Source organism: Myotis myotis, unplaced genomic scaffold (genome assembly GCF_014108235.1).
Source record: "Myotis myotis isolate mMyoMyo1 unplaced genomic scaffold, mMyoMyo1.p scaffold_m19_p_2, whole genome shotgun sequence".
Taxonomy (NCBI): Eukaryota; Metazoa; Chordata; class Mammalia; order Chiroptera; family Vespertilionidae; genus Myotis; species Myotis myotis.
Window position 1 is genome coordinate 196,167,938 of NW_023416324.1, and position 288,358 is coordinate 196,456,295.

Below are 288,358 nucleotides of genomic sequence, written 5' to 3' on the forward strand. Positions count from 1 at the left end.
TGGGAAATTCTCTCTTTTAAGCAGAAATCAAACTCATAACTAATAAACCACATCTTGGAAGTTTCTTGAACTCCTCCCTCTCTTTTAACTAATACTACAGTGTGATAACCCTGGAACTTTCTGTAAAGTTTATTTTCTGGAAATGTAAAGTATTACACAGTTGCCAATACAAAATCTGAGTACAGAGTGTTTCTGAGAAAGTAATGTCCACTCCTGGAGCATGTGGAAACTTTTTTCTTTTCCTTCCAGAGTAGCACAGAAGAGGGAAGATGCTGTTTCCAAAGAAGTGACTCGAAAACTTTCTGAAGCTGATAATAGAAAGATGTCTCGGAAGGAAAAAGATGAAAGGTTTGACTCCTTGTTTAATGATTTTGTGGTAATCAAAGGAGGGGATACTTTGTAGAAGTTTTTGATTTCTGCTTAGAGAATGTGGGTGTCGGAATTGTCTGAGGCAAACATTGGTATTGTAGAAAAGATAGTAATGGGAATAACTGACTTTGAGTTTTTATTCCTGCCTTTGAGCTGTACACAGGTCATCTATTTCTCTAAAGAGCCCTAAGGAGGTAGGTACTATTGTTATCTTCATTGTACACCTCAGGAAACAGGTGGAGAAAGCTTCAGTAACTTGATCAAGGCCTCACATTAGTGGAAGGTAAAGCCATGGTAAGACTACAGGCATCTGGCTTGTACTCATAACTGCTCTGCTGCAGAGCTTTGTCTGGTGCCACTGGATAGCTGTGTGACCTTGGACTTATCACCTAACCCCGCCCCCCCCCCCACACACCCAGCTCTGAAAAGTTTACATTGTGTTATGTGTTAGCATTTTTAGGTGGTGGTATTTCTGTTACTGAGCTTCCGGTCTGAGTTATCTGCTTTGGGAAAAAGAAAAAAACTGTCTCCTGTTGCACAGTCCTGTGCCACATTTGTTAGTCCTGGCCCCCATCCCCATTTTTCCTGTCATCTGCTCTGAAAGGGGTTAATAGACAGTCTAACATCTGAGCAGCAGAGGTCTCTGAACGATTGAGTAGACTTGTGCTTCAGAGCTGCCAGATGGTTGAATAGAGTCATGGATTGAGATTGTTTTCATGGACCTTAAATTTTAGTATCTCAAAGTGGTTTGTGAAATGGCATTTTTATCCCACTTTGCTCCAGGAAGACTTTGTGGGGACTTGCAATATGCAAGTGTGTGTAAAACAAAGCAGTGCAATTTTAAAAGATCAGAAACCATTTAAAAGTAAGAAAAAGTGGATGAACAGGGACCTCATAGTTAGTTACAGCAGTTGAGCACTAAACTTAGCTCTGAGCGTCCAAGTGTCGGGAAGCATCTGAGGTCATGCTGCTTTCATTGTCCGATGAGAAGCAGTGTGCCAGTCCTCCTGAAAAGAAACTTTCCTGGCACTGAATCTGGAAGGACTTTATCAAGTGGATCCTTATTTAAGGGACACTGAGTAACTTAATGAACAGTGTTTTCTACAGTGGTTTTGGAAAGGCACCAAATAGTGAAGTGGTTATCTCCTATGGATCCTTTATAAAACTGAAGGCACAGTACTAAAGTCATGACAATGAGGGCCTTTTTTTAAATTTTTTTTCAGAGAATAGCTTTAATGAGTTCTAGCTGCATAGCCTTTTTTTTTTTTTAATGTTTTTATTGATTTTTAAAGAGAGCAAGGGAGAGGGATAGAGTTAGAAACATCAATGAGAGAAAAACATCATCAGTAGGCTGTCTCCTGCACACCCCCTGCTGGGGATCGAGCCTGAAACCCAGTGCTCTGACTGGGAATTGAACCGGTGATCTCTTGGTTCATGGGTTAAACTCAACCACTAGCCATACTGGCCAGGCTAGCTGCATAGCTTTCTGAATGCAAATTTTTGCAAAGGGATGGAGGTTAGAGAATTTAGAACACTTTTTAAAAACCCTTTTATTGAATTATGATATTTATTATACTAATAGCTATTAAACTGAGTGCTTATCATAGTTAACCAGTTTCAAAATGCTTGTTATAGCTCTTGTAGGTTTCAGGTGATTAGTTATACCAGATAGTAAGTGAGTCTCATATGCCCACAGCAGACTTGCCTGATTTGGTCTGCACTTGTTCTTGATCTTGGGATGTGTCTTGGAATTTTTCTCAGCAAGTGGTATTCAATTAATCACTACTAATGAGTCAGAGTTGGAATTGGAAATGAAACCTCAGTGCCATTGGCTGGACCAGATATTTCAAAGGAGAATGAAGTTTCTTTGAGACATAAAATGCAGAGTGTCAGAAGAGTGTAAAATTTCTGTTGTTATCAGTAAAAATTTGTGCTGTTATTTGTTTTGTATTCCTCTCACAAAAGCCACACTGGATAGTTGTACCCAGGTCTATATTCATGATTCACTCTGATAACTGGGACCATTTATAATCTAATATTTTTCTTCAAAGGAGGGATTTGATTTAAGAGAAGGCTTATCAGCATCTCTTTGCAGTGATGCATATCTGTCAAAGCTCCATCTATAGTCATTTAGAGTATATGGCACTTTGAAACTGCACTGCCATCCATTCAAGGATGAAATTAGCAGAGGTGATCAGATTTATTAATATTTGCCCCAGGGTGTGAGTGTTATTTCTCCCTGACTTACCAATGATCTGTCATTTACCATGATCTGATTGTAATCGTTGTTGAGTTTGGTGTCAACTTTTCTCTTGTTGTAGGAAGTGCTCCTTGGAAAAAAGACTCCTTGGAAAGTGCGCTCTCAAACTAGATTTCCTAACAGGGAAGCTTTGGCGGAACCATTGCTAGTGAGGCCACTTGGGAGTCCTAAATTTTTTCAAAATGAACCAGGATATGTGTAGACTAGAAAATGTTCTAAAAGCTGTCACGCAGTCCTGACTATATACATGGATGTCATGCACACTGATTTTGGGAGCTGGGGTAACCGGAAGGATTGAGCTATTTCTTTCATCAAGGCTGTTTTGACGATGTTTCTGATTCAGGGCATGGCAGGGAGTTAGGGAGAAGTGCTGTGATGGAGGGGGGATAATTAATCCATACTAAAGGCATGCTAGTAGCCTTTTTAAGGACACTGTCTTTATTGGGTCTTGTGCCAGAGTCTTAACACCAGAGGCAGTTGTTCTGTGCATTAAACCATGTTGGGTCTATGCATCTTTCTGAGCTGGTGTTTTCTTTGATCAATTAGTGCTAGAATGGTATAATGTATCTCCTCCCATTCCAAGTCATATATTTTTTACATTTACATTTAAACTTCTTTGAAATCAGGAGCTGTTTCATAGTAGATAGCTGCATTGAATATAATATCCTTCACTTCTTCCAAACTTATAGTAAATTGGAGATCTATTACGTTAATGATATCCATAGAATTAAGAAAACATGGCATATATGTTAGGGGTTGCAAATTTCTTATGATGGAGATAAGGTGCTAATACTCTTCATTTAGCTCCCTTATGCTTGTTGAATTTACATTAGAAGATTTAGTGAACAAAACATGGCAGCTTCCAGTGACATTAGCCATAGTATTGTCCATAGGATCCATGGAGGGTATCTGACTGGGAATTACATCGTGACCTCCTGGTTCATACATAGATAAAAGCTCAACCACTGAGCCATACCAACTGGGTGGAAAAACTTACTTTACAATGAACTAGAGCCATGTGGTATTTAAAATTTTTAAAACATATTTATAAACTCAGTTCACTTGTTTCTTTGTCTACAGAATCTTGTGGAAGAAGAATGAAGTTGCTGATTATGAAGCTACAACATTTTCCATCTTCTATAACAACACCCTATTCCTGGTCTTGGTCATCGTTGCATCCTTCTTTATATTGAAGAACTTCAACCCCACAGTGTATCCTTTTAAAGATTGATTACGTTTTTTAGAAATCTAGAAATAGTAGTTTCTTTTGGTTTCATATAGGGAGTCAGTTTATTAAATAGCACTGTGACCTTAGGCACGTTTCTGAACATTTAAAATAAGGGCTTTTGGTTTGATGTAAAATTCTTTCAAGTTTATGACTTCATGGCAAGTAACTATAAATAGACTCACATATATGATTATGTATACCCGCCTACTTAAAAAAAGAGTTCCAAGGAGGAAAGGCAAACTTGCTTTCTTTGATAGCTCTTGATGTAAGCCATGTGTCTAATGATATTTTGGACTTTGGGATTGGGTGGATAGCCAGTTTAAATAGGCACATTTCATAATATTTTAACAGTGTTTCAAGCTGCTCTTAAATTGAGCTTTCTTAATTTATTAAAGGTGCTAAGATAATTTATTAAAGCTTTTATCCAGGAATGTGCAGCCAAATTTTTAACAGTTGGAGATTTTGATGTAATAAAATGTGACACTCTTCAACTTGTATCTTCTGGAGGAGTGGTTTGTCCCAAACAGACCAGTCCTGAGGCCAAGAGTAGCTGCAAACTTTCAGAACCTCCTTACTTTTATAGGCCCACTGTGGCCAGTACACTGATGGAGAGGGGAGAAAGGACAAGACATCTCTTCTTCCTCCCCATGGTCTTTGATCAGCTCTTCTGAAGGTTAAATGGAATTTGAGTGTTTTCTTTGTGGTCATGTATTCTAGGTTTCTGTCTCAAGTGTTTTTAAATTTCCTGTGAATATTCTTTATAGTCTTGTGTCTTGTAAATTGCGTTTACAGACAATGGGACCACATAGCATTGTCATTAGGCAGAGTGTCAGGAGGGAAGCAGTATATTCCAGAGAGATGGACTTGTTTTGTTTTGTTGAAAATTAATTTTGGGTTCTTAATTTTTCCTTAACATTAAATTTTTACAGGAACTATATTCTGTCCATAAGTGCTTCATCAGGTCTCATCGCCCTCCTGTCTACTGGCTCCAAATAGACCGTGTCAGCTTTACCCTTGGCTTTGTATTTATGGGTGGTCTGTGGTGTATGGAAAAGAAGCCGGGTGGTCGGGGTGGGAGACACACAAGATGTTTTTATAGTCTGGAGCTTGAGGGTTTGAAAGACCCAACAAAATGTAATTCAATATTTGTTTATTGGCTCTTTTTTGACAAACTGTTGAAAGTACATGAATTGGAAAGGAAACTCAGAGTACCAGGGCATTTATTAAAAAGGCAAATGTGTCTGGCAATGTGCTACAATCACAAGAGGAGAAAATAACTTGTTTCCTTGATCTGTCAGAGGTCACAGTAACCTGGACTGAACTGTTAGTATTTGTTAGAGTAGCAAGAAGTTAATAGCTGGTTCTGTGTGTTCCAAGCACAATATTACAGCTTTTTTTGAACCATTAATATCAGAATGAATCCTCTTTCCTCCCTTTTCCCCTGCCTGGGGGGTGGGATTGAATGCATGTTTACAAATCTCTGAATATGTGATTTGAAATAACTCAATAAAAGTTGAAAACATGGTTTCTCCAATTTGGGGAAAAGAAACTTGTGGAAAATTTCTTCCTTTTTTTTAAAAAAAAAAAAAAATGGAAGAAAGGCAGCCAAGGTAATAACCTAAAAATAGTACCCAGGAGGGAGGGAGGGTGGAGACGGTTGAGGGTATGGGAAGGGTACATGGTGATGGGAAAACATAAAGAAAAAAATAAGAATAGTGCTCTGGCAATTGAGAGTTGTCCTGTGGGATTAAAGCACACTGCTCAGCTGTACAGCTTTGGCCTTGGGTAGCCGGAGATGCCAATTTCACCCTCCATGTTAGTTTGACTTGTTGAAAGACTGGCATCATGGTTTTCTTAGAGTGGGGTCTCTGTCCCTGGAGGAGTGTTGGGTGAGAGAGAGAACCTCTCTCCTGAATATAGATGTAAAAGACCAAAGTAATTTTTGTGATCTTAGCTCCAGAATTCTAAGAGCATTCCAAGGATTAAAGTGATGTTAGTGTTTGTCATTATTTTCCCATTCATACGTTCATAAATTTGACCTTTAGACCACAGGTTCCCATTGATTGGGAATAAAATATTGCTTTTTTCAGTCCTTGGGGGTCCAGCTGAGAGCAATCTCTTGCATTTTTTAACCAGTGTGTGTACAGATATTACTAGTATAATTTTATGTGTGTGCCATGATTTTAAAAAGTTTGGGAAGCTCTTGAACCTATATCACTGAAAGGTTGTGGAATCCCAGGAGATAGTAGTGGTTTCATATTCCTATTAGCTTTGACCACATCCAGTAATCATCATCATAATAAAAGGCTAATATGCAAATAGTCATCACGCCATGACACCATAACGACAGAACAGTAGGAGGCTGCGTGTGAGGCAGGCGTGGGTGGGCAGGGACTTTCAGCGTCGCTGGGCAGGGACTTGCGCCAGCCCAGGACGTGGGGCTGCCTCTCAGCCCGGCGCCTGGCCGGGGACAAGAAGCTGCCTCCTTGCCAAGCGCCAGACCAGGGGACGTGAATATCAATATTAAAATATTTCCTCTAATTCCCTTTTAATGTGCATGAATTTCGTGCACTGGGCCACTAGTTTCTTATAACAGTACCTCAAAGGAAATATATTCCTAATCCTAACTTTAATCTTTAGTTTCCACTTGTAAATTAAGATGAATGTTGTAAATAGTACTTGCTGTTTTATTTATAACTGTACAGAAAGGTATTTATTGGGAGTTCATTTTTTACTTCCACGCTGTTAGATGTTTCTGTAGGCCACATCCAAGGACTTGGAAGGAACACAGGGAGGAGTACACTTGCACAGTGACCCAGACCATCATTACCGTCTGAGGATTACAGTTCGTCATTGCTTCTGGAAGTTTGCAGTTCTTTTCTTTGGTGCGTTATTCATGTGTCATCACTGGATAATACATAGTAAATGGGGATGCCAGAAGAGATTCACTGCAAAGTGGTTAGCTTTATTTTTATGTTTTAACCTGGTTTTGTTTGTTTTTTTTGTTTTTTTTTCCTGTTGATAAGTAACCAGTAAGTAATTTGACAAGTGGCATGGAGTTTATGTACCAAATACATTTACTTAACTTGACAAAATGCCTCTTTGACAAACCATCAGCATCTACTATTTGTTACCAGAGCTGGGCCAAGTATCTTTTTAAATTGCAGGTAAAAAATCACCACTAGATGGCAGTGCCTGTATAGATGGGGGAAGAATTGCCACTATTGGACTAAGGCAATGTAGTTGAAATGGGGTGGTGAAATAGGGGCATCAGCTTAGTATTCTTTAAAGAGTTGCTCTTGAATTAATAAACTGAATAATTTGTAGAAATGTAAGTAAGCAAAATTTGATTTTGGTTCGAACTTTTTCCTACAGCACCTTGTTTTTCATCCTTATGATTTTGAGCTTCCTATACTAGATAAATTTCTGTGCATGAGTTTATAGATGTACTCACAGTTCCACAGTTTCATGCAGGTTATCAATACTCTGCTCTTGCAAATTCCCCAGTCCTGTCTCCATCATCTGAAATGGCGGCCACGTGACACATAGAATTACAATGAGCTAATAAATCTGGGTTAGTTAGTAAAAACTTGCTGTAGAATTTTTATCTCAAAAGACCCTCAGATCCAGTAAAATAAAGGGTTCTGTTGTAATTGGGATATAAAGTGATTAAACCCCTTTTTTTCACACCCCTTGTGATAACTAGAGGCTTAAACTGTTGGGACATTTTACATTTCCCTGTTTTTAGTTTCTTCATTTACAACTTAATAAAAATCTTGACTTGAAATTATTCTTAGCCAGTAAAAATGTACTGGTTGTTCTATTGGATAAATTATTCTAATTTGGAAAGAATAATTTGAAACAAGTTTTAAAGTTAACTGAAATGTGGAGGTTGGATTCTTACCAAATTCTTGTAAAAGGTCTCGCTAACAAAGTATCATTAAACTTTGCTTTTTAAAATTTATACTTTCCCTAGACTCTTGATAAGAACCATGTGGCTGAGTACATTATCTTTAGTATGTTATCTTACATTACCCACCATTTAAATTTCCTACACATGTAAATGCATTTTTGTGGTCACTGTTCCGATCTCTGTGTGGCAGTGACTGGCACAGTGCAGTTACATTACAGAGCAGAATGTCAGGCCTCTTTGCCAGCATGTGCCTGCTGTGCTATCCTGCCCGCCTTGTTTCTGTGCTTTCAGTATCTGTGCCAGTTATGCTGCTTCTGGAGACACAATGGAAGGATATACATAGGCATGTACATATATTGAGAGAACCAATTTGTTGATACATGTTTTGGGCTGGAAGGGGTTAGCTTTTGCCTGCTTGGACTCCCAAGTAGGGAAATTAATTGAAGATTAGGAGTGGTTTTTAAGTGGTTGGTTTAAATTTTCATGGAGGTGGTTAGAGACTACTTACTTGCCTTCATGAGTTTTAATTGTATCACTTCTTTGACCTTTCCATCTTAACTGATTCTGAATTTCCATCTTAACTGATTCTGAATTTGGCTTCATACCCGTTTTTTTTTTGTTTTTTTTTTTACCTTAAAAATTCACACACAGTTCCTTCTTTACAAAGCTTTAAAGCTAAAAAAGAAAATTGTACCTAAAACAGCACTGAACAAAATAACTTGCCTGGTTCTGCCATCAACCAGCAGTGTGAGTTTGGGCAAATCCCTCCATCTTTCCAGTTTTGGTTTCCTCATTTGCCAAAGAGGGATGGTCTTGAAGATGGCCTGCTAGCTATCTGAACACCCTTGGCACACTGTTAAGATGAAGTGACAGTTCTTAAAGTGAGAAGTCAGGCACAGGGTTTCTAGTTTTCATTTCCCTTGGCTGAGATTTTAGTATGTGGATGGCTGCTACCCAGGTTACTCTTAGGAATGGTATGTTCTCTCCCAAGGAATTCTTTCCAAAATAGAAAATAAAATGAGAGTGCATGGAAATTTTTCTTTTTTTTTTTGGAAATTTTTCTTAAGGATATAATTATGAAATATATTTATTTTAAAAAAATATATACATTTTATTGATTTTTTACAGAGAGGAAGGGAGAAGGATAGAGAGTCAGAAGCATCGATGAGAGAGAAACATCAATCAGCTGCCTCCTGCACACCGCCCACTGGGGATGTGCCTGCAACCAAGGTACATGCCCTTGACTGGAATTGAACCTGGGACCTTTCAGTCCACAGGCCAACATTCTATCCACTGAGCCAAACTGGTTAGGGCTGAAATATATTTCTTATCTAGTATATTTACCATGGCAGATGACCTGTATATAAAAAAAGTTAGCTGTTCCTACAAGCAGTAATGTTTATATTTGTTGTTGGTTTTTAAAATTAATCTTTATTGTTGCAAGTATTACAGATGTCCCCCTTTTCCCGTTGACCCCATCTACCCCGTATCTGCAACCCCCTCCTGGCCTTCACCACACTATTGTCTGTTCATGGGTTATGCATGTGTGCATAGAAGTTTCCTGGTTAATCTCTTCCCACCCTTCCCCCAGCCCCACCTTCTCTTTTGAGATTTGACAGTCTGTTCCATGCTTCTGTGTCTCTGGATCTGTTTTGCTCATCAGTTTATTTTGTTCATTAGATTCCACATATGAGTGAGATCATGTGATACTTGTCTTTCTCTGACAGGCTTATTTCGTTTAATTTGCAGGCTCTTTTAAATGAGTTTGAGAAGCTTTAACCTTTAGTGTGGAGTATTTCTAAAACCAAATGAGAAATGATATCTTTAGTAGCTAATCATTTGCTCCATTAATAAGGAAAGTATGAATTTCAGTTCAAATCTTGATCACTGCTATTTCTGTTAGGTATCATTCAGGGTAGCTTACCTGCCAACATCATTTTTTTAAATGAGTCTTACTGCCTGTTTTTTGGATCTGGATATATATACACTAGAGACCCGGTGTACAAAATTCATGCACGGGGAGGGGGGGTTCCCCTCAGCCCAGCCTACAACCTCGCCAATCCAGGACATCCCTCTCACAATCCGGGACTGTTGGCTCCTAATCGCTCACCTGCCTGCCTGCCTGATCGCCCCTAACTGCCCCCCCCCTGCCGGCCTGGTTACCCTCAACTGCCCCCCCTGCCGGCCTGGTTGCCCCTCACGGCCTCCCTGCCAGCGTGGTTGCCCCACGCAGCCTGCTTATTCAGTTGTTTGGTCGTCCCTCACTAACCCCCCTGCTGGCCTGGTCATAGGCAGCCATCTTGTGAGGGTGTGAGGGTTAATTTGCATATTACCTCTTTATTATGTAGGATATATATATAATATATAAATGTGTGTGTGTGTGTGTGTGTGTGTATATATATATATATATATATATATATATATAGCCTTATAGTGAAAGAAAGGTCAGATAAAAACTAATTGTGCGATTAAATGCACAAAATGCTTTTATTACTCTACTCAAATTAAGTTGAATTGCAGTTTGAATTAGACAACTTCAGCTCATTTATACATACAGTAAGTATTCACTGGATTAATTGAATGCACAATGAACAATAAAAAATGATCCTTTTCCATATTTCTCATATTCTGGGGCAAAAACCCAAACTATTTCCTTAATTGAATACAGGTAGTAGTAATCAAAAAGGAAATTTCTTGGTATTTCACATTAACATTTTGGGATTTAGAACTTAACCATGAACTTACTTGGAAATGATGGCATAAAATAGCATTTGAAGCTGATAGTATATTTGTCCTGTAAGTCTCAATGATTTCTATATATTGGGACCAGCTGGCCAGAAAATTAAATTAGAATTTTGTACAGGCTCAGGTGTTCAAACAGAGTTATAGGACCCTGGCCCCCAACACATACCCCAAAAAAGGGGGGGGGGGAATGGCTTCTTTCTTACAGGTACACACAATACATTCTCAAAACTGTTCTCAAGTGGAGTGCTCATAAGGGTAGGTAGCCAACAGTGGCAGGGCTAGATAGGCTTCAGCTTCCAGGTATATTAGAGCGAGGCCCCTTTAATTCATGCAGTGAGCTTTCATGCATATAGTTGAGTGCACATTATGTGATTATAGAATCAGGAAATTCTTTAACATTTGTTTTTCATTGGGCAAGTTAATTCACCCAGCATATGCTGAGTAGTAACATTTTTCACAAAGCCCATGGCTTACTTTCATGTTACTAACTCCTCAAAAACACCAAGCATTGTATTGTAAAATCCCAGTGCTAATTATACAGCAAACATTTGCTTTTGTGGGTATTTTACAGGTTTACTTACAAAAACCAAGCATGTGTATATTTATTTTTAAAGCTCAAATATTTAAACTTGCAGAAGTTGTGCCTACGAGCAGTCAAAAATATAAAGCAGATTTTCATAAAACGTAGTAAAAAATGAACACTTTGTTGCAGGTGCATTACATTTTATCCGACGCTAAGCTTCCATAGTAGTGTAACCCTCACTTGCATACATTTACCATAGTGTCTCTAATTAGAGACTGGTGTTCATCCTTTTACTATCTCTATGTGTAAATGAATAGAACATTATTAGAATTATAAGACACTTTGGATAAATTGCTACACAGGGTCATTTTTGGGGCCAAACAACACTGAATATTTAAAAGGTAATGAAAGCAAATACCTAGGAATTACATTTTGTTGAAATGATAAGGGAAACAGCTTGCTAACACTTGGAATGTGAAAATAGAAAAACAAATGTAAAATTGTTTTTGCTTATTTTCCAAAGCAGGACTTCTGAATTTACATAGCCTCTTCTTTCTGACACAATCCACATGGCATCTGTGGATTTTGTTCATTTGAAAAAAACAGATCTGTCTGTATAGCCTTCTTTAAGTTCTATGCCTGAAGGTAATACACCTTTCCCCGCCATATGCTTTCCATTGCATTAGCATGAGGTGTACAGAGCAATGCAAGGATAGGTGACTCCAGTCCAAGATAAGAAAATAGAATGGATTTTCTTAGTTGTGAGTTTTCAGATGTGCTCATAATTCAGGTGCACAGTGGTAGCGACAGCAGACACCTCAGAATCCGGGGACACTAGAGGTTGATGCAGCGGCTGCTAAGTGATTTAAAAGACTGGCTAGGAACACCTTTCTGTACCGGCATAGACCGATATTTGAACCATGCAGCTCCTGTGGCTCATGCATTCATTGCCTTATGATCTGTAGTCCTTTTTGCTGTAGGGCTTGTTGCGTAATATGTTATCAATCTCATTTACCACGTGTGATGTCATCTTTGGGAGAACCTGAGAGCATGAGAAGTACAAAGGATGTAGTTAGTACTGGATATTTGTTCTCTCTGCTCACTACTGGGCAAAGTTGTCTAGGCGAGTACGTTTAAAAACCACCACTGGAAAATACTCCTCCCCAGACCCTAAGCTCCTTGAGGTCAGGGACCTTGTTTTGTTCACTGCATCTCCAGTGCCTCTAAGAGTGCTTGGCCCATAGTGCTCATAATTATTAGTCGGCTGGATAAATGAAGACATAAGATGTAAATGAAGGCTGGTAGAAATGTATAATTCCCACAGCAGTTCTGCCCAGTAGAAATATAATGCGAGCCACATAATGTGATTGTAGGTTTTCTCGTGGCCACATTAATAAAAGTGAAAAGATGTGAAATTAATACCTGACTTTACTCCATTATAGCCAAAACATTTCAGTATGTAGTCAGTATAGAAAATTCTTAAGATGATTTGCATATTTTTAAAGTACTATGTTTTTCTGATCTCTAGTACATGTTATACTTACTCTGCATTTGGACTAGTCACCTTGCATACGCCAAAGAACCACATGTGGCTAGAGGCTATGGTACTGGGCAGCACAGGTCTAGAGACTAGGAGAGATTCTTTACCACTGGTGGTCAGCACCCTGGTGAAGGATGGCCAGGGGTTAGCAGGCATCCTGGGTGGATGGCATAGCATGAAAAAGTGAAAAGTCTGAGAAATGGAGTGATACAAGCGTAAAGTGAGTGGTGGAGGTATGGGGATGGAGGAACAGGAGAAAGAGACATTGGGGTAAAGAGGGCAGAAGGCCTTGCATATCTTTTTTTTGGGGGGGGGCGTTTATTCAGTAGACATTGGGGAACCTCTCAGGACTTTTTAGCTGGAAGTGAACCTAAGAGACACCTAGTGGTAGTTTGAAGGATGAGTTGGAGGAGATTGAAAGGGGACATAGATGTTAGAAACTCACTGTCCTGGGCAGTGACACTTAAGAGCCTTAACTGGGACAGGGGCAGTGGAGGAGAAAAGGGGTGTGGATCTGGGGCATTTTGGAGGATGGTGGTGGTTTCCGGACTGCATGACTAGAAACATATGATGTGGATTACTGAGACAGGCGTTCACCGGAGGAGAAGTTTGGAGTAGGATGTATTGAGTTCAGGGTGCCAGTGGGAGACGCATGTGGAAATGATTTGTAGGCAGCGGAAGGGCAGCTGTGGAGCTTGCTTGCTGGTAGCAGGACTGGAGTTGAGGGTTTGTGAGTCATCTCCATGGATATGCTAATTAAAGCCCCGGGAAGGATGACATCATCCAGGGCCAGCATTCATTGTGAGAAGTGGGCCAAGGGCACACACTACACCACAAGACCAGGGACAAAGGCAGACTTTTTCACAGGAATAGCCTGACCCTGTGTGGAGACTGATGAAATATAATTGTGACAACCAGTTCTGAGGTTTCAGCCTCGCCCTTCCTCGGCTGCAAGCCTGTTGGCCAGGGTGACCTTGTCTTCACTCAAGAGCCTCCTCGGAACCCGTAGGGTCTGGCCGAAGAGCAGAGCTACTCAGCTTGGGAAACTGGTTCTCGTTAATGTTTTTCTCTCAGAGCTAAAGGAAGAGTTTGATTTCCCACCAGTTCTGGCATCTCAGAGGATCTAAACCAGTGGTTCTCAATCTTCCTAATGCCTCGACCCTTTAATACAGTTCCTCATGTTGTGGTGACCCCCAACCATAAAATTATTTTCGTTGCTACTTCATAACTGTAATTTTGCTACTGTTATGAATCGTAATGTAAATATCTGATATGCAGGATGTATTTTCATTGTTACAAATTGAACATAATTAAAGCATAGTGATTAATCACAAAAACAATATGTAATTATATATGTGTTTTTCCGATGGTCTTAGGCGACCCCTGTGAAAGGGTCGTTCGACCCCCAAAAGGGTCGCGACCCATAGGTTGAGAACCGCTGATAAGCTAATGTGTTCTTTAAAGTGAGATTGCAACAATGAGACCCAAATCTAGAAGCTGCGTTTGTTGGAAGTTTTGTGCTAAAAATATAGTGGGTTAGCCATGTGAGAAAAAAAATTCTTCGTTCATTACACCAAAATAAATTTCAGATATTTAAAACCCCGAAACCATAAAAGTACTTGAATAAAACATGAAAAAATATATATGTTGTGTTGCAAGCTCTAAATGTTCAAGAGGAACCATACATCCAGAGTTTTATGTGACACTGCCCAGTTTTTAAAAATGTTGACAGCTATTTTAAAGCATTTCCAGCTACAATTAAATGAACATCCCACAGCCTACCAATTTTGCAACCTTGGTGTTATACTGACTGGGACAATTGGTGGGTGAGGGGCGGTCTGGTTACTGTTGCTGGGCCGGGTGGGGGTATCAGGGAATTCCTCCCAGGGTTGGCTCACTGAGTGGGACCTGGGGGATCTGGGCAGGTGGGTGGTGGACACTGGCAGGCAGAGGACCAGTGTTGCTTCTGGGGGTCCCAGTGGCTCATGGCGGCTGGAGATTGAGGCTTCGGGGAAGACGAGCCCTGGGTGTGAGGGGGCGCTGCTGCGGGGCCTGGACTGCTCAGATTAGGCGACGGGCTCAAGGGCTCTAAGGCTGGTGCGGTGGAGCGGGGAGAGGCAACTCCCCCCTTTCTAAGTATAGTTGGGGGGATGGGGGCCTGTGCACATGATGGCGGCCACCTGCGATTTCTCCAGTCTGGTTTCTCCTGTCTCCCATCTGTTGAGGCTCTGATTTATATGTGCCTCTAGTTTATGCACAATTTACACTCATCTTATCCCTTGGAGCAGCTGCCTTGCTGGGCCTACTAGAAATTTCTTTGCCCGACAGCTGCTTGCACTGCAGCTTTCTGTCCGGCACCCAATCATTCCACTGCTGGGAACCCCCAGCCACCCAGCTTACTTCCCACCCCGTGGAGGGGCCCACTCACTGCTCACCTGGGGCAAATTCTCAGCTGCTGGGCTGGCGGGAGTAGTCAGGGGGGACGGTGGACCCGAGGGGGCAGCCCCCTGCTTGGATAGCCTCCCTGCCTCGTACCCTTTGAGCATGGGCGATCCATCTTGCTACCGGCCAGAGCTTTGCTGGGGAGGAGGTGCTTTGGGAAGATGGCTGCCTGTTTTCCTCTGAAATGCACCCTCAGCTACCTGGAGTTCTCCCACAGCCCAGGCGTGACGTCTCTACCATCCCAGGCATGCTGCTCCCCTAGGTGGCAGTGTTCACAGTGTAGTAGCATTACAGGAATCCTCGGGGCCTCTCTCTTCTTGCCAGGCTGTCAGCAAGTCCTGTCTCTGTTTCCAAATCCTACAGCATCCATGCACTTTACCTCCATGGCCACCATCCTAGCTACCCCATCACCTGTCACCTGGACAACTGCCCTTTCTTCCTGTTACTTCCTACACAGCAGCAGTGCAGTCTTTAAACATTCAAATAACAGCATGTCCCTCCTCCTCTTAAAACCCTCCAAAGGATCCATTCCATGTAGAACAAAACTCCAGTGTCCTGTGATCTGACCTCTGCCTGACTCGCCACTTCAGTGCACCCGCTGTCCTTTTTGCTCACTGCATGTTGGCCACATGGCAGTTCCTGGGAAAAGCCACGTTCCTTCCCCTCGGGGCCTTTACACTGCTCCTCCCTGTGTCTGGAGGCTCCTCCCGGTGTCTGGAATGTTCCTCCCTGTCTGGAATGCTCCTTCCGGGGTTTTCACATGCTGCGTCTTCATCTTCCAGGCTTCAGAACGCAGGAACCCAGAGGCCTTGGCAAGGACAGTAATTAAAGTAGGTCCACCCACTTCTCAAGTAGTCTCTCTTCCAACACCATCCTCACTCACTGGCCCTCCTCACAGTGAGCAATTATACTTTGTTATGTGCCTCTCCCACAGAAGGTAAGCTCCCTAAGAGCTGGACAGTATCAGTGCCTGCCTGGCCATGCAGGCTCCCAGAGGTGTGCTGAATGAATAAGGGATAGATTGCCTCGTTCACGCTCAGCCAGCCCCTGGGCCCCGGAGGACAGGGTCCTGTTCTTCGCTCAGGACTCTGCCCGGCGTGGTGCTCGATACATATTAGTGGAATTGAAATCACTGGACAGAATTCCAGTTCTCTGTGTACAGACTGTTCTCTATTTCCTCATTGCTGTGGAGCCTTTATCTTTGCCCCGAGCACAGGAGTAAAGAAGAGACGGTGGGACGGCTTTCACAAGGGGGGAACCTTCCCCATGCAACAATGGAGAACCCCCAGAATCCGGGAGGAGTTGTGGGGCTCAGAGGGTTCTGGGAAGCAGAGGCGGGATGATGACAAGGCTGCACAGCCCCAGGAAAGGTGCCGGTGGGGAAGGAAGCCCACACCTTTATCCCCAGCATATTCTGGGCTTTTCAAAGGGATTTTTTTTAAAAAAACATTTTAAGTTTAATCAGGTTGGTCCCACCTCCACCTGTTTCTTTTGGGAGAGCTAACAGGGAGATACGTGCTTGCTTCAGGGACTGGGGGATGGGGAAGAAACTGATAGTTCTGTTCCCCAGTGAGCAAGAGGAAAAGACACCTGTTTGGCAGGTGGTGGCCATGGCAAGTCATGGGCAGGCTCCTTCCTGAGGCCTCAGCAAGGCTGAGAGGGGAGGACACCCGGGATGAGATGTGGCCTTTGGGGGAGGAGGATGGTCCCACCAGCCACTAAGCCCCACCCTTCTCCTCAGAGAGAACACCCAGGAACACCTCTCCCACCCCCTCCTACTGCCCCAGCAGGCTCCCCAGAGTACACCCTCAGGCTCCATCCAATGCCTCGGGTCTCAGGCAATCCACCTGGGAGGGAGGGGGGATGGGAACCCCTGAATTTGCTGCCAGGGAGGTGTGATCCTGGAAGTCCAGACTAGAATTCTGATCGTGTTTCTTTTGAAAGGTGGTGAACATTCGCTCAACAGGTGTTTCTTAAGTGTTGCTAGGAACCGGAAATCCATGAGAAGCAAGAAAGACGCAGACAGATCCCTGACCTCAGGAGTTACAGTCCAGTAGGGAGGACTAGCAATTACACTACATCATCACAAGGGCTGAGATGGGAGCGGGAACACAGGACGCTGTGAGGGCTTGGCACACTAGGTTGGCAGTAAATGTGCAGGAAGAACAAATGAGGACATGTCCTGGGGCTATTACATTTCAAGCAGGTTATTAGGCTGCTTTTATGGCCAGGCCTGGGAACCCAGGTGTGACATGGCTTGGATCTTGGAATGCCTTGTCTCACAGAAACCAACCGTCCTGAGAAATGAGGTCTGAGAACATTGTTAACAGAAGAGGATACTCCTGGATTCATGTCTATAACAGTTCTCTTACCTCTTGTACCTTTGTCCCCCCACACCCCCAATCTAAGAATAAGTAGCCTGTTAGGGACTTCCATGTAACTGGGAAGCTGTGACGTGAAGGACAGAGGTGGGGAGAGATGGGACACTGCCTGGGGACATCTTCACCGACACCATGAGATCCCCGGAGTTTGTCGGAAAGGGCTGTGGCACTTGCCTGAATGGCACCGAGGTTCTCAATGAGCTGTTCGGGAGTGGATGATCCCAGGAGCACGGAACTCACACCCTCGTTCCTCAGGCACCAGGCTGGGAAGAGAGAACAGGGTCAGGACATCGAAGCCCTTCTGATGACCTTGCACACACCCCCTGCAGCCACCATGGCTGCACCAAAACTGACTCACTTGTGGGGAGGATGGACAGCAGCACCCCGGCCATGGAGAGGATTTGGTACATGAGCTTTGCCCTAACAACTGGGGTGCCCAATCCAGCAACTCACCCAGGTACACACTCTTGTTCCTGAAAACACCTGGCCCTGCTCACTGGCCAACGTCTGGATTCCTGTTTCCACGTTGGCCCACAACCTCCTGCCTGTCCACCCGTTCAGGCTCTCTATTCCCTCTGTGACTGGAGTCCTTGTAGACTTTGAGTGTCTGGTTCCACCTACTGTCAACCCTCCCTGCAACCTTTCTTCCTAACACGGTGTTCATCCTATGTTCATTTTCTCACCAACCCCCAAATCCCTCGCTCCTCTCCTTCCTCTGCGCCTCTGGCTACCTTGACCCTTAAACCTTCTCAACCCCTGTCTGTTGCTCTCAGCAGATGACCTGGCCTCTGGCTTAATGGAAAAAATTAACCCCATCAGGTGGGATATTCCTTAATTCCCCACTCTGCCCTGGACACAGTACACGTCCGATTCCTCCAGTTCAGAGGATGCCATGTTCTGTTCTTACTAACTTTGAAGCCAAACTCTGCCCTGGATCCGGCTCTTTTTGCCCTTTCTTGAACTTGATTCATTCTCATTCTTCCATTCTTTTCTTTTCCTTTTTTCTCTCTCTGTCTCTTTCTCTCTCTCTTCTCCTGAATTGCTTATTTCATACTATCATCTTTTTTCTCAGCAAAATGTGCTCAAATTTCTCCCATTCTAAAATAAACTTCCTCCAACCCCTCATACCTGCCTAGCTACTGCCCCATTCTTCTCTCCTTAAATTTCTGAAAGACAATATTTAAAATATATATTTTATTTATCAATTTCAGAGAGGAAGGGAGAGGGAGAGAGAGCGAAACATCAATGATGAGAGAGAATCATTGATCGGCTGCCTGCTGCACGCCCCACACTGGGGATTGAGCCCACAACCCAGGCATGTGCCCTGACCAGGAATTGAACTATGACCTCCTGGTTCATAGATCAACACTCAAACACTGAGCCATGCCAGCTGTGCTGAAAGGGCATTTTAAAATCCCTGATCCCCCTTCCTTGTCTCTGGTCTCCTTCTTGCCATGTCAGAAGCCAAGGTCCCCAGGAGTCTCCGTGTGGTTAAAGTAGACTTCTGAGTTTGTAGCTTCCTGGAACTAGATGATTGTATAGGCCAGTGGCCGGCAAACTGTGGCTCGTGAGCCACATGCGGCTCTTTGGCCCCTTGAGTGTGGCTCTTCCACAAAATACCACGTGCGGCGTGCACGTACAGTGCGATTGAAACTTCGTGGCCCACGCGCAGAAGTTGGTATTTTGTGGAAGAGCCACACTCAAGGGGCCAAAGAGCCACACGTGGCTCGCGAGCCGCAGTTTGCCGACCACTGGTATAGGCCCACAGATGCAGTGTCTGCTGGATGTCCCTGCTAGGTGTCTCATAGGCACTGCAAACTGCTTGCTACTTGCCAAGCCCGTCTCTCCTGTGTTCCTAATTTCATTGGGTGGCATCATCAGCAACTTAGCTCCCAATCTAGGAACCTGGGACTTATACTTAGGGACTATCCTTTTCTGATCTCACATTCCCCTTTAATTGCCAAGTCTAGTTGCTATTTAAATATTTCTCTAATCCAATGGTTCTCAAAGTTCAGCATGTAGCAGAACCACTTAGGGCTTTTGAAACATCAATTATTGGGTATTTCTAACTCAGAAGGTCTGGGTGGCGTGAGAATCTGCATTTTTCTTTTTCTTTCTTTTTTCGAGAATCTGCATTTCTGACAAGCTCCCACGCAATGCTGATGCTATTGATCCAGAGACCATGTTATCTTCAGTCTGCAGGCCGACGCTCTATCCACTGAGCCAAACCGGTTAGGGCTATCTTTATTTTAAACTTTATTGGGGTGATTTCTACACTCCAAAAATTTTACCTATTTTGTGCAAAATTAAACAATTTTTAGTAAATGTATCAAGTGTGCAACCATCACCATTTTAGGTCCAATTTTAGAACATTTCCATGACCCCAATAAGCTCCTGCATGCCCATTTACGAAATTAATCCCATTCCTACGGCCAACCCTAGGAAACCACTAATCCACTTTGCACCCTACAGAGTTATTGTTTCTGGACATTTCATCTAAACAGAATTACACAACATGGGCTTGTGTCTGATTCTCTCGCTGAGCAGGTTTGGGAGGGTCATCCGTGTCACAGCATGCACTCAGTGTATCCTTTCTTTTTCTCACCGAACAGCTTCGCATTGTGTGGCTGCAGGGACCACAGCGGAGAATCGCTGCTCTGGTCCAGCTGTCTGCTGTCCTCAGGCCCTCACCGTCTTCTGCAAGGGCCTTCTGCTCCTCTTGCTTGGATTGCCCCCCGTCTCCCACCTCCCCCAACCCCCATTCCCATCCCTTCCCCCACTCATCTGGCAGAGTTTCTCCAGATACAGATCTGACCATGTCACGTGCCTGGCTAAGCATTCTTCTACATGTGCCTGACGTGATCCTTGTCCTACACGATGAGTTCTCATTTCTCACCTGGCAAACCTTGCTCTCTAGTCCAGCTCTCCAGCTCATGTCCCCTCATTCCCTGCCTTGAACTTTGTGCTTCAGGAGCACAGAGCTGTTTGTAAATCCTCTCCATCCCCTGTTTCCAACTGCTCCTTGGCCTGGAATGTCCCTTTGACTCCTCCCTTCCTTTGCCTCACGAATGTCTACTCATCACTTGAGATTCCCCACGGGAACTACCTTCTCTCAGAGTCCTTCCCTGAGTCCAAGGTTGCGTTGGGAGCCTCTACGTTACTTAAACCCCTGGGCCCTTCCCAGTTATTTTACAACACTGTATTACAGAGAGCTGTTTGTTTTCTGACTTGCCCATCAGGCTGTGAAATGTGTTTTATTTACAGTTGGATGCTCAGCATTCAGCCCAGGACCTTCACATAGTAGGTGCTTCGTAAATTTGTTGAATAAACAGACATGAATGATTGAGGGATGGAAGAAGGTCCAAGCACCTCTTCTGCCCCTTTTGCTCAAGGCCTGCTGCCAACTAATACTCTTAAGCTGTTGCCATGCTCAGGCCTTTTAAGGCAATCGCTAAATCTTACCACATGGACAAAATAATGATCTATAAAGACAACAAGCCAAGTGATTCAGGGCTTTTTTTTTTTTTTTTTTTGGCAGTATTATTTCCTGCTTTGCACTTATAACTCTTTTTGGAAGGTCTGAGGGCAAAGCAGGGCCCAGGGAAAAATCATTGCACATAAACTACTTGGTGTCAGCAAAAGCCAACTCTCCACTCTGAGAACTGCCTAGCCGCAGAGGTAACACATGCAGATGATGCTAATGATTAGCATCTAAGCAAATGTCCCCAACCAGGCAGCCCTCCTGCCTCTTTACGGGCAAGGTGTGAGTGCAGCTCTTGTGCAGGCAAATGACATGGCAGTGCCCACGGTTGGGTTCAAGTAGTTTGTTTCCTGCTCGAGGATTTCCCCTCCCTACACCCTTCTAGCAGATGAAAGGTAATATGCGTGGAAATAATTCCTCTCTTGGTTTGAGAGTTCTGTGGTTAAAAACAAAACTACTGCTTATAAAGAATGGAAAAAAAAAAAAAGGACAGGCAAGATAGATAACGGGGGGCACAGAGACGCTCTAGAGGATTTTTGGTGTGCATCTAACATCCAGTGGAAGTCTAAGTCTTATAAAGATCTCTTTAAAAAGACAATGTTCCATCTCTTTCAGAGCTAAATTTAATACTCATTTCCACGTTATTACTACCTAAAAACCATATTTATGACTGTTTCAAGAATGGGTGTTTCTCTTTGTGCCTGTTCCTCTGCCCATATGCCACGGCTGAGGGTAGACAGAGTTTCAGGTCCAGGGTGTCTAATTCTTTGCAAAAAAAATTATCATCATCATTACTACTTCTACAAAGAGCACTTGCTTTTTGCTTTGCATATGTAATTATCCTTTACTCAAGTAGTTTGCAAGATATGTAAATTATACCCATTTTACAGATGAGAAAATTGATAGGTCAAATAACTTGCTGATGATCAATTAGCTAATACTTTTTACTATGTCCACTAAAGCTGCCGGGGTGCTAACTAATCCCATGAAATATATTCTTTGTTTTGTTGTTGTCATTTGAAAAGATTAAAGCAACAGTCTTACATACACTTAGGTAAATGGTATTCCTTTCCCCGTCCCCCCTGCCAGACCACCTTCCATTTTCATCTTTCTATGACTGTTAACTGCAACTGCCATTTTCCTGCCTTCCAACCTCAAAGGGTCAACCTTCTAACAAACATTCTATCACATTATTTTATTTGCCTAGAATTTATCTCGAGCTTTTTATCTCATTAGGTCATTGTATCTGATTTGTCCCAATTCCTGCTATTTCTTATTCCTTTGGAGTTTTTTCTAGATTATACACCTATTTTATTCTTTTCCCACAGTGTTAGATAGGACATGGGTCTCAAAGGTCTGGGCCATTCTTACTAAACATTATTCTTGCAGACCAGTTGTAAACGGGATGAGTTTGACAGGACCCCAACCCAGTAAGTGTAGCCAACTGCAATTAACATGATTGACCAAATGGTGTGTACCTCGTATAAGCAATGGCTAAGCCTCCCTTCCGGGAGACAGAGCTTTGGATATGAATCCCGTCTCCTTTACTGGCTGCAAGTAAATACAACTATCTTGTGACAACCATGTCTCATTCTCGAAGAGGGCACCACAAGTGGTGAACTCTTTGAATTTGGTAATAACAGCTACCACATGAATTCTTTTATCTTCAGTTTCTTCATTTGTAAAGTGGCGATAATAGCAAATACTCCATTAACGCCTGCGAGATAGGGCTTGTAATAGCATGTACTTCATAGGATTGTTTCGACCATTCAGGGGACAAGATAGTGGCAGCAAGTGCTTATCACAGAGCCTGGCAAATATCCCCAGCGAGAGAACTGGAAGTCTAAATGCTTTTCTGTCCAACACCCAGCCACATGGGCCTGTGGAACACATGAGATGTGGTTAGCCTGAGTTGAGATGTCCTGTCGGTGTAAAATACATTTTGTATTTTTGAAGACTTAGTATGAAAAATGTGTAAAAGATCTCAATAACTTTTATATTTATTACATGTCGACATGGTCATATGTTGTCTATATTGGGTTAAAGAAAATATTTTAGTATAATTAATTTGCTTGTTTCCATTTTCCTTTTTGAACACGGCCACTAGAACACTGGAAATTTAAGTGTGTGGTTCACATTGAAATTCTATTGGACGTGGCTGGTGGGTGTGGTTTTCAGTTGTTACCAGTGACCATGACCTTTCACCCTCCTCACAGTTTAGAAGAGCGGTTTTCCTGGACCCTCGGAAGGTTCAGGGCGAAGCTGCTGCCCTAGGCTGGGCCTTCCCTGTGGCAGTGGCCGTGGGCTCTGTGGCAGCCCTTTCCCAGCCTCTCACCCGTCTCGCCTAAGCTTTGACAGGGATTGCAAAGGGAGCCAGAAGAAATGGGTGTCCCTGCACAGCTCAGAGGGCTCTCACCCCCGACACTGAGGATGTATACGTTTTCACTCACCTGTTCTCATTTGAATTGGATTATAAGGGAGAGGAAAAGGAAGGAAGAACAGTTTTTTAGCACGTCGAAAATTCTGGGGTACTCTGAAAGCCTCATTTTAGATAGTGCTAACCAGGAATTTATGCTCCTGGCATCAGTCTGCCCTACAATAGATATTTTATCACGATAGGGATGTGGATCAAGCAGAGAAAACGGTATTTTCTGGGCTCTGGCAGGGCCCCCTCCCAGTAATTGTCTTACCGACAGCGAGCTGAGGGAGAGTGCAGCCCAGCCGCTCAGCAATCGGAGAGAGGTCTTTTAACTTGTTCTGCTGTTTTCTCCCTTCTTCACTCACAATTCTTTCCTTCAACCACTGGTAGCACTAGGAATAAAAAGAACATTTAAAAGGTAATGTCCGGCCAGGGTTTGATGTCAAAGATGGCCAATTCAATGAAATATAAGAACCTCATCGTGAATTCCTGCATTTCCTTCACTCTGAACTTTATGTTTTGTGGTGACAGGATGCTTATGAGTTCTTGCAAAGAAATGTTCTTCATGGTCTCACTCCTTACTTATTGGTTTAAAACAGATTACTTTAAAAAATATGTTTTCATGGATTTTAGAGAGAGAGGAAGGGAGTGGATAGAGAGATAGAAGCATCAATGAGAGAGAAACATCCATTGGCTGCCTCCTGTGCACCCTTTACTGGGAATTGAGCAGAAACCTGGGCATGTGTCCAAGAGGGAATCAACTGGGGACCTCTTGGTTCATGGGTCAACGATCAACCACTGAGCCATACCGGCTGGCCAAAACAGATTACTTTTGACTAAGTCACCACTGAAATCCATCAACATGCACAAAAGTTGTTAAAATCCTGACCTAATCAATGACATTCAATTTGCTAAGTGGGAGAAATGATGTTTCTTATTGAGGTAGCCCCGTTTTAGAATGCAGCAAAAGAAAAAAAAAAAGCATTTACATTTCACCAATGTCTATTATGCTTCCTTTTTGTCAAGAAAGCTGGGCGCCAAGCCTTCTGCTCAAAGAAAGCCATTAGCTTACATTCTTGTTATAACTATCTTTCTTCCTCTTGCTTTCTATTTATTCCCAGTTTTGTGTTCATATAATGGGGCTCTATTGTTCGTTTGCTCGCTCCTTCCCAGAAGTAGACATGGTATAACTGACAGGAACCAAGCACATTTAGAAAATTGTCAAGTGGATAAATACTTCCCAGATGTGTAGTACCTTTTCTGTAATGAAACTTAAATAGGTAAGGAAACTCATAATGGGAAACTGTCCTGTAAAACCTATGAGATGTGACTGACTCTGAGCCTAATTTCCTATATAAGGAGAAAAATCCTTCAGAACGTCTCAATGGCCTACTTCCCAGGGGGTTCTGCTTACTGTGACATAGGGAACAATAGACTCTCCCGTACAAAGCTGCTGCATTGCAACACCCAAAGGGAAAGAATATTTGTAAGAGTCTGTTAGTCTGTTTTAGTGAAAATAATAAAAACCATCGCACTGTGTGGCCATGTGGACTTCCTCCATCGCGTGTTATCTGTGACACAGTTGCCACCGCAGACCTTTGCCTTCCCAAAGGCAGCAGCAGAAGCTCTGCAATTGTCACCGACACTCCACCCACGTGATTTCCATGGGCAGCTGGCGTTTGTTTTTAAGTACTTTGTTTCATCGTTCTGAGACAGTATTCCCAAAGAAAAGAGTAACCACATTATGTGTCTAGAATGAAACTTATGATGAGTTTGGGGAGTGATTTGGCAGATGTGAAAGGGAGAAAGGGCAAGCCATCTCCTGTTCTGTTCGCCTCCTACATCTCTAAGGCGTATGGTCTGGCTCCTTGCTGGAGACTTTGCTCAGGGAGATGGCCAAGAGTGTTCGCAGCCTCAGCTCTGGGAAACCTCAGCTTCTTCCAGGAGGAACGGTGGCCTGGCGACCACAGATGGTGCTAGCGGTGGTGACCGGGACAGTTACGACAACGAACAGGCGCCTGGCGCCCAGTAGCCTTCCCTGAGCAGCGGGCTGGGTGCATCAGAGAGCACAGCTCACTTTTGCTGTCCTCACTGGAAAAACATCACCATTCCTCACTTTCACAACATCTCTCAGGGGACCAGTCGATATCTCCAAATAGTATTCAAATTTAGAAAGGTTGAAGACCAATGGCCAAATGTTGTTTTTGAACAATTGAGGTTTCAATATATCCCACACACATAAAGAATGGTTGGTTTATTCATCAATCTATGGAAATCCATTTTTCAGATCACATGTGCAATGCATCCTGACTCCTAGGTTTGGGTTACAAGTTATATACTGCATGAGTATATGGGCATACCCACCATGGTGAGAAGCAGACTTCTAAAAGGAACAAATATCAAATATTCATTTATCGAGTCACTCTCTCTCCACCCTCAACTATACCCTCATTGTTGTCTTAATCATTGGAAAACAAGCAGGTTAAGTTGTTTTTTTTTTGTTGTTGTTGTTTTTAAAGTAGATGCATAGGCACTTAAACTCGGTGTGGGCAGGGCTAGGACGCCACAGGGCCAGGCCCAGGGTCAGTGGGCGCCCCCTGCTGCCCCCGCGCCGCCGTTGCAGTTCGGGGGCCGGGCAAGCGGGAGCAGCCGGCTGGAGAAGAGCCTGGGGCTGCTCACCGCCAAGTTCCTGTGGCGGCTGCAGGAGGCGGCTGCAGATACTGTGGCTGTGAGGCAGAAAAGAAGGATTTATGACATCACCAACGTCTTGGAAGAGATCGGCCTGATTGAGAAAAAGTCCAAAAACAGAGAGGTGTGGGCGCTGGCTGCAACACTAAGGAAGTCCTGGAGAGACGGCGAGACCTCAGCGCCGAGGTCGAGGACCTGGGCCTGAGGAAAGGGACCTGGATCAGCAGAAGTCGTGGCTGCCGCAGAGCATCAGAAATGTGATGGAGGACGCCCTCCGCGGCAGGTTTTCCTACGACCCACGAGGACATCTGCAGTTGCTTCCCCGGTGACACACCGTTGGCCATCCAGGCACCTGCCGGCACGCGGCTGGAGGGCCTCTTCCAGGGATGGGTCAGGATGGACAGAAGAAGGACCAGATCGACCTGGAGAGTCACTCGGGCCCCGTCCACGTGCTGCTTATAAATCAGGAGTCCAGTTCGTCTCAGCCTGTGGTCTTTCCTGTTCCCCCATCAGAGGACCTCACGCACCCACCCCGTCTCAGCCGGTGACTCCTCCCCGGACTCCGCACAAGCCCAGCCCCGCCCCGCCGAGCCCCCCAGGGCAGCCTGCCTCGGAGAGGAAGCCCGCCTGACCTCCAGCACCTCCAGGCCACAAACTCTGGCTTCAGGATCTATTACTGGAGACACCATTGATGAGCTGATGTCTTCTGATGTGTTTCCTCCCCTGCGGCTCTCCCCCACCCCCGCGGAGACTACAACTTTAATTGAGATGACACAGGAGTGTGTGACCTGTTTGATGCCCAGATACTTAAATTATTAGACTCCTTGGAAACCTGGGACAGTTATCTACCTCTGAAACCGTGTAGCCTTGCTAATAACATGAGCATTTACAACGAACTGTTTAGGTCTTCTTCCCTAATACTTGCTCTCTGACTTCACAGAACGTCCACCGTGAAAACAAAGGGCTCCCAAGCCCCTGGAGTGACTGCATTCTGGGACTTCAACTTCCCTTCCAATTCTAACTCCTGTTTTTACTCGTAGGAGAGGAAAGTTAAAAGTAGGTTAAAGGTCATCAAAACCCAAAATGGCCAAGGGCTCATCACTTATTGGTGTTCTGCTTTTACTGCCACGAAGCTGTCGTATTTCTGTGCTCCGATCCTGACAGACAGTCACTGCCACGTATGAAGTGAAGGTATCCGAGGCAATGGTCACTTCCCGTGAAGAGTTTGTGAAGTGCCTTCGTTCTAGCACTTTAAGTTCACCACGGCTGCTGACTCCTGACATTCCACTCTCCTGGATTATAGGAAAGGGCTGTTTATGTAGTTTGTTTTTAAAATGTGCCAATGCCTGTACATGAACAAGATTCTTAAAAATAAAGTTGTATAAAGAAAAAAAAGCAGATGCATAGGATTTATATTGCTTTTCTCATACCAAAGGAAACGAAAGTGTTTTGGAAATAAAGAGCTTTACCTGCTTTATAAGTGGGAAAATCTTAGCATAGGGAGGAGATGACACTTAATTAAATTATTAGTTAATTATGGAAATAAACCAGTGTTTTGGGTAAGAAGATTGGTGGTGGGTGTGGTTGTGCACAATAATAAACTAGCTTGTTGACTGTGGGTAATAATCTACGAATCCAAAGATGAAGTTTCCTCTTCCAATTCTATCGTGTCGTTTTCCCCATTGCTGCAGTGATTTGATTACCTGTTGATATTTTGTTCTAATTAAGAGAAAGGCGGGGATGGCTTCCTGTTCATCCCAATGTCTCCAGTCCTGACACTGGTTGGCACAGAGGAGGGGCTCAGCCAATATGGCAGAGAGAGAGGAATCTGAGACCCAGGGCCCTACAGGTGCAACTAGATCTCTCTAGCTCTTCAGATTGAGCATCCAACCTTCACACAGTAGGACTTCGCTGGCCATTCTGCCTGAGTCCACAGTGCTTGTAGATTCCGCTTCTTTCATACTTTGCCCCTTCACATGTCTGTCTCTTGAACAAGTCCCCAAGTTACTCGGAGGGTTGCAGCTGTCCCATTCATCCCTGCATCCTCAGCACTCGGCACAGAGGTGGGCCAGGAACAGACACTCAGGAGATAGTTGTCAAAGGAGCCACTGAAAGAGCTTTTCTCCACAGATAAGTCACAGTATTCTCTAAAGTTTTCCTAAAGCCCATTACTTGGCTGCCTCCCAATGCTATCACTGTTATCTGTGTGTCTCCACTTTATAGGTAACTAGAGGCCCGATGCATGAAATTCGTGCAAGGGAGTTGGCCCTCGCAGCCCTGGCTTTGTCCGGAAGGTCGTTCGGCTGTCCGGTCTAATTAGCATATTATGCTTTTATTATTATAGGTGGTACTGGAGTGGGAACAATCTCTGAGACTGGCCCCATGGAGCCCCCAATTCCCTGTTAATAATCCCGGGTTGGAATGCAGGCAGCAACCATAGAGCCATGGACAGAACCAGTCACATTTCATCTCTGGACCTTGTCTACAGTAATTTACCATCCAAGATCATCGACTATTTCTATTTAAGCATTAAAGTCTTTGTCTTTAGAACAGCCAAGTCTTTACTAGGGAGGTTGAAATCTCTAGGTAAAATGCTGGAGCTAAAAAATTTCTTTCTGAAATTAGACTATAATGTGCAATACCCTTTGTTTCTTAATGTGAACACTTATAGTACTTGGACTGTCTCCTCCCTCCCCCGCCCCCAGTACCCCACCCCCTCCACCGCCCCAGTCACCTAGCTTTGCATGTTTTCTATTTCCCTTTGACAGAGGGGGACATGTTTTCATGATTTTTCTATAAGGCATTTTGGTAACAACAGGGAAGAGCTGCCTGTAAGTTTTGTTGCACTTTTCACTTCTATTTAAACTTTCTATTTAAGAGCTACACACCTGGTCTCTTGCTCTGACTTTGTTGACCTTCTATTGCATTCACTCAACCAGCATTTATTGAGTACCTACTGTGTGCCAGGCTCTGTGATGAGTTACACAAGTAAATTTCAGTGTCTTTCCCAGAAGTATTTACAAATTATTGGTAAGTTGAGATGGGCTTTGTTGTTGGGGTGTCCCCCTCAATGATTTCCTCAGGGCTATGTTTGTACTGCCTTGAAAATACCCAACAAGGGAGGAGGATGTGAGCTCATCACAGCACCTTCTCTTTTTTGCCACTGTCATTGGTCTAACAGGTTGGCACATGGCCCAAGCTTCACAAGCCCTTTCTTGACTGAAGCTGATAAAAGAAAAGATATCTTTTCTCTCGGGTTACATGGCTTTAAGGATGTAAACCTGCAATCACTAGCTTTCCTGCCCCTGGCCACACGGAGAAGACCCATTTGCAGTAGAAGAAAATGACACTCCTATGCAGAGAGAAACAGAGAAGACAGAGTCCTGACACTGTGCAAGTCTAGGGATGGAGTCACCCCTGAGGCCGTCTCCCCTCATCCTTCCCACGGAGTGTCTATGTGTTGCCCTTCTTTGATTAAATTAGCTTGAATGTTGTCCTCTTGCTTGCAACCAGAGAATTCTAAGACTCTGTAAGAAGTGTTTAGGGGATAATAAACAAGGAGGAAGATGCATATAACTCAGTTTTATAAAGTGAGGACAGGCTTCGCAGAGGTGAAGACAGACAACCAAGCTTTGTCCTTCGAGATGAGGAGAGCTTCCACAGCAGGATAAAAGGAAGGGCATTTCTGGGAGGCAAGAGTCCAGGACATTTGGGTGGAAAATGAACTAATGGGGCTTGGGGAGGGGCAAGAACAGAAAAATGAGCCCAACTTAGATCCCGAGAGGGTTTCCTTCAATGCTTTTCTGTCGGGTTTGGGTTTTGTCCCATAAGCAATGACTGGAAAATCTTTAAAGGATTTTAAGCAGGGTTACCATATGGTCAGATTAATTTTTTAGAAAGATAACTGGTCACAGTGGTGGGTAGTTGAGAAGAGGTGGAAAATCAGAGAATCCAGACAGGTTACTACAGCAAACCAGGTATGAAACAGTCTGAACAAGGGCAGTGCAGGGATGGACCAAAGAAGGTCAAGGTGTGGACTGGAGGAGTGGCTGCCCCTTTGGACAAGAGTGAGGGAGGAGAGGAGGCAGCTTGAGAAAAAGCCTTGGTTTCTGACTAAGGTGACCAGATGGCTGGGTGGAGGCCCTGTTAGTCAAGAAGGAAGGGCAGGTTCTGGGAGTGAGGATAGATTCCACTAGGATTACTGCAGCCTCCAGAAACCCCTTGGGTAGCATTCCTTTCTAAAAGATGGGTATTTTTCATACCGGGTTAATTTATCCCTCAAACACAGTTCAATGTTTACAACAGATACAGAATATTAGCATTTTTATTTTATTGGCATAGCTTACAACAGCCAGTGTGAAACACTGTTATTCTATTTGGGGGTGGTGGTGGTGGTGGGGTGTATGTGAAAGTTGCCAACTCATTTATCAATTTGCCTAGCTCTCTAACTATAATTTTTTTTTTTTACTATTAGTGTTCTTATTCACTCCTAAGATTGTCCTGAAGCTTTCTTTTTCCTTTTCCTTTTCTTTCTTTAGTCACTCTTCTCAAGTGGCTTTCCTAAGTGCGCATGTATCAGTCCGGAAAACACCCAGACTGATGTTTAAGGAGGCGTCAACAGTCCTCAGAACTAAAAACGTCTGCTTTATGATTGGCTGCCTTTCACCTGTTGAGAACCCTTAATGTTTCTTGTTAAGGATGTTTCAAAGTAGATGTTGAGTTGTTTTTATAAAAGGTCAAAAATAGTAATCTTTTCTGAGTTGCTTTTGGGTTTAGCCACCTTCAAATACATTGTATCTCCCCCGCCCCTCCTTTTTTCTTTTCTTTTTTTGTTAGTGTATTTGTGAAAGTTTTTTCAGCTCTCTGTAAGCTTTCCCCAAACAATGATGGAGACTAACCAATCATACAATTCAAATACAGGGTAGCTCCTTCTTCCTTCTTTAAAAACTGGCTTTGGGGGAGATAAAGCGAGGGGTCAGGAGACCTGGATTCTCATAAAAACTTGCTCTATTAGGAGTTTTTGCTCTTGGATTGGTAGCTAACCTCTTTGTGCTCAGTTTCTACATCTGGAAAAGGTCTCATAAGGATAGTCTGAGAACAAATACCTGACATTCATGTGGGAGTATTTTGAGCTTTGCAGAAAGCCTCTGAAAGAATGCAAGGCAACATGCTTAGCTATAACTGACTAAAAGTCATCTGTATCCATTTATCTTTGTGAGGATAAAAGAAGACGAATAAAAAACTCCTAGCCCAGTGTTTGGCACATAGTAGATGCTCAATAAAACTGCAATTTTCAATGCTTCCCTTCCTTTTTCACTCGCTTCTTGCCTTTTCACTAAAATGCTTTTAGTTCTTCTTTGCTGACTTATTCACACTTGGCTCAGAACAATCTTTAATTTACAGAAGCATGACCATATTTTATATTCTAGGATATTTATATTTGTGATAATGCAAAACTAGAAATAGGACAATGTCCCCATGCTTATATAGTATTATTTTAGAAAACAAACAAGCTAATAGGTCAACTGTTACTGGCAGAAAGGAAAGAGACAGACCTTGAGAAGGCGCTGATTAGGGCAGCACAGGGTGGTCCCAGCCACACTGATTAAAGGGGTGGTGGTTTGGGTCTAACTGAAGCTGACCTCCCACTAACTTTGTGCTAACGAAGCAAGAGGCTTTGGCTTGTCTAAATTTTGAAATGCCTATATTCTCTTTCCCCTGATACTATAGAGTAATTTGTGATTCTAATGTTATTACACATTCTGGTTTTTTTTTTTTCTTTCTTTTTTTTTTTTTTAAAAAAATAAACAGGCATGTTGTTATTATTAATAAGGAGAGATGTTTGGAGTCTCCAATAAATCATTGAGATGTTCTGAATGGAGATAATTTTATGTCAATGATCTTGAATATCTTTACGCTTCAGAAAATAATTTAAGCTAAAAGAGTTAGCAACCAGAGTTGACCTCTGAACATCAGCCTTGAGCCCCACTGACAAAGGCTTGGCAATGCTTCTGCTTTCGGAATCCTCCCTCCTGACCCTCCACCCCACATGGTAAAAAAATGCCAACCAACCTCCATCCATACCCAGTTACAACCGGTAACTGGCTGAAATTTTGTTCTGTCAAGAAAATTAAAATTAGATCTTATACAGAAAAGGGATTTTCTTTCATCAGTTTCAAAAGAGGAATGAAATGCCTTTTTAACAAGAATAGATAACGGGAGGGATTTGAGCTCCAGGAGGAGTCCAACCAGGTCATTGGGCATTTCCCCTAACCCCCAGAAGAGGAGAATTTTCTGTGCTGGCCGATTTTGAAGGGCTGACTGATGCTTGGCCAAGGGCAGAGACCTCTGGCAGGCTCTGGGCTCCGGGCTCCGGGGAGCCTGCCGGAGGACACCTCCCCGCCAAGGCCACACTCTGCAGGACCCGGAAGACACAGGCCGCTGCAGATGGGTGCGCATCCACATTTTCCCTCCCTCTCTACACCCCTCTTCCCCATCCCCAGCTCTTCCAGCGGTGGCGGGAAATACCTTCAGAGAAGCCCTGGAGCTTTCAGGTACCCCGTTCCCGTATTTCCCCGAGATGATCCCACAGGCCAGTGGAGACCAGGTCATTGCTCCAACTCCTGCAGAAGAAAAACAACTTGAAAAGCTGCTTGTAGGGAACTGGGATCCAAAGTGTGGGGGTGTTTACGCGGGATTGGTTAGTAGTGGGGAAAAGCCGGACACGTTTAAAGCGTTCACACCAACATACATCTTTCTATTAAAATGTAGGCATTGACAAATGGCACTTCATTTTTTATAGGCCAATTAAACATGCCCGGTCATAGGGAGCGGACCATATAAACAAGCCTGAAACTGTGGTTTATTCATGTCTAAACGTCACACTTCTGTTTACTCAGACACAAACGCTTTACATGCGCGGAAATTCAGTGCTTTGCTTGTCCACTCAGTGTCTAGATAGTGCCTGGTACGTACCAGACGCACAATTCCTAGTGCATGGTAAACACACAATGAGTGACAGCAATAATAACAATTGTTATTGTTGACTTTTTTTTTTTTTTAATCCTTCTTCCCCTACCCAGCATTTTCCTGCTCATGTGAACCTCTGTTTCTTAGGAATAAAGTCATCTCTGGAAACTGTTTATTTAAGTAAATAACCCTGAAAATGTGGCTTATTCATGTTTTTCTGATGTCTACAATTTTTGTGTATATGGTGTGTATATATTTCCCCCCTCTCGCTGACATCATTATATCCACCTACACAAACATGTAGTGTGCCTGGCTTGTGAGCTGTCCTGGAATTCCATGTGTGACTCAGTTCCAGGCACAGAGTGGGAGATAGAGATGTATATGTCCATAATCTTTTGGAAAGGCAGTCATAATCTGCCCAAGGATGCATGCTCTGGCCACAGCAAGCACCCCAAGAAAAATGAGTTTATTCATGGGTTTCTTCCCTGCGTTCTCTATGCATTTTTTGAACACCTACTGAGTATAGTTTATATGCCAGTCACAGTTTGCACCTCTGCTGTGGCTACGCTGCAAACTACACAAAGACACACTTGATTCTTCTACAGTCTCTGGAATGCATAGCCCTTATGATGCTAATGAAGGACATTTAAGAAGCATTTTAATAACTCAACCCCCCAGATCATGGGGCCTACTATTGTTAAAAGTCATCAGTAACTTTGATTGTGGAGATTACCTATTTTATGGTAGAGCTCCGGTAGCTGAACCTCCACTTTCTCTCTCTGGAAAAGATGGTACTCAGCTTGTTCACAGACGGGGGGGATCATATTGAACTGTCTTGCTACAGAGTAGGCTTCCTAGGGAGAAATAAGATTGCAACTGGATTTATGCTGATGAGAAATAAGACTGCCCTGTGATTCTATGCATGAGAAATTTTCATTTTAGTAAAATCAATACAAACCAAGAAGCATGGAGGATGCCATACAATAGGCAAAGTTATGACCATCAGTTTCACTAAGAGCAATACCAAACGCAAGAAATCCTTATTATTCTTCGGGAGGGTTTGGGCTGAGAAAAGCCCAGGGCAAATTAGTCCCAGTGTGAATTATGGACGATAAGAAAATGTAGTTTGACTATTTAGAGTCTAAAGAAATGGAACAGACAGTATCTACAGGTGATCTTTAATTAGCATGTGACAAACAGTACGGTCATTTAATAGAGTTTTTAAAAGAAAACTAGAATATTGTGTTCACATACCTCATTAGCTAAGAAATTCAATTTACTCTCTTGCTGCCAAAGACATGCTAAAACGCGTTTCCTGTTAGAGACTTGCACCCTCCCTGTTGTGTTCTGAGCTGATGAGATCCAGCCCCCACATCCCTCTCTGTAATGAGGGAATTGACCAGAGAATACTAGTGCCAAAGCAATTGTGAGGGAAGATTGCAAGAGGTCTTGCAGTTTACACATGGTATCTGAGAAACAGTACATGCATACCTAAGAGATATTGCAGGCTTAGTTCCAGACCACTGCAATAAAGTGAATATGGCAATAAGGTGGGCCACACGAATTTTTTGGCTTCCCAGTGCATAAAAAAGTTATGGTCATACTATAATGTAGTCCTGCAAGTTTTAACCTTTTTCATCTCATGGCACATATAAACTAATTACTAAAATTTTGCTGCACATCAAAAAATATATTTTTTGTCACTCTGACCAAAAAATAGGTATAATTTTGATTCATTCACACAAGATAGCTATTATTATGTGGGCTATTGTCATTTTTTTTCTTTTTTTACAATCTAAGGGAAAAGAGGTCAGTGCCCCTGACTAAATAGTCAGGTATTATATATTTTAAACATTCTTGTGGCATACTGGTTGACAATCACTTCTGTAGTCTACTAAGTGTGCAATAGCCTTATGTCTAAAATATAAAAAATCAATGTACATATCTTAATTAAAAAATACTTTATTGCAAAAAATGCTGACCATCATCTGAGCCTTCAGCTTGCAAGAGGTAACTTTTTTGCCAGTGGAGGGTAACATCAAAGATCGCTGATCATAGATCACCATAACAAATCCTATATAATAAAAGCCGAATATGCAAATTGACCAACCGGTGGAACGACCAGTGGAATGACCGGTTGCAATGATGCACACTGACCACCAGGGAGCAGATGCTCAACGCAGGAGTTGTCCCTAGCCTGCAGGCCCCAGGCCAGCCAAGGCAGGTGCCAGTGGAGGACCCCCCCCCCCCACCCCATCACCCTGCTGGTTGCTCCACAGATCGGCCCTGATCTAGGGACCCTACCCATGCATGAATTTTGTGCACCGGGCCTCTAGTATAAAAATAATGAAAAAGTTTGAAATTTTGTGAGAATTACCAAAATGTGACACAGAGACAGAAAGTGAGCAAATGCTATTGGAAAACTGGCACCAAGAGACTTGCTCCATGCAGCCTTGCCACAAACCTTCAATTTGTAAAAAATGCAGTATGTGTGAAGAACAATAAAACAAAGTGCAATAATACCTGTAATAAGATGCTCAATGGCCATTTAAAAATAGAAATGAAATTACCATGATCTCCATAGCACTCCACCTGGAGGTTCCCCAGTACATCGCCATGCCTTGGTTTATCACGTGTGTCATGGCTCGAACAATTTCTGTGGAAGGCCAAACGGAGAGCATTTCATGAGTTCTTCTATTTTTCAAAGTTATATGGTCCTTGGTTTTTTTTTTCTCCCCCTGCCCAAAGCTTAGAAGTTTAATCCAAGTATTTGTTTGATTAATATAATTGCTTTGACATTAGTGACACCATGAAATATTGATGATGTGGAGGCTGATGGTACTTTTGGGTAAATTGACTTTCCATTTCCATTTGCAGCCACAACACTAAATGATATTAAAAACATAATGAGCACTTTAAGTTCTTCCTTGACTTTTATTGCTTCATGGTTCCTGGCCTGATGAAAGAACACATGATTCACCTCCTTCAGAACCTGGGTACTTTGCTCACTAAAGTGAGAAGTAAGAGAAAGCCTTTGTTTTGACTTTGTAGAACGTAAGGTCGCTGAGGATAGAAGGCCGGCCGCTGTGTGCTGGGTTTGCAGAGCTGGGCCTCACACAGGGTGGTGGTATAATAGAGATGACTCAACAGCAACGTATTTAGCAGAAAGATAAACATATTAAATGCTGAGCAAACAGCTGAAGCCCGCAGTGGCTCCCAGCCCACAATGGCACTCCTTGTTCTTGACCACTTTGAACCAAACTTTATTCTAAGACACCCGAGTAATGAATTTCCCTGGGGGTGGTGGCGGGGGGGGGGGGGCTGTGTGTAGCCCCACCCAGTTTGCTCATCAGCCTCTCTCAGCCTGACATTACATTTCCTAAACTGGACAATGAATCACTTTGCCGGAGAGGTGGAGCCAAGTTAATCCTCTTGGCACCAGCCCGATGGGATGCAGAACCAGGGAGCATGCAGAGCCTCAAGTTCAACTGAGTGAAAAGTCACACTCGAGGTTGGATTTCTTCTGCAAAGCAGGTCAGCCGAACACCCAGGAAGCGACATCAACTGGCATTTTCAAGGGGTGCAGACTTCAGCTTCTCTGTGTCCCACTAATACCTATGGGTTAAATGTCCTTCAAAAGAATCAAAGTCGAGTTGAGGTGGATGTATTCTTATTTTATTTCTCATAAACAGCACTGTCTAAATTGGTAGGGGACAGGATTTTGAATGAGGCAGAAGGATTAGGGTCTTAGCTTCCTTGCTTGGTTTATGTAAACCATTTTAAATTGCCCTTGGTTGGTGTCTTTCTTTGGAAGACAGGAAAGTTTTTATTCACCATTTCTAACCAACAGAGGTAGAATTTGGCTTATAAGCTAAACTAACTCAGCAACGGAAACTAGGAAGTTTATTCTCCCTTTATAAAGCAAAAGTTATACAACATGTTTTTCTTTTATTATGCAAATGGAATGATAAACATTTCTGGAAGTTGAAGCCATTTTTAAAATTTCTGCCCCAGAAGTATTCAGAGTTTTGACATCACCATTAGCGTACCACTCCATTTCCTTCCCCATCTGGTTTCATTGAGCTTAGGAGTTCATTCAATCAACAGTATTAAGTGTCTGCTGAGCTGGGTGCTGGGGATACTGTGGTGAAACACACCTATAGGTAAACACTGATGAGGCTCACAGAGAATAAAATGAACCCCAAGATGCTCCCCTGTCTCTAGTCTGTAGTCAGTGAGATGAGCACAGAACACTGCGCGGCTTGGCCACATGGCCAGCATTGAGACCTTGACCTGAGCAGGTAAGGTGGGGTGGAGGCTGGGAGTACCTTTATTCACTTATTTAACACACAGGATTAAAAGCCTAATAGCTGCCAGGTACTGTGCCAATGGCTGGATTCATCCATGTGTAGAACATACAAACCTCCTGTACTCAGGGGAAGATGGAGATGTAAACAAGTAAGTAATTACAAAATTTGAAGTGTTATGAAGTAAACAAATAGCAGGCGGATATAGAGAATGAGAGGAAAGACCTATTTGGTTAGGCAAGGACGGTCTTCTTGAGGAGTAATGTGTAGGCTTGAAAAATAAAAAGGAGCCAGCTTTGGTAAGAACAGGGGCAGCACAACCTCCAGGCAAATGGAACAGCATGTGCAAAGGCCCCGAGGCACAACTTAGTGAGTTCCAGCCACCAGAAGGAAGCCATTGTGGCAGGATCTAGTAAGGAAAGAGGACAGAGATAAAAGATGAAGTTGGCAGAGGGAAAACTATGTTATTTGTATGTTATTCAAAGTTTAATGGGAAATCATTAACATTTTTAGGTAAGGGAATAACAGGATGTGTTTCTGTTTCATAATGCTCTCTCTGACTGCATGAAGAATCCCAGGGGGAGGATTGCAGGAAGCAGGAAGATCTTGAGGAAGGTATTGCAATATTCCAGATAGGAGGCAAGGATGGCTCGGGATAGGGTGGTGGAATAGAGAAATGGATGGATGCAAATATACTTTAGAGGAAGAATCCATAAGACCTGCAGATGGACTGAATGCGGCAGGTTAGGGAAAGGTAGGAATCAAGGCAATGTCATAGGTATCTGGCACTTAGAGTGAAGGAGACTGAGGGGGAACAGGTTTTTGGTTTTTTTGTTTTTTTGGGGGGGAAGGGGGGAATCAATGGTTCCTCATTGGACATGCAAAAAAAATGGAAATGCCTGTAACATATTACCAGGAGAGATGTCGTATGCAGATAACTGAATGAATGACACAGTAAGCAATGTGGGCTGGAGGTGATATGTTTATTAGTTACCTGTCTATTACTCATACTTAGATTCATGGAAGTAGGTGAGATTATGTAAGGGGAATCTGCAGAGGGAAGAGAGAAGACGTTTTAAGAGCCAGCCCAGAGGTTGGAGATTGGACATTGTGGTGTCAGGGTCATCAGCAACCAGAGGGGCAGGAAGGAAGCCAGAGGGGGAACTGTTTCAGAATCAAGAGCAGGGAATGCTCCGAGAAGGGGCTGTGCCAATACACTGGAACACCGTGAGCATTTAAGTCCAAAGGGCCCCTAACAGTGTCCATTGGATTTGGCCACATGACAGGGAGGTCATTGTGGAGCATGAGAAGAGCAGCTTCATTGTCGGTGGTGTGATAAGACCAAGGCCAAGCTGCAGCTGATGGAAGAACGGGCGTGGGAAAGGGAAGACTTGAGAGGCAACCTGGGTAGGCTGAGTTTGGAAGTGAATGGAACAAAGAGGGCAGTAGCTGAAGGGGCCCTTAGGGTCAAAGGAGAGTTTTATTTTTACTTAAAAAATATTTTTATTGATTTCAGAGAGGAAGGGAGGAGAGAGATAGAAACATCAATGATGAGACAGAATCATTGATTGGTTGCCTCCTGCTTGCCCCCTACCAGGGGATCAAGTCTGCAACCAGGGCATGTGCCCTGACCAGGAATTGAACCGTGACCTCCTGGCCACAGGTTTATGCTCAACCACTGAGCAACGCCGGCCGGATGAAAGTTTTATTTTAAAGATGGAAGATATAAGAATAAACTTGTATGATGTTGGAAGTGATCTAGAAGCGGAGTTATTGATGATATGGGATGGGGATTGGGGGAAAAAAGAAGAGAGAGGGAGACTTGTTAAAGTGAGATGGAGCAGGGCAACATGGGGGGGGCGGGGGAGAAGGACATGTCTACCAACACAGTGGGACCCAGGAGGTTTGTAGAACTCATCATGGGAGACATGGGATCTCCTGTTTGATGAATTCTATTCGCAATGAACTATCAGTCAAGTGAAAATGAGGTGGGTGAGAAGTGAGGGAAAGGAGAGGACACATAGTTCTGAGTGTGGAAGAGCCTATGAAGACGCTCCAGTGTCCCAGCACTAAAGCTGCTGGTGATTTCTCTCTCCCCGATTTGTTTGGCCTCTGACCCCACAGAGACAAGGTTGGTGGAAGACTGAAAGGAGAACTCCAGGAGTGCTTTTTTCTTTGTCAGAAGCAAAATCATTATCTTTGAGAACAGTCTATAATGGAAATAGTATCCAGTTTGACTTATTGCAGTATTACAATTTGAAAAAGAGCCAAAGGACAACGAAAATTGTAAAAATGGACCATGTGAACTGAGCTAGCTTCCTCTTTTCTTCTCATTTTGCCTTTATTGGATGAAGGCACGTCTCACCAAGTTCGGGGGAAAGGATGTCTTTAGAACCACATGGACTGATAATAATATCACAAATTGCTCCTGTAATTGTCCCTATAAATTATTTAACAATAAAATGTATAGAAAGAGAGAAGGACCAGGGCTCTACTTTTCAGTTTAATTGTATTTGTAGTAAAAGCTTAACCAGGGGTTCTTATCCTGGAGGAGGCTGCAGGGAGAAATTATGGGAGAACCGAGAGGCCGCAGGTGGAGATTCATGTTGCCAGAAAATAAAATTTAATTTAACGTACATTAAATTTCTTTTTAATGTCAGAGAAAAATCCCCCAAGTATTGTGATAATAGGATATTGCATACTGATGGCTGAGGTGGGTTTTTACGTTATTTGACTACTTAAGGACACTAGAGGGCAGCATTGTTAAGAAAAAAATTTGGGTCTGCTGTTTTAATTGTGTATCATGGAAATGCTTTTTAAAAGCATCTGGTCAGAGCATGGATTCTGAGCAGGGAGAAAGACATTAGGAAGATCATTTAGTAGATTGCATTCACCTGCTTCTTGCAAAGAACACAGAGACCGACTGACTCAATCTGGCAACCCAGGACTGAATGTGACCTGCTTTGCTCTTCCAGGAAGCCTTAGCTCCGTGGTTCTCAACCCTGACTGCCCTATCTGGGCTTAAAATGACACTATCTGGGCTCCACCGAAGTCCTATTATATCAGATCTCTGGGTAAGGCCTGGCATCAACACTTTAAAAAGCCCTCCCTGAGGATTCTGGTGGGCAGGCTGGGCTTGGGACCCGCTGAGGGGCTGCACCAATGCTCCCAAAGTGTGGCAGCATCAGCAGCCCCTGGGAACTTGTTAGAGAGGCGATTCCTAGGGTCTTACCCCAGACCTACTGAATTACAAAATCTGGGGGTGGGTAGGGCCTAGCAGTCGGTGTTTTAACCGGCCCTCCAAGCAGTTCTGGTGCAGAACAAAGTTTGAGAACCACTGCTTCATACCATTCCCAAGTAGCATTTCAGTGGCTGTAGACTTCCTCCCACATTTCCTTTCAGCTTTCATGCAATCTGAATGGGCCATGCTATAATTTAAGCTTTAGTTTAGTTATTTGCTTTAGTAGATATGTAAACAGATAGTCACCGTGACATGCATTCATTCTTTCTCTCTGTAGCTCTTCCTCGCGCGCGCACGCGCGCGCACACACACACACACACACACACACACACGCTTTGATATGAATCAGGATCACCTGAGTAATCTGATGAACATGCAGAGGTGCGTGTCCTATCCCACTTCAATGAGCCTGGGCCTTTGTAATATTTTCATCAGCTCTCAAATCTCAAAGTTTGAGAAATACTGTCTAAACTATTGAAAAACTGTTAAATCTTCCCTGTGTACCTCTTTCCAAGTTGAAAGCATTGTTAACTGTTCTTTAACCCACAGGCCACAGGCAGCTCTTACTCCCTGAACCCAGCACACACTGGCCTGCTGTAAATGCCACCAGTCCATTTTGCTTCCCCGAGGATTCCATTTCCCATCTGTAAGGTGAGGATGCTATTGATCCTGTGGAATCCTTTCCAAGCTTCATAGGAGATAATGTGTGTAGACCAATTTGCGAATCTAAAAGAGTAACACAAACTGGGTAACAAGAAGCAGGATGTGGCCCTGATTGTTTCTTCTCCAATAGGCTCAGATTCTAACATTTTAGTTACAAAAAAATAATGTTGACATTCTTCTGTCAGTAATGTAGGTCATTCATATTTTAAAATGTGTATTTGATGCTAAAGGCTCTAATATAACTATTTATTTTGAGTGAAAAAATTTGTTGATAAACATTTTTTTAAATGGCTTTCATACAAAAATAGGTTGCTTTCATTAACCCTTTGTTCATGGGAAATGTTCCCTAGAACTTTGAAAGTTGTCAGCAAGTAGATTTACTGCATGAACAATAAACCATAAGGACTGAAAATACAAATGTGCAGAAATTAATGTTTTGATCAAATAAAATGTACTCAAGTTCATCTGGCCAAAGGGACACAACATAATAAAAACAAAAGAAACCTCAGATATTCCAGTGCAGTTTCCTCTCACTTGAGAAGAGGAAGTAGAGGCTAGGAGTTCATTGTTTTAAGGCACAATCAAAGCTTGACTCTTATACATATTTCAAATACGCCTACAAAGTGCCGAGAGTGAATACACAAAATAATAATTGTACTATATAGTGGAATTATGTGATTTTGCTCTGTATTTTCCATGTTTCTGTAAATGTGTGTTATCATACTTTTACAATCTAAAAAAGAAAAAAGGTTCCCTAACAAGCAAAGGCACCACTTTCAAGCACTAACGTGCCATAGGTTAATTCATACATATTAGGTTTAACTAAATGAAATTGCCATCTTTAGTGATCTAAGGTGGTTGCCTATTGGCAATGTCCTGCCTGTGGTTCAATCTTCCTGCTCTTAGATCCTTTCTTTTCTGAGAGGAGAGGAGGTGGTGGCAGCTGGGGCCCTGGGAGAATGCAGAGACTTGGTTTCATCAGAGGAGTTGTTGTGAACACTAAGAAAAACCAGGTCTAGACCCGGGCACAATTTTTACTCCAAACCAGCTGTTTGTTTCTTATTTATCTACCTCGACTTGTTTCTGTACTTACTTAACTTCAGAAGCTTGTGGCGGTACTGGTTTATGACCGTGCCTCTCGGTGGCTTAGAGGTTCCTTCTCGGTTCTTTATCAGTCTGAATCCTCCCTCGGTGCTCAGCTGAGGGTCTGGAGAGAGAGGACTACCCTTCCTCACAGGAATGGAAACTCAGACCCATCAGTGAAGTGGCACCATGCTTAGCCTTAAGGCTTGCCGACTGGCTGAGGAAAGCCTGGCTCCGTGTGTCCTGCAGGGCACACACCAGGACTGAGGAGACCACTCTGTCCTGTCATTGTCACTAACTTGGGCACATTGCTCAACCTTCCTGGGTCTCAGTTTTTTCAAAACAAATGAGCAGATTGCTATTAATTGAGCACATAACCAATCTTTATAATATAATAACTGTTTAGATGGGTTATAGTTTAATCCCCATTTTATTGATGAAGAAGCTGAGGCTCAGGAAGGTAGTCATGTGGGCAAGTTCTCAGGAGATAGTCTGTATGGCCACTTGTAGCTCTACAGTTTGGTGATTGTCACCTTGAGGGCTTTGTGCAAAGTACACTGTGGGAGAAGGTGGGATGGGGACAGAAAAGGAACATTGATCCCACTGTGTATTTGTGAATGTGTGATGCCTTGTGTGTGGTTATACCCATCCCTTTGCATTTAATATGCTGCTGACTATAGTTCATGATGCATTTGAATGACAAGCAATGTGAGCTATCTTTTTGCTTCCTGGAAGAAAGACTTCAAATCTGACAGCCCTTTGAAAAAGAGTGCTTTAAGAGGGCTTGTGTCTGCGTCTGACCTGTTGAAGCTTAGAGAAGGAGTGATCTTCACAAGAGATTCCTTTACAAGATCAGGATGTCAGCCAAGATGATTCTGGATCACAACAGCCCAGATTCAAGAGACTAGAAAGGGTTACATGTGGAGCTTTATGATGTCTCCAAGGACAACACAGTGTCCTCACCCTGCTGCTCCCCCGAGAGAACCCTCCCCAAAGGGCACAGGGCCCTCTACCTCTGCTCTGCCACACACGGGTTTTCCCCGACCCTTGACAGTTTGAGCTGAGCCTTTGATATTGCTCAGATGGGACACTTTTAGTCTCACTTTTACCCAAAGTTCAAAGGCCCTGAACAAAATCAGTAGTTGGTAAGTACCCATAAGTTTCAAAGTGAGGTTAGATCATCGATGTAGGACTGGTAAAAAAGGTTTGGCCATCTTTAGTCCAACCCTTGTCTTGAAAGAATAAATGGGTGAAAGTTAAGGTTGAGAGACAATTTAATTGGACTTGTTTGAGTTTGTGGCATATCCCTACCTCCCCATGTCATGCCTCCCATCCCCTCCATCTTTTACCTTATCTCAAACTGAATAAAACTCCAGAAAATTCCATTTGCAGAACATGCAAATAAGAACAGTTCCCCATAGTAAGAGCCTGAACTTGCTGTGACTTCTGCACAGACAGGCACAGGCTGTCCTGAAGACTCTGCTCAATCCTTGTTCAACTCTTCCTAGTGGGAGAGGAGGGGCAGTGGTAGTGGGGGGGGGGGGGGGGGACGGGGCTATGCTATTTCTTCCTCCACCAGATAGGTACCTTCAATCCTAGCAAGAGAGCAACTGTCCATTACACATTTAGATAAGAATGGCCAAGCGACTTGCCTGAGGCAATGACACAGTTTTCTTATCTTTCAATACCATTCTGTCTTTATTATTTCTTTGTAATCATCTTATCTCTACCCAGTCTTTCCAGCAGCTCACCTAGACCAACTATTGCCTGCTAACACTCCAAGAAATAATTATTTCGAATATGTATCATAAAATCGTACCTTATCCTCCAACATAATCTAAACATGCTCCCCACTATTTCTTATTAAAACCTGGTGATTCCAAAATATCAGTTTGCAATTGCTATGTTTGGTTAATACTAAATGGTAGCAATTAAATTATGTAATCAGATCATTTCTGTCCCGATTAAAAGGAGGTAGCATTCAAGGTGAATATAGAGTACAGTGCTATTCTTCCATATACCAAATTCTTTAAGATTTATGAACAGTGGAATTAATTCTAATTCATTTAGAGACATTCAAAATGAGAGTAAGTAAACCCCATTGCCTTAAATTTTGTCTGAAGCAAGGCAACAAATGGACAAATATAAACAAATCTAAGTGAACTAAAATTCCAGGGTTGTGTACATTTCCTAGACACCTGACTTACGTCGTCATCTGTGAAGCTTAAAGTTGTATCATTGGTGGATTGTAGGAATCTATGTTAGTGTCCTGGGGTTTCCTTTGACAATGTCACTGGTCAATTGTTTAAAGTTTGAACATGGGTCTTCTCCTGATATGGGCTATCTCTCTGACATAAATGAAAAAATTAATATTTGGAAAAGGATTCTCTTTCCTTCTCAAGTTTTTGAAGTTTTGCTCTTGTCAATTAAGCCACAAATTTCATTGTAGAATATGGCTGTTTTCATTTGTTTTGGGCTGCTATCACAGAAATACCGTAAGTGACTTAAACAGCAAACATTAATGTCTCCCGGTTTGGAGGCTGGGAAATTTAAGATCAAGGTGCTGGCAGATTCAGGGTCTGGTGAGAGCCCTCTTCCTAGTTCGTAGACAGCTTCTCATTGTGTCCTCAAATGGTGGAAGGGGCGAGGGAGCTCTCTGGGGTCTCTTTTATATGCACATTAATGTCATTCATGAGGGCCCGACCCTCATGCCCTCAGCACTTACCAAAGGCCTCACCACCTAATAGCATCACACTGGGGATTAGGTTTCAACATGGGAATTTTTGGGGTGGGGGTGGGGGCACAAACATTCAGTCTATAGCAGTGACCTAGAAAATTCTCAAAGCAGGTGATAACAATTGTTGATCTTTGCCATAGATAACATTCCCAGGAACACCTGATTTTCAATAACCTAACGTTTCTTAGTGAATGTTTCAGGATGCATAATCTACAGAACGTATGCAGAAATAAATGAGAAAATTCACCTGCTGTGTAGTTTTATTTGATAGAACAAATTTATTGATGAAACAATTATGGTGAAAGGTATTCTGGTATATGGCAATAAAACCTATCAGTAACACATAGAAAGATGTGATATTAGTTATAAAGATCTCTCATTTAGTCATAATATATAAAAAATCGAAAGATGACATCTTTGAGATTAGCTTTTTATTTTGTGATCCTCTTGCAATTTGGGCTGCTGTTTTTCTTAGAAATGAGGATGTCTCAAACTTCTTGATATATCAGTGGTGCTTTGGATTTGTTTAATGGAATAAGTTATTGAAAACTCAATTGAAAGTCCTTAAATTATAAAAGAGATTTATTGGCAAAGATCGTAATATGTGCTTCAGAGTTGGTTATTCCAAGTCACTGAGGACCACCTTTTTCCTGGCTCTGTGCTCTGCTATCCAGGGCTGGATTCCCTGTGGCATCAGGGTGGCTGGCAGTAGCATCTGTGGCCACCTGATTCCTTGTCCATCTCTGTCCAGGGCTGTGTGCCTCAGCAATCCAAGACTCCTGACATTCACTCTGATTGGGCTGTTTCGTTCACATGAACCAGTGACTCTGAGCTGATTGGCTTAACACAACCCAGAACTCACCTTGGAACTGAGGTCCAGCAAGGGGAGAGGGGAGTGGCCTCCCTCTGGGCCAGTTGGCAGTTTGGGGGAAGCATAGTCACTTACATGAAAATCTGGGTACCTGAGAGGGAGGGGTGACTTCTGGGCTGACAACCAACAATTTCCTCTGTGCTTAGACTGGGTTTGGTTGGGCACACCCACAACAGAGGGATAGGGAAAGAGCTAACTCTACGAGTGTCTACTATGTGCAGGGAGTTTTATCAACATGATTGCATTTAAGCTTTACTACAGAACAATGAGGTGCTATTATAACATTTTCATTTTATATTCAAAGAGATTGAGGCTCCGAGAAATTAAAAACTTGATGAAACCAGGTTTTCACTCCTCCTCTAAAACCAGCCTCACCCACCAATGCCCATGCTCAAACAAAATGAAACATATCTTTTCCCATTTCTCTTCATCTGTACTTATGCATTTCATGCCCACATGTAGAGGTTTAAAATATCTCTATCAAGTGAGGAAGTAAACCTTTGGGCATGTCAAAAGGAAACGTATTACGTAAAACACTCATTAAGGAATGGTTTTCCAAATGTTCATTGAGATACTAAAATATTAATTTAACCAAACCTCACAAGTTCTATGTGGCACCTAATATTTCTATATCCATTATTATTATTATTTTTTTTAAATATATTTTATTGATTTTTTACAGAGAGAAAGGGAGAGAAATAGAGAGTTAGAAACATCGATGAGAGAGAAACATCGATCAGCTGCCTCCTGCACATCTCCTACTGGGGATATGCCCGCAACCCAGGTACATGCCCTTGACCGGAATCGAACCTGGGACCTTTCAGTCTGCAGGCTGACGCTCTATCCACTGAGCCAAACCGGTTTCGGCTCTATATCCATTATTAATGGAACAATTATTTTTATACTTGGGAACATCTGTCATTGCGTTGCAGATATCTGACTCAAGCCTCACATTTCTGATCTTTTCAATTGTGTGAAGGTCACCATCATTGGTTAGACAGGCGGATGCAGAATCTTGATTTGAAACTTCTTATTCTATTATCCTGTCTGCAGCTTTTAACATTTATACAACTGTCTGTGTATCAGCTGCTTGGGATAGGCTTTTAACTTTATTTTAAAAGAAACTCTATCTTGTGGATGAAAGATTAAAGAGGCAACTTGGCAGAGGATTGATACGAGGGGAAAATATTTATCCTAATGAGATTTTTCTACTGGCAAATCTAACTTCATGCTGTAATAGGAAGCAATTGATATTGCTTCTTGCAAAGTGTAGAGCTGGCCTTGTTGTGGCAGACATCTGGAAGGAGACGCTATCCTCATCTTAATGATATCAAAAACTCTACCCTTCCGCAGATGTGGCTTCCTGGCAGCCCCAGATCCATTCGGCTCTGCAGAGCTTATCTACGTTTGGGAGGAACCTGGTAACTAACCAAAAGGCACTTTCAAAACCTGAGATGGTGGAATGGATGCTGTTCAGGAGCAAACTGCCTGGTAAAGAGGAACTACAACGAGGCACCTGTTGCTCTGTATGTTAATATGTAAGGCAGGCCCAGGAGTGGCCGAGCAACAGTCATGGAAAGAGCCATTGTGGAGGAGGCTGGCCCGTCCAGGTCTACCCTGGGATGCTCAGCATTCTTTTCCTCGTATCTAGTTTCCGCTTCACGCTTTGCGTGTTTGTATCTGGAACCCTTGATCACTTTCTTTGGGGCTTTCTTTTCCATTTCTGAGATTCTCCTCCATCCCTCACCCAAGCATGTCTGTTTTCCCTTATTTTTTCCATTAGAATCTTCTGCTAAGGGAGGACTTAGCAAGTTTTTTTTCTTTTTAATATGATAGTGTTTCTTTTTAAAAAAATATTTTTTATTGATTTCAGCAAGGAAGGGAAAGGGAGAGATAGAAACATATCAATAATGAAAGAGAATCACTGATTGGCTGCCTCCTGCAAGCCCCCTACTGGGGACCCAGGCACGTGCCCTGACCAGAATCCAACCATGACCTCCTGGTTCATAGGTCGATGCTCAACCACTGAGCCACACCAGCTGAGCAAAGATACTGTTTCCTGATTATGTTTACCACATGATCCACTACAGCGCCACAAAAGAAAATGTTATTAGGCGACTTTGACTTTGCATAAAAATTTATGCAAATTTTGGCTCTATACCATAATAAAGCCTTGACTTTAAAACAATAATAGTATTTTCCTTGACAAATCTTTGAGTAAAACTGACCTGGAAGGAAAATGCCTCATGTTTACTCTGTGGCTTGTCCAACTCTCTTCACCCTCCCACAGCCGCCTTTTCCACATAACACACTTCCCTGTGTTTCCAGAGAAACATGTGCCCAGTTGTGAGACGAAGAGCAACCAGAAGGGCCGAGTGACTGAAGACATGTAATGAATAGTCCCTCTCTTAGACTGGTCTTAAATTACACACAGAACCCTAGGTTGACCTCATCCTTTATGCCCTGAACTTTTGTATATTTTCATGCCCATTTTATGGTGCTCCCTCACATACATGAGGGTATTCTGGAATATTTATAATAACACTAATTAAGCACTTATAATATACTTGCCACTTGGTAGAGCTGCTGTGGAATTGGGAGAGGCTCCCGCCGTGGCAGCTGCGCTCACTGGCCATGAGTCCGGCTTCTGGCGGAGCGGCACTGCCTCTGTGGGAGCACACTGACCACCAGGGGGCAGCGCCTGCATTGAGCATCTGTCCCCTAGTGGTCAATACACATCATAGCAACCGGTCGTTCTGGTCATTCCGCCATAATGGTTGCTTAGGCTTTTATTATATAGACTAGAGGCCTGTTGCATGAAGAGATTCGTGCAATAGGCCTTCCCTTCTCCTGGCTGTGGGCACCAGTTTTCCTCTGGCACCCGGGACCCAGGCCTTTGCTCTGGCCGGAGCCGCCTTCTGTCTTCCGTCTTCACTGCTCCGGCTTGCCTTCAGTCTTCACTCCACGGCTTGGAGTCTACGTATGCAAATTAGCCGCCATCTTTGTTGGTGGTTAATTTGCATATCATGCTGATTAGCTAATGGGAGGCATAGTGAAGGTATGGTCAATTACCCTGTTTGTCTATTATGAAATAGGATTGTTTTGCACATGAGAAAATTGAAGCACAGCTAAGGTGAACTAGTGAGTGTTGGAGCTAGGGTTTGAAAGCAACCAGGCTAGCTCTAGCTGCTCTTAGCCATAGAGAACACTCAGCAAGTTAGAAAGAGGCAGACTCGTGCCCAGCCCCGTGGCCCGGGAGCCCCTGATGGAGCATGGCAGGTTGTGAAAGGAGCCAGACGCTCACCGTGGAGCTCCTCTGGGCACCAGCAGGAACCACTTTCTGTTCCTGAGATCACACACTTCACACAGGTGGCTGCGCAGTGAGTGTGTGTGACCACATGCTGCTCCCCTGTTATTACTCTTTAAAAACAGTAAAATATAAGATAAATGGACATTATGTTTTCTCTCACCCTGCCATGGATTCTCTGTCACAGCCTGCTTTGGCGGCCACTGAGGGAAGGGGTCTGGCTCAGCACAGCCTGTTTGGGAAATGACAGTTGATATCTGGTGCAGGCGTGCTCCTGGGGGGATGTGTGAGAAGTGGCTGGGCTTCTGAAGGTGGAGTCTTGGGGAGGAAAACTAGCATCGATTGTGTATTTCTAAACCCCAAGGACTGTGCCTGGACTTCAACAGCCATGAGGTCCTCATTACCACTGACAGCTCAGTACTACTGGCATTTTTATCTCATTTGTGTGTATATATGTGTGTATATATATATGTGTGTATATATATATGTGTGTGGTTATTGTTTTGATCTTTAGTTTTGTCAAAGTAACACGTATAGTTTAAAGTCAAAACGAAAAGGCTTGTAACAAAGAGCAGTGATAGTCCTTCCATGCTTCGCCTGCATGCCAGAGGATACCGTTTGCAACATACACAATGTATTCTGGTATCAGTCTCTACATTTTTCACCATTTATGCATTACTATCGTGGTCTACATTTTTCCAGACACTATCTATTGACTTGTGGAAGGGAGGGTTTTAGCTTCCATGCATACATTCTTCTACCTTCACTATTTTTCCCATATATTCACATCTCAGTTTAGGATTAAATTAATATTCTGTATTTTCATTATAATGATTGTGTAATTAGTGCCCACTACTGAGCAGAGCCATTTAGGATGATTTACAATTTCCTTTCTTCTATTACTTTTCATTTTTCTTTGAGTTGACAATCCCTTCATTAACTTAGTTTCATTTAGAGCAATAGCTAAATTTTTCGTGTTTTAAGCAAATATCTCTCAATATAGTTTTCCACATGGTCACGCTGTGGGGAACTCAGTTTCTTTTTATTTTCTTCCCCTGGTAACATCCCATGGAGAGTCCACCATCCTCCTGCCACAACCTACATTCCCGTCACCCTGAGATTCTCTTCTTCCCTTTAATGAGTTGGATCCCCTGGCTTCCCCTTTGTGGCGTTATCCTCTCATTTTGGTGGAGCACATTTTCCAGTAGCTTCCGAGCAATTGTGTTTGGGGGATTGAAAAGTCAAAACATTATTTCCTCATTCTTGGTTGGTAGCTTGTCCACCATCCAAGAGTGAGGAATTCTTTTTGCTTAGGATTCTGAAGGTTTGCTCCATAGTCTTCTGGCTTTCAGTTTTGTTATTGAAAACCCCTGGGCAATCTTTATTCTCCAACCTTCATGTGCATACTCTATTAAATCTCTGGAATATTTTATGATGCTTTTTTAAAAATTTTTTTCAGCTATGAAATTTCATTTTAAAGTTCCTCAGTGTGGGTCTTCAGTCATTGTCCTGGATATATCCAGTGAGCACTTTAAGTCGGGAAACTCATACTCTTCAAATCAGATTTTCTTGTATTGTCTTTTCACTAACTACCTCTCTTCCATTTCACCTGTGCTCTCTAGAAATCTTTTAGTTGAATTGATATTGGACTTCTTGGAAAGAACCTTCATTTTCTCATCTCTTCATTCCTATTGTCCATTTCCTACTTTTGAAAATATCCCTCAACTTTAATGTTCAACATCTTTATTGGTTTTTAAAATTTTTTTTTTTAATTTTTTTTTTTAAATATATTTTATTGATTTTCTACAGAGAGGAAGGGAGAGAGACAGTTAGAAACATCGATGAGAGAGAAACATCGATCAGCTGCCTCCTGCACATCTCCCACTGGGGATATGCCCGCAACCCAGGTACATGCCCTTGACCGGAATCGAACCTGGGACCCTTCAGTCCGCAGGCCAACGCTCTATCCACTGAGCCAAACCGGTTTTGGCGGTTTTTAAAATTTTTTAACTATATAGTTTATAATCTCTATTATTTTTTCCAGTTTTATGCTCCTCTTGTTCTCTCTTCTATCTTGTTCTTATTCCACTGATGCAATGTCTTTTCTTATCTCACCAAGTATATTAATTACAGCTTCTTTAAAACTTTCCTATCTCTCTGCATTGTTCTGTTTTTTTTTTCTACTGAGCTATTTTAACAATTTTTTTTTTTTATCATATTGGAGGTTTTCTTTGAATGTCAGGTGATCCTTGGGTTTCCTTTCCTGTTTAAGAGTAAAGCGCTAAAATTGTGCTTAGATGGCACTTCTCAGCTAGAACAATTAGGGGACTGGCCACGTTGTCCCACTGGGGTTTTCTTTCACAACAATGTCAGTATCTGTTAGGTTATTTTTTTTCTGAGATGGTTAATTTTCGCCAGAGAAATGTTCTCTTAACTTTGCCTGGGGAAAGTGCATGGTTAGTGACCCGAAGGTAAGTGAGAGGGGAGGTCTGGGGTCTCATAACCTTTTTTTTAAAGCCTGGCCCCACCTTTCTCTGTGTCTGCTATCCTTTAGACTAGAGCTTCTCATTGAATTTCTCCTGTTGATGTATCTCTTGCCTCCTTCATTGGAGGAGAAAGGCAGGACCCTGCCTACAGATATGGGGACATGAGCTTGAATAGCTCCAAACAGTCTTTTAAGTAACTGCCTTGTTTCTAATTCCCACCTCAGCCCCATGTTCTGGAACATTGGTGCCTCTAATGCCTTAACCATTTCAGGTTGTGTGGTGCAAATTAACCTGCTTCTCACTTGTGGGCACTTTTTTTTCCCTTGCAAAACACCTCAAGTTTTACTTACGATACAAAAGTATTTACTAAGCGCCACATCGGTACAGAAAACACACAGCCTATATATAGCTCATCCCTTAAAACCAGAACAGCCACATGAAGTCAGTATAGATTCTTATTTTTACTTAAAAAAAAAAATCTAAGGTCCACACTGGGAACTGAGCTAACCAGCAGAATACCGCCTTGGCAGGAAGATTTTGACAGTGAGAAGGCACTGCAGACACTTCATTCCAACAGAAAACCTAACCACATGATTTATACAGAAAAAGTTGGAGCGAGCCTGCACAAACACTCCACGTGCTGAGAAAAGGAGATTTGATCTGCTTCCAGCGGAAGCACACACATGCGAGGCGCCCACAGAGAGCATCCACGTTCGTGGCACTAACAACTAAAAAGCATACATAATGCTTTGTTCTTGAAATGGGTAACCGTGGAACTTCCAAGATTATATCCACTAGGTTAGATTGAGTATTCATCTAAAAAATAGTTTTTTTCAAAAATGCTTTAAAGAGAGTTCTGGAAACGGGGGGGCTACATCAGGACCAGAAGACAGTGACACAGGGACTGCAGGTATAAGAGAGGAGTTGACTTGGACACGTAGCTTTTAGGTAAAGGACATCTCTCTCGGGTGACTCTGACAGCCAAGACTCGCTGTGACCATAGTAGCTCCAGAAATTTCAAGACCAGCAGCTGCTTGAGGAACACCCTAGATAGATGCTCCCAACCAGTAAAAACCCCGTGGGTGCGACACACCAACACGTGGACGTGCTGGGGAAGCCACCAGGTGGAATGCTGGACGTGGACCTGTCCAGAAGGGACGACTCAAGGCCCCGAGAGAGATGCACTCGTGGTCACATTTAATAAATCTTTTCAGTTCTTCTAAGTCATTTACAGTTGCTCCATTCCTTTTCTATTTTCATATATTTTGGTCCCAAGTTTTGAGTTGTCAGCTACTTTCATTAGAAAGGAAGTTTTTATATTAGTTCTTTGCTCTGTATGCTATTTATTGGGTGATTTTTATTTTTGAAGAAAGGGGCAGAAATATTTGACGTTGTCTTCCTAAATCAACAGGTTTCCTTGCTGTTTTCCACATGAGAAAACAGAGACTCAGAGATTAGTGGCTTTTACTCCCTCACTCCCTATTTCATCAAAATTGCTCTTGTCAAGGTTACTGACGATCCTTTCACTAACACCAATGGATTCGTAGTTCTCAACTTGCTTGAACTGTCACAGCCTTTGATATGGTTGATCACTTCTTTCTCCTGGATGTGTTTTCCTCACCTGTTCCTTGGGTGCCATACTCTTCTCTCCCTCCTTCCAACCTTCTAATGTTGGGGAGCCCCAGGGCTCAGTCCTTGGTCCTTTTGTCTCCCTTCCTCCCTCCCTCCCTCCCTCCCTCCCTCCCTCCCTCCCTCCCTCCCTCCCTCCCTCCCTCCCTTCCTTCCTTCCTTCCTTCCTTCCTTCCTTCCTTCCTTCCTCTTCCTTTCTTTCTTGAGTGTTCCCAAGTTCATTACCCTGCTCTACTTTTTTTTTTCTGTAACACTTAATTACCTTTTAATATTCTATAAAATTTAATTTATTATTATTTTACTGTCTATTTCCTATCTCTCCTGCTAGAATAAATGTGTCCTTCAAGAGTGGGGATCTTTGCTTATGTTGTTCTCTAGGGTTGAGAGCAATGCTTAGTGTACAGTAGGCACTCACTAAATATCAGTTGAATATGAATAAATGAACGAGCCAGGTTTTAGATTTGAGTATTTTTACTATGCCATGTTCTTCTCCGGGCTATGCTAAGTGCTATAAGGTGACATGTAAAATAGATTCTGTAGGTTTTTTGAAAGGGGCTTTTGACCAGTGCTTAGGAAGGGAGTAGGGGAAATGGATGGAATTTCATTCTTTTCTATCTCCCAAAATTTTCTTTCTGGTCTCTATATCTCCCTTTTTTTGCTTGCTGTTAAGTTTTTTTTTGTGTGTGTGTGTGTTTTGTGTGTGTGTGTGTTTTTTTTTTACGTGTGTGTGTGTGTGTATATATATATATAGTGTGTGTGTGTGTGTGTGTGTGTGTGTGTGTGTGTGTGTGTGTATGTGAGTGTTTTGGATTGTGATATATATTTCTGACTGTGACTTGAGAACAGAAAGGTTTGAAAGTCTTTATTGGAGAAATCCAGCTCAATATGACTGAAGCACAGCGGGAAAGAGGAAGAAAGCAGGAGACTAGGTCAGTCAGGGGGCAGCAGCAGGTCATAGATAGCTCTATCAGCCAGGATAACCAGTTGGCTTGTTTAACTTGCTTGTTAAGTTTTGTGTGACTTCTTAGGATTAAATTAATGTTAATTTAATATAAATTTATTATATAGACTAGAGGCCTGTTGCACGAAGAGATTTTGCCTGTTGCCTATTTTTTCATGACAATTTTTTCCCTCTCTCATCTTCTTAGATAAACACATTTACTTCTAGGTGGTAATTAGGTTCATTCCATTACCAAATACACTTCCAATCTCTATGCTAATGATACACTTTCCTTCCTTCTCCAAGTAATGGATAACACAAAACTTTCTTTCCTTTTCTATTGTTTCCCTTTACCCATCCCTTCCATCCACTTGTCCTTAAAGAAAAAATAATTTTCTTATGTAAGTAAATTTGGGATTGACTATAGTAGGGTTTCAAAAAGTCATCTAAAAGTATGTTCTCTAATTCTCATTAATTTTGTATGATTGTCTTCACTGAAGCTAGTCACAACACAAGCTCACCTTTCAGAATTAAAAACAGATTAGCAAAAGCTAAAAATGGGACATATTTAGAAAGGATGGAAGATTCCAGACTGCAGAGGGTAAGCTTTTGTGGTTTCTAATCTTTTCCAGTATTTGGACATTGACAAACAATTACTCCGCAAGGAGAAGCGACACTTTCTAAAGGCTCCAGATTCCTAGGGCAGGTTTGTGGGAGGAAGCAGTGGTGGGATATGAGGGATGTCTATGTGTAATGTATATATTTTATAAAGGTGGCCAAGTGCCTTATTTTATAATTTGCGGAGACTTAAATCAAGCACACAAGATTTTCCTAAACTTCTAATTATTTTGGACATAATGATATTTTCTTATGAAGTAAACCAATTTTTTTTCTGAAACTAATGGAAGAATTCATTTTCTTCACATGTAATTTAAGTCAGATCTATTTAAATTAGGTAATTAAACATATGTAACTAGGATATGGAGCAAGCATGACTCATGATAATGTAATCATAACACAACTTAATTTTTCCAGTCTTCCATTGGCTCATTAGAGTCACTGGGGAAAAGTGTCCCTTGACCCTGATGAAAACTCAGACTGGCCCCATGGCTTTTCTGCCCAGTCTGGGCCATAGACAGTCCTGACATCATTTTAAATTATAAACACAGCCTCCATAGATGTCAATCAAAATTTCAAACTCAGATTCCTTTCCCTTTCCTAGCTGGAACCTGCTCAGACGAGAAGCCTGCAGTAAAGGGTAGTGACATGGGGCATGGCTGGTGTCTTCATTCCTCTACTTTCTGCTTCTCCTCCAGGCCCTTCTCCTACTGGCTCTGGGTGTTCATCCTTTTCTCAGACACAACCTAGAGGACAGGACCCAAGATGACACCACAGGGGAAAACAAACACAGAGGCCCTCCCTGTCACCCCAGCACTCCTCTGGCTATTCCGCTAGAGTAGAGGCTCAGCCCACTTTTCCACCTCTGGATTTGCCAGACACAAGTCAGCTCCCAAGCCACTATATCCCCCAACCATGGGGATCATGTTTTAAACTGTATGAGTAGCCTTGAAACTCCCTACCCCCAACCGGGGTTGAAGTGAAAGGGCAGCCTTCTCACCCTGCTGGGGTGGATGGTGCTCATAGCACAGTTTTATTCGGAAATGCCCTAGATCCTCTCTCCTCTGTCTCAACCTTTATATTCTTCAAGCAAGTGAGGAGGCTTCAGAGTCCCAGAACTGAGAGTGGGGGAGGAAGAGAAAGGAAAGCTCATCTTTACAGAAGAACGCTGACTTATGAAAGGAAAAGGGTTGTGGCCCCCTCCCCCCCACTGTAATAATGGATGTGGACAGGGATCATCAGTGGATGCTAAAATCAGTTGGTGGGGGACACAGGATATCCATCTAGTTTCAAAGAAACACATCCCATGTTACTAATTACCAAGTCAAAGAGGTACCATCATGGTGGAGAAAGCTGGCAGATGTCATCTTAACTGAGTGGTCAACTTAACATGACCAGTAATGGGACACACTGAGAAGGACCCAAAAAGTCTTCTTGCCCAAAAGGCTTAATATTAATTTAATCCTAGGGAAAACAACTAGACAGATCTAGACTGAGAGACATTCTCTAAAGCAACTGGCTTGGATTAAAAAGAAAAGATAATGTTATTAAAGAGAAAAGAAGGTGGAGGAACTGTTTTAGACTAAGAGAAGAAAAAGCCATGACAACTAAATGCACTGTGGAATTCTTAATTAAATCCTGGGCTTGCCTCCCCATCTACGTGCCCTCCCCCAAAACATAAACAAATCCTATGAAGCACATTTTAGAAGATTTAAATATGGCTTGCTTATTGTATAATAGCGGTGCATCAATGTTAAAGCTCTGGGGTGTGAGGATTGTGTTGTGGTTACATAGAAGAGTGCCTTGTTCTCAGGAGACAGGAGAAAGTGTGGGTGAAATGTCACGAGAGAGAGAGAACAAGGAAGGAAGAAATAGAAGCAAATACAGCACAATCTGGTTAATCTATGTGAAGAGTATTGTATGTTTACCTTTTCAACTTTTCTGTAGGTTTTTTCAAAATAAAAGGTTGGGGGCAGAAAGAGACATGGAACCAGACTTCACCCATTTCCTTTGCAAGTACACAAAATGGAGATTGGGCACCTCTCTTTGAAATTTTATTTAATTATGTCTTGGTGCCTGGATGAAACTTCGATTATTACATCTTATTATGCATATCAATCCCTAAACGTATAAACATATATAATGACAATTTCAATTTCAGAATGTATGTGCAGGGCATTGCAATGTATAAAAACATTTCTGCTTATATTGTCTCATATTATTTTTACAACACTCTTGGACAGGGATCCTCAGTGGATGCTAGGGAAGGTAGTATTTTTATTTTTCCCATTTTCCAAATGAAGAACTGAGCAACAGAAAGTCTGAGCAACTCAACCAAGTATACACACTTAAAACTAGTGCCCTCACCCTCTGATTGAAGACTCCATTTTTTTTTTCACTACACACATTAAATACCCATACCCGGGAGGGGTTTAACAAAACCATTTACTCTCTTTCTTACTTCATTTTGTACAGAAAGTAAGAGAGAGACTGAAGGGTCTTTATTCACCTGGGAATTCCAGATTAGCAATGGTACAGGTGGCTCTGCTCACCCCATTGAATCAGCATTCTCGTTGACCCTGAGTTTATGCGAGATGCTGCTAAGGGACAGCTGCTCAAGTCTGTAACCCACCTGCCCAGACTAAAGAGCTGAGTAATGTTAGGCTTCGAGTCCTACCCATGTCATTGCAGATCAGCTGCAGCACAATCAGCACAATGAGGAACTTAAAGAGATGAGTATAAAAATGAATTCTCCCGAGACCGAGTCAACATCCCCTTCGAATATGGAGGTAAATTTTGTCACAACTCTAGCGATCTTCCAGGGAGATGACCAGTCCCACAGAAGGGTATTCACATGCGTCACAAACCCACAGCCCCTGAAATACTGACAGCTCTGTTTCCACTTGACAGCTGGGGTGAGCAGGGCCATCTTCGTTCTCCCTCTGCCTCCCCTTTTCTTAACTAAAAGTAACTTAGGGGGAAAACACGCCCTTTCTGAGCTTGGTGAGAGCCACAGATTTGTGAAGAGGCCCCACAGACCCCAGGCACGTGGTCCACATTTTTTCTTCTTTTGTGTTGCATTAATGATAGGGGTTGAATCTCTTCTGCCTTCACTATTGACTGAAGATGCCAAGAAAGGACAAAGCCGGTGTGTGTGTGTGTGTGTGTGTGTGTGTGTGTGTGTGTGTGTGTGTTAGGGAGAATAGAGCAAGTAGCTAAATTGTAGAGAGTATAAACATATTCTTTTCCAGGATCCTCCCTTCAGATCAGGACTTTATGGAGTGAGGTTGGAATCATTGACTTTCAAAAAAAGCACAAAACACAGCACACCTAAACAAATTACTAAAATTCTGTGGCACACCAAAGAATATACTTTTTTGCAGGTTTGACAAAAAATAGGTATACTTTTGATTCAGTCACACTGGATAGCTATTGTTGTCATTTTTTTTCAATTTGACAATCTAAGGGGAAAAGAGGTCAGTGTATGTTTTAAAAATTCTTGTGGCACACTGGTTGGAAATCGCTGTTCTATTCTGTACATGGTGTAATTGCATAGGATACTTTTCCAAAGTAAAATAGTCACTGGACTTAAATAGGAAGCAATTTCAGACTTTCATAGCTTAAACAGCATTTTGACACGTTCACTCATTCAATCACTTTAGTGCTCTGTTTTGATGTTTCATTGAGAACAGTGTGATTCCATATTATCCCTGCAAAAAGCCCTTCTTAGGCCAAAAACATTTATAATTTGCCTTATCAAACATTCATTCTTTGCTTTGATAAAAAATATGCGTTTTTATGTCATTTCCATGGATTATTATCATGAATTTCCAACATTGATATTGCTTATAGTAAGCTCCTAATTTACTCAGAATCAGGAAAGCAGAAAATGCTAGGAGAACATTATATTTGTCAGAAAAACCTACAGAAAAACTCATATGCACTTTATTTATAACTTTTATAACCCAGATAGCAAGAATACATCTTTATAGAACCTGGTGTATTACAAGATTGTGAACTACCTTTTGAACCATCAAAGACAAATTACCTTCAGTATAATTTTATGTTGATTACTTTATCTGAATTCTTTGAAATTTATAAATCTATGTCACACTGTAAGCCTCAAATAACAAGAATATTCTTTTTCCTCTCTTTTTTCCAAATATTTTCATTCTCATTAACCTTGGGTGATAATCCATGATTGTAAACCTCAGTTAACTAGAACATTCTTTTTAATTTGTCCTCCCAAACTATCTTCTTTCTTAATAATACTAGGTAGGTTCCATAAATAAGTGCAAATTGAAGAAAATCTGTTTTTAGGAATACCCTGAAAGTTTTCACAGGAGATGCTCAAAATATTGTCTTCAAATAGTTGTAACAGAAAGAACATAAAATGTTGAAACTCCTTGAGAACCAAAAACCAAATTGCAATGAAGGGTCTCATTTTAAATAGTGGCTCCACGGATTGGAAACTAATCAGACCTAGAGTCATTATAAAATAGGAAGCCATTCAGATGACCTACTTCAAAATAAGATGGCTTGGTTATAAATTCCCCTTCTAATTAATTTTATTGTTTTAGTTGATGGAACCACAGAAGTGAAAATAACCTGGAAAAAGTGAGTGAGCACTGTACCCAGAAGAAGCCACAATTCCAATGCCTGCAACTACTTTAAAAAGGAATGAAGATGCAGGATGTTGAGCATTGGCTTTGAAGGTAAATATTGAGGCTGAAAGACATCGACTGGAAAGGTTATTTTTCATATTCAGTCAAATCAGTCTGAATACATTTCATTTCCTACTGTGAGTGGAATAGTCATCAAGCTAGAATCAGGAACTCCAGAGTCTTTTATTAAATTTCTTTACTCACCTTCCATGGGGGTGTTACTGTCTGGTCGATTTGCGAAGACAACATCCACATACTCCAGCTGCAGCCTCTGGAGGGAGCCCTTCAATCCTGGGAACAGAAGCAGGACAAAGGGAAAAAGTCCAAAATGAGCACTATTAGAAAGAGTTGAATTTTGGTTATCTTTAAGCATTTACTTTTTTAAAATTAAAAAGCATTAAATTAGTTTCAAGGAGGCACTAAATACAATGATGTGTTACTTGACCCCTAAATCCTTGTAAAACTATGTCAAAGTCTGATTTTTGTCCCCACAAAGAAAAGTCTTAGCCTGGCTTCAGTGGCTCAGTGGTTGAGCATTGACCTATGAACCAGGAGGTCACAGTTTGATTCCTGGTCAGGGCACATGCCTGGATTGCAGGCTCAATCCCCAGTAGGGAACCTGCAGGAGGCAGCCGACCAGTGATTCTCTCTCATCATTGATGCTTTCTCTCTCTCTCTCTCTCTCTCTCTCTCTCTCTCTCTCTCTCTCTCTCTCTCTCTCCCCCCCCTTCCTCTCTGAAATCAATAAAAATATATTTTTTAAAAAATAAAATTCTTTTCTCTATGGCATTAGTATTCCCACGACACTGGAAAATACAGACTTAGTGATCACCTTGCAGTGACTCATGTGTGGTACTGTCCGGAAGCAAAGTTTAGAATAAAAAGCAGCCTAAGAATTTCTTCTTGAAAAATTCAACTAATGTCATGTATTGAATTACTTAATGGACTTATAATGGAATGGAGGTATATTTATTGCATGGCAAAACATAAAAATAATACGTATCATAAATAAGTGACAACCAATGCCACAATGGGTTATAATAGGAATAAAAGGGCTGGCCAGTGAGGGCGTTACTCAACATCTCATTGATTGGAACAAAGTTCGAAGAATCTTAAATACAGCTGAGCTCTATTATTTCTATTACTCCCCATTCTTTTTGGGAAAAACAAAAATACTAGAAGATATAAAGATTGAAGAGGTAATATAAAGGACAGAGAGCTTACAATAAAATCTAGAACCCATAGTCTGTTTTAACTCTAACCATTTTATCACATTCCTATGACTATTCAGAAAAAAATATTTAATTTCAGTAAAATTAATGCTTCCCTGAAATAGAATGTATTGTACATAATATTATGTAACCAAAAGGACAGTGTTCAAGAGTCATTTTATCTCATTTCCATGAGGCACAGCATTTCCTTATCAGCCTATTTAATTCTTCAGGAAGACCGGAGGGTTTTCTCTTTTTATTACAGGCATAAAATTAATTGCATGCTAAATGAGGCTCTTAAAAATTTAAAGTTGGCTCATTTAAATTTGATTTTTCAAACTAGTTTATCGGCCAGCCCCAATTACTTTTCTGACAGGAAAATGGAATGCTGGAATATAGTTCCGGGAGTATTTTTCACTCATTAAGAAAGGATTGTCTATGGTGGCAGATGGTTAAAAGAAGCATTGAAGAGCAGATTAGGGCAGACAGGTGTTATAAGGTCCAATGCCTGCTCTTGAAAAACTGCAGTGACTTTCAGGCTCAGGGTATTACCAGCTACCTCAAGGGGCAGCTTGCCATTCAATTTAACTTAGAAAGCTCTATGATCTGAGCCACTTTTTGGAAGCAATTGTATGAAGGAGCCGTGGGCAAACTACGGCCCGCGGGCCGGAATAAAACTAAAAAAAATAAAAGACTGCACCCTTTTATGTAATGATGTTTACTTTGAATTTATATTAGCTCACACAAACACTCCATCCATGCTTTTGTTCCGGCCCTCCGGTCCAGTTTAAGAACCCATTGTGGCCCTCGAGTCAAAAAGTTTGCCCACCCCTGAGTTAAGGGGAGGACCGGATCATGAAGCAAACAAATAAACAGGGTGTTACAAGGTCTGAAAGTTGGAAATCTACCCTAGCATGCTGTGTGATCTCACTTGGCTTATTTCACCTTTTTTTGTGATTCAGCTCTCTGATCTGCAGTGGGGATAACAGTACTTGCTACCTTCAGAACTGCTGCTCCAGAGAGCAAATACAATCAGTTGTAAGTACTCTGTAAATGCAATAGTCTAGTAATGTGGTAAATAACATGGTGGTATTCACATCTCAGAATGGGAGGTGCCAAGGACTGAATGCCAGAGATTTTCACTAGACCTTCTGGTTTTGGAGGCGTTTAGTGACATTCTGGCTCGTGCCTGGCCCTGGGAACAAGGTCCTCCCTCCTGATGATGGCCCTCTCCTCCTGTGTCTCTTCTCAGCAGCTCAGGGTGGGCTGAGAAAAAGCAGGAGAAGAAGCTACGACGGACTTGGCCCTGTTGTGATTGCTACATGATCAGTCACGACTTAAGCCATTCCCTCTTCCATGCCATAAGCATGTTCTGAATCCAAATTTGGTTCTAAAACTGTGCTGGGCTCTGGGAGTATAAAGATGTATGGACACTGCATTCATCCGCAAGGAGCTAGCAGTGCATATCGAGAGCATCCATTGGCACAGGTTCATTATTCAAGGTAATAATGTGTGCCCCAAAATAATGGCGTGGGCTTGGTAGAAAGGTCATTGTAGTTGGTCATTCTTCATCTGTCCAAAGATGACATGGAGCTAGGTGAACTTTCTTCCTCTGACCTTTCATGTGATTGCAAACCAAATCAGGTAGTCCTGCCTTTTCCTAATCTTGTAGAAATGGCTAACTCATAGCAACATAAAGACATGCTCACCAATGTCTCCTTAAAAGCCATGTAGGGTTATTTCCAATAAACAAATGGTCACGATCTATGTCCACTTAGCAAATGTTTGTTGAGCACTGGCTTGAGGCCAGGTATTGTTTTAAGTTTAAGTAGACATACAAAAATGCATTAATCTTGGCTCCAGAGGGCATCCAGACAGCTAATCATAACCTAAGGAGCTAAGTGCTCCAGGGCAGTGAGTGCACTTGCTGAAGGCACTTTGACCTTAACCTGTCCCTGGACACCTAGGCAGTATCTATCTGCTGGAATGAATACAAGAGAAGCAGGGGGAATGCTCCCTGCCCTTGAGAAATGTCTAGAAATTAACTGGCAATTCCTCAAAAGTCCACAGGATGATAAATTATGTTATACAAAGAAAATGGCTCTCAAGTGACTGTAGGAAAGAGAAATCTAAGTTCATTTTTCTTTTAGGTTCTGAAGTTGAACAGGAACTGTATTATTTATAAGGTGATCCTTAATTCAGTTTAAGCCTGTTGTACAGGCATCTACCTAAAGACAGGAGCTCATTCCAGACATTAAGCAGGTTGGCATGCGCGTGGGTCAGGTGCTCAGTGTTGCAGGTCTAACTGTAGAAACAAGGGGATCGGTAGTTCGGAGATTCTGCAAGGGTTCTATTCATATATGCCGCGTCGTCATTTTTTATACCTACCGCACATTTGATTTCCTGTCTACTGGTAGCTTGAAAAAAAGTTGCCGTCAGTAATGTACACAATGTCCCTATGTAATTTTCCAGGCTCTTCTCGGCAGACCTCTCAATCATGATTTAGGACACACTTGCTTTTTTTGTTTAAATAAAGACTGCACTGTATTAGAATAATGTAAGTGCCTGCCTCTCTCATTATGAAACCTGGTTATTCTGGTGGCTAATTTCTATTACTACGAACATGATACACTGAGAAGGAATCCTGGGGTGAATCCACTTGTTATGAAATTTATTTTTAAATTTTAAAAATAATAAATTATATCTATATATCTATATATATATATACACACATTATTGATTTTTTTTACAGAGAGCAAGGGAGAGGGATAGAGAGTTAGAAACATCAATGAGAGAGAAACATTGATTAGCTGCCTCCTGCACACTCCCTACTGGAGATGTGCCCGCAACCAAGGTACATGCCCTTGACCAGAATCGAACCTGGGACCCTTGAGTCCGCAGGCTGATGCTCAAGTTCAGATAGTAGGATTAACCATTTGCAATTCATTAAAAATGTTTAAGCAGAGCTTTCTCAGATTATTTTCTTTTTCTATTCCTAAAACGATGACAGTGGGTTTGTGTTTTGAATTACATAAGAAAACTGTTGTTTACCTGAAAGGCAACTATAGACTTAGACACAGGTTTTGCTTATAAAACTACACAAACAATTTACTTATTCTCATACTTTGGCTTGCCAAACCATCTCTATTCTTTCACGTTAGATACCAAGAAATTGGATCTGCCGAATTTCAACACTGGCATACTAGTACATTTGAGCTTAATAAATGTTTGTAGAATGACTACTAGTAAATGAATAAATAGACTTTCAGATCCTGAGAGGACCTTGGGATTCTAAATGGATATAATAAAGCTGTTAATGAGACTTCTACCCCTTCCTTGTAATTCTAAGGAGAATGTTATTCCTAACTGGATCTAAGGCAAGGACTTTGGACTCATTGAAAAGGTCTTTCATATGAATTTTTTTTAAAACTACATTATTCACAAGTCAAGCTCATTTTACATGATATGAACTAACTCAAGTGGCCAAAGTTACCCAGCACACAAGTGGCCTGAACTCTACATAAGTCAGACTTCTGTCTTATTCTTTAAGAGCAATTCTCAAATTTAATGAGTGTATAAATTTCCAATGTCGAATAGTTGAATAAGGTCACCTTACCACAGAACAAGTACCAATGAAACCTAAATTTTGTAAATCATTCAAACTTTATTTTGGGTCTAGAAATCTTATGTCCCTCCTTTTTTTCCCCCTGCAAAATTCACTCAATTCCATAATTTCAGTTCTTTTTGCACTCATGATTATTTTTGGTCTTTGGCTGAAACTATAAACTGTAAAATAACAGCAACAATAACAACATAATAATAATAGATCCCAATTCTTTTTCAATCTCGAAAGTTTGAAATTTTGTGTTAAAGTTTGATTCTGGGTCGATTGGAATTTCAGCTGAACAAGTTTATGCATCCTGAGAGACTAGTTCCTAAGAGAATTCCTGACTTATTTAAAAGGAGAATTTAATATATTTCTATTAGGTTATATGAAGCTTCAAGAAAACAGATTTTTAGATTTTTCTTTTTTCTTTCTTTTTCATAATTGAGATTTTATTGTCCATTTTGAGGACCAGTACACAGACATTTCAATTTGTACACAATTCTTAACATATGTACCAAAATTATAAAGTCATCTGAGCTATTTTTTTCTAAACAGTTATTTTAGTGACTTTCAAGCTTAAAATTTGGAGACTAATTTTCCTTAATAGAATATCAAGTACCAATATCTTTAAATGTTGATACGCTGTTACATCAAAGTCCCACTAATTCACAATTTAATATCATATATACTACATTATCAAATTTTCAATCTTTCACAGCAAATTAACAAAATTACTAGGAAAACGACTACCACATCAATGATGCACAAAATTCTGTAAGGGAGAACCAAGATAAAGGGGTGGTTTTCTTTAGGGAACAATTCTGCCAAAAACATGTGAATAGAAGTAATTTAAGATGTTCAAGACAGAGGAAATGCACGACTGACTCCAAACTACCATTGAGTACGCTTTGTAATATAGGATATAAAACTGCCCCCATCTATGGAATGTTAAGCTGAAGAAAACGAATTTTAAAAAAGAGAATCCACTGAAACCGGTTTGGCTCAGTGGATAGAGCGTCGGCCTGTGGACTGAAGGGTCCCAGGTTCGATTCCGGTCAAGGGCATGTACCTGGGTTGCGGGAACATCCCCAGTAGGAGATGTGCAGGAGGCAGCTGATCGATGTTTCTAACTCTCTCTCTCTCCCTTCCTCTCTGTAAAAAATTAATAAAAAATATATTAAAAAAAAGAGAATTCTGAAATTATGAACAATTACAGTAAATATTAAAGCAATGGAGATTTGGTAAAAATCCCAATAGCATGCTGTTCTTTTTTTCTTTAATATTATATTTCTTTGTTGATTGCCAGTTTGAACCACTTTCTTAATCTCTTTTTTAATTAGTTAGAGTAAAAGGGAAAGGAAAACAAGAAGTCTGTAGGCAGCACCCTCTGCTGTGTTTGTTCAACTTGTTGCTACGAGCCGACTTTACTTCTCATTGATAAACTTCATTAGAAGACACAAGGTAGGGCAAATGCTAGAGCAGGAATGATAACAGTTTTGAGAGACAGGTTAAATTAGACACCAAAGCCTGAAAGGCATTTTGTTTGGGTGAAGAGTTTGGAAGCTTTCTCTAGTGCTGGAATGTGGTCATTCATCTAGCAAATTTAGAATGTTCCTTACTTAGTAAAGGTTGTCCTTATCTATAGAATGGTGACGAGAAGTTGCACTATAAAGTATCATACTGATGATGACAAATAATTTGTTTATTATGTGACAGACACTGCGCTCAATGTGAATTACCTAATTTCAATCAATGTACAGTAACACCATAGGGTAGGAATATTTATAGCCCATTTTACAGTCAAGGAAATGCAGGCTTAATGAGGTTAAATCATTTACACAAAGTCTCCCAGCTCATAAATGACAGAGAAGCAACTCAAACCAAGTTCATCTGATTTCAAAGCCCAAAATGCCTACAAATATATTAAAAATTAGTAAGAATTACCAAACTCAAACAAAAACTTTGGAAACAACAACCAAATATAATTATTACTGTTAAAGTAATATAAATGGATTACTTCCATTGTTTTAGTACATATGTTTGTGTTTATAAGTAGGTTGTATAGACAGAGAAGTCAATGTAACTACAAGGAAGTTAGGAAGGATATGCACCAGATAGTCAAACTGTGGAATGAAATGAGGTGAGCAAAGGAAGGACTTTATTTCTTTATCTACTTTTATTTTTAAAGTGGTGGGATTAGAATATACTTTAGGTGACTTTTGTATTTAATAAATAATATTAGTTTTAAAAGCAACAAAAATCATCTGTCTAAATGATTAATTATGAATCTAAAGTTATAAAATCTTGGACTTTTCTGAAATAGTTCATGAATTAGTATAAAGATGTTGAAAATATATGGCAGCCCCTTTATACATTTTTTTCTTTATTGCAAAAGGTATAGGTGTAAAATTTTGTAATATATAGACAATGAAGAAATAAGTAAAAATTCCACCAATTCTCATAATCCTCACAGTGAATTAGAGTAGTTGTACTCTACTGTATGATGGTTCTTGCAACTATTTTAGTTCCTGTTTATTTCTGAGCTGTAGCAAGTTTTAAGTACCATCGCAAAAGCAATGGTACCATAAATCAATCACCCAGTGGCAATTTTCTACAAATTGTTTTCTATGCATATATACTTTTTTTAAAGTATAGGAATCTTAATATATGTCTACACAAAAACTTGTACACAAATGTTTATAGCAACACTATTTATATAACAATTAAAAAGTGGAAACAATCCAAATATCCATCAACTGATGAATGAATAAAAAAATGTGGAATAGTCACACAATGAAATTTTATTTGGCAATAAAAAGGAATGAAGTACTGACACATGCTACAACATGGATGAACATTATGCTAAGTGAAAGCAGCCAGTCACAAAATATCACATATTATACTATCTCATTTATAGGAAATGTCCAGAATTGGTAAATCTATAGACAAAAGTAGTTTAGCGGTTGCCTGGGGATGTGGGGGAGAAGGTAAGGAAGGGTTGGGAAGTGACTACTGGTGGGTATAAGGTTTCTTTTTGGGGAAATGAAAAATGTTTTAAAAATCAAATTATGGCGGTGATTGTGCAACTCTAATCATATGCAGAACCAATGAATTGTATACTTTAAATGGATAAACTTTTATGGTATATCTATTATACCTCAATAAAACTTTTTTGAAAAGCCTTATGCAAGTGTTTTATTAATGTTAGCATAGTTGTACATGACAACAGTTCTAGAAATTTTGGACTTTATCTGAGTTTCCCTTCTGCCCTCTCTATCACTACACTCCCAACACACAACACCAGGAAGAAACTTGGTTGATTGTGATTCTTTTTATGGAGATTATTTTTCCCCTCCCAATATGTTTTGAATGTATTTGGCTGATACCTTTCTTGAATCAGCAGCCCACAGATAAAAGTAAAATGAAGCAGCAGAACCTACCTTCGATTATATGTTTTCTTGACAGCCCTCTTTCCGTTTCAGCTCTAACAAGAAAAAGAAGCAAATGACTCTGAGTGGGGTGTGCTTTCTCTTATCGCTGTTTCAAAAGTACAGAAGAATGGTTGTTCTGGATGGAATTGCTAATTTTATACCCTGTTCTTGGCAAATTCTGCACCACTGCAGGCTGAGGAGGAAGGCAGGTGGGCAGCATACTGAACCCCTTTTCTTCGGAGACCCCAGGAGATGAATTAACATGACTGTCACCACCCCACAGTAATAACAACTCGGCCACCCACACCCTGTCCATATATAACTTGACACATGGCTCAACCTCCCCACCTTGTTCTTACCAATCCCAAGCAAATGAAATAAAAGGCTTGCTCGAAGTGTGTGAGCTTACTATAAGCTTGCCAGGCTGCTGATGGCATTAGCTTTTCTGAGAAAGGAAGCAAATTGGAAAGTGCCTTTTGACTTTCAAAAGAAATGAACAATTATTGTCTTTTTATAAAATGTGACCATGCAACTTTTCCGTAAATTAGTATCTTACAAAGACCAACATTCAGCAAGGACTTTTGCCATTTCAGACCATTCTCAAACTCTGGCCAATTGGAAAGGAATGTTATGCTTGGGTTTTAAAGCATTGCTGAAATGTTTCTTCAACATCAATACCTTTGTCAACCTTAGTAGTTTACCATTCACCTTTGGTGACTTTGCACCTTTTATAAGTATATTAGATAATATTATATATAGTTCTCTATGACATACTGGTTCTTGCAGATTGTCTTACTTTCTGATTATTTTTAAACCATATGCAAAGTTTTGAGTACCACTGCAAAAGCACCAAGCAATGGCACCATGAACCAGAGTATAGACAATTTAAATTTGTATTTCTCATAGGCACCATGTTGCCTTGTTTTTATATAGACTACAATGGTGGTAAGGATCTAAATTCCATTTTTTTTCATATTCATCACAAGCAGGTTCAAAAACAGCAATAAAATATGAGTGTGTGTGTGTGTGTGGGGGGTGGTACACATACATTTTGGTTAGATTTCTAAAAATCTGGTCTCTGCCTCCAATTTTGTTTTTAACTATTTCCAATCAATTATAGGGTGGTAAATAAGGTTATGTTTGTCTGTATTTATGTTTTGTTAAGAGATCCTTGAGATTTCCATGCAAAAGCTTATACAGAATAGCTTGCTGTATTCTTACATGTTTGTCTTAAAGGCCAGGGCTTCTAAGTCCTGCTGGATAATGTAAGTACCAGTTCAAACACCAGTAGGCCCATCAGAAGCCATTCATCCTGTGACATTTGTTCTGCACCCCATACCAGAGAGAGGTCTTCTCTTTCATGTGGCCTGGCAGCGAGTGATCCAGGAAGCTCTGCGTTATTCTCTAGTGAGATGCCCCCTTTATCAGCACTTTCAGAGCCCTCTGCGGAAATGCTCAGAGACTTACAGTGGGACCAGACAAGATATTTTTATATCTGTATTCCGGAGAAGTCTCTGAGTGTTGGCAGAGTTGAATAGCTTTTCTTTGATGATGCTATGTGCTCATTTCCTTTTCCCAAAATTTGAACTCTATTTTGGTTCTAAGTATGAGGTTGAGATTTGAAAAATCTCTGTGAATCACTTAGTAACAAGTGACCTCATGCTACTAAATTTCTTTGGAAGCATCTTGTTAAAATTGAATCCTAGGCTAACTGCTATTTCCTTCAAGTGAGAAATAATCACCTTTCACTCTAAACCAATTGATTCTGGCATATTAGATGTGAAATAGCAGCCTAAAAAGATAAAACTACTAGTTGTTTCCTACCAAGTGGGGAAAATAAAAGTTATTTAACTTACTTTCCACCCCAGTAGAGTTTGGTTGTTATGACCAGGCTGGACCTCCTGTATGTTAAACAGACAAACACACACAGAGAAATATTAAATAAATTATTTGTAATCATACTGTCATATTATTATTATAACACCCAAAGAATTTATTGTACCACACATTTTTAAAAAATTGGCAAAGAGATAAATTTGTTAATTCACATCACTAAAATGTGAGAACAAAGAAGCTAGTGAGTGGGGACTTGAAGTCAGATCCGAGAAGAAGAGGTTGAATAGAAGTGATCTTTACCTGGAGGGGCTGGAGGAGGTTGAGGGTTGTGACAGCAAATAGGTGAATGGGTGGTGGCAAAGCGAAGGGAAGGGTGGCATGGAGGGTCAGAAATAGTAAATGAGAAGGGTAAGCGATAGGACTAACTGATGGATTGCTGTAGGATCTCAAACAAACAGCCACCCACTAACACTTACTTAGCATCTGACATAACCCTGATTGAGTGTGAACTTTCCTGGGGGTAAGTCCACCCGCCAAGGACCATGGACCTAATGGCTCTGAGTTACTACTCTTTCTAATCATCACATTCACAGGCAGGATTTGACTACATGGAAATATGAATAATGAAATAAATTGTAATGTCAATAAGTAGGAATTAAATTTCTATGAGTGTCATTTTAATGGAAATGTTATTTTAGGAAAACAGTTAAAAAATCTTTAACTCAAAGTTTTACCACCTTATTCTTAAGGGAATACAATGTGGAGATCTTGTTAGCAAATGTATTACTTTTTCAAAATCACACTCAAAGGGAGGAAATGCCATTATGATCATGGAAAAGGAAATATGTCTTGAGAACTATAGTCATGTAATTTAAAATTCGGAGGTGGATCTCAGTGTAATTTAATTTCTCCAGGTATGCAATTCAATTGAACTCACCTAGAAAAAAAATCATTTGTGATTCAAAGGTTAAGATCAAACTTTGGGAATAGTTGAAATAAGACATTTATAATTTCATCAGCTGCAGCAGCAATGCCTTAGGACCGTCAGGTATAAAAGCCTAACCTGATGAATGATAACCAATGAGAGACGATGGTAACAAGTCTGACAACTTGGCTGCAACAAGAAAAATTCGTAGAAAATGTCAACAACCACATCCCACTGAAGTTAATTCCCTGAAAACCAATGCGAATCACTGTAATGGAAGGTCTACAGATATAAGCATCTGAAGATTACACACTCCAGAAGAGCTGGTGCACTTTTCAGGTTGATCCATCAGCCTCATGATACCTCATGATAGTGTAGTAGTGATCTGCTGGGGGAGCCAGGTCTCCTTTAGCAAACGTTTTCAGGGCTTCAACAAAAGGCTGGATGGGATAGTATAAAAAATGAATGCAGCCCTCTTGATTATTCAGAGCATGTGGACCTGCAAAAGCTGCACATTCTACTCAAATACTACCCCCATAGACTCACTTATTCTTCCAAAATTAGGCTTTCTGTAAAATGTTTGGCCTACGTGGGTGTGCACAGTAATGTTAATGTTCAAACAGCATGAGCAGACAGCAACCCGGCAAATTTTCAGTGACCTCATGGAGGCATTTAGAGTGGGCGGAGAATGATAACATGAATGTTTTACTTTGAGATAGCACAGGCTTCAGAAGACTTTTGCTCACCTTATGTCACTTTATCAGCATGACGCTTTAGGGGCAGATATGACATCCATTTTAGAGGTAGAGAAATTGAGACTCAAAGAAGGGAGGTAACCTGTCCTGGACAGCACAGTTAGCAAGTGGTGGCACTGGGAGCAGAAGCCAAGTATGCACTAGTTGAAATTGCTTGTGTGCCTTGGTGATACAGTTTATCTTTTCACCAGTTTTCTGGGGGTCGTGGTGAATGGATATCAATATTCTGTGGCCTGGTGACAACTTAAGCTTTTATTTGCAAGACTGAAAGGCAGTGTGTGAAAGATGCATGTTAATCTACTTCCTGTAGGTATATAATAGGTTCCGAAAACTATGGAGCTTGATGGGTAAATGTCCCCTGGGTGTCCAGGGGGAAAGAGCCATGGTACTGACTCCTCTCCTCCTTCCTCAGGTGGACTCTGTCAGCCTACCCCCGCTGCAGATCTCACTGGACTGCTAATGGACTCATCCCCAAGGTCTCTGTCACAGGTTGAATTGTGTCCCTCAAAAAATATATGTTATTTAAGTCCTAACCCCCAGTGTCTCATAATGTCAGCTGATTTGAAAACATGTAGTTAGTTAAATTAAGTTGAGGTCACACTGGAGAATGGTAAGCCCCTTAATCCAGTACGACTGGTGTCCGCATAAGAAGACACACAGACACACATGAAGGGAGAATGCCAGGTGGTGATAGAGGCAGATGTTGAAGAGCTGTATGTGCACCAAGAGATACTAACATTTGCCAGCAAGACCATCAGAAGCTGGGAAGAGGCAAAGAATGATTTTACCCAGAGCTTCAGAGGGAACATGGCTCTGCCCAAACCTTGACTTTGGATTTCTGGCCTTCAGAAATGTGAGAGAATACATTTCTGCTGGTTTAAGCCATCCAGGTTGTGGCACTTTGTTACGGCAGCTCTAGGAAATGGATACAGTCCCTGTCTGGGTAGTGGTGGATGGACCAGCACGCTGAGTGGGCAAGTAACTCAGGCAAGATGGAGGACTGGATGGGAACATGAATATGTTTCCATATTTAAGGTTGAATATGGTTCTTTTTCAACAGACTTACAATCCCTGGAGTTGGGGAGGAAAAGAAGTGAGAGGGAGAAAGTAGGTCACCAAACTTTATTTATTGACAACTCCATAAATTTCTGGTTTTCTATTTCACAAGTCCCTCTATCCCTACCAAACATTCCTCTAAGAGTGAGGAGCAAGCAGCCCTAAGAATACATGGAGCTTCCCCTCCAGAGGGGGTTTAAATGCTTTGTGGAAAGGCATAATGAAATCAATCTTGAGTTATACTCTGTGAGAATGTCCCTTTTTCCTAGACCAGTGGTCGGCAAACTCATTAGTCAACAGAGCCAAATATCAACAGCACAACAATTGAAATTTCTTTTGAGAGCCAAATTTTTTAAACTTAAACTATACAGGTAGGTACAATGTTATTAACTTAATTAGGGTACTCCTAAGGCTTAGGAAGAGCCACACTCAAGGGGCCAAAGAGCCGCATGTGGCTCGTGAGCCACAGTTTGCTGGCCACTGTCCTAGACTAAATTTTATACAATCTGTGTACACGCATGGGTGCAGCATTCTTTGTACTATCTCACGGATACTATAGAATTGTTATTCATTTGGCCATCAGCAGAGATTATACCAGAGCAGAAGAGAAATCCAAACTTGTCCAATGGTCTTTGTTGGGCTTTGCCTGATTCTGTACTCATGCTGGGGAGAAGGGGGTATCGGGACTGACACGCATAGTGAAATGTAGGGGGGTTGTTCCCCTGCTCCCAGATGTTATGGCATTCGTTGTTACCACTGGCTTTGGCTACAGAAGGTGATGGAATGGGATGTGACCCCCCCCCCCCGAGACAATAGGGCTCCCCAGACACAGGAGAGACACTGTCAGGTAAGAAAGCTTTGGGGTATTTATCCCAAGGACTTCTTATTTCATCATCTCTTTGCATTCAGAGTTGTTAATAAAATGAACAATGAACATAAATACATATGTATATACAAACAGCTTCCTGTCAGCTGGCTTCCTTCACCAAATTATCCTAAATAGAAGTCAGAAGCCATGAAAATGTCCCTTTCTTTTATTGACAAATAACTCCTAAACATCCCCTCCTTCTTGGCTTAACCCCATGGTAATTCTTTGTGATTAATGACTAGTCAATAAGTTTTGAAGCACAAGTAATGAACTTGCTGGTATTTATTTTCAAAACTCTGTAAATCAACTAAGAGTTGACTTCTTTTGGGATAACCTTTTGGTCAGTTGCCATCCAATTTTATTTTCCCTTCTCTGGTTATAAAATCATGTCAGTCTTTTTAAAGGCAAGTAAATTATGGTGGTGAATACATTACCTCCAGCCTTTCTTCTTGATGATGCTCCCCAGAATCACTTCAGCCCTGGAGGGGAACACAGACAGTGTCTTAGGGTACAGTGGCCTGGAAATGCAAGAGTCAGTGCAAAACACCAGAGCCATTCCTTGTTTGAACTTTCAGGGCCTCCACATCCCGAAAATAGAAGCTGCTCTCGGCTGGTGGCACAGTTTCCTCTGTTTCTGCTTGTGCCTGCAGAATCCCGCTCCAGAGCATAGCAGAGGCACCTGCCAAATCCTTTCACGCTGGCAGGAGACCACCTGTGGTCCTGACACTAAGAAACAGTGCAGTCATTTGGCAGTTTGGTGTTTTTAAACCACTGATCTCATCTCTAAATGTCCTACTTGGCTGTGTCCCAAAGGGGAGTCAAGGTTTTGCTTCTATTTGCTATGGCTTCCAATTATGACTCGGGAGGACAATGAGAGCTCACACTGTTTAGACAGACAATATTGACTCCCAGGAGATCTTATAGGATACAAGTGGGTTTAGAAGACCCAGAAGTAAGGGCTGCAGATGCAGGGGCCCACATAGAGAATGTCCTGGGTTCCAGTAACAAGCATTGTCATAGACACAGGACATAAGGAGGTGTAGAGAAGTGTTCTCCCTGCACCTAAGGCTGGGTCATGGAGAGGTATATTGAGGACATACCCACTGTCCTATCCCCATCTTTCTAGCCCAGCTAGGACCCAAGCTTGAGGAGAATACAACTATCTTCTAGGCTCCTCCCAGTAAGACCAGTTCTGCTCTGTGAGGCTTTGTGAGTGGGGGCATCAATGGAATTAGCACTTTGTCCACTAGGGTCCTATAGATGGGAGTCATTACTAATCACTATGTGTCTTGACTGAAAGTTCCGTCTCTGTTGGAGTGTACTTGGGAACCTGGCAATAGCCATGAAGCAGTTAGCTATGGAGCACACCCCCAATAGACATGTGCTGAATGTTGCACAGTGTTCTTTTCTTCCTCCCCTCTGTCTCTCTGATGGTTGCCTTTGCAATCTTGCTTTTCATAGTGGGAACCTATCTCAGTTACACACTGACAAATCAAACACTAATGAACCAGAACTGATTCTTCTTCACAGTAGGAATACAGACAGAACTCTTTACACACTTGTTGACCACTCTTCCCCTTTTTCAACCTTAGCCCCATTTGGTATTGAGCAGGATTCAACAAAAGAAGAAAACACGGAGAAAGGGTATGATGTTGAAAGGAGCAAGGCCTTATCAATTTCATTTGCTCTCCTTGGACTCAACAGAAAACATCAGGAATGTGGGCTCTGAACCTCCTAGATGACCCTTAAACTTTTACACCTGCCCTTGAAAAGGAGGAAACCCACGCAAGGAAAATACACTTGGACCAGGCAACGATGAACCTGATTCAGCAAGTCTAGCATTTTGATTGTAATTCTCACCCGGAGTGGGGTGGAAATTAGGCCTGCAGGTGACCATGCACCGCAATCCTGTTAGAAAATTGCAGAGCTACTCAAGCAGCTGTCCAGCTACTTAGTGCCTTTCAGCTCTTGGAGCTGCATCCATGTTCACAACAGGAGGCCAAGGTGTTCCTGTTCTGTTCTAAAATGTGCTTGTTGTGCTGGAACCCGGAGGACATGGACCTTGGGGCTCACATGAGGGCATATTACCCAGGTGCTCTGACTTAGCAGTGAGCCCTGTCCTAGAGCCCAACCCTGCTCTGGGGTTCATGGGAAGGTTGTAGCTAGATGGGACTTCTCTAGCAAAAGAAGCGAGGCCTCTTTGCAGCCCCCTCTGTCCTCAGAGTGGGGTCTGAAATACCCTCTTATAAAAGACTAGAGGCCTGGTGCACGAATTCGTGCATGGGTGGGGTCCCTTGGCCTGGCTGGCGATCCGGCCGATCCAGTGGGGAGGGACCGTGGGAGGTTGGCTGGCCTAGGGGAGGGTCCTCAGGAGGTTGGCCAGCCCAGGTCATGGGAGGTTGGTTGTGGGAGCGCACTGACCACCAGGGGGCAGCTCCTGCATTGAGTGTCTGCCCCCCGGTGGTCAGTGTGCATCATAGTGACTGGTCGACTGGCCCTAATGATCACATAGGCTAATATAGATATTAGATTTCTTGGTATCTTTAAGGATCTTCCTTTAATCTCTGATCTACCTGTAATGCTACGTGGAGGAATAAGCCTGCAAACAGGAGAATCAGTTCCTGCTTCCCTCTGAAGAGGACGGCCCAGTTTCCTTCGAGGGTCGAGAAACTATGAAATGTGGTTATGAAGTAACAACCACATTGGAATCTGCTCCTTTATTTGCTCACTCATATTTTGAACTAATATTTATTGATCTCCACTGCCACCACTCTGGGCCCAGCCACCTCTGCCCCTCATGTAGACCAAAGCAATTGCTTCCAGCCCATTTTTCATACAGCGGCCAGAGGTGGGAAGGTTTGGCTGGGCAGAGGGGGCCGGAGATGCCCTGGTGATGGTGGTGGAGGGAGGGGGAAAAGTGGTGCCATAACAGGTGTGGCAAGGACAGATCCTTCTCACCCACATGTCAACAATGGTTAGGACAGAGTCTCATGGTTCTAGAAATGCCACTTGAGGGACACAAACAGGCACCGACTTACTTTCCAGCAGCGTAGACCTCGGCAGTATCAAAGAGATTAACTCCGCTTTCGTAGGCGATCGTCATCAGCCGTTCAGCAACCTGCAAGAGGATGCAGTCAGTCAGAAAAGCCAAATGCTTTTCAAACCTGGGAAGCAATTTTGAATCCCTTAATGGTCTTTAAGAACATGTAAATTTCCCTAACCATTGCTTGTTTTTCTCAGTTGTAGTAAAGAAAGAAAACCTGAACTTCAGCTAGCCTATCGAGGGTGGATGCATCTTCCCCTGAGATATAGCCGGGCACTGAGAAACTTCCCTCAGCGCTGGGTTCCAGCAGCCCTAGGGAGCTCAGTGAGGTGGACAGATCCTTGCTCACTCTGCTTGGAAGGCCTGGTTTGACATTCTTTTTGGCACCGTAATCGCTCTGACACAGAGGGTCATTTGTTTTGCAGCTGACTCCATCTCTTCTCCTTTCTCTAAGCCAATGGACTGTGGCACCTGGGTGACTTGTGACTTAAAAGTTTGGACCTGTTTTCCTCAAGGCTTAGCAGACTGTTGTGATGAATGAAAGGTTAGACAGAACTGTGACTGTTTTAATTCAGCAAAACCCCAGACACCATCAGAGTGGCCAGCCAGCCGAATCCACAGGACAAGCAGAGGAGGGAGTGGGGCACGGGGACCCAGCTCCTCACTGTCAGCCCGAAAACACACCTCCAGGCTCTGGTCCTCTCCTTTGTGCTGCTGATGCAAGTGGCAAGTGTGACAAGAGAGTGGGGGTAGCTATAAATGACAGCTTGGGGGACAGCCATTGAGGAATAGCGATAAAGAGAGGTGGAGAGGGGCCATTTTTTCATTTAGACTTATTAGCCAATTGGGAAATTACACACCTCACAAATAATTAAAATTGATTTTTCCATTTATGCTTTTGATTGTGGGCTGAAGTGCTTCATTAGCATTTCCAAGATAAAGTACTTTCCTGTTTTTAAAATTGGCCAACCAAAAAACTTCTTAGGCTAGCACAACAGAGTCCCTGCAAGTCCGTTAGGAAAAAAGCAGCAAAAGTACTACTACTGCTTTTAATTTACCCCAATTAGAGATTAAAAGTTAAGACAAGCATAGTTTTTCCCATCATGACTGTTTTGTGTTTAAGAAATTACTGTGCTTGTATTATATTAACCTTGTGCCATGTCACATGACATGCTGATGGATTGTTATTAGAAAACATACATAATGAATCTTATATAGAGAAAAATTTTGAGACAAGATGGAGACTCCCAGATGGAGAGTTCGACTAAATGATTGCTGAGATGTTTCCCAACCATGGCGTTTGGAGACCTCAACGCGAAGCAATGAAATCACTGAACTAAGTCAGAAGACCAAATTCTAGTCCTGAGTTGAGTTTATTGGTACCTGCAATTGAAAGAATCCCAACTACTTTACTGATGAGAAAATGTAAGTAAAACTCTGAAAATTAAGTGCTATAAGATGATAATACACTCTTACCATTATTTAAAAATACTATACATATGAATAACATCTATTTTGGTTTTATAATGAAGCCAAATCATCTTTGGGAGGCACCTCACAGGGTTATTTAGTTTCATGTTTGAAAAATTTTGATGAGATCCCTGTCCAGTGGCTACTTAATAATTGAACTATCCTAGTAACAGGGACATCATCCCTTCCAGAGGCAACACTGATGATTGCATCACCCAGCACATAATGGTGTGGTCATCCCAGGATCCCATGTTTGTATTTGCTTTGTGCTGAGCTCATCCAAAGCCAGAGAGAAAGTGGGACAATCTAGGGAGGTGAATTTATTGCTATTGGCTTACATTTTTGCCACGTGGAAATATTTGAGCTCCAGCAATTCAGCCACTGGTGTGACCAGTCTACCTGTGCCTCCCTTCCTTCTCCTTGCTGGCATTCTCTCTGCAGGGACCTGGGGGAAAGCTGCAACTCTCTCTGGAAGGAGAGTAGATATTTGTCTGATCTACATCTGAGGTGAGAGCTGCTCCAGCCACTCATGACAACTTTATTGTGCAGTTTTTAGAATCATAATTTTGAAATGATTCATTTCGGAGGCTGACCTAGGCAAGCTGGGCCTCCTCCACACACCCTACCTGATACCCAGTCAGAAGGCCCTGTGATGGCCACCCAAATCCTCCTTCAGAATTGAAGGACTTATTCCCGTAGCTGCTTAGGAATCCTGGCCTTCAAGTTACCAGCCCGCTCTAGAAATTGCACTTGGCTAAAGAGAATCGCCCAGATCAAACTACTTCCCAGAGCAGCCTCTATCCCAGTGATGGCGAACCTATGACATGCGTGTCAGAGGTGACACGCGAACTCATTTTTTTGGTTGATTTTTCTTTGTTAAATGGCATTTAAATATATAAAATAAGTATCAAAAATATAAATCTTTGTTTTACTATGGTTGCAAATATCAAAAAATTTCTATATGTGACACGGCACCAGAGTTAAGTTAGGGTTTTTCAAAATGCTGACACGCCGAGCTCAAAAGGTTCACCATCACTGCTATCCAATGGTTGGTCATACAAAGGATGTAAATGCTCAGTCCTTTTGCCCCAACTTGGGACAATCCTACATGGCCATCTCAGCTTTGGAGCTCCCAGTGGGGTCAGCTGAGGTCATTGCTGAGACTGCATCATGCCTCAGTTTCACTGTCTGCCCAATTCTGCTTCCTTCTCTGCCATGTGTTGATTCTGAGATGACTTCCTAATACTGTTCTGCATGCTAATCTCCATCTCAGAGTCCACTTCTCAAGGAATCTCCTATGTGACAAGCTTTCTGTGGTGACCTATGCCCAATACTGGGAACAGGCATTCAGACAGATAAGAATATGTGGATAAGACTCATTCCCCTGGATCTATAAACTAATGCTAGTGGCCTTGGGAGCTGGGTAAAGATCCCCAGGCCCCCCCAACTTCTGTTTAGGAACGATAGTAAGAACTACCTTTACAAATGACTTGTTCTGAGACAGGTACTGGGCTCAGCACATTATAAGTAATTCTTAATCCCTTCACCTTTTTCACCCAGTTCTCTACACCCTCTCCCCTCTGGCAACCATCAATCTATTCTCTGTATCTATGAGTCTATTTCAATGTGTGTTTTTTGTTGTTGTTGTTCTTTAGATTCCACATATGAGTGAAATCATTAGGTAATGAGCTTTCTCTAACTGAGTTACCATAATTTCCTCTAGGTCCACCCATGCTGTTATAATGGTAAGGTTTCATATGAAAGTATTCCTTAAATGCAATGATAAGCATATAACCATGATAAGCACTATTTTTGAATTGTAAACAAAAATTTAAAGGAATGTAATGAGTGTCTGCCATTTATTGAGTGTCTACTACTTACCAGTCAAAGGGCTATATAAATGTCTTACATGCATAACATGGTTAATTGTTTCTATAGATCTTGAAGGTCCACATTATTATCCCATTTTACATAGGATAATCTGAGACTCAGAGCAATTGGATTAACTTGTCCAAGCCGGGATGACCAACTGTCCTGGTTTGCCCTGGTCTTGAGAAACCCGCTGCTAAAATAAGAAAGTCCATGCCAATTGGGACCACTTTGGTCACCCTAAATGGAGCTAAAACAAACAACAGCAATACAATCTTTCTATAAGGTGACTAATATTCATTCCAAACTGGCTCCTTCTCCCTATCTACTGAGCCTGCACATATAATGCACTGACAGTCTCAAGGATTAATAGTCTAAATGTGAAAAATACAAGAAGCAAGCTAAAACTGAAAATAATACTTGAGTCAATCTTAGCCATTTCCCATGATTAAAGCAGTCCTTGTAAAATGCCAGAAACTCGGGCAGAATACTCCTACCACATAGCTCTCTCTGCATTTTCTTTGATCAGTATAATAGAAGACAAAAGTAACTTACCTCATCTGAAATTTGACCTCCAAATGTCACCCATGTTCCTAGAAAAGAATAAATATTTGTATATTACTTACAACATAATCATTTTTCTAATATTGTGTATAATGAGAGGAAACAATTTTTCTTACAAGACTACTTCAACAGGTTGTTTATGAAGGTATTTGGATGAGGGGCAACTGGGGGGCTGAAGTCCAGCCCATCCTCCTCCTCTCACTAACTCATCCAGCAGGAGTCTGCATCCCCCTGGAGGAGAGAATGCCCTTTCTTCATTCATAGGTACCATATTTGCTAAGGGCAGCCCATTCCTACACAATGCTTTCTCTTCTGACAGAGGACCATGAATGCTAATGTGCAAGAAGGCGATGTTACCATGCCTGCTCTGAGTACACACCCATTCTTACTCTCACTTAGCTAAGGAGCTACCCTTAGTTGAAAGTGAAGGTAAGATCTTGGGTTGTGGTTCTTTCCTTCATTGTCTCCAACAATCGAGTCTGTTTTGTATTCCCTCTTACCTCTCAAAAGGAACCCTCTCAAATGTCTTCCCAGTGCCCACTTCCAAGCCCCAGGAGGTGACACCACCTTGTACTTACTTGCAGACTTGTTTGCCTGGCTAAAACAATGTTAACCAGCTTGCTATTTTAATAAAATTTGAATAAGGTACCAACATTTAAATAATTAGGAGATTTTTCTTTAAAATGTTTGATTTCTAGTTTCTCTTAACAACAGAAGGCTGGGTGTCCCCACAAGCAGACATCCCTGAATTGAGGGGCAATGTCCTCTGTGGGAAGGCTGGGCCCTCCACAGTCTATCAAAGGTATCCACATACCTTCCTTTGCATATCCAACACTAAAATCAAATGCAGTTGTTATTTCCTGCCACATGTTTATTGCTCTTTTTTTAAATTGTAAAATTAAGAGAAAAACAAGCTTGTGCATTTCCCAAAAAACAGAGTGGAGGATTCATGAAAAAAAAAATAGGAGTGTAATTTTTTTTGGTGCATGTGAAGAACATAAAAACACAGACTGTTTGCCCAGAAAAATTATAACTTAAGGCACCATAATAAAACCAGCCATGACTGGTATATAAAAAAGATGGGCGTTGAGAAACTTAATGAACTGGAGAAATGGCAGTGTTTGTTTTTGAATGAAAGCAAAATAAGTGATCGCTGTGAAATGCAGTTCTCTTAGGTGAAAACACAGCTATGGCATCAAAACCTTTTTACAGACAATACTGTTATAAAAGAGTCTCTTTTGAATGCAGCAGAAATCATGTGTCCAGAGAATAAACAAGCATTTGCAAATTTTAGTATAATCAGAATCATTGTACTCAGCATGTTAAAAATATGGTTGAAAACTTTCAGAATAAGTTAAATTATTGGTGGCATTTCCTATTGCAGCCAATGAGAACACAGATATAAATAATAACATGCTGTTCGCTGTGCTTATTTGTGATATTTTGAGAATTTTGGAAGGGTCAAAGAGCTTTTGAACAAGAAGCTCTGCAAAGCACAACATCAGGGAATGGTTTACTTTGTGACGAGAAAGGTCTCAGGCCAGTGGATGTAGGATGCTCTGTTTTGAGTTCTATGTTGACTACAGATGGGGCTCTCTCACAAAGGATGGGGCCAACATTGAGCCTGTCAAGCACCAGATCCCCAGGAGGCAGCATTTTGTAGGGGCACTAAATATTGGAGTCCATAACTGTTCATTTTCTCATTCATCAGGAGTTTGCTTTGGGCTGAAAAGCTCAAATGAGACAGGCCACGAATTCAATAATTAATGCCATGAATTGGCCATTCTTTTGCATCTTGGAGCAAAATCAGGCCAGTGTCTGCTTGATGAATTTGCTGGTTTACTTATACTGAGATGACAGATTTTTTTTTAACTGTTCATGTCATCAAAGGGAGCAGTCCTATCTCCAAAGACTGGCTCGAAGTTCTAAGTTTCTTGCTGAAATTACAACTCATCTACACCTTTTGAATTTTTTCTATAGGTGCATTTACAAGTATTTGCATAAATATCTCATTTGCTACTCTCAGTTCTGACAAAATAGAGTCTTTGGGAAATTTCAGTTGTTAAAGAATAATTTACTGAACTTTCTTATATTGCAGTCAGTTTCCAGAAATGAAATTGATAGCCTGAAATTTAGTCTTTGAAACTAGGCCATTCATTAAATACTGGATTTCAAACTTTATGAAAATAAACCAGAATTATTTGCTTTAGCTTTCTTAATTAAAAATGTTTAGTTGTTATAGTATTACAGATATCTCCCATTTTCTCCCTTTTTGCCCCTCTCCACCCAGACCCACTGCTCCCCAGGCCTCTCCCACACTATTGTCTGTGTCCATGTTTTATGCATTTATGCATATATGTTCTTTGGTTAATCTCTTCCTGTATTCCCAGTCCTGAGATCTGTTATTCTGTTCCATGCATCCATACCTCTGGCCCTATATTGTTCGTCAGTTTATTTTGCTAATTAGATTCCACATATAAGTGAGATCATGTGATATTTGACTTTCTCTAATTGGCTTATTTTGCTTCTTAATTAATTTTTGATAGCACTAATGAAGTGCTATGATTTGAAGTTCTCAAAATGTAGTACAAAATGGCATTGAAGACTAAATATGACAACACTGATAGCCAGACTAATGATGGCAACATTATACACAGATCTTGGAGGAGATTATTCTACTTATAAGAACCATTTACAACAATTCTATCCATGTTGGGAAAACCTTATTTTTAGAAATATGAATCTGAAAAATCAATCTGCATAAAACTACCTACCAACCTTATTTTTAAGTATTTAAGGCTGTAAACCATATATCACTGTGAAAATATACAGGATCTGACTGATAGCGTGGTATAGAATAAAGATGCCAGGTTTTTTATTCTAAATAAAAGCAGTAATGAATTATGAAAGAAATAGTAATTATTAAATGTTTTCTTTTTTAGTTATTTAAAAAAGTTTAGTATAAAATAGAACATGGGTAGCATATACATTTACCCTAAATATATACATGATTCCATTTCTGGGACTCTTATTCTTACACTCAGCTTACTTTGTTGAGGTAGGCTACTACCTGGCCCTTTAGACATTCCTTACTCATTTGTTTTATAGTTATTTGCTTACCATTTTTATATCTTTTACTAGGCAGTGAACTGTCTGAAGGTTGTTTTTTTTTTTTTTTAAAAATATATTTTATTGATTTTCCACAGAGAGGAAGGGAAAGAGATAGAGAGTTAGACACATCGATGAGAGAGAAACATCGATCAGCTGCCTCCTGCACATCCCCCACTGGGGACGTGCCCGCAACCCAGGTACATGCCCTTGACCGGAATCGAACCTGGGACCTTTCAGTCCGCAGGCCGATGCTCTATCCACTGAGCCAAACCGGTTTTGGCAGAAGGTTTTTTTTTTTTCATTTATGATCTCATCTCCACAGCCCTAAAATAGAAGTGAGTCCTTAGTAGATGGTTGATAATTGTTGGTTAAATTAAATTGCCTTTGGACTGTCATTAATCTATAAAATACTGGATAAATTTTTTAGCAAACCAGTATTCTTCTTTCAATTTCAAGAAACATGAGCAATGCTCATCAACAGTCCTAGGCCCGAAGTGATTAACGTGTTTTGGTACCTTCCCCTGGAGGTGGGTTTCTCCTTGGCAGCAAGGCCTGGGGGGGGGGGGGCGGTGTGTGTATGGCACAGTGTAGGAAGGGTCCATCAGCCACCCCGAGGGAGAGGTGTCACTTCCAAATAGGACATATTCCCTCCTGATGGAGAGGGACAGAGTGGCAGCCTTCCCGACAGGGGACTCTGTATGATTTTATTCTCTACTGCCTGCCTCCACAAGGTCTAAGGTGGTTTATTAGGTCATATGATTGTCAAAACCCTCTGTGACAGTTTTCTTAATCATAGTTCTGCCTCTAATGAGAACATGCCTTCCTGAGACTTAGATGGCAAGTGATTATTTCACTCTGAAATCTCAAATTAGTGGGATGTTATTTAGATGATAAATTTATTAAACTGACATTTGTTATTTCGAATCTTTTAAAAGCAGAGGGAGTATAAAGAGAACCTTGGATTGTTCTTGTATTTTCTGGTGAAACTCTTTTATGCACCAAGAAATAGATGCTTTGAAAACCTCTGTTCGGGTCCCCTGCACACCTACGATGGCATAGAAAAATGATTGGAGAAATGGAAAAAAAGAAAACTATCTTCTCTCTCTCTCTCTTTCTCTTTCTCTCTCTCTCTCTCTCTCTCTCTCTCTCTCTCTCTCTCTCTCTCTCTCTCTTTCACACACACACACACACACACACACACACACACACACACACACACACCTATCTTGGATACTTAGTTACCTTGCTGGTGGTTTACTTCTTGTCATTCATTCAGGAAATATGCTTATCATTTAAATGACCTCCTTGCTTGAGTATGAAGAGCTATTTAGACATTTAGATATAATACTTGTTCACATAGGCTACCTCCCTGGCCCTTTAACATTTTATCTCATCATAGTGCAGTTACCAAACCAGAAAATTAACATTGTACAATATTAGGAACTAAACTACGGACCTTTTTTGAATTTCATTGTCCTCTTTTCTATTCTAGGATCCTATGCAGGACCCAATGTGACATTCTGTGTTCATGTCTCCTTGGACTCTCCCAACCGCCCAACCCCAACCAACTTTCCCCTTTTAATGACAGGATGGTGTGGAGCCAGCACTGCTCTTTCAATAAGATACATAACTTTCACAAGTATCTTGACGTTCATATTGATGCAAGATCCAAACCAAACAATCAGAAAGCAGATACCAGGAATCTGGCCTGAAGGGAAGTCTCAGATGACAGGGCTGGGATGTCCAGACAGGTGACAGAGGTGAAGAATTGGCTTCTTGCCCTTGGCACTTTCTACCAGTTGAAGAGCATGAAATGGATCTACCCTCCTGCTGGGGAGGCAGTAGAGTGAGTTGTTGAGCAAGCAGGGGAATCAGGCAGCTCTGGGCTGGAATTCTGACTGCGTCACTCGCTACCACAGGGAGGAAGGGTAACAACAATAACTAGTTTACAGGGTTGTTAGGAGGATTCTGTGAAACTTGGTGGGCATTTCACGGCCTCTGCCACACGTGAGCATTGATGTCCAGTTTCAGATCAATGGTTCCTACACCTCGGGGCGCATTAACAACCTTCTAGGAGCCCCACTCTGAGATTCTGCTTCTGCAGATCTGAGGTAGAATGTGGGAGTCTTTATATTTAACAAACAGCCCAAGTGATTGGGAAACAAAACCCTGAGCAACCCAGTTGTGTCCAGACAGATAAACAAGATGTGGACCTCTGTCCGGGCACCTGGGACCCAGCTCAAGGCTCTATCTTTTATAAAAGGTGCAGGCAAAGATCTCTTCCTTGCTCTGGTTTGCACCTGCTGATGTTTTCTACAGAGCCTGGCCCTTGTTTCAGGGTTCAAGCTGCCAGCTGGTATTTCATTGTTGGCTGCCAGTGTATTACTAATGAGCATCTGGCCTGAGTTAACAAATGTAATAATAACTTAGCCTTTAAAAAAATTTTTTTTTTACTTTGGTTACCTGTTCTTGCAAGAACCAATGATACCACTAAAGTTACGGGGGTTCGGAGGGGGCTTTCACAACTGCACTTTACAAAAGAGCGTGAAATCACCATGGAGCCAGGCATGGAAGTGTAAAGGCCGTGTGGCATCAATGTGGGCGCTCAGGCAGGGGAAGTGCAAGCAGTGTTCCCATTTGCAGGCAACTTTGCACGGTCTGAAGAATTCTACACATTTTACAGATGAGGAAGCGAGTGGTAGAGAAGTATCTTTCCACAGCTGGTTAGAAGTGGGGTCTCCAAGGCCATGGTCCCTCCCAGCCCCATGCTGCTTTCTGGGAATGATGCCTACCTTCCTTCCCCACCCCTTGTGCCTGATGGTGCAGCTAGTGTTTGCTCCACGTGCTTGTAACAATATCCTCCTCTCCCATGTTCTTTCCTCTGCCAAACGCCTCTCTCACCAAACCTTTCTTCTGATAAGCTTCACATCTCTGTCTGTCCTCAGAGTGCCCCATCTATGGATGAAGAATGGCATACACTTGCCCCAAGTCCTCTGGGCCACTTCCCTGTTCCCAGGGTCTCCCAATTTAATCCGAGGACAGGTTTTATCTTGTCTTCCTGAGAGACCTCATGCACAGAGCCATCCTGGCTATTAAGCTCTCACACCCTTAAGAACCCCAGAGCCACGGCTAAGAGCTGGGCAGTAATGAGACGTGCCTGTCACTGAAGTAATCTGGGCAGGGTAAGCCAATGGACAAGCAGTGGCAAAGGGAGCCCGGTCTTAGATTAGGCAAGGCTGGGGTGGGAGTGGCGGGCTGGCTGGGTCTCCCAGAAAAACCTGAGGAGAGTCGGACCTTGAACTTCTAACACCCACGTGTAGGCTTGAGGTTTTGAGGGTAATGAATTTTTAATATTTTCCTTTGATTTAAGATTTTATCTCATTAAGTGCCAAGGGATACTGCCAGCTCCATTTTGTTCTAATATTTGTTTCTGGGCAAATCTTCTTGGAATGATTTTGTTCTGTTTCATTTTTAATCTGATCAGTAAAGTTTAGGGACAAGGAAGGAGAATGAATGGTGGGGAGGAGCTTAGAAGAGGCAGAATTTTGAGGTTGGATATTCCTCTATAGAGGCTGTTGTGAGCATAGGATAGGAATGAAATTTCAATGCCCTAAATCTTCCCCCAGAAAATAAATCTTTCCACTCCTCACATTTAGACATTAGAGTTAATAATATAGTACTTTAAATCCATGGTTTAAGTGCCTTATATTTCCTTATGTAGGTATGACTCCTGAGTTGATTGAGTTAGCACCTGAGCCTTTTATAGAACTTTAACATAAAATAAGGCCAAAAAATTCTTAGATGAATATTTCTTCTCAGTGTGTTTTAATTTTTTGTTCACACAGTTTAAATTAATAGTATTACTTTTGTAATAAGAAGCAAAGTTTTTTTAAAAAATATTTATTACTTCACAGGGAAACTCATTTCATAAACAAAGGTTTCAACAAAGCATAACTGTTCCTACTTCTCGAATATGAAAAAGAGATGGTGTTTGTGTTTTGTTAGTATCTTGTCCTAAGTTCCTTGGTCAAAATTCCTCACATTTTCTTTATACTGACATTTACATGTTGAAAATTCTTATGGTAAAGTTTACAGAGCACTTACAAGTATCATTTTTCATTAAGGTGCCTGGTTCACTTTGTTCTTTGGAAAAACTCATATAAGAAATGTACAGAGTGACAGAATAAAACCAGACACCTACTGTCAGACACTAGGGCCAAATGGCAATTTCTGTTATTTTTAAAAACATTCAACTATTTTCAATATCTTCTAAAATGGGATATATTACTAAGATTGAAAGTGTTGTTGTTATTGTTGTTTACTGTGAACTCCTAGCACAGGGCCAAGAACATATAATGTGCTCAAATATATGTTTTTATTTCTTTTTTGGATTTATCTTTTATCTTTCCACAGGAAGTTACTATGAATAAGAACTCTCTGGAAAAACATAGATGTCGAGAAGTTTAAAGTCAACATAAACTCCTTTACACTTTTTTTTTAATCTCTGAAAAGTTCATGTCAAATCTTTATCTTTTTGCAGGGATATATTTTTTGGATGGTTCAATGAGTTATTCTCTACAAACAGTAATAATTTTGAATAACTCTGGCATATCTGTATGTTAAAACCACAGTATGCTCTCACAGGACTCTTAGGCTATGCAAGGAAATAAGTGTATATTCCATGGTGAGGCAAAGGAACTTTTAGTAAAAACAAGATAATATACTGTAAAAAAGAATGAAAAATATTTTACAGCAGTTCCTTCCCTTTGGGCTATGAGCTTTATAATGTCTACTAGAGGCCTGGTGCACGAAATTCATGCACAGGGGGAGGGAGGGGTCTCTCAGCCTGGCCTGCACCCTGATCGGGCTAAACCGGCAGTCGGACATCCCCCTTGCAATTCGGGACCACTGGCACCTAAATGCTGACCTGCCTGCCTACCTCATCACCCCTAAACACTCTGCCTGCCTACTTCATTGGCCCTGACTGTTCTGCCTGCCTGCCTGATCGCCCCTAACTGCTCGCCTGCCTGACTGATCGCCCCTAACTGCCTCTGCCTGCCTGCCTGAACGCCCCTAACTGCTTGCCTGCCTGGCTGACTGCCCCTAACCACCTCTGTCTCAGCCCCTGCTGCCCTGGAAGGATGTCCGGAATGATATCTGGAATGTCGTTCGAGTGTCTGATCTAATTAGCATATTACACTTTTATTATTATAGATAGTATTAAATATCACTAATAACTCAAAATAAGAATACAAAATAATCCACATACTTGTTGACTAAGAAGCTTTTTGAAATGTAGAGAAATTAAAACTGAGAAACTATGTAAGGGATAATTTAAAGACTTTAAAAGTTCCCAAATTAACCCAGTTCCTATGTTCCCCTGTAGATTTATAAATTTACTTGTAAAATTAGCTTATTTTATCTGTGCCTGATGAGTACAAACTATTAATTATTTTAGCTTTTTAAATCTACAACATCCTGTTCCTAATAGAAAATTCATAGTTGTAGCAAACTGATGAAACAGATGGGTTATTTTTGCATCTCCCATAGAACTATGCATGGGAGTTTTTAAAAGAACTGATTCTGTCTCTGTTTCTAACTAACAGACAGAGACCTTCCCTTTTCAATAATTATATGTAGGAATGTATCATGTTAAAGAAGAAAATGGAGCAATACTAAACCATAAAACCATGTTGGTATATCTTTAATCTAAGGAGATCCCATTTAATTAAAACTCTACACAGAGCCATTCTCCTTTGAAATGATACTTTACACTATACTGGAAAACTAATTATAGCATGGGAGAAGCCCGGAACAGCTCCTGGCAGCCTAATCTGGACACTGCTGCTCCCAGCCAGGCTTTGGCATCGAGGGGATGGCAATATAACCACAGAGTCCTATGTTTGGAATGAAATTTCCAAACATAATGTATGGAAAGATATCTAGAAATTTAGATAACCAGGGGCATCAAAGAATATAAAAATTATATTTCTATGTCAACAATATCTTGGATTATTCTCAAACACAGAAGATAGGCCTTCCTAAGACATTTTTAAAGCTACTAAAATCTTGGGATAATCTCTGCATTCCTAGAGACTAAACAAAACTAGGCACAGAGGAGGGGCTTGTTAAGTGTTTTACGAATGAATAAATTTAAGAACCGCAGAGAGGGAATTGTTCGCATAGAAGAAATGTTCAATAAACTCTTTTATCACCTGCTGATCTTTTCATTAATTGATTGCCTGGAAAAGAATTGATCTGAATGAATCCATCTGTGGCCTTTGTCTGAGTTAATGGTCTGGGTATCCACCAGCTACCACACCAGTGTACGCAGAGGATGGCTGGGAGGCTGGCCTGGATTCGGGGAGTCATTATGGTAGAATAACACTTGCATCTGCTATCTTCAAGCAGTAAGTTAAGCAGGAATAGTGTCTTGTTACTCCTTCTGCTAACACCAGGGACCCTGGTTTCAGGAAACAAGGGAGGGTGTTCCCAGAAGGAACTTCGGGGAACAAGGATACTTGCCTGGTGACTCACCATTTTTGATCATTTTACGATTAGTCAAGAACTTCAGGGACCACTCACTACAAAGGATTAGAACTTTCTGGTAACTAAGACAGGACGTAACTCCAAAGGATCTGTATAGCACACCTCAGGGTTCCTGAAGGTTGGGTGGAGACGTCAGCCTATTCTCCACAAGGATGGGGAACATGGCTGTCTTGTTCATCACTGTCACTCCAACACCCAGAACAGAGCTCAGTTTTGCGAGTCAACCATCTCTCAGGTCCTAGGCAACACACTCTGAAATTATTTCTCTCATTTTTCAACAACCCTGAACGGTAGGTATTTTCATTTTCTTTCTTTTGAGTATGTCCCTGGATAAATAGATTCATCTTTGAGACTTTGCTAACCTCGAAAATGGATAATGACACCTGTTCTAGTGTTGTTGTGAGAACAGAATGAGGCGATGATGATGCCAGCCAACCCTTTTTTGAGAACTTACATTATGCCAGGTGCTACACACTTTACAGGCATTATCTCATTTGAAACTCACGACCGCTCTGTGATTTGAGTGTATTTGCTAGGGAATGACTGAACAGGGATCTGAGCCCACGGAGTCTCACTCCACAACCATGCTCTTAATGATTTAATAGCATATGTCAAATGTCCAGTACAGTACTAAGCATATAACAGGTACTCACTAGATATTACTTTCTTTCTTATCTTCCAAAGATATAATACTTGAGGCAGCGGAAATTCTATAAGAACACAAATAACTTTTCCAGCAACCACAGGGAAAGCCATAATCAACATGAGAATTCATGAATTCTAACAGTATACCCATCTTAAAAAAGCACAGGACAATTTATTATTTTTTAAATATATATATTTTTATTGATTTCAGAGAGGAAGGGAGAGGGAGAGAAAGATAGAAACATCAATGATGAGAGAGAATCATTGATTGACTGCCTAGTGCACGTCCCCTACTGGGGACCGAGCCCACAACCCAGGCATGTGCCCTTGACTGGAACTGAACCTGGGACCCTTCAGTCCGCAGGCCGATGCTCTATCCACTGAGCCAAACCAGCTAAGGTGAGAATTTATTATTTATTATGGATTGTTCTGAAGTGATATATGGATAGTAATGAATAGACTAAAACATTAACATTAAAAATGCTGCAAGATTCTGAATTTTAATTGGAGACCAATTAAAGATCAAGCTACATAAAAAACAAAGACCCCTCCTGGTACTTGCTTCTTTCACCAGGCACCAAAGGTGGCATTTCCCTGGACACTGTCTGTGTCTTCTGCATGCTGTGTGGGAAACAAAATCCCTCAGGTGCACAAAGCTTCCATGGTGGACTCAGCCATCCGATGAGCAAGTAACAGAGGTGGAGAACTCCTTGTCTAGGCCAGTGATCCTCAACTCTGGCCCAGTTGGTATGATCACTTAGGAGCTGATGCCCTGTCCCATATGGGATCCTGGTATAAGGAAGGGCCCAGGCACAGGTATTATTTGAAAGCTCCCCATGTGATGGTATTGGCAACCAGAGTTGGAAACTGGTTTAGGCAGTGGTTAAAACATTGTTGGAATGGATTCAATCCCCCTTACAAGCTCCCAGAATGACGGAAAGCTCAGAGTGGGAGGAAGAAACACAGTAAATACAGGGCTAAACATGGAAAAACAATTCAGCAAAGAAGATTGAACATGGCTTTGACTCCAAACGGGACATTGTGACGTCTTGTAGGGTCTTTACCCCAGCCAAATAAAGGGTTACAGACTATTCCTTCAAAATTCTCTCTTTGGTGCTTTGCCCTTCGTTTTATTATTACTATTAAACTTCCACAAAAATCCCAGTGGTAGTAAATGACTGTAGCAAAAATAGCTTAGTTGACATAATTAAAAAAAGGGTAGAACAAAGAAGAGCATCAACAGTCTCATTTTCTGGGACAAGATTATAGAGGCCACCAATCCTGATAGAATAGGGTACAAATGAGACACATCAGACTTATGGGGTTAGGACAGGATTTCTCCCACTGGTACCATATAGAATGATTAATTCAATATAGACTTAAAAGCTTAACCAAAGTCTAGTTGGAGATGGGCTACCAGGTCATTATATCATTCCTAAATAATTTATTAACTTGGGGCAACTCTTGATTTTCCACTAACAGGTTTTCATGTCTATAGGATTCAAAAATAGAAATGCAAATTTTATTCTAAAGACAAACATATGTGCATTTTTTATTTACTGTGTCACTGTTCCCTCTCTTAGCAGAGGTAATTGAGGATTTGCTATCTCCCTCATATAATTCTGGTGGGTTGATTGGAGGAGTGACACAGCAGCCACCAATTCATCTGAATAAAATGCCAACTCTTCTTAAAGTTACACTGATGAAAAAATTGCATATATTTAGCACACCCTGGATGGTGCAAACTCCAAGTATAAACCTCAATTTAAAACATGTTTGCAAGACAGGCAATGACAGATGGGACAGTGGAAAATGTTGATGGGGTGGAGCTAGAAGACCACAAGTGTGTTGAACTTCACACAAGAAAACTTGGATGGAGGTGTGCCTCATTCATATTCCAATATACACTGAGTGGCCAGATTATTATGACCACCTGACGTTTGTAGGCAAATTAGCTATAATTTCACACTGAAGTTGCTAGAGGGTCAGATCATTACAAACGTCTGAATAGCACAACATACCTAAGTATCGTTGCTGATCAAGTTCATCCTATCATGTTGATGGCGTATCCCAATGGAGATGGCTTCTTCCAACAAGACAATGCGCCATGCCACGGTGCTCGTATTGTGCAGGAGTGCTTTCAAGAACATGAGGGAGACTTGACTTTGGTTAGGTGGCCCCCACAATCACCAGATCTCAATCCAATTGAGCATTTGTGGGACGAAGTTAAAAGAGCCATCAGGCAGCTGGTTCTACAACCATCAAATCTCACAGAACTGGACAGTGTTATTCAATGGCATGGTGCCAGATGCCTCGCATCACCTTTCAACATCTGGTGGAGTCAATGCCAAGAAGAATTGCTGCAGTATTGAAGACAAAAGGTGGCCCAATGAAGTATTGATGAGGTGGTCATAATAATCTGGCCGGTCATAATAATATGGCCAGTCAGTGTATGTATTAAAGATCTGGTCATCAGCCCTGGCCAGTGTGGCTCAGTTGGTTGGGTGTCATCCTGTGTACCAAAAGGTTGCTGGTTTGATTCAAGATCAGGGCCCAGTAGGGGGCATGTGGGAGACTGCTTTCACATTGATGTCTCTCTCTCTCTCTCTCTCTCTCTCTCTCTCTCTCTCTCTCTCTCCCCTTCTTCTCTCTCTAAAAATCAATTTTAAAAAATCTTTAAAAAAATGATCTGGTCATTAGCTCTCAAGGGCTATAATCTCTCACTCTGGCTTATCTTGTGCAGTTACCTTCCTCACACACTCTGTATTCTAACTCTTTACCTTCTTTCAGTTCATCTAGTCTCTGTCTTCAATTCCTTCCTTAACCAGAAAGGTTAGGATGGCTGGATAATATGGTTCACCATTTAGAAGATTCTCTTGCCCTATTCTCAACTCCACTGCTTCACTCTTCCTTCATTGAATCTGCCTGGCAAAAATTCACACCCGGATGAATTTGCCTCCCTGTGCTCATCACCTATAACCAAGATGCTGAGCTGTACTGGAGGAAATCACAGGCTGCTGAGCCCCATGCATTGTACTTTCTTGGTTTACACTAACTGTGCATAGAGGCCACTAGGCTTCTGTTTCTCATCACTTTTGTCCACTGTTTGGATTTCAAACCTGTCCTATTTCTCTCAACCTCAGATCCCACTTCCTCTTCACCATCGGCAGATAATCATGCCTCCTGCTTCACAGAGCAATTCAGCAAAGAACGTAAGAGCAAGCAAACTGTAACCCCTTCCACCTCCTGCTACCAAATCTACCAGCCTCCCCATAGCAGATAAGATTGATGCCCTGCCCACTCCCCATGAGTGTCCAGCTGCCTGAGAACTCCCACTGGTGTGCAAACACTCCTCTTTCCTAACCTTTTGGTGGGTGTGCACTGGCTCCAGAGTTAAGGAAACACAAACTTAGACAACACCCATCTTTCTTCCTCTTTTTCTGTCACCATAGGAGAAGGTACCTTCTATCCAAGTTTCATTTCTTCACTGATTATCTGGGTCCCATTTCCTGCTCCTTCTCAGACCTCACTCCATGGATTAGCACCTCTCATTGCTGTATCTTTTCTTTGTCTGGTTCTACTTTGTTTATTTACTATTAATTTCACACCCCCACTTCAATTCCTTTTTGTACATACTTGTCTGATTTGTATTGGCCCACTTCTTTATGTTCCATTTATCTTTGTCCCTTTCCTTAAAGAGCATACCTAGCAACTAGTTCTTTCTTTTTACCCAATTCTAAAACTTTGTAATTTACTACGATGATAGCTATGTTAGATCTTTTTTTCTGAACTTTTATTTCATTCTTTTAGAACATTTTCTTTACCTGTCTTTAATTTGGTCAAGCTGCATCTAGCTCACAGCCCCCTGATGGATTCTGTACAGGCTCTTGCTATATGTTCACAGTATGATGAACTGGTCTCACAATTAGTGGGCAACTGATTGTCACATTTAATCTTTTGCAAAACTGACAGTATTTGAGTCATATGTAGCCTGTCTCTTTGCCTCTATCCCCATTCTTCTCCAACTTGCTGTATGCGCCGGTGACCACTGTGACCAAAATGAACTTCCTGGCCAAGTGACTCCTAGAATTAAATATTTCATACTCCCAAGCACAAAACTGATAAATTCTAAGCTTCATGGCCTGGCCTCAATGCTCTTCATAATCCTTCTAAACCCTCTTTAATCATTTTATTTCCCAGGCAGTTCCTTCTCCAGGCCTTGCTAGTCTAGACTTCATGCTTCCCTTCCTAAAATGTATGTATCAATTCATTTAGAAAATATTTATTGAGCCCCCATCATTCCCCCAGAGCCATGACAGATGGTGGGGTCAAAATGGCAGATGATGATAATGGAGCTCCCAGTCTAGCAGGGAGGATGGATAAATGTTCAAACAATTACAGTACATGGCCCCAAGGGCTACATACTAGTAAGAGATGACAGATGGGAACTAATAGAAAGCCTCTAGCTGGACTTGGATGGTCAGGAAAGCAACAATCAAGCCTGGATCTGAGTGAGGAGAGAGTAGGAAAATTCAACAAAAAGAACTGCTTGTGTCTTTCTTTCTCTCATCAGCCTGGCAGATTCCTATGCATCCTTCAAAATCCTGTGATCTCCAGAAGCTCCCACCCTGCTCCCCAGAAAAGGTGGCCACTTCCTGATCTGTGATATTTCTGTCTTTTACCTCTGCCTCTCTGACTCTCTACCTCTATCATGGTCTTGCTAAACTGGTTTTTTGCTTGTTTACTCTTTGAAGTAGCTCCTTCCGACCCTCTTAGTAATCAGCTCAGATGTTTTTTCATTCAGAAAGCCTTCCATGGCCTCCCCCCTTCAAACCTAGGCAGCCCTTGTATGTGTTCTCATAGCATCTCAAATTTCTCTCAGAGCACGGTCACATTGTGATTCATTCATTCAGTCAGTTATTCATTTCATAAATGGGCATGGACATAGGCATGTGTGCCGAGCTGATAACCCACCAGGAAATAAGTCAGACTTAAAGAGTTATTCCCAGCAAACATAAGTGCAGTGTGTCCCCTGGGGACACTAAGCCCAAGGATCTAATCCAGCCTGGGAAGAGGAGGCTGAGGAAGGGAAGAGCCGCAGATGATGACAGTGACTATGGGGACTTGGAAGCTGGAGGTGATGGGCGGCAGGAACTAGGTAGCTGGTGGAGGAGCCAGGGGATGGGGCTCTGCTGTCTCCACCACTGACTGCGACATTTCTCCTCTTCCTGCCTCTGTTTTTCTCATCTGTAAAGGGGGTGGTGACTGCGAGGACTAATTTTCACTCTCATAACTGTGAGACCATGTTTCTAAATTGTTATCAGTTCTGGCAAGTTGCCCACCTCTGGGTCTATGGAGGACCTTGTCGCCCCCGTATTCGGTGAAACGTTTTTGCAACCGTTTGTTTCATTTTTGAATCCCAGGTTAGCATTAGAGGGCTATTCGTCCCTTTACCACTACACCGAGGGCCAGGAAGGATGTGTGTGCGCACACACTGGGGTTGTTGTAGCTTCCTCTGCTTTTTCCTCTCAAGTTCTTCCCCGAGCCCCGACTCTGACCATGAACCTCAGGCTGCTGTGAACTCACCCCCCTGTATCTAATACACTCCACGAGGGACAGCAAAGGCTGCCAGGTTGTCAGAAATTCTTAAGAAGGATTTTATCCATGGAGGTATAAAGAACGAAGAAGCCACATTTTGAAACTATTCTGTAAAAACACACATGCTGTTTCATTTTTAATGTGTATGCACCATGGCATTTACTCAAGGTAGACGTTCCAGGAAAAGTGACAAGCCTAAAACTCTCCCGTTACATGTTTAATATTCATGCACCATTTAAATTCTGTGGGTATTTTGGTCTTCAGATAGTTCACTCTGTGCTATGCAGAAAAATCGGTAAATTCTCTGAGGGAAGAAACTGCACTTTTTAAATTGTTTCTCGAGAGTCTCAGAGGCACTTTATAAATACTATTGTTGTTACGTTGTTAGAATGATAGGTGAGGTGCCCAGTTTGCATTGGCCTTAGTAATAAGAATGACAATCATGAAGAGTGTCACAAAAAGAATACCATCCATGTTAAATATTTAAAGTCACGTTCTCCTGTTGTCAAAATATTTAGTGCAGTGACAGCATCTCTGAAACAGAAGGAGATGAGCCACGAGTACATTCTGCACATTAGGAAGAAGCCACCAGCTTATTTTCATGGTTCCCTGCTTTTGCTCTAGAAGGTTCCCTTGGTTAGGGAAGGGAATAAGGCAGGATGAGCCCAGGTGGCAGGTGCTGAATGGAAGGAGATTGAGCTGGATCTGCCTGCCCCAGGAACCTTCCCTGGACTTCAGCTCCGGAGAGCTCCCAGCCAACCCTGGGCAGATTTTCCTCATGGAGGCTGCAGCTCAGGTGGAAATGACTCGGGCCAGATCCAGGGTCTGGGACTGAGGACAACAGCTACTGAGTGGACAGAAATCATAGCTGCTGGCACCTAACTCACCAGATACCAGCTCACACCTGTCTCCATCCACTTCCATCTGGTAAGGGCAATGGGTTCCAACCCTGCTGCTGCCTCAGAATCATCAGTGCAGCCATTTAAAAATACTTGCCCCCAGGCTGGGTGGAGCCTAGTTATTTGCATGTTTAAAAGTACCACAGGTAATGCCAATATGCGGCCGGAATGGAGAAGAAACATCTCTTGAGAGGTTCAGTGTAGGTTCTCCAAGGTGTTACATATTCATGGAGTCAGTTGGCACTACCTAGGAATCACAGCCTGGAGGTTTGTGTAAAACAGGGCCCCAAAGGCGTAGAGTGTTCCTTCTCCTCTTCATTGCTTAGATACAGACCCAACCCCATCTTGTAGGACTGCATAAAGTGTCCTTCCTGACCAGTGAACAGCATATAATTCCTTTTGGGATGATGGTATTCTACCTGAGGCTCAATATATGCTCAAATGAGTACATGACCACATATACCCTTATCTGAGCTCTCCCTATATTCCTAAATACTACAGCATTCCTAGAAGTACCTGTCAGCTTGGCACATATGCCTGTGTGATGTTTTTAAAACTAGCAAAATGATTTTATTAGTTAAGGTTCTCCATAGAAACTTATAATTTTTATATAATCCCTTATTGATATATTCAGACATTTCTATAAAATTATAATATATAATCCTATCTAATAAAAGAGTAATATGTAAATTAACTGTCACTCCACGACAAAGATGGTGGTGCCCATAGCAGCTGGGGCAGGATGCTGGCAGTGTCATCCTGGCAACGTGAGCCCAGCAGGCATTGCGTGGCAACCCGGAGCAAGCAAGTGCCCAGCAGGGCCTGCTGGCGGGTCACCATGGGGACTCCCGAGCAGGCAAGCGCGGTCCACAGGCAGCGCCTAGCAGGACCTGCTTGCCCATTGCTGGGCCCGCAGGCAGCACGCAGCAGGGCCTGCTTGCCAGTCGCCATGGTGTGGAGCAGGTAGGCCCTGCAGAGAGCAGAGAACCACAGGGAGCGGGCCTAAGCTGTCAGTAGGACATTCCCTGAGGACTCCCGGATTGGAGAGGGTGCAGGTCGGGCTGAGGGACCTCCCCTCCCTCCCCCTGCACAAATTTTGTGCACCGGGCCTCTAGTATATTATAAAACATACAAATGTATTTATATAAATGTATATGATATTTAAATATGCATGTACATAGACAAAGAGATTTATTATAAGAAATTGGCTAAGATGGTTATGAAGGTTGAGAAGTCCCAAGATTGCCATCTGTAAGCTGTAGTAGATTCAGTCCATGCAGAGCTGATGGTATAAATTCTAGTCCAAAAGCAAGTAGGCTCAAGGCCTGATAAGAGAGAGCATTTCAGTTCAATTCCAAAAGCCAGACAAGTCTGACATTACAGCTCAAAGCAGTCATGCAGGTGGAGTCCCCTCTTTTTGGAGGAAGGGTCCCCCTTTTTGTACTAGGCATTCGTGCCTTCCACTGATTGAAGGAGGACCACCCACTCACTCTGGGGAGGGCTACTTTACTCAATCCACTCACCCAAATATTAATCTCATCCCAAAACACCCTCAGGACACACCTAGAATAACATTTGATCAAATATCCAGGCACACCATGGACCAGTCAAGTTGATACATAAAATTAATCATCACATGACCTTTTTCTTGTGAGCATTTTATCTGGAGGGAAGCACACACATCTGAGAGTGAGTGGTGCAGGGCAAATTCAGCCCCTTTCAAGCACCTATAGGAGTAGCTGCCCACAGTGGTGTGTCACCTCCCATGGCATGAATCAGATGGGCCTCCTTCTCTTCATGTGAGACTATGTGGAGCAACTCAGAATGTAGGCAGATGCCTCTTCGTAATGACAGGAGTGAGAGCCCTGCTGAGAAGGCTCTGAGCTGACCCAGCCTGGACTCCATGGAATGATAGTCTCTTGGTCTATGACCCGCTTTGGGGGCAATTCTCATTGCTGGGCTGACCCCTATCTCCTCTCCCCACCTCCCTTCACGAGGCCTTCTCTGTTTCTGCATTGAAGTGCTGCTGAAGAAAACCAAAGAACTGGGTTGGCTGGACCTCAGCAGTTCATGTTTTCTGACCTCTGCTGGATCTTCGCTATTACCCAGTGCACTTTTTGTCACTCTGTAGCAATTGATCCATCTATGCAGATTTCATTCAATAAATATTTTTGAGCACCTACTACTTGCCTGATACTGTGATCTGCTAAAGGTACAATAGGAGTGGAGAAAATGCAGAGGCCCTCTCTGCTCTCAGAGAGCATGCCATGTGGCAAACTCCACAGGCAGGTGTCCTAAACCTGAGCAAATATCTCAACCCTCTGAATATGCAGGTGGCCTTAAGGACATCCTTGGGTTCATCACTGTTAGAAGTTCCCAGGTCTTTATTCCCAGTTCTCTCTGGGTATCTGGGGCAGGTCACAGGCTCTCTGGTCACCACTCTCCAGCAATGCTCCCACTTCACTGAATCCTCCCTCCTCTCACTGCCTCCTCCTGGCCTTGCACCTGAGGTTTCAGCTCATCCACCACATGCCCAATCCAGGAACCCAAGCATCCTTCCCTGCTCAGGGAGACTCCTCATTCTACATCCTGAGGTCACCAGGTTCTATTTATCCTTCCTCCTGAATAATCATCTCTGGTCCACCTTTAATATCACCACCTTTAATATCACCTTTAATATCTCTGGTCCACCTTTAATATCATTGTGTGATTACTTGTAACTATGATGCTTAATTTTCAAAGCCTCAGTTCAAAATGGAAAGTGAAGCACTAAAAAGAAATGAGCTATTAAGCCATGAAAAGATATGGAGGAAACTTAAATGCATATTACTAAGTGAAAGAAGCCAATATGTAAAGGCCACCTACTGTACGATTCCAACTATCAGACATTCTGCAAAATGCAAAACTATGAAGACAGTAAATGGATCAGTGGTTGCCGGAGTTTAAGAGGAAGGGAGAGATTAATAGGCAGAGCACAGTGGGTTTTTAGGGCAGCGAATATTTTTATGATAATATAATGGTGGATATATCACTATACATTTACCAAACCCATAGTACAACACCAAGAGTTATACATATAACTAATGTAAACTACAATCTTTAGGTGCTAATGATGTGTCAATGTAAAATGGTAACCAATGTACCAACCACTCTGGTGTGGGATGTTGATAGTGGAGGAAGCTATGTGTATGTGGGAGAAGGGGAACTTTCTGTACTTTTTGTTCAGTTTTGATCTAAAAATGGTAATTTATAATTTATTACATTAAAAATTTACATTTAAAAAAGTTAGTTTATATTTTTAAAAAGGAGCCACTTTGATGGAGGCTGTGGCAATGGAAGGAGGAGGGTGGAGAGAGGTGGAGCCTTGTCTGTCTCTGTTCCTCCAAGACCTTGGGGCACTAGGACTTGGAGGAACTTTTGAAAGACAAGAGCTGAATGCGTTAGCAAGGCAAACAAGGGCTCTCTCCATCAGGCCCAGCTTCCCTTCCAGGCCTTAAGGTTCCTGAGCACCGTGCACTCATAATATTCTAGTGTTTCCCCAGGTACCTCCTGCTCTGGTACTTGCTTGCATTGCTCCCTCTATCTTGAATTATTTGCCCTCTTTTTCTGCCTCTTTCTAAGCTTGATAACTCCCTTCAAGTCTCAGCTCTGAAGCACCTTCCCTGAACAGCTGTCCTAAATTCCCTGTGCTCAATTCATCCCAGACTCTCCACTATGGCATTGTCAGATGCACTGTCTGTGTTTGCATGCCTGATCCTACTACACTGGGAACAATCTGAAGCAGGGGCCTTGCTGCTTTCATCTTGGTATCTCCCATAACCAGCACAATGCCTGGTTTCCTACATGTTTTCTCAGAATGAATGAATGAATGAATGGATGAATGAATGAATGAATACATAATTCTATTCTTCCTCTCGAAGAAGATGATCCCACCTCCCACTAGACTGGGGTGATTTTCAGTCACTCTTTGGTGGATTTACTCCTTCCCATCAGTGTATTTATGAACCAGGCCAGCCACAGCAACCCACAGGTGGGTTTGGCCATTTAATTCTTTTTACCCATTTCTCTTACTGGCAGAGTTTGTTCCTTCAGATGTATTTTCAGTTCATCCTCGAGTTACTTTACCTGCCTGCTCTCATTTGCACATGCTCCTAGTTCATCGAAAGAAAGCTTGTCAGAGCTAGAAGTTCCCTTCCTGTCCTCTGATAGAGAAGAAAGTCAGAATTGTTAGCTTAAACTATGGCCTTAGAGTATTCCAATATAATTGTGTGATTACTTGGAACTATGATGCTTAATTTCCAAAGCCTCAGCTGAACATGGACTGCGATTCTGCTGACATCCCAAGTCCACAGCAGTAAACCCGGCTTCCCCTGGATGGGACAGCTGGGGTCTGCAGAGCCTGACTAATTATCTAAGGCAGGTGCATTTTTCCTTTCTCTGAATTTTTTTGTCTCCTCTGGCTTACAGAGGTAGCTCAGAGCAGTTCTTAAAGAATGCTTATTCAAGCTGTCAAGCTTTGTTAACCTGTTCTGAATGAAGCCAGTCAGCCCCTGAATTTCCTCGTTTCCTCCTGTTTTTCACGCAGTGCCTTATCACAAGTGTTCAGACTCTCAGAGAAGCTCAAAGCTCAAGTCAGGACTTCTGCTCCTGAATCATCTGTTCCAAAGCTCACCTCCCCGCTCCCGCCCCCCCCCGCGCCCCCCGCCCCCCGCCACTCACACACATGGGGTTTTAAAACACTGCTCTCTGTCCTCCAGACATTCATTTACATGTAGCACTTCATGGACACCTGCAATTTTTTAGTCTTAAGGGCCTTTGGTGGACTTTTCTATGTACTTTTGACTAAATTATTTTCTGCCCTAGAAACGGACTCTATGAGATAATTGGTCAATGATCTTTTATTATAGTTCTTAATTTGTATTTTCTTAAATTATCATATTTCATAATTTGTATTTATAGGGAGTTTCTTTCAATAATGGATAGTGAATAATTATTTACGATTAAGCACATTCTCATAAAACTAAGGTTAGGTGATCCCTGATAGCGAGTCTCCTTTCAAATAGAAGTGAAAGGTAACAAGATCTGAGCTATAAATTAAGCAAATGTCAAGTTCCCTTAGACTTATAGTGAACAAAGTCCACCCTTAGGTTCCAAATCAGATCATCAGAAAGAATCAGAAAAACTCAGGCCCCCATCACCTTAATATCTTTGAAATACAGTGAAAGGAGGCAGAATTAGTTGCCACTTTTATTTATTCATTATCATCCCTTCCCTGGTCTCCACACTTCCATTCAATAGGAATCAAGAAATCTTCCTCTGAGCTTTCACATGTAAATCACTTTGACCTCACAGCATTTAAGATAGATTATAAAAGTATCTAAAATCTAAAATAAATAACAATACAGAAAAATCTATGAAGAAACTAGGCAAAAAGAAAATAAGGATAGAAAAAGTTCAGATAAGCTGCAGGTAAGTTGAGCACATAAACACTATGAGGTCCTTCCCATTTGCTAATTGGAAGTAACACTTGAGTCTTCTTCTAGGGTGAGCATTAGTATCAGATTTCTTTCTGTTGGACAGGGCCCCCATAAGGCATCATGGACACCATGGCTTCTTGGGTCTGAGAGACAGAGGGCTGTGTTGGGCAGGAAAGGATCAGAAGGAGGAATGGGACAAGGCTGGTCACACAGTCCCTTCTCACCTTAGATGGGGTCCTGATTTGTACTCCAATCACTTTCTAGTATCTACCCCAGTCTTCCACTCCCAGCCCACACTACATGATACCATGAGTACTTACCAAGACCCAAGCAAGAAACTCTGAGTCCTGATTTCCCAAGATTCCTGGAACAAAAACAAAGCAACATGTGGTCATTGTTTCCTCAGGGGGAACATGTAAGACTGTGTCATACATTTAACCATGAAGACTCTATCTCACTTTGATGACATGATGCTTTACTAGAGTTGTGGTAGAGACAGAGCCCCAGGCACAGGCTGTGGCCTTGGGGAGACCAGACCCTCTTGATCATCTCCATTTGGGCACTAGGGGCTCAGAAGGTGCCCAGGCTCAGCACAAGAACAAATGCCCCCAGCAAACACAGCTTTTCAGCTCCGAATGATAGTTTTTATTAATTTGCTTACAAATTGTCTTTCTCTCTCATTCCATAATCTGAGTCCCTTGAGGACAAGATCTATATCTTATTCATTAACCAACCAGTCATTCATTATTTATTCGTTATTCATCAGTAGAGCCTGACGCCAGTGGACCCTTAACATATATTTGTTGGTTGAGTAACTGACAACCGAATCTCTAAAGCAGAGTATTATCACTAGTGGATGGAGATTATTAAAAGAACAAATACAAAATCCTTCAGGCTACTTAAACTAAATTATATTATTTTTTAATAAAGTGCTACATAAAATTGGTACAAGAAGGCAAGACAGTCCTTTTTAAATTGTTATTTCCCCCCCCCCCTCATTAACACCTTTGCTTTTCAACCCTGAAAATGTACCATGGAAAGGAAATATATTTCCACTCTCCAAGCAGGGACTCTAGTCTTTACTGGAAGGTGTGTCCATGGAGTTCCAGACAGAACCCATCATCTAACTGCTGTCAGAGCAGAAATCAAATTCTCAGAGAGAGAGAGGATGCCTCATAGAATTTTGTAGGGGTCCAATGTGAGGAGGTGAGGCTTAAATAATTGAAACTTGGCAGAAAATTGCATTCCTTTTTGTTGCTTAAATTTCATTTTCCAATTACAGTTTATATTCAGTATTATTTTGTTATCAGTTTCAGGTATACAACATAGTGTTTAGACAATCATATAATTTACAAAGTGATGCCCCTGATATTTCAAGTACCCACATCCCTTATATTCTGATCAGATGCCCTTATGAGAACACGTTCCCTCCCCACCCCAAACAAAACAGCACCCACAAACTTATCCAACGGCAGCACCGCTCAGCTCCTCCAGGTCCTCCCTGGATCAGAGTTAGTACTTTGTGCTCTCATTTTTGCATCACTTTTTCCCCACTACTTGTTATTATTGTTTATAAAATCACCTAAGCAACACATTTAATTTGATAGCAGAGTCCAAAGTGCATTGTATTGCAGAGTTGAAAGACCCTGGTTTCTATTCCATTTCCCCATCTAGCTACATAATCTTGGAAAAGTCACTTCCTTCCTACGGGGTTTAAGTTCTTCATTAGCAGAATGGGATATTAAGACTGTCATTCATCCAGCATCACCGTTATGGGCCTGTGACATGACAACATCTGCTAAAGTGTTGTACAGTAAACAACAGCAAGCCACAATTGGTTTTGGTGCTTTCTGCCTCTGCTCACCCTTCACAGACATAGTGCTGAATTTTCCAGTACAAACTGGATATGTCCACCTGGAAGGAAATTCTTGCATAAAGGGGGGTGTGAAAAGTATTTTGAATTACTGTACTAAGAGAAAAATAATCAGACCTCTCCATGAAAATAATTTGTATAAGAAATTGTTATTTTATCTATTTTATTTATTTTTAAATTACACTTGTACATCAAAAAAATATTATTCTTTTAGTAGTTTCTCAGAAAACTACAGGCTGTGCAACCAGAAGATCTTTCTTTTAGCCTAAAAGTCTACTGATTTTAAGAATGGGAATTAAGAGCAAAAGCTATATAGTGGGGAGAATAAAAAAAGACAACAAAAGCATATACATAAATGTGGTTAAGAGTCTTCCAGGCAGACTTATTTAACACTGATGAGTCAGCAAAGATTCATGGAGAGGTGGGCACATTCCAGATAATGTCCAGGTCATGGGGATACAGGGAGAAAGCAGGCCCAGGGTCTTTGGGGGTACATGGGAAGGAGACTACTGTCTCAGGCTTGTATTTGCATACCTATGTGCACGTAATGTGTGTGGGGGGGAATCTAGGTAAGGATTTTTATTTTGTTTTAAGATCATTCAATGATTCTGAGAACAACAGGAAGGAGGGACGTGGTACAGAAAAATATGCAGAGCACGACATTTTTATCACAAACTCAAATAGGGCAAGGTTATGTCACTGGGCACGGAAGGTGGGGAGACCTGCCCTATGACAGTGACTTAGGAAGATAATGATACTCTGCTATGGGGTTGGAGGACCAAATTGAGAAAGTTGAGAATCGTCAGCAAAAACAAACTGCAAAGTAGCAAGTACTAAACGTGGCCCATTTTTGCCACTGCTGCTTAAACGCCCAGGCCAGCTTTTCTGGAATGAAAGTCTTAGCAGATTTTGCACCGTAAGAAAAGTTCAGGTGTGGTGGTGATAGGTTCTGCACTGAGCCACGATGTTTTTATTTCCTTTAACTCTTTTTAAAAATATCTTCACCCTCTAGAGCAGCGGTTCTCAACCTGTGGGTTGTGACCCCTTTGGTGGCCGAACGACCCTTTCACAGGAGTCGCCTAAGACCATCCTGCATATCAGATATTTACATTATGATTCACAACAGTAGCAATATTACAGTTATGAAGTAGCAATGAAAATAATTTTATGGTTGGGTCACAACATGAGGAACTGTATTTAAAGGGCCAGAAGGTTGAGAACCACTGCTCTAGAGGGAATGGTTACCATGTTCAGTGGTTGTTTTTAAAATGAAAGGCATTTTCTGTGTACAAGCCATACCTCTTAGTCCATTTCCCCGAGTTTGTCCAGGGCTGCGTATTTTTGTGAGACTCTTATCTCATAAAGCACTCTCAACACATGACGATGCCTCTCACTCTGAAGATGGATAGGGTAGGAGGAATTAGCTCCCTCCAATTCATGGCATGGAATTCCAACACAATTTCCACAATTCCAAATGGCGCATCTGTATCCTCCTGCCTGGGTTTAGGTCTGTGCAGTACTAACTGGAGATGTGGCAATTGTCCAACTATGCTGATCTACTTAAGCTCTGCTGGACAATAGGATGCACATACTGGATGCATTTGAGCTAATGAGTACAACGTATATCATCCCAAAGCTTGTTTGTGTGGTCAAGTTTGTGTGGCCATAATGGCCAAGTTTACACATCATGCTGGGCTATAACAGATGCCCGGGGACCTTCATTATCTCATCCATATGGAATTTTTGTGAACACTTGATGATCTTGGTGTGACACTGCACAACAAATAGCTTTATAGGTTTTTATTTTATTTCTTAATTCCTCAGCATTTGCACAATTGAGTCTGCATAAAAATGCACATCAAATTTCCAGCCAGATTGAATTCCGTTCTCATTTGATTCAAAATACTAGTTTCAGTGCATGGGGTTAACTATTTTATTCGTGTCAGATAGACCAGAAGGAAGCCTCAGCGTGTTCATTTTTAGTATCTGTTCCTGTTTAACTCAAAATAAAGGCTCCTCTTTCCCAGGTGAACCTGAGCTGCTCTGCTGCTAATATTAGAACTGGATGACATCAGTGTGGGGGCATGGGACACTGAGCTTTGTGAGTCACATTTTGGAAATCCTCAGTCTTAAATCAAAACTTCAGGGAAGAGTTACCTGGAGAAGGGATATCGCTTCTGAGAACTCAGCGGTGGCATTTCCCCTTTCTTTCTGAAGCCAGGACTATCACTTAGTCGGTGAAGACTTGGCTAAACGTAATTTATGACAATGGCAGAGGCATTAACTATAATACCTGGTGTTGTTTTGTGGGGCATCCATCAGACTCTATTTGATTTTAAGGCAATAATGAAGCACTGAGAACTGAAACGAAGCATCACTTAGGCACAGCATCGCAAGCCATTCTTATGTTCGCCATTCCTTTACAAATCACAGATTCTAACAGCAGATGATTAGCAGCCCAAATGTGTTGTTTTAAATTGACTGCTTCTAAATACTTGCATTTTAGACATTATTCACAGTAGTAAGTGGTTCGAGAAAGAAGTGAAGCTAGATAAAATAGGCACCTTGCATTTTATTTAAGGTTGACACAACAGGGACAACTAAAAACCCATGTAAGGGGTTCCGGTTGCCATGCCAGGCTGGCAGAAATAAGTTTCGATTTGACCTGCTTTCAGATCATTACATCATCTGCTGTCTCACTCTATTTAAACACCTTTCTAGCCCTCTAACTCACACTCTGCTGTCATGGGGTGCCTCATCTGGAAGTTACTAGTCAAATCTGAGGTATAGAAAATTTTTAAAAAACAAGAAATGTACATTTAACCTTTCCTTTAAAATCCAGACCACAGGAATATTCATTTGTTAGTCACCTGCTTTTGATGGTTGCCTAAGAACATACATTTTGATCGCCATGAAGGTGATTTCAAACTGTAATATGCTTTCTTATGAAGGCACCATTCATCACCGTTGATAAGTGAATAATGATTCATTTGGAAACCAAAAAGCCAAGCATTTTGATGACAGGCACTGATAAATAGCACAATGGAACTTTCTTTCTTTCTTAACTTCTACTGAAGTAGCAACATGATTCTTTTAGATTCTTTGAGTTATAGGTTTAAGTCATGTGTCAGTTGTGAATTCCAAGAAATGATGTAAATTCTTATTTTTTTGAACATATAAAATCACCTGTTGATCTGTATCATTCTAGAAAAGTCTGGAGAAGTATGGCAAAAAAGAGACTTCACTTAATTAATTAGTTCAGTAGAGATGTACCAAGTTTCAACCATATACAAAGCCTTGTATTAGGGTATTGGAGTGGGCTAAATAGCAGATAGTTGCTGCTCTCGTGGAGCTTACACCAAAGAAAGGGAAATGACATGACGTTACATAGTGAGCTTTTTATTTATTATAATCCTAATTTAAAGGACAGTGAGCCCTAAGTGTACAATTGGGATGTCGGGGAAGCTGACATTGGCTGGATGGTTACAAAAAGCTTCTCTAGCAGCATGTAATCTGAGAACCAATGAAGGAGTAGGAAGTTACTTAATGAAAGGAGTACGGATCAGCATGATGAGCTGAGCAAACAGCATGTGCAAAGATTCAGAGTTTGGAAGAAGCATGAGTAATTGAAGAAGTGAAAGAGTATAGGGCAGTGGAAGAGTAGAGTGCAAAGTGACTCCAAATGAATCTGGGGGAGAGACAGGAAGTGCATCAAACAGGGCCTTACTGATTAGTTAATGCTACCAATTTTGGTCTTACTATGAAGAAGTAATGGAAAACTACTGGGGGAAAAACACACAGCAAAAATAGGTTAAAGGGATGCAAGAAGGGGAGGTAGGAGGTTTGGAAATCCTGATGAGAAATAATGATACTCTAAAATCAGATTTAGTGGACATAGGCGAATGGGGAAGATTCCAGATATTCTGACCCATTAAAATCTATAAGACTTTGTGTTTGTTTGAAAATGAGGCTGAAAGAGAAGATGGAGTAATGGGTCATTCTCAGATTTTTGACTTGGGCAGCTGGGTGAAGAGGGGTACATTTCACTAGATTAGGGTTCATTTGAGAAACAGAGGTTTTTGACTCATCTTTGGGCATGTGGGAAAACATGCATTAATATTCTAGCTAGTTGCCTGGAACTCAGAATGGGGAGAGGCATTTCTAGGTATCTAGGGTAACAGGTGCGATGGGCTTGGGTCAACTGCCAAAGGAGACCGTGTTCAGTTGGAGAAGAAGGTCACAAACCTAGCCTTGAGGAGCTCCAACATCTTAGGTGGCAGCAGGCAGCTGCAAAGGAAGGAGTGGTAGAGATGCAGAAGGACACCAGGAAAGTATCAGTGTAGAAGCCAAGGTGGAGATGGTTTCAACAGGGTGGAGAGGTCCAGTACTGGGAGGGCAGAGAAGTGCCCTTACTGTTCAGCAGCATGGGACTGCTGTCGACTTCTGTAGCAGTCGCTTCAGTGGTGCTGTGGATGGTAGTGCAGTTGGGTTGACTGAGGAGAGCGGAGGTACAGAAATGATGCTTGTGTGTGACCTTGCGCAGGTTACTTAGCCTTTGTAAGCCTCTTTACTCATTCATAAATGGAAATACTAATAGCCCACATTTATTTTTGAGATCGAGAAAATATAAATGCAGCACCAGTCCCAGCACATTTCAGTGTTCAATAAGTGCTCCTTGCTTTTGACCTTCCTTATTTCCTACGAAAAGTAGTATCTCAAACATTGAATTCAGGTACTGAAGCTGGTAGGAGGCCCACAACCCCGATCTCATGATCCTTTTACTTTGTGGATTCGTGCTTAGACATCGCAACCGTCCTAAATCTATTAAATGTGCACTGTGAGTAATTTTGCTGGAATCATTAGAAAAGTGGGAACTAGGAGATAAAGATAGATAAGGGAAGCAAAGGAGAAGGTGGCAATTTGCTGGCAAAGTTTGGAGAAGTCATGTGTGTTTGAGGAATTTAGAATAGTTCTTTCGGAGTCACCAGGAAGGGGAAATGGAGATGGGACATGATGCTGTGTGGGTGGAGTTATCCAAACTTGTGAGTTTCTGCATGGGTGGGGTGGGGATTGAGAAATACTCGTCCAGGTCTAGTTATTGATTCTGCTTTTTCTGTCTCAAGTATCCAAAGCATCATAATAGCTTGAAATCAATAACTCAGTCTTAAATCAGAAGAATCTAGAACCTTTAACTCCAGGGTATATAATTTTGGGAGACAGGGGCGGGTCATGAACTTGGGATAGAAAAAAATACATTTTTATTTTTCACCAATTTAACTAAAATTTAGCATTTCTTCAAGTATGACCATAGACAAGAAGTATTTACATTACCCATGATTTTGCTACCAATCAATTACAGGTAGTTTTCTGTTCCAGTTGCTTCAGAGATCAGAAAGTTATTAGCACTCACCATTCAGCCTCATTACCATTTGGAAACCATGGTATTTTACTTGCTCCCAGAGCTTATTATTTAATATATTAACAACAAGTGCATGTCTTATGGGGTTGCAAATTTGAATTATAAATACTTTGAACTGTATTTCAATTGAATGGACTCCGGTGTATTTTGTTGTGTATTTAAAAGCTCTTTTTCTGAATAGTCTGTAGGCTTCAATGAATTGCTAGCGGGGTCTGTGCATGAAGAATCTTGGACGCAGATGAAAGATAAAGGTTGTTTTAAAAATGCCTCTCGGGGCATCCATCTGCCACAATACAACATGAGTTTACAAGGATCTTTTTCAAATGGGAGGGGAGAAAAATCCTAAAACATATTTAAAAGCAATATTAAATATGCAATCCCCCACTCCTACTATTTAAAATGTGTATAATGTAAACTATAGTGTTGGCGCTTACTATCCTGACTTATTTGTTTAATTTTAGTAAATTAAAAAGTATTTCTTAAGCCCTGCTGGATTTAATTCCAAACTCAGGCCCAGTGCTTGTGTTATCTGTGCTTGTATGTAAGCCCTTGACTCTAAGTTCACCCATTACAGGGCCTCATCCACACACCTGCAGGGGGGCTGCCTGCTTACCCTCTGGGGCAGAGGTGAGAGCACAGGATTTGCCCACCCCAAGGCTCTGGGGTCTTAGCAAAAAGTGGCTTGCCTCATGCACAATACTTTATAACATTTCACTTTAATGTAATTCATTTATTCAACCATTTCATATTCCATGGAATATATTTGTGTTTGTTTGAATAGAAAATAATGTTTCCTTCTTAAATCTTCAAGCAAGTTTGTTATCTTAGAGAAGTGCCATTTGGCTCCATGGCTTAATTGGGTGCCCCTGGGCACCCTCTGCTGCCCCCATTTGAGAGGCCTGCCTGTCAATGATTGCCTGTCATTTACACCTTAGTGGGAAAACGTTTCAGACCTTTTTTCTTACATCAGTTTGGAGGGATTTGAAGGTATAATCAAGAGAGAAAGCACTGAAACACTGATAGAAATGGACGGGGGAGTAAAGGTGGGGTAGAGGAAGCAAGTCCCCAAAGGGGAGAATACACTTTGCCCCCTTCCTAATTGTGCCCAGGGTCACCCCTCTCTTCACAACAGAATGATCACCTTCCTACATAAATATCATATGCACACCTGCTGAAGCAAAGGTCGAGCCTTCCCTGGCATCCACACTGTAATGAGAGCTATGATTAGTTTCCACTGTAATGAGATGTGCAGTTTTCAAAGGCAAACGAAACAAACAAAAAAGCATCGGAAGGAGGAGTTCATGCTCCACATCTTTTCAACTTCACTTACTGTGGGGGAGTTTCTTTCTCCTTAGAAAGCCAAGTCAGCAGCGCAATGCAGACTGAGGCATGAGTCTGAGTGAAAGGCAGGTTGATGTTTAAATATCCACTTAATCAAAAGCAAATGCTTTCAGCCATAATACATTAGTTTGCCTTCCACTTTCCTTGACAGAAGAACAGAAAATTCATGCCTATTTTCTCTGTGTGTCCATAGCCTTTAGATCTGCTGTCAGAGTGCCATACATCATGGGGCATGTTATTCACATTGTGTATGAGGTTCTCTCCTTTCAGACTGAGATCTGTGAGGGCAGGCACTGAGACATCTGCTTAGCACAGTGAGAGGTGCATAGTGGACGTTCAATGATGCTCACAGTGGATGCTCTAATGCTATCATCTTGCTGTGGTTAAAGACCACATTGCTCCTCACTTGTTCCCCTCTGTTGGCTCGGAAGGCTCTATGGTTTGTTGGAAATCACGGGCCAGCACAGTGCAGTGCTGAAGTACAAATAGTGCAGAAGTGCCTCTACCCTTCACTATCAGTGAAACCTGGGGAAAGTTACTGAACCTCTCTGTGCCCCATCTGTTACTGGGGTAATAATAGAAACTACCTCAGAGGCTGATTGTGAGGAAAAATGCATGTAAGATAGTACTCGGCACATGGTAAATCCTCTCTAGGTGCAAGCTGTTAACAGACAGACACAGGTTTGGATCCAAGTTTTGCTATCTCCTGGTTGCCGTGGGAATCTCATTCACCACATACAGGTTCCCTCTTCCGTAAAATGAGTTTCTACACTCTCCCTGAGAAAAGGAACACAGGAAACATTGTGGCCTTTGACTCTTCTCTCAACCAATGGAGGTGTTAGGGCGGCCCCTTCTAATTTTACAAGAGGCTGGAACTTGGGAACCTGCTTAGCAGGATGCATTCTAACCCTGCTCATACCCTTCCTCTTCTTCCCTGCCTTTCCAGCTAACTGTGTCTCCATTTCAACAGGAGGGCCAATGCCAGGCCTCTAGTATTTACAGACTTAGAGCCTTGGTCAGGGGTGAGAGGGGGAATCATGACCAAGGTCTACTTCTATGTTTAGATCTTACCCTTTAGTTCCAGCCAGCCCACCTTCAGGTCACCTCATCTGAATCTTCAGTGCACACACCCCTCAAATTTAGAATACCAAGCTGTGGCTCCCCCTGCTCCCCTTCCTCCAAAAATACATTTTAATTCCCAAAGATTTGTTTCCCCTCTTCTTTGGATTCTACAATCAGCAAATCTTGAAGAGCCTACTTCTGCACATCCCTGACCCCATCCTGGCTTCTTCACAGCCACTACCAGGTCAGACTTTTATGACGAATGGCTTTTTACCTGTTCTTCTGCTTCTAGATTCTCTCCTGTTCTTTCTCTGTGTATCTAACCCACCTTATCACCTTAATTGTATGTAGTAACTATTGTTCATGTCTTACTGCCTTTCCACAACTGCAAAGTACTTGATGGTAGGATCCAAGCCTGGCTTATATTTGACTTCCTCATAACAATCTGCACCATGAGGTACAAATAAACATTTCATTGACTAAATTGAATGCTCAAATGAGTAAGTCTGAGAAGCCTTTCTTACCTCCTTGATGTAAACTTCCAGAGTTAGATATTATTTTACTCTTAACTCTTTTGTGTTTAGATTGACTATTAAGATTTAATTGTCCTATTCAACATCATAGTATAATAAGGCATTACAAAATCAAAGGCATTCAGATTTTAAAAAGGAACAAATAAAATGGTCTCTTACTGCAGACAGCATGATTGTCTATCTAAAAAAATTCCACAGATTTATGAAAAAGCTCCTAGAACTAATAAGCTAATTCAGTCCAGTTGAATGATATAAATTCAATATATAAAAGTTAATTGTATTTCTAGCAATGAACAATTGGCATTTGGGATTCAAAAGAATAATATTATTTATAGTGGCACCCTAAAAATAAAATAGTTATTATTTAAAAATCTATCCAAATCTGGGCACTGTCTGTATGCTAAAAATTACAAAACATTGAAGAAAAAATGAAAGAGGACCTAATAAATGGAGAGAGATACTGTGTTCATGGATTGTAAGACTCAACATTGTTGAGATATCAATTCCTCTCAATTTGATCTGTGGCATAAATATAATCCCAATTCAAATACTAGCAATGTTTCATAAATATCAGGTGATTCGCAAATTTACATGGCAAGATGTAGGAACTAAAATACCCAAAACAATTTCAGAAAGAAGAACAAAATTAGAATGACCCTACCTGATGAATCACGCTACCTGATTTCAAGATTTAATATAAAGTGAAAGTAATCAAGTCAGTGGGGTATTGTCAAAAGGAATGAACCACATATAAATGAAACAGAATAGAAGCTAAGTGGAACAGAATAGACACTAAGTGGAACAAAACAGACAAGTGTAGTCAACTGATTTTTTTTATAAAGGTGCAAAGACAATTCAATAAAAAAATAGTCTTTTTAAGAAATGATGCTGGAACAAATGGGACAATTGTCTATATATATAAAAAATAAACCTTGATAAAAATCTCATAATTCGTATAAAAATTAACTCAAATGGATCATAGATCTAAATGTAAAATTTAAAACTTCAAAACTTATGGGAAAAAAATAGGAGAAAATCTGTGAGACTTTAGGTTTGGTAGGAAGCTTTAGAAATAGTACTAAAAAGCTGATCCATAAAAAATTTAAAAATTGTACTTCATAAAAATTTAAAACTTCGTTCTGCGAAAGATACTATTAGGAGAATGAAAAGACAAGCTACAGATTGGAAGATAATACCTGCAAAAAAACAAACAAAAAAACAACAACAAAAAAACAGTAAAAGATGGCCAAAGTACTGAACAGACACTTCACCAAAGAAAATAGTTGGAGGGCAAATGAGCCATATGAAAAAATGCTCAACATCATTAGACATAAGGGAAAAACAAATTAAAACTATAATGAGATAGCACTACACACTCCCAAGTTCCAGCCTCTTGTAAAATTAGAATGGATAAGATTAAAAGCAAAACCACAACCAAACACAATGCCAAGTACTGGCAAAGATGCAGAGCAAATGAGATTTCATATATTGCTGGTGGGAATGCAAAATGGTACAGCCCACTTTAGAAAACATTTTGACAATTTCTTATAAAGTTAAACATACCCATACCATGTGACTCAACAATTCCACTTCTAGGGATTTACCCAAGTGAACTGAAAAGTTATGTTCACATAAACCACTATATGCAGCGTTACTTGTAATCACCCAAAACTGGAAACCACCTAGATGCCCGCATTATTCTAGGTGCTTTCACACATAATTCATGCATATAAAGGCCAACAGTCTTTCTAGGTAGACACTTTTGTGCTCATTTTATTCATGAGAAAGTGGAGGCTGAGAGAGGTTAAGTAACAGGCCAAGATCCCACCCATCTAGCACATGGCAGGCAGAAGTGGAATTCTTTCTGCGGTAGAAGTATGTGCTCCTTCCACTGTCCCGTGATGCCTTCACATGGCCTGCCTATCTGAAATGAGTCAACAGTTAGCTATTTTAAGAGAGACAGGCAGGGAGAGGGTCTCTGCCTGGCTTGGGCACACTTTGGAGGCCTAGAGATGAGAGAAAACGAATTTCTGTGGCTCTTGCTAGGCATCCAAATCCTCTTGATGTCTTTTACGGACTCCCCCCTCCACGCCCACCCCTAGCTGCAGCTTTCCACAGTCTCTCTGTGATTGATGCCATGGCAGCAGTGGGAGGTGGTGAACTGCCACTCATCTCACTCCTCTCCCAAGCAGCCTCCTTACAGAAACCACAGGGGGAAATGTACAGTTCACTTTGTTTAAAATACACAGAACTGGCTGAAACCGGTTTGGCTCAGTGGATAGAGTGTCGGCCTGCGGACTGAAGGGTCCCAGGTTCGATTCCGGCCAAGGGCATGTACCTGGGTTGCAGGCACTTCCCCAGTGGGGGATGTGCAGGAGGCAGCTGATCGATGTTTCTCTCTCATCGATGTTTCTAACTCTCTATCTCTCTCCCTTCCTCTCTGTAAAAAATCAATAAAATATATTTAAAAAAATAATAATAAAATACACAGAACTGGATTGCATCATTTTTTGTTCTTTTGAAAAAAGGAAAAAAATGAAGTCATTTGCGCTATCTGCTGATTGGCGATAGGATGACCAATGGGGCCTTGACAGACCATGTTCACTGCATGCCATAGGGGTATGGGGTTAAGGGTTTGGAAAGGGGAATGGAAAGTTTGAAAGAGCTGAAGTAGCCTTCCCTGGAAAAGAAGGTTGGGTCAAGAGAGATTTTTGGAGTAATTCAATCCAACAAACACTTTGGAGCTACTGTGGGCAAGGAGCTAAGGACATAAATAAATCATTCTACAAAGTAGATTACAGATTCACTCAGTGCAGGTTTATTGAGCACCAGCTGTTGAGGCAGGCACTGTTTTAGGTTCTAGGACTACATGAAATTCCTGACCTCAGGAAGCTTACATTCTAGTGGGCTGGCTCATAGTAAACAAGCAGGCACAGAAATAGCTTCAGCAAATGCGAGGTGCTCTGAAAGTATGAAGCTGGAAGATGGTATAGATGAGGTGATCAGCAACAGCCCCTCTGAAGAGGTGACATCTGAGCAGGGACCTGAGCATGGGAAGGAGCAGCCTCGGAAAGATCTCGCGGAAGAAAGTTTAGGCAGAGAGATAAGCAAGGCCTGGAGGTGAGACAAGCTTGAGGAGCAGAAAGGAGGTGAGTGTGCTGGAGGCCCCTGTGAGGAGGGGAACAGTACAAGATGAGGTGAGACAGAGACAGAGAGATGGAAGCTAGGATTTACCAGGCTTCTGACAAACAGCTCAACTGCTCTTTTCCTAGGCAGAGTTGTACAACCCGGGGGGCACATACGTCTCTTTCCCAACCGTAAGTCTCAGTATTCCTGTTTCAGGTTCCCTGTTTCTCCTTTCTGTTCACCTTTCCTTTTCTAATGGTATTCTCTCTTGCTCCCTCTGGTCTCAAGTGGCTCTAGTTATCAGGCTCCATCTCTTTTCCCTTCATCAAATTCTGTTCTCAGGAAAGTCAGAACAACTCATTCTCACTAAGGTGGAGATGGCCAACATGACCAAGTGTTGCCTGACATGGAGAAGGAGGAATTAGCATGCTATGACTCCCAGGAATCAGGGAGAATGGCTCTTTGCATGTGCATCTGCTGGGAATGCTTTTCTTACACATTTTCACTCAAGACCCGGAAGCGCCCCCACGAAGACCTACTTATTTCTTCTACTGACTGCATTATTGGGTTCAGCCAATGGCTACTGATGTTACCAGACTCTTGTATATACATACAGGCAGTCTTCCTTTCTTTCTCTTTTTTTCTTTTCTCTTCTCTTCTCTTTCTTTTCTTTTTCTTTTTTTTTAAATTAAATCTTTATTGTTCAGATTATTACATCTGTTCCTCTTTTTTCCCCCCATAACTCCCCTCCTCCCAGTTCCCGCCCCACCCCCCGCCCTCACTCCCCACCCACTGTCCTCATCCATAGGTGCACGATTTTTGTCCAGTCTCTTCCCGCATCTCCCACACCCCTTTCCCCCCCAAGAATAGTCAGTCCATTCCCTTTCTATGTCCCTGATTCTATTATGATCACCAGATTATTTATTCACTTGATTCTTAGATTCACTTGTTGATAGATGCATGTTTGTTGTTCATAATTTGTATCTTTACCTTTTTCTTCTTCTTCCTCTTCTTAAAGGATACCTTTCAGCATTTCATATAATACTGGTTTGGTGGTGATGAACTCCTTTACCTTTTCCTTATCTGTGAAGCTCTTTATCTGACCTTCAGTTCTGAATGATAGCTTTGCTGGATAAAGTAATCTTGGTTGTAGGTTCTTGGTATTCATCACTTTGAATATTTCTTGCCATTCCCTTCTGGCCTGCAAAGTTTCTGTTGAGAAATCAGCTGACAGTCGTATGGGTATTCCCTTATAGGTAACTGAGTTTCTTTCTCTTGCTGCTTTTAAGATTCTCTCTTTGTCTTTTGCTCTTGGCATTTTAATTATGATGTGTCTTGGTGTGGTCCTCTTTGGATTCCTTTTGTTTGGGGTTCTCTGCGCTTCCTGGACCTGTAAATCTATTTCTTTCACCAGGTGGGGGAAGTTTTCTGTCATTATTTCTTCAAATAGGTTTTCAATATCTTGCTCTCTCTCATCTTCTGGCACCCCTATAATTCTGATGTTGGTACGCTGGAAGCTGTCCCAGAGGCTCCTTACAGTATCTTCATATTTTTGGATTCTTTTTTCATTTTCCTTTTCTGGTTGGGTGTTTTTTGCTTCTTCGCATTTCAAATCTTTGCCTTGATTCTTGCGCTCCTCTGGTCTGCTGTTGGGAGTCTGTATAGTATTCGTTATTTCAGTCCGTGTAAGCTTAATTTCTAGTTGGTTCTTTATCATAACATCGAGGGTCTCATTAGATTTCTTGAGGATCTCACTACATTTATCAGCGGCTTCTAGACAGTTCTTGAGAGACCTTAAAAGTGTGGTTCTGAACTGAATATCCTCCATTGACAGTTTTGTCCTGTTTCTTTGTCTCCGCATTTTTTATGCTTTCTTGGTGCACCCCCTAGTGTTCTTTGTGCACAGTCTTGTTGTAGTTAAGCCTTGATTGTTGTTGGCAATACCAGGGTGATTTGACCTCCAGGCTAACTGGCTATGAGAGTCCGCTGTGTCTGCAGTGGGAGAGCTTCTGTGCTGGATCTCTAGGGCGGTGCTAATCTAGCGTTTGCCTGAGGCTATTTGGCAAATGGCTCTGCGAAGGGCTTGGGCTTGGGAGGGGCGGGTCCCCGGGGGATCTACAGGGTTGGCAGAGTGAGTAGTTATAGCTGCTCTCAGTTCCGTCCCTAGGGGCTCTGCCTCACAGAGTCCCAGCAACCGCTGCAAACCTCGGAGAGAAAGCTGCCTTCAAGTTCCGACCGAAGCCAGACAGTCCCGCTTCTCCCATTTGAGTCTGGGTCCCTAGAGACTCGCCCGGATCTGGAGCTCAGAGTCTGAAACTCCCTCCCAATTGAAAACAACAACCGCGCCCTCCGCCTCCAGCCCGCTCCGCGTGCACTCTGCACCTTAGTATTTCACGTCAGCACTGCGCCTCCTCTGAGTCTGGGTATGATATTCTCTTTCCTCCTAGTTGTAGAATTTCCACTCAGCCAGCCTTCCTGTGGTTCTGGATGATGTCCGTTCCATCTTTTAGTTGTTTTTTGAAGTGGTTGCTCGAGGCAGCAATCTCCAGCGTTAACCTATGTTGCCATCTTGGTTTTTCTCCTCTTTTTCTTTTCTTTTCTGTCCTTCCCTCCCTCCCTCCCTCCCTCCCTCCTTTCCTTTCCTCCTCCTTTTCCTCCTCCTCCTCCTCCTACTTCTCTCTCTCTCTCTCTCTCTCTCTCTCTCTTCCTTGACTTCTAATTGGTTTTTTAGAGAGAGAAGAAAGGAGAGGGAGAGAAACATTGAAGTGAGAATGGAACATCGATTAGCTGCCTTCTGCATGCCCCCTACCAGGGATTGAGCCCACAACCTGGGCATGTGCCCTGAAAAAGAATGAAGCCAGCAACCTTTCAGTGCATGGGATGCTACTCAACCAACTGAGCCACACTGGTCAGGGCCAGGTAGTCATTCTTTTAAGAACTCCAGGATACACAAAGATTTTCCTGAGAGATCTCTTGCTATCTCACTGTGCATGGTTATTTAGAAAGAACCACTGTAGCATAGAGCAGAGAAAAAAAAATCCTAAATCTGGAAGTGGGTTAGGTGAATTTCAATCCTTCTTAACTAGAGACCATACCATGTTGGTTAACCCAGGTTGGGGTCTGATTATACCTGTTGCTTGGTGCACGATTATTCATGGGACCATCCCTCCTTTTACTTTCAAAAGTATCCTACTTGGGATGATAAATTATGTGGTCTCCCTAATCTAATCCAGGGTGACCTTGAGCCTTAGACTGGAGGGAAAATAGATTCCCTTTCTGCAGGAGACAGGAAGAGAGGAAAAAAATAAGTCAGAAGTAAGTGTCTAGACTCACCCATTTCCACTTTCCCCCCAACCTGCCCACTGTGGTAAAACTGTCCAGAGGATAAGGAGAGATTAGCAGTAACCAGAGATGTCTGTGGGACTCTCAGGACAAACACTCACTCCTTAGGCCCAGGGTACCCAGGAGGATTCCAAGCTCAAGGAGAAGCTTCACACTAACCTCATGCGGCTGGCAGTGGCCTGGAAGTTTCCTAAGCTTCCTGCTAGTCACTGACACCACTTGGGGAAGAAAGAAAGAAGAGGGAGAGAGATTCCCTGTGGCGAGTTTGATCCTTGAAATCAGAAGAGATAGAATTTGCTTTGAATGGATGTTTTAGGTGCCCCCCTCACCTGACATCAGCAATGGAGACTTTAGAGAAAAATAAGATCAGTTATAGGAAACCAAGAAATGTCTTCCCCTCCACCCACATGTAAGTAGTAGGGGTTTAATATCATTCCATCTACACTCATATCCTCAGAGCTCAGCACAGGGCCAGGGGCAGGGTAGATCCTCAATAAACATTTGTTAAATGAAGACTTTAACTTCAAATTATGAAAAATTGCAATCAGACATGGACTATTATAGTATGATCTTGCAGAAATATTAAAACACTTCTTGAAATAATATTCATAGCTATAATTACCATAACAGGGAGGGAAGAAAATCAACCAAGGAATTTAGAAAGTAATCTCTGTCAACTACTGTGCCTTAGATAGTGTTCCATCTCCCCATGGTAACATACTATAAGCCAGTCTCTAATATTACAAGGTTTTAGCCTTCCTTTATGGCACTTTATATAGGCAATTGCCAGAAGCAAGCTAAAGGATCATAGCCTCTATTGATCTAACTCAGTTAAGGAATCTCCAGTGAACCAACCTTTACCAGTTGAACTGAACACATTTCGAATAATTATGGATCATTGCCTCTTCTGTCTGCAAAGGTAGAGAAAATAAACTCTAGATTTATCATTAAAATAGCAGATGTTGAAGGAATGCGAATTCAACTATTGAGAACCTAGTTATTTAACTCGGGGTAGTTTGATAATTACATAAAAATCCCTAAAATAAATATTTTCAATGAAAATACTGGTAGGCCAAAAGTATATGTTTATATAGAGAGCTTGTGTGGAGTTTAAAGTCTGTTAGTATTTAATATTGGTCTCAAGGGATTACGAAACACTATGATTATTACATTTCTTCAGATGTTCCCACCCACAATACTCTTTCTTTTCTTTTTTAAAGTCAAACTGCAATTTGCTTTGTCAAACACTTTTCTAACTAATGTAAAAAATAAAGTTGAAAATCTTTGGGGAGACTTCGCCCTTTTCTTTTAATAGTGCCTTGCCAAGTAGTCATTATTTTATAAACGTCGAAAGGAACATGTTTTGGAATGAGCTTCAAATGTAATTTGGCTCATTTTGGAGAGAGTATTTTAAAAAACTGGCTATATGCCTTTGTTGCTATTTTGTTAAACAGGCCAATTCCATTGGGTGTATGTGGCCTTGGTGTGGTGAATTATTAGCTGAAGGGAAAGTGAGTTCTAATCATTTAATCATGGAAATCTGGACTCAGACCTTCCTGGTGGCTTTCTGTGGATTAAATGAATAAACTTGGACATGGATGGGTTAAAGCAGCCTCATTTCAATGCCAAGATGCATCCTTCAGCTAAGTACCCTTAACTTGGATTTCGCTGTGTCCCTATAAAAATAGGGGGAGGGAGAAGGCAATCAAGACCCAATTCAGTGACTCATTACGTGCATTTTCAATGTCTAAGGCTGGTTCAATCATAGAACATCAGATGCAGTGCTGCTGATAAATCCAACTTGCAGCTGGTTCACCCAGGATTTATCTGGTTGGCATATACATGTATTCACAAAGTAGAACTTACATCTAAAAAGTGGCAAATAGAAAGTAGAATTAACATCTAAATAGTGGCCAATATACGTAGTCGGAAAGAAGCCTTAGCAATGAAGGACACTTTCTGAATGATGCTCTGTTTTACGTTCTATTTCAGCTTGAGGTTTTCCATTTATTTACAGGATGTCCTGTAATTTAATTCAAGATATTTTTAGAGAAGTGGTGAATGAATCTGAGGTCCTCCTGTTCAGACCTGAGGATTGGGCCACCTGCAAAGAAGAATTGTATAAACCCACAGAAAGGGAATATTTTTTATCAGGAAACCTTAAAGATCAATAAGTTCCTTCTGTCCAGTCATCCACGGAGGATCTATTGAGTAGCCCTGGGGTATCTCTGTGTCTAGAGGAACAGAGGGAGGAATGACAATAAGTAGACAAGAATCCGTCTATAGCAATGGTGAGTGCACAACAAGGCTAAGCAGGAGGTGGGTGGGAACAGAGAGGTGAGGGAGGACCTTTGCTTTCTGGTGTTTGAAAGAGGCTTCCCGGGAAAGAAGGATCTGAGCTAAGACTTGAAGGGAGATGAGGTGTTCACCAGGTAAAAGAGTGGGGGAAGGTGTTCCCAACAGAGGAACCAGTTTGAGTGAAGAGACACACCTAAACAAGAAGGTACACGGTATGGTGAACAGATGGACAGTGGGTCAATTTACAGCTGGGGATCTTGAGACAGAAAGATCGATTGGGACTAGTGTAAGAAAGGCTTGAACGCCATGGTTCATGAATTTGAAATGTAACTTGTGTGTAACGTAGAGCTCCCGGAGTATTTAAACAAGGATAAAATATCATCCAATCTGCATTGCGGAAAGATGCTGGCAGCAGTGTGGAGGGTGGATTGAGGAGGCAGTGATTGGAGACGGGGAGATCAATCAGGAGGGGGGTTCAGTAGTCTAAAGAAAAACGTATCCGTCTAAATTAGAGCAGCTGTCTTTGATTGACAAGAGGTTTATAAAGGACCTGGGGTACAACAGCTGTTAACTTTGCAGACTGCAGTTTTATAGTCTCTAAATACATTGCTGGTGTTCTTTGCGAATGAAGGAAGATCAGACCAGGAAACAGCCTCAGGAAATTTAAACATTTTTTCAGCATTCACGTCAAACCTTTATAAATCTTTTCTCCTTCTTTCTCTGTCACTGACAGTTAACATATTTTCCTCCCTAGGGGGCACTGAAATCACATTTGGGAACCATGTGAAGAATTAATTATGGTTGGCCTTGACTCTCAGGTGCTTGGAACTGTGGCTGCCACAGAGGGGCTCCCCTTATGATGTAGGCTCATGAGGAGTGTGGCATGGCCGCTGTGGGGTGTAGAGAGTAACAGTGCCAGTAACAGAGCAGGATGATGGAGGCCAAGAGCCTGAAGGAAGAGTTATGGTTGAGAAAGTGGTGCAGTAATATGATATGGCTGCGGAAGTGGATGGTTGCAAACTGTTTTACAGGTAAATGATTTTTATGTTTTAGCCTTTTGTGATGAAAAATCTTTCAGTGATAAGACCTGCCCACTTGCTAAATTCTGCTCTGTGGTCTGCCCTTTCTAGGTAGATTCTATTTACTGAGAGTGGCTCTGCCATGGTTGTGCCCAGCACCCTGTTCAGTATGCATGACCAACTCTAGGCAATCCAGGCATATCTTTGGGGCAGCCATTAACTCATATGTGTGTTGGCGGGACTCAGATAGCAGACACAGCTCTTCCTCTGCATGGCGTTGCTGTGTCCTGTCATTGTCAGCTGCCTGTAGTGTAATTTAGTTTCTCCAGTCCATATTTTGTCTTCAGAGGAAGACTGAAAACTCCTTGCAAAGAACAACCCTATCTTAGGAGTTCTCAGACTAGTAGAGCCTCCCCACATATTTGGTGAGAGAGCTGTTATGTAGGCTCCCTGAAAATCCTCAAGATGGGCCAGGTTCCATAGACCTCATCCTATCCCCACCGCCTCTTTACCAAACCCTCAGCTGCATCCTGGGATGAAAAGCCAGATTGCTTCTGCAAAGAACTTTTCCCATGACTTTCATGGGCAGCCATTCCATACAGCACGCCTAACACTGAAACACTGGGCAGATTGTGAGCTCCTCGTAAGCCAGCAGCCTCTGAGCGCTTCTTGCATGTATTAGCAAGAGGGAAAGTTCGGGACGCTAGTGCACCCTTTACATCCAAGAAAATAATTATGGATGGCATGAGTGTAAGTGAAGTAAGAAATTCATCTCCCAAATGTCCCCTTAGATCCCTACTGAGTCAACGTGCACAGGGAGGGAGGCACTGAAGAGAGACAGCATGGTGGGCAAGAGGCTGGTGGGAAATAAAAAGGCCTTGGGTGGGATGGGGGCTGGGTGGCAGAGGGAAAGAGGGGTGGGGGAACATCTGTAATACTGTCAACAATTTTAAAAAAAAGAATCTATCTAAATTTTTAAAAAAGCAACCATGAGCACGCAAATGGGTCCTGGGTGGCCAGGGTGGCTTCCTCAGTGTTGTGGGGCAGTAGTCTCCAAAATGTATGTTCGGGCCCATAAGACAGCCCACGGCAGTGTGGGAAGAAACATTAGAAGTATTTATATTTGCATTTTTAATTCCTTGCTTTTGAAAGTGTCTACTTTTTGTATATTTTATAATTACTATGATATTAGCACAGCAGTGCATGCTTTAAAAATAAATACTTGTTTACTGGAGGTAGGCAGTCAATGAAAGCTATGGGAAAAAAACAGCTTTACAATAAAGATCTTATTTTCAAAGGCTTACATTCTAGTTAGGGGGCTAAAAATACATCTATATATAAACATACACGCAGTAGTTGTTTTTCCCTAGGTACACACACACACACACACACACACACACACACACACACGGTAATAGTTCTCAAGATCAGACGTAGACGAAAGAGTGAGTAGAATGGAAGTAAAGAACAAAGAGCAACCCTCTTCCCCAGATGGTGTTTGGGGGTTGAGGCTGTTATTCTCGTGAGCATGGGATTCTTAATATACCAGAGGGAAGGAGCTTCTAACATTTCTAGGGAAGGAAATGGGAAGGAAACAGACATCTTCACACAGGCTGCCAGGAGCCAAGCCATTACTGCTCCCCAGGAGGTGGGAGCATCCTTCTAAAGCAGAAGAGAAAGGCATGGAACATTTATAATTTCATTTTTTTCACAAAGGCAGCTTGGCTTCCCATGTGAACCGTTCCCAGAGCTTTCTTCAAGTTAGTGTAATCTAAACACATAGACAATTCAGGAGTGTGCAGAGTAAAGAAAGTCAAATATGCCGACTAGGTATCCAGGTACTCATGATTCTCTCTATAGAGAATGTGTGCCCAGCTCTTTACAGACACTATTTCCTTTACTTCCATAAATAACAAGTGTGAGTTGGTCTCTCTCCCACTTATTAGAGGAGCACACTGAGTCCCAGAGAGTTTCGGTGACTAATGCGTGGTCTCTCAGCTAGCGGTGTTCAGGTGGGAATTCCAGCTAACCCTGCTCCGCTCTGCCAGGCCACACAGCTTTCCAGTGCTTTGTAAAACAATGCCTAGCTTCTGATTATCCGCGGGGTTCTGGTAGCCAAAGAATATTAATTCTCTTGCCTCAAGGCACAGTGGTAAGTCCTACTCTGCAGCCCAATATTTTTACATGTACAAATCAATATATTCTAGTAAATACCACCAGATCAGCAGCCAGGAGTCATCCCAAATGTTTGTTAATTCTACCATATGTGTTTGACTGTGTCATTACGTCGCCTGTCCTAATTAAGATGAAAGAAATCTGAATTGAAGTAACTGGTTATGTGAATGCCAGAGCCACTAAAATAGAATCCCCAGGGACCTCAGGCTTCCCAGCCCCAACGATGCTCATATAAATTTCCTGATTACATGGCTGCTGTCCATCCCCACGTTTAGAATAATTAATTGTCACTGAAAACGTTGGAAAATGAATATTGCTATTATCTATATATCCAGGCAGATAAGGCTTACCCAGAAAACCTGGGGCTGTAGAAATCATGTTCTATTAAATTGTGTATTTGTCAGAAAGCTTTAGGACCCCCCCACCCCCCATAATGTTCTTTTGGTCTTATAGCTGTTGGGAGGGCTTGGGGTCAGGGTTGCAGAGAGGAATAAGTAGAAATATTGAATATTGTATCTGTTTGATTGATTTAGATGTGCCGTGGACTGAGGTCTTTGGTAAATGAGGCCACATATAAGCAAATATTGGTGAGAAATGTCTGTCTCGCCTGCTGGAAAGGGTGCATTTTAAGTATCAAAGAATGGGAGTGGCTGTCCCGCTCTCAATATCTATATTTTGAATTTTAATTTTCCAGTTTTGTGGTTTTTAAACAAAATTAGGCAAAAGAACATTTCTAACTTCTTTTTAGAACTTGCATAATCTACATGTTGAAATAGGTCCATCTGCGTTAGCTCCACCTGCCTGCAAACAGCAAGGTTAGTGCTAACTAGGCATGAAAAATTACATAGGGCCAATATATGCATTAGAATGACTAGCTCTCTCTCTAGAGAAAAACAAAACAAGCCCTGTTCAAATGGAAAATGTTCTTCAGCCCTTCAAAGTCATTAAAACAAGGTTTACCTGGCCAGGTAGTTTCACCAGAACCTTCTGGGTTCACTGTGCTGTTTAACCTTCTCAATAGTAGTCATCAGCACACTGCCCCTAATTTGTGAGGTAATAATACTTTAGCCTGGTTTCACTATCTTTTTTTAAAAAAAGTTTCTATTGAATAAGTTTATTGGGGTGACAATGGTTAATGACATTATGTAAGTTTCCAGTGTACAATTCTATAACACATCATTTTGTACACTGCATTTTGTGTTCACCACCCAGAGTCTAGTCTCCCCCTTCACCATAAATTGGACTCCCTTTATCCTCTTCATTCGTTTCCTAATCCCTTTCCCCTCTGGTAACCACCCTTCTGTTGTGTCTTTGAGTTTGTCTGTTTGTTTTGTTTATCTGTTGCTATTTTATGTCCCATACATAAGCGAAAGCCTATGGTTCTTGCCCTTTTCCATCTGATTTATTTCATTTAGCACGATATTCTTACGATCCATCCACATTGTCGCAAATGGCAGTATTTCAGCCTTGCTATTGGCTGAGTTTGACCGTCCTTTAAAAGCACCAACCTTGGGCAGGACTTGAGCTCTCAGTTTCTTCACGGTCACTAGTCTGCCTGCTCTCACAGACCATGCACACCATTGGCAGTATACCTATATATTCAAACCGGGAAAGAGAGAGCATCCTAAAATGATACACTCTGCTTTGGGAACGTTTACCTTCAATCCACACCCTATTGTTTTCTTAGGCGAAAGAAAAAAGAATTGCAACCCCAGCTTCCTTTTGCAAATGCTTAAAATCCTTGGCCTTCACAAATGAAAACGCCCAGCTTTGTGACTACAAGTCAAGTGTGTCTGGAAACATATTGATTAAGGACACAGAGAGAAACACCAGACATTTGTCTTGATAAATGAAAACTGGGCTGGGGCGAGCATTTGTATCCGGAAAGAATGAGCGCTCTTAGGATTAAAGAATGCAAGTCCATTACTGCAACATTTTGAATAAAGAAGCTTAAGAAGACTAATTTAGGGACGTTTTACTGTATATCATATGAATAGAATGGCAGAATACTAACAAGAGCTTGCATGTAAAATAGCTCACAAATTGTCGTCTTCGCTTATTTAAGAGTATTTCAATGTCTGCTGTGAGCAGCACTCAATAACACTCGATGACTGACATATAATTATTAAGTTCATTTATATCCTGGGCCACTTCCAAATTTCACTGAACCCTGGAACAGGAACTCCCACTGCGTTCTTCCTGGGACTTGAAGAGAACAGAGTAAAGCTGATAAAAAAAAATAGGCAAAACTGGAAATTAATTGGTAGTTGCAAGGATTAGTGCGAAGACGGTGCTGAATAGCTTCATGGTATCTACATGAGGCAAATGTGTGGAAGTCCTCTATGAGGTCTGGCAACAAACATCTTTTTCTTTCCTTTCTAGCCTCGCAGGGCTTGCCTTCACCATGTTCAGAAAAGGAGCGAAGGTGACAAATGGTTGAGGAGGCAGCTTCCTCCCTTGCACAAGTCAGCTGAGAAAGAAGTTTCTCTTCACCCCTCCTCTGCCCGGAATCAACATGGTGTGATATCCTGGAGGGCCAAACGCCTCCGGAGCTTTTTGTTCCTCAGTCCAACTTCCTCCGCCACTTCTGGTCCTTCCCTTTGAAAATAGACTTCACTCTGTGGGCTCGTTTTTAGAACATGGCAGAGTCAGCATTTGTCTTATTCTAGCTCCCTCACTACTACGAGGGATGGATCCGGCCTCCAACACGAGTCATCCAATTCCTGGGCTTGTGCTCTCTCCCTACCTAAGCTTTAGTGTCACTCACTCTCAGCTGGTGACAGGAAGGTATTAAAGATTCCAAAAGAGCCTTTTCTCTTTAGCATCCTCTTCCGGGTGCTACTGTGGTAACCATGTTCAGCTTGGCAATTTAAGGTCCCAATTTGTGCAGATGAATAGATTACTCACACATTCCTTAACTAGATCAAGCTATCTTCTTTTGAACATCCCTGCAACCCTCCCTAGAATGAGGGAATGGAGGGAGAAGTAAGACCTCACCACTGATTGTCCCACATTGGTTGTTATTATTTAACTCATGAGTATTTATTGAGAGAGTTAGTGTTCTCTGCTGTACCACGCAAGGATAGGAAGCTTATTCCTTACATTTAAAAGGTGGCTCCAAAGGGGCAAGATGTGCAGAGGGACTTGGAATGATTATTACAGAAAAGCAATTAATAATTACAGAAAAGGAGGGAATGAAATGCTTAGAGGTGCAGTGTGGTTGCCGAGGGCAATGAGGAAGGTAGTGGAGGCTGGATTAGTAAAAGGAAGATCCACAGAAGAGAAGGGGCCTGGCAGTAAAGTGAGATTTGAGCTGCTATGGGGCAAGAAAGAGGGCATCCCTGGAGAGAGGATGAGGCAGCAAAGGTATGGAAGTGAAGATGAACAGGGTGTGGGGTTGTCTGAGGAATGGGATGTACCTGAGACAGATACTCCAGAGAGATTACAGAGTTATGTCTTATTAAAAACAAGTTCAAGTAGTTTTGGCAAATGAACTATTCTGAGGTAACTGTAGGGCCCCCTAAGAGAACCACTATTAACAATCGCCACGACTAGCCCACGCTAGTTACATTGGGGAAAAGATGTCATAATGTTGCCTACAGAGTGTTATGTGCAACCTAGGCTTATACTTTAATCATCATTCGAGCTTAAGAGTAATGGGACAATTTTAAGTAGGTTAATTGGAACATAGGCAATATGTCCAAGATATGCATAGTTCAGTACAACAGCCACTAGCCACATGTGGCTATTGACCACTTACCATGTGGCTACTCCAAAATGATAAAATACATATCAAATTTCAAAGACCTCATATAAAATATATATCTCAATAATTTTATACAGTTTCCATGTTGAAATGCTGTTTTGGATATATTGGGTTACATAAAACATTTTCTTAAAAATTTTTTAAAAAATGTTTAGTCTTGTTTATTCAGATGAGTGCCATCTATTTTGAAGCATTCTCCTTGGGAGTCTAAACACTAATTCCCACAATCCTGCCTATTGTGGGCTGGTCCCGGAACTCTTTTGTGTTTGTGTATGTGTGGTGGGGGGGTGGGGAGGGTTCTTCCAATTCCTTCCCACGTCTTTCCAACCCTGACATAAATCTCCAAGTATTTCTAACAGGGTTTTATTTTTTTTTAAATAGGAAGCTAAAAATAATGAGGTCTGTTTTTCCTATACTTTACCATCCCCTTCATAATTATTTGTTTATATTATCATCCATACATGATTTTTAAAAATCTTTGCAAAATAGGAATAGAAGGGGAACTTCCCTAATTTGAAAAAGGCCATCTCAGAAATTCTACAGCAAATATTATATACTTATCAGTGAAATGTTGAAAGCTTTCCTTTTGATACTGGGAAGCAGAAAATGATGCTCATTATTATGATAATATTCAACATTGTATTAACTGTACCAGTACAGTAAAACTAGAAATACATGCATAAGGATCAGAAATGAGCAAATGAATGATAACCTTGAACCCAGAAATAGAGGCAAGTCTCTCTAAGACAGGAGACTACTGAGTCTGTTTGACTTAAAACCTCCCTTTTACAATGGGACACAAATTCTAGCTAGATTTTTTTTTAAATTGTTTTTGGGAGAATTAATGCTTTTATCAATTACTTGTTTGTTGAGTACCTCCTCTAAACCCTGAGGAGACAACTGAAGAAGGCAAAGGCCCTTTTCATTTTGTTGGAGAGACTGACAATAAACAACTAATCAGATAAATACAGCATATCATTTCAAATAACAAGTCAGTGAAGTGGGCTAGGGGGAGGAGAGAGGCTAGATGGAATGGTGGATGGGAAATCATCTCTGAGGAGGTAAAAATGAGCAGTGACCTGAAAGGGAATTCACATTGAATAGCAAGAACACTACAGGTCTTTCCTCTAAACTAATTAATTATTCCTTATGAGAATAATGTGCACAGCTTTTAATAACAAAACACCTGTTGACAAGCTATATTTATTTCTGAAGATCACAAAGATTCTCCTTTTAATTATTTGTAAGTTATTGTGCACATGCCAGCTACAAAGGCTGAGATACCATTAATATTTATTATCAACTAGAGGCCCGGTACACGAAAATTTATGCACTCGGGGGGGGGGGGGGTCCCTCAGCCCTGTGCCCTCTCATAGCCTGGGAGCCTTTGGGGGATGTCCAACTGACAGCTTAGGCCTGCTTACCAGGGCCTAAGCCGCAGTCTGGCCTCCCTCTGCGGGAGGCGACCAACGGGCTGATGGGGGGACGGGGGACAGCAGCGGCTGGCAATAGGCTGGCACCACCTGCTCACCGGCCCCGCCCCCTGCTGACTGGTTGTTCCACCATTTGGTTGACTTGCATATTAGGTTTTTATTATATAAGATGTGGAGCTCTTTGTTTTTTTACATATGCCATCCCCCCATCTCAGTCACATGCCTTTTAGAAAAAGGAAAATGCTGTTGGGGCTACTTCACTCTTGAGGAGCTCAGGAGTAAAAATGATTTGGTTGGTCAATATCCTAGGTAGGGCTAGAACTCTGTTCCATTAGAGTGAATCATCTTTATACTTAGTTCAACCCTCCATCCCCTACCCACCCCATAGGTGTTAGGATGTGCCTAGAATCCTTGTTCTTTGGCTGGCAATTCTCCTCCAGCATCTTGTAGAGCTGTTAACCCTGTTCTGTTAGTTTTCTTAAAGCAACAAAATTTGTTCCCCAAAAGCTTCTCTTTTCTCAGTTCTGTTAAATTTTCCAAAATTATAGGACAAAGAAATTATAAAATATAAAAGGAAAAATTCTATCAACCGGCTAGGGAAGCGAATGAAGGTAACATTAATTATCACTATATTGGGTTAGGAATTGATCACATCAAATTTAATTGAATCTTTTATGTAGATACGACTATCTATATGATATAGATATGATTAGGAAATGAGGCCAGATTGGTGAAGGTTAAGTAACCTGCCCAAGGCAGCCGCAGTGGAAAATTACAGGACAGAGATTTCAAAGTGGGTACTCAGGTTCTAATTGAATTCCAGTGGTTATTTCTTGCCACTCTACTACATTTTCTTTTTGACCTTCAGTAATTGCTGTCTCCAAATGGCTATTCCCATTTTCTGTATTTCTTAAGAAAAGGTGAAAATATCTTATTTTCAAGACAGAGCCCCCAAACCCCCTTCCATGAGTATTGGAGACTGAACCACAAATCCAAATTGGAGGTCTGACCTAATGCCATTCTCCAGCGTCAGACATTTACAGATTGCTCTTGTTCTGGAAAAGCTGGCAACTGCAGGGTGTGGAGAAAGCATTTTTGATACCGTAGGAAGAAAAAAATGGAGTTTCTTATCTGCTAAGGGAAAGAGTTTAATCACCACCCCCCTTTTTTAAAGAGTCCAAGATAATCAAATAGTCCCGTGATATAAAAGCTTTCATTTTATAGACATGTTCATCTGAAAGAATCATGAGCATGCTGCCTTAAAAAACTTCAGTTGCTTGTTTTTTAAGTGAAGGGATGCTTGGACTGCTAAAATGTGGCCTCTTCCATACACAGCTGACAGCCAGCGTTCCTGCCTCTCCATTTTTGTGCACCTGCAATTCCGCCACTGGTCTAGCCGTCAGTCTTAGGGTGGCCTGGGGCACAGTGCTAGCAACAGCCTTTACCAGAGCCTTCTGATCTCAACCAGAGCTGTTTTCACAGCCTTGGAGAAAGCCCTTTCATTTTTAGGCAGAAAAAAAATATGCAAATGCCTACTCCCCGTTGTGTGAGGGATGTTGTCTTTGCTTACATTTGATTTGGCCAGGGGCCATGTAGTTGGTCCCAAAGAGGATTTGTCCATGCAGACCAGGAATCAACGATCTTTTTCTATAAATATTTTAGGCTCTGAGGGCCATATGGTCTCTGTCATAACTATTCAACTCTGTCCTTGTAGCGTGAAAGCAACCATAGACAATATGCAAATCAATGGGCATGGCTATGTTCCAATAAAACTTCATTTGCAAAGGGGATGATGGCCTGGTTTTACACCACTGGCTATAGTTTGCTAAACTCTGGTAGGGAATGATAATTTCCCCAAGCTTATAAACTGGTTCTCAATCTGTGGCCCTCAGATCAACTGTACCAGCTTATCCCCTGTTAGGAATACAAATGATCAAACTTTTAAACAAAGTCATCTGGTAGGCTTTCTACACAGACTGTCAGGCTCCAATCCCAGTGTTTCGGGTTCCGAAGGTCTGTGGTGGGGCCTGCGAATTTGCTTTTCTCAGAAGTTCCCAGAAAGTATGGATGATCCAGGTCCAAGGTCACACTTTGAGAGCCCACTGTGATAAATACATGTCTTCCTGTACATGGGATCTGGGGACAAAGGCATGTGGTCATAAGAATGCAGTGGTGGCAGGGGCTAGAGCGACAGGAATAGCTGGGAGATTCAGATCTGCCTGTTCCTATAATCTACTCCTTGCTGGGATGAGGATAGGAAGTCGATCAAATAGTGTTTGTTGCATGTCATACTCTTTTCTATACCTTTTCACCTCTAGGTGCTCCTACCCCTCAGATGCCACACTTTGCTGCTGGCAGAATAAAATCTAGGTGATAAATCTACTCATATGTACATGTTATCCCATTCCAAGGGAGATTTCAATATAATGAAAGTTTTGTGGGAAGAATCAAACTTAATCTAAAAGAAGAAATAGTAGAATTTCTTATGTTGTGTTTCATATGCCAGAGTGAATATATAAAACAAGAAGCCTTTCTCAGCATTGCTCAAACCTTATTCCCTGCACTAGGACTCTGCCTCCCACCTGGGCCATCCCAGTCTCTAGAAATGACCTCCCTTTCCTTCTTTCCTTTCCAATCATTGTATTTGACATCTCATTTCTCCCTTCTTCCTAATTCTGTTTCCCTGGAAGTGGATTTTTCCTTTTGCAACCCTCTTTCCTTTTGTGCATTGCTCTAAGGCAAATTATTTCAACAACAACCTTTGCTTTGGGACCCATGCATACTGGGAGTAAAAAGAGGGAGGATCCCCTGGCTGGTGTGGCCAGTTGCTTGAGCATCATCCTATGCACCACGAGTTCGCCAGTTTGATTCCTAGCCAGGGCACATGTCCGGTTGTGAGTTTGGTCCTTGGAGGCAGCCGATCAATATTCTGCTCTCACATTGATGTTTCTCTCTCTCTCTCTCTCTCTCTCTCTCTCTCTCTCTCTCTCTCTCTCTCTCTCTGAAAATCAATAAGGAAGGAAGGAAGGAAGGAAGGAAGGAAGGAAGGGAGGAGGGAGGAGGGAGGGAGGGAGGGAGGGAGGGAGGGAGGAGGGAGGAGGGAGGAGGGAGGGAGGAAGGAAGGGACAGAGAAGGGTGATTGAATTAGAGGCAATCTGGCCTTTCCTCAAATATCTGTTTTCTATTGGGCTGCAGAGTAGAAGGACATTCAGGCAAATAGCTCACTTCAGAGGTTTTTTCTTAAAGTTAAATATAAGCATCTTAGCCACTGCATAATACCTTGTATAAGCCAGAGGAGAAGCAAATGCGGTACCAGCTTTAATTGCTCAGGGTACCAGCTTTAATTGCTCAGGGTTTCAGCCATTCCCCAACAAGTTCCCATCCAGTTCTTCATCACCCAGTTCCTGATTACCATTTTCAGCAAAAAGTCAATGAATTTATTTAATTACTAAGCACTGAGTCTAGCCAACCTTATAACTCTTTAAGCAGGCTCTTCAAGTAGAGGACAGACCAGTCTCCAACATTTAATAATATTTTCTGAAGCAAATCTACTCTGGGGCTCAACTGCCTGGAAAACAAGCCACCCAAGCACTAAACACCCTCCCAAAGACATCTTGTCGAATAGTCAGAACAGGAAAACCAAAAGCAGCCTGATGGTGACAGACTGTGGCATCCCTGCCAGCGTCTGGAAACCTGGATGCCGTCAAGTGGCAGAGCTGTGAGGTTCAGAACCAGCTCAGGGACGGAAAGCTCTGCTGGAAGCCACCCAGCTCCGCCATTGCCTATCACGCTGGCAACGGAATCCTGCTGAGACTTTTTTTTTCTTTTTGGCTGACATATTGAAATCTGTAAACTCTTTCTGTAGACAGAAGCTGTTGGGGGTTTATTTTTTTTCCTGACTTGAGCTAGAGCACGCAGAAAGAGCTTGAAATCTAACTTTGCCAACCATCGGGTGGGGTGGTGAGAGTTTATCGTCATGGTGACGTTATTGGAAAGAAACCAAGTGGCCGGTCGGGTGACCAACTGTCTGTTTGTCCAGGATGGAGGAATTTCCCAAAGTTGGGACTCTCAGTTCTAACAGCAGGACAGTTCCAGGATGGTTCTTCATCCTAAAAATGGGGCAAGGTGACCCAAACTGTGGTGCTAAGGAGCTTAGACCTCAAACTCAAAAAAGAGTTTCCAGGCAGCAGAATTTTAAGGGACCATCTTCATCCATAAGGAAAACCCCCCAAAAGACTATCCATCCATTCATTTAAAAATTCTAGTCCAAGGAAAAATTAAAATGATAAAGGTAGCAGTTCCAGCTGCTGAGTTGGCTGTTGGCCTAATGATGATATGAGAACTGGGAATGGGTCGTCCCCTTGCTCCCACGTATGGCTGCTGCCTCTGAGAGCTCTACTGCCCCACCCTAGGTACCCCCTTCACCAATCTGAAAGGTTACCTAGCCAGGGGTTCTCAGAGGCCTGCATCAGGCTGGCTGTGTGAGAATCCCTCGAGGATGATCTAAGCTGGTCTCAGCTATGTTATGCTGCGCTAACAAACAAGCTTCCCATCTTTGTGGCTTATAATGACGAAGGTTACTTCTCACTCAGGCTCCATGTCCACTGCAGGTAGGCAGGACGCTCTGCTCACTGGGGCCACTCAGGGATCCCAAAGGGCTGATCACAGTGCCAGAAGGAAAAGACAAACGGGGACTGTCTCACTCTGGCCATTCAATGCTCCAGCCAGGAGCAGACTCCTGGCCCCTTCCACTCACAACTCAGGGGCCAGAACTAGTCCCACAGCCCCACCCAACCAGAAGAGGCCCACGAAATGCAACCTGACCTGGTTCCCAGGAGTGAACTGAACAGGAAATAGTTGGTGAATAGCACCAACGAGTACCACACATACACACAAGCACACACAAGCACCTATACATTACAGGTTTGGGGTCCACCTATACATTACAGGTTTGGAGTTCCTGATTCAGTGAATCTGGGTGGAACCTGGAAATCAAGAGATTTAAAAGCTCTCCAGGATTTTTGAACGGGCAGCATGTTGGCAAACTGCAGATGAGGTCACACAGTCTCTCAGGTGCAGAGTCAAATGAGGCCAGGTCTCTTGACTTTCAGTACAGTGCTCTTTCAACATGGCGATCTTGCTTCCTCAAAAGAGTTTGTATTTTATATATTTTTTTTCCTTCAGCTAAAGGAGTGAATCTTTAAAAAAAAAAATGTATATATATATATTTATTTATTTTTAGAGAGAGAAGAAGGGAGAGGAATAGAGATATAGAAACACTGATGATAGAGAAATATCATCGATCAGCTGCCTCCTGCACAGCCCCAACTGGAGATGGAGCCTGCAATCTGAGCATGTGCCCTAACTGGGAATCAAACCAATGACATCTTGGTTCCTAGGTTGAAGCTCAATCACTGAGCCACACCGGCCGGGCTAAAGGAGTGAATCTTTAATAAAACAGTAAACATCTGTTTGAGGTGAATGGGGCGATTCCTCGGACCTCTTCACATGTCAAATGAGTAGATGGGCCTTCCCAATTTTGCCCAGGCCCCATCTTTTCCAGAGGCAAGAGGGTACTGGGGTGATCAGGGAAGGAACAGGGTGGGAGAATCTGTCCAGGCCACTTCCCTGCGTTTCCTGCCTGCTGAAGCCACTCCACATTCCCCCACTAGGTCCTTCCCTCATTTTGTGTTTCTGGCCACGCTGGTAACTGCCTTCTATCTCTCAGTGTGTACTGATCAAGTTAGATAAGACAGTCTGTAAATTTCCCTGAGGATCCTATTAGGAAACCCGGCCACAAACCTCTCCCTGCACGTATCTCTCCTTGGAGGGCACCTACTCAGAACGCCTGTATGTGAGAGACGGGGCCGCAGCTGTGGGAGCCAGTGAATGCTCTTGTTCTCGCAGATGCTGGGTGGGTCACGCCCTTCAACACAGGATCCTGGCCCCACCTCTGCTTCTCCTCAGTGTGGCTAAAACCCCCTCCGTGTAGGCTACCAGAGCTGTTCTCTAAGACTGCCATGCACTTTGTAGATCTTACCCTGTCCCCTCAGTCTAGCAGTGGTTCTCAACCTGTGGGCCGCGGCCATCGGAAAACACCTATAGCATATCAGATATTTACATTACGATTTGTAACAGTAGCAAAATTACAGTTATGAAGTAGCAACGAAAATAATTTTATGGTTGGGGGTCACCACAACATGAGGAACTGTATTAAAGTGTCGCGGCATTAGGAAGGTTGAGAACCACTGGAAAGTGTTCTTCTCCCTTTGGCTGAAATTTCCAATCTTTAACCAACCAGCTCAGGTATCACCACCTCACCGCAAAATTCCCCAGTCCCTAAACTCAGTATTAAATACTCCTTTCTCCTAGGGGCTAATGGCTCTTCAATCTTGGTTCTTTTCTAAAACTGATTTCTCTCCCACCTCATATAAGTTAACTCAGAGGTCAATGTGTCCCTCAGCAGACTATGCCCCTCAAGGGCAGGGAAAAGACCTATTTTGTATGTTTTGTATTCCTAGCATCTTGCGTAATTCCTGTAATATTTGAGGTTGAATGCATGTTTCTGGAAGGAAGGGAGGAAGGAAGGAAGGAAAGGAGGAAGGAAGGAAGGAAGGAAGGAAGGAAGGAAGGAAGGAAGGAAGGAAGGAAGGAAGGAAGGAAGGAAGGAAAGAAGGGAGGGAGGGAGGAAAAGGAGAAGAAAAAGAAGGAAAGAGTTATTTCACCTTTCTCCCTGATTCCAGTAACTCTAAGGCTATATTGTATTTATCTTTAAATTTATACCTTATCCCCAACCTCACTCAATTTAGCAATGATTTCATATAAACGTCTTAGGGTTTTGTTTGACCTGGAGACTGGGACTGAAATCTGGTTTTCTGTGAACTAGTTGTGTCATTTTGAGACTCAGGTCTTATTTTTCTTAAATCTAAATCAAAAGATTCAAATATCATTCAGGGCTTCCCAAATGAATGCTCAGTACCAAAAGGAATGCATATCGCTCTAAATAAAAATATTGGCCACGTGGAGAACACATGATTCACAAACCAAATCAAGGCACTCTGAAGGAGAATGATGGCATTTCTCTGTAATCCCAACCAGCCAACAAAGCGGACCTGCTCCACGTTGGTTGCCTTGGTTTCCTGCTGTCTTCCCTGGTGAGGGAGGAGACAGAAGATGCTGGAGAAGGACTACATGTGTTTAGAGACCTCAGCTAACGGGAAGGTGTCAGGAAGCAGAAAGTCACCTTGTTGCAATGTGACTATTCAGTGGCTGACATGCTTGTGGTGGCAACCCCCATATCTAGAATCACGAAGCATAGAAAGGGAACTGGAGAGACGACCAGGAGCAATCAAACCTTTCCATGCGCTCAAGCTAACACCTCGGCATCTGCTATGATCTGAGTGTTTGTGTCCCCACCATGTGATGGCATTGCTAGGTGGACCTTTGGGAGGTGATTAGCTCATGAGTGTTCTCATGGCCTAAGGCAGGGGTGGGCAAACTTTTTGACTCGAGGGCCACAATGGGTTCTTAAACTGGACCGGAGGGCCGGAACAAAAGCATGGATGGAGTGTTTGTGTGAACTAATATAAATTCAAAGTAAACATCATTACATAAAAGGGTACGGTCTTTTTTTTTTTTTTTTTTTAGTTTTATTCATTTCAAACGGGCTGGATCCGGCCCACAGGCCGGAGTTTACCCACGGCTGGCTTAAGGAGATTAGTGCTCTTATAAAACAAACCACAGAGATCTCCTTGCCCCTTCCACATCAGAACAAAATGTAAAGTCTGAGACTCAGAGGAGAGCCCTCACCTCACCATGTCGGTGCAATGATTTTGAACCTCCAGCCTCCAGATCTATGAAAAGTACATTTTTGTTGTTTATAAGCCACCCAGTCTGTGGTATTTTGTTATAACAGACTGAGCTAAGGCAGTGTCAGTCCTGACTCATCTTTTCATCTCACACCTCACACCCAGCCCTTCAGGAAGTAAATCTTGCCTGCTTACCTTCAAAATACACCCAGGGCTGACTTGTTTCTCAGCACCTCCACTGCCACCACCCATCTCCTCAATCATTATAATAGCCTTGTGAGAGTTTCCCTGCTTCTAACGTTGTCCCTTCCTTAGAGGCCAGAGGGATATTGTTAAAACACAAGTCAGATCCTATCACTGCTCTGCTCAGGACCCCCTGAGAATTCCCATCCCCACGCAAAAGCCTACAGAGCTCTCCAGGATCTGGCCCTCCCTGCTGCCTGCCACCTCCCTGACCTCCTTGCTTTTCCTTAATGTGATGGGAACACTCCTGCTGTGAGCACCTGCACAGGCCATTTCTATACGGGTGCTCTTCCCAGATCATCACAGGCTGACTCCCTCACCTCCTTCAGCTCATACGTCACCTTCTCAAGGCTGTCTTTCCTCACCTCCCTGATTAAAATACAGTTCCCACACCAACACCCACTTCTACCTTCCTTCATTTTTATGCACTTGACTAACACCTAATATAGTACACATTTTCCTCATCTTCTTTATTATCTGTCCTCTCCCAACTAAAATGCAAGCCCTATGAGGGCAGGGATTTTTGTTGGATTTGTTTTTTGCTACATCCCCAGTGCCTAGAGCAGAGCTGGCAGGTGTAATAGGGGCCCAGTGAATATTTGTTGAATGAATAAATAAATAAACAAACAAATGAATGAATGGCTAGAGGACAGCTCACAGAATTGACAGGGGCCTCTAGAACCCAACTCAGACGTAAACAAGAACCTGACCTCCCAGCGGGGGTGTCACCTCCTCAACACGGCCATGGAATGCTTATGTGATCTTCTCAGGTGGGGTTTAAAGAAGTAATTCAGCAAGTGCCCTCAAACCCTTTCTAATGAATGTGTGGCTAGAAATCACACAGGAAGCATGGTCCCTGCAAACAGGAGCTCCCATAGTTCTGGGATTTTCAGCAGAAACTTTCGTAGAGACAGCCTATGGCTTTTGGATGGCTCCCACGGCAGCTTGCTCAAGGGGTTGGAGATATTCTGCTTTCTCTCCTGGCCCTCTACTCCTGGCTTTGGTTGAGGCTGCCTTAGCTCTTGGCCCTTCTGGTTCCTGGTCTTAGAGCCACCTTAAGGCAAGGGAGTATTTAACCAATAAACAGGTTTTGACCATCACCTATCTGCTAGGCACTGGACTGGTTCTAGGGTCCCCAGAATGAACCAGTCAAGGATGGTGCCCTCTAGGACTTAACCCCCGCCTCTGCCCCAGAGAAGAAGTGGATGCACATGGAAGGGAAAACAGTGAAGCAGGACCCGATTTAAATGTTGAATGAATGATGCACCACTAGAGTTCAGAGGAGGGGCAAGGGGGCCCTGGAACATGGATGCTCAGAGAAGGGTTCATGGAGAGGGTTGGGTTTAAACTGACCCAGAAGGGCTGAGAGAAGATAGGCAGGTCAACTTGAAGAAGCAGTTTTTCTGGAAACATCCAGACATCCATGGTGCAATGCCCAAATTTAAGGGGCAAAATTCTGGGTGAGTGAGGTCAGGGCCCTCTTCCAGACTCTGAGCTGGAGGTGTCTGCCTTCTCTCTGTGTAAACTCAAACGTTGGGAGCAGCTCCCCAAGATAGTGGCTCCCACTCCCACCTCCTCAGCCCTTTGCTCGGGAGCCGTGGGGGTGCCCTAGCTGGCTTACATAAACATACGCAGAATCCACTTCTGAGCTCTGGGGCATTCAGATTCTGAAGAGCTCCTAGTCTTTACTTCTTCTGCCCAGGGTTTGTTCCTATAATTTGGTTCCAGCAAATTCCTTTGCCTCAGAATCAGCTTTGCTTGCTTTTTCATTTCTGAAATGTGCTCTGAGGACAAAGCCTCTGAATGTCCACATGCACATTAATCATCTTAGTTCAGGAAGCCAGGGGGGCCACCTTCCCTTGCTCACCAGCACTGTCTGTAGCACCTCCCTGGACACGTTCCCATGAATATTTACCCTGACAGTGTCTCTCTCCATGCAACACTGCTGGGACAAGTCACTCTTGTCTGAAGAAGAATTGAGGGAAGTTATAAAAATAGGAAGACACACTGAGAATAAACCAGCTGTTCTCAGCACTTTCTATGAGCTTAGCTTATTCTTCTTGAATCTTTATTGGGCCTATCTTTCCATAAGTAATAAACTTGAAGAGCTATTTTCCTGGATTGACATGGTTTGAATTTTCTTTGCTTCTTTCCCTCCTACCACTTGCAGGTATTTTCACCTCTGCATGGGACCTCTTTCCATCCTCTTTCAATTCACCTTATCAACTTTCATTCTCCCTTGCTTCTGAAGGGATAAAGGGGAATTAGGGGTGGGAAGGTGCCAAGGTGTGTGGAGGCTGCTGCTAAGTTTGCACAGCACTGCCAGGTCAGGCCTCCTCCCTCGTGCACAAAACACAGGCCACCAGCCTGAGCCCGGACTCTGTGTCCCTCCTCCACAGTGTCCTCATCTTCTGGTCACAAGTGGTAATAGACATCTGGTTTGTTTATTTTAATATTTATTTATTTATTCGTTTATTTATTTAAGCTGACCCAGCATCCTTCCCCACTTTTGTCCTAACAGCATCCTGATTTTCTGGAAAGTCCCCTTCATTCTCAGTTCACATGACTTAGGAGTGGCTCATCCCACCTCTAACTCAAGACATACGCACCTGACCTTGCCCAAGCCAATCAAATCTTCTTTCCATCTAACTGGAATCATTGGGCAGAAATGGGCATGTGACTCAATTTGGCCAACAAGACTTGTTCTGAGAATTTTATTCCAATGAGAAGAGAATGTGTCCTGAGAGCCGTGGTGCCAGAGGGTAAAGCTAAACTGAAAAATGCAGAGCTAAGAAATGAAGGGAGATTAAGTCCTAGTTCCCTGGATCCAGCTGTTCTTAAAACTAGCTCCAGTCTTAGCCTTTTCTGAGCCAATTAACTTCCCTTCTTTATTTCAGCAGATTGCTTCATTCTGCAAACCAATGATTAACTTCTGTTGTTATCTGCAACAAAATAAGATTCCTACCCCCACCTGAAGAAAATGTGTCCTTTCTTCCATCCACCAATGTCCTTGATCACATCTCCTCCTGTCTTCTTGGGCCCTTATTCTATTATCAGTGTCTTGTGTTTCCCTCAAGCCTCTTACATTCTTTAAAAAAAAATCCCTCCCTCAGTTATATCCTCAGCCCTCTGATTGCCCTTGGCTCCCCCCCCCCCCCATTCTCCCTTTCCTTCCCATCCAAGCTTACTGAGGTCATCTGCTCTCAGAGGGTTTCCTTCTTTACCTCTCATTTCTCTTCAACCAACAACTGTCTAGCTTCTTCCCCCTGCACACCATTAAGACTTGTTCACTGAAACCAAAGGTGGCCTTTCAACAGTTTTCCCCTATGGTTGTCTTTTGATTTTCATCTTTTTTAACTCCTCTATGAGATGTTATAGTGTTGGCCTCACACTCATTTTCCTCCTCTCTTTTGTGATAGTCCTCTGCAGTCTTTGACCTTTGCTTTTTTTTAAAAAAATCTTTATTGTTGAAAGTATTACATATGCCCCCTTTTCCCCCCATTGACCTCTCCTTCCTTGACTCCCCCCTCAGGCCTCCACCACCCTACTGTCTGTGTCCATGTGTTATGCATATATGCACAGGTTGTGGGCTCGATCCCCAGTGTGGAGCATGCAGGAGGCAGTCAATCAATGATTCTCTCTCATTATTGATGTTTCTATCTCTCTCTCCTTCTACCTTCCTCTCTGAAATCAACAAAAATATATTTAAAAAAATATATATCTCACCTTTACAACAACTTAGAAGTAGGTGTTATTATTAATACTCCTACTTTTTATATAAGAAAAGTGGGGCTTTAAAAAGTTGAGTAACATGGCCAAGGCCAAAAAGCCGTAAGTTGCAGAGATGGGCATGACACCCATATCTATATCAATGGGACCACCATTCGTGCCATTCACCCCCGCCCTCTGCCTGCTGCCTGTCTTTAGTGGGGAGGGCAAAGGACACTGGCATCTCTGCGGAAGGCTTGTTGAGGATGGATCCTGCCTTTAAGTTCTCTGCCCACTTGACCATAAAAGCTGTTATTTCTCTGCAATTTCTCCTACATAAAGCTTTTGGACTGGAACTATCCAGTGCTAAGAATTAAACTTCAATATTAGTGTACCTTCTAAAAAATGATGTTTGACAAATACTCAGTATGTGCAAACTGCCATGAACAATCAAGTTTCCCAAGGCACATAAACTGTTGAACGTGGTTCAAGCTCTGAAGTAGCTGAGGAGCTTGTGACCAGAATTAGTGTGGGAAGGAGACAAAAGTTAGTCTCCTGCTCTTCCCATCCCTTTACTTCTTTGCCTGCTTGAAGGCAACATTCACAGCAGAGTCACAGAATCAGATAGTGTAAGACCCAGCAGGTTCTTGACAATAAACTCATCTTGCCCCCTCATTTCTGAGAAAACTGAGGCCCAGAGAGGTTTAAATGAGTTAATCAGCTGATAGGCATCTGATTACTGCTTGTTGGGTGATGGCAACTAAGACCTAACCCATCTAGGCATAACCGGTTGGCTCAGTGGATAGAGCGTCGGCCTGCAGACTGAAGGGTCCCAGGTTTGGTTCCAGTCAAGGGCATGTACCTGGGTTGTGGGCACATCCCCAGTAGGGGGTGTGCAGGAGGCAGCTGATCAATGTTTCTCTCTCATTGATGTTTCCAACTCTCTATTCCTCTCCCTTCCTCTCTGTAAAAAAAAAAAAAATCAATAAAATATATTTTAAAAAAAAGACCTAACCCATCTAATGTTCAACAACTACATTAGGCAGCTATTATTATCACACCCATTTTACAGATGAAGACACTGAGGTATAAAGAGGTTGGGTGACTTGCCCAGTGATGGCAGAGCCAAGAGTCTAACCCAAGACATTTAGCTCCTCTTAACGTCTGCATCTCCAATAACCCACTCTGTTTTCACACAGGACAGACACAGCTGGGAAGCCCTTCCCTTGTCTGGCCTGTACAGAGCAGACAGAAGCCCTTAAGACCCTCTCTTCTGAGGCCATACACATAGTCTCCGGGAGACAGAAAAGATGGAAATACACATAGTCTCCGGGAAACAGAAAAGATGGAAATAACCAATTTCCATCACACAGCCTGACAACATATCTTCAAAACTTAGTATGTGTTTTCTAAACACAAATTCTTCTATTGGTCCATGAACATGTATTACACTTTACATTTTATGTTAAAGGGTGAATTTATAAGAACTAAACATTTAAAAGCACGTCAACTTTGGTAACCTTGTACGATTTCCCTCAAACTCCAAGAGGCTTTGACTCCCGCTTCCCAAAGCCTCTCCAAATTATTCTTTATGGAAAATAAAATGAGATTAATTAAGCTCTCCATTTAAGGATCGCCTGCAACAAAGGCGATTTATTCTGTCTGGATTTCATATACCCTGGCTCCCGGGAAATTTCCAAGGCTTTTGTGTTCTTCCCCCATCCAGCTATAATTGTTTTTCAGTAGATATAATTGCTTTGTGGATTTTCCCTGCTCTGTTGGGATGAAGTAATGAAAGGAGACAGTTTTCAGCTGCTCAGCTGTCTTGAAATCTTGTGTGTGACCTAAGCAGCTCAGGGCTGCTTGCGTTTTTCAAGTTAGAAAGTTGCTAACTGCTTGGCTATTGCTCTTTATAATTGGCACACATTTTATCTTTTCTGCGAATATGCATTCAGCCATAAGCATTTATTAAAAGCTTACTGTAATGTCTCATGCCTGCCCTCCAACAGCTGAAGTCTTGTAAAAGACATAAGATCTGAGAGAGAAAATTTTATAATGAAAGGGGCTCATCAAGCCATGATTTAGTCTCTGTGGCATTCACAGGCATTCACAACTGTTCTCGAATATCTTTTCACAGTCTCATGTTGGCACTCCCTAACCACATTCCAGCTACATCAAATCTCTATCCCTGAAACATCATGCCATTTCTTTTGGCTAGAGTGTTCCTAGATTACAGAGTCCCTGTTCTTGGAGTGTCTTTCTCCACCTAGCAAACTCCTACTCATGCTTTTAAACCCTGCTCAAAGCCCATAAATAGGGGTTCACATTGAGTGTCTGCTATGTGCCAAAGCTTGTTCTGAGGCCCTCAATTGTATTAACTCTGGTTCTCAAAGTGTTGTACCCTGTCTGGCAGCGTCAGCTTCACCTGGAAGTTTGTTAGAAAGGTAAATTCTAGATCAGTGGTTCTCAACCTTCTAGCCCTTTAAATACAGTTCCTCATGTTGTGACCCAACCATAAAATTATTTTCATTGCTACTTCATAACTGTAATGTTGCTACCGTTATGAATCGTAATGTAAATATCTGCTATGCAGGATGGTCTTAGGCGACCCCTGTGAAAGGGTCATTCGACCGCCAAAGGGTTCGCGACCCACAGGTTGAGAACCGCTGTTCTAGATTCTCACCCTTGAACTACTAAATCAGAAACTCTGTCCCAAGCTGTAACTGCAGATTATTCCGATGTGCGCTCAAGTCTGAGAACCGCTGTTTTTAACTCATTTAATCCTGCCAACAATCTTGAGGTTAAATATATTTATTCTCATTTTACAGCTGAGTTCATTGAGGCATAGGGAAGTTAAATAACTTAGCAAAGGCCACGCTCTTACTCACCCAGTACCCTACTATTTATTCAGTGTGTTACTTTTTCAGACATTTTTTTCCTCTATGGAGAAATTCCTTTCCTCCAAAATGCCCTCTTTCTGTGTTCCCCAGTGTCTTGTATCAAATCCGTAATCTCTCTTTTCACATTCTATTATTATAATAAATAACTGTAAGTCTCTGGTTTTCTGGAAACCAGTGAGGTCCTCCAGGACAGAGACGCTGCCAGTAATTTATGCTAAACTTCATGCCTGGTCTGGGGGAGATGATCAATGAACATTTGTTTAGAGAATGAAAAAATAAATCACAGGGTTTTATCAACACTTTGCTGCACTAAAATCAGTTTGAAACCATTTTCAGCATTCTCCAAGGAGCAAAGATTTATAGATTCACCATCCTTGTTTTATTGTTTTCTGGTTGTTAAGGATAGCTTTTGTGCAGAAAAAGGGGCTTGGCCTCTTATATTGCATTCAGAGTTAGACTGCCCATTATAATTGATTTCAACACCTATTGGCTATATTGAGTAATTTTCTGCAAAATAGTGTGAAAACTGAGGGGCAGATTTAATTGTTTTTTTACTAAAATTGATCAACATTGTAATTAATTTAAACCCCAATGTACCTGGTTTCTTTTTCACATGGGAAAAATCAACCTTGAGAAACCCCCCATTTCAACTTGTATTTCTATAATATTTCAAAACTGTTGTAGACCCTAGTCTGAAGTATCCCATTTTTCTCTAAATAGAATCATGTCTCAGGAAGTGAAACATTAGTCAGCATGCAAGATGATTTTGAGAGAAAGAAATGATACACTGACCTGCTCGGGGTATCTGAGCAGAAAAACAGACTGGGGAAGGATTGTGGTAAGGGAGGAGGCAGTCAATGCCTGTTGAACTTCCCTCACAATGATCCTGTGGTGGCCGCTGTTGATCCCATTTTTTTTCAGAGAAGGAAACTACAGCTCAGGAGGTTCATATTTGTAAAGTCACAGAGCTGGTAATGGCAAGCCTGAAACTTGAACCCAAGCCTGCTGCCTCCCAAGTCCATGCTGTTCTCTAATTTCCGTGACCCCCTTGAGAGGGGGCGGTGGGAGAGACACAATTCAGGAAAGGCTTTAATTCCTCAATTCTAGAGCCCAGGCCAACCCTTTGGTTTTCTTTGTATCACGTCTCCCTCCCTTTCTAGTGATCTGGGTCAGTCCTGTACACAGTTGCTGCTACATGGGTTTTGAATGAACAAGTACCACACCAGAACCCTCATCTCTGCGATGCCCTGTGGCATTATAAATGTGCCCTCCAAGTACTTAACCTTATAATCCTGGCACTGGGCTTTTGTTATTATTATTATTTCAGGGCAAAAAAAACATTTTCAGGCAGAATAACCCATTTCACAACAATTTACAAATAATTATACTTTACAACTGCATCCTTAACTTCTTGGGGTTTTATTTAAAAACCTCTGGTTTTGGTGGCCTCTACTGCTCCCTGACCTTGTCCCATAAGTATCCTTTCCTGAGTAGCTTCAACAGTGGGAACCCCAGAACTGTGTGGGTTAGCCCTAACATCAAGGGAGGATGAGTGCAGGTAGTGATCCAGCTCAAGGTCAAGTTCCCTTTTGCTAGTGCCGCAATGCAGTGCAGCAACACTCACCATCCTAAAACAGGAGGGAGGATTTGAATCCTATTCTGGGAAGTTGCAGCAAGAGGCACAAACTGCCCACGGGAGTTGAAGTTTGCATTATATTGTCCTTGTTTATGAGAACTTTATTTTTCATGAGGTTCAATATATTTTATTTGCTTGAAAAATGGAAACTTTATTGACATTTAGTATGTCTTTGACCTTTACAACACGACTCGTTTGTAAAGCTTACATGTTAGGCTTAAGGTCTAAGTGTTCATCTGCGATGATGTGACAGTTGAAGCAACTTGAGAATTGACAAAAATATTATGATTGATGTCAGACAAATGAATTGAAGATTTGGGCATACATTTTATGTAAGATGAAACAACCATTTTTTCCCTTAAATTAAATGACATTTGTTTAAATTTAAATTAATTGCATCACCTATGGCCTAAGATTTTCTGTGAATTCTGTTTCCTGAGCTGTGTTAAAGGAGCTCTCCCCTAAACTCAGGGCCCTCGCCTACAGAGAAATATGAATTTAGAACATGCATTTAAGTCTGGTGAAATCTGATGAAGGAACCAGTCTAACAGTACCTTCCTTTTTCCCTTTCTTATATACTTTGTCCCTCATTCTGTTTTCAAAATAAAACCCCACATATTTTCAAATTTGCAATGCAAGCTATGCACCTGGAGTTAGAGAGAGTGAGAACATGGACATCCCATGATCCAGCCATTCTACTCCTACACATCTAAGAGGAATAACTGTATATCATCACAAAAAGATGTGTACAAGAATAACTCAAAACTGGAAACAACCCTAGCGTCCTTCAACAACAGAATGGATAAATAAACTGCAGTCTATTCACTCAATGGATTATACTGGAATGAAAAAAATGAAACTACTGATACACATAGTAGTATGGATGAATCTAAAACATACAATAGTATGTGAAAGAAGCTAGACCCAGAAGTAAACACTCTGTATGATTTCATTTATATGAACTGTAAGAACAGGAAAAACTGATTGATGGTAATAGAAGTCAGAATAATGGCTACTTCTGGGGCGGTGGTAAGAGGTAGGAGGGAACCTTCTAAGGAACTGCTCCTACCCAGGAAATCCCTACTGGTATTGCAGGGTAAAATACAGATGCCAGTTAAATTTGAATTTCAGACAAGCAACGAATACAAGTTTTAATATAAGTTATGTCTAGAATGCTGCACGGAAGATACTTACACTGAAGAAATTATCCATGATTTATTTGAGGCTCAAGTGTAACTGGGCAATTGTGTTTTTAATAATGTTAATTTTGGCAACTCTACCCCTCTCCCATGCCATCTTTTTCATGAAACTTGCAAGTCCTAGAGCCTTTCATGTCACAACCAGGGCTCAGGTGTAATTGCAAAAAGCCAAACACATACAAACACAACCCTGGGAGCAGCTTTGACGAGGAAGGGAGAACCGTTGGGCTTTGGGGTTCAGGGTAGGAAAAGGGACCCTGTAGGGAAATTTTACCACCAAAAATTTTGTCTCATTTCTTTTTGCTAAAAGATCGTTCACTGTCAAGAACAGGAGTAAAAAAAGATTTCAACTTTGTAAATGAATTACAACAGAGCTCTTTTGCATTTCTGGTTTAACTGCCTGCAGCGTTTGAGGCTGGGAGGAGAAGGGATTAAACAGTGAGCATCTCTTGTGCCTTCCCAATGTCGTTGCTCTAGCCATTTCCACTTAGCAATTTGCTAAGGAAAATGAAAAATCTGCTCAAAATTATTAGCCACTAAAATAGCACCAGCTACAGTTTTTGAAGTATTGATTTTTGAGGGTGGAATTGTTCTTTCATATTCTCCAGCCAGCTTCTTCTATAAAGGATTTGCATTAAGGTAGTCAGATGACTCTAAGATGCCACTTGCTGGAGGCGGGGATTGTTAAAGTCACTAATCACTAAAGCAAAAGATTTTTTTAACCACAGAGATTTCTGAAATTTTTCCATTTAAGTTCAAGAATACGACCAACCTGCCGAGGTATTGGATTACCCACAACACAGTTATGACTTTCACTTCTCTTGCAGGTTTCCTGCAATACTCCAGCGAAAAGGTCCTTTCCTTCTGCAACTATGTGCTTCTTCTCAGGAGCTAAAATATATTATTCTCATGAGCTATGTGGTTTAAATGTAAATGCACAAGACTTTAAAATGAGATACAGCATAAACTGCATGAGAGGTCACAGTGGGCAAAGTAGTTTTCCTATTTAAATGTTATTAAAACAAAATTAAGATGCATTGGTACTGGATTTCCCTTCTAACCAGGTTATGATTCCAAATTATAGCTCTAAATGTGGAGTCGGGTGGCAGTGCAGCAGTCTTGGTGAATTTAAGAAGTGAGATGCTGGGAAATCTCAATTCCTCAGTTGGAGTTCTCCCCACAGTGACCTTCGAGGACATCACGGCTGCCAAGAGCTGGAATGCTCCATGGGTTTGGTTGCTATTCCAGTGGGGGATGTCATGCCCAGCTTTACCAACCCTGCAACTTCAGGAGGTTGAAATTCTGTTCTCTATTTTCTTATTTTTTAACAGATGTTTATTGAGCACCTTCTGTGGACCAACCCTTTTATAGATACTTAGGGGTACTGCAGTAAACGTGAACAACAGCACCACCATTCCTATGGTTGAGGAGCTCATGTTTCAGCAAAGGAGACAGAAAACACATCAGTTACTAAGTGCACGATTTCAGATCTTCTCCCTTCACCTTCCTCCAGCATCGTCCCACACTTTCAGTTTTTCCTCTGTTATTCAAAGTTTGTTCTCTTTTTGCCTGTCATTTGTTTTAAACATGATGGGAGACAAGGGACATGTTATCTCAAAATAGAAATGGCAAACCACAAATGTTTATTCTCTCCCATCTTCGGCACTCATGAAAATGTCATATTGCATGCGTGTTTCACATACTGTGCATCAGTTATAGTAATTTTTATCAACTGTTTGAGGGCCGAGAACTTCTGCTTTCTTTTATTACCTTTTATGTCTGAGGGTCAAGTATAGAATAAAATACTAAGTGTTCCATAGAGAAACAAGAGAAAGGCTGAGATAAGGAACGTTTTTTTCCCTCCGATCCTTGCATTTCTGAACAGTGAACCCGCCCTGCCGAGCCATAAGTGCGTTCACCCCTTATGCTGTCCCAGTCTGCACAATTTCATTTCTGCAATTTTCAAAACTTGTTTGCCTAGGTTACGTCTTGTCTGCATCCATTTGGATTGTATGAGATTGTGAACCCTTGGAGGTTGGGACCTTGTCTATTTTCATTCATTTTGGAAAGAGTGAAGCTGGGACCAACTGCTTTACAACACAATGAGTGAGTGGAGTGGAAATTCAGGAGGAAAAGTTGCAAGCCCTTCTTGACAAAAATGGCTTGATTTGTCCTGGTCCAAATGGTTTGATTTTCCCTGGTCCAAGGCCCTCTCCAAATCGCAGCAGACAAAAGAGCACAATGTATGGCCCCACAGAAGCCTAGACTCGAAGGAAAATGAAAATATTGAGCTATGAAAGCAAGCAGTCACTCTGGTTACAACTGTGAAAAATACAGCTGCATGAAAGAGAGAACCCTGGAGATGGATACAAAGCTAAGTACTGTGTATTACTGCAAAGGGAAAATGGGAGGTGGGCTGTAAAAATCTATAATAATAAAAGGGTAATATGCTAATTAGATCAGATGTCTTCTGGTTGTCATTCTGGACATCCTTCCTGATGAAGCTGGGCCTGAGGGAAGCCAGCCAGGTCCCGGGTGCCTGAAGGCAGCCTGAGGGAATCCAGCCTGGGTCCCGGGTGCCTGTAGGCGGCTGGAGGAGGGAAGCCCAGGTCCCGGGTGCCAGAAGGAAGCTGGTGCCAGCAGCTGGGGGAAAGAAGGCCTGCTCTTGCATGAATTTTTGTGCATCGGGCTTCTAGTGCTTTAATAATATCACTAACATTTTGCAGGGTTAAGGGAAATTTAGTGGCAATTAGCATTTTCATTGGGTCACAAGATGAGTCTCTTGCACTCATTAGTCTCCTACTCTATACAAAGAACAGACACTAACAGTTATATTGACACTACCTAGTACCAGGCAACACATGGTTCCTCTCAATGACCATCTTATAAATGGGAAACCAAGAGGTTCTGCACACTGCCTGGGGCACACAATAAATCAGTGCTGTGGCCAGATTGGAACCCAGGTCGTGTTAGTCCAAAGCCCTGCTCTTAACTCTTTTACTCTGCAGCCTCGGTTTGGGGCCAGCTTTCTGTCTCTGGGACAACAACAGTAGAAAACTCCTGAACTTCCCCTTTTTTCCCTAGCTCATGTTCAAGTCCCACAAGTAACTGTTTTAGGAGAGGACAATCCCGTCTTCACCACTAATAGACTGTGTTTAATATTTAGCTTTGATTCTACTTCCTGGACACCGTCTCTCCTTGATCTCTCCTTGGACACCCCTTCCCTGACCCTAAGTATAAAGGTGTTTTCAGTGAAATAGGTTTTTGAATATTGCCTCTCTCCATTCAGATGGCTGTGTTCATTTGTGCCACAGCTTTAACTCACAGAGAGGCATCTCGTTGCTGTGCTCAGGGGCACCAGTTCCAGACTAATTCCTCATATGTGTTGTCATGAGCTGAGGATCATTTCATATTCATCAAAGGACTTGGTTTCATTCTAAACTGATGTCTGAGGGGAGAATTCCTGACATGGAAAATAGACTGACTTAACTTCGCCCTGGTGTTCAAATCCACCTCATTTATCACACATACATCTCAACTGCTCAGAGAGGGGAGAGACTGTGCACGTTTGGACTCTTAATTGTGCGATTTAGCCGGAAGACAGATGAACAGAGTGGACTGACTCTGATACGTCCTTCAGGTTGGTATGGTACTCTGCTATCTCTGTTGGAATGACAGAATTGAAATAATTTGAGAGAAAGCTATGTGTCATGTGGAACAGAGAGAAAAGTAGAAGTATTCAAATGTCAAATCTATAAGCAAAGAGCTCCTAAGCTATCACACCGGATTTGTGGATTGTCACTTCTGTTTAGCTGTTGAAATGGAAATGGAGTTGTAGATTCTTGCCTTTGAGCATTCTAGTCTTCAGTCTTGAAGAACATGGGTTAATGTTGAGATTCTGCACCATTCTATGTAGATGCCTTGTAAAAGTTCCTAATTATAATAAATAGGATTGCTGAAGTATAGAATTCACAGATGTCTTAACACATTCCAGTATTAAGCAATATGCTTAATTGGACTTAATTGGATTATTTGTCAATGGATATGATAAAATGATAAATGAAAACATTTTAAATTAATAATGTAGTTGGTTTTGGATGGACATATGGAGAAGCAAAAACAACTGAACAAATAAATAACCATACCAAAGTACTAAAACCCTTTAGGTTGAACTTCATAAAACATAACCACTTGTCAAACAATGACCCTTAAATACGTTTTTAAAAGAATTATGTATATTTACCTGATACACAAGAGTGTTATTAATTTTAAATATGATCTAGGGCTAAATTAATTATTTCTTCTGAGACATGTAATTGCTTCTCTAGTTAATACAATTAACTTCACATCAGGCATCCAGGCATTCACACTGGAGGTCCAATTACACAACTTAATTTTCACTGCTCTTTCTGTGGCAGCCCAGGAGGCAATATCTGGACTCCCTACTCATGTGGTCAGAAAGTCAGCTTCCACAGACCACATCTGAGACAGTTCTGAGAACTGAGCTGGGCTGTCAGGGAAATCTGCTGCTATTCTCAGAATTGTGCTTTAATTCATGATAAATTGACAACAGAAGACCTTACTATAAAGGTATTAAAATTTGTGTGTGAGAGTAAAATTCTAAAGAGTTTTTTTTTTCCTAGGAGTCAGTAGATGCATAGTTAAATGCAATGGTCTGGAGAATAAATCCCCCCTTTCATTAAATAATAAGAAAAATATAGCCCTAACCGGTTTGGCTCAGTGGATAGAGCGTTGGCCTGCAGACTCAAGAAAAATAACTATAATGCCAACAAAAACCATAATAGTACTTATCACTGTGTATTAGTTGTATCCTGCACTGTTTCAAGCACTTTATATATATTAACTCAATCCTCACATCAATCTTTGAAGTAGATACTATTATTACCTCCGGTTTTTAGATGGAAGACACTGAGCTACAGAGAAGGCTTAATTAAGGTCATGTAACTAGTAAAGATTAAGACCAGGCAATCTGTCCCCAGTAATCTTGCTCTTAAATTCAGTGCCATACTGCCTCAATAACTGCAGAAATATAATGGTTTGATACTTAATCAGATGTTTGAGTTCACATGAGCACAGGATAGATGATAAAGTTTCCCTTTGCATTTAACTGTTCCTTTACTCTTCTTTTCTATCTACCTAGTTGTTTCTGATTTAGTAGCAATCACAGGTCAACTTAGAAAGTACAGAACACAAATATGGAAAATCACCCATTAATCCATTACTATTTCAGTTTCAGATAGGTAGGTAGATAGATAGGTCAATAGAGAGATATATGTAGATGCACTATACCAGTAGATGTAGAGATAAATCAACAGATAGAGGTATAAACAAGGCTCCATAAGAACAGTATCTTTGTCTAGTTTATTTACTGTGGTATTTCAAGTTCCTAGTATAATGCTTAGTATGGGACTCAATAATATTTGTTGAATGAACACAGATAAGTAATTCACTTCCTTGCTCCAAAAATATTTATTGAGAGGCTTCTCTATGCCTGCCACTGCTCTGAGCAGTGGGGCTATTGCAGGGATAACTAGAGATCCCTGTTTTCATGGAGTTTATATGCCAGTAGCAAGTGACTGACAATAAACAAACAAATTACCTATATTTGTGTTTATATGTATACATATGCATACTCATACATACAAATATACATATCAAATAGTGGTATGTCAGATGCTGATAAGCTTCACAAAGGAAAATAAAGCAGGAGAGGGGGATGAGGAGCGTGGGGTGGGGGGCTATGTGAAATAGGGAGCTAGTGAGGACATCACTGAGAAGTTGCCATTTGAGATGAGACCTAAAATTGGTCAAAGGGGAGCCATGTGGATGTCTGGGGAGAAGCAGGCAGGAAGATGCAAGTGCAAAGGCTCTGGAGCAGCAGTGGGCTTGGTCTGTTTGAGGAACATCCAGGAGGCCCATGTGGCAGGAACAGAGTGAATAGAGGTGGGGAGAATGATGAGGGCCAGGAAGTATGAGGAGTTGGGAGGGTCAGATCATGTAGGACTTTGTTGGATCATCATGAGGGCTTTGGTTTTGACTCTGAGTGGATGGGGAGTCAGAGTCATTGGGAGGTTCTGCACAGAGCAGTGACATGAAATGGCTTAGGGTTTCTAAGGATTCCTCTGGCTGCTGGGTTGCCTGTAGGCTATTCCAGGGCAGCGGGCAGCAGTGAGGCCAGGTAGGAGGCCATGGCAAGGACTAGGAGAGGAAAGAAGGCCTCGGTTGGATGGTAGCAGTGGAGGAGGTGAGAAATAGTTGAAATTTGAATTTGTTTTAAATGAAGAGCTAATAGGATTTGCTGACAGATTAGATGTGGGGCAGGAGAGAAAAATAAGAGTCAATAATGACCCCAAAGTTTTGCCTTCATGACCTGAAGGATGGAGGAAGTTAACAGTTATTAATTGAGGAGACGGGAGATGTGGAGGAGGGCTGGTTGGGTGGAAGTGGGGGATATCAGGAGTTCAGTTTAGGATATGCATAGCTTGAGATCCAAAGTCACCACCAGCTCATGGGACCATAGGATACAAACTCGGATTTCTCAGAGTGTTTGGTATTACACCACCATTTCCTCTAAGGTAACATTTCCAGTTTCAATTTTCTCGAACTCTGGCAAATCTATGGAACATTTATTACAGTAAAATATTATTTAAATATCTCAGGATGTTGTGCAAAAATAGAATCTATGACCCAATCTGTGTATCGCATAACATGGTGATGTGCAATTTCTATCTAATAATTTGCAGATGACACAAATTTATAGAATGATGTAAACACACCATGGCGATCATTTCCTTAGTGTCACATAAGAAAATCAGTTGTTCTTTTTCTGGTGTCCTTGCTCATTTTTTTTCTCTTGAATCCTAGTTGAAGGTCACTGACCTTTTGTATTGGAAGCAATAAGAGCCCTCGGATCTAAATTGATGAGCTGGAAGAAAATCATTGCTTACTCATGGGGATTCACCTTTTGAAATCCCTTAGAAACCAATGGCAATACGTTATGGGAGAGGGTGGACAAGGTGCAAGGTTATTAGAAATTCTCTTAGAGTCAGGAAGCTTGGCTTCTGATGTCCTTTCTAAGCCATAGCCCGAGGCCTGAGATACTATAGGTTATTGGCGAGGGAGCTGAGGAGAGGAGAAACAAGCAAGGAATACGGAAAAAGTCGTGAGATCATAAAGAAAAGCAGGTTGAGTGGTCACTGGCAGAATTTATATTTTTCTTCTGCAGTGGGTGGGGAGTGGGGCATTCATTTTTAATGCCCCATGATTCAACAAATCCAATTTGAAAGAAGATCTGCAGAAAATATATATTCATTCCTCTTCAGGGTAACTGGGATGCTGCTGCTGGTAGACACATTCATATGAAATGAGTCCAAGATTTATGTATTTTAAAATAAATATTTTTTGACAAATCATAGAAGGCATTTTCTCTTTTGAGCACTGTAGGATGTGCTGCCTTTAAATACTCACATATTATGCATAGGAGTATATAGTTTTTTGTTGATAAACTTTGTGAGTCTTTAGTCTAAAACCATAATAATAAGTTCTATTCTTTTTTGAAGTGTTTTCACCCACCAAGTTCTCTGAGAGGTGCTTTAATACTATCTCATTTTATTCTCATCGAAACCGTTTTTACTGACGGGGAAACTGAGCCATGTTTTCTTGTTTGAAGCCATGCAGGTGGGAAGCAGGGGGAGTGGGAGTCTGACACATGATCAGTTTAGCTCATGCTCACTTTTCAAAAAATAAATAAAAGCATACACCCCAAAATAATGGAAAATAACACTGTAATTATTTCCATAGGCAAGTGCAGTGCTTTCTTAGAAATTTACATAGAACTCTAACATGTATGTATTTCATGGGGCCAGTGAAGATAAATCCCCAAATTAATTGCAGATTTGACTAGTGCTGCATTTTGTTGTGTTATTTGCATAAGAGAAAGGAGCTATGGGAATTGCTTACTTTCTAAATATGAAAAATAGGTGCCTCTTGGGTATATAAAAGGCAGAACATGAGAATCAAAGAGCTTGGGTTTAATTAGTGCCTGACTGGTGATGTCACCCAGCTCCTCAGCGACTCTATTGTCCCATTGGCAACTGGGGCATCAGATGATCCTGGCCCCTGCCATGGTCAAAGGAGTAATATAAACAACATTAAATGAGTTCTTAGCTAAGTTACCATATTTGTAAGAGATCAACCAAAAGACTTGTATGCATGCATATAAGCATAACCAATGGACATAAGACACTGGGGGATACGGGAGGCTAGGGGACTGTCAAGGGCGGAGGGAAAAAAGGGACACATATGTAATTCCCTTTGTAATACTTTAAGCAATAAAAAAAATAAAATAAAATAAAATAAAATAAAATGAAGGCAGAATTTTGGTTATATTTTGTGGTTACTACTTGAGCCTTACCTGATGTGTTTCCGGTGGAAACTGGTTTTGCAGAATGAAAAGCTTTCATGCTCATGTTCACTCTCTATAAGTGATGTATTAAAACGGGTTTCCATGTTTTTCGTCCTCAGTGATCTCTAACTTGGGTCCCATTTTCCGTAGTGTGAAATTTCAAATATTTTAGGATAATAAAATAGTAAATATTATAATTGAGGCTCTGAGGATTCAAAACCAAATCCCCCAAATGTGACTATGGACGAATATTGAAAGACACGTGGAATATTCCCAAACAAAATTTTGATTATGGACATAAATTTACTCAATAATATTCCAAGTTTTGAGTTATAGAGTGAATATGATTTTATTTTATATTTGTACTAAAAAAAATCTAATTTGCTATAGTATTTCAATGAACAAGAAGCTTTAAGGTAGGTCAACATATGCAGGGCTAATTGTTTTGCAAGAATGCAAGTGCGGCATTGTCTGTGAAGGAGGAGGCTGGCGAGGCAGCGGGGGCATTTCCTTTACCTCCCAGAGGGTTTTCAAGGGACACTGCATTATTGCCGTGAGACTGAGTTAGAATCTAAGAACTCATTTCAATGCTGGCAACTTATACGAATAAAAATACTAGATTCCTCTGTGATAAATAATGCTTTTTGTATAAAATATTTAGTTTTTCCATCCTGCATGTGTTTCTTTAAAAATAATGGTACAACTCTACTCTTAAAAATATTAAATTGCATTGCAGAATCCATTCACATGATCCATTTTTAATCTTTTAGAATGAAACGTAAGTCCCCTATAAATAGGTCTAACATCTACCTGACACTGAGATAGCAATTGACTTCCTTTCAAATGTGTTATTCAAGGCAGCCAATTAGGAATGCCTTCAATCCTTCCTTCCTCTGACACTATAAATGGATAATAACCAGAATCATAGGCTAGGCTCTAGAATGGAAATCTTTCATTTGGAAATTGTGTGTGAGCTAGTATTCTTCTTCAGGTCTCTCTCAGGTTTTGCTGGTTGGAAATTTGAATACAAAAGATGTTGAGTCAAAAAAAAAACCATCAACAAAATGAAAAGGGTACCCACCGTATAAGAGAACATATTTTCCAATGATACATCTGATAAGGGGTTAATTTCCAAAATATATAAAGAAGGATGGATATTGAACTGAATATTAAATCGGTTGAATAATCTCTATTTGCCTCACTGACAGTGGTCATTTTTGGAGGGTACATGGGAAGAATATGCCTAAACAGAATTGGTGAGGTTATTTCAACTTTCCCACAGAGACAAACTGAGATGTAACATTTGGCAAAGTCAGGGAGTAGGAATAATGGACCATCTTTATTCTGTCTTTGGGATTTCATTCCAATGTTCCTTAAGTTTCCTCCCCTCCTTCTTCACTGCATCCTAAGGGTAATTGATGGTTGTTGTTTTTTTTTAACTTATTGTGCTTGGGCCATATGATTTGAGGCTTAAATGTTTTAAAAACTATGATGGCAACACCTCCATGGTAGGCATCCTCTCATATCCCCCAATGATCCCTGCTTCCTAGTATTTACACCTTGTATAATCTCTTCCCTTTGAGTGTGGGCTGGACTCAGTGACTCACTTCTAACAAATAGAATATGACAAAAGTGAGGGATATCACTTCCAAGCTTAGGTTACAAAACAACCATGGCCTCCTTCTTCCCTCAGTTGCTCTCTTGCCTGCTGTTTCTAATGGAAGCCAGCCTCCATACTGAGCTGCCCACAGAGAGGCCCCTGTGGCAGGGAGCCGAGGGAGGCCTCCGGCCACAGCCAGGAGGAAACCATCATGTGCTGGAGCCTACCAGGAGTAAGACAAGTGAGTTTGGAAGTGAAACTTCCCCAAGTTGAGCCTTCAGATGACTGCTGCCCAGCCCAACCCTTTGTCAGTCAGCTCACAAGACGCCCTGAGCCAGAGGACCCAGCTGAGCCACACCTGGATGCCTGATTCCCAGAAACTTTGAGAAAATAAATATGGTTGTAATCCACTAAATGTAGTAATTTGCTACACAGCAATAGACACTAAGATAGCCAATAACACATGATAATAATAACCAGATCTGGGTCTGATTCATTCTTGTATGATAGGCACCCAGCCTGCTGCCTGGCACATAGCAGAAGCTCAAAAAATGTTTGAGAAAGAACAGAAAAGAAAGGGACAGAAAGGGAGAAAGGTAGGCATCTGTGAAAGAATAGCAACTCAAACTGATAGAAAGCTGAGAATGGAGAGCTGACTGCCTGAAGAACAGTCACTCATTTCATAAATTTTACCTCCATCTGTAATGAGCTTTATATTTGGGGAGCAGCTTACCTGCTCCCAGCAGAGTTCTCCCCTAGGGCATGCACTGAAATCGTCTTAGGAGCTCCTGTCAAACATGTGAGTGTGGGATGCCAGACCCACTACATCTCAGCCCCAGGGGGCGAGCCCTGGCTGAGCAGCCCGGCCTGGCCATTGGCACAAAGGCGGTCCACAGCGGGGCTTGATGGCCCTTAGCCAAACCCACTGCCACAGCTGTGAGGTGCCTGTGGGGAAGCCCTGGGGCAGAAGCTTTTCAGAGACCAAGCAGTAGCAGGAAGGGGGCAGCGGGGATCCTGTGGGCCACGCCTCTCCCTGCTCAGGACTGGCCCAAGTCTTTCTCCTGGGGATGGTCCCCCCTGCCTACCCCGCCTTTTCAGGCTGCTCACCCGGGGCCCGGGCAGCCAGGAGAGTCAAAGGAGCATGGAATACTAGTAAACTGACCCGTTGAGTGTGTCCATGAGGGCAGAATATGACTGGTTCATGGATATTACCACCAGGAAACTTGGTAAAGAGGAGACTGCCCGCAAATAAAGGGCATATTCCCGGGTCTGGTGCGGCTCCTGCCACTGAAGTGTCTGATACTATAGAAAGGTCTGAGCCGGTGAGGACTCGGGGTGGATAAATTCTGCGTCGACACGAGATTATGACATAGTCAGGGAAGCATCTTTCTCTCATATTTCCAGTTCTCTCCCCCTCCCCCCACCCAGCCCCCATGGCCATCCCTTTGAGAAGCCGCAGTATCCATTGTCTCAGAGTGACTGTGACCCCGTGAAATGCAGATGCTCAACTTCAGAGGAGAAGAGGAAGGACTCTGGGCATCAATGGCAGCTTCGGAAGAGTCTGTGATCAGGCAGAGCCCACATCCTCCCAGCCTGTGGACAACCACAGCCTCTGAGTGGGAAGGAGGAGAGCCAGGCACTGATGGGAGTCCCCCGAGAGGCGCTGTTGGCAGATACCCTGGATTGGTCGGGGGACAGTGAGTCTGAGGGAAGAAGGGTGGCCCAGGGGGGCAGCAATGCCACCCTCCCCCCCCCCCAGCCCCAGTTCCCTGAGGCTCACTGTGGATTTGAGCTGAAGTGGCTGAGTAGGACGCCTGTGCAGGTGAGCCTGAGCCAGCTTCACAGAGTTCCTTGGGGCCCAGTGCAGTGCAAGGAGCCGCAGGATATGCCCTGGGCTGCAGAGAGCAGCAAGCAGGACCCTGTGGTGGGACAGGCTGGGCAGGACCTACATGGATGGGGTCTCTAGGCCGAAGGGGAGGGGGCAGCCCAGCCCACACAGCCCTGGCACTGAGCCAGTCCCCCAGGACAGAAGCCCAGGCCCAGAAGAAGGGCAGGGAGAGACCCTGAATTGTCTGAGATTATTTCACACACCCACGGGAATGATGAGCAAAACAAATACAATTAATCTCAGATCCAGAGAGGAAAAGAATGGTGCAGGTTACGTACAGCTCAGGGGATGGGGGGACACTCTTACCCACCTCAGAGCCTCCCAGGTCAGGAGGGCAGGTTAGAGGAGTACAGAGTGAGGGGAGCCCTGCCACAACCCACTGATGGCCCTACCTCCCCCCCCAACACACACACACCTTTAAATGGGCTGGAAGAAACTAGAGTCGACTCTAGACGTTTGTGCTACCAGCTGAACCCCAAATGAGGATTAAAAAGTAAGAGGAATCCAGGTGGCAGTGAACAATAGGACACATTAAGGGCTAAATTGGAGATAAACCGGAGTTTGATTAACGTCAGGTGGCTGCTGAGAGACTGGATGGCGCCCAGCACAGGCAGGCGGCAAGGAAAGCCGACATCTGTTCCTGCGTCTCCATCACCTGCCTCCTCCTCAGAAGCCCACACGCTCCCGCGACGTAGAGCCTTCCTTTAGGGCAGAGCTGTCTGCTTAGCCCTGACTCTTCTTTTTGGTAGGATTCTGTTTGCTTTCTTGGCTTCCCTTCCCCAACTCACAAGGTGAGCTCAGTGTTGCCAACTAGGAGAATAACAAGAGCATGGCTGTGTCTGCTCTGAGATCTCTTGAAGAATGTCAGAAATTTTTCCTATGAGAGCTTCCAGATTAGTTCAGGTTTTTATTTCCTTTCCATTCTGGATGATTAAGAGTATGTTATTCCCCCTACCCAAGACCTGTTGATCTGTTTGTCGGATCCCGTGCATTCACTCCGAGCCTCCTTTGGCACCTGGGCATATCTCTGGCAGAACCTTCAACACACAGCATCCCAGCTGCTGAGTCCCTGTTCTGGCTCCCCAGCTGGGGGAGGGCAGAGGCTCCTCTGTCAACACCTCCCCCAGGGCCAGGGCCAGGCAGGTACAAGGAATTCTCTCATCCAACCAGGTCTCATGGAATTCTTTAGTGGAATTTTTAATACTACATACATGTTTTCCTAGAAATTTTGATGGAACATGTATCTTCATGGGCTCATATCTTAACTTCTGAAAAGCTTTATTTTCATTTCCTGCTCATCTTCAGGAGGCAATGACTACAACGCAATTCAGAATTTCAGTTTTCCTCATTCCACCTACTCAAGTAAATGCTCTATAAACAAAAATCTGAATGCATTAAGAATACTTCTTTCCCAAGAAGAATTTTTCCCATGAAGAAAATCACCTTTCCTAACTGACTTATTTGATGAATTCAGCTTTGACCTCACTTATTTAAAAATTAAAATAAAACAAAACCACTTGCATTCAGGTGTGTTCAGCACTGAACCAAAGTTTAATTATTGTGACATGGTCACTGTCCACTAAGGGTTTTCAGAATAAAATGATGGCAGACACAGGTAACAATGGCATAAAAATAAAAAGAGAAACATCCAAATGCCAGTACATGTAAAACAGAACATTGAGCTTGGCATTTTGAAAATAATTTGAAAAAGATGAACAAAATTCCAAATGATCCCGGTCTTGAGCTAAGAAAAATATTTAGAAATTGTTTTAGCCAACACCAATAGAGCCCAGTCTATAATGGGGAGACAAAGAAATTACAGAGAGGAGAAAATAACTTTGTGGGAAATGAAAATTGAAGAGAAGCAAAGACAAGAAGCTGGAGAATTTGAAGCGCAAGTCGTGGAGTACAAGGTCACTAATAATTGCCTCAATGCTACCATCTTTTCCTCATTAAAAGGAAACAAACAGGTGTTCAAACAGGGAACTTGGCTCTGACCTCCTGTGGAATTGTATTAGGACATTTAATGGGTTGGCCTCTAATACAGTGCTGGACCAGGGATAGGATGGGTCTTTTTTATTGCAGGCCTGCCAGTGGCTGGGACATGACATGAATGTGCTCATTCAAAACTTCCCTACTTTTATCTTTCCTCCACTTGCCCCCAAATAACCTCACAAAAACGAATTAGATAGAGCCTCTAGAACTGATTACCATTTCCATTAGTCAATGTAGTATAATGAAATAAATAGTTCAGGAGCTGCATGACCCCGCGGTAGTTTCTTACCTTCCTGTGCCTCCGTTTCCTCATCTGTGAATGGGGAAAGTATCATCTACGTCATGGAGTTGCTGGGTTATTGTGAGGTTTAAATGAGTAAGTAGATAAGTGCTCAGAGCAATGTCTGACCTATAGAGTGCTTAATACATGTCAGCAGTGTCATTATCACCATCATTTTTCACCATACTGTCATCAATATCGCCATCATTATCATTATCACCATACTGTGCTTACTAGTATGTAGGGGCTGAAAACGCAATGCTGCCTCCATGGGGCCAGGAAGGTAACAGAAATGAGAAAGGCAGCCAGGTATGCAATAAAGAGTGATGGAGACTGGGTCTATTTGCAAAACGCTTGCTTGTGTAGTATAAAAAATACAATTAAAAAGTTCAAAATCACTATGCTGGCCAAAACAAATCAGATCTTAAGTCTGGGTTCCTTTTTATCAGATGCCGGTTTATGACCTGTGGTGTGATATAATTAACAATATCCTCAACATCTTTATTTTAAACACCAGGATGAGTTCCTTGGGTGGTTTTTCATAATGTGGTTCAGTGTAGGCGGATGGTATCATCTAATAAAAGCCATTCTGCCTCCAGGTTAGGGCATCATAATAGAGTCAGAGTCCTGGCTTAGTCCAGAGGAGAGTTTGGAAGATCCAGAAGTATGGGAAGACTCTTCATAAATACTAATTTTTAAGCCTCAGAGGAGGCCCCATCCTAGATACATGCCTCACAGGGAATCATGTCCACTCCCATGGATCCAGTCATAATACTGAATGTATGTTAATGGCTCCCAACATTATTTCTTCTGGGTGATCAGAGCACTCCTCAGAGTTCAGACGCAAGTATAAAACTGTCTGTCTTTGGAGATTTTGCAAACCTTTCACATCCAAAATGGAAGTCTTAATTTTTCCCCAAAACCTGTTCCTCAACTCAGTAAATGATACCACCATCCCTCCAATGACTCAAACCAGAAAGCAGAGAGATTGTTTCTCAGTTTCTTATGCCCCAGTCACGAGCAAGAAATATTAGTTCCATCTCTAATGTATATCTGAAGTCTAACTGCTCCGAATCTCTGCTGCTGCCACCCTAATCTGACCACTGGACTGCCATAATAGCACCTTGTGATTCTTGTCCTGCAACCCTCTAAGCCATTCTCCCAAGCTAAGTGCTTTCCCAACTCATGGCCTTTGCAAATGCTGTTCCCACTCTCGCAATGCTTTTCTACCCATTCTTAACTATCTCCTCATTTTTATTTCTCAGCTTAAATGTCACAACTTCAAAGAGCCCACCCTGATCATTCTATCTTATAAAACAGGTCTCTTGTGACTTTTTATCTTGACACCTGTTTTTTTTCTTTTATAATTCTTATTACTCCTTACATTCTTTTTTAATGTCCCACTTTCCCTGTCTCCCCAATGTCTAGAAGAGGGGTTCTCAACCTGTGGGTCGCGACCCCTTTGGGGGTCAAACGACCCTTTCACAGGGGTCGCCTAAGACCATCCTGCATATCAGATATTTACATTACGATTCATAACAGTAGCAACATTACAGTTATGAAGTAGCAATAAAAATAATTTTATGGTTGGGTCACAACATGAGGAACTGTATTTAAAGGGCCAGAAGGTTGAGAACCACTCATCTAGAACAATGTGTGATGCTTGGTAGATGAAAAGTCCATATATACTACCTAAATAAAAAAATGAATAAAGAAGGGACAGAATTCTCCTAACTGATCCGTCTGTTTCCTATTTCGTTGACTCTGCCCTGTTTGATCCATGCTGCACACTTTTTGAGAATTTCCCATTGAAACCTCACAGAAGTACCAAGGTAGTTTTAAGTAACACAGATGTGACTTGGGCCCTGGTTTGGCTCAGTGGATAGAGCGTCGGCCTGCGAAATGAAAGGTCCCGGGTTCAATTCCAATCAAGGGCACATGCCAGGGTTGTGGGCTCAATCCCCAGTGGGGGACGTGCAGGAGGCAGCCGTTCAATGATTCTCTCTCATCATTGATGTTTCTATCTCTCTCTCCCTCTTCCTTCCTCTCTGAAATCAATAAAAAATACATATATAAAAAGATGTGACTTGGGAGAAATTTAAAGGTCACATTTTGAAGAGCTAGAAAATTGTGTTTGGAAGAAAAATACCTCTCAGAAATTATGGAGAAGCTCTCTCATTAGTTGTTATGTGAATGCAGATTCTTTACAGGTTGTTTTGACTAACCTTACTGAGGCAATGAAATGCTATAATGGATACATGTCTGTATATAATGTGCTCACTGGTGGATGAGTTTCTTATAATGTGAAACCCAACAAGCCAATCCTACTGATTCCCTAGCTCCTTCCAATGAGTCAGGTTCTCATTGATGACAGATCTGTGGAAGACAGAGGTGTCTTTTCAGAGTCTTAAGAAGCCTGCAGGGAATGACTCATCCCAGGAAACTTGGGGTGTCTGCCTTCTGAGTTCTATCCCCTGAGTCCCCAGTCCTGGCTTCTGCCCTCACAGCTCCAGTCCACTTCACCCTCCCTCTGCCAGAGCACAAGGTGGATGGCTCCACAGGAAATTTTTGTGCATTGGCCCTTTAAGAGGGTGCCCGAACTTTCAGCTGCCACTCCCTAGAAGACAGCACCCCACTGCTTTTCACAGCTAGATGTTATGTGGGTAACCTCCTCAGTTTGGTGCTCTCTGCTGGGGAGCACAGCTTTGGGGTTAGATCCCAGGGTTCCTAGTGGCACCCCCCATAGCTGAGATATCTCTCAGGGACTTCAGTTGCCATCTGTGGGTGTCTAGCCAGCCCTTTCATGCCTCCCCGACTCCTACTGTTATGGGTTGGCTCAACGAGATAGACCACTGACTCAAAATTTAAATTTAAGAGCCTTTTATTAAGCTGGCCAGCTGACCACAGCACCTATCTCCCCCTCTGGGAGATTCGGAGCATGTGGCGGAGACCAAGGGTGCAGTATGATCTTTACATAGCAAAGCAGTGTTAAAAATCAATCACAAAGCATTCCATTAAAAGTTCATAAAGAGTTCACAAGCACAAAGGGGGTAAACAGAGTCACACCTGGCTGGAGCATATCATAATTCATTGCTTTTCTAAGACAATCTAACAATTTTTCTTCCACTGTTACCCTGACACAATCCTGCTTCCACGGTTACCCTGACACAATCCTTGAACACCGTCCTCCCTCGTACATCCCCCTCCCTTCGAGCACATTCAATTTCTCATGTCTCATTTCCTCCCCTCAGCACATTAAAAAGAAAAAAAAAAAAAAAAAAAAAAAAAAAAAAAAAAAAGAAGCCTGCAGAGAGCTCAGGCCCAGAACAGTGACCTTTCCTTCACACAGCAGGCCACGGTGCCCCACACACTTGTCAGAGCTGACTCCCAGGGGTGGAAAACTGCATCTGCAGCTGAGCTCAGTGTGACCCGGATCTCATTTCCCCGGGGACTGTTTCAGTGCTGGGTGCTCAGGTCCTCTTTCGCTACCATTTCCTTGTTGCATTCCAAATATTAAATCATACATTTTACCTGGTACTCGAAGCTAAACTTTAAAAAAACTTTCTGTCTTTTAAGCTTATCAAAATCTGTGTTACTTTTTATTAGCCTTATGAGTAAAATATTAATTAATACATGTTCACTACTTCAGGATTATTTTTCTTTAAATATTTATGCCACATAGACTCTGAAAAGAAAATATCATTTAGGTTCTCTCTCCCTCTGTCCCTCCCTCCCTCCCTCCCTGCTTCTGTCCTTTGAGTATCTTAGTAAGAGAGCTTCGTTTATTCTATCACTCTGATCACTCATAAGTTTTTAGACAGTGGCATGCTGACAAGAACAGAACTAGGTAGGCAAAATTTCTGAAAATCACCTTCTGAATTAATATAAGGTATATAACTGAAAAAATAACATTTCGTAACATTAATCAACTTCTGTAATTTTCCTGTACGTCTTCATATTTAACTAGTTACTTTTTGGTGATCACTTATAAATAAGATAACTTGTATACATTTCATTGAATCCTCACACCAACCCGAGGCTTCTTGTATCTTTTTTTAGAAAGAAAAATTGACGCTTAGTGAGATTTTTCCTGATTATAAAGCACTGAAGAGACAATGTCATGATTGGGACTGAAATCTTGGTCAAGGACAGCTTCTTTGCCTTTTTCCATCAGGCCCACTCTTCTTAGTGAAGTGCAGCTGTTCTGCATTTGTTTGGAGAGATGATGTTCCTGCTCATTGATTTCTTCATGCACTTTCATGTGACCATAACTCATCATGGACCATATACATCAGTGCTTCATACACTACCTATTAAATTACTTCCTCTGAGTCTCTTTCCTGCCAGTTCAAAAATAACGAAATTAGAGCTTAAACTGTAGTTGATCTGTTATGTCCCTTCTGCTTTGAGAGCTTTTTGCTAGGAACTCCTCCAGACCATATAATTAACTGCATCAACGTGGAAAATGTATGGATCAGACCATGACAGGCCCGAATTCACTGCTGTTATTTCAGGTAGGCTAAGTGATTATCGTTCATTTAATTTAAGATCGCACCCAGCCATTTGTTCCTTCAGAGCAATGAGATGGCTCCAAAAATTAAGCTTAACCCAATTTGATTTGTTTAAATTGAGGTAACACTATGTGAGATTCTGTTCAGATGCACAGCACCAGACATCCTCACAAATTTATTTTCCTTCCTCTGTCTTTTTTCCTTTACTTCTTTCCTATAGAGGCTGGAATTGATCATTATTCTTCTCTTTGTTTCTAGTTCAAATTAGGGTTGGTAAAGCATATTCCTACACTGTACTTCTAAATCAGTTAGTCAAGAGTTCCTGTCTCAAGCTCTCCCCAAGTGCCCCAACCCCCACAGTCCCAGACACTAACCTGTCCCTCTATCTATCCCCACTATTCAGCAATTAATGCTTAAAACCTTGATTCAGCAGGAGAGCCAGCTTATCAACCCTGCTTCTAACAGAGTTTGTTCCAGCAATATGTCACAATATAACTTTTCACATTCCCATCATCCAGGGATCTGAGTCCAGGGATCTCAAACAGAACATGCTCACACTAAAACATTTTTGTTTGTTAAGTCATGATATAATGTTTGAGCAAAGGTAATGCCATGCCACAAATCCTGCTCTCAATTCAAGTTTCATAATTTCAAGTCCCAGGGTTCCTCAGTTTTATTTATTTTTTTAAATATATATTTTATTGATTTTTTACAGAGAGGAAGGGAGAGGGATAGAGAGTTAGAAACATCAATGAGAGAGAAACATCGATCAGCTGCCTCATGCACACCTCCTACTCGGGATGTGCCCGCAACCAAGGTACATGCCCTTGACAGGAATCAAACCTGGGACCTTTCAGTCCACAGGCTGACGCTCTATCCACTGAGCCAAACCGGTTAGGTCAGGGTTCCTCACTTTTAGTAAACTTGCATTTTTTCCCTTGTGTTAGGATTACACTTGAAAAAGGAATATTTCATTTTCAATAATATGATAAACTTAAAAAAAGTAACCAAATTAGAAAGTGATTTTAAAACTGGTACACTTATTTCTAAGACATCAATCTATTTCTTTAGCCTCCAAACAAACTTCATTAGTGTAGCAATTAAATTGTTTTCCCCTTTTGTCACTAGGAAAAGGAGAACTGCAAAACCTTCGGAATCTGATTCACTGTCCACTGAACACAGCATGCAATTCAAGTACAAATGGATAAAATACATTCTGCTATCTATCTATCTATCTATCTATCTATCTATCTATCTATCATCTATCTATCTATCATCTATCTATACTTCTCATTCCAGAAAAGATTTTAGGTAGTTTATTTTTTATTAGGGGGGAGAATGCCTAGAAACAACTTAATTTTAGTTGGTGTAGCCTGCTAAGAATGTGACCTCTATGAAGAAGGGGCCATACTTCTGGGGACCATGCATACACGAGTGCATGCTCAAGAGGTAGAGTTTCCATTTCATTGTGGAGGAAGGAAAAGCAAAAATTCAGACCAAAAAAACTTCTTGTTTAATATCCAATAGTTGTGTGAACTTGTAAGTTTTATTTATCGTTTAATGACCCATAGCACACCTTTCTGTTCCTGAGTCTCACCTTCTGGGTCTAGAATTAGAAGAGAACAGAGAGCCTGACCATATAACGCTCTCAGAGCCTCAGAGTATGAATGTGCAACCTGATACTGATTTTTTTTCTATACTATTTTCTGTTTATTTTTTTTACCTTTATCTTTAATTTTTATTTACTGATTTTTAGAGAGAAATAGAGGAAGAGGGAAGAGAGGAAGAGAGAGATACATGGATTTGCTGTTCCACTTATTTATGCATTCATTGGTGGCTTCTTGAATGTGCTCTGACCAGTGATTGAACCTGCAGTCTTGGAGTATTGGGACGACACTCTAACCAACTGGGCCTCTTTTATCTTTATTTTATCTGTAAGCTAATATTTCTCAAAGTATAGTCCATGAACAGATTAGAATCACCCAGAATCATACCACATGTACTAAAGCAAAAGGTTTGGGATAGTTTAGATCAGTGGTTCTCAACCTCCCTAATGCCGCGACCCTTTAATACAGTTCCTCATGTTATGGTGACCCCCAACCATAAAATTATTTTCGTTGCTACTTCATAACTGTAATTTTGCTACTGTTATGAGTCGTAATGTAAATATCTGATATGCAGGATGTATTTTCATTGTTACAAATTGAACATAATTAAAGCATAGTGATTAATTACAAAAACAATATGTAATTATATATGTGTTTTCCGATGGTCTTAGGCGACTCCTGTGAAAGGGTCGTTTGACCCCCAAAGAGGTGATGACCCACAGGTTGAGAACCGCTGGTTTAGATACACTGTCCCAGTCTTTAGTAAAGGTTTGCTTAAATATTCCCATCTTCTTACCTATGCTGCTAAGCCATTTGTAGGTATACCTGTGGTTCTCTACAAGGCAAGAATGTTAAGAGGGAGAACCTAGCATCTAAGACCTGCCTGTAGGGCTGAGCACTCAATGGCAGCTAGTGATAGCTTCCAGAAAGAGAAAGTGGGTCTTGTCTTGGCCCGGGAGGTAGAGAACAGAAAAGATTTAGGGCTGGGAAGTCAAGCACTGCTTTTCTACAAGGTGAAATTTCCCTCCCTTTCCAACCTTAGAGTGCAGAGTTTGATGTGATTAAGGGAAAGGGCCCTTTTCTTTATAATCCTAATGTTATTTGTGGTTAAAATAAACGGCGCCTTTAAGAATTTAACCAGGGGAGCGGGTACATTTATACCATGGAATGTGAAAGAGTTAAACTCAAGTAACAATGATATTGATCTCTAATAAACAGGAGTTTTGGATGGGCATCTTCAGGCCATTCTAGGAACAGGAGTCTGATTGTCTATCCAAGATCAAATGGATTTAAGACATAACAGTGCTAGCAAATTATTGAGTAGGGACGTAATAATGTAGTATCACAGCAAGGGCATCAACTGTTAAACACACACACACACACACACACACACACACACACACACACACACATCAAGAAGAAGCTGAATGTATCAAAACATATCTTTATACTCCAGGAAGAAGAGGCAGTGTACATTTTTCCACTTAGAAGTTATCTGTTTTCTTTGACTTCTTGGTATTTCTTGATTCATATATTTAAGTAAATTAGCTGTTATCATGTTACTACAAATAAGTAGCCTTTTTGTATGTTCACTGGTGATTGTTTCCTGAGCTTATTAAATCCTCCTATTCTAAAGATGCTTGTGCCAAAACCATAGTGCTTTCGATGCCATCAGAGCCAGCATCAAAGTCAATCAGCCAAGGGGAACCAAGGAGGGAAAGTCTCAACTAGAGCAAAAACCAACTGGTGTCTGCCAAGCAGGCCCCATGCCCTACTGCAAGCTTTGGATGCTGAAAGGACCCTGACCTGGGAGGCCAATGTGCTGGACGAAGCTTCTCTTTGAGGAAAGCTGGCTGTACCCTCTGACCCCAGGTCTCTGGGTAGACTTCATGGGGAAATCTTAAACTCCCACATGGTTCCTTGGCTGCTTTTAGCCATCACATAGAGGATCTGTGGCCAGAAGCTAGTCTGATCTAAGACCTATAGACCAGCGGTTCTCAATCTGTGGGTCGCGACCCCTTTGGGGGTCAAACGACCCTTTCACATGGGTCGTCTAAGACCATCAGAAAACACATGTATAATTACATATTGTTTTTGTGATTAATCACTATGCTTTAATTATGTTCAATTTGTAACAATGAAAATACATCCTGCATATCAGATATTTACATTATGATTCATAACAGTAGCAAAATTACAGTTATGAGGTAGCAACGAAAATAATTTTATGGTTGGGGGTCACCACAACATGAGGAGCTGTATTAAAGGGTCGCGGCATTAGGAAAGTTGAGAACCACTGTTATAGACAGATAGGCCAGCAGAATCGACATCATCTGGGAGTTAGTTAGAAATTCAGAATCTGGGTCCCTTCCCAGATCTACTGAACCAGCACCTGCATTTTAATAAAATCCTCAGGTGATTCGTGTGCTGTTAAAGTTTAAAGATGTTTCAAAGCTGTGGCAGCTAGGGAGCTCTGCATTTGAAGCTCACATTATGCAGGAAGATCTAAGTTCACAGCCTAGAAGGGAGAATTGAGTGAGGGAGTGGAGGTAGGGAGGCTAATGCAATTCTTTATCATAATGAAGGCGTCTGTGCAGATTATGTTGCAGGTAAGAGTTTTCTTCTTTAATGTGCATGCAAACTGCACCAACTCTGATAACTCATGGTTTGTCTATGGGAGAAGTCTCTCTGTGTCTCATTGTATGGCGGCCTTCCATGTGATCAGGGAGAATCCTCCATGTGCACCTCAGGATAGTGAGAACATCTGGAAGAAAACTGAACCTGGAGGCCCAGAGCTTTGGACTTCCCTCCTGAAGTCCCCAGTAGCATCTGCCCAGCCCTGGATATTCATCAGAAACAGCTGGGAGCTCTCAAAAACTCCAATACCCAGTGATCACACTTTTAGGAATATACCCTAAGAATCCTGAAACACAAATCAGAAAGAATCTGTACTGGTGTGTTTTTATTTTAAGCATTTGTGCTCTTATCTAAGTATAATTCTGATTCATTAGCTAATCTATCTCTATAAAAGCCTAATATGCAAATAGACCGAACAGCAGAACTGAACAACCAAACAACAGGTCACTATGATGTGCGCTGACCACCAGGAAGCACGCATGGAACATAGAGGGTGTTGGCTGCGGTGGGATGGTGGAGCAGGTAAGTGGGAGTTCCAGACCAAGGTGGGGTGCCAGTTGCTGTCATCGGGGCAAGCCTCTGGTGGTTACTGAAAGTTTTTGCTCCCATGCACTACGGTCCCGCCCGGTGCTAGCCCCAATCGCTCAGCACCGTCAGCAGGTGTGAGTGGTGGCTGCCAGCCCCAATCGCCCCTGAGGGCTTCTCCACCTACTCCTGCTCCTGAGGGGCAATCAGGGCTGCTGGCAGACAGGGAACAGGGGACTGTGGTGGGAGGGGCCAGGCAGGGGCTCAGAGGATGGGCCAAGACCCTCTCCTGTGCCCACCACAGCCTTGTGGCCCACAGTTCCTTTCAAGGTGCATGAATTCGTGCACTGGGCCCTTAGTATTTTATAACAGGTTCAGGTTATAACATTTCAAATAACAGATGAAATGCTGACAGTGGGGAAAAAAAACACACACAAAAAACAGTGGCTCTTCCTTGAGGTATCTTGGTGTTAGCTGAAAGAGACATGTTCCAAAGCCTGGAAATCCTAACTCAATTATCCCTTCCCTGGAGGTCCAGAAAATGTCTGGATATTTAACAAATAATTTTGAGGCTGTCCTATGTACTAGGCAATGTGCTAGAAGTAAATAGAGCTGTAGCCTCAACTTCAAGGAACTCAACAGTCGAGGGAAAACCAGACACATATGTGAATACTTAAACACCACGGGAGGCAGTAAGTGTTGTAATTGACGTGTGTATAAAATAAAGCAGTGACCCAAAGCCACTGACCTCGGATAGAGGCAGAGGTAAAGGCAAGTCATGATGGAGATAAGGGGGAGAAGTGTGTAAACTCACAGAGAGAAGGAGGAAGCAGGAACAGGGTCTCAAGGTATAGCGCAGAATTTTCTAGGGGGCGGGGGGAAGAGGGCGTTCTGGGATGAGATGAAGGAACAGCAAAGGAAAAGCCACAGCGCTGTGGGAAAGAAGTGTGTGTGTGTCAGGGAATCTACCAGATCTGCAGCGCAGGCTCCAGACAGCAGCAGCAGTGAGCTGCGCAGTGCTTTGCCGCACAGAGCCACTGGGGTTTTGCCCTTTAAGTAGGGAAGTAGCATGATTGGATTTTTTCTGGAAGCAGAACTTAGCTACTCTGCAATTTAGCAGCACTCTCTAATGTGGTTTAAGGAAGGGCAAGGCTGGAGTCAGGGAAATGATCAGGAGAAAAGTGTATGCTCCTGGAGATACAAAGTCTGAACGTTGGGAGAATCCAAATAGAATGGAGGTTCAGGCTAAGTTCACGTGCAAGTGCATATGACCACAGTGAGTTCTGGTGAGTAGTGCTGAGGGTCCCAACATATAAACATGTGTATATCATGGTGTTCCGTGCAGCGATTGTGTGTGCATGTGTAGGTGTGCAGGAAAGAATCAGGTCCAATTTAAATATTCATTGAGACGGACCCTCTAAGTCAATTAGAGTACAGTATAGGCAAACAAAGAATCTTCTACTAAAATGAATGAGGTAGATGTAGACTGATGTGACCTGATTTCCAAGATATATTTTTAAAGAGAAAAAGCAAGATGAAGAGCATGTATATAATATATCACTATTTTGTAAGGATAAAAGGTATATACCCTTATGTGTACACTTGTATATGCATGGACTGTAAAATGCATAGGAAACTGCTAACTGTCCAAAGTGAAGGAACTAAAGACAGGTAAGGGAGTGAGAATCACTTGTCACTCTGTACCCTTTTTCACTGTTTGAAATTCTTTTCACTGCGTACATTTATTTTCTCTCCCAAAATGGTGAAGAACGGCAAAGGGAGTGAGAAATGATGCATAGAGGGGTAGGAGTGCAGGATCATGACCCAAACAGCTTTCAGATCTGTCTCCATTTTATTTCAGGCCTGCATCAAGGCTCCTGGAAGCTTTGCACTGATAAGATCAACCCCACAAAAGGTTGGCTAAGGGACCAAGGAAAAGATAAGAAGGAATTTTGAGAACTATTTTACACTTAGGATTCTGACCAAACTTGGTTACAGAAACTTAGAAATGACCAATTAATCATAAAATCCGGGGCAAAACTGGTCTCTCAAGGGGAAGTCCTAAGTCATATGCACTATTGTGCTGTTATTAGCCTTAACCTAAGGTTAAAGCAGTTTTCAGAATAATCAAACTCAAAGTCATTATCGCTTTTAAATCTTACTAAATGAGTTGGTATCACAATGGTCATATTTTCCAAAAGAAAAATCAAGCCTCTTGGTCTGACCATGGTCTGAGTGCCAGATGGAAGTCACTGCAATTCCAGGGTATGTGTGTGTAGATTCTTCTACACTGTAGAAGCTTACTGAGCTTAAAGGCCTCAGCCACATTCTCCTGTGAAGATGCAGGGACATTCTCAGTGGACCATCGCAGACACTACTGGTTGGAACTAACCCACACACTAGGGGGCGCACTATCCTACCTCAGACCAGTTTCCAATAGTAAACGTAGGGCACAGTTACATGGATAAATAAGGTACAATTGCGCTATTTAAAAGGACAGGATAGAAACGATCCCACTTACTAAAAAGAAATTGGATGACTAAACTTGGTGAAAACTGTTTGGTGAAGGAGTGGGATCCTTGTGTGAGAGCAAGAAAATCTTGGCATCAAACTATGCTTGACCTTTTTACTTACATACAGTAAGTCCCACTAGTATTTCATATTTTAAAATATACCATTCAAAGAAATGAATACCCACAATCTCTAATTAAGAATACAAACACATAAAGCCCAGAAGAGCCTTTTTTTAAACCAACTAATTTTCATTACAAGACCCATATGGCTTTTAAAAAAAATAAAATTTGTTAAGAGATATAACTGATTTGGATTATGTCAAGTTAGAGTGCATGGTTACATGTGGTGAATTAGAGAAAAGCTGCAGGAAGTCATCTTGCATTCAGCCTCAACCCAATGAGCAGGAGAAATTCCAGATCACTGCTGACTTCTGTGTAGATACTACTGATCCCGCTCCTTTTAGTGGTTGTCTGGCTTATCTCAGCAGGGCTCAGAATATAAGACCCAGAAAATTTGGCCATCTGCTGCCAAAACTTGGTTCATGGGGAGTTTACCAACCCTAGGGGTTTCCAGATGTTGAGATTTTAAGTGCAAGTAAATATTCTAAAAGAATTTGGGGACTGGACATAAAGTTTTTGTCATGTTAGGACATGACAAACATGCAAACAAAATGCCCACCACCATCTGCTATCACCAGGGTTTCATAAATTTAAAAAAGATTTTTAATGCTACAAAACTGTGAAAGAAAATACTCTCAAATGTTTATTTTAGAAACGATATGCTCTCATTTATGTAAAATTGGGTGTGTGTCTGTATGTGAACACATTTAAAAATATTATCCTAAGAAGGATAAAGGAGAATTCTTTTACATTGAATGGTAAAACACTCACTTTGTTGTTCTAATTTTTCTCATTCTGCCATGTGCTGCTGAAGGCGTTGGACGGTTAGGTCCCCACTAATCTGTACAGTAGCCTCCCCGTCTCTTCCCTGTCCTCAGCTTGACTTTTCTCTAGCTGCCTCTGAATACCACACCCACACAGCAATGCATTCCCATTAATAGACTGTCTAGTGGACAAATGGGGCTAAGTGTTCAGAAAAAGTCTCAGGATAGTTTTAAAGAACAGGCTGGGAAATACTCGCTTGCAAAGCCAAGTCAATCACTTCAGGGCTCCTAGGAGCAGGTCTCCAGTGCCCGAGTCTTTGTGCATGAAGAACCCCTCCCCAGCAGCACCCTGGGGCCAGAGCCACATCTCACTGGCAAGAATGTTTCCTGGACTAAGGTGATGGCTGTTCTCAGGAAGAGGAGAAGGAGGTTCAGCTTTAATAGGAGATAAGGGACGCACTCTAAAGGAGGGGCACTGAAACAGTGAGCTAGAGGCAGGGATGTCAGGGGATTTGCTCCAAAACCTGAGAGGCCTGGAAGCTTTGAGAAGGCATGTGGTGTGTCCTGGGAAAATGAAAGTAGGTGAGCTGAGGTTTATCAAAAGTGGTCAAGGACCATTAAAAAGGCTCCGGGACCACAAATGATGCTGTGAACACTCATTCACTCAGCAGAGATTTTCTCCCTGTCGGGCATAGTCTTAGGGGAGAGATAAAAGAATGGCCACTGCTTGGGGCAGGTGATATAATATGGCTGGTGACAACTAGGAGCAAAACTTCTCAGCTCTCCTTTTGAGCCCCATCTTTCTCCATTAAGGACATTGTTCTCAAGGAGAAAAGGTCAGAGACAATGGCTCAACATAGAACTGAGACCCAGGATTGGGTGCAAGAATGAAACAGCCCTGGGGTCTGTATGTAAAAGCTCGGTTGGAGGACTTCTGAGTCATCATCTACGAGCTTAGAGATCTAGACTCTAGAACCTGTCAAGGGTCTGGGAGAAATCTTGGTGAACAGAAGTGCCTGAGGGGCACACACAGGCAAATGCTGCCCTGACTTTTTTAAATGGGAAAAAATGGGCCCTGGAAACTTTCCATTGATAAGTCAGATGCTGATTCCTGCACCAATGGAATGGGCCTAGCAGAGAAAAAGGTGATAATTCATAATTAGCCCCCAGCATGAACAAGCTATAGAAAACTAGTTCTGGTTTCTCACTTTCCATTGTTTTATTATGGGAGTGTGGCAGAAGATAATCAAAGGACAGTTGCCTCTGCCCATATCTACTAAGAGTCTCTGGTCTGGGCCTTGATGGTCCATGCGCGCTTTTTTCCTGTGCCATCCCCCGCCCCCCCCCCCCCCCCCCCCCCCCGTTGCAAAGGTAGGATTGCTTCATCCTTCAGCTCTTTTTCTCTTTCTCAGCTATATTCTCAGTTTACTTAGGACTAAATTGGTGTATTAGAGAAATGACAAAAATATCAAACACCTTCATTCCAATAAGGCAAAAACTCACCAGATGGACTGTGGAGTCAAGAGATTTTGTAGGTGACTGAACAACTTACTGCAAGCTTATTGAATTATAGATCGATTATTCCTGGGAGGAGATCTTTAATGCTGTGTGACACAGTTTCATACTGTACTGTATTCTGTTCAACAACTCCATTAGTGATTGTTGCTAAGAACAGAAGATGGGAGTACTGAATTTGTAGTTGGCCCATAGCTAGGAAAGACACACTGGCTGTAACAATGGGCAGAGAGTAACTTGTTGAAACTCAACTCAATAATAATTATATCTTGCAGTCATATTTAATATAATAATGTCATAACTACAAGATAGAGGTGACCCAGTTAAATACTAAACTTCATATCCTTGAATACTTAACCATACTAGTAATATACACCAAGAATGAGAGATGAGAGTTGGGAAAACTAGTGGCTTTGAGACTGTGTTGATAGAAGATCAGTGTCCATCAGAAGTATTTATCTTATTATGGTTTGTCCTAGAAAACTCATCTTCCTTCTATTCAACCTTCAAGTGTTAAAGTTCCTCTTTAAAAGCATGTCATAGCTCTTCACTACCTCCAGAACAAAGCACAAACTCTTTTTTTATAGCATACCATGCCCTTCATGATCTACTCCAACTACCCAGCCTCATTTACTATTGCTGTTTCCTATCTACTGTCCCAATCCAAACCACAGCCTACTTCCTCTACATGCTTTGTTGTACCTTTGTTTCTTTGTCCACGTCATCCTTGTCTAAATTTTCAACTCTGCTATGAGGTCTGGAAAAGTGTAGATGGGAAGGATTTGGGGTGGCGGTAGGTGTCGGCAATAGAATTCCATGGAGTCAGGAGCTAGACAGCATGAGAACACAGATGAAAGTGACAGGCAAAGATCAGAATTGTGCAGAATTGGGGAAGCCCAAATGCTGGGGGGGTGCCGAAGGGAGACATCAAAGCTATGGTAGTCAAAAATTTGAAGCAAGAAAGGTAAGTGGGAAAGAAGGAAGAAGCCACCTACCTGAGATGCTTGCCTTCTTTATTGTAATCATCTCCCCAAACCTTTTTGATCTTCATTTTCTGTCTCTCATGACTCTTAGATAGAGCTGAGCACTCTCTTCTCTATGACAACTCTACCCTGAATATTTCTCTACTAAATCCCATATGGCCCATATTTTCAATTATTTGTTTATATTTCCAATTCTCATACTAGACTGAATACTTGCTTGATGATGGGGTCGCGATTTACCTGTATAATCCCGGGGCCTGGTTCACAGTACTGCATCTGTGTCAGTACCACAGTATCTGCACATAACACACAGGACATATAAACTTATATACATACACACATGTGTGTATATGTTAATAAATTAATGGTGTTTCTAACTCATTAAATCTTAGTGAAAATCATATTTCTCAAGGTATCATGCTAATATTAACATATAGGAATCAGTGATTCCTTATCGATCTCATTTTAAGAAAATCATTTTAAAAATACATTATTAAGTGGAAAATGCTTTTCAATCCATATTTTGAGTTAGTTGTATCTTCCCAAAGAAAAGGAATTTGGATAACATGGTGTCACCATGCGCTCTCCTGCCTACCGAGAGCTGCTGTGGGTGAACTGTATGTCTTCTACTGAGAAGGAAATAAAAGACCTGATTTTAACACAAAACCCTTCCACTGCCTTTCAAGTCTTGAATATGTGAGTGGGCTGAATCCCTACCATGGAAACATGCTATTTTATTATTGCTCTTACATTTGCCTTTACTAGATTTTTAAAAATATGCCTAATTTGGTAAACTTTGAAAAGTGTTAGAGCTAACTTAGATACAGAGATGTACATGGGCCAGCATTGCTGTCAATGGTTTCTTATCTACTTTGCTTTTCAAAGCATGGAGCCTGAGCTGCAACATTATAAATGTTCTTTCTACTTTTAAAGCTAATAAGCTTTAGTCCTTCATTTATTCTGCATGTACTCATCATTAAGTGCCCAGTATGTGTTAGGCACTAGTCACATCAAGTAATGGAATGGATAACATCCTGCCTTCAAGAACCTTATGTTCCAGTGGAAGATAAACAAACAGTAAAACAAACATATAATATACCAAATAGTGACAAATGCTATAAAGAAAAATGAAGGGGGCAGGGAATGGAGAATGACAAAGACTACTGTTTTAGATAGTGATCCCAAACAAGACCACCTAGAGGAGGCAGTATCTGGGCAGAGAACTGAATGAAGTGAGGGAGGGAGGCATGCTAATCACTGGGATGAGAGCATTCCTGGTAGAGGAAATAGCAAGAGCAAAACTAAAAGAAACAAATGAACAAACAAGTAAGAAAGGGAGAGCGTGCAAAGCCCAATGCTTGTAGATGGTAAAGAATATGGTAGGAATGATGACTCCAATAGGCATCTGATTCTTTCTTCACATTGTTTGCAGTAGAAAGAGCCTCTTGGTCAGCAAATGTGCCAGCCCAAGTTCCTGCCCTCCGGAAGGATCGCCCTGTGAGCAGCCCCATGATGACAGCAAGTCCTCATCTGCTGGTGTCAGCAAATAAGGCAGATCCATCTGTCTGCTCACACTTTGCATTCTGGTCTGGGATTTCCTCGAGGAGCTGGCACTTCTGTTGTATCGACCTGAGTCAACAGAAACCCCTATTTATCAGGCCCAGAGCTTTCCTGTTCATATAATTTATGAGAAACTTAGTGGTCTGACATTTTCCTTCCTAGACACTCAGTTTATTAAACCAAAATCTAAAATGAGAGTGTCAGATCTGCTGATTCCACTGCACCATGAAAGGAAGGGGCCAGAAAGGCCATGTCTGTGGACTTCAGGGCTCTGTTCCCTATCTGACCTTTAACACATGACTGACTTTATATATAAACAAGATCCACTGACTGCATGATTAGGGTGCTGTCCCACACAAGGCAGTATGTCTCTGATCAGTGCTGGGTAGGGCTCTTCCCAAATCATTCACAATGTGGTCTATACTGGTGAAGTGGTCAATTTTACTTCCTGTGATAGCTCAATAAGCTTCTATCAGAGTGATCCTCCTGAGGACAACAGCTATAAATGCTGGATAATACATAAAAAACAACTACCTAAAGGCAATGAAGAGCCATCAAAAGAAGATACATTCTAGAGAGTGCTGGGAGAAGCAATCTGCTGCCTGTCCCTGCAAGTTCTTTCTGGGTATGCTTATTAGGATGTAAGAACCTGACTGTTTATAACCTGGGCTGTTACTCAGGGTTGAATTTGCAATAAACAATCTTGAGGGATCATATAAGGTTTCCCTAAGGAGCAAGGAGCAGGCTGGTTAACTGCTTACTGTAAGAGAGAGGTAGGTTCCCTAAGCTCAGTGCCCCTCTCTTGTGGTGCAACCCATTGTGTGTGTAGACGTCCATCTGGGCCCATGGAACAAACTTGTGGGACTTGGACACAAGATAAATGAATGTTAGCATGTTTATATTCATGATGCTTGCTGTGCCAAGAATAATAGAGCCCATGTTTATGACCCATGAGATACTGCCAGATTTATTTTTTGGCTTGTAAGTAGGGTACAATCAAATCCCAGACCTGATAGAGGGGAACTGACATGTGAATGAAGGGAATGGCGCTGGATGGATTTCCCATTTTCATGACTTCTGGTCTGACAGCAATTCTCAGTCTATGCCCTGTGGAGTAGCTAAGACTCTGATAGAAAGCATTCAGTCTTTCTGGCTTAAAGGATTAGAGGGCAGAGTTCGGGACAAGCACAGCCACTGCAAAGTGAGAAATAAATCACAGAAATGAGAGAGCCAGAGTAAGGAACTATAAATTCTGTCCAAATCTCTAGCTGACCTCTGAACCAAACAGTTACAAGGCAGGACCCTAAATAGATAAGGAAAGACTAAAATTTCCAAAGTGAGATTGCACTTGTTGCCTAAGAGACAGAATTTGCATTTTGAGTTCAATTAATTTAATTGCCTGTGATAACAAAAACTCTTCGGAGAATAGAATAGCATTCAGAGTCTTTAGAACACAACATTTACTACAGGGTCCAGAATATAATCCAAAATTACTCAGCATACAAAGAAACAGGGAAATATGACCCATTCTCAAGATAAAAAACAACCAACAGAGAATATCACTGAGATAACCAAGATATTGGAATTTGCAGACAAAAAAAATTTAGAGTTAACTGCTCAAGGATGGAAAGGAAAATAGTCTCATAACGAATAAAAGGAAATTTTAACCAGTAAATAGAAACTATGAATATTTTAAAAGATGCAAGTTGCCAGATTAAATAATACAATGTTTGGGAAAACATTCACTAGAGAGACTTAACATCAGGATGGAGATAACAGAGGAACAACTCAAACTTGGAGCTAGGTGAATAAAAATTACCAAATTAAAATTAGAGAGAGACATTTTTAAGAAATTATCAGACCTTCGAGAACTTAGGGATAATATTCAAAGGTCTAATATATATATGTAATTGAAAATGAGAGAAAATATACTTTAAAAAGTAATGACAAAAATTTTCCCAAATTTGGTGAAGACATTCATTTATAGATCCAAGGAGGTCAGCAAACCCTAAGCAGGATAAATACAAAGAAAACCATCTCTAGGCATATTATAGTAAAACTGCTAAAAAACCAAAGTTGTAGAGAAAAACTTAAATGTAGCTAAAGACACATGACACATTATTGACCTGGTAACAATGATTTAAATCAACTAATTTCTTTTTTTTTAAATATATTTTATTGATTTTTTACAGAGAGGAAGGGAGAGAGATAGAGAGTTAGAAACATCGATGGGAGAGAAACATCGATCAGCTGCCTCCCGCACATCTCCTACTGGGGATATGCCTGCAACCCAGGTACATGCCCTTGACCGGAATCGAACCTGGGACCTTTCAGTCCACAGGCCGACGCTCTATCCACTGAGCCAAACCGGTTTCAGCAAATCAACTAATTTCTTAGTAGAAACTGTAGAGGCCAGATGTAGAACAACATTTGCGAATTACTGGGGTGGTAGATTCAACCTAGAATTTCTATATCCTGCAAAAACAAAAACAACTTTTTTTCAGATTGAGAAAACTAAGAAAATTTGCCCCTAGTAGATTTTTTTTTTTGTGTGTGTGTGTGTAAGAAATGCTAAAGGAGGGTCTGCAGGTAGAGAGAAAATAATACCAGCTAGAAAACCTTTAGGAAGGAATAAAGAGCATTGAAAAAAGATAAATATTTGGGTAAATACAAAAGATGATATTTCCCTTAATTTCTTTAAAATACCTTGAATCTATACAGTAAAAATTATAACATTGTCTGGAGGGGTTAAAAAAATCTATAATCTATCACAAATCTAGAACGAACGTTCCAAAAATTCATCTGGAATAAAAAAGACCCCGAATAGCTGCAGCAATCCTGAGAAAGAACAAGGTAGGTGGGATCTCAATACCAGATATCAAACTGTATTACAAAGCCACTGTTCTTAAAACAGCTTGGTACTGGCACAAGAACAGACATATAGATCAATGGAACAGAATAGAGACCCCAGAAATCGACCCAAACCACTATGCCCAATTAATATTCGACAAAGGAGGCAAGAGCATACAATGGAGTCAAGACAGTCTCTTCAATAAATGGTGTTGGGAAAATTGGACAGATACATGCAAAAAGATGAAACTAGACCACCAACTCACACCATACACAAAAATAAACTCAAAATGGATAAAAGATTTAAACGTAAGACGGGAAACCATAAAAATACTAGAGGAATCCACAGGCAGCGAAATCGCAAACATATGCCGAAGGAATTTCTTCTCTGATAATGCTCCTAGGGCAATGGAAACTAAAGAGAAAATAAACAAATGGGACTACATCAAAATAAAAAGCTTTTGCACAGTAAAGGAAACCATCAACAAAACAACAAGAAGACCCACTACATGGGAGAACATATTTGCCAATGATACCACCGATAAGGGTTTAATTTCCAACATTTACAGGGATCTCATGAAACTTAACAAAAGGAAGATAAACAATCCAATAAAAAATGGGCAAAGGACCTAGACACTTTTCGAAAGAGGACATACAGAAGGCCGAAAGACATATGAAAACATGCTCAAAGTCACTAATTATACGAGAGATGCAAATCAAAACGACAATGCGTTATCATCTCACACCTGTCAGAATGGCTATCATCAGCAAATCAACAAACAACAAGTGTTGGAGAGGATGTGGAGAAAAAGGAACTCTTCTGCACTGCTGGTGGGAATGCAGACTGATGCAGCCACTGTGGAGAACAGTATGGAGCTACCTCAAAAAACTAAAAATGGAACTCCCATTTGACCCAGTGATCCCACTACTAGGAATATATCCCAAGAAACCAGAAATGCCAATCAGAAAGGATATATGCACCCCTATGTTCATAGCAGCACAATTCACCATAGCTAAGATTTGGAAACAGCCTAAGTGCCCATCAGCAGATGAGTGGATTAGAAAACTGTGGTACATATACACAATGGAATACTATGCTGCGGTAAAAAAAAAAAGGAACTCTTGCCTTTTGCAACAGCATTAATGGAACTGGAGAGCATTGTGCTAAGTGAAATAAGCCAGTCAGAGAAAGATAAATACCACATGATCTCACTCATTTGTGGATTATAGAGAACAACATAGACTGATGAAAAGGGACAGACCCAAAGACTGAGAAACAGCGATCAGGCTATCAATCCCCAGAAGGAAAGTAGGGGAGGGCGGGGGTAAGGGGAAGAGATCAACCGAAGGACTTGTATACATGTATATAAGCCATACCAATGGACATGGACAACAGGGGGATGGGAGCATGAGTTTGCGGGGGGGGGGGAGGGAGGTTGGGGGTTAATGGGGGGATGAGGACACATTTGTAATACCTTAACTAATAATAAAAATAAATAAATAAATAAATAAAGTATATATACAAAGCTAAAAAAAAACTATAATCTAAAGGGTGAGGGGCATCTGTAAATAGATTTATATGTTTGCAAATTTCTACACTGTATATGCAGTGTTAAAATACCAATTCAAAGCAGACTGAAAAAGGTAAGGATGTATATTGTACCCCCAGAGCAACCACTTAAAAAATAATGCAAAATGGTATAGCTAAAAAGGCAATAGATAAACCAAAATGCATTTTAAAATTGCAAAATAAGACAGTGAGGAAGAACAAAGATTTAAAAAAACAGAAAGGGCAAACAGAAAATATAGCCCAAACATAAATCCAACATTGTCAACAATTACATTAAGTGTCATAAGACTAAACATTGCAACTAAAAGCCAGAGGATTTTAGAATGGATAGAAAAGCAAAGATCAAAATATATGCAGTCTTCAAGAGCCATACTTTATATATAAAGGTAGGTTGAAAGTAAGTGGATGGGAAAAGTTATACCATGCCAACAATAAAAAGAAGGCTGGAGTGGCTATGTTAATGTCAGATAAAGCAGACTTTAAGACAGAGCATTTCAGAAATAAAGTGACACATTTTATAATGATATAAAGGTTAATTAATCAGGATGATAGAACAATCATGAATATATAGATCTTAATAATAGAGCTCTGAAATGTATGAAACAACAATTGAAGACATCAAAGAGAGAAATAAACAATTCCACTTTCAGTAACTAATAGAACAATTAGACCCAAAAAAATCCACTAAAAACCTGGTATCCATTTCAGGGAAGTGGCTGTTCGATAATCATTTTCCTTGGAGTCCCATGAGATTCTTATCACTCAAGGTCTATTACATTAGGGGAACCTTTAGTAAACTCCATCTTACATGAAGGGGGAGGGGAGCTTTGTTTTGTGCAATTAAAAAACTTAATTAGTACCTACCTGGCACCATACATAGTTATTAAAATGTTATTGCCTTGAAATATCGGGGAGATCACATTGTGAAGATGACTGTCTACCACTATGCTGGACACCTGAAACTAATACAAAATAATACTGAATGCAAACTATAATTGAAAAATAAAATATTAAAAAAGTGGAAAAAACTAATTGGGCAAATGTTATTAATAAAATTCAGGCTCTGCTTGGAGCTTACCAGCTTTAGTGGTTGGTGTTATAATTTTAATTTGGTGAACACCTTAATTTACATATTCAAGAAGCAAACACAAGCATGATAAATCAAAAGGAAGCCATCCATGCATATATTGTATCAAACTGCTAAAAACCAAATGTATTATAGAGAAAATTTTGAATGAGCTATAGATATATGACACATATTTTAGACTTTTATGTGATGCTTAAACCTTACATTCCTTAACGTGGAAACATCACATTTAAAAAAACTTTGCATTTCTTAATATGTAAAATTTATTTTTTAAATGTGGAATAAGTATTCAAAGAAAAGCAAGATAAGTTATTTTCTTTATTTAATTCCTAAATCTTTCTGAAATACACTAAAGAATAATAATAATATCTACTTTTTCTAGGTCTATGAGTTACATTTATTTTGAAAGATACCTGTAAGCGACATAGGTTTATAAATAAAGTATAATGATAAAAGTAGAGATATGGATATCATCTATATATACAAAAGGCTAATATGCTAAGTATCTGACCATCCAACTGGTCGGTATGACACACACTGACTACCAGGAGGCAGACACTCAATGAAGGAGCTGCCATGACGTGCACTGGCCATTTACAGAGAAACGGCACCACGGACCTGGCACCAACAAAGCAACATTCGGCTTCCCCCAAGTGGGACATAGGACCCACCACCATCTGGGAGCGACACCCCACCAAATCTCAGCCAATGCTGCTGAGACCCCATGGCGCAAAATGTGGCCCACAGCCCAGCCCAGCCTGGAAATGGTGCCTGTAGGCACTGGGTAATGATGTCACATAGCAACACCCGGCTTCCTCTCCCTAGCAACTAGCTAGCCTCCTTGCAGTTTCTTCAGCCCAGGAACACAACTTGCTTTATAGCCAGGTGGAAATATTTTACACTTTAACCAAATGTCTGTGAAGCATTTTCCCATGCCTCATCTCATTTGATCCTCACAGAAGTCCTGGAATAGGTAGATAGGAGACTGGGTAGAATCCTATTTTCTTTTCATTAGCCAAAAAACAGAGATTTAGAAAGCTTTGAAACTTGACCTGACTGAAAAGAAGAAATGTGGACCTTTAAAATGACTTTAGGTTTTCTCACTGCGCAGAATATAGTCAAACACTGCTGCAGTTAAATATCCTTTGTTCTGCCTGCATGATCCACAATAATAATCTGCTTCGTGTTGATATTTATTGCTGTGTTGCTGACAATTACCTGAAAGAGAAGTTGGGGTGCTTCACTGGGCTGGAAAAAGTTTAGCTAAATCAGAAAGCAGGCCTAATTAAGCAAATATATATATATATATATATATATATATATATATATATATATATATATAATCTATCTATCTATCTATCTATCTTGCTGGCGCCAATCACACATGTGTGTTTCAATCTGTCATTTCTATCTGAATTTGGTTGATACTTCTATTATAAAGGGTGAATAGCAATATTAAAATATTTCTTCTAATTAATTTCCTTTCAATGTGCATGAATTTGTGCACTGGGCCACTAGTATTTTATAAATGAGAATGGACACTAACTACAACTAGACCCGTAAGTTTCTATTGAATAATTATGATTGCACTGCCATGTTTAAGAGCTTGGGCACTAGAGTCAGACAAAACTGATTTTGCACTTAACCACTTAAGAGTATCAAGACAGTTACTCTGAGCCTCTGTTTCCTCATTTGTAACAGGAATAATAATACTATCTATCTTGTATAGTTTTTGTGAGGATGAAATGAAGCAATATGTGTAAAGTGCTCCACATCACATGTAGCACATAACAAATTCTCAATAAATAAAAGTTGTTGTCTCTTGTACTATTGGGAATACCCAGGAAATGAAGCTCAGTGCCATGATTTTAGGAATTGCACCTTTATAAACCCATGCTTGGAAGAGGAAAAGGAAAGAAGAAATGGAGAGATATAAAAGTTTGAAGAAAGCCTACATATAATTGCAGTGGGGTAAGAAAACAAACTCCTCTGGGTTCACACTCTCAAGAGCAGGATTCCAGAAGGGTCTGGACCAATCCTTTTAGGGTTGCCTTGATATTCTTTGAGCATGGTAGAGATCCTGGCCCAATAAAGGCCGATTGAATGAATGAATGAATGAATGATATTGAGATAAAGACCCATTGCAAAATGGCTATGACTATGATGGTCTGGAAGAAAGTACCAAAACTAGCAAAGTCCTAGGAAACAGGGGTGGCCTCTGACCACTGGCTCCCCCTAGGAACCAGTTCTGAACTTGGGAACTCTGTCTCCCAGGTCAGGGTGTGTCACTGAGGTTTCATCCTTGACACAAAGTAGGTGCTCAATATTATACATTGAATGAATAAATGAGGCAACCTCTGAAAAACCTGTTCACCAAAATCACTAGAATGTCACTGATTCATGGGAAACATGGGCAACATTTTCCTGGAAATGGAAATTACAGAACAAGGTCTTCATGAAATCACTCCGTACTTAACTATTATGTTTCCTAATTAAAATGCATTGCAATATTGACCAGTTTAGAAAATACATTTTGGCCTACCAAGAGTTTGAGAGAGCCAAACCATTGCCAAGGACAGGATGAACTTGAATTACTTAAATGAAAATACTTGTCTATCCATTCAGCTCAAAAAAATGCTGACACAGCAGCATCTAGATTATGGTTTCTTTTTTTAATTATTATTTCTAAGTTACATTTTTTTAATCTGGCCCTGAAAGCAGACCCAATTCTTCATATATATTCATAAATATATGTGTTGCCCCAAGGAAATGAGAGCAAATGTTATAAAATGCAAAAGAAATGGTTCCAGTTCTTACCAATTGCTCTACGTGATGTTTCTTAGCTTTAAGAAGTAGTAATAATGCAGAGTAAAAAAAAATAAGAAGAAAGCACTCTACATGTTTGAAATGCTGTAAAAATTATGAGAACTTTGTTTCTCTGTCATACCCGATACAAAGCCATTTCCATAATGATTCTCTTTTGGGTTGTTTTAAAAGCAGCAGGAGGTAGGAAAAAGGCAGTCTTGTGCTAGAAATACAAATTCCTGTCATTTAAAAAGTATGGAAAGATTGTTTGGGACCAAGAAAAGTCAAGTTCTGCCCAGGCTATCATAACGGGAACCTAGCATGGAGTTGCCACATGCAATGTTCCTAATGCACTTTTCCCAATATTTCTCAATAAGCCATTACCATGGCAACTTAACCTTTAAGCACACAAAAGAAATACCTCAAACCCTTTCTTCAGAATGAAACAGAACTTACACCAGATTAAGGGATTTGTTTAAAAAATACTTCTCCAAGGTTATTTTTAATGGCTGAAAGATTTAGGAATTGGGGTGGGGGGGGGGCAATGTACAGACAGATCAAAGATGAGCCAAGTACACAAATGATTGCTACCTATTTTTATAGTTTAAAAAGTCTTGGCATTCTACTGTAATGATGAAAATAAATAAGAAATCTGTGTGCATTGTTTAGAGAAGTTTAATGAATGCAGGGGTCATTTCTCCATGCCTCAACCCAGTACCAATGGAATAGAAGTGATTCGGTTCCATTCCATGCTGCTTTGAAAAGCACTTCCTACCTGCTCCAGTCATTTTACCTACAGACTCTTCTTATGGACCAGTCACTAATATGTATACAGCAATGTGGGGGGGGGGGGCAGGTGGAGAATTCATTTCCTATGTGAGTCCCAAATCCTGAAAAATTAAGAAGGATTTAGGAGTCAATCAATGGAAGGTAAATCCTCCAGAGAGTAGACAGCCCTGTTGATATTTCAGCATCAAGTCCAGACTGGTGAAAAGGTGAGGCTGGTTGGTCAGATTCAACCCCTCAGAAAAATAACAAAACATGTGGGCTTCCTCTTGGCACATTAGTGGCATCATCTATATATACTAGAGGCCAGGTGTACAACATTCATGCATGGAGGGGGAGGTGGGTCCCTCAGCCCGGCCTTCACCCTCTCCAATCTAGGACCCCTTGGGGGATGTCTGACTGCCAGTTTAGGCCTGATCTCACAGGGAATGGGCCTAAACTGGCAGCCGAACATTCCTCTTGCAGTCCGGGACTGCTGGCTCCTAACTGCTCGCCTGCCTGATCGCCCCTAACTGCCTCTGCTTGCCAGCCTGATGGCCCCCTAACTGGTCCCCTGCCAGCCTGGTCACCCCCTATCTGTCCCCCTGCTGGCCTGGTTGCCTCCTAACTGCTCCCCTGCTGGCCTAGCCACCCCCTAAGTGCTCCCCTGCCAGCCTGGCCACCCCCTAACTGCTCCCCTGCCAGCCTGATTGCCCCTAACCGCCTCTGCCTCAGCCCCCACTGCCATGGCTTTGTCCAGAACAACATCTGGAAGGATGATCAGAGGATGTCCAGTCTAATTAGCATATTACCCTTTTATTAGTATAGATAAAAGCCTAAGTGGCTGGCCAACCGGCCAGTAGCTATGACATGCACTGACCACCAGGGGGCAGATGCTCAACACAGGAGCAGAAACCACAGGCATGGAAACATGGAACAGACTGATGAATCTCAGAGGGAAGAGGGGAGGGGGGAGGGCGGGAAGAGATTAACCAAAGATCTTATATGTATACTAGAGCAGCGGTCGCCAACCTTTCGGACCTGACGGACCACCAATGGTCCACAGACCACCTGTTGGTGACCGCTGTACTAGAGGGTCCCTCAGCCTGGCCTGTGGGGATGGGGCTGAAACCAGCCCAGAGCATGGATTCATGCACCAGTGGGGTTCCTCAGCCTGGCCTGTGGGGATCGGACTGAAACTGGCTCTCCGACATCCCCCAAGGGGTCCTGGATTGCAAGAGGGCACAAGCCAGGCCTAGGGACCCCACTGGTGCACGTATCTGTGCACCGGGCCTCTAGTTTTTTAATAAAAAGAAAGTTGTATATCATACTTCATGCAGCTTACAGTATAAAGTCTCCTCAGAGATGTCAACTTAAAAAAATACCTGAGGCCTGATGTGAGCTAAGAAAGCAAGCTCAGTGAGTGAGACCAGGGAGACTTAGAAGCCATTCAAGCAGGCACATAATTCCTCTGCTCCTTAAGGTCGTGTCCCGATTGGAAATTCTCCTGGAAATCTGTGGATCTGTTACATATTAAAGTGCTTTGTAGAGGCGGGTACAGGAGTAAGGATGAGAATGCTCGTGCACATCTTTTGAGACCATTCGGAGGCCCTAAGTTTTCAGCGTTCTGCCTCACTGTAGATATATTTTGAGTTCAGTCACATCAAACATTCATTCACCATACTCAAATTCAACAAAAAGCACTATGTCAGAAAGCGAGAGAAGAAATAATTCAAGACATTCTGCTGGGGATTTCTTTCATCTAAGGACTATCTGGGATGACCAGAGGTGAGAGAACCTGCCATTTCCTCAGTGAAGCCCGGTCCCTCGTGGCCGACACGAGTGCGCACCTTACTGTGCTGAAGTGATCCTGAAGTTCACGGTCCTAAAGCACCTGGTGCTCAGCAGCACTGGAGGAAACAGCAGGCTGGGAGCTGGTACACTGGCCTCCCAGGGGGAGCCTGCCAAAAGGATTTTCGAGGCTAATTTTACTTACACCTGGTTTTCTCCTTATCACTGACTTTGGAACATAACTGACATAAAAGATATGTCTCCACTATTTTTAATTCTAGGATATTTCAGAGGACTTTGGCTTTCTGGAACCAGAATTTCTGGTTTCTCTAAAATGCAGTTTTCTACCTGAACTTTAACATAAAATTTAAAAAATATATCCAGCTTATATATAGTGAGGCTCAAAAGTTGGCTGTTTGGAACACAGAATGCATTTTGCTATAAAAACAATGTTTTAAAGGATGTGAAATGTATGTATAGCCCACATACTAGTGCATCTTTGTTCTGAAAATTATACATTTGCAAATAAATTTTTTTTATAAAGGGGAAAATGGGTACAGAGAAGGAAGGATAGTATAGTGGCTAAGAGTGCTCAAGCTAGGCTCTCTTTGTCCAAATACCACCAATCACTAGCTTTGGGCCTTGACTAAGTTACTCTTCCTGTCTCAGTTTGCTCATCAGAAAAATGGGGATAATAGGGTATTTTCCTCAGGGGTGTGTGTGAGGATATAACCAGCCTATACAATGCACGTGCACATAGGAAGGGCTCTGTGTTTGCTCTGACATTGTTCCTGTGGGTGTGAACTGCTCAGACACAACAGCATTTCCATGGCCTCTGCCCTCGGACTCTCTTTGCCCTCTGACCCTCTGCCCTCTGACCCTGAAGGCTCTTCATTGTGGAGGTGCAGGTTCGCTTTGGCAATAACCAGGGGTGCAGATACCTTAGGCATCTTCAATATTTAACTACCTGTCTAAAATTTTAGTGCAGCAGTTGGATGGAAATGAGCATTTCACTCTAACAGCATTCTGGAAAGTCCTCTGCTCACTCTGCAATGTTAGTTACTAACTGCATCGCTGTTCTCGTTTGCAGTGAATCCAAGAAGGCACGTGGTGCCGAGTAATGGTGATGCGCTTCAGCTCCAAGGGGAACGGGCTTTGTGAAAAATATGTGGGTTGTTAGGAACTGAAAAATTACTTGCAGGGTTATTGTTAAGTCCTTTGTCCTATAGCCTTTCTTTTCTTGATCTTTTGTTCTTTCTTCTCTGTTTTTTAGGTGAGATTCTAGATGAGTCATCTTTTTGAGTCATTTTCTTATTAAGTAGCAGGGTTAATAGTATCAAGATAGAGAAGAGGTAACACAGAATACCAAAGCTATTACCTCACATTAATGGGTAGATACACACTTAACTACACCCACGGTGCACACTCATATATTCCATTTCTCAGATGAAAGACAATTAAAAGGTAATTTTTCTCTGTAAAAATGTTTATCTAAAGGCTGAGACATAGTACACTGAGTTTCTGCCAGAGCAACATTTTACAATCAAGTTATGAAAGCTTGAAGACAGCAAGACACATGGTAATTCAAACACGATCTTAATTACACTGTCACTAGACACGATGACAGTGTAAAATGTACATGTAAATGTTCCTTTTTCATCTTATGAATTAGTCCTATAGATGTGTCTGGAATTACATTTTGAATGTCTGACATACCTATTCCATCCCTGAGTAGAATAATTATTCTAGCTTCCAGATCAAAGTAGTTTCTTTTCAGTCTAGTTTCTAGAAATATCGCCCTGAAGGTAAAAAAAAATAAATATTAATGGGAATAATAATAGAAACAATTCCAACAACTAACAGTTATTGAGAACTTGTGATGGCCCTGTGTTAAGCGTGTTGTCTCGTATAACCACCATGACTCGCCTGTGACATAGTCGTTCTGCAGGTTATCCTTCATTTGCCCCTTCAGGGCCACTCTCCATCTCCCTTTACCCTGGTCTATGCCCTGGGTGCTGGCCTTTATGGACTCTGAATAGTCTAGTGCTATCATTCCCCTTTTATAGATTGAAAAAACAAATTGGGCTTTAACATGTCATGTGACTTGTCCAAGATAGCACAGCGAGTAAATACTAGAGTCAAGTTTTGAACTGAGCTCTCAGCCCAGGCTCCTACCCAATCCAGTACATGGTCTGTAACAGAGTCCCCACTGTGCTGGTTTCCTACAAAGACGTCAAGAAAAGGATCTGGATTTCTAGCCCAAGAGGAGGAGCTGGGTTCACTCTATCACTGTTGAGCTGGTTTTGCTAAAGCCACGTGGCTTATCTGAGCCTCGATTTCAACATCTATAAAGTGATAGAAATACACTTATTCCACTTATTGTTCAAGATTCTTGTAAGAACAAAAGTGACATGGTAGGTGTGAAAGGACCTTAGGATGTGAGTGCTATGTAAATGTAAGCTATTTTTCCTTGGGTTATACAACTGGTAACAGTATTAAAATGTAGATATCCCTATATATTTGTGTGTGTGTGTGTGTGTGTGTGTGTGTGTGTAATAGTACGTCTTATTTATTCTATAAATGCCACTATTCTTCCATGATAAAAAACGTTTGTTAAGGTATCTACTACTACTTGCATATGTCCAAACTATTAGGATTCCACATTTATATTTTACCATTTTAAAAAGTAAGAAAATTTCATTCACTATTGATAATCCATTATGTAACAAGACATACTTAGATCCTTAGGGAAAAGGATAATATAGACAGGAAGACAACCTACTGAATGGGAGAAGATATGTGCCAATGATACATCCTATGAGGGATTAATACCCTAAATTTATAAAGAAGTCATATAACTCAATACCCAAAACACAAACAAACCAATTAAAAAATTGGCAGAGGGCCCTAGCCAGTTTGGCTCAGTGGAAAGAGCATTGGTTTGTGGACTGAAGGGTCCCAGGTTCGATTCCCGTCAAGGGCATGTACCTCAGTTGCTGGCTCCATCCCTGGCCCTGATCAGGGTGTGTGTGAAGGCAACCAAGCAACGTGTCTCTCTCACATTGATGTTTCTTTCTTTCTCTCTCTCTCCCTCTCTCTCTCTCTCTCTCTCTCTCTCTCTCTCTCTCTCTCTCTCTCTCTCCCATTCTCTCTTGGAAAAATATCCTCAGGTGAGGATTAAAAAAAAATGGGAAGAGGATCTGAATAGTCATTTCTTCAAAGAGGACATACAGATGGCCAATAAGACATATGAAAAGATGTTCAATGTCACTAAGTATTACAGAAATGAAGATTAAAAGCACAATGAGATATCACCTCACACCTATCAGAATGGCTATCAATAATAAATCAACAATCAAGTATTGGTAAGGATGTGGAGAAAGGGAACCCTTGTGCACTATGGTGGGAATGCAGATTGGTGTAGCCACTGTGGAGAACAGTATGGAGGTTCCTCAAAAAATTAAAATGAAACTGCCTGCCGAAACCGGTTTGGCTCAATAGATAGAGCATTGGCCTGCGGACTGAAAGGTCCCGGGTTCGATTCTGGTCAAGGGCATGTACCTGGGTTGCGAGCACATCCCCAGTAGGAGATGTGCAGGAGGCAGCTGATCGATGTTTCTCTCTCATCGATGTTTCTAGCTCTCTATCTCTCTTCCTTCCTCTCTGTAAAAAATCAATAAAATATATTTTAAAAAATAAATAAATAAATAAATAAAATGAAACTGCCTTATGACCCAGCAATTCCACTTCTGGTATATGTCTGAAGAAACCCAAAACCCTAATTCAAAAGAATATATTCACTTCTGTGTTCATTGCAGCATTATTTACAATAGCCAATATATGGACACAATCCAAGAGGTACATATACACAGAAGAGTATTACTTGGCCATAAAAAAAAGAATGAAATCTTACGATTTGCAACAGCATGGATGGACCTAAAGGATATTATGCTACATGAAATAAGTCAGAGAAAGGCAAATATCAAATGATTTCACTTATATGTGAAATCTAAAGAATAAAATAAACAAACAAAATTGACACAGATTCATAGACACAGAGACTAGACTGATTTGATGGTAGCCCAAGGGGAGAGGGGCTGGAGGACTGGCTGAAAACAGTGACAGGATTAAAAAGCACAAATTGTTAGTTTCAAAATAGTCATGGGATGTAAAGAACAGCACAGAGAATAGTCAACAATATTGTGATAACGATGTATGGTGTCAGATGAGTACTGAAAAAATATTGGGAGGAACAGTTTGTAAAGTACATGGTTATCTAACCACTATGCTGTACACCTGAAACTAATACAAAATAAACTGTAATTGAAAAATAAAAATGTCACTCCAAATCCTGGTCATTCATATGCTGAATGTTTCTATTCCATTTTCCTGGTTTTAGCTTAGTGAGTAGCTGTATTCATTTTCTATTGGTGCTGGAACAAATTACCACAAACTTAGTGCCTTAAAACGACACAAACTCATTTTCTTATAGTTCTGGAGGACGGAAGTCTCCAATCAGTTTCTCTGAGCGAAAGTCAAGACACATACAGCGCTGGTTCCTCTGGAGGTCTCAGGAGAGAAGCCAAGTCCTCACCGTTTTCAATTTCTATAGCTTTTTCATTCTTTGGCTTTTGGCCTCATTCTCCATCTCCAAACCAGCAACGTGCATAACATCTTCAAACCTCTCATTGCTTCTGTCATCACTTCGCCCTGCCTGGCTCTTTGGTGGTCAAATCTTCCTGCTACCCTCTTGCAAGGATACTTGTGATTACACTGAAGACCCACTTGAGCCCTAGCCGTTTCAGCTCAATGGATAGAGCATCGGCCTGTGGACTGAAAGGTCCCAGGTTCAATTCCTGTCAAGGGCACATGCCCAGGTTGCAGGCTCGATCCCCAGTAGGGGGTGTGCAGGAGGCAGCCAATCAATGATTCTCTAACATCATTGATGTTTCTTTCTCTCTCTCTCTCTCTCTCTCTCTCTCTCTCTCTCTCTCTCTCTCTCTTTCTCTCTCTCTCTCTCCTCTTCCTCCCTCCCTTTCTCCCTTTCTCCCTCCCTCCCTCCCTCCCTCTCCCTTCTCCACTGAAATCAACAAAAATATATTTTTTAAAAAGACCCACTTGATAATCAAAGATAATCTCTCCATCTTCAGATCCTTACCGTAATCACATCTACAAAGTCCTGTTTTCCATGTCAGGTAACATTCACAGCTCTAGGATACAGACTTGGATATCTCTGGGGCCATTATTCAGCCTACCACAGTAGCCAATAAAACAGGGGACTGAGGAAGTGCCTACCAGTCATTTTTTTCTAGTCCATCTTAATACTGAATCCAGCAAATGTGTCAGTGAATTAAGACACATACCCTTGTTGTTCTGTGTCAACCATTAATTAGATTTTGCTTAAGTTCTTCCACTGAGTTTCATTTGAATGTACAGGTCTGAGTTAATGTTTGCTACTGATGCTCTGGAAGTACAAAATCATCAATATTTCCAAAGAAACAGAAGCGTGAAGCAGAAAAGACACAGTAGGAGATGTTGGGTGGGGTGAGGGGTTAAGGAGACACAGGGGTCAGGAGAGCAAAGCTCAGTAAGTGACCAAAGGCTTCAGGGCTCATTCTGGCTGAGCCAGGCTTGTGACCACTTCTGGCAGAAGCAGCTGACCGCCCCCCTCCGCCCACTTCCATGAGAGAACTTTCCACAAGCCATGTGGAGATGGCTGAGTGAATAGTCAACCTGCACCTTTGGAGCTGCAATAATAATCCTATTTCTTCACAGTGGAGTTTGGGCTATTCAAAAACAAGAACTATGCTCATTATTATGAAACATCTGACCTTTCCACAACTGGTTTTTGTAAGCACATACTTTGGGAAATTTGATTTTTTCTTTTAGCTTAGGAAAAGTCTCCTTTCTGGTACTCCCCATAGTTCACTCTTCATGCTATTTAAAACCTCTGGAAACTTGTCTTCAGAGCAAAGATGTAGCCCTATTTTCTGTTTTAAGTTTAATATCCACATCTCCTACCATAAATATGGTCACAACACCTGTCACTTACTTTACTCGGTGAAGACATTCACAGTGCCTGCCAACTGTCACACAAAACCACCTAATACTGCGGCTGTGCATGTCACTGAGCTCTGACCATTCTAACAGCATCAGGTCTCCATAGTTACTAATGCGCTGCAAGGGGTGGGGGGTGGGGGGGAAGCATAGAGCAATCTGAAAGTACAGATAACAGGAGCAAGCAAGTCGCATAAGCAAAATGTGTGATGGGTGGGGTGCTCCAAAGCTGACTGCTACATGTGTGAGGACAGGGAGCCTTGGCTCCTGACAGGATAACTATGGCCAGGCTGCAGAGCTCCAGGTCCCCATATCTCTACCCAGTGAACCCTTTAAATGCCTAAAAGGATGGGACTCAAGAGCACACATGCACTATTTATAGTCAATAAATGGGGCTGAGTGAAGGTGTGGGTTTAACAAGTCACAGTTGTGCTTCTGAACCCCATGCTCCATCGGCTGAGCGTTCATAGGCTAATCTCATGAAGACCCTTGAGAGTTCCAAAAAACAAAGCAGGGAAACAGTTAGGCCCTGGGCGTGGAGAGAACCAAACTCTCCACACACACACACAGCAGCAAGGATCTCTCTCTCTCTCTCTCTCTCTCTCTCGCTCCCTCCTCTCTCTCCTCTCCTCTCTCCCGTCTCCTCTCCCTCTCTCTCTCTCCTCCCCTCTCTCTCCTCTCCTCTATCTATCTCTTCTGCCTCGCTCTCACCTCTCCTCTCTCTCCTCTCCTCTCCTCTCCTCCTCTCCTCCCCTCTCTCCCTCTCTCTCCTCTTCTCTCTCTCTCTCTCTCTCTCTCTCTCTCTCTCTCTCCCCCCCACCCTCCTTTGTTGTCCTGGACCTGTCTACCCTCTTAAATTGTGCACTTCAGGACTCTGCTTTCCTCATAGCAGGTCTTACCTCCTGCTGTGCCAAGTATGTTTGCTTCTCTTTCTTCCTGATCTAAAATGTAATCTTTTAAAAGGCAAAGACTATTTTGTTCATTCCCTTATTCTCAACACCCAGAAAAGAGCCTAGCACAGAGTGGATCTCAGGCAGTGTTTGTTGAATAAAGCCATCCATTCGAAATCATATCGGCCTTAATCATTAAGAATCCATATACTATATGAGCATGATGCTCTACTAGGCACTATTTACCCTGTACAATCCGACTCCGTTCTGAATAATCACAATTAAATATTTAAAGGCTTTAAGAATCATAGTTTAGTAATAACAGACATCTGTCCTCTAACTCCTGCTATATCATGGTTAGAACAGTGCATGATATTTGAGTAATAATGTGGTCTGTCAGTGGCCTCCAGGAGATGGTGTTGCTCTGCCTTATTTACACGTCTGCACTTTCCTGGCTCTTCTCCCTCAGAGGGGCAATCACAGCACCAGGACAACTTCAGAGTCTTTCATTTTTTCTGTGTCCTCAGCTCTGTTTCAATTTTAATAACATTCTCTTCTTCTAAACTGGAGGCTGTTGAATTGTTCTTTTGAGACATAAGCATGCCAGTAGAAGGAACTTTTTAACCAAATAAATAATTTCTATTTTTGTAAAGGCAGAATAAAAATGTTGAAAACATTTCAAATAAAAATGTTCCCTATTTCCATAAAAATAACTTCTGCTGTTCTTAAAACAAATCCCTAGAGCCTCTGCATGGCTAAGCCTGGAGACTCGTGTGTCTGCAGCATACAGCACTTTTTCTCTTCCTCACTGCTCTTGCTTTCTTACTTTCTTTCTTGAAACGATGCCTGAATTGTCCTTCCTGCCTGCCTTGTCCACCTTCCAAAATGCGTAAGAAACAGGTGAGAATCTCAGGCCACAAACTCAGGTGTGCAAGAAATAAAACATGTTAACATTTTTCTACAAAATTAACTTAATTTCAACTCAGCTCCCCCTACCCGTCCCCCCCACCCCTGCCAAGCTGACAGGAAATTTAATTTTCAAACAATAATGGCTCCCTCCATGCTACTGGCATTGGGCCAAGGTCTGAGGGTCTAAGGTTCTGGAAAATCCCTCCCATCACCAGTCATCTGTCCACTTGGCCTTTGTCCCAGATCACATGGTCCTCAGCTCTGCTACTTTGAAGACACTCAGGGAGCTTCAGAGATCTTGGGAGGGTTTGGACACCCCAGGCTGGGGACCCAGTCTCCCCAGGAGCACAGGGCATTGCCTCTGAGATTCTATTATGTTCTTCAGAGAGCAAGGCTCATGGGATCTTCTAAGAAGAACCTCGACTGAATCTGGAAAGTGCCTCTTCTCTCAAACCTGACCCTCTTCAATGGATTTAGAATTTTGGAAATGTAAAACCACATTTTCTGCAAATAAGAAAGCATCAGCTACTTGCTTGAATGAAAAAAAAAAGAAACTGGAGAGATGGAGTGAGAAACCATACATGTCAATATGTATCTTTAAGTGGTTTCACCATACCTCGCCCCAGTACAAACAAATCAGTTTCTGTTCATGGATCTCAGAAGAAAATGTTGTAGCTAAGTGTGGGCTGGAGGAAGTGGGACTGGACTTGGGGTCTCAAGTGGCCCTGCTACCTTATCCTTGGGGAATTCAGACCCCGCATCTGCTGCAGCCACTGAGAGAGGCCAGGGTGGCTGGAGGTGCCATAGGAAGAAGACTCAACCAGCTCCATCTGCACATTACATTCTGTTCAAACACCAAGTCACTGAAGGAGCCTTGGAATTGTTATATCATTTTTTTAATTGACCAATAAGAACCTGTGAATATTGTTTATTAGTATAAATAATTTCCCCCAACATATATTTTTCATAAGGTATTCTCTCTGCATGACTAATCTGTTTATTATATACAGTAATATAGGTATCTATATATATGAATATAGTTTTATAAACCACCTTGCTTTTATTGTTCACTTTTTTGAAAATGGTAACTTGGGAATCACCATCTCATTCTTAGCAGAAAACCAACAAAAACAAGGGCTCGAGCAGTCCCCGCCCCCCATCCTTGCCCCCAGACCCTGCACACAGTGTGTGGCCAGCATTTGGTTTCCAAGGATGTGAGTGTGCTTTAGAGTCTGAATGACACAAATGTCACAAGCACCCTGATCCCTGTCTTTTCCCTGTTGTTTGAGTCCCCCCCCCCTTTTTTGTAATCCATATGACTTTGGAACCTCCTCACATGCTTTTCTGGTACAAGCTGGGGGTAAGCAGATATAACAGAAACCATGGGAGCCAGCAAAGATAGATCAGGCTCTTCAGCAGCCAAGGTCAAAAGCAGAGAGGATTCCTGCTTCCAAAGGAAAGAGGACTCATCATGAATGTGAACCAGACAAGTCTGGTAGAGAATGAAGCCTGCACTGAAGCCGCAAGAGTAATAGTGTAAAAAATTTTTGTGGTAGCCTTTGAAAGTATGAAAGCTAGACCTTCATGGATCCATTCACCCATCCAACAAACCTTTATTGATTACCTACAACATGCCAGACTTGTGCTAGGACTGGGGATGATTAAAATATGAATATTCTAAACAAACAAACAAAAAGTTTGCAAAAAGACCTCTTTCAATGACCATACCATATGTTCACAGAGCCTCATTTATTCTTGCCCTTGGTATTGATGCTAATGACAAGTATAATGTGTAACAACTGGTACTTTACATAAATTATCTTATGCAATCTTCCAAATCACCCCATAAAAGATTGATTACTAGATTCATCCTACAGATACTGGGGCACAGAGATATTTGCCAGTGAAGACAAAGTGGGGTAAATGAACACTATAGTTCCCTTAGCTACTATGCTGTGCTCCCACAGAGCCATTCACCACTATCACTCCATGTTTTGTGTTTGTACCTTAAACATACACACACACACAACCTTACTAGAGCAAATGTGTATGACAAAGAGTTGTCCATAAAATCACCTTCAAAATACCTGTTAGCTCCTTAAGCTATGTATTGATTTACCTATTAACACCTGAAGATGCACTTACCTCCCCACCCCCCACCCCCCATGCAGATTTCTAATAGCTTGAACTGCCAAAAATAAACATATGGTTCCTTAACTTTACATCAGCTTGTGGATTCTGGGATCAGCTCTGAACTCCTGAAGGCACATTCTTCATCCCATGATGCTGCTCTGGTCCCATCTCTGCCCTGGTTTTCTGGGCACCGAGTACCTGGACAATTCCACTGCCTCACTCCAACAAGAGAAAGTAGCACCTTGCCCAGAAATGTCATTTGCCAAAGTTAGATTTGTTTACACACTGATTCACTATTGGCATAAAGAATATGCTGGTCACTACAAGAAAAACCAAGCTAGACGCTGTCAGAATTTAAAATTGAAACCAAAAGTTTGATATTTTGGATTGTACAATATGCCGTTAGGTTCTGTTTTGTGTCTCATTTGCTGTAACTGAAAATGAGCATTAACACTACTTGCTACCTCCTTACAGAGTTTTTCTCAAGGATAAAAATAATATTAATTAAGCTCTTTTAATCCCTTGCTTTAAATGTTTACATAGGCAATCAACATAAAGTATGCTTTTTAGTGGCGCAGTATGTTATTCACACATGCTGATAATTAGCATTTGTCTCGTCAAACACTGTCCCCAAGGTATTTCCATCTCAGGAATAACCAACAAGAAAAATTATACACTTACATTTTATGAATGTTTCTATTCCTAAAATGAATCACTGCTAAAGTAAGGTCAAATATTTTGATCAAGGCTATTGTCATGTGACAGCATTGCCTTCCTGCTAAGAAGTGAAATTGAAGTTCACATATTTGCTTCATTAGTGGCTACCAATGACCTGAAATCAGGCGGAGTTCATTAGTAGAATAAACATACAGACTTCAATTTGCTCATTTTTCTGTTCTGCTGTCAACATTAACCAATGTCATTGCTGGATTTGCATTAGGACTAAGGAAAATATCTTCTCTGAGTTAGAATACAGACCCGATTGGTAATACTTCGGTGGGCAGCAAGGGTAGGTCCGGCTCTTCCCCTTCCTTCCTGCCCTACATGAGAGGCTTAGTGCTTCTTGTTGGCTCCAAATTCACTGTCCTGTCTATATCAAAATGACACTAAGTTGAAAACACATGTGGAGCTGCCTAGCCCTGTGCAGGATTCTACCACAACACCTGCCCATTTCTGCTTTACAATGACTTCCCGCACCATTGCATCCCAGCCCATGCACTGCACCCAGCTTCATAGTTGAGGGCGGTAGCTCAGTCCACAGTCAGCAGGGTCCCTAGGGCATCATTTCCTCAATTCCTTCAAGCATAGCCTTCCCTACAGCCTCCAGCAAACAGTATCTGGCCACAAGAAAATGAATGATAGGCCAAGGTTGAGTTTTAACTCTCAACTCCCCTGATTTCTGAATCTCCGGTGAGTCTCTTTTCTAACTTACTTTGATCTACTATTTTGCCCCAAATTTGATGCAATCTGGCACTTACTGCTTGCATGCCAAGCGAGGGTGTAGATTTAAATGATTTGGCATCGAGAACATGTAATCTTCAAAGCCCACTATTCTAAGCGGTGGTTGAGGAGCTGTGGGTCTTTGGAAGGAGATGGAAAAAACTGAGCAACAACCAGCTTCCTCTATTGGTAGGTGAGACCAAACTCCACAGAGGAAAACTGCATGAGATTTAAAACATTTGAAAATCTGTGTCAGAATATGTACAGATTTTATGACTAAGAATAAAAGCCTTTTGTGATGAAAATAAAATGACTAGCCAACCTAATGGCTTCAAGTGAATAATATTTAACAAAGAGTTCAGAAAAAAGTTTTTACATCCTTGCAAAAAACACCTTCTTTCCTCCCCCACAATACTGCCATGACAACTGCTATGAGGCAGGGACAGTAGGAACTAGGCGGAAAGGTAAAATTCTATTATGAGATGTGCAGAGAGCCTCACAGATGCACCCCATCAGGATGAAAAGTGGGCTGCTGCTGCGGCTCCCACCATCCCAGGTGCTGGGAAGGAGGGGGAGTCCATATCTCACTGGTCATCGTCCTGAAATGTGGAGGTGGGTATAACTTGTTGACCCACTGGAATTTTAATTACAGCTGATCTTTATGGTTACCTATTGATTTTTCTACTAATGTCAAATCTTCTCATTTGTTCTTTGGTCTTGAAAGGAGAACAGGAAAAGGAAAAAGGGGTATTTCTAGTAAGTGCTGCATTGAAGGGAGCTAAGGAGCAGAGCAGATTCAAGCGATACATAGCCGCCGTTGTAGTAGTTGCCAAGGCCAAGATAAAACTGTTTAATCTCTTCACACTGAAGCTACACACTGGAAAAGGGAATTTTTATTCTGATTCAAAACTTAGCTGTAGCCTTACAACCTGAAATCCCAGTGCCCTGCCTTTTCAAGGACCTCATTATTACTTTAGCTGTCTCACCTCACCTGAATAAGTCTTGGATGCTAGAGAAAGTGATGAGGATGTAATGTTTTATACTTTAGGGTTCCTTTCACTCTCTCCTCTCATTTGTCACATATTTGCATGATATGTTGGGTAGCCTGTATAATAGCCCCTGAGAGTTGTTCATGTCCTAATTCGTGGAATTTGTCAATAATATTACCTTACATAGTAAACGGGACATTGCAGGGGTGATTAAGTTAAAGGTTTCAAGATGGAGAGGTCATCCTGGATTACCCATTGGGCCCAGCACTATCACAACAGGCTTTGTCAAGGGCAAACCAGGGTATCAGACTAAGAGAAAGAGGTGAAGACAAAATCAGAAGTTGAAGAGATGCGCTTTGAAGGTGGATGAAGGAGCCAGGAGCTAAGGAATGCAAGTGGCCTCTGGAACTGGGAAAAGGGAGGGAAATTAATTCCTACCCTGCAGCCTTCAGGGGGAACATGGCCCTGCCGATACCTTGATTTTAGGCTTCAGACTCCAGAACTGTAAGAAAATGCATTTGTGTTGTTTTACGGCATTAATTTCATAGCAGTTTGTTGCAGGATAGGAAGCTAAGGATTCTTGCTGGACCCCTTTTAAATCACCTCTTGTTTTGAAATAGGACCACAGAAGGTCCTGCTAAAACCCGCAGGAAACATCTGGTGGCGGCTGGAATCCCCAGGCACGTGTGCGCTGGTTTTTGTGGTTAGGAATGATCCTGTGCTTTTCTGGTCTAAGAGATCCAGGCCTCCTGAGTTGTTCATATCCTAATTCATGAAACTTGCTATTCTCTACTGAAAAGTCTAGACCTTTTGGAGAAATTATATTTGAGGGAAATTGAAACCTTAACCTTCTTCCTTGGAAACAAAAGATAAGCCACTATTGAGTGGGAAGTGAGGCCATGAATTTCCCAATACCCACTTTCTGTTTGAGTCACTTTACACTTCATTTATTTTCTCTTCATTAAAACTAATCCTATATCCAAGATGAACACCCTCTGGAATTGGACTAAGACTTCTGGATTTTCAGCCTTTTCAGTACATACAAGATGATACGGAAGCGCTCATGTGTGAAGGGGTAGGAAACAGAGTAATGGCGAGTCAAAAAGGTTTATGTTCGTCAAATGCCTCAAGGGAATGCGTTGCTGGTTCTTGAGTTGAGAGAGAGAGAGGCACATTCATTAAAGTCGTATTATTTACATGATTGATTTTTATAATAAGATTGCTGCTCTGGTCTCAGGCCAAAGACACTACCAACAAAACCCAGTGGCATAAAAACCAAGTTTAAAGTGGAAACTAATTTCAAAGAAATGGGAAAAGGGGTATTTTGTTAGCATATGTTCTTCAGGGGAAAGCTTGCTTTTCTTACATAAGAGCACTTTTAAACCAAATGGGCCTTCCAGTACATACAAACTCATCATGAAGAACACTGCAACTGAGTCCCTTCTGGGATGCTCTCCTGGAAGGTGGTAATTACAAATGCAGAAAACTTTTCTTGTTAATAAGACTAGCCATGCGCACTTGCCTTTACATTTAAACCTGCTAGACTGAAAAACACTTCTCTATAAGAGTCCATAAAAAGTCAAATTAATTGTACTATACCTTGTTAGTTTTTATGTGGATACTCAACCAGCATTGAAACTTACAGATTAAAGTTGACCTTTTCATGCTTCTTCAACTCAAGAGACATCAGTTATCACCATTATAATATTTAGAGCTGATGATCCTACAAGAATTACTATGCATCAGCACAGTTATCCTCCACAATTCTAGAAAATAGGTTAGAATTTTAAAAAAAAAATGTTTCACAGCAAATTTTTCAAAGATTAACTCAAAATATTAAAAGGATTTTTCTCCAAATACAGAAAGCATGACCACAAAATGCAAACAAGGAGATAGAGTTTGTTTCTATTATTAGGCGATCTTGCTATTCTGTATTAAAAAGTCTAAACTTTTACTTCGAACTATATCCAGCTCTGGAGGACTTCAAGGAGATGTAGTCATGCTGTAGAGGGTTTAAATGCCAGCCATAATTACAACTGGGAGTCGGAAAATGAAATCTAGGAGGAAAGGATGAGAACCATCCTGGAATTAGGAGGCTGTCGTGGTAATGGTTTTCAAGTACCAGAAGCCTTACGAGGCAGGAAATTATAGCTGCTCATTTTCTATTTCAATCAAGGACAGTCCCAGAAGCTTTCCATACAGCTCGGAATGAGCTGAGTCAATTGCAAGAAGGACTTTGACTTCGTGAAATGCTTTTTTTCACTCTTGGATGGTTCAGCAGCAGAACAGTCGGGCCAGGTGAGCGGGTGCTGGAATCAGAATGGGAAGGAGTCCCCTCCCTGGTGTCCCAGGGGTGGGGGTCCTCCACATGCCACTGAGTGCCCCTCCCCCTTGCCCCACTGCTGTGCCCTTGCTTTCTTGCCCCTCAATCTTCTATTTCCACTTTCTAAACTGTTAGGATCCAGACAATAGACGAGCCATCTCAGCACCCTCACCTTATTGCTTCCTCTGAGCATTTCAGAGCTTAATGAATGATTCTGATTCTTAGAAAGAAGAGCCAAATTTTTCCATGACTGCTGTGAAAGGAGATTACACAATATTTCTTCAGGGGCCTTTACAAGTACTTGCTGCACAGTGTAAATTGGGAAAACTGTGCAGATTTCTCACGAGGGCTGCACCAGATGGCCCGTGCAAGAGCTCTCAGAGACCTCCCTCGCTGTCGATTCTCAGGGAAAAAGAAAAATCACTGCTGGGCTTCTGTTTTGGTTTTCAATCTGAGTAACTGAAAATCAACCTGCAAGGAGGATTTTTAAATGTACTTTGATTCTGAGTCCCAGGAGCAAGGTTTCCAAGTAACCTCTGAAAGCATGAAGGAGAGTAAAGCATGCTCGGTGCTGAATGCCCATTTGAGCATTTCTGATCCAGGACTGACACGTTGCACCGTCCGATCACTGTGCCCATGGTTTCGTAGAGTTCTTTCTGAGAAACCAGTTCTTTACCAATGGTGATGCTAAGCACATTGTTATCTGGAAATTAATTTATGGCCAGGTTCAGAACATGTACAAGTCAAAGGCTATCGTGGGGATACTTTGGGTCCTCACACTCTGCAGGCGGTGAAAAAAGCTGGTCTGGCTCTCTCAGTGCACAGCATGGCTTTGCTGCTTCTAGAGATAAAAGCTAAACTGCAAACTGTGCATATGTGTCGGAGGGAATTGTCCCTTCTAGAAGCATTAATGCACTGTGTTTCTCTTCTGTGTTGAAAACATGGGCATAACCAAGAAGTTGCAACGTAGAAACTAAAGGCGTGCGCGAATCCTACTCATGATGTCAGGAGACCTGAGCTTGGCATTGACCCTCCCATCTGTTCCCCGAATAGCTCTGGCCAAGAAACTGGCCATTCTCTGTAAACCAAGGTGACTGAACTAGATGGCACCTGAAGTCCCCTCCCTGTGGACGCCGCTGCTCATGCATTCATTACTAGTGATCGCACAAGATTAGTCAATCATTCTCAATACTGAAATGGGAATTTTGAAGACTTTTGCCTTAAATTCCTCAGTCTCTATCGCTCTATTCCCTAATACTGAGAAGAGTGGAAAACTGGTGACAGTGATGTTTATTAAGCACACAACATGATTAATTTGCAACATCGAACCCTTTTTTTATGTCTATAACTATCATAATGACTGTGACATTCTTGTAGGAAAAGTATGAATTGATGCTTGTGAATTCAATTCTTTTCACAAAGGAGTTTCCTCTCCCAAAAGGAGTTTTGAGTAATACTCAAGGAAACCAAAAGTCATATATTTTAATCAGATTCACTGCACTCAAACCTCATACTCTTCATCAATTAATAGACTAATAATAGACAATGAATTTGATAAAATGAATTTGAAAAATCAGTCTAATTTATTCATTTGATTTTCCTTTTGAATCTAATGCTGTTTTCTTCTCCTCTCAGAACATTTCTCAAATTACCTCAAGTTGAAATGTTTTCAGAACATTTTTAAGAAGGATACCTATTAACATGAGGGCACTTCTAAAGGGGGTTATTAGGTAGATTTGGGATCAAGAACTCTATCTAAAGCAACGCAGTTAAAGATTGCAGCTAGAAGATGCGCTGCTTCTGGAACACTGGATGGATGCCTTCCCTTGCACATGTACACACACACACACACACACACACACACACACACACACACAGCAATGGACCTGGAACTGCTTTTGCCTGACAACTTCCAGGAGGCTCCCTCCCTCCTACCATTTTCTCACCATCCCATGGATGCCAGACTTCTGACTGGTGCTTTGCAGAGGTGGAATAAACTCCATGAGATTGAGTCAGCAACTAATTTTCAGGAAGGTTCCTCCCCGTTCTCAGCATTTTGCTTTGAGGAAGAGAGGAAAGCCCACACCCATGATGGGAGTCAGTGGGAATGACAACTGTACTCTTTACCCAAAAAAGACGAAAAAAATAAATGGCATTTTAAGTAACCAAGCTGCTCTCTTCTCTGGACTAAAATCAAATATTTCTATTTGAAACACAGCCACAGAGCTGGTTCTTCTCCTCTTCCACTTCAGCCCACCTATTTCCTCCCACTTTTCCCTATACGGAGGGGCGCGTGCACACACACACACACACACACACACACACACACACACACACGGTGCCTTTTACGTAACGGGCTGGCAAGACTGATCTCACTTCAATTGCTTTGACTCAAAGTCTGCCCACCATTCGTAGGAGGTAAAGAACAGTGGATGAGACCTGTGCTTTATAAAGAGGCTGGGGTAGGAATGGCCTGGGGAAGGCACCTGCTCTGTGTCTTTTCTAAGTGGTCTTGATTCTACATAGAACAATAGGGAGTGCTACAGAATTCAACATAAGTTCTCTTATTTCAAATGTAAAATATGGAGTGGGAAGTGAGACCATGAATTTCCTTTTGTGAGCAACTGCCAGTTTAAGCCTCTCTTGACAGAATTGTGTAACCAGATACCCTGATCAAAAACCTATAGAGGTTCCACCACTGCTGATGTTTACCTCCTGTCTAACTTACTTACCCTGACCTCCAAGGCACCATCATCTAATCCCTCTTTAAGTCTACAATATGCTCTGTCACGACTTGCCCGCACAAACCCTCCACCCTATCCCATGACTTCTCACCACTCCATGCAGTCTTTGGGACATACTGTTTCCCCTGATGAAAGCTGTTGTCCTCCTCCTCTCTGCTCATCTTGGTATTTCTCCTTCCTCAATACCAAGCTCCACTACTCACCTTTTTCATGAAACCTCTCCCTGACTATGACAGCCCTGGTGAATGAGGTCTCCTCAAACTACTGCAAGATTTATTTTTTGTATCCCTTAACATAGGCAGCCCTTTGTGTGTAGAAAACTAGTCAGACTAAACTGTAAATATTCCAGAAAGGACTCTTTCTCTGTATCTGCAGCACTTAGCAGAGTGTCCCACATGTGTAGTCATTTTCCAAGTAGCTATTATGTGCTAGGTGCCAGGTTACAAAAGTGAATAAAATCCAGACCTCATGCTGCTCACAGACTGATGGGGAAGACACAGATGCAGATATATAATACCAGCACCATGCAATCAATCGTTTCAATAACAGAAGTTAGAACCAAATGCAGTGAAGGCAGTAAAGAGTAATGCTATATGGGAGGGAGCCAAGGGTTTCACATAGAAGATTATGCTAGAGTTGGGTCTTGGAGGATGCATGGGAGTTTGCCTGACTTGTCAAGAGGGGTAGGAGCATTCCAGGACAGAAGGACCAGTGTGAAAAATGACACAGAGACATAAAAAAACACACACACAAGAAGGTTCAGGGTACCATGAGCAGTCCTTACCTCAAGCATGAAGTTGGAGGTAAAATGAGAAAACAAAGAATAGCAATGGGAAAGCATGATGGAAATCAGACCATGAAGGACCTCAGGTGCCTGTTACATAGTTTGAATGTTATATTCTGAGCTACTAAGTGACTTGGAAATAATGTTATAATCTCATGGTTTCTAATGCATCCTAAAAGTAACAATGACACCAACCTGATTGTCCCTCAGTGGATGAATGATTAAAAAACACTGTGGAACATCCACACCACAGAAGACTACTTAGCAATGAAAAGACATGAATTATTGATACACACACCAATTTGGATGGGTCTCAAAGGGTTATGCTAAGTGGGGGAAAAAGCTAATTCCCAAATATTAAAAAACGGTATGATTCCACTTATATAAGGTTTTTGAAACAACAAAATTGTAGAGATGGATCACGAATTAGTGGTTGCCAAAGATTAGGGATTGGGGAGGAGTATGTGGCTGTGGCTATAAAAGGGCAGTTTGAGGGAGCCTTGTGATAATGCAACAATTCTGCTTCTTCATGGTGGTGATAGTTACACAGCTTCCACAGGTGATGAAACTGTAGACATATAAACACACACACGAGTATATATGTAACTGGTATAAAATGAATAAATTCTGTGGACTGTACCAATGTCAATTTACTAGTTTTGGTGTTGTACTGTAGTTATATAAGATATGACCACTAGAAAAAAAACTGAATTAAAGGTACAAGGAAATTCCGTGTGTGTGTGTGTGTGTGTGTGTGTGTGTGAATTCCTATGAATCTATAATTATTTTAAAAACTTTTAAATGACAGAAGTGGTAACGTGATTGACCTAAAAAACTGGAAAAAGAAGTTTTTTAGTGGAATTCAGATTATTGCTCAGTCAATACTTCTGGTAAAGAATCCTCTTAAGAATTTTAGCATGTCTTATGTAACTATACAACACAGACTATATTGACGTGAATGTATGTGTTACAGAGAAAATTTTTCTCAATGAAATTGCATCCATGAGTATTCAAATTGCTCTAAAGCTAAAGTAACAATGATAGAATTGGAGGTAGCTCATCAGTACAAATGTGCTCAATTCTGAATGACAAAAGCACTGAGAAGATGTAAAATCTAGTAGCTGAATCATTCTAAAGACTTATAAAAATGATACCAACAACCAAACAAGCAAAAATAACCAAACCAATCTGGCTTAACTTCGGTTCTGAGTGATTTGACTTTCTTAGGATGAAAGGCTCATGTGTGTATCTACAGCTATCACATATGGTTGCAGATTGTACATCAGACTCTAGCATGGTCTAATGAAGTCTGAGATTAAAAACACACAAAATTAACATAAAGAAATACAAACGCATTAACAAAGCACAAGTGTAAACACTCTAAGAAATGTAATAAATAGTTCTGTTATTTACATGTAGGACAGTCCCAGGATAAACATTACGTGGAATCTTGTTCTTTGGGCTGACAGTATCATTGAGTAGCAAATTGTTCTCATGGATTATTTTTCCATCCTTAGCCTTGAAACAATAGCTAATTTTATGCGAGATTCTTGCACAGTGGTAGTGTGGGTCTAATAGTGGATTTGAGCACTTTATTCTTACAGAATTCAGATGCTTCACACAAGTGTATATTATTTCTAAAATCCAAGTTCATGAGTTCTTGATTAATGAATGGTAATCACAGACTATGATATGAGTTGGGCTTTAAAAATCATAAAGCAATTATATGAGCAGAAGGCATTCTATTTATTTATCAGGGTTATAGATAAGTCCTCAATGGCCAGGCAGCACCTTACAGCATGATTGGTACCTAAAAGAAGTCCCTGGGGTGGCAAAACAGGTGGCAGATATGGACACAATTACCTGTGCCTCAAGATGCAGTCATAGTCCTGAAACTAAAGCAGAGATGATAGCCTCAAAACGGATAAACTAAGTTGGCCCAGGCATGACTATCTCCCTCCAAAACATATCCTTCATGGGACTGTCTTACAATAGATTATTGTTTGTTTATTTGCTTGTTTGTTTTCCCAACCTGAGTGTAAGCCCCAAACCTTGCCTGGTTTCCATACCTTTGTGCACCCAGTTCAGTAAGGTTCCTGGTGCAGAATAGGTGCGCAGTAAATATTTGTTGACTAAATGAATATCTCTTTATTCTATAACACTGCTTTTTGACAATTTTTGAGTGGTAGACACTTTTCAAATTCTGATGAAAGCTATGAACCCTCTCCTCAAAAAATACACAAAAAGATAATAATCTTTATCTTCTAGGGTTTGTGGATCCCTATTAAGCTATGCCTAATGAAATAATTTTCAAGGATAAGAATATTATTATTTGCCAGGGTCCAGCCCCAGCGGGTCCAGGGGTCCCCAAAGGTGTGGACGGAGTCGGCGAAGAAGGAATGACACGGAGACAGCGTTCAGTTGATCAGCAGCCTAGCCAGGATCTCCAGCCAGGATCTCCAGCCAAGTTCTGGTCTGGATCTCCAGAGAGGTTCTGCTTAGGATCTCCAGCTAGGTTCTGTGTCCATGTTCTCTTGCTAGGTTCTCCCGGTTCTCCAGCCAGGTTCTGTAGCCATGTTCCCTTGCTAGGTTCTCCAGCCAGGTTCTGTCCAGGTTCTCCAGCCAGGTTCAGATACCAGGTTCTAGTCAGGTTCTCTTGCCAATTTCTGTAGTCAGGTTCAGTCCAGGATCTTTTGCCATGTTCTCTCGCTAGGTTCTGTCTCTAGGTTCTGAGGCCAGTTTCTGTCCAGGATCTTTTGCCGTGTTCTCTCCAGCGAAGTTCTTCTGTCTCTAGAGAACGTTCTGTGTAGGTTCTGTGCCTAGGTTCCGTCTCTCCTGGTTCTGTATTCTAAGTTCTGTGTCTTGCTGTCTTATTACATCTGTATTTATACCAGTTGATTCAATCCTATCAATCTCTATTACAAAGGTTAGGGCGTTTCTTATCTCCATTCCAGGGAGTAAAGATTATGTAGCTTAAGCATGATTGTTCGTAGTTAAAGTGATTAATTACCCACCTGGCACTAGTTAAGAGGTTTTATTCCCTCCCTAACTTCAGGGGAAAATCCCTACCTGGGGAAACAACCTTTCTCAGAGACCTTGGTTAAAACACATAGTGCCAAGAAGGTGAGCAAACATATTAAGAACAGTATGCCATATATGCCAGGTCCCTTGAAACAGCAAGCATGGACCGGCTCCCGGCAATTATTGTTATTTAATCCTCACCCAAGGATATGTTGAGAGAGAGAGAGAGAGAGGGAGAGAGAGAGACATTGATCAGTTTCCTTTGTATGTGCCCCAAAAGAGAATCAAACTTGCATCCTGGGTAAGTGCCCTGATCAGGAATCAAACCTTAGACCTTTTGGTATATGGGATGACACTCCAACCAACTGAGTCACCCGGGCAGGACAAGGATAAAAGTATTATTATAAACACAATTAGACAGTGACTTTCCATTCTAGTTCCTTCAGACATTTCCCTGATCACTTACGTAAGCCAATTCCCTCCCCAAGGCTATGGCATTATATTTTATGTTTTGCTATTTGTTATCATCAATCAATAGTCTACACATGGATATTATATTTTAGTGACATCATTTTCAAAGAAAAAAGATAACTGGGCTAATAAAGCAATTCCTTTCATTGTTTTTAAAGTGTATAGTTAGCCTCTTTCTCTTCTCACCTCTGTCTCTCCAACACTAAGAAAATCTTAGTGTACATTTGGCATAATCTCATTATTTTTTTCCCTAAGGTCACTCTGAGTAGAATTTGAAAAAGAGAGGGGTTAAGTCATACTCACACACAAAACCACCTGCCTGTCATAGATAGGAAGGTTCAGAATAAGAGGGGGAGTGGAGACCAGGTATCTTATCCAGTCACCATAAACAACAAATAGCATAATACTAGTAAAGTCAGAGTACACTGAAGACCACAGGTGGCTACCTTTTTGTCCGAAAAGAGCAGGTTTTAGTTACCAGTAATGAGAGGTGCCCACGTGACTCTTACTTGCACACCTTTTGGTAAAGAGAGGCAATTATCATCCCATCTGAGCTGAGCAACTATTACCAGAAAACCCTTAATAGAAATCTCCTGCGTCTGAAAGCCATCATAAGACCAATCTCTTCCAATACAGTGATACCCAAGCAACTAGGAAATTCTGCCACCAGAAAGGAAGGGGTTTTGTTTCTTCTGGTTTACAAAAAGAAAGCTCGTGGTGCGGCTAACATGCCGGAGACCACAATTCAAATCACCTCTCTGATCTGCCTTAACCCTGAGTGTCCCGTGCCCAGGGGCCCTGCAGAGGAAAGCAGCAAGCAGCCCATCTTCATTTCAGCTGCTGAATCGGATGCAGAGCAGCGCTGTGTCCACGGCGCAGGGGTTGGGTGTGTGCCACAGAAGCAGCAATAGAAAGTGCCAGTGCACTCAAGACTGCAGTCTCAGTTAGCAGACTGGCACTGTGGGGCCCCACTCTCCATCATGGAATATCAGGTAAGCAGAGATGCTCACGCTGCTGACACATGCGGAGCTGCCTGGAGTCTGGCTGCTTGCATTATGCTGAGGTCCGGTTTTAGCCATGTTTTATAGTGCCCTGACCCCTACCCCCACTCACAGCTTGCTTCCTTAATGTCTCAAAAATATGTCAAAACAACAGTGCCTGAAGTTTTTTACAATAAGAAGCTTTCCTGTAACTCTACAAAGAAACTTTTTCAAGGACAAGTTTTATAGAAATTGGTTTAAATGCTTATTTCAAAAATCCCACCTGGGAAACAATCTTGGGTGTGCACTATTTTAATTGCATTACATTCCTGCTATCCTAAAACCTGGTTCCTAAAAAAGAGGCTGGACAGTTAAATGTAAATCATTGACAAAATCATATCTGCATATTAGGGAAACCAAAGCCTTTGGAACATGCTTCACTTGCTTTTCTCCTCAACGTTTGCAAACATTCTTTGATATTAGAAACACAGTAGTTTAAGAGCAATAAAGTCAGGAAACTTCAGTGCAAAGCAGAGGCAGGAGACATATAACTGAATAATGCAATTTTCTACTTCTCAAATGTAAGTCATTCCCTATTTAAGAGAGCATCAACTATCACCATGACGATTTTCAACTACGGAAAACTACAGAGGAAGAGTGACCTTAAAAATTTATGAGGAAACTAGTAGTATTACAACAACTGACTTTTTCTCCATACTTCACAACAGCGTCTACATTTTACTTAAATTTAGATTTAAATGTCAGTCTTCAATCTAATTTGCAACAAAACTTCCTCAAAAGTTTGCGTCGCATTTGTTACCGTGATTTTTCAAGAGATAAATAAGAACGAGTACTAGATGGGAAACTATTTTTAATCGTATAATCACAGAAACTACATCTGTACCCTAAACTAGGACAACCACATGCTGCTGAAAAGCTACCCTGATCTCAAAACCAGTTCCCAGCAGTTGTGTTACTCCCTGCAGACTAGATTGCATACAGCTCCCAAGGTGTACCTAACACTTCAGAAAATACAAAATGGGCTGCATGTTTTAAAATCCTATGCACACACACCACAATGTGGGTTTCCCACCCTCCTAAGGAGCTATATCAGGGACACCTGAGAATTCTAAATTAATGACCCACCAATAAGTAAGTCACTTTGCAAACCTGATGAACTGTGTCCACGGCACCTGTACAGACCCCGGCAACCCCGGGGGAGAGGAAAGCTCACATCCATACCTATATTTCATGCCAGTCTGCTTGGCGGTGGACTCTTTGAGAGAAATGTGATGCTGAGGGGTGAAGGTCCCCAGGCTGCGCGCGATGATAGCGACCGTGCGGAACTTGGCGCGGGCTGCGTTCACATTGGGGGCGTTGGAGCTCTGCTTGCTGAGAAGTCGGTCCTCACCATTCCGGCTCTTCAGATTGTGCTCTGTGCAGGCTATGGAGACTTGCATCGCTTCCCCGGGCAGCGCACGGTCCCTCTCAGAACCCCGGAACCCAGGCAGTCACGAGAGGTTGAGTAGTTGGGAGGGCTGCTGCTCTTCTTTTAACCCCTCCTTGGCCCCCTTGCTGGGGATGCGATCAGGGGAGTCCTGGCGGCAGACTTCGGGGCGGGGAGCCGCAGGAGAGGCTGCAGGGCACGACGGAGCCCGGACCCCACACAAGTCAGCAGCCAGCCCTGAAGTTGTCACAGCTGGAGCGCGGATCGAGCTCTCCGATCCTCCCGGGTAGGAATCTCCGCTGCTGAAACAGCCAAATCCATGCAGCCCGGAGGCTTTCGCAGCCGCCTGGAGCTGAGCGTTCGTGCTGCCTGCGCGCAGCCCGGCCGGAAGCCCATCCGCCGTGTCCGAATGCGGGCTCGCCTCTGGGCGCTGGGTCAAATCCACGCAGGCATTCCGCAGCGCGCGCTGCCCGCACCCTCTGGACCACAGGCAGGATGCTCAAGCGGCGCGCTGAGCATCCCGAGCAGCGGCTAATCCTAATCCGATCCCCGGGGACCGGTGGTCTCCATCCGCGCAGACTGCCTGCTCCCTCCCTGCCCCGCTCCGGGGTGTCCTGGGGGCTCCTCAAGACGCCTCCCCACTCATGTTCAGGCCAAAGCTTGGGTGGCTGAGCCCACAGGAGCCCTGGCTTGCAGCTGTGCGGAGGAGCAGGCAGCTCCCTTAAAGAGCTCCTGCCTTTGTGTGCAAGGGAAGGCGAGGATCACTTTCACAGGCTCGTGCGGTAACAGAATCCCGAGGGCTGCTCCTAAAAGGGGGGGGAAGGGGGACTCTGCCCAGATTCAACCCAAATCCTGCTGCAGCACAACAGTTGGAACTGGGGGAAGGCAGAGTGGGGGCCGGGGGGGTTGGGGGGCCGGGGTGCTGACGCCAAAATGATGCCAGTGAATTAACCACGGGAATACTCTGACCGGCCGGCTGGCTTGGGAAGACACAGCCGGAAATCCCTTTTAGCCTTGCCAGCATTCATTTCCCCTTTGCATTATTTCTTAAGCAGATAAGTTTGAAGTTTCCTGAAAAGCCACAGTGCAGACTTTTTGGAGTCAGGTCATGGAACTCGCTGCAAAATCTATTCTGGCTCCCAAGGGAGGGCCAAGGATGGGGGAGGAGGCAGCAAGCTGGCACCACCCCGAGGGGCCTGCACTGGGCAAGCAGCAGGTCCCCATGACCACCCAGCAGGGTCCAGGCCTGGTGTCTGGAAGCATGGGCACTACCCCCTGGTCATCCATGGCCAGCTGGACAAGCACTGTCCCCAGATCAGGGCTGAGCAGCGAGATGGGAGGCGGGAGCATCGCCCGGGGCAGTGTCAGGTGCAGAGTAACTGCTGGATAAATGCGGTTGCATCAAACTGAGCACCAACGGGCCAATAACCACTTATCTCTCCATTCAAAGTGCTTGGAAGCCAGACTTCGTGTGTAGATGTATTTACAACAAAATTGTGGCTTCTGCAAAATCGGTTTTCTAAGCATGGATCCCAACAGACACTGCTGTCAAGCAACAAGGAACAGGGTTCAAATCAACAATATTTGTGAGCCATCCCTGCAGTAGGCAGTGAAGAGGAATACGGAGAGAAAAATGAACACTGCCCTTCTCCCCAAGGAACCGGCAATCTGGGTGGAAAGGACAAAGCATTCCATCTTTTTTTTTTAATTTAAATTCTTTATTCTTTAAAGTATTACATATGTCTCCCTTTTCCCCCCTTGACCTCTCAAAGGGGCTCATTAACAATGTGGGAGGCACGTTAGTTTTTGACTGAGTTGTGCAGACACTAAACACCCTGGGGTTTAGCAGGGGAGAAAGTCTCATTTCTTGATTTCCCACACTTCTATTGAGAACCTACTAAGTATCTGACTTTGTAACTGAGGTGCAAAGATGACTCACAGAGGCTGGACCTCAGGAAGTTCATGGCTGCCCAGGCAGCTCTCAGAGAGGGGTAGGACTTTTTGGGGGGCATGAATTTGATTAGCAGGGGAGGAGGGAGGCTGTCTCCCAGGGGTTGGCAGCGTAGGGAGAACACACACTCCGGCGGCAGTGTCTATATGATAAAAAACATCAAGTTCTTCCCAGCCAAATTAAGTTGTAAGAATTAAATTTTCAAGTAGAACCTGTGCCTGCTTTGAATTCTATTTCAGGTATGAATTTTAACATTGTATAACCTGCACATAAGGTTTAATCTCATTGTGAAATCTCATTCTTTACACTCCATGCCCTTCCCACTCTTACTTGAAAAAAAAATTAACATACTGCCCCATGTTCAGTGGCTGGGAAGTAACTTTAGGATGGGGTGAGGGCTTTAGCAAGGAACAAATGAACCTAGGAGGCCTGGTTTTTACCCTCAACTCTAAGGAAGGAGTTCTTCAAGCAGTATCTTTGTTCCCTAGAATAAGTAACAGTTCACTAAGATGAAGCAGATCACTAGATCCTTTCTTCTTTCACACTAAGCTGGCTCATTGGGAATGATCAGTGTGGATCACGAAAAGAGTCGCAGTGAGAGGAGGAAGAAGTGGGAGGAATCAGAAGGAACAGCTCATAAAAAGGACAAAATAAAGCAGCCTGGGAGGCAAGATGAGCACAGTGATCATCACAGGGCCAGAGGGGTCAGGAGCCAGTGGCTGGGGGACAGGAGGTGCTATCAATTCTACAGGGAGGAGGGGAATGTCAAGGGTTCAGAAGCTTTGACGCTGTTCACCGAAGTGGCTTTTAGGTTTGCCAAGAATTGGCAGAGCAAGGCTGGCACACATAACCAAAAGCAGAACAGGGAACAGGTTATCAGAATTAAAACATGCATGGCAGATCCCCACTGAGTCATCTCTTTATCTCCCACAGGACCTAGCAGAGTGCCTCATGCACAGCAGGCCCTCACTCAATAAATAATTGAGCAAGAGAGATAAGGGGGGTAGGGGGGAGGAAGGAAGAGTGTGGGAATATGCCAAATTCTTGGATAAACATGATTTCTTAAAAAAAAAGAAAGGAAGAAAGAAATGTCTGCCCTTTCTAGTTTCACACAGCCTGAACACTTAAAAGGAGTAACTGTCCCACATTCACGTCTGCACCTCTTGTGTACAGACAGGTGTTCGTTCCAGCCTCTAGTATGTGTCTCAAAGAGAGTCCAGTAACGGAGGCCCGAGGGATGCTCGCAGCACAAGCCCCTTTCTTGCTGCCCACAGTGCACCTTTTCAGATCTGATTCCACATGGGCTTTCTGACAGCCAGCCAGCAGCATGGTGACTTACCCCAGCTGTGCTCACCCTTTCAACATTAATGGAGCAGTAGGTCTCAGGAGCCCGGAAATTAGATAATAGTTGACTGTGAGAATGCTCATTCCTAATAGGTTTGTGCTAACGGGCCACATGCTAATTAAGCTAGGGAAATTGGATTTGGAATATGTATGCTTTCACTGTCACACAATAGGATTTGGAGGAGTTCTCACTATTACTATTTCAGGTTCAAATAAGCCCCACAAATGATGATTTGTATATACATATAGATATAGACATGAATATAGACATAGATATAGATATATAGATAGAAACAGATATATTGTTATGGGTCCTCCCCAATCCATATGTTGAAGTCCTGACCCCCAGTAAGTATCTCAGAATGTGACTGTATTGAAGATTGGATCTTTAAAAATGTAATTTAAGTAAAATGAGGTCTTTAGGGTGGGCCCTAATCCTACATTACTGGCATCCATATAAGAAGAGGATATTAGGACAAAGACACATACAGAGGGAGAAAAACGCTATGGAGAGAGGCCTGCAACAGCAGCCGAAGGCCTGGGTTCCCAACCCAGAGATGCCACTTTTTCTGTGACCTCGGGTGTTGTTATAGTTCTCTCTGCCCCTTCTCTATCACTTGGAAATTTTTATTTCCAAGACTCTCTCTTGTTCTACAGATCCCATGAGGTGCTTTTTCAGAGAGATGTGGAGTACAGGATTACATAAAGCCTCATTACCACTAACTCTGCAATTCCATCGTGGTCTGAGCTGGTCTCTATTGATTACCTGACATTTGGAATTCTTTGGAAATAATGCCAAAGGGTCATCATTGGGTCATGGTGACAGAGCTGGTAAGGAACAGACCACAGCCTACTTAACTTGCACCCAGTCTTCTCCTTCTCATCATGGAGTCTTCATGGTAACGTGGAAGGGCTCTGGGGTGTGGGTTCAATTGGTGCTGATGTGAATCCCAACTCTGTTCTCCCCTTCCCTCTCATGAGCCACTGAGAAGTATTCTCAACCTCCCTGCACCTCAGCATCCTCTGAGGAAAAATGGTGCAAGAACATACCTCTCTGCTGCCTGTGGATTCCTCTAGTATTTTTATGGTTTCCTGTCTTACATTTAAGTCCTTTATCCATTTTGAGTTTATTTTTGTGTATGGTGTAAGCTGGTGGTCTAGTTTCATTTTTTTGCATGTATCTGTCCAATTTTCCCAGCACCATTTATTGAAGAGACTGTCTTGACTCCATTGAATGTTCTTGCCTCCTTTTTCAAATATTAACTGAGCATAGTGGTTTGGGTTGATTTCTGGGTTCTTTATTCTATTCCACTGGTCTATATGTCTGTTATTGTGCCAGTACCGGGCAGTTTTGAGAACACTGGCCTTGTAATACAGCTTGATATCTGGTATTGAGAGCCCTCCTACTTTGTTCTTCTTTCTCAGGATTGCTGCAGCTATTTGGGGTCTTTTTTTATTCCAGATGAATTTTTGGAGAGTTCTCTCTAGGTCTGTGAAATATGCCATTGGTATTTTAATGGGGAGTGCATTGAATCTATAGATTGCTTTGGGTAGTATGGACACTTTAATGATGTTGATTCTACCAATCCATGAACACCTTATGTTCTTCCATATGTTTATGTCTTCATCTATCTCTTTTTTCAGTTTCCTGTAGTTTTCTGAACACAGGTCTTTTACCTCCTTAGTTAAATTTATTCCTAGGCATCTTAATTTTTTTGGTGTGATGGTAAATGGGATTGTTTTTTTAATCTCTCTTTCTGTAAGTTCACTAGATGAATATAGAGGCACCAAAATCTTAGACATATGCCGAAGCAATATCTTTACTGATACAGCTCCTAGGGCAGTGATGGCGAACCTTTTGAGCTCGGCGTGTCAGCATTTTGAAAAATCCTAACTTAACTCTGGTGCCATGTCACATATAGAAATTTTTTAATATTTGCAACCATAGTAAAAAAAGACGTATTTTTGATATTTATTTTATATATTTAAATGCCATTTAACAAAGAAAAATCAACCAAAAAAATGAGTTCGTGTGTCACCTCTGGCACGCGTGTCATAGGTTCGCCATCACTGTCCTAGGGCAATGGAAACTAAAGCGAAAATGAACAAATGGGACTACATCAAATTAAAAAGCTTCTGCACAGCAAAAGAAACCATCAACAAAACAAGAAAGCCTACTGCATGGGAGAACATATTTGCCAATGTTATATCTGATAAGGGCCTAATCTCCAAAATTTATAGGGAACTCATAAAATTTAACAAAAGGAAGATAAACAATCCAATAAAAAAATGGGCAAAGGACCTAAATAGATACCTTTCAAAAGAGGGCATTCAGAAAGCCAAGAGACATATGAAAACTTGCTCAAAGTCACTAATCATCTGAGAGATGCAAATCAAAACAACAATAACAATGAGGTACCATCTCACACTTGTCAGAATGGCTATCATCAACAAATCCACAAACCACGAGTGCTGGAGAGGATATGGAGAAAAAGGAACACTCGTGCACTGCTGGTGGGAATGCAGACTGGTGCAGCCACTGTGGAGAACAGTATGGAGTTTCCTCAAAAAACTAAAAATGGAACTCCCATTTGACCCAGTGATCCCACTTCTAGGAATATATTCCAAGAAACGAGAAACACCAATCAGAAAGGATATATGCACTCCTATGTTCACAGCAGCACAATTTACAGTAACTAAGATTTGGAAACAGCCTAAGTGCCCATCAGCAGATGAGTGGATTAAAAACCTGTGGTACCTCTATGCAATGGAATACTACACTGCTGTAAAAAGGAAGGAACTCCTACCATTTACAACAGCATGGATGGACCTGGAGAGCATTATGCTAAACAAAATAAGTCAGCCAGAGAAAGATAAACATCACATGATCTCACTCATTTGTGGATTATAATGAACAACATAAACTGATGAACAAAAACAGATCCAGAGACAGAGAAGCATTGATCAGACCGTCAAACCTCAGAAGGAATGTAGGGGAGGGTGGGGTTAAGGGGGAGAGATCAACCAAATGACTTATATGCGTGCATATAAGCATAACCAATGAACACCGACACCAGGGGGGTGAGGGCATGAGTGAGGGGGGGGGCAGTGGAGGGATAAAGACACATACCAGGATGTAATACCTTAATCAATAAAGATAATAAAATTTTTTTTAAAAAAAGAACATACCTCTCTAGATAATAGTGGGAATTGCATGAAATAGTGCTTGACTCACAGAAGGCACTTAATAACTGTTAAGTATACAACTCAATTTATTAAATATGGGGCTATTGGGAACTCTTTAATCTCTCAAACAAGCACACCAGGAGACTTCAGCGATTACTAATAACAGTAACCCTTACACAGCACTTCCTATAGCCTGGGAACTCTTAAGAACACTTCACATGTATTAACTCATTTACTCTTCATAAAACCCCATGGGGAGGTGCTATGTTAGCAACACCATTCTATAGTTTAGAAAGCATGTAACACAGAGAAGTAAATAAGTTGTCCAAGGTGACACAGTCAGGAAGCTGCAAATCTGGGATTTCCCTGGGGGTAGCCTGCCTTCTTAACACTGCACATGCTGCTCCTCACTGCAAGGATTTCCTCGTGAGAAGGGCTTTAAATAGTGTCATTTCATTAATATCATTTAAGAAAAATCACATTCTTATTATGAGTGAGGGGGAAAAATTCAATATTAAAAGTCTAAAAATTTCAGAACAATTAAATCATTCATTCTTGGTAGCTTTTTGAGTATGCCTTTTATCAACCTTTTAAATAGTTCATAACACTTTATTCCCATTACTCAAGAAAAAAAAATGTTTTCCTATTACCTGGAAAAATTTTTATTGATTCAGTTTCTTACAAGTAAAGTCAAATGCTTTTTGCTGAGTCTGCTTAGAATTTATGGTTTATTTCCATTGGAAGCCACAGCCAGCCAGGGCCAGGAAACATTCAATTATGCAGCCAGGGAAAATTGGATTCATTCAACACAGAAAAGATCTGCTAATATCCAAAGAATTTTAAACATGCAAGTGTACAGATGGCAAGCCAGTTTGTGTGCCTATTATTTGCTATTAGAAGAGGAATGATGAGGGCGGGAGCTTGCTATTTATCAGAAATTCTTAACATGTAGGTTTGGAGAACAATTGATTATACTCTGACAAATTGAATCAGTTATGAAAATTAGCATGGGTTTAGATTTGCATGAACATAGGTTTGGAATAACAGAGAAAGTAAAATTGAGAGGCCAAATTGGAAATACTCAAGGCTCTACTGAATGAAAGAAACTTCCAGATCTCTACTCTTCTGCTTCCCTGGAAGAAAAGTGTCACCAGAGAATCCTTACCTGGATACTCTGAGATCGAGCCAATATAAGGATTCTAACAGTATCAGTCACATGTTCAAAAACCAAAACATAATTAAAGGATAGTTAAGCTTTTCAACTAACAGTGGAAATATATCCACAGCCACTGATAAATACGTCCTTAATTCAAAACTTCTGACAAATCAGATGTATCAGCAAGATCTCCAATATTGTGCATTGTTTTATAGTTTCAAGGGAAAGTTTCATAGTGCCATAGTGTGGAAAGTAGGAAATTCACAATTCATTATTTTGTTCAGGCTTCTTCATGGTTGGTAATTTCTCATAAACTTGTCAGGAACCTGGTTATAACGCTGGGAGAAAACAGGGACATGTGGGCTGTGTATTTTTTATAAATGTTATTAGTTCTTCCTAAATTATTAGCCATTAATATAATTTCTGCTGCTGCTTCTAATGGAAAAAGCTGGTCGGAAACATTTGCCATGTCTTCAGACAAAAGATTTTTCTAAATAACTAATATCACAGAGAATTTGTTTTCCAAGATAATTAGAAATATTATATTTCATCCAATTAAGATTCCATAAGACATATCAATATTTTGTATACCACCAAAATAAAAAATTGTGGCCAATTAATTATGACACAATGCTTTTTTCTACCTTAAACTTTGTATTTAAAAATTATTGAGTCTTTTTAGACTTAGGTAGACTTTTCAGTCCCAGTTTTCACTCTTGTACATATTTAAAAAGGAAAAGGGAATAAGGGGAATAAGGGGAATAAATTGGCTAAAGTATTCCCCAAGTGTGTTCCCATTTAGAAGTTGAAGCTTCTGGATATTTTACTAAGAGTCATCAATGTCCACACCATCATTTTTTGTGTGTTGGTATTGCAGCTTTGAAAAAAAAAAAAAAAAAAAAAAAAAAGCTCTACTAATGTCTCTGGGATGTTTTCCAAGCTGTTGACACCCCCTCCGAAAGTTGTGATGCATGAGCCAGCAGCAACTAGAAATTATGTCACAATTTCAGCAAAGGAAAAAATATGTGCTTCAAGGGATTGATGAACTAAGATGATTTCTAAGATAGTATATTATAAGCTCTTATTTCATGCCAACTAAAATATTGTGGTAGAAGGGAAGGAAGAAAGGGAAGGAGGGAAGGAAGGAAAGAAAGATTTTTGAGCACCCACTATCGACTGGGCACTGTGTCAAAGTCTTCTATAACATTATATCATTACTGAGGGAAAGGAGGCAGAAAAAAATCTGCCTTTGTTAAGCATCTAAATTAATTGGGATCTCAACTAAGTAATCTACAGGTGGAGTTTCATAAGCCTTCATCTTCACCCTTGAAAAACTGAGAAATGAATCAGACTCTGGAATTGCTTTCCGCATAAAGTCACCCTTGCCTGATCAGGTTGAGAAAACTAAAGCAACTAAAGATCTTTCCAAAACTATTTTAATGGATTAATATTTACTTATTTGAGTTCAAATTTATTGGACATCTTAGAGTAAGAGAAACTATATTACACATGTCACTTTACCTCATAATATCTAACATATTTTTCTAAAAGATGTATTCTCTCTTTATTCCATTCATTTTCAAAGGAAAGGTGTTATAAAAAGAGCATAGCTGAGGTCCTATGAGATTTCTTCTCACTTAATTCCTTTCCTTTGGCACATCACAGAAAGTTAATGTAGGAGACCCCTCAGGCTTTCATCTCCTTTAAAGCAAAACTCATTTGGAAGATATAAGGATCAAGCTCTCATCTTATGCCCTGTGAAGTACTGTATTGTCTAAAGTTTTTTTTATAATGCACATGTATTACTCTTATAAGTAATTAAAATAAAATACTTTTAAAATTATTTTTCCTATTATAAACTTATCACAAATTTATCTAGTAAGAAACAGGATACATGGAAGCAAGACCCAAAAAAATATGTCAAGTATTCACTGATCCAGACTTTTAATGTTTAACATTGCTGTCAATTTCTTCTTGGTTTTCATATTTTTCATTTTCTGTGCATAATTTAGTGGTTGTTGTTGATGTTGCTGTTGTTGTCTTATGCAATTGAATACTTTTCAAAGTATGAATCAGTTGCCACGTCCTATCATTTTGCATTTGTTTATTTGTCTTTTCATCTTTGTATATTATATATTCTTAACTCAGTTATTTGTTTTCACCATTCATTGATCACCCCATCAATCTGCATTTTCATTGTTGAGTTGACAAGTTCTATACCCTAATGAGGCAAAGAGATAGAAAACTCAGCCCCTTCTAAAAGGGTTTTCTTCCTGGCTGGAAATGGTGCAGACCTTCACTGATAACTAGCTGCCTACTCTAAATGTCAGGACAAGTGGTACATCTGATACACAATATAGAGAAAGAGGGAGAGCTCACTGGGGGGTTGGGGCAGGTGGAGAAACTATGGTGGCATCAGAAAAGATCTGAGCATTAGGGACAGAGAGAAGAACCCGGGCAAGGAAAGAGAACAGGGGAAGGAGGAGACACCAGCAAAGGAAGCAGCTTTAGACAAGACAGGGAGGTTGAGAGGCCTATTGGGAAATAATGAGCAAAACACTTTAGATGGAACCTTATTTGAAAGAGAGTGTAGCTAACAAATGATGCAAAACAAATATACAGAAATCAACTGGAATCTGTTGTGTGCAGCCTGGAATAAAAGTCTAGGTAAAGACTCCCCTCCTTTGGGCAGTTGGACAAGGGGGGTGGGAGAGGGGGCGTTTGAAGGAAGAAAGTTCATCAAGGATTCTGGTCTAGAGTGATCAGTGTAAGCAGTATCTTCGGAAGATCCATTTGGAAGCCAATAGGATGGCCTGGAGGTGTAAGAGGTTCAATGCAGGAAGACAGTTGGAGACTGCTAGAATCAGCTGGCCATTAGGTAAAACCTGCTGATGGAAAAATGATACTTTTAACTGCCAGTTATAGTAGAAAGATGATGGGGAAATCATCTTTGATGGTTTCAGCCCACATTGCATTGTGAGCTGAACAAACAGTTCACAAAATAATATGTATAGTATGAGCCTGTTTTGACAGAAGCAAAAGTTATCTCTCTCTGCAGAGACACAAAGGAATATAGCAAATACATTGGGTATATTTAATATGCCCAAATATTATCTGTAGTTTCCTGTGGATGGTGGAACCCTGGGTAATTTTTATTTTCTTTATTTTGATAGTATATGACTTTCTGCTGTGAATATATATTATTTTTGTATTATGAAACAAAAAAATGGTACTCAGAAAAATAGAAGTGATGCTTAAAGCAATGAGGAGCCTGTACGTGTACTTATCATGGAGAGGAGACCAGTGCCTTTCCTGCTTTTATTTCACAGCACCCAGTACTGTGGGATAAATGGCACTGAGCCTACTCAGCTCGCTTTTTAACAAACAACTATCAAGTGCATATTATCCAGGATGTGACCATTTAGCTTTACTGACTGATATAAAGAAGAATTTGGCAAATCAAATCACTGTTTATTTGTTTCTCCATAGATCTGATATGGATTCCTGCTGGGGAGGCAAGCCAGAAATGGTCTGGCTCTCTAAGAGTAGCAACAATTAAACATGAAATAGTAAAGGAATTTTTGGTAATAACGACTATGAACTCTATCAACCTAAGCCTGGTTGACGCTCCCTAGAACTGCCCTCTACTAAACAGAAGAGAACCTATGTAAGTCCAGGGTCAGCCAAATTAATGCCAGCTGAGCTCCTTAGAAGAAATGGCTATGTCTCAATCTATCACATGCAGAGGGTGCTTTATTAATTACTGTTGACTGAATAAATTAATTTCTACCAAACTCTTGGATAATGACAGAAGTGGGTGGAAATCTGCTATATAGAAATATAATCACTATGCTGAAATTTCTGAGATATCTTTAATAATTGTAATTTTTCCCCATTATTCTGCATTCACCCTTCACCCTACCTCCTATTTGTTTTATTTAGACGTCGATGGAGTCACCCACATTGTGGAATGAGGCGACAAAGCAGCCAATGACTGCCAGGGCTTCCAGGGCACACCGGAGTCACAGAGAGCAGAGCTGGATACAAGGCAGTGCAAGGTTTGCAATCAAAGATACTGGGTGCAGCAGAATGCCCCCAAGGACTAGGGGAGACAACTTTGGGACACACAGGCACCAGGTGGGCAAGGGCCAATTCAGAGGAGAGCAACAAAACCTGGAGAATGGCCCAAAGATCAGCTCTGATGGGGAGTTGGAACTTTGAATTAGCTAAATGTTTACCCAAGCTCCTGTTTGGAAAATGAATGAGTTACCTTCAACAGCAAGTTATAGGTTTCTTCGTGCCCTTAGCAGAACTAGAGGGTTTAGAACCAGATAAGGACAGTCAATAAAAACTCCTTTTCTGATCGTGGATGGACATTTGCAGGATGTGGAAGACTTCCAGTGATCTGAGGGTCTTATGCTGTCACTTTTGACCTCAGACCTCCCAGGTTGATTTTCCAGGATGAACCTTCCATGTCCCCCAATAGCCAATTCTGGGTTTAAGAGGCCTCACTTTATCAGATTATAATGCCTCCTTGCCTCTATCAGAGGATGACTCAGGTCTTCTTAAGCGGGCTTGAGCACATGGACAAGGTGCACAAAGATTATGACTGGGGAGTTTTCTTCTTGTCACTGATCTCACTTTGAGCCTCAGGCACAACCCCTAGATGCAGGAGGCCCTCCCAGGGTTTGCTACTGCAGTGAGCTCACTGAGTCTCTAAGTCCCAAGAGCTTCCTTTGGCTTGAACCCCAGTTGTTTCTAGGTTCATTTACAGATCAACTCACCCATTTATAACTCCTTAAGTGACATTTTAAATGGAGGTCTCATTAAACAAAAGCCAATTGGAAGCAGAATCATCCCATTTCCCTGCTAGTAAGATTGCATTTTCTGTACAAACTGCTGTTATGTTCCACATCTGAGGCGGGGGGGGGGGGGGGGGGGGGGGGGGGGGTAGCCATTCCATAGCTAATATCATCATTTAGGCTCAGTGCTCACTCACTCAACAGCATTGCACAGTACTTATAACAATATGGCTGTTGATTATAAAAGCTTTCATGTGGGGGAAGAAGAGAGAGAATTTTTGGACACCTAACATTTTTGGCTTGGGGCTTTACCTTTTAATTGATTAGAAATGAGTTACTTAATGTTACATGTAGATGTAATGTAGATGAGAAAATATGTTCCTTCCAGCAAATGATTGCCTGATTTTAATGTCCCCGTAATCATTCTTAATTGTTAACTGTCTTCTGAAATTCAAAAGGCAGTCATGTGGAGGAGGGAGGACATTTGGGAGTGTTGCTACAGAGGACAGTAACAGGACCAAGGGGAGCTGGCAGCTGGACCTGATGGCAATGGGGGCTGTTCTGCACACTGCTGGAGAACTGGTAAGCTTGTTGCTGCTGGAATCCTCCAATTGTGGCCACAGGACCAGATGCAGTACATGGTAGAGAAAGAGAGGATATACTTGTCTGGATGGTAGTTGTGTTCAATGGACTCTTTCAGGTGCTAAGAAACTGAAATGGGTTTGTTCTTTTGCATATCCAACATCTCACCTCCCTTCTTCTAATAAGAGCATCCTACGTTTCAAGTGGGACAGACCCCTACTCTCAAGCTCCTGGTGTGGGTCACAGTGATTGACTCATAATGGTCATATAACTCCATTCAATTCGATAATACTAAATCCTGGGACTTTTATTAGAAAAGAGGAAGTTTTTACTTTTTTTAACTATTAGCTAGGTAAGCCTAGGGAAGGACCTGCTTGAGAGTGAACTGCAAGGTCATTAGGAGACCATATTCTCGAGTGTTCCCATCTTCTCCTGGCCTCCCTCAGCAGGTGGTGTCTGCTCTTTCCTACTCTGGTGTTTTATTAACCGTGTTACTGTGACTCAGCTACTTGGTCTCTGCTTCCATGGCTTCTTGGACTATAAATTGCCTAATTTCAAACTTCCTATTTATATCCCCAAGAGAAAGAGCCTGACCAACCACCCACTCACCATTCATGTGATACACACAAGTAAACTCTGGATCTCATACTGGCCACCCTAAGAGGCTATCTTATGTCAGGCACTGTTGTGGACTGAATATTTTTGTCTCCCCCAAATTCGTATGTTGAAGCACTAACCGCCAATGTGACGGTATTTGGAGGCAGGGCCTTTGGGAGGTAATTAGGTTTAGATGAGGTCCTGAGGGTGGGGCCCCCATGATGGTATTAGTGTCCTTACAATGTAGAAGAGAAAGAGACTATATTTTAAAAATTTTCTTTTTAGGTAAGGATGTTGTAGACTTAGAAGCTGTCCTCAGCACGGACCATGTCTAGGCATGAACCAGATCCTTTCCCAATTTCTAAGGTCATTTCCAAGTTTAAGTTTTTACAATTCCCTTTTTCTTTTTTAATTCTCTTTTAATTGTTTGTTTAGATTTTTATTAGTGTTGAGATGTTTCCCACAAATATTAATAAAGGAAGTTGCCAAGGAGACAACTTCATTCATTTTTCTTCTCTCGCCCACTACCCAACACCTGTCCCACTAAGGACTTGTTCACCAGTTTTTCACAAAGGGAAGGAGATTTAACAACAAAACCAAATCTAGGACACCTGAGATTTGTCTGATATGATATGGTAGTTCAGTAAGGCCATGGCAGGAAAAGGATGGTATACTCATGGGCCATCTGAGAAGCGTGATACAGAGACCACTGGTAAGGGACTGTCCCTGAGGCCACAGAGCCTCCGGCCTAGTAATAGCTGGATCTATGACCAGCCTTAGGCCTGCAGGACAATTTGAAGGTTGATGGGGCTGAGTGGTGAGGACCATCTGATAAAAACTGTGACTCTTAATGCAGGGATAGAGCCAGCCCAGAGGGAAAGAGTTCAAGAAATAAATATCCCAATTACTCTTCTATGTCCTGCCAACTGGCTTAACCCAACTAGAAGCCAAAAATCACAGGAGCATGCAGCAGCCACATGGGGTACAAAGCAGAGTAGGAAAGGGTAGGGCATGGGTATGGACAGGTAAATGGAAACTCTTCAACATACATTGGGAGGGGATTACCAAAGCTACGTTTTTCTTCAAATAGTCAGGAATAGCTCAGTACAACATAGCCGGCTGATAAGCCTTTGCTGTAACAGGCTGATCCAGTGCTGCTTTTGGGACATTGAAAACAGAAGATGCCACCCACCCAGACAGTAAGCACCCACTCATATTGGTGGGACTGGTTTGCCCTGCCTGAGGGTCTCATGAAATGAGAAACTGCTGCCTTTATGAAATGCGCAGTGACCTGTAGAGACGATCTGGAGTGATCCGTTTAAAGCAGCACTAGCCATACATGCTGGGCCACATCCTTCAGGCATTTCCAAAGAGACAATGGAATCAACTACTTTCAATCTTTTAGTAAAATGCCTAATTTTAATCAAACTGTGAAGAAGTATTATGTTTGAAATGCGGGAAGTGAAAAATATTACAGAGAAGAAAGGTGGTTTTGGGGAGCACTGCTTTGCATTTAAGATTAAAAGAAGAAGATGATTTGGTATTGGAAACATAATGTTTTTCAGTTTTTAGTTTAAAATTAATCCACTAAAGCCTAAGACACAAACAAATTTACTAAAATTATTCAAACTCAGCAGTCTAACTAAGGCTGGTTTTTCCCCCTGCCTTTTTCTAGGGAGAAGCTAATATTGCAAAGAAATCACATTGCTCTTCCATTCTTCAGTGGGCACTGTTCTAGGTGCTGAGAAGGAACATTTCAAGAAAAACAAGACCATCTTTTCTTAATCACCTTAAAGTCTAATAAGAGAAATAGACATAAAAATGGCTACAATACAGGACAGAATGAAGTACAGGCTAAAGACGCTAAGTCAGACAGAGAAGGACAAATGCCATATGATTTCACTTAGATGTGGAATCTGAAAACCAAGATAAACGAACAAGCAGAACAGACACAAACCCATAGATACAGAGAACAAACTGATGGTTCCCAGATGGAAAGGGTGTTGGGGGTCTGGGTGAAAAAGGTGAAGGGATTAAGGAGTACAGATTGGCAGTTACCAAATTGTCACAGAGATGTAAAGTGCAGCATAGGGAATACAGTCAATTATATTGTAATAACTATGTATGGCGCCAGGTGGGGACTAGACTTATTGGGGGGGGAGGTCACTTCGTAAATTGTGTAAATGTCTAATTACTATGCTGTACACCTGAAACTAATATAATATTGAATGTCAACTGTAATTTAAAAATTAAAGTTAATAAATAATAAATCAAATAAGGAGGAGGAGAAGAAGAAGAAGAGGAGGAGGATGAGGAATAGGAGGAGGAGGAGGAAGAGAAGAAGCTGCTCAGATAATTTTGGGGTGGTGAGGAGCGCCAAGCAGACATTCATTTGGACTCTGTGACAATCAGAGAAGGCTGCATAGAGGAGGTGATGTTTGCTATGGGCTTTAAAAAATGAACAGGATTTTGTTTTAGGTCACAGGAGCCCATTGTTAGACAAATAGACAAAGACACCTCAAGTCAGGGTCGGGTATGAACAGAGACATGGATGCATGAAGTGCTGGGCAAATGTAGACCAGAGGAGGTAAGTGGTATAGTTGGATGAGGTTGTGAAAGAGGATGTTAGAAGGAGATGGAGCAGAAAAAAGGTGTTGAGTCCTATCATGAAGAATTTAAGTATCAGCCTACTTAACCTTATTCAGGACGCAATAGAAACTGATGAGAGGCATGTCTCGTTGGGATGTATGTTACATATATTCTTCGTGGTTTAATTTTGAGCATCACAGTCTATAGCAGCTCTATCTTACTGCCTCATGTCTGTGTCCAATTTGTTTTTGTGACAGTAAAATCTGTAGTGCAGTCATCCCTAATGTTCCACATTAAATCACTTCAACTAAATGATATTAATGGTTTCAAACTGTAAGCAAGATCTGGCTCACAGCACCCTCGTGGATGATGGAAATAGTTCAATACCAGCCGGACGAAGGAGCTTGGAATGAAAGTGGTTTGTTGGAACAAAGTAGCCTATAAATAGTCATGCTGGGACAGGTAGGCTGCGTTGCTAAAAAGCCCTCCCACTAATTGGCTGAATGTTCCATAAACCAGTGACTACAGAGAGGGGCTGGTGTGTCTCCCACACAGTCAACTGGGGAGCGGGGAGGAGAAGAGAGGAGCCTCCTAATTAATCTCCAGTTCTGCCACTGTAACTCACTGCAGTTTTCCTTTCTATGGGGCAATTGGTCTTAAAAATGAAAGGGAAAAAAATCATTCTGTTCCCTTTATAGCGTTCATTACCTAACAAAGGCCCAAGCAGCAAATGCTTTTGGATTTTGATGTTGAAGAAGACTGGAGGATGGCAAGGAGGTTGTGGGAAATCACATCTATGGTTGTGAAGTTCACTCTCTCTAACTGACATGAAAAGGAAGCAAAAGTCCCCAGCCCAGCCCTTAGCAACTAATACTTCACCTGCTTTAGGGCTCAGTTAGGAAAATAGAGCACAATGAATCGCATTGTCAGCGGTGAGCCTTTGTAATTAAATATCAAATATTGAGAGGGCCTTGTGAGGAGTTCACACTGAGACATCACATAAGCCTGGGAAGAACTGCAAACAGTCCTTGATGAGAAGTGGTTGAGCTGTGCAAACACTGCTCTTGGCCTGAGCAGCGGCCACTGAGCAGCTGCAAAGACAAGTCTGGAGACCCAGTGACGTCCAAACAGCCACCCTCTGCCACCCTAGGAAAATGCTGCCCCCCCCCCGCCCCCGCCAGTGCCTGACCGCCTGACCCTGAGGTGACATCACTGTGTCCAGCTCTGGGCTGGCTGAGGTGTGGTCCTTCTGGGGAGGCAGCAGAATAAGGTCTCATGGCCAGAATATACCAAATAAATTTTTCACATAAATTACATTTAGCTCCACCTTGCTTGTTATGTTTTTTTTTTTTTTTTTTTATTGCTTAAAGTATTACAAAGGGTATTACATATGTGTCCATTTTATCCCCCCGCCCTAGACAATCCCCTAGCCTCCCCTATCCCCCAATGTCTTATGTCCACTGGTTATGCTTCTATGCATGCATACAAGTCCTTTAGTTGATCTCTTCCCCCCTACCTCCTGCCCCGCAACCCTCCCGGGCCTTCCTGCTGCAGTTTGACAATCTGTTTGAGGCAGCTCTGCCTCTGTATCTATTATTGTTCAAAAGTTTATAATGGTCTCTATTATCCATGAATGAGTGAGATCATGTGGTATTTTTCCTTCATTGACTGGCTTATTTCACTTAGCATAATGCTCTCCAGTTCCATCCATGACGTTGCAAATGGTAAGAGTTCCTTCCTTTTTAGAGCAGCATAGTATTCCATCGTGTAGATGTACCACAGTTTTCTAATCCATTCATCTACTGATGGGCACTTAGGCTGTTTCCAGATCTTAGCTATGGTGAATTGTGCTGCTATGAACATAGGGGTGCATATATCCTTTCTGATTGGTGTTTCTGGTTTCTTGGGATATATTCCTAGAAGTGGGATCACAGGGTCAAATGGGAGTTCCATTTTCAGTTTTTTAAGGAAACTCCATACTGTCTTCCATAGTGGCTGCACCAGTCTGCATTCCCACCAGCAGTGCACAAGTGTTCCTTTTTCTCCACATCCTCTCCAGCACTTGTCGTTTGTTGATTTGTTGATGATAGCCAGTCTGACAGGTGTGAGATGGTACCTCATTGTTGTTTTGATTTGCATCTCTCGGATGATTAGTGACTTTGAGCATGTTTTCATATGTCTCTTGGCTTTCTGAATGTCCTCTTTTGAAAGGTGTCTATTTAGGTCCTTTGCCCATTTTTTGATTGGATTGTTTATCTTCCTTTTGTTAAGTTGTATGAGTTCCCTATAAATTTTGGAGATTAGGCCCTTATCGGATATGACATTGGCAAATATGTTTTCCCACACAGTGGGTTTTCTCGTTGTTTTGTTGATGGTTTCTTTTGCTGTGCAGAAGCTTTTTATTTTGATGTAGTCCCATTTGTTCATTTTCTCTTTCGTTTCAAGTGCCCTAGGAGCTGTATCAGTGAAGAAATTGCTTCGGCATATGTCTGAGATTTTGTTGCCTTTGGATTCTTCTAGAATTTTTATAGTTTCCTGTCGTACATTTAAGTCCTTTATCCATTTTGAGTTTATTTTTGTGTATGGTGTAAGTTGGTGGTCTAGTTTCATTTTCTTGCATATATCTGTCCAATTTTCCCAGCACCATTTATTGAAGAGACTATCTTGGCTCCATTGTATGTTCTTGCCTCCTTTGTCAAATATTATTTGAGCATATTGGTTCGGGCCGATTTCTGGGCTCTCTATTCTATTCCATTGATCTATATGCCTATTCTTGTGCCAGTACCAGGCAGTTTTGAGAACAGTGGCTTTGTAATACATCTTGATGTCTGGTATTGAGATCCCACCTACTTTGGTCTTTTTCAGGATTGCTGCAGCTATTCGAGGTCTTTTTTTATTCCAGATGAATTTTTGGAGAGTTCGTTCTAGATCTCTGAAGTATGCCGTTGGTATTTTAATGGGGAGTGCATTGAATTTATAGATTGCTTTGGGTAGTATGGACATTTTAATGATGTTGATTCTACCAATCCATGAACACGGTATGTTCTTCCATCTGTTTATGTCTTCCTCTATATCTTTTTTCAACGTCCTGTAGTTTTCTGAGTAGAGGTCTTTTACCTCTTTAGTTAAGTTTATTCCTAGGTAGCTTAATTTTTTTGGTGCGATGGTAAACGGGATTGTTTTTATAATCTCTCTTTCTGAAAGTTCACTATTGGTGTATAGAAATGCCTCGGATTTCTTGGGGTTAATTTTGTATCCTGCTACATTGCCAAATTCATGTATTAAGTCCAGTAGCTTTTTGATGGAGTCTCTAGGGTTTTGTATGTATAATATCATGTCGTCTGCAAATAAGGACAGTTTTACTTCCTCTTTTCCAATTTGGATGCCTTTTATTTCTTCTTCTTGCCGAATTGCAATGGCTAACACTTCCAGTACTATGTTGAACAGGAGTGGTGAGAGGGGGCATCCCTGTCTTGTTCCTGTTCTTAGGGGAAATGGTGTTAGTTTTTGTCCATTGAGTATGATGTTGGCTGTGGGCCTGTCATATATGGCTTTTATTATGTTGAGGTATGATCCTTCTACTCCCACCTTGCTGAGAGCTTTTATCAAAAATGGGTGTTGAATTTTGTCAAATGCTTTTTCTGCATCAATTGATATGACCATGTGGTTTTTTTCTTTCAATTTGTTTATGTGATGTATCACGTTTATTGATTTGCGGATATTGTACCATCCTTGCATCCCTGGGATAAATCCTACTTGGTCATGGTGTATGATCTTTCTGATGTACTGCTGGATCCGATTTGCTAAGATTTTGTTGAGGATTTTGGCATCTATGTTCATGAGGGATATTGGCCTGTAATTCTCTTTCATTGTGTTGTCTTTACCTGGTTTTGGTATTAGGGTGATGCTGGTTTCATAGAATGAGCTTGGAAGTGTTCCTTCCTCTTGAATTTTTTGTAGTAGTCTGAGGAGGATAGGTTTTAGTTCTTCCTTGAATGTTTGGTAAAACTCCCCTGTGAAGCCGTCTGGTCCTGGGCTTTTGTTTGCTGGAAGCTTTTTGATGACTGCTTCAATTTCTTCCATAGTTATTGGCCTGTTGAGATTTTTAGATTCTTCCTGATTGAGTTTTGGAATGTTGTATTTTTCTAGGAATTTGTCCATTTCCTCCAGGTTGTCTAGTTTGTTGGAGTAGAGCTGTCCATAGTATTTTTTAACAATCATTTGTATTTCTGTGGGGTCTGTTGTTATTTCGCCTCTATCGTTTCTGATTTTGTTTATTTGGGTCCTCTCTCTTTGCTTCTTGGTGAGTCTGGCTAGAGGTTTGTCAATCTTGTTTATCCTTTCAAAGAACCAGCTCTTGGTTTCATTGATTTTCTGTATTGTTTTTTTGGTCTCTATGTCATTTATTTCTGCTCTAATCTTTATTATCTCCTTCCTTCTGCTCACTCTGGGGTTTTCTTGTTGCTCTCTTTCTAATTCTTTGAGTTGTAGAATTAGATGATTTACTACCATTTTTTCTTGTTTGTTGAGATAGGCCTGTAGAGCTATAAACTTCCCTCTCAGGACTGCTTTCATTGTGTCCCATAGGTTTTGGATTGTTGTGTTTTCATTGTCATTAGTTTCCAGGATGTTTCGAATTTCTTCTTTGATTTCATTGGTAACCCAATCAATATTTAATAGCATGCTATTCAGCTTCCAGGTGTTTGAGTATTTTGGGTTGTTTTTATTGTAGTTTATTTCTAATATTATGCCATCGTGGTCTGCGAAGACGCTTTTTATGATTTCAATTTTCTTGAATTTGGGGATACTTTGCTTGTGACCCAATATATGGTCTATTTTTGAATATGTCCTATGAGCATTTGAGTAGAATGTATATTCCCTGGCTTTCGGGTGAAGTGTTCTGAAGATGTCTATTAAGTCCATCTGATCTAGTGAGTCATTTAGGATTGCTATATCTTTGCTGATTATTTGTCTAGAGGACTTATCCAGTGCTGTCAGTGGTGTATTAAAGTCCCCTACTATGATTGTATTGTTGTTGATGTCTCCTTTGATATCTTCCAGGAGTTTTTTTATGAATTTGGATGCTCCTGCATTGGGTGCATATATGTTTACCAGGATTATATCTTCTTGTTGTATTGATCCCTTTAGTATTATGAAGTGGCCTTCCTTATCTCTTGTTATGGCCTTCACTTTGAGGTCTATTTTGTCTGATATAAGTATTGCTACCCCAGCTTTCTTTTCCTTTCCATTTGCCTGAAAGATATTTTTCCATCCTTTCACTTTCAGTCTGTGTGAGTCCCTTCTAATGAGGTGGGTTTCTTGTAGACAGCAGATGTATGGGTCATGTTTTTTTATCCATTCAGCCACTCGATGTCTTTTGTTTGGAGCATTTAGTCCGTTTACGTTTAAAGTTATTATTGAAAGGTAGTTGTTTGTAGGCATTTCTGTTTTTGTGTGGCTGTTTTCTTTCTGAGCTTTTTATTTCTTATTTTTATACCAGTCCCTTTAGCATTCCTTGCATTGCTGGCTTGGTGGTGATAAACTCCCTTAGCCTTTTTTTGTCTGTGAAGCTTCTTATTTCCCCTTCAAGTTTGAATGATAGCCTTGCTGGATAGAGTATTCTTGGATTCAGTCCTTTGCTTTGCATCACTTTGTAAATTTCCGTCCATTCTTTTCTGGCCTGATGTGTTTCTGTTGAGAAATCATTTGACAATCTAATGGGAGATCCCTTGTATGTAACTTTCCGTCTCTCTCTTGCAGCCTGTAAGATTCTCTCTTTGTCCTGAACATTTGCCATGGTAATTATGATGTGTCTTGGTGTGGGTCTTTTTGGGTTCACCTTGTTTGGGACTCTCTGGGCTTGTGTGACTTTTTTCTTCCCCACCTCAGGGAAGTTTTCTGATATTATTTCTTCTAATAGGTTTTCTAATCCTTGTTCATCCTTCTGTTGTTCTGGTACCCCTATTATTCGTATGTTGTTTCGTTTCATGTTGTCCCAAAGCTCCCTTAGGCTCTCCTCCTGTCTTTTCATTTTTTTCTCCAATTGCAGTACATTTTGGGTGTGTTTTGCTTCCTTGTCTTCTAAATCACTAATTCGGTCCTCCGCTTCTCCTAGTCTACTGTTGATACTTTCAATGGAGTTTTTCATTGCAGCTATATCACTCTTCATATCTTCTTGGGTCTTACTTAAGTTGTTGATTTTTTCATCTGTTTCTTCTAGCTTCTTCCATATGTTATCGATTTTTTCATCTGTTTCTTCTAGCTTCTTCCATATGTTATCGATTTTTTCATCTGTTTCTTCTTGCTTCTTGCTGAGGTTGTCGATTTTTTCCTCCATCCGGTTTATGCACTCTAGGACCCTTATTCTGAATTCTTTTTCTGTCATGTTGCATGCCTCTGTATTACTTAGCTGCTTTTCTGGAGAGTCCTCCTTCTCTTTCCTTTGGGGGTTTCTTTGTCTACCCATGTTTGATCTCACTGACATATCTAGACGTTGAGTCGTTCAGTGGCTGCTCCCTTGGTGGCAGTGACTCCTTGGTCTGCGGTTCCTCTTCGGGCGGTTGCGGTAGCAGCTGCTCTTCAGTTGGCAGCAACTCCTCTGGTGGGTGCTGTTCACAGCTGTGGTGGCTCTTCTGGCTGGTGGGGCGAGGTTTCACGTACAGCTGCTGTTCCTCAGCAGAGGGTGTGGTGCTCAGGAGGTTGCTGTTGCTTGGATCTGCTGTGTTGATTTAAAGGCACAAAATACAACACAACAAGGCACCACGTACCAGGCACTATACACAAATATATTCAGGATATTAATAACCCCAAATAAAGGTGAGCACCTGAATTAAGAGAATTAGGGGATAAGGAAGAAGGAAGAGAAAAAGAGAAAAGAGAAAAAAGAAAAGAAAATTAGGGACCAAAAAAAGGAGTGCAAAAATGAAAGTGGGAAAAAGGAGGGGGGAAAGTAAAAGTGAGAAAAGAAAGGAAAAGAAAAAAAAAAGAGCGAAAAGAGAGAATGAAGTGGAAGAGGGGAAGAGACTTTTTATATGAGGAGAATACTCCTATAGAACAGCCATTAATCCCAACAAATTCCAGCAACAGCTCCCTGGAGATAAATGCAAACTAGAAACAACCAATAATATAACGATGAAAATAGAATGGAGAACACTAATCCCAAAATAAAATAAAGAGAAAATAAAATGGCACTTTAAAAAAAATGGTAAAATGGTAGCAGTAATAATACTGGTTAAAAATAAGAAGGTAGTAATTAAAAGGGTAAAATCAGGTTATGTAAAAAATAACAAAAAAAAAAAGAAGAAGAAGAGGAAAAGAAAAAAAAAGAAAAAAAAGAAAAAAAATTGGTTTCTTAGTTAAAAGGTGAAAAAAAAAAAAAATATTGCAGTAGTGAAGGTCCTTCGGTTCTTCTATTCTTCAGTGTGGCTCGCCTTAGACCTGCCAGGTATTCAGGAGAGTGTTGAGTTTCCCTGCGATACACTGTTCCTCTGTGTTGTAAACCACAGTCCTTATTTTAAAGCAAGCCGCATTTGTTTCCCAGATTGCCTTATTTTGTGTTTAGCAAAGAGTCAGTTTGTGGGTCAGCCTCTGGGTGGCAGTGTTCTGGGGTTGGCCTCTGAGGCTACAGGGCCTCTCTGTCCAGTGGAAGTTCACTGCCCAGAGCTGGCTGCGTAAGAGTTACCAGTGCTGTGTTGTTGCTGGGATTGAAAATCCCTCTATAGGCCAGACCCTGTTAACTCCCAGGGACTGATCAGGTTATTTTAATCCTTGATCTCCTACAGGGTGGAATCTGGGTGTGGCTGTGCTCCTTGCCTGGGGGCTGGGGGGAGGAGTCTCACTCTCCGGAGAGAATGGCTGCCTCAGACGTGGGCTCAGGGGTGTCTCAGCACTCAATTCGCTGCCACCTCTCCCGGCCCCCCTTCTCTCCTCAGTCTCTCCCCAGATTCCACTCCTCCGCACACTCTCCCTCTCTTCAGCACAGGTGAGTGTCTGTATCCGAAATGTCCCATGAAGAGGGTTCAGTGAAAACAAACAAACAAACGCCGGCCTCGGAAACGGGGAAGGCTTGGTTTCTGTAAGCTTCTTCTCTTACCGGGACTGCATGGTCTGGTCAGCTCTTCAGGCTGCCCCCTTTAGGCTCAGTCCTCTGTGATCACAGACCCAGCTCTCAATTCCCCCGGCAGCGCCAGGAATCCCACGGTTCTCCTTTCCCCCGTCAGGGGCTGTGCCTGTCCCAAGGGACGCGGCTGTCTGCCACGCGGTCTCCCTCCGACTCTCTGGGCTCAGAGGTCTGGCAAACTTTCCTGCCCAAATCCCTGGTTTTTTTTACCTTTCCAGGGGAGTTCTGCTCTTCCCGGCTGTAAACCGTCTCGCCAGCTGAGGAATTTCGCCAATTCGGGGTGGATGTTACTAGTTTCAGCTGCTCACTCCATTTGCTCAGGGACACGACCTGGGACGCGTCTGCCTATACCGCCGCCATCTTCAGTTCCACCTTGCTTGTTATGTTTTATATTTTATGTTTTTCAAAGAAATTATAGTAGTCAAACCTCTTTATAAACACGTATTACATAAAATCATAAATTTACTGGCTGCACATAGAGGCAGAGAAGAAGGGGAATGTATCTGCCTTTCCCATCTCCTTAAGAAGCCTCAGTTTCCGGGAGAAACTAAGATGGCGGCATAGATAAACACCGGGAAATTGCTGCCTCCCACAACAACTTCAAAAAAACAACATAAAGACAAAATGGACATCATCCAGAACTACAGGAAAGCTGGCTGAGTGGAAATTCTACAACTAGAAGGAAAGAAAAGCACACTGAGAGCCAGAGGAGCTGCGGAAGTAAAGTGCAGAGGTACGGAGGCTCGCGCGCGCAGAAAGGGGCTGGCACCTGGGGACACGGCTGTCTTTTTGAATCGGGAGGGAGTCACAGGCTCCCGACTGCTCTGAACTCCGGTTCCGGGAGGTCTCTGGGGACCCAGGACTCATATGGGGAGAGGCTGGACTGTCTGGCAGCAGGCAGAACTCGGAACTTGAGGTCGGCTTTCCCTCAGAGGTGCTTGCAGCAATTGGATTATCGGGACACTGAGACACCCGCAGCCCCTTAGGGCAGGGCTGAGAATCCGCCATAGTTCCTTGCTCCGCCCTTTGATTCCCTGAGACCCCGCCCCAGCCAGGCTGCAGCAGAGGCTTTTGCATATGAATGCCCTGGCCCTTTGCAACCTGAAAATTACCTAACTGCAGCTGGGCCAGACAGACCCAGAACTTCCAAGAAAAGGCCCAAGGCCCCACAGCGGCTTGCATTGCTTCACAGCTGGGCCTCATCAGGGTACCTCCAAACTCCAAAAAAGGAAGGGGAATCTGCAGTTCTCTTCCTAGCTCCTGCTGTGTAACCTCAGGCAGAGGCTAAATTAGCACCTCCTTAGATCCAAGAGCCAGTGTACCCAGTGGTCAGAGTGGGACCATCCAGATTACAACTCCTCAGATCCATAAGGGACACACTCAGGGTGCAGACTCAGTGAGCACCAAATCCCCACTGAAGCAAGTCTTGCCCCAGAAGGGTGTCTTCAGCACAGAAGTTCTCCCACTGCAGACAGGGGCTGATTCTCACTGCCAATTGGCCTGGAGGTCAATTCCTCCCAGTGATCCTACAACAATCAAGGCATAACTACAATAAGACTGTGCAAAAAGCCCACAAGGGGGTACACCAAGAGTGTCCACCTCAGGTAACTGGGGAGGCTGAGCCACTGGGCCCTATAGGACACCTAGCACACAAAACCACTCTACCAACACAGGGAAGCATAAAAAATGCAGAGACAAAGAAACAGGTCACAAATGACAGAAATGGAGGAAAGCAAATGACTGGATATAGTGTTCAAGGCCACGTTTATAAGGTTTTTCAAGAATTTTATGGAAACCGTCGATAAATTTAGTGAGACCCTTGATAAATCTAGTGAGACTCTCGAGGATATGAAAAAGGACCAACTAGAAATTAAGCATACACTGACTGAAATAAAGAATAATATACAGAGATCCAACAGCAGACAAGAGGATCCCAAGAATCAAGTCAAAGATTTGAAATACGAAGAAACAAAAAAGACCCAACCGAAAAAGAAAAAAGAAAAAAAAATTCCAAAAATATGAAGACAGTGTAAGGAGCCTCTGGGACAACTTCAAGCGTACCAACATCAGAATTATAGGGGTACCAGAAGAAGAGAGAGGGCAAGATATTGAAAACCTATTTGAAGAAATAATGACAGAAAACTTCCCCTACCTAGTCAAAGAAATAGACTTACAAGTCCAGGAAGCGCAGAGAACCCCAAACAAAAGGAACCCAAAGAGGACCACACCAAGACACATCATAATTAAAATGCCAAGAACAAAAGACAAAGAGAGAATCTTAAAAGCAGCAAGAGAAAGACAGTCAGTTACCTACAAGGGAATACCCATACAACTGTCAGCTGATTTCTCAACAGAAACCATGCAAGCCAGAAGAGAGTGGCAAGAAATATTCAAAGTGATGAATGCCAAGAACCTACAACCAAGATTACTTTATCCAGCAAAGCTATCGTTCAGAATAGAAGGTCAGATAAAGAGCTTCACAGATAAGAAAACGCTAAAGGAGTTCATCACCACCAAACCAGCATTATATGACATGCTGAAAGGTATTCTTCAAGAAGAGGAAGAAGAAAAAGGAACTCTTACCATTTGTCACAGCATGGATGGAACTGGAGAGTAGATAAATACCACATGATCTCACTCATTTGTGGAATATAATGAACAACATAAACTGATGAACAAGGACTGATCCAGAGACGGAGAGGCATTGATTGGACTGTCGGGCCTTGGAGGGAAGGTAGGGGAGGGTGGGGGTAAGGGGGAAAGATCAACCAAAGGACTTATATGCAAGCATATAGGCCTAACCAATGGATACGGACAACGGGGGGGTGAGGGCATGAGCGGGGGGGGGGGGGGGGGGGGGGGGGCTAGAGGGTAACGTGGGGATAAGGACACATATGTAATATCTTAATCAATAAAAAATATATTACAAAAAAAAAGAAGCCTCAGTTTCCCCTCACATCTCTTTCACTGGGTGTGGATCACACACCCACCCCTTTACTGTCACCAGGCCAGGGGCATGAGCCTCCAAGGTTGGCTTACACCGTGGTTCTCACCTAGAAGGCTTGTTAAAACAGACTGAGGTCCTCTCTCCCAGCATCCCTGACTCGGTAGGTCTGGAGTGGGGCCTAAGAATTCGCATTTCTAACAAGTTCCTGGGTTGATGCTGTGGGTCCTCATATTGAGAACATGGCTTAGACAAATCAAGGTTCACCCTTAGGTGCAGGGAAGAAGCTAATGTCTCTTAAACACGTGGCTGCTTGGAGAAAAGGGGACCAAATCAAGATTCCCTTGGTGAGAGAAGGGTAGGCGTGTGGCTCTTAAATGGCAACCACCAAAGTCTTCTGGGTTGGAAGCCACTAAAACCTGAACTTCTTCAAAGAGGCCATCTTTTGCGGTCTGTATTGCTTCTGGCTTCTTGCTTACTTGTTAATAGCACTCAACTCTGCTGCTCCCAACAAGCCCAGCGCGAGCCCTGAGATGGACCCTATGTTGGAGATGGTCAGTGGCCATCAGAAGATCCCATAGGAAGGCATAGAAGACTCCGTGGGAAGGCATACTTGCCAATGCACTCCAGCAAGGAGCACCAGCTATGCATCCCACTTCAGTGCAATGTCTTGGGGAAAGTATCTGTTTTCTGAGATAAATTATGAAACACACAATAATCAACTGATGATCTTGAACTGTCCCTTAAAAATGAAATAATCCAGACTTTATAAATACAAGTCTGGTGCAGCAGCCTGCCTTTTATGTGTCTCCTGCGTGTGTGCAATATCCCAAGTATATAGTTATAATTATGCCATGAGCTGGGCTAAATATTAGTGCTCCATCAGTGCTGAGAATATGAGCCATTCAATAATCTGTTAATTTGGCCTTGCCTTGGCTGCTCCTCACAGGATAAGCTCTGTTCCCTGCACAGTTTTGATTCTCATTAACTTCAGGGTGTTAGGAATTGAGACAGAGGGATTTGAGAGAATTCAGAGTGAAGTGACTGATGGGTGAGTTTTCTTGTTCAGATAACCCAGTAGGAAGGACATAAGAGCTTATAAAACAATGTGTGTAGAAAACTGTTTATTCTCTCCTACCATAAATCCCCATCCAAGCTCCCACACTGAAACAGGAGTCTTTCCTGAGTACTTTGGGGGTGAGGATGGAGAGTGTTTTAAGTGATACATCTTGGGCACTCAGCCGTCCACAGCCATCTTATCACCAGGGCCCTGGGTATTTTCCAGGCCCTGGTAAACCAAGAAGCCCTTCTAATCCATGTGCCAATTCTGGAGAACAGTTACTTTGAAGACAGCCTCCGTCACACCAGGTTTTGAAGGAAGAGAAAATATATTCCATAACATTCAATACTGTCTTTCCACAGAAGCCCATCAGCTGTTTGAAATAGAGTGCTCTCAAAGACAATCCATTAGCCATGCCTTTCTTTTGTCAATTTGGGCAGAATTTGAAATAACAAAAGAATAAACAATGTGTTGGCTTATCAGCCATACACAGTACTTAGCACTACTCTACTTCCCAGTCAGCGGGAAAATAGGTGAAAACATACTGATAAGAGGTAAAAGAAAAGATACCACTTTCAGTCAGTTTTGGTCTGAATAACAAGAAACATTTTGACAAGGGATAAATCCACATGTGTACTGTTTCATGTGTGGACACGTTTCCCGCATAGCGGGTGCTGAGGCAATGTCCCAAGGGCCAGTGTCCTTGGCTGTATGGCTCAATGATGCCCTCCACAGGGGAAACCAGGTCCTCATCTGCCATGCCTAGAATGTAAGATCTTCTCATGTCCTGGTGGGGGGGCGGGGGGAGAAGAGGGGGGCAGTCATCTCATCCCAGTAATCAGGCTCTAATCACCAGCAATGAAGAAGCTAGCGCTGTCACCAGAGTGGGCCAGGGCATGGGTACCTTGAGCAATTGAGACCAGAAATCACAGCTTCCTTTGTAGGGGCTGCATGAAAAATACAAGCTCTCTGTCTCCAACACAGTTTGGACTAACAAGGATTTTGACAGACACTCAGCAGGTTTTTACCTACAATATATTAGATTAGGCAAATTTTCTAAATCTTTGCAGACAGATTTAAAAGTTAGCAGCCTAAATTTCAGTTTCATAGACTATCTAATCTCGAGGAGCACACCTATAGAAAAAGCTTCTTGCTGTCTGACTATACATTGATATTTTAGAGCATATGAATAGATTTTTTTCTGTACATATAAATCCACCCACTGAGTGGGTGGGAATTCCCTTTACTGCATCATCCTCTGAGACCACCCATTCATGGGAGAGGACACCCATCCTAGGAGCAGACTCAGGAGTGTGGTCAGCTGGGCAAAAGCCACTAGCTGTCCTGGGAATGCAGAGGATTATTCTATCCAGGGGTAAATATGTTTCCATATTTCTGCTAGTATTAGAATATATGCCTAAATAGTCAATACAATAGCTATACTTTTAGAACTTCCTTCCTTCCTTCTTTCCTTTCTGCTCTAAGACATATAAGGGTGGAGCAGAACATATCACCACCTTAACTTAGATATGGCAAATCACAAATGCAAATTAGAGGGTCTGCCACCTCCGTGCCCAGTCTTCACTCTATTGTTTTCCAGCACATATATTTAATCACTTATAGTAGGGAGGCAGACATGACAAACATACAAACATTATCAAAGAAAACATTAGAAAATGCATCACTTTTCATTAAGAATCATTTATTCAAATACAGCCAGAAGGAAAAGGTTGAGTAATGTTTATTTTAGGTGCCTCCATCTTAGAGCTGGTGACGGCTCCCTGTGTGCACCTGCCCAAGTGGGAGGCTTGAGGCTAACGAATGAGACTGGGTTTGAAGGGAGAGACAAGCCTCAGCTTTGAGCAGGTCAAAAGGCTTTGTGACATCGGGGAGTCAGAACAAGACGGCAGCTGTGTGTAGGTGTTGAAGAGAAAGCCCAGAACCACACAGATTAAAACCAAGAGGCAGCTGCTGTGCCCCCAAAAAGAGACAGAGAACAGAGCACCAGGAAGCCAATCAGAGCAGAGAAATGTGAGCCGAGAAACAGGGAGGCACAGTGTCCAGAGTGGCCCTGGGGCCTGTATGGATCGTCCTGTGCCTCTCCCCAGGCTGCTCCAGCCTGTCTCGAGAGCAGAAGTTCCACCCCTAACGTGACTCAAAGCCTCTAATCTACAAACAGGTTGCATTTTATAGACACTATGAATCTTAGAATTAATCATCTTTCTCACTTTCCTTTGGTCACTAAGAAGCTCAAAGCTCATGGCCCACTTGCGAGTAGAGAGAACTTCTTACCATACATTTCTCTGGTGTTAATCTGTCCAAACCTTATTATCTTCATCCACTCAGAATTCCCAATATATTTCTTCTGATTGCCTTAAATATTAGTAATAAGGACAACTAGGCAATTAAGCATACCTACTTGCAAGTGATTTGTATTTCGGAACTTTGGCTTCAGTCCATTGTTTGGAACTCAGAACATATTTTACCGTAAAAATTAACTAAAGCCTCTGTCTTACACAGCCTTTTAAACTGATATTGCAAACATGCTCAAGTATTCTCTTTGCTGGCCATGTCTCCTAGCATTGAGTTTTTACCTGGTGCCTACTAAGTTATTCATCAGTTAGCCAAACTCTTCGATGAGCTAGATATCTAATTTTGAGTTTTCATTTTTTGTAAAGATCCCCCTCTGGGTGCCTTCCAACTTCTTAGTTATGCATCAAAGAATGATGTGAAATGCAGCAGACTCAAGAAAAAAAGTGTGCAGATTTTAAAAATACTAAAGTAAACAGAGCTTCCTCATGCATTCACAATATCACTTGTCAATTTCTAACAAGATACTCATGCCTATGGCACATTCTAGTTAAATGGCATGAAGGTATTAACCTAAAGATGGCTCAGATGTTGAGAGGTCTGACTGTGACATTTATCTCCCACTCATCCTCAGGGTATTTTGTCTCATCTAGCTGAGAAGACTGAAATTCCCTTTTGACATTATCCTCTAAGACCACCCATTCATGGAGAAGGTACCTTCCCAGGTGTAGACACAGAATTGTGGCTAGATAGTCAAAGCCATCAGTTCTCCTGAAAGGCTGACAGCTACTCTACCCAGGGGTGAAAAAGAGATTGGCTTCTCACCGATGATAAGTATCCCAGCATGCACTCAGGGGCACTACATGTTGCAGGGTGGTGCACAAAAAGCTTGTTGCAAGAATAAATGTTATTAGTTGGAGCTATGGGATCTGGAGCAAATGACCATATGGCACACAAGAGGAGAAGAAGGAGGAAGAGAAGAAAAAGAAGACGAGGAGGAGCAAGAAAAAAAGGAGCAGAAGAAAAACAATGAAATCTCCCTCCCACCCTCCAATACAAGCTGGCCATGGGCAAACTTATAGAATGGGACAGAACTGATTTGGACCCTGATGCCATCCCTTCCCAGGTCTTTGAACTTGCTTTCTTCCCTGTTAAAAAGGAGAATTGTCCCTGTTGCATTCTAGGGCCAATGACTTCCTTGGTACACTGGATTCCTTCCACTGCTTCTCAACAGTTTTGATCTTGCCTCTCCCCTACACTGTCAGTCTCTCCCTCAAAACTGGATATTCCTGACAGCATTTAAAGATGCTACAGAACCTCCAACCTTAAGAAAGGTTCTCCCAGACCCCACATCCCTCTAGCCATCATGCTAGTCACTATCCTCCTATATAATAAAAACCTAATATGCTAAGTGTCCAATCATCTAGTCATCCGTTCAACCAATCAAAGCACAATATGCTAATGATATGCTAAGGCTGCTCAACTGCTTGCTATGACATACACTGACCACTAGGGGGCAGACAGTCGACTGGTCGACCAGTAGCTATGATGTGCACTGACCACCAGGGAGTAGACACTCCGACTGGTAGGTTAGCTTGCTTCTGGGGTCTGGCCGATCTGGATGGGCCAGACACACCTGGAGCCTTCCTGTGGTCCCTCCCCAGCTGATCAACCTCCCGTGTTCCTCCCCAGTCCCGATCATGCACCAGTGAGTTCCCTCAGCTTGGCCTGCGCCCTCTTGCAATCCAGGACCCCTCAGTGTGGCACATTCACTGTCAGGTAGTTCCATCTATATAATAAAAGCCTAAGCTACTGTTATGGCACCAACCAGTCACTGTGATGCGCACTGACCACCAGGGGGCAGACACTCAATGCAGGAGCTGGTCCCTGGTGGTCACTGCGCTCCCACAGGGGGAGCACTACTCAGCCAGAAGCTGGGCTCATGGTTGGCAAGTGCAGTGGTGGTGGCAGCTCCCACCTCCACAGCAGCACTAAGGACCCCTCAGGGAATATCCGACTGCTGGCTTAGGCCCGCTCCCCACTGCAGGCCTAAGCTGGCAGTTGGACATCCCCTAAGGGGTCCCAGAATGCAAGAAGGTACAGGTTGGGCTGAGGGACCCACTCCAGTGCACAAATGTCGTGAACCAGGCCTCTAGTATATAATATAACTCCTCTAAAAGTTGGCAATCATTCCTGATAAAAATTCCCCCTGGCTCCACTCAAGCAGCTTCTATCAGAGTCATAATGATCTTCACCTTACCAAATTCAGTGGTCAATTTTCAGAGCATCTTACTGAGATCCTACTAAAACAGATTCCCCCAAAGTTTTTGCTACCCATTCCAGAGCATGGAGCCAGAGATAAGAGATGCCTGCTGAACTAGAAATTACATTGCCCAAAGACCCTTACTGGCCCCACAATCACGTGATGCCATGGAACCATTCTTGTCAACGGGCAGGGACCAGATCATATACGGTCTTCTACAGCATCGTAAGGAGTTTGGATTTTATTCTAAGATTGATAGGAAATCATTGGACCATTTTCAGCAAGGTCTTCTTTCTGCTTGAGCCTGCAAAGCTCATTCCTGGGCAGGTCCTCTGCATTTACTCTTACTTATTTCCTCTTACCATAAATCAGTGCATGGCCAGCTACTTATCTTTCTAGGTCTCAGGTCAAAAAAAAATCTCCACTAACTTACTCATTCATATAGCATCCCTTCCATCATCCCTTTCTCTAATTTATTTTCCCCCAATGTGCCATGCCAGCACAACCAAGGGTGATCCAGAGTGGGGAGTGAAAGGATTAAGGAAAGACAGACAAGAGAATAATAGCTGGGTCTCGGTGGGACGCTGCCTCCCTGATGAGGAGACAATGACAGCGCCCACAAACCATGTCTTTATTTTATAGCAGATGCCACGAGGCAAAGTAGGGGCGTGATCACATTGTTTACAGCATTCTCGTGAGTTTCAACCTCACTTAACTACATGCACCCGAACTCTATAACAAGGCACGTGGGGCTACGTGTTTGGACCATAGGTTCAAGCTTACAACCACAGCCGTTGGCTATAATTGTGCTGGGAGGGCCCTGCCCTCCAGCTGGGACTTGCACGTGGCAATGAGAGGACCTTTCATTAGTCCGAAGCTTGAACCTGGCCAAAACACCGTAACCGTGCCCCACACCCCAAAGCACATAGTCATTGCCTGACATTATATCAGGAAAACATTATATCATATTCACTTGTTCTCAGACTTCAATGTACCTCAGAATCACCTGGGCACTTGCTAAAAATGCAGATTTCTGTCCCAAATCCCCAGGAATCCAAGAGGTCTGGGAAGGTGCCTGGTAATCTGCATTTAACAGGTGACTCTGATCCACAGATTGGTAACTCTTATCACGAGGGACTTGCCTGGCTTATCTAGAGGAAAAGAGCCATTGGCTGGGCAGCTTATTTCTCCAGCACGCCTCTGAAGTATTCTAACTGCACAAATCCTAGCCTAAACCCTAAAGTCACTGTGTAACTTGGAGTATGTCACTTTACCTCTCCCGGCCTCTGTTGTCACTTTTATAAAGTAAGATTGTATTGAATTAGGTGTTCTCTTTTATCCCTCTCAGGCCCAGGGAGTCTTAACTATAGGTATTCATTCCATGGTGCTTATGCCCTTAAGCAATAACATGCAATAAGAGGCAAATGCTGAGAACAGAGGGGTTTGTTACAAAAGGAAAATGCCATTACAGGCCCCAAGGACTCTGTAACAACGTCCCATGGAATGAAACTGACAGTTAAAGAAAAGTACTTTCAAGAGGTGTCTTGCACAACTGCCAGGGAGTTCTGAACATTTGACCATAGACATTTCTGTGCTTGCAAGTGCTAAGACCTGGGCACTTGCAACTGCACCACTAAAAGGATATGGAAGGGGGCCTTCCCAACAGAAGAATTAAAGTCGAAATGCTGTATTGCAATTAGTAAGCTTCACTAATGCTCAAAACTCTAGCGCAAAACACAGAGGAACCAACAGCATTGTTCCTTTGATTACAACTTGTCAGTGCAATTTTTGTTAAGGTGTTTGAGGGAGAGAAATTAACGGGGGGAAAGAAAGAGTCTCCTCATGATGATAGGGTCATGACAGTGTGAGTGGGCAAAATAAAAGAACTGAGGAATGGCCATTACCTCATCTAACCAGAAAGTATTTGCTGGGCTAAGTACTGTGCTAGGAACTGGGGATACAAAGATGGTTAGAAAAATGGTTTCTGGCCTCAAGGCAGTGAGATCTGTAGACAGACAATAGCAATACAGTTAGTGGTGACACAAAGGTGGCCCCTGCAGTCCACTCTACTGGGGCAGGGCAAGAGCAGGCTTCCCAGAGGAGGTGGTGCTTGAACTAGAACTTGAATAATGAGTAAAAGTGTGTCAGGGGTATAAGAGAAAAAAATACCTACCAGATATAGAACATTACACAGGAAAATATTAATCATGTTACAATATTAGCATTTTTCTCCTAGCCATTGAGATCAGCCCTGAATACAGACTGGCTTTATGACTTCCTTTGGGCAATAGAATGCAAGAGAAGTGATGGTGTGTCAGTCCCAAGCTTAGCCCTCATGAGTCTTTGCACAATTTCATCACTATCTCAGACCCCTGTAACTACCATGTGAACAAACCCAGGCCAGCTTTCTGAAGGACAACCAACCACGTGGAAGAGAATCATCCTAAACCAGCCAGCCCCAGCCAATCTGCCAACTGACCACAGATGCAAAACTGAGTGCAGCCAAGAATCAGAGTGGTTTGATCAAGATCGCTAGTTTTCCTCTTGGTCAACTATAGTCTCATTAATAAATGGTGGTTGTCTTAAGCTACTAAATTTTCAAATGGTTTCTTATGCATCTATGTGTAACTGAAAAAGCTCCTTCTGATAGGGGGAGGGACACACAATAATAGGACTACCATTGTTTAATGATTATTCACTTTACTAACTATACATAAGAGGTTTTCTTAGGGATCCTGGGAAACTGGAGGGTGTGTTGCAAAGAGAAAAACTGGGCTGAAAAAAGATAAGAGGTACCTCAGAGCCCAGATGGGTCCATTACTCAGAAAAGAAAATGCATTTTGAGAACAAAGGATAGAACACACTTTGATTTGGTTACTATGGCTGGACCCTGACCCCCCTGGGAATTTGCCTCAGGAATGTTGACCAAGCTGTTTTTAATGTCATAAAAAATTGAATACCTTGTTATAGGGCTTCAAGATCCTGAAAGGAGACACACAGATCAGATCTTGCAGCCCTTATCCTGCCCGCCTCCCCCACTGCATGTAGCCTTTCTTCCTCATCCATGTATAATCAGCCAGCTAGGACAGGATACTAGAGCAGAATTTACCGGATGGCCTGCTGCTCCCTTGATACTGCTGGCATTATTGAAATAAACGCTTATATATGATTCAACCTTGTCTCTGCTTAATTTGGCTCAAGTAGTGACAGGCAGCCCAGACCCGTTTTGTGTCCAGTTTCACTTCCAATTTGAGTTTACAATTTTATTAAACAGGGTTAAGAAAAAGTGAATTAAGTTCTAACTTAATGTAGTAATCCTCCTCCTACAGTTTTCATTAATTCTCCTAAACCATAACAGTTTCACATAACGCAGTTCTCATGCCCTAAATCAGCATCACAGATAGGCTGAAACAAAAGAATACAGAGAAAAAAAAGAAAATTTTTCTTGTTATCACTTCTGTTCATCAATGCCTACCAGGTTCATTACCTCCTCTGCCTGATCAAACACAAGAAATAAAACAACCGTTATCTTAGAAATGCAACCTGCCAGAAGAGCCTGATAAGAAAATGTAGAAAAATAGCATTCCTTTTTCTTATCTAAATACATCTGTAATAAGGCACAATATACCTAAGACTAAACATAAGTTGCTGGGTGTCTTTAACTGTCTACTGTTAACTGTTGACTTTTAATTTAGATATGGCCTGGTTTGATGGTCTCAGACAGCCTTCATTTCTACTTTCTGACTTTGAGTACAAATACACATTTAAGTTTTCCATGACTGCATTCAACTGAGTCCAACTGGCCCATTGAGACAATTTAATCATTTGAATGTCCAAATGCTAAGGGTGATTTTAGGGGATTCAGGTATAGCTACGTATCCAAAGATAGAGCACCATGGTCTCTCTATTTAGGCATCCTATTGGATCCTTAATTCTTTTTTTTTTCATTAATTCTTTTATTCTTATAGAAATCAGAAAATACAATTTTCATCTTTAAGAAGAGAATGTAAAATGTAAAAAATAATATTGTAAGTCTCTTTTTGTCCAAGCTTGGTTAATGTAATCCATCAGTTATAATTTAGTATTGACAAGGAGCCCAACAAAGAGAGAATATAACTTCATGATCCTAAAAAGTGTTAATTCAATTCTCCAGGTGAAGGTAAACAAAGAATATTTACAACCCAGCCAGCTAAGTGGAGAGCCTTGGTAGCTGACCTGTCAGTCTGTGGACAAGGTTATAAAGAAGATAAAATTTGACTATACTCTGCTCTTGTTCACAAGCTCAAAATACCCTCTGCTATTTTTCCTGTCATTCAACTTCCAGATAAAGATGGTACATGGGACACCACAACATCTAATTTTGATTCTTCCAAAATTTCACTAAATTATTTTAAGGGTACTTTTATTTTTAAAAATATATATATTAAAAAATTATAATGTTGCACAGAACCAAATGCGAGCGTGCGCACGCGCGCGCACACACACACACACACACACACACACACAAGTGCATGTAAAACTGGTGAAATTTGAATAAGGCCAATGGATTATATCAATGTCAATTCCCTGATTCTGATACTGTACTATAGTTATGCAAGGTGTTATATTTTGGGAAAGACAGGTGAAGGGTATATGGGATTTTTCTGCATTTTATTTCTTATAATTACATGGGAATCTAGAATGGTCTCAATTTAACGTGTCATTTAAACCTGCCAAAATAGTAAGAAAAAGAATGGATAACATCAATAAAAATTTGGAAGCAGTTAAGCAGATGGATATGAGATAGCTGTCTTAGCTGACTCCAGAAGCTAAATCCTTAAACAGCAGTAAGGAAAGTTGAGAAGCAACCTTATTTAGCCACAGAATCTCCACAAGTTTTGGGAACTGGTGGCAACAGCCTTCTCCTTGCACCCCCAGCCCGGAAATGGAGTGGAGGGGTAAATATGAATGAAAGCAGGATTTGATAAAAGACCTTTTAAAAACAGCTAGTTTGCTAGAACTCCTCCCCTTCCCTGCCCCTGAAATTCTGCTCCTCCTCATACACATGGCCAGAAACTGGAGCTGTGTTCTCTAGAGACAGGGAGGCAAAGAACCTTTGTACTGGGGACTCCTACAGCAGGTGAGTGAGAGAGAATCAAGCTGAAAATAGCAAAACAGTCCATGAATGAATGGATATAACCAGAGAAGAGTCCTCTACCATTTTCACCATCTTGACTCCTAGACTGTTGGCAGCCAAGTATTTATTCTCCAAGCTGGGAGATAGAAGAATAATTTGGGGAAATCTGATTAGCCCTAGAGGATATACATAGAAATAATGACATTGGGAATGTATCTATTAGAGTTCAGTCAGGAAATCAGAGCCACTAAAAGTATAGGGAAACCATGGAGTTTACTCTAGAAATTTGAGCTTGTACAAATCTGGAGGAGCTGTGAAAAAAAAAAAAATGGAAGTCAGGAGATCAGAGACACTCACTACCCACTGTGTTAGACAAATCAGTGACCCCCAAAGACATCCACATCCTACTCCCCAGAATTTTACCATACATGGCAATGGGAAGTTTGTAGAGTTCATTAAGCTAAGGATCTTGAGATGGGTTGTCTGGATGAACCCAAAGTTATCAGAGCAGTCCTTATAAGAGGGAGTCAGGAGGATCAAAAGGAGATTTGAAGACAGAGATTATAAATGGTGTGCTTTGGGGATGGATCAGAGCCAAGGAAGGTAGTTGGCCTCAGAAGCTGGAAAAGGCAAGGAAATGGATTTCTCCCCTCAAGCCTCCAGAAAAAGACACCTTGATGGTAGACTTCTGACATCTAGAACTGTAATAGAATAAATTTGCATTGTTTTAAACCATTGCATTTGTTGTAATTTGTTAGAGCAGCCACAGGAAATGAATACACTAACTACAGCTTAAGGAATGGATATAAATAGAGCACAAAGGAAATCTTCAGAAGGAGTACATGTTTGACCACCCAAATGGAACAATGACTGGGGAGCCCATGGCAGGGCTGTAGACTCTATGGCAGCCATGGGCAAACTACGGCCCGCGGGCCGGATCCGGCCCATTTGAAATGAATAAAACTAAAAAAAAAAAAGACCGTACCCTTTTATGTAATGATGTTTACTTTGAATTTATATTAGTTCACACAAAAACTCCATCCATGCTTTTGTTCCGGCCCTTCGGTCCAGTTTAAGAACCCATTGTGGCCCTCGAGTCAAAAAGTTTGCCCACCCCTGATCTATGGCCTCTAAGGGAACTGCAGTGACTCGGTGACTTGGGGCCACTCTTAATCAATGGGGTCAGTAGTTGGGATGAGAGGCTGGAGCCCATGGACTGTCTGTGCCTATGTCATTGTGTCTGATCACTATGACCTCTGAGAGTAAGGCTCCTACTTCACCTCCACTTTCCAGATCATATGCAAGTTTTCCTCTTAGCCAAGCAAAGAAAGTAGAATGTGGAAAAGGTAATTCCTAGTCTTAAATAGGAGCAGTCATGCAACTGTAACAAAAAACATCCCAAGTGTGGTTTTCCTTACAAAGGGATGAGATAGCTCATCCCTCAGCAAAATTTAAAGTCTCCAAGCCCCACCCATATGTTTGGAGCTTCCAATCAAAGTTTTAGTTTCTCACTCTTAAAAATATGCAAACAATCAAGGATTATCAAACATCTGGGAAAGCCTTGAACATAAAAGACATATATGAAAACACAAAAATCAATATCAAAAAAGAAAAAGTCAATATCAAGGAAACAGAAAAGAAAACCTAACAAAAATAATCATTGAAATCACTGGTTAATTTGGAGGGTTTAGGAAAAAACATTGCATTCATGAAAAAGTATTAATAGGATGCTTTAAAAAAAATAAACATCCAGAAAACTAAAAAGAAATCTTAGAAACTTAAAACATTAGTAAAAGAAATAATGAAATAATTGAAGGGTAAGTTTGCGGAAACTTTTCAGGAAGAACAGATTAAAAAGGAAAGTGGGAGAGAAATCATAAGGTGATGAGAGAACCAGAGCAGATAGTCCATCATCAGAATAACAGGAGCACCTGTTAGAGAACAGAGAAAACACGGGGGGGGGGGGGGGGAGGGGGGGAATGAAGTAATTTAAGAACATTTCCCAGAACTGAGGACATGAGTTTCCAAATTGAAAGGACCCAGCCCATGGAGCATACAATATACAAATCAACCCACACCAAGTGACTTCATCAAACTTTCAGAATATTGGAGCTAAAGAAGAGATTCCATAAGCATCCAGAGCTTTAAAGTTCACATCAACAACAGACCAAATGCAAGGGTTTATATAGCAGAATTGCTCCATACTTTATGGCAACATTGGAAGGTAGAAGCCTAGAGAAGAATGTCTTTACAATTTTGAAGGTAAATTGTTTCCAACATATAACTCTTTATCCAGACAAGCCATCAATCAAGAAGAAAATAAGACATTTTCAGACACGAAAGGTTTCAAACATTAATTCCCCCCAGCACCTTTTCTAAGACACTGGAGCCACCGAAGGGAACGGAGTGCATGGAAGGAGATGCTGGATGGTGGTAATGAAGAGGCCAGGGGGACAGCCAGCACGATGGGAGCAGCACGACTCAGGAGACACACATTTTCTCTCAAACAGTCGACTCAGGAGACACACATTTTCTCTCAAACAGTCGTCCAACTATGCCCTGAACAGTGTGTTCCACCAAGAAGTAAATCAAGAAAGAGAAGCACATGCAAACCAGGAAGCAAGGAAATCTACCTCAGAAGGCAAAGCATCTCCCCAGGATGGAAGCACAGGCAGTTCCAGAAAATCAACTTCTGTGTACAAGACCCTGAGAGCATGGCATGTCTCCAAGGAAAACAATGGAGCCGACAGATTACCCGATGTAATTAATTTTATAAGATAATATGTTGAGAAACTGTTGGGAGGCATGGGAAGAATTTGCAATAGGTATCGGGAAAATTAAGCAACTTTCAAGAGGCTCTTATTAATTTTAGGAAAAAAATATGAAAGCATAACCATAATGCACTAATGGTTGTTGTTCTTGGCCAGCTTCTAACTGCCAGCATTTGCACACAGCAGGCTGCAGGTGTTGATGAATTAACAGTCCTTGAGAGCAGCTTTCAACAAATTTCTGATAGGAGCTGGTAAATAATTACCCCAGCTCCCTCACCCTCCGAGGGGACCACATGAGTAGTGTGTTCTGCACCATTTCCCAGAGTGCCTCTCACGGATAAGCTCTAATTACCTACCGTTGTAACCACTTGGCAATGCACCCTTATTACTGCCTCCCCTTCCTTTGATCACTGCCTTCTTTCCTATTAGTGTTTCCTGTGCCCTTCAAATAAACTCCTTGTATCAGAATCCTTGTCTTAGTGTCTGCTTCTGGGGAACCCAGATATCACAAGTTTCAGGGAATAAAATTTGCACAGGCATAAAAATGTTAACACTGAATATATATTTAACCAACATTTGTAGTATAATTACCATGAGGAGAAGCACAGAGAGTGACGTCTTCATCTATCATAAAAGAAACCAAAAAATATTTCCCAAATGGATGAATCAAAAGAGAGCAGTATTCACATATTATTTAGCATAAAGTTCCATAAATGCCAGAGGAACAGCTGCAACTCCAAAGTGTCTGTTTCTGGGAGGAGGAAGCCAGGAGAATGAAAAGGACGAGAACTTGCCATCTTTTGATACATAAACCCTTTAATATTATTTGACTTTTTAATAGCACTTACTATATTAATAGCATTAGTACTAGCATGTACTGTTTTTATATAATATAATTAAGAAAAAGGAAAGAGAAAAGAAGAACGTAAAGAAGGAAGGAAAGAAAAAGGAGAGAGAAAAGAGGAAGTTTAAAAGGAGAAAGACAGAGGCTAGCTCTCTCAAAAATGTCAAAATATTTTACAATTAAAACTGCCTTTCGGGAGAGAACCAAGATGGCGGCATAGGTTAACGCAGGAGTTTGCTGCCTTGAACAACTACTTCAAAAGTGAAACTAAAAAACGGAAAGGACATCACCCAGAACCACAGGAACGCTGGCTGAGTGGAAGTCCTACAACTAGCAGGAAAGAGAAACGCATACGGACACTCAGAGGAGGCGCAGTGCTGAAGTCAAATTCTGAGGTGCGGAGTGCGCGGAGCGGGCTGGCGGCCGAGGGCGTGGTTGGTGTTTTCAATCGGGAGGGAGTCGCAGACTCTGAGCTCCAGATACGGGCGAGTCTTTAGGGACCCAGACTCAAACGGGAGAAGCGGGACTGTCTGCTTCGGTCAGAGCGAGTGCAGCTTTCTCTGCGAGGTTTGCAGCGGGTGCTGGGACTCAGAGAGGCAGAGCCCCTGGGGACAGGACTGAGAGTCGCCATAACTGCTCTCTCCAGCCCACCCTGTTGATCCTGTGCGACCCGCCCCGCCCAAGCCCTGCACAGAGGCATTTGCCAGATAGCCTCAGGCAAAGGCTAGATTAGCACCTCCCTAGAGGACAGAAGTTCTCTCACTGCAGACACAGCTGATTCTCATAGCCACTTGGCCTGGAGGTCAAACCCTCCCTGGAATTAGCTACAACAATCAAGGTTTAACTATAAGACTGCGCACAAAGACCACTAGGGGGTGCACCAACGAAGCATAACAAAATGCGGAGACAAAGAAACAGGACAAAATTGTCAATGGAAGATATAGAGTTCAGAACCACACTTTTAAGGTCTCTCAAGAACTGTTTAGAAGCTGCCGATAAACTTAATGAGATCTACAAGAAAACTAATGAGACCCTTGATGTTATATTGGGGAACTAGAAATTAAGCATACACGGACTGAAATAACGAATATTATACAGACTCCCGACAGCAGACCAGAGAAGCGCAAGAATCAAGTCAATGATTTGAAATGCGAGGAAGCAAAAAACACCCAACCGGAAAAGCAAACTGAAAAAAGAATCCAAAAATGCGAGGATAGTGTAAGGAGCCTCTGGGACAGCTTCAAGCGTACCAACATCAGAATTATAGGGGTGCCAGAAGATGAGAGAGAGCAAGATATTGAAAACCTATTTGAAGAAATAATGACAGAAAACTTCCCCCACCTGGTGAAAGAAATGGACTTACAGGTCCAAGAAGCACGGAGAACCCCAAACAAAAGGAATCCAAAGAGAACCACACCAAGACACATCATAATTAAAATGCCAAGAGCAAAAGATAAAGAGAGAATCTTAAAAGCAGCAAGAGAAAGAAACTCAGTTACCTACAAGGGAATACCCATACGACTGCCAGCTGATTTCTCACCAGAAACTTTGCAGGCCAGAAGGGAGTGGCAAGAAATATTCAAAGTGATGAATACCAAGAACCTACAACCAAGATTACTTTATCCAGCAAAGCTATCATTCAGAATTGAAGGTCAGATAAAGAGCTTCACAGATAAGGAAAAGCTAAAGGAGTTCATCACCACCAAACCAGGATTATATGAAATGCTGAAAGGTATCCTTTAAGAAGAGGAAGAGGTAGAAAAAGGTAAAGATACAAATTATGAACAACAAATATGCATCTATCAACAAGTGAATCTAAGAATCAAGTGAATAAATAATCTGATGAACAGAATGAACTGGTGATTATAATAGAATCAGGGACATAGAAAGGGAATGGACTGACTATTTTTGGGAGGGAAAGGGGTGTGGGAGATGTGGAAAGAGACTGGACAAAAATCGTGCACCTATGAATGAGGACAGTGGGTGGGGAGTGAGGGCGGAGGGTGGGGCGGGAACTGGGAGGAGGGGAGTTATGGGGGGGGGGAAGAGGAACAAATGTAATAATCTGAACAATAAAGATTTAATTAAAAAAAAAAGAAAAAAAAAAACTGCCTTTCATCAGCTGGACTCTAACTCCTTAACCCCAAGGCTTGTGTTAAATCCAAAGCTAGGCAAATTTATTTTCGAGAACCATGAAGTCATAAAACATGCCTATTGTAGGAAATATTTTTAGATAATGAAATATGTCTGCCATTGCTCACTTAAGTTATAAATGACCTCATTAGTCTGTGTGTTTCTCCTGCAGCTATTGGGATTTTAAAAAGCACCTCTGGTTCCCTGGACAGTGTGGTTCAGTTGGTTGGGTGTTGTCCTGTGCACCAAAAGGGTGCCGGTTCTTTTCCAGGTCAGGGCACATGCCCAGGTTGTGGGCTGGGTCGGGTAGGGAGCATGCAGGGCGGCAGCTGATTGATGTTTTGATCATCGATGTTTCTTGTGAATGAAGAGGTTGGGACAAGACTTGCCATCCTCAAGGGAGACAGCTTTGGTTTCTCCTGTCCCTTCAAAGGCATTTTTATCCCCTTTCTGAACAAACACCCAACATAAGGGGATAGATGTAAGTGCAGAGGATACAAAGGTAAACACGGCACAGTCTTTGTTTTTATAAAACCTACATTCTATGGAGGAAACTGGTAAATGAACAAACTTTTATAAAGATATGCACTTACTATGATAAATGCCATAAAGGGAATAAATTATGGGATGACTGAGAGAAAATGCAAAAGGAACTCTTAGACAAGGTGCTGAGCCAGGCCTCTCTGAGCATTGCCAATGCCTGTGGAGAACATTCCAGAGGAGGAAAGGTGGTCGGGGAAGGAAACCTAGGTGAGGAAGAGAGAGAAGCAGCCTGGGAATGAAAAGGATGGGGGCAAGGTTAACTGACTTTACAGTTTCACTGAGGACTGACTGACTGCTAGCTGACTGCTGAGAAGCCCCTGATAACAAAAGCAACAGAATTCCTTAAATATTCACTTAAAAGTGCAAACTACTACCTTTAAAGTCATCCTTCTATCTTTACATTAAGCTCAAAAGAAAAGGCAAGAAAAAGAAGCATTTCCCCAACAAGCACAAAATACCCATGAAATGAGCAGAATGGCTGCATATTGATGTATAAACTCATTATGCATTTCACATACATTAGACTACAGTGTGTACCTGTGCTTGCTAGAGACAGCTGAATATTAATATTATTGTAGACATTTTTCACAGTAACCCCATTGTCAACTAGCTAGTTTATAGCTTGAGCATTCATATATTATTTTATATCTCAAAATATTATTCATATTTCATAATTTTAGATCCCAGGCAAAGATGTACCAGTGAACCAAATCGATGACACAAAAAGCAATGCCACTTGGAAAAATTACCCATGTTTTTCTAGAGTCAACCACTGGTAAATGATGAGTAACCTCAAATTTTCTGTCTAAACAATTAATCTGAAAGAGGCAAAGTGTAACTAGAAATGAGGTTATTCCTCTGAAAGGTCTAAAGTTACTATAGAATCATTCAAATTCTACCAAACCCTCAATCAGGGCCTCAAACTTAAAAAACTTCACAGTTTGTTCTTTGCCATTTGTTAGGGGCCAGGTAGTGCCATTTAAGATCCTTCTGGAACTATGAACAAGTGGTCCCACTGTCCTCAGAACAGCCTCCCACATCCTGCCTTTGTTTGCCCATCTGGGATCGTCAGCTCACCTACCCTGGGCGAGGCATTGCTTTAGGACATGGGAACACAGTGAACAAGCACAGAATGTGTCCTGGTTCAGACGGTGCTCACAGGCAGGAGAAGACAGGCAGGAAAGCTAACTGCAGAAGGTGCCAGAGGAGGTAATGGGGCTGGAATAACTGAAGAATGGGTTGCATCTTTAGATTGAGTAGTCATGGAAGGCCTTGCTGAGGAGGTAACATTTGATCTGAGACATTGATGAGAAGAAAATATCCACAAAGTGAAGGTAGGCAAAGCATTGCAGGCAGAGCTAAATGCAAAATCTCCAAACTCAATGTTTTTACAAAACAACATGGTGTGCGTGTGCGTGTGCGTGTGCGTAGTCTTGAAAGTTGTTCCCCAAAATTTCAATAGTCATTTTGTGGCTGGTAAAAATATGGGCAACGATTAGTCTCTTCTTTGCCTTTCTTGCCACTTGTAATTATTCTACAATTAGCAATAATTACATGTGTAATAAAAAAGCAACTATTCTAACAAGTTTCATTTTTATTCATTTATTAAACCTCACTTAGACTTTTTAAATTTAAAATCTGGGATAATTCCCAGTCATATTGGACTGAAGTTCACCTTGCTATCGTCTATGAAAATGAATTATTTGGAAGCAATCCAAATAAATGATTAGTCCAATGAAGATCTAAAATCACTAAACTGTTTTCAAGCTTCTCTATTCTAGGCTTCCTATTCAATTGTCATTTGCACTGACAACAAATAGTTGTCTACATTTATTCCTTACAAATAGCTGGGCCCAGTCTCTGTGCAAATCATCACCTACATTCAAGAACAATGGCAATGTAATTCCATAAAAACCATCTTCTAACTCACCCTTTCACCAGGTCCTATTTCAGTCTTCTCCCCAGTAAGGGGCCTGCAGGAGTTTTGCTGTGTTTAGTAAATTTAGTATGGAAACAACTAAGAAATCATGCATGCCTTAGTGTAAAAGCTACATTCAGCCCTAGCCAGTTTGGCTCAGTAGATAGAGCATTGGTCTGTGGACTGAAGGGTCCCGGGTTTGAATACAGTCAAGGGCACATGTCCAGGTTGCAGGCTCGATCCCCAGTAGGGGGCATGCAGGAGGCAGCCGATCAATGATTCTCATCATTGATGTTTCTATCTCGCTCTCCCTGTCCCTTCCTCTTTGAAATCAATAAAAATATTTTTTTTTTATCTACATTCATACAATCATAGACTATATATGCAATTCTAGCAAATAAACGATTGCTGTTTCAAACAGGTCTGTGTCCGTAACCAGAGGAGTCCTGGAATGGCCACATGAGAAGGCAGGCAGTGGCAGCAATGGGTGGACAAACAAATTAGATGGGTGGTGGGACCTGAAGTAAGAGAATAGGAAGTCCTAAGCACATTTTCATGGAGAGAATTTTAGGTAAGAGGCAGAGAAAGTGGGGTGGGATCAGGAAATGTGCAGCTAGAAGGGGTGTTTACATTTTAATCAACCTGGCAGTTCCTAGAGCACCTCTAAAGGGCTGTTAGGACGCTTACATGTTGGAATAGTCCCACCTTGGTCACAGACTTTTGGCTCCCAACTTGCCTTGTCCTTGCAGTCAGCTGGGGTGTTTCTGAAAAATAAGGATTCCTGTGTTCTGCTCCCAGAGACCATGACTCAGCAGGTCTGGGTTGGAGCTTCAGAATCTGTTCTCCCAAACCCCCTGCAGGTGATACACCAGGTTTGGCAGCCTGTGCTTTAGAAGAGCAGAGCTGGCAGACCCTCTGTTTTGAGATGTACCCCAGAGGAAGGACTTTGTAGGAGCTGAAGGGCAGCCATGCCCAGAGCTGCTGTTCTCTTACTGAGTGAGAACCTTTTCCAGCACACTGCATCTTTTAAAAGGACTTGGAATAAGGAACACTTGACATTCTCCACCTGGCTGATCACCAGAATCACTTCAGAAGTGTTGTTTTCGTTATTGTTGTTGTTTATCATCATTATTATTTTAATTCAGAGCACCAGGCTCCAACCAGAGTCTTATTCAACATGTCTGGGATGAAGTTCATAAATCTGTACCATCCTGAGAGAGTGGTTTAGGAACCACTGCTCTCAGCTCGTAGTCCTAAAGCTTTAGAGCATGTGTACCCCTTATGCACTAATTAAATAAGCAACATCCTGGCCCCACTGCTAGAGATTCCAGGGACCCAGGAATTGCTAGTTTTGACAAGCAACTACCCTGCAGAGAATCCAAGTTCCACCCTTTCAGGAACCCCAATACTGAACGACCTGGCTCCCTATCTCCTCTGCCTTCTGCCACCAAGCGATGATGACACTTTTCAGGAACATTTCATCAAAAAATAGAGAAGTTAAAGACTTTACAAATATCTGTTGTGTATGTCCTGGTAGGCATCTGCTGTGGCCTCACTGCTTTTCATAGGCTTCAGGCAGACCTTTCAAAAAGATGAAATTCGTGGGCCAAGGTTAGGACACTGTGTCAGGTACCATTTATTAGAACAGCATAGACTGTAGGCATAAAACAAAGATTAAGTTGAGGATTTGAGAACAGAAGAAGACAGGATGCAAACTATGAAGGGAGCTGAAGAGCTACCATTGTGGACACCGGATACATGTGAACAAACCAGGCTGCTGATGTAACCAGGCCAAGTGGCATACAGGCCAAGCAGCCTGGCTAAAGAAGGCGAATACAAAGATGAATCAGAGCAGACAGAATGGTGGTACATATGAATTTAGCAGCTGCACTTTCCACCAGCAAATGGGATTTTCTGAGGTGTGACTTCAAATCCTGCATTCAAGGCTGGTGGGTCAGAGTGAGGCACTTAGCTAGCCTGAGCCCAGTTACCTGTGGACAGACACATTGGAATATGTATACGGTTGCTGTTCTTACTCATGCTAACATGGTAAATATTCACATGAAGAAATTAAAAACTAGAAAAGCAACATCCAGTGGTGCTAACATACAGGATGAGAAAGAGAAGAGACCAAAGACAGTACTAGTTACGTTTCTCCTTATATGCTAGCAAAGTCTGGTAGATGTTGGTATCTCGTGTGAGTCTGGATATTGTGAGTCTACTTCCCGAGAAAAGCATCATCTCTGAATCTAAATCCTACTCTACACTTGCACCCATGTAGCTAAATGGGACGGAAGCAAAACACACAACCATGTGACTAGTCTTACTTTAAGTTCATGACACAGATCTCAAGGGGCCTTTGATGGGTCCAGAAATGGCACCCTAATCTGCTTTCCTAGTCCTTTAACTCTTCCTTTCTCCTCACCTTGTCTTCTGTCTTCAAACCTTCAAGATACTCCTCAACTCATCCCACCCTTAGCCATTGACCTCGTTTCTTATTTCACCAAGAAACAGAAGGCACAGGGGCTCCAGGTGCCATATATCCTTATATCTTGCACAGATGCCCATTTCCTCTCCCTTCCCCCTATTACTGCCGATGAACTGTCCTGCTCCTAGTTAAGGTCATCTCTCCACTTACATTCTTCATCCTGCTTCCCCTTGTGTACTTAAAGAGATCACCCCAACAGTTCTCTCTTCTCTCCCCTTCGGTGTCAGTTTTTCCCTTCTCTGCTACATCTTTCCCACAAGCATGCATAAACATTTTGCCAGAGTTGATCATACTCTCTTTCTTCAAGCACGTTTCTCATCTGGCTTCCAGAACACCCCCCTCTTCTGTTTTCCTCCTACCTTGTTGACTGTTCCTTCTTATTCTCCTTTGCTGGTTCTTCTCCTCCTCCCCCGCCCCAACCCCAGGTCTCATGATGCTTGTATCAATTCGCTTCTCTGTTCACACTCACTCTCTAGTGATTGTCAATATTACCTATAAACTGACACCTCCCTAACTTCTATCTCTAGTCCAGTTTTCTCCCCTAAACTCCAGACTTATATACCCAGTGCTAATTGGATCTCTGCTTGGAGGTCAAATAGTCATTTCCCATCTTACAAGTCCAAACTGAGCTCCTGCTCCTTCTCAGCCTTCCTTGCTCAGGGAAAAATGATGCTACCCTTCCAGCGTTGCAGGCTTGAAACCATAGTCATCCTCAAGGCCTCTCTTTTGCTCATTCCTCACATCCTTTCAATCAGCAAATCCTCCAACTCTTTCTTCAAAGGAGATACGAGTCTGCCCACTCCTAACCACCTCCACTGTGCTTTCCCTGCCCAGGCCACCTCTTCCTTTTCTTGTTTCTAATATATATTGATTTCAGAGAGGGAGAGGAAGAGAGAGATAGAAACATCAATAATGAGAATCATTAATCGGCTGCCTCCTGCATGGCCCCTACTAGGGACTGAGCTGCAACCAGGGTGTGTGCTCTTGATCTGAATCAAACACAGGACCCTTCAGTCCACAGACCGACACTCTATCCACTGAGCCAAACCAGCTAGTGCATTTCTTTACCTTGATTACAGAAAAAGCTTCCCAACCATTTTCCTTGCTTTTGCCCTTACTAGTCCTCATTTGATATTTAGCCCAGTATCCTAAGACACTCCTCTCTCTATGTATGCCTTTTTATCTCACTCTGAGAGAAAGCAAAAGTTCTTATAATGATCTACAAGAGGCCCTACACAATTTCATCTCTACCACCCCTTAGTATTTCTCCCTACCTGCCTTTTCCTTCTAGCCTCTTCTGCTTCTTTCTTAGTCTTTCAGTTCATCAGTCACATTCCTGCTTAGGGCTCTGTGCTTGCTGTTCTCTCTGCCCAGATCTTGGTATGGCAAGCTCCCTGTCTTCTTCAGGTCTTAATTTAGGTAGCATTTTCTCAGTGAGACCTTCCCTGACACCCTTGTGACCACTGCAGCCCCTGGTCTTCCATACCTTCCTCCCTGGTCTCATTTTCCTCCTTAGCACTCACCATTATGTAATATATTATAAGTTTAAGTTATTATTATTACTTATTATTATTATTATTATTATTATTATTATTATTACTAGAAGCCCGATGCATGAAAATTCATGCAAGAGTAGGCCTTCCTTCCCTCCAGCACCGGCTTCCCTCTGGCACCAAAGACCCAGGCTGCTTCCTTCCTCTGGCCGCCCTTAGGCACCCAGGACCAGGGCAGGCTTCCCTCCAGCCCGGCTTTGTCAGGAAGGACATCCAGAATGACGTCCGGAAGATGTCCAGTCTAATTAGCTTATTACCCTTTTATTATTATAGATTGTTGTTGTTGTTGTTGTTGTTGTTACCTGTACTCTTTGCCACCCACATAAGCTCCACAGGGGCAAAAATCTGTTCTGTTCATTTCTGTCTGTGCTCAAAATGGTGCCTTAAAAAGTACCTGACAGATCTTAGTGCAGAACCATTATTGTTTGAATAAATGTTAAGAGTTGAACCTTGAGAATTCAGACTCAGGAGAACTCAAAGCAATGAATGACCCTCCCAGGTTTAACAGCCCATGAGGCATCTTAGCTCAAGGAAAGGAAGTCAGACAGGAAGTAAGCCAGGGGGAGGGAGAGAGGGGGAGTGAAAGAAAATATTTTCTCTACAGTGTATATTTCAGTGTATGTATTCAGAAAGTAAATATTTTCTGAGAATCAAATACTTTTATAATGTGATTTTATTTTTTGAACCATGACTAAAATATTTCAGCACTTGTTTATTCTTACCTGCCCTTCTTTCTCCCCAAATGGATTATAAAAGTTTGGTAATTGTTATAGAGTTTATTTTTTTAAAATCATAGTTTCAGATTAAAATCTCTATACACTTTGGAAAGCCATTACAGTCTCACTTCAAAATGAAAAGTCAGCTTTGCATTTCTGCCTCCTGGGGCACTCACAAAGATGGGAGGAATAATTTTATGCCTTTTCCCCAGGTGGGCTTCTGTTCCTTAGTTGGTTGTAGAGGTTGTTGGCCAGGTCCTTGCCCTCTTAACCAAGCCTGAGGCCTAGGAGGAGTACAGGCCTTATTGGGAAGTTGTGTTTATTTTTGTAGAATAAGAAATAAGAAACCATTGGCCTCTTTGGACAAAAGCATCAGGACAGAGGTGATTAAAAACCAGTCTCAAAGTCTAGCTTCCCTGGACTTTGAGATCCAAAGTAGAAGCACTAGTAAGTATTCAGTATTTCTTTGTGGAAAGATAAATTAATTTTTACCAGAATTAAGAATAGTTCATCACCCATGTAAATCAAATTTACATTTGCATGTAACCAATGGGGGTGAGACTTGGACAAGGAGAGGAGCTAGGGGGTAAATTATCCATCTAATGTCACAGTTGCAGATAACTTTTATTTACTATTAATGTTTAAATAATACCATTGATAGGGTTCAACATGCTGTAACCTAGTATTTATAACTATTGGTTAGAAATCATTTCCTTCCTTGCCTTTTTTCCTTTTTTTTTTTTTTCATATGATAGCACAAGTAAATAGCTATGATCTTATGTTGGGTATCCTGCACTTCCTTTCCTTTTTACTCCCTTCTTCAGCAAATGGCTTTTCATATTCATATTCCATCATAGGGACAAATTCTCTTCTATTAGTTAATTGTAGGAAGAAAATCTTTTCCTTAATAACAACACATCTTCTAAAAAACCTACACGACTATTGTGGTCATAAGCTTACCAGATTCCAGCAGGAAAATTGCTCCTGAATGCTTCAGAACAGAGCTTTCAATATGTAATTTCTCTACTTCTGTATAAGTATATAACCCAATGAAACAGTCAATGAACACATAATAACATTTAAATAGCTCCATAAGTGATTTGGTGAACTGAACTTTGAATCAAAGAGTACATTAAGATTGCCACTATAATAAGACAAATAGGTAAAGAACCCAGTTTTGGATGTTCTTTTCTTTTTAAAAAAAATGTATCTTTATTGTTGAAAATATTACACGTTCCCTTTTTGCCCCCATTGACTCCCCTCCCACCCCTACCTGCCAGGCCTTCACCACACTATTGTCTCTGCCCACAGGTTATGCATATATGCACATAAATTCTTTGGTTAATCTCTTCCCACATCCCCTCCTTCCTTCTGAGATTCTTCAGCCTGTTCCATGCTTTCATGTCTCTGGATCTATTTTGTTTGTCAGTTTATTTTGTTCATTAGATTCCACATAAAAGCGAGATCATGTTATACTTGTCTTTCTCTGACTGGCTTATGTGTTGGTCTGTATAACTGTTTATATATAACTACCTCTTTTCCAGAAAATAAGTCAGCTCATAGATTACAGAATTATTATCAAATTACCTACTTTGAATATCATATGAATATAAGCACTTTAATTAATTTTTCACAATAGTGGTTATTTGTTGGATTAAATAAACAAGTTCTTTTGCTCTTAAGTCAATAAAAAAATAAGGTCAAGTCAAATGATATTAAAAAACTGTTGTGAGAATGATAAATGCATAATTAAGGATTTTTAAGACTCCTAAAGTCAGAAAGAATATCTTTAGATGCTGTGACTTCTTGGATAAGCTCCTACATTAAAACTCAAATCTTAGTGTAATACACAGCATTGCTTGGTGAAAAACAGTAACAGCAGCATTTATTTAGAGCAGTGGGTGTGAAGATATATTTGGACAGGTAATTTTTCAATAACTTAACCTCCCATGAACCCTTTCTCAGGAAACTAAGGGGTAATGTGTCAATAACTTCAAAATGAGGGATTAAACCAACAATGGGGAAGACGTGGATCAAGGACACCAGTCCCACAGGGAGTGAGATGAAGGACGGCAGCCAGGCTGTAGGCATGGAGGCTAGCCCTGGATGGACCAGGTGGGAAGAATTCAAGACAGCCTTCTTCAGGAATGTGAAATTGAAGGCGCAACTGATGTGAATGGATATTTGGACAACTGGAAGCGTATTTGAGGTTAAATAAAGAGTACATACACCTTGTACAAGTGGAAGGAGAAAGGGTAGTGGTCAGAAGTGGAGGACAAGTCCAAGGGTGTGACTATGCTGGCTGCATTAATGAAGTCACCGAGGTTCTTCTCTGGCCCATCCCACATTGATTCCTGCCTGGGTCTGGGGGAAGAAAGGCCTGGAACTCAACCAGATCTTTCACTAAAGATCTTATAAGCCATGGGAGGCCCTCCAGCAGAGGGCAGCAAGAAGAGGAGACGGGTGCTGTCCTGATTCCTGCACATCTGCACTGGTTTCCAGTGGGACAGGACAGAACCCAGAAGAGGCAGTCTAGAGAGGCGGGGAAGAAACAGCAGATGCTGTGTGAAGGCATGTTTACAGCCGCACATGTCACACACCCAGGGGCTTCCAGAAATGCTTAAGGAGAATATCACCGAGGCTGGAGACCAATGGCAGCAAAACCATGAAATGCATCTGTCATTTTCAAAGCACATGGTAGAACTGTGGACAAGGGAGGCATAGCTTTCTGTGATTCACTAGGTTCAAAGTTTTAGCTACCTACCACCTCCTATCCAGCACTGCCTTCTTTTTGTCCCATCCCTTGTACCCTGAGGCCTGTGTAGTATCTACCTTCTCACCAACACAGAGACTGCCAAGGGGCTGGTGCTCAATAAAGATGTGAGGGATGAAGAAGAAAAACCAGAGTGAACAGAGGAGCAGAATCAAACCACTTTGGTGCTAGAAACTGTGCAAAACCCTGAGAGGACATTTCTGATGTTGGGTTTCAATTTATGTTACAAGAAGGTAAGTATGCAGTTGGTTTCCACATCAGTTGGTGACTTGGTGTCTGTTTCAGACCTTGAACCATGGGCATGACAGAAGGGGCTGGAGGGAGAAGCAATGTCTGGGCCAAAGGCTCTATTCAAGGAGGTCCCTCTTTCAGGACAACTTTCTGAAGAAGCTCTGAAAGGGGATGGCAGCCTGGAAGGGGTTCGAGGTGAGAACTGACCTCGCACCTGCTAATGGGAGCCCTGTTCTCATTAAATAGAGAGAAGACTCATTTGGTGTCAGAGTGACCAAGCTTCATGTTCAAGCATTTCTGTGTACCTACTGCATGACCAGGAACAAACCTCCTAATTTCTCTGGGTCCCAATTTTCCTCCTTTCCTAAAATTGGATGATAACGCCCATCTTACCTTTATCACCATTGTAGAATGAAACAAAAACCATGTGCTAAGTGGCATGGAATATGTATTCCTGGCCAAGAGTATCATGAGAAAAGATAATACTTTCTGAAATCAGAAAGTCTTTTCCACTCTCTCAGAATTGTCACAGTTTACTACATGCTTGGTATGGCTATATTTCAAGTACCTTTCCCCCATCCCTATACAAACTTCTAGGACCTAGTAAATAAATACCTTTGAGAATAATATACTTGGCCATTTTTCTTAAAATTTGCTATATTTTTGTAAATGACCAGTCATTTCAGCATGAAATCAAAGCAAGTTCATGTTGTAAAAGAATAAAATAGACCTTTTCTTTTTGCTAGAGCTGCTGAGTAGTGGATTAATGGCCTATACTTGTTGGCACAAAGACTGAATGAATAATTTTTTAAACAACATTGTTACCAAGCAGCACTCGGATTTTGAAAACCATTAAAATTTACAGACCAGAATAACCCAAAAAAGGTTTTGATCATTCCTGTAGCTGTTTTTATCTATAGTTGGAATTTATTGTTTATGTGCCTTTATTTTTATTCAATGCCTGCCAGCTTCAGGCTCTGGTTTTTTCTCTTTTAATAAATGTTTATCCCTATGTCTGTGTCACAACGTCCACGATGGTTTGATTTGCCCCTAAGTCAAAATGCTCCCACAAAATCATTGTGCACAGAATTAATCAAGATGAACATGACTGTTATTGGTGCTTATCACTCACCCAAGAGGGAGCAAGGGCACTAGCAGTCAGGGTGTTTTCTGATTCTGGGATGAAAAGAATCACCCCCAAAACATGGAAAGGTGTTTGCAAGCTTTTGGAGATAATGCCTCCCACCACGCGGCCCTGGATCCCGTTCCAGGCAACTGAAGGCGCACGGTCCCTGGGACATTATGTCCACTAACAGGGACTTGTCATCCCCCAGGAGGAGGAACAGGCATATTAACGAGCAGCCCCCGTTGTAGATCAATAATAAGTACTAAAGCAGCTCTGGGACTCAGCACATTTTTTTAAATTATAAGAATATTAGCTCTATACGCTCTACATCCCTGGCACCCAACTTAGGAAAGAGTTGCTATTTTTCTTTGTTCACACCCAACTATGGCAGAAATTCAATGACTTTTTAAAATGTTTATTCCTCCATCGCAGTTGACATTCAGTATTAGTTTCAGGTGTACAGCATAGTGGTTAGATGATTATATAATTTACGAAGTGATTCCCCTAATAATTCAAGTGATTTTTTAAAAAGAACAAAAATCTTTCCAGGATGAATGGACACATCAAGCCAAGTTTGTTTGTTTTCATTCAAGTCTGCAGAAAGCCATTTTTTAAACTAAGAAAATGGAATTCTTTGCCTACTTTATTCCTGTTTCCTGATTGTATATCTCCAAACACAATGCAACACGAAGCTTTAAGGCGTACAGACCTTTTGTTGTTGTTGTATTAACATATTGGGGATAGAAAAGCCAAGGTAATGATAATCACATCACCCAAATGAATAGCACAACCTCTGGGTTGCAACTTCTACAAATTCATCAAAATTGGAACCAAATTCTTGTTATGCTTGCTGACTCTAAGATTTATCTTTGTATTGGGGTTACTTAACATAGAAATCATTGTGGAATCTGTTTGACTTGCAAGGATGCTACTGCATCATTACCTTGGGTTTGAAATGCCTTTTCATGCTTTGGCAGATATCGACCACCTGGCCTTGACACTCAAATTCTAATTCTATCCCTGTAGCCTGCATTGTCATTGTCAACAAATGGTTATGATTACACTATTCTGGTTCCCTTATGGATGAAAATAAGCCCCTAATCAAATACGAATGTGAACCTCAAGGTTTGTCATGCAAAACCTAAAATTGCTTTGTGTAAGGGATGCTGATGGAAAGAGCTCAGGCTTTGAACACACACAGACCTGGGCCTGAACCCCTGTTCCACCACCTCCCAAGTGGTGACCTCCAGCAATGTTCTCAATTTCTCTGAGAGTCCATTCCCTCATCTGTTAAAAGGGGATTACCACACCTGATTTGCCCAAAGATGAGGAAGATGAAAAGGAGACAATCAGATAAGAGCCCAGTGCCTGTACCAGGTATACACTACATCAATGTTTCTCTCTCACACATGCTGCCCCCTCTGCACACAGAGAGACTACGCTGCCATATTCACAAACACGTTCAGCACAAACTAATCTTTCTGAACAAGTTTAATAGTCTGTTATTCATTCTAGTTTTGCCCTCAAACCCAAGAACCAGATTACACAAATATATCCGGTTTAAACCCAACCATATCCCGAAGGGCCTAGAACTGTTCAGGAAACATTCAGACATTCAGAAAACATTTGGTGGATAAAGAAAAGCAAGCACAGCCCCAGGACACCCAAGGTTGCTTAGAAACATGGTATGTTTGTCTATGCTGGCTCTCAGTAGCAGTCTACATTAACCATCAAGAACCTTCTTCATTCTTCATGCTCTTATCCACCCTCTTCCCCACAGATACTAGACATTTCTTTGATTGCTTCAACAACACATCAGTAGATATGTGATCTCCATCCAGCAGATATGTAATCATCCTGAGTTAATCAAGTTTTAGCCTAAAATAAATAAAATTTTATTTCACTGCCTTTTTGGCTAAGCTAAGATGCTCCAAAGAATGAATCATTAGACCCCCAAAGGTATTTCTGGGGACATTCAAAGGACAGGATACCCCAAATTTATAGCCACACATTATATGCAAAAGCTTTTCCAGAACCAGAATCAAAATCTCAAAATGTTTTAAGTTTTATCATATGAAATTATCATCTTTGTAGGTCAAAATGGCCAAATATCAGCATTTAAATAAAGTTCAATCTAGTACTTCATTGAGCACCAGCAAACAAAACATGAGTGTTTTGCCCTCACAAAGAAGCAAGGGGAAAAGGATTCATATGTAATACTTTAAACAATAAAGAATTTAAAAAGGGGGAGGGGGAACAGCAAGGGAATTTACATACAAGGCTTATCTTGGGCAGCTGCAAGATGAGTAGCTCTCTACACCCACCTGCTAGAATCTTAAAAGTCTGTAGAGGACTTAACTGGGCTCTGTCACAGATGGTCTCAACAATACATTAGTCTCTCAGGGCTGCATCCTTGAAACAGCTCCTAGTGTAGGAGTGCTGGGCAAAACCTATATTCCAAGAATAGGGGAGGGAATGAGGAACTTCCAATTGCCCCAGTCAAGTTCACAGGTAAATGGGCAGTAGGTGTTCTATATGAACTCCAACAACAGACTCTATTACCTGTCAAATGCTGGTCTTTCAATATAAAACTGAAAAGACAGCACATCTCCTAAATTGTTCCTAGTTACTTCCCACCCCACCACCTACACCCCATCAGAATTTATCTGTCACCTCAGTGCTCCCATAACCTCTGCCTAACCTCTACTTTAGCACTTAATATAATGACTTGTGTTATGTGGATATCTAGGTTTAATTTTCCCAAAAGACTTTAAGCCCTATCAAAGAAGAAACTTAATTTATCCATTTTGTATTCCTTTACTGAGCACAGTAACTGGCACATAGCAGGTGGTCATTAAATGTTGATTAAGTATGCATTGTGGGCCACAGCCCAACTTTCCACAGTGTATGCCTTGCTCCGTTTCAAGGTCAAGGACATGGCTTTTTTAAAACCCTTACTTCTGTCATTTAATATCTGAGCTACATTCTTCAAGTTACCTAACTTCTACAGCCTCTCTTTTCTCATCTCAAGGATAGGCTAACCACCCCTACTTCTCAGAATTGTTATAAAGATTAAATCAGGTAATGAAGGAAGCATGCTTAGTGTAGTGCCTGTCATAGAGTAGGCCCTCTGAAATGAGAACAAGTATGATTTCATTACTTTTACAATAATTATAATTGCCTCTTAAACAATTAACTGACAGGTGATGGATTTAAATAAAGAATAATGTCAGAGGCAGGTAGAGAAATAGACATTTTCAAAAGAAGGCTTTACACCCTGAAAGACTGGAGCCTTGAGCTCCTGCTAATGATGGGCAACCGCCTGTGTGTTTGGTACGAGCTCACCAATCCCTCTCTCCCCACGTGACAAGAATAAATGTTTCAGCCTTTATTTTTCACATCCACTGGGATGATATGACTAGATCTGAGCTTTTGAGAAATGAGAGTTTGGTTCAATGGAGCTGTGAGTGCTTATTAAACCATTCCATTGCGCTGCCATTCCTCATGGGGCAGGGTGGTTCCCTGAGTCTCTTCAGCCTGTGATCAGGTGGGCCTGGTATCTGTGAGATGGATGGATGCCCTGACCTGAGGCCACTGCATTAGGTAGCCACTGACTTTGTGTTGGCAAAAATCTCTTATCGTCCAACAATGGGAGAAATGATAGGGAGTTGGGGAACTTTGGTTTTTCATTAGGCTTTCATTTTTTTCCTTTGGTGGGAATAGATCAGGGATGTTGCTTATTACCTCTTACCAGATTCCCCCATGAAAAAGGCAAATGACACAGATGGCAAGAATTTGTCCCAATGCGCCCAGCCTCCCATTTCCCCCAGAGACTGTGCAGGGATGTGGGGATGTGGTAACCTTGGCAGGGTCTTCCAAGCCTCATAGACATATATGCCGCCAAGCTGTTGTATTTGGGTGCTAACAGAACACAGGCACGGGACTGCAGGAAAAGAGTTCCCTCTTCCTTACCCCGTACTGTGAGCCCATCACCAAATCCCACTGGTTTTAGTTGCTAAGAACTTTGAAATCTGGCCCTAATCTCCCTGCTTCATCACTTACCCACTAAACCCATTCTCCAAATGTCAGTCAGAGTGGTTTTAATTTTGAAACATCATACGCCATTTCTTAAAAGCCTTCCGTGGCTTCCCACTGCACTACTAACACAGTCACAACTCTACACTATCTGCAAGGCCCCGTGGTCTAGCCCGTCTACCTCTGCAGGGCACCTCTCATCACCTTCCCTCTGCCCTCTCCATGTGACCTACTCTTTCAGAGCCTTGCCATCCCCAAACTCCATCCCAGGTCTGCACCCCTACTGTTCCCTCAGCCTGGAGTGCTCCCCTCCCTCTGTGAAAACCCTTTGGATCTCATCCCAATCAGTGCTTCCAGGTCCTTCCTGATGAGCTCAAACTGCTTTGCAATAAACTCTTGTGAGTAATGAGAATCATCCTTTGCCACCTGGTGGTGGGTGCAAATTTACCATCATTTGTCTTATTCTGTCTCCCATTGACACCCCCTGCCCCGCCCCCCCCAACCAGACAGTGGTCTGTTTCTGCTGCTGCACTGTAGCTATATCTAAAGCTTGATCTGAGTATACTAGTAGTAGGGGCTTCATAATTAGCTGTTGATTGTTGAATGTTTGAAGGAGAAAAAGAATTTTATTTTTTATTCATAAAAATATTCTACCCCACCATCTTTCATTTTCAAGTCTTCCAGAGCGGTCAATAAAATTAGATTATCCCTGGGAAAGAACATTTTCCCCTGCTCACACGGCAGTGGTCCAGGTGAAGAATGTTTCACCTCTTCCATGGCACTGTAATGGCTCCTATTCTGCTCTTTGCATCGCCCCTTCTCCTCTATTTGCATTTGTGGGATAAATTATCTCCAGGATTTAGAACCAGGGAGATACTTAATTCTCCTTCAAAACTAACATGGTTGGGGGTAAGAAGCTTCCTTACAAGTTGTCCTTTCACCCCTGAAAAAAAAGCCCCCACAGTATTGCTGGATCCTGGGAATCTGGAGGGCAAAGCTCCCTGTGTGGCTACATTCATCTGTAACCTCTCAGGCCCGATTTCCCCACCCACACAGATTTCTTGCTGAGAGCACAGTCTCTCCCTCAGGTTCCAGCCCAGCCCCTCCTCAGCGCATCTTCCTGTGAATGTCTCTAGCTGAGCCTGCTACATCTCCTTTGTTACTCCACTGGGCAGCCTGCCAGGTGCTTGGACACCATCTGGGATTGTCACATGGCCACAAATGTATCCCTGAGTTTTCTGGGGTCATTCATTTCCTTTGAGTAATTACCATAGAATTATGAGAAGCATTGAGGTGTAAGCAAGTCTGTTGGCCTGAGTAAATAAACTAACTTATTTTTCCATTACTGCATCACCTGTTGTGATCTTCATGCGGGGATAAGATGATAGCAAAGAGAAACTGTCCTTCGAATGCTTTTTCCACAGTAGTGTTTAAGTGATCACCCTGTATGTGTGCAGGGACCTGAGGTAATAAAGCTGAGGGGGCGATTGCAGAAGGGAGTCAATTACATTAGGCCTGAAAAACATCTATTTGCAACTTCTGACAATATTGAAAAGAATCAATTGCTGATTACCCAGAAAGCTGACCCGCTGCATTGACCATATGTCTACAGATAATGCATTTCTGCATATTTCAAATATTAATCACTGCAGATAATTACTCAATATATCAGAAAGGAATAATTTTCTGGACAGTATAGGGCAGTAAGCATACCTTGAAGACAATTTCTAATCACTGATTCATCTTGTGATTCTTCTCTTCATTCTCCCCTTGGATGTGTAATCCTCAGAATAAGGTGTTAAAAAGTAAACTTCAGTCGCTGTCATTTTATTCTTATCCCTGACTAATCTACACTATTGTCCTCAGCCCCTGACAGCACCCCCTTCCCACACTCACACTGAAGACTGTCTTAGCTCTTCCCTTGTTTGACATCAAAAACAGCCTGACAGCTCAGATTCCATTATCGTCACAGGGGAATTTTTATTTTCGTTTTAAAAATTTGTTGAAATCTCAGCTTTGCATTGTTCAACCCTGCTTCCGGGACCAAATCTTATGGAAAGTTTCACTTTGAGGCACCTACCCACTCGTTCTCCACGCCATTCCTCTTTAAGCAGGTAAAAAAAAATAAAGGGGACTTGAAAATGGAAGGGAAGTTTCCAGAAGGGCAGCATACAGCCAAGAGAGGCAGGCACCTGCCCAGGCCAGTCCACAGCCCACTCACTGGGGCACCGGGGGGGGAGTAGAGAAAGCACAGGGTCTGGGCTCTAAAGACACAGCTTTGGATCTGAGCACTGACACTAACTTCAGCAATTCTGGGATGGTCTCTGGGCTAGTAATGGGTGGGGTGCGTGGCCGCTTCTAGGATGGCGCTGGCACATAATGTGATCAATAACTGTCAGATGAGTGGATGAATAAGTGATGTGCGTGTTTAGTAAACATTGAACATTAGAGTCTCTTGTTTGTCTAGTATACCAGTAGGCTGGAGAAACAATTTCCAACTCCCCTAGCCCTCCAACCTCCAGAAAGCAGAGGCAGAAACTGGGGGGAATTGTACAAATTTTCTGTACTACAAATGCAACCCTGCTCACTGCCTAGGAAAGGGAGGGGAAGGAGGGTTATAACCCAGGACAGTAGAAAACTAAACATCCAATCTGCACCCATGCAAACAAAATGAAATGTACAAGAAGTAAAGTGTAAGGACAGCTGGCTTCGTAGAGCAGGACCAGATTCTGTAACAAAGCACAAGAACGCACAGGCATTGCTGGTCAGCGAGCTGCTCTCCTGAGCAGCAGCCCTCCGCTAGCCAACAGGGCTCAGCGTGCTGTTGCCTTCCAAGTCAATAATCCAATACGAACTGACAGTTGCTTAGTGAGCGTCCACGATGAGTTCAGACCATTGCCGATGTCCTGCGGGGGGAAGGGGAAATTGGCACAGTCTCCTGATGATTTGGTAGTTTTCAAGAAATAAGAGCGAGATAACATTTTTAAGATCCTTCCTCAAGACATTTTCTATAATGTGGAATACAGAGTCCACTGGTGTGAAACTAGCTCCTTTTTCTTTCCATCACCTGCTCTAAATGACAACTTATCTTTTCTGCCATTCTCGAATAGGTTTACCAGGAAACTAATGGCATGACAGGATGTTGGATGCATTTAACCTTGACAAGAGAATAAACTCTTGGGAATGAATTCAGCAGGTTTGCTGACACATTGATAATGAGCATGTTTGTCAGTTTCCCACACAACGTGCTTCCCTATGCCTTTGTGTTGTGATGGAATTTTCCAGAGCTTTTGTGTTCTGTCTGCATATGTGACCTGGTATGGAATGTCTGCACACCCACATTCCCAAAAGCATCTGTGGCAGCATGAACTGAAATGCATGCAGTTCTATTTTGTCTAAAATACCAAAATCATAATATCTATCTTTGATATTCAGAGAATATTTGCACAATCTTTTTAATCCTCAGCAGGTCTGCTCTTATACTAAGATTTGTCAGTATGGATGTTGGCTTATTAGTATAAACACTGACATATGCAGTAGCCCCGCAGTATCCGCTCCCCAAAGGAGAGCATTCTCCCTCATTCTGAATAAACTCTAAACAAGATATCCATTAACATAACTGCAATCTATTCCCCTGCTACGGTACCTGTGCATACGCTATTTGCTCTGCCTAGAATGCACATCCCAATCCAACTCTAATTCAGCTCCCACATTCCCTCCAGACACCTTCCTTGGCTCTTGCCTCTCTTTCTACCAAGCTACAATATGTCTTCTCCATGTACCACTAATACCATACACTTTGAATATGACACACCACTTCTAAATGTAATTATATGCCAATTAATTTATTTCTCTGCTTGACTTTCTTAAACTATACAGAACATAGAATCTATTCCTTTTTTAGCACTGAATACATGAGTGACAGTGGATGCTTGTCCATGGAGGCAGGGCCGGAAAAATACCTGCCTGTCATGCATTTTTGTTACTGCATATTTCTGAAAACTATACACCTGAAATAAACATTCCAAAGCTTATAATTCTTGTTGTCTCATTAGTTGTCCTTCCAATCAATATAAATAGTGAGGTCTGGGTTGCCTTGTGTATATAGCATGCTCCTAAGTAGTAAGAGCGCCGGCTAATTAGTGCCCATTGTGGTAAGAGGGCAGGTGGTCAAGATGAGGCTCCTAGGAAGCTTACTTACCCAGAATTAACGTTTTGTTCTGTTTGCTCACAGCATGGAATTCAGCTCACTGTCAGTATGGGCAAGTATTCTTCCCCTCCTTCTGAGCATAAACACTCATAACATACTCAGAGTACAACAGGGGTACCTCCCTCTCTCAGTTGTCAGAGATTTTCTTAATCAAGCATGTTAATGACTCAGAAGGGGCATTTGGAAATTTAAAAGCTCTTAATGAATCTGCTTTCTGCTCCGCACACCCACACCCGCCCCACTGCTAGTCTCTCAAGACGTTGTTATTTTTAACTCCACGCTGCTACAGCTGCACTTCAGAGAAAGCCAGGCTGCGACAGAGGCGCGCAGCCCTGTGCACAGGATTGGGAAGCAAGTCATGAGAAACAAGGCTGCGGAAAAGAGAGAACATCAAAAGGGGAGGCATGGAGGGATGAGCTGGAGTCCCTCCACACACCCATCAAAACAGAGCTGTTACACAGGTCAAGTGAGACAGTTACCCAAGAAGAGCAGTTGCAGTTGCTGCTGTGGATGGAGTTTTTGCAGTATCTCAAGAAAAGGAATTTTCTGAGACGTAGAGGAGGATGTGATATGGTAGAAAGCTTTATTTCCATGGAATGACACCCCTGGATTTCCCTTAGTCCAGTCATAGAAGTGTACCTGGGGTTTAAGTAGAGCTGGTAGAGCTAAAATCAGAGCCAACGTCCAGTTTCTTTTTCATGGTGGAGCCGGGTCCAGTCCAGCATCAGGCCAGCTTAGCTTCTGTTTCCCACTGCAGTCCATTGTGGGTGGGGGCCACATGGTCATGGGCCATGCAGGCAAAACAAGAGAACCAAGAGAGCACACCCAGGACAACAATAGTCCCAAGAGCATAAGAGAGTGAATATGTTTGTATAGGAGATTATATATCCCAAATTTCCATGCCCTTGCAATAGCCATGCCCATTCTGGCCAATCATCTCTGTCCCCAGGTGTGACTGATAGACAAGTAGCTTCCCTATGTGATCACAATTTTCTCTCTCCTTTGTTGGATCCCTGGGGAGTGTGAAGTTGTAGCTTCCTGGTGAACCTGCCCAAATGACATGCTTTCCTTTGGCTTCTTTCCTGTTATTAATAACCAACTAATTACAACTGTATCAGGACCAGAGGCAACCCTAAGGAATGGGACATCATGATCCCACTTCCCAAACTTGGGGACACTCCAGCTTGACAAAGAACTAGACAAGGATCTAGGATGTCAGGTCTAAGGAAAGTGGGAAATTTGCCACCTGGAGTTAAATATATTTTAACCTAAATCAAACCTCCAACGCAAAGCTAACTATCCCTCCTTACTTCAATATACAACTCTTGAATTGCGTTATTTCAAAACCTCAGAACTAAAGGAGCAATTTTCAAGGCCAAAAGAAGCTAACAAGTTTGGGGATTTCTTTTTCTCTTTGTGGCTCTTCTTGGTACCAGTTTCAACCTCATTTCACCCTCAAAAAATTGTTTGGCATGCTCTCATTCTCTTTTTCAAAGCAGAAATGATTCTGGTTATCAAACATTCCTAAAGTTACCCCAAATCATCCTGTGAATGACATCCTTGAGGTTGTGTGATGGAAAGGCTTACTTCAATAAAATCAAGAAAACCCCCTAAATATTTCCTTTCCCCGATTTTGTCTTTTTAGCCATTTCACATGGGCCCAGCTAAAACATGCTCTATTCTTCCACCAGTCTTAAAAGATAGTGTTTCATGTGGCAGCATTGAAATGCATTAGATTTGCCTTGTTATGTTTAATATTTTTATTTCTGAAATGAATATGTATCACTTGGGGTTCCAACAGAACACAGATGGCACACTCAAATTAGTCAATTCAAACCAGATTGATTTGCATAGGCGTAGAAGAATCGCAAGGGACACTGCAATAACCCAGGGTGAGCAGCAACAGAGAGAAGGGCGTGGTTGTCAGAATCTGGTTGGAGAGTCATGTAGAAAAGGCTGTCATGAGTTCATTGTCAAAGACTCAAAACCTCTAGTCAAGGGATGCAGTCAGCCTAAGGCTTTCCCCAAAGAGTCAATACCCAACCTCACTTCTCTCCCTGCAGCTGGGGCCTCCATTGGCCAAACCAGATGGTAGAGGACCACACATAAGCCATGTAGGTGTGCTTCCGGGGGCAGAAAGCTGGGTGGAAAAGTGGAGAGTGTGGACCCAAAGAAGCAAACAGAAGATAAAAGGCACAAAACAGAAGCTTTACTTTTAAAAATTAAAATTTAATATTTTCTTTCAACTAAAACATCTGTAAATTTAGACGTGTGAATTTCTTAATTTCCAACCCCTTCTAGGGACAATGTCATTTCCTGCAAACTTCTTTTAATATGCTCATTGAAAAATCAATGAGAAATAGAAATCCCTGAGGATTTTCCTTGTGTGAGTCCTTTGTTTTTATTCACATTCTTTGACCAAGAAAAAAATATAAAGGATTAAAATCTAAGGCTATCAGCTTTGCTGTTCACATAACCAAGCAGCAAATACTTAGATAAAATTATAATTCTCCTTCCTTCTCCTCTTTTCACAAAAATTTATTGCGCAACTACCAAGCCCCAAGTGCCCTGAAATACATTGAGATGCAAAGATAAATGTGTTAAAAAACCTTACCTATGTTACTTTAATTTAAAAAAAATGGTAGATACATAGGGAGGTACTGTTTTTTTTGTTTCTTTGTTTGTCTTGACTCACATACCAAGGGTAGTTCAGAAGACAGGACTGGCTTCAATGTTGGTTGGTCTGATTTGGGACTCACTGATGTTTCCAGGCTCCTTCTCTCTTCTCTTCCTCCTCATAGTGTTTATTTGGATCCTCAGGAGGATTCTCTTTGTGTTAGGAATTCAAACCTTGTACTTTTGCACCATGAAACCCAGAAAGAAGCAATAACCATGTGTCATAAACACAGTAAAGTCCTGGGTTTGCTTTGAATGGACAGGCTTAAATCCCCCTGGAACCAATCACTGGGGCCAGAAAAGGAATACTCTGATTCATTTAAGTCAAGGACAGCCCACCATTTAGGTTGAGTGTGAAACCAATCAATCCAACCCAACATCCTGACAATGGAGGAGGGGTAGATCCCCAAGGGACAATCCGAGTGCTGTTGGTAAATGAAAGGGGGAATGAATGCCAGGGAAGCAACCACCACAAAATAAAGACACATGCAAAAATGTTCCAGAAGCTAACAAAAACGGGGAAGGGGGTAAAACAAACTCTCCAAATGGGCTGGTTAACATTTTATCTGATTCTTTTTTTAAAAATTATTTTATTGATTTTTTTTACAGAGAGGAAGGGAGAGGGATAGAGAGTTAGAAACAGCGATGACAGAGAAACATCCATCAGCTGCCTCCTGCACACCCTCTACTGGGGATATGCCCGCAATCAAAGTACATGCTCTTGACCGGAATCGAACCTGGGACCCTTCAGTCTGCAGGTCGTCACTCTATCCACTGAGCCAAACTGGTTAGGGCTAATTCTTGAAAGAGGAATAGGATGGGATGGCACGTGGTAATGCAGTGAAGGGAGAGGTGACCCTGGAAATAAAACAGCCTGTACAAATGCACAGAGGCATGAAAAAGTATGGTGTGTACTAGAAGCAATGGGACACCCAGTGTGGCTGGGTCACAGGGCCTCGGAACAGTTCTAGACTGCAGAGGTGTTTGGCACCAGTTTATGTAATGGTAAGGTTTCTCAGCCTAATCCTTAAGGGGCCATTGAATTCAGAGGCAAGAGATGGTGTCTAAGTGGAGAGGAATGAGAGGGTAGTTTGGAGAGAAAGTTGGGTGTTAGAATCAATTAGACTTGATGACCAATTGGACTGGACAACAAATAAGGGGGAGAGAAGATGAGAATGACTCTGAGTTTACCTGGGTGCTGACAAGGATGTTTTATCCCATTCCAGGTGTTCTTATTATTCACTCTCATATGTTTCATGCAAATTCATTTTTATATTTATTAACACCATCAACTTCTATTACAGTTGAAGCTTCCAGTGGTTTAATATGCACATGCAAAGCAAAGTAGTAAAGTGGAAAAAATTGCAGGTAAAATTCCATCTACAAAATACCTTAGCTTAAAATAAAAATAACCAAAAATTCAGAACATGATCAATTTTAGATGTGTTTTTTTTTTATTATCTGAGTAACTGAATGATGAATGCAGATGTAAAATCAATAAAGCTCAAGAAATCAGTTTTGGAATTTTGCCTTCTTGAAAATGTTCTAAGAATTCCTTGTCAACCCAAAAGTCAGCAAAGAGAAGAATAAGAAGACTTTAAAACTTATCTTTTCAAGTGATGTGCAAAAATCATTAAACATGTAATTATCAATTTCATGGGCATATAAGAGACATCTAATTTTGGTTTAGGCATATAGACTATTTAATTGAAACGTTTTCTCTTTTATATAAACACACAATTTAAAAATCTAAAAACATCAACTGACATCTATTTCAAGGTTAACAACCTAGCTGTCCAATTATTTCTGCTTAAGTGGATGAGTGTTGAATTTATATCAGTTTCAGAGGGAAGTGTGTCTTCTGTATGTCAATAATTTTGAGAATATCTGTAAGATATAATACATAGAAAAGCAGACTTTAAAAAGAATTTACAAAACCCCGAGTCACAAACTAAAAAGGAATTGTCCACCTGGAAAGTAAGTGGATGTACCCTGAACCATCTCTACAAGTGGCAGGTCTTAGAGAAGAGGAGAAGCCCCCCAGCAATCAGTAGGGGAGCAAATTTCAGTCCTATACTAGCCGGGCATGTGTGGCTCCTAGTAATACAATAGATATGATGGTTGGAAAGAGGACAGTGCTCAGCTAACACATGAATGCAACAATAATCATAGAAAATGAACTTGTTTGGGCAGGTGAAGCTTTCGGCTTTCTAGCTGAGCTCAGCAATACTGGTGGTCCCACTGACATCTTGGTTTCTGCTCTAAATTCTTCTTTTTACCATTTGCCTTGACCCTATATATTAGAGGAAGACCCACATAAGCTCAGTTTGGACCTATTTGCAATCCCAGCAATGAGTGAAAAAAGATCCCCCTGAAAGCCTAAGTAGAAAACAATCACTGAATATATGAGGAATTAGAGAAATTTTAAAAGAGAGGATCTGAAGAATCAAAGCAAATGTTTTCCTATGAAAAAGACATACTTAAACTCAGAGGGCAAACTTGAGAAATCTTTAACTTAAAATTTCAGTAAGCCTTATAAAGGTATTTTAGTTAATAAAAATAAAGAATCTGGATTAGAAAAATATTTTCAAATTAAAAACAAAAATTGCTGAATTTAAGAGTAAATACGCCTCCACCTGCCAAAGCTCGGTCAGTTCCTGATGCTCATGGGGACTCATCTTTCTCTAGTGGGGAGGGAGTTTTCTGGAGAGAAGTGGTCACATCTGCTGTCTGCTATTCTCTCAAATCACTTGGAAAATAAGAAATTAAGCTCGCCTGCAGGCAAACAGCTTGACTTCCAGGGCCTCAGGGTGTAGTAGAAGAGAAAAACACAAAATGATCATTACAATTGAGACACCATTGAAGTTTGTTTATACATTTTCAAACATACATTATTAAATATTTTTAAAGAAAAGTTTCAGAACAGTGTGAAGCATATTATCCCATGAAAGCAAACTTAAAAGTTTAGGGTAATAGAAGCATAAGGGAAAGTTTAAGAGAATATACCACGAACTATTTAAAAATTATGACCAGATTATGAAGTGCTTTTCTAAATTGTACACAGATGGAGTCAAAGATACGGAGATGAGTCAGGAAAGCAATATCCAAAATCAAGAGAAGTGTACAAAAGGGGGAGGGAGAGTTTAAAGGTCAAGAAATACAAGGCCTGAGACCTTCCTTTGGGTCTTAGGGAAAGTGCCCCTCACCTTGTCCAGGGCAGTGTTGCTGGACTGAGGGAGGTTGGAAGCTAGGGTGCAATGAGGTGAGAGGCCGGATGGCCATGAGAAGGTGAAAGCAGGTAGGACAGGTGGGAATGAGGCAGAGCAGCAGTTAGAAGGATTATAGTGCAGAGGAGAGGGTTTTCATTTTGTTTTTTAACAGATTTGTATTCTGAGGGGGGACGAGATAGAGGAAAGGAACATGGAAGAAAGGAGATAACAGATGTCAATGGCACCAGGGATTGGTCCACAGCACAGCCTGGGAGAGGGGCATTCACAGGAACAGGGAGAGACACTGCTAATCTTTGGGGTAGGGGAGAGAGAAGAGTTGAGGTAGGAATTGATACAGATAATGTGGTGGATTAAAAAGGCTAAATTTTAAGAGAGCTATTGAGAGATAGTCTCCAATTTCTTTATGGAGAAAAAGGCAAGATCATCGGATAGAAGTCAGGGAGTTGGGCAAAGAAGGAAGCTTGAAAAGTGGACTGAAACATTGAGATAGCAAGTGAAACTGAACTGGCAGGGTCAAGGGAAAGTTCACCAGGTAATGGCTGGTCATTGGAAACTTGAGGCCTGTGATTGGCACGATGGCATGATTTTTTCCACCATGATGCTCAACTGCTGCGTGTGGGGATGCACAGAAGAGACTGTTTAGATATTTCCAAGGCTGGGAATTTAGAACTTAGGATTTGCAAGGTCAGACCACAGGCAGGGAAATTGAGAAGGTTACCAGCCTACAGGTTTCCCGATGCATGCTTGGATGGCTAGGGGAGAAAGATGCCTAGATCATTGTTGCTAGATGGAGGTGGTGAGGTGGCAGCGTGGTTGTGGAGGTGGTAGGGGCCTGGGCCTACCATGGACTTATACTGCTAGTGGGCAAGGAGGCTGTGAGGGGGAAAAGCACCTTGGAGCCCTAGAAGATCAGAAGGCACTGAGCCCTGAGAGCTGGGAATGTCATGTGAGTCATGGAAAAGACCTGTCAAAGTGGGTGGAGTGTCAAGGAAGGTCCCTGAAGATAATCAGTGGGGACTCTCTGGGGAGGGACAGTATGACCCACAGACCTATAGTCAGGAGTCTTGGGATTCAACTTGATCCCTGCCACTGTTTGTCTGTGTGACCTTGAGCTTTACCCTCACACTCCCTGAGTTTTTGTTTCCTCTTATGAGGCACCATGAATATTAAATAACGTGCATGAGAGGTCCTGGCACGTGGCCGGCCTCCCTCAGTATTGATTGCATCTGGAGGCTGGGGTGTCAGGCATGAGCCAGAGGGCGGGCATCAGAGCCAGTGACGTGAGAGAGGATGGCCTGACCAGTAGGAGAAAGGAGAGGAGAAGTAGGCTTGGAGAGCAAAGACGTTTTGACAGACTCCCCAGTTTTGCTTCAGGCTGAACTTAGTACCTTCAGGTACAGGCTAAAAGGTGCTGCCCTGAGAAACAGTTTGGTCATGCTAGCCTGCAAAGGTAGACAGCTTTTATTTCACTTGATAGATGAAGACTGTTTTAAAAGCCCAGCCAACTTTGTTCTCAGAGACCCATGTTCTTGAACCCTCCCCCTCCTGCCCGCTCCAGGCACTCATTCCATCAATCATTGAATCCTGCCAGCACCTCCCATCTCTCCTCCACTGGCCACTTCTCTCTGGCCTCCAAACACACTGCAGTTCTAGAGTGTCTCTCTCCATGAACCACACTGAGGACTAGAACAGAGCTGGGCGGAACGTAAGATTCTCTCTGGGTAGAAGAAGCACAAACTGATCCCAGCTGGGTCCGGCAGGAGTAGAAGCAAACTGTCAGGAAAGGAAGTCAGAATGGGAGTTTGCAGGGAGAAGGCAGAAGAAATAACCATCTATCTCACCTACTTCCAATTTAAGTCATCTCTCTGTATTGTATAAACCTTCAACTGACTTGATTTCTTTGGGGGGACAAGACATGTTATATATAAATAAACTCACTACCACCTGTGTAATAGCTAACACATACATAGTATTCACTAAGTGCTATGATTTGTTCTTTGTTCACTACATATACTACCTTCTTTAAAGCACACAACTATCCCTTAAGGTAGGTATATTTATTGTCCCCATGTTACTATGAGGAAACTGAAGGGCACAAAAGTTAAGTAACTTGCTCGAAGTCATATAATTAGTAAGGGGCGGACATGGTGGCCAAACCCAGGGAGTCTGGGTCAATAGCATATTATAGAGCATTTACACCTATACTTTTTCTCATTTTAACCTCAGAACCCTGAAAGGTCCAAGTGGCATGTATAATTCTGTTCATTACCACTTACCAGATAAGGAAACTGAGTCTGGAGGTAAGGCGACTGATTGAAATCAAGGTTAGGAGATGGCAGAGTCAGGATCCAGATTCTCTACTCCAAATCCCTGCCACAGGTCAAACAGAGAGGAGGTGAGGGAAGCTGGTACCTGAGGCTGTGATGGGCAAACAGCATGATCCAGGAAGGGCACAAAGTCAAACTGGCTATTAGGAGAAGCCCCCAGAGCAGCTGAGCCCAAGCTCAGCCAAGTGGAGTTCAATGCTAAGGGGTTTTCTGCTGGTAAACACAAATGACCTGCCACTGTTTTCAATGGTTAATTCAGCATTTTCCTCTGACATTGAAAACCCAAGGAAAGAAAGTTATTAGGCAAGCCAAAATAAATGCCTATTATTTTGAAAGTTTAGATAGGTAAATTCCCCCCTTTTCACACTGCAATATGCTTTAGGCCCAGGGCTCGCCGGTGTGGCATAATGAAATAATCACCAGTTTATGAGTCAGACTAATCTGGCTCCACACCTGGCTCTGCCACTTATTGGCTATGGGACTGTTTTCAGAGTAGTCACCTCCCCAACTCTGTCTCCTTATCTGTACAACGGAAATGCCCATAATTGCTTTATAGGGCTGCTGTGAGGATTGCATTAGAAATGAGATTAAAGAATTGACATTGGAATCCCAGCTTTCCACCATTTATCAGCTGAGTGACCTCTGATAGGTTACTTAATTGCTCTAGGCCTGAATTTGAGAATATGTTAGGAGCTATGGAAAGGGGATAATAATAATAGCTTCAAGCTAACGAGCCTGATTGCTTGGGTATCTGAAGCAGTACATGTGCAAAATATGTCAAGTAGTGTAATATCAAAGTGCCTAATGCAGAGCCTACCGCATAGACTCTATCCAGTATGTAGTATTTTTATTATTATTACTTGTTCCAGGAAGATTTACATCAAAACTAGAACTACTGTCATGAGGGAAAAGTTGTCTTTTATTACATGCAGTATTTGAAGCAATTTAATCCTCTCCTGAATGGAACTAATTTTGAGCTGGACCATTAACAAAGCAGTATGTAACCTCATCAGTTTTTATCCACTGTATTAATGTCTTTGGTGTCTGTAGTTACTGCCCTCTTTAAGCCTCCAGAACTCTACATTATTGAATTATTTCATGCAATGATGGACAGAGAAATAAAGCTCTTGGTAAGACTGGCTCAGCTACCTGACACATACTTTCTGAGGGAACCCAAAATGGGCTGCTTTCCCAGCCTAAAGCATGTGTCCATGGCTGGGCCCTTCAACAAGAAGCCACAGGAGCAGTCAGCCAGAAAAAAACTCCAGGGGGTCCAAACCAGGAAATAATAAAGGACATTTTTCAATTGTCTTTAATTTTATAAAGGTTTGTATCCCCCTTTCTGGAATGGGGGGGGGGCATAAATAAACTATAATGTTTTCCAGTACTTAGTGTTTACATATGGATTTGTTATTAGCATAGGACTATAAACCCTCTTCTTAAATATCCACTATTTTGAAAACTCTACTTGTGTCAAGCACATAATAAGAGCTTAGTAAATATTCCTTGAATTTCAATTAATCAAAAAATTAATATCTATTTAATGACTTCAGTAAAACAAAACCTTACACAATATTGGTGATTCTCAATCAGAATGGAATAGCAGTTCATCACATTATTTGGTTTTAAAAAGCAACTAACGAGAAAAAATTTATTTAGTCAAAAAACATTTATTCTGTAGCTATAATATGACAAGTATATATGTTTTCAAAAAATAAAGATAAATTAGATCTTATATCCTCTCAAGATTGAATAAATAAATTCTCTCCAATTCAATGGGCTCTCAAGGAAAGAGAATTCTAGAAGAGTTCTACTCTCTTCTTACCATCCCCCTCCCCCCCCCCCCATTAAACAATAAGACAGAGTTGTGAGAAGAGGAAAACCAGGCCTCCAGCCTTCTCTGTCATGCTACACATCCCCTACTCTCCCACTAGTGCTTGGTAGAGAAGCCTCTCAACTTTGTGGAGTAGAATTTCTGGAGCAAAACCTGAGTCATAGAACCCTGGAGCCAGAGGTCATCTTAGAGTCCTCCTTGCCTCGAGTTTCTCAACCTCATCGGAGGCATATCAGCTCACCTGAGTATATTTTTCAAAACAACATCTGCCTGTCCCCCAGATTAGATACATTCTGGATGGGTGTGAGGAGTAAAATATGCCTGCAGGGCTGTCTCTAGTCGAAAACCACTAATTAGTCCAAGGTTTTGAAAGAGGCTATAGGAACACACAGACCTTGCCTAAGACCACAATGAGACCTAAATTCCAGGTCTCTTTACTCCAAATATCAGGCTTTCTCTAATCCTGAAATCCCAAGATAAGCTGTAGGAAGTCTGGTGACCCTCTTAGAATGGTAAATAAATGTGGGTGTGCTTGGATATACATATTTAACTGTGGAGGTGATCCATAGCTCTTAACATGTTCTTAAAAGGATTCATCATGACCACCATCACCACCAAATTAAGAATCATAAGTTCAAACTTGCATTAGCTATTTTTCAGGCAATTCTACAAAATGCCTGGGTATGAGGCAGAACCAGCAACATCTGACTCATATTTAGACTCTCACATCATAGAGTGAGAATGCAGTGACAAGCCTCTTTCTATAATAGCCTTTCAAGTACTCCTAGGTGTTTGCCTCAAATCACTTGAGTATTCATGGACTTTTCCCTGTTCAAGTACAGATGCCCCTGGAGAAACAAGTCATCATCACACACAAAGGAGATAGAGTCATCATCTTGCTTCCAAAGTGAAGGAAGGCAAGAGTGAAGGCAGCAGGACCACAGGGGCCCCACACACCAAGGAATGGAGACAGCTCCACAGAAAAGGGGGTATGAAAATGGGCCTCAAAACCCAAACCATCCCATTTTCTTTTAACCACAGTCCTAAAGGGTTTAAATCCAAGCCCAATGCAGCAGATCAGAAGTCTCATGAGCAGGCTGATCTTTTGGCTGAGACCAGTCTAAGCCCTGCAGCATCCTCCATCAAACAAATAATTAGGTAATCTATACTAATAAAAGGGTAATATGCTAATTAGACCAGGAGACCTTCCAGACAAAGCCATGGTGGCGAGGCCGAGGCAGAGGTGGTTAGGGGTGATCAGGCCAGGAAGAAAGGGCAGTTGGGGTGATCAGGTCGGGAGGGGGGCAGTTCTGGGCAAGCAGGCCGGCAGTGGGGGACAGTTGGGGGCAATCAGGCCAACAGGGGGCGGCAGTTGGGGGTGATCAGGCTGGCAAGGGGGAGCAGTTGGGGACAAGAAGGCCGGTGGGAGGAGCAGTTGGGGGTGATGAAGCAGGCAGGCATGTGAGTGCTTAGGAGCCAGCGGTCCCAGATTGTGAGAGGGATCCCAGATTGGAGAGGGTGCAGGCCGGGCTGAGGGACTGCCCCCCCTGCATGAATTTTGTGCACCGGGCCACTAGTTTAAAAATAATAATAAATCTCATGAAGGCCAGAGAAGCATTATGCTGCCCTAAAGGATTCTACCTGCAGATTTGA

General features: G+C 41.9%; 2 protein-coding genes and 1 pseudogene across 3 annotated transcripts in view; 2 read left to right on the forward strand and 1 right to left on the reverse strand.

The window, feature by feature from the left end:
• SSR3 (signal sequence receptor subunit 3) overlaps positions 1 to 5,409 on the forward strand; it is an 11,573-nt gene extending 6,164 nt beyond the window's left edge. For both annotated transcript variants that reach the window (XM_036349595.1, XM_036349596.1), the window contains 3 exons: positions 250 to 348; positions 3,710 to 3,841; positions 4,787 to 5,409. In XM_036349595.1, coding sequence (XP_036205488.1) covers positions 250 to 348; positions 3,710 to 3,841; positions 4,787 to 4,853 — 298 coding nt within the window. In that variant the 3' untranslated portion in view covers positions 4,854 to 5,409. The remainder of the gene's footprint in view (positions 1 to 249; positions 349 to 3,709; positions 3,842 to 4,786) is intronic.
• A 4,799-nt stretch (positions 5,410 to 10,208) lies between these two features.
• Positions 10,209 to 214,062, reverse strand: KCNAB1 (potassium voltage-gated channel subfamily A member regulatory beta subunit 1). The gene is made up of 14 exons (XM_036349319.1): positions 213,074 to 214,062; positions 102,739 to 102,782; positions 80,131 to 80,168; positions 76,232 to 76,311; positions 73,628 to 73,672; positions 69,610 to 69,654; positions 67,763 to 67,806; positions 59,709 to 59,795; positions 35,529 to 35,614; positions 33,692 to 33,812; positions 32,518 to 32,612; positions 23,573 to 23,693; positions 17,576 to 17,664; positions 10,209 to 12,080 (listed from the first exon to the last, which is right to left on the reverse strand). Exons 1-14 carry the CDS (start codon positions 213,289 to 213,291, stop codon positions 11,991 to 11,993), a joined length of 1,203 nt encoding a protein of 400 aa, XP_036205212.1. The 5' UTR covers positions 213,292 to 214,062; the 3' UTR covers positions 10,209 to 11,990.
• LOC118676046 lies at positions 19,081 to 28,050 on the forward strand (annotated as a pseudogene).
• Positions 214,063 to 288,358: the final 74,296 nt, after the last annotated feature.

What these genes read in the sequence shown, in the direction of transcription:
- KCNAB1 (XM_036349319.1), bottom strand. Translation starts at nt 213,291, where the DNA reads ATGCAAGTCTCCATAGCCTGCACAGAGCACAATCTGAAGAGCCGGAAT. An exon ending in AAACTCTACTGGGGTGGAAA is followed by an intron (nt 67,807 to 69,609) that starts GTAAGTTAAATA and finishes TTTTCTTGTTAG; the next exon opens with AGCTGAAACGGAAAGAGGGC. An exon ending in GGAGTGCTATGGAGATCATG is followed by an intron (nt 33,813 to 35,528) that starts GTAATTTCATTT and finishes ATTTCTCCCTAG; the next exon opens with GAAGCCTACTCTGTAGCAAG.